Source organism: Drosophila mauritiana, chromosome X (genome assembly GCF_004382145.1).
Source record: "Drosophila mauritiana strain mau12 chromosome X, ASM438214v1, whole genome shotgun sequence".
In the NCBI taxonomy this organism is placed as follows: domain Eukaryota; kingdom Metazoa; phylum Arthropoda; class Insecta; order Diptera; family Drosophilidae; genus Drosophila; species Drosophila mauritiana.
The window spans coordinates 9,082,036-9,369,073 of record NC_046672.1 but is presented as its reverse complement, the minus strand read 5'-3'; the positions used below and the strand labels follow the sequence as shown (position 1 = coordinate 9,369,073).

Below are 287,038 nucleotides of genomic sequence, written 5' to 3'. Positions count from 1 at the left end.
TATAATAGCATAACAAATTTTCAACAAAAATCGAAAATCGATCCATAATCATTAAGCATAGTGTTTTTTTTCTTCTTTGTTTTCTTTAACTAGGAGAGAAAGAGATAGAATGCCACAGATCTTCTGTCTCTTAGTGGGGGTTTTCTGTTACGCTTGTGTTTGTAGTTAAAAACCTGGTTTTTGCCTAATTAAAATACTAAAGCCAAGTCGCGCCAACTCGCAAATGCCCTACGTATGCATATAGAGGTTTTTCGTGGGCTTTTCGATTACTTTTCGTCGTGGCAGCTTCATTTTTTCATATCTTTTGGCTATAGGGCTTTTGTGAGTTAGCGTGGCTCTACTGCAATTATTACGCATACGCCACCGTGGCCGTTTACTAGGTGTTTCTCATTTGCTCTGCTGTTTCTGTGGTTGTGTGGGTGTGTTGCTGTATCTCTTAGGACTGCTCCAGCTGCTCCAGCGGCTCCTCCTCCTGGTTCATATCCAGCTCCCTATCCACCCTACTTCTTGCCATTGAGTATGTCCTCGCGACAGGCGACGGCCGCCACCAGGGCAGCTCCACGACCGGAACCGTCCTCGGACAGCATCAGATCGAAGGTGATGCCCGGCTTGATCAGCTGCGAGATCTTCTCGACCATCAGGTTATGGAACTTGGGATGGAAGCGGTACACACTGCCATCGACGCCCACCGTCACCGTTGGCTCGTCCATTTTGTTGATCAGCGTGGCAATGCCGGCGGACACCAGGTGGGCAGCCCGTTTCGAGACGCACTCGCAGATGTACCGTACATTGGCGCAGTCCCCGTCGGTGGCATTGGTCAGACCGAGCTCCTCCAGCACCAGGCGGCAATTGGTGAAGTTGCCTGGCTCGTCCGCTTCAATTTCGCTCACATACTTGGTAAAGAACAGTCCGCGGGTGTTCAGCACTTCGGAATCCTGTCCATTGAACAGTATACCCGCCTGGGTCATCTTCACCAGCACCAGACGCACCAGCTCGCCCATATACATGCCCGATATCATCTTCTCGAACGTCTGCTTGCCCGGATTGATGCTGTGCACATCGATGTCTCGATCGAATTCGGTGCGCACAAAGTCCAGTGCGCCATTGTCGCCGAATGCGCCCCATTCCGTGTTGATCAGGACGTGCTTCTTGCGTGGATCCTCGGCGGCGAAGAGCTCCGCCTCCTCCACCCGCTCCATATAGCAGGCATTTGCACCGGTGCCGACAATCAGACCGATCTTGCAGTTGTGATTCTTCCAGGCGCAGCTCATCAGCGTGCCAGTGGTGTCATTGAGTATGGCACACACATCGATCTGGACATCGCCGCGCCGTGCGATGGCATCCTTCAGCAGCTGGACAACATCCTCATTGACGACGCCGGCGCAGTTGAAGCCCTTGGTCCAGGTCTCCAGCAGGCCCTTGGTCAGACCCAATTGGCGCAGCGGGAACGAGAAGGTGAAACCGAGTGGCAAACGCTCCTTGTACACATTGTGCTCGGCCATAAAGTTGGACAGACATTCGGCGATGTGATCGAATAGCTGCGTGCCCGATCCAATCATAATGTGCTGCGGTATGGCATAGATGCGGGACTCCATTTGGAAATCGTTGTTCTCCTGCAGGTGGATGAGCAGCACCCGGAAGTTGGTGCCACCAAGATCCAAGGCCAGGAACTTGCCACGCTCATTGCCATTGGGTAGATCCTGCACATATGTTACGAAGCACTTGACATTCGCCTTGGGATGCGTATCCTTGGCCAGGCCGCGGCGCAGCTCGTGAAGGATGCGGTAGCACAGCTCCTGCACCTGTTCGTCCGTTAGAAGCAGCTGCTGACATAACTCGTGCACCATCTTACTTTTCTCTGCAGCGGATAAGAGTGCAATTTGCTGCGGGCTGTGAGTTGTAAGATTTGTGGTTGTGGCTGTTGCTGTGGTTGCATTTGTGGTCGCTGTCGCTGATTTTGTAGCTGCCGCCGTCGTTGTTGTTATTTTCTCTGTTGCACTCAGTGCCGCCCCCTGTGCCACGCCCACGCGGTCCGTTTCATCTAGCCCGCCACCGTTATTGTGACCATTCAGTTGGGCGCTATTTATGGACACGCTCTTCATCGCCCCGTTCAGCTCCCGATCCATTATTATGTTGGTGTTTTCCTGCGGTTTTTTTTTGCTTTTTTCTTTTTTGGTTCTCTCTGCCTTTTTTCGGTTCTTTTTCGCTCTGGCTGTTTTCCTTCGATCTTATGCGCTTGCACTCACACGGCAAAAAAAAAGCGTTTACAATTTTCGTAATCGATTTGCACACTCGCGTTGGCTTTTCTACTTGGGCATTTGCAGTGCAACCTTTTCGAGTTGGTTTCAATTTTGAGTCTTTGAGTGTCCACACACACGATTCTCGCTCTCGCCGTGTTTTATTTTCGTCCGCTGCACGCGTCCAAACGCTCGGAACGTTTTTTACAAAATTGAATTCACTCGCCGACTGGTGCTCACTTTTCGCTGCCGCTGCTGCTGCGCTGCCGGCGCCGACCGCGACTGCGAGCCGCGCTCTCACTCTCACTCTCTCTCTCTCGCTCGCCGTGAAGGAACCTTGAAGGTCAAAAACTGAAAATCGGTTTTGGGGCGGCATGGTTGGAGATATGGCGCGTATATGTGCGACTCTGAGGGGTCCACAAATGGCATATTGATAGGGTGCGCGTGAGAGAGGGGGCGAGAGAGTGGCTATGAATGAGAATGAGTCAAACGCGCGTTTATGCGGAAACAGCCAAGAGTCGCGTACGCAATATCGTGATCACGTATTTGATAAACATTTTAATTTGTCATCTCAAATATTGTCAATTTATTTCAGGCTTTTCTCTTCAAGCAAAAATAATTATTTTTATGTTGTTAATGGTTTTGCATTTATTTGAAAAATTCAATTGATTGCCTATTACCATTGTGTTAAATTTGTATTGATATTAATTACGCTCTAGGCTAACTAATTTACAACATTTTTAAGAAATATCTCATTCTTATCGTGCCATAAACGCGGAACTACAGGGCCTGGCGGCGACGCTCTCTCTTTTTGCTTCCGCTTATGAGAGAGCCGCCTTTTGTCGTCGTCAGCAATTTGGCTGATATTGACACCCTACAAATTGTGGGGTGCAATGGAATTTCTGTGACACACATATGTTTTTCTGTTCACCAATTTTTATCATATTAGAAAATACAGTTTTCCTTACTTTACCAAGTTATTAGAAAATATTCAGTATACGTTTATTACTCATACGCCACCTAGGCCCAATAAATTTTCTCTTTTGTATTAAGCTCAAGCTAAAAATGTAGACTGTCTTCATTTTGAATATTAAATTGTGTAAGGATGAAGGTTAAAAGTAGGACCACAGTTTACTTATACTATATTTACCATTACGGGTCGACAGTTAGTAGGCAACACTTTTTTATTTGATAGAGATAAATGTATTTATATCCATTTAATGATGGTAGCGCATTTGAAAGTCGCCAATCGGATTTTATTTGCTGCCTGCGTATTGGCTTCGTTCCTTGAACCCCCTGTTCGACACCAAGCCCCTCCAACCGCCTTCCCACTCTCAGCGATCTCGCTCTTCCTCTGCATCGGTGTTAGTATAACAGTGCCTTTTCAGATGAGAAAGAGCAAGGTTTACCCAGAAAAATGGGAGAGCGTTTACGTAGCTGTTGACAGCTACATTCCCCTCCCCAACTCCGCAACCACCTTCGTCTCACCCGTTTTTACCGCTTCTTGGAATTCTCAAGTTCTAGCGACGCGTCAACATCCTCAAATACATATATCTTTGCATTTGTATGTATTTTTGTTCAGTGCCGTGGGGCTCGTCTCCCCGCCCCGCCCTCTTTTGTGTGTGTACGTGCCGCCCAGTTTGAAGTTCCGCTCCCTCCCTCCCTCTCTCAAAACCTCTCTCTCTTCCTCTCTATTTCGCTCTTTTTGGCTCTCCATTCAATGGAATTTTGTTGTTTCGTATTATTGCAGCTAGATTTCATGTGCAATTTCCATTCGGTGCTGCGTTTTTGCATTGTTGTTTATGTCTTGTGATCTTTTTTGTTTTCCAGCATTTTTCCCAAAGAGGCTCGTCCGTAATTGCAGCAACAACGAGTAAAGCGTTTCCAACTACAAGTGAGAGTGCATGTGCACATACAGGCATACGAACGTATGTCTGTAGGTACATGTATCCATATGTTTGTAGGAATGTATGTGAGAGGGCATGTCTGCAAACGTGTGTGCTGGCATGTGGCCTCATAACTGTTATACAAGACCAGACATCAACAGTCGGGGGCCAGAAACTAGCACCCAGAAGTCAGATGGTCATCAGTTTTCAAGAGAGCATTGAAAAGAGAAATCAACATGACTTTAAAACAATTGCCTAAAGATAAAACAAGAATTAAGAGATATATTTAATAGAGAATAATAAAAATGTTTAGCCCGCTTAGGCTTCTCCAACTAACCCCATGTAACCACATTTTCTCACAGCGTTGCTTATATCTTGCCCCTTGCTGTGCTCCTATTCCATTCACTCACACGCCCCCCGCCGGAAACTGTTGGTATGAAGAGGAGGAGGACGAGAGTGCGATGACGTTTAGCTTAAAGCAGCTACAACTACAACTCCCTCCGCCTCACGCTCTCTCAACCCTTCACCATCTCTCTCCCACACATGCTGCTGCACGTGTCTTGCGAAATTATTTCGCCACAATAACGAAATCCATTAGTTGTTTACGCCAGTTTAGCGCAATAAAGCTCCAAAAATCGCACAGTGCAAAGTGCATTAAAAATTCAATGACTTTTGACGATTTCAAAAAGTTATTTTTTTAAAGAGACGCTCCCCCTTCTCTTTTCAACCCATGTGTGTGTGGGTGTGTGCTATCATAGGTGTGTCGACGTGCATGTGTGTGGGTGTGTGTTCTAGCTGGTGCGACAGAATTGATTAATTGTTTATCTGGCTCGCTTACACGTTCCGTTACTCAGGAACCAACAGACGTCAATAAATAAAAAATTGATACCACACATGTGCAAATATTCAAATAACGAAGTGGTTAATACTCTTGAAGATCTTAAAGCATCCATAGGATGCACTTAATAAAATTTGATTAGCTTAGGATTTGTCATAGGTTATTTTCTTACAATATTACAACTATTCATTTTTATTGAAATATGCATTTTAAAGCCGCAAATATTTCTGCATTTGAAGTGATCTATTTATATTAAATCATATAAATATCTGAATATTTTTTTAAGAGTGTTTTATGCAATAAGTTTATAGGGCCTTGCAAACAGTGTGCGAAAATGTTAATCGCTTGAAAGATACACTTGCAAATACAAATGTACATATATAAAGTCTAATAGATTATAATGGCAAACGAGACAAGGAGTGGTTCTCGTAGTTGTTTCTTTTTCTTATCTACAGTTACGGAAATTGCTATAAGCGAATGCGAAAGAGGATGGTGGTTGGGGGAAGGGGGCCGGGGGCCGGGGATCAGTTTAAGGAGGCAGAAAAAGAGGCCAAGTCACTTGAGAGGGGGTCTAAAGAAGGGGCGTGTCATTGAGTATGTTCAAGTATAAGGGAAATACATATATATACATATATATATGGAACCTATGAGTCAGCTTATTATCGCCGAGATAATGAAAAGATCCCATTCATTTTGAAATGATAGAAATACATTCTGAATAGTCTGACTGATTAGTCCGAAAAAGCATAAGTTTTACATTTAAATTGAGAGTAATTTAAATCTGAATAGATGTAAGATATTATTCATTATTCTACGCATGTAACAAATGTGTATGCAAATTGTTCACATTGAATACCTTACCACCACTTGATAAATCCCAAGGAGTTGCATACTATTGGAAAAATTGGCTCAGGGAATTTCCATTTACATTGTAGCTTTCGAATTTCATAACAGGTTCTTTGAGGTAAAATCCCTTTGTCAGCAGAACCAGATAAATACCAAAAATCAACTGGTTCCAGATGGGTTTTTATACCCCTTTGGGTGAAGTGGCTTAACCCGCCCAACCACGCCTTGCATTCCACCGATTTCGTCAGCCAACGTTGGGATAACAGAACTGTTATACATGTCCTATCGCCAGGGTCTCCAGTGTCACCTTCAACTGTTATACCTGCGAAGTCTTCTTTCGCTTGTAGCACACTTTCGGGAATCCAGTTTTGGGGGCTCGCCCCATGGCACACACACACACACTGAAAGCTCTCCGCGGTGTGTGTGTGGGTATTTCTGTGATTGTATTTGGGGGTTTGCCCGTGTGCGCTTGCTCATCGCTTCTGTGTTGTATATACAAAATAATCGATTTTTTACAACATTTTATCGTATGATATTAGCTTTTCATTTGTATTTCGACTGTGACGTCAATGATGATGACGTCGACCGCTGGCATGCCATCTCGCTCTGACTATGACATCTCGCTCGCACTTGATGGGGTCAATGCCGAAGGCAATGAAACCGCATGGAAAATTTGTGAAAATTGCCGGCCTTCGTTTTATAAACAAAAGTCATTAATTATAATACGTTTTTGGCAACTGTAAATAACTTCACGTGACGCTTGGCCAAAAGCCGGAAAATTCATTTGACAGAAAAACGGCGAAAAAAGACACACATCAGGCGGGCAAACAGATAAAAACGAAATTAGCGGCAAAAAAAATCATAAAAATGTTAAAAATTGTCACAGAAATATTTACTGAAAAATATACAAAACAATAAAGAAATAAACGCACATGTTATACGTTACAGTCAAATAAGTTTAGCATATAAATTAAAGGGGATAAAGCACAAGCACTTAGAATAGTGAAATCTATTTTTATCATAATAACACTTTCGTTTTAGAAATAGTTTGTTGTTTGCTACTATTAAAATATATATATGTATGTACATATATATAAATAAATTATTCGCGGTATAATAAAAAGTAGAGAAAAACAAATAAACGCCACATGCGAGCAGACACATAACAGTATAATAAATAAAAACACTATAATGTCGAAGTATAAAATATAAGAACTAAGAAAATACAATCAAAATCATAGGAATTATCTTAAAAATAGCAAAACAAGGTCAAAACGAAACTTAAGCTAACTATAATAAAAAACACATAAGGTATCCTAAGTTTGAGATTTTGATATAGTTTCCTTTATAAACGTGTCTCATTCATAACGGATATGCTAATGAATAGGAAATATTTGTTAATGCATATATATTAATTAAGTCAATACATGGTTGGGTAATTTGGCTGAACAAAAATCGCAGTACTTTAAAATATAGAATTCCAGTGGCAGTCATTAAAAATCGCATTTTTGGCCTTGGAAGCGGTTGGCTGATTATGCGTTGGGCGTCGAAAAAGGGGGGCTTGGTCAACCAGAAGTAGTTCCACCATAAGTACATATGTATGTGCATACTACTGCCGTGTGTATGAATCCCCCTAATCAGGAACTCCTTTCGCTTTCGTGCAGAATGGAGTCGCGTTGGGCAAGGTCACGGGGTAAAGGGCGGCGAATAAACTTAGTCAAGGTCACCGACGTATAACAGTTAATGCCGCCCCGTCGCCTTTGAAAAAAGAAAAAACGAAAACTTAAGATTGCAGGTGATCATCGCAGTGGCGAATAACCCGTTTTATCTCGAAAAACTAACCATCCGACGCAACGGAATAAAACTGGTTGGATTGGTCGGCGTTTCTCAACCGTTGATAAAGCTACATATGTATATTGCCTAGACATATGTATGTTTGCCAGCTAACTAGGTGTCTTGCCTTGGAAACGTTTTCGATTAAGATCGCGTAAAGTATGATATTTGTTTTTGGGACAAAACCAAACACGTTTCAGACACATGAGATGACTGGGCCGTGAACCGTGGGTCTGCTGCCAGCAATTTAGATTAGGATTAGACCCCTGCCATAAAACTAATCGATGGCGCGATGCTGTGTCTGCGAAGCACGTGAAGCGGTCAAACGGTCAAACGTTTTAAAGGGGAACTCTGTTTTTGAAATTCAAATTTTTCGCGCGCTTACTTCCGGAGCGTTGCCAGATCTTTGCATAATGTATATACGAAATAGTGTTAGCTGAACTAGGGCAACACAACTAAGAGTACTAATAGTTAACATGAATTAGTTTAATTTTCTTTAATAATGCACTAATACTTAAAAAAGACCGAAGCATTGCGTTTACTAACACGCAGTATAGAATGCCTGATCTTCAAAAATTAATGTGAGTATTTCCAACGTTATTTTTTTGGTATCTATCGCCCGACCATGCAGTGCTGCACAACGTGGCGGCAAAAGTGTTGCGAAACTGCGCATCCAAGAGTTTGCAAAACGTATTTTGTTGTTGTGTCGCTCACCAGCGAATCCAATAACTATACTATGCGATCTGAGTTTGCGGTATAAAATACAAAAATTGCCACTCAAAAACGGTGGGCGAAAACGCGAAAGGCAGCGCTTGAAAGCCAGTGAAGTCGTGGACAGTCAGGAGATAACACTGATTGTTGTTATTATTTATATATTTTTTACATATTTTTTAACCGCTGTGCGGGGAGTGCGTGGTGTGGATAGCAAAGTGAGAGAAAGAAGTGTGCGAGAAGCAAAGGAGTAACTGGGGGCAATGACAACGTCGACAATTAAGCCAACGGGCGGCGAGGAAGTTCCGCCGGCGGGGGTGGTGGGCGATGTCGCTGATGTGGGAGTGGCCGCCAGTTTGACGAAACGGGACTCCGAGGAGGATACGTGGGCATCCAAGGGGTACAACTACATAAATCCGTTTGTCCATCGCATCGAAATCGACAGTCACATAGAAGTGGCCAAGGTGAGTCTCCCCCCCCTCCGCCCCTTTCGTTCCATTCTCTTCCTATCCCACGCCCCTGTTTCCTCCGTTTCCCGCTAGCCATCTCACTCTGTCATTCATGCAAATCGGGCACATGTGCGATCTCCAGGCGCGCATCCAAAGGGGGGGCTTATGATCTGAGCTCTTCCTTCTTAAAATATATGCAAAATACCCGTTAAGCTACATTTCAATATAAATTAAATTTCATCCCTTTGCCAGCTTCTGCACACCCGCCCCTGCCGATCTTAACTAGAGAGTGAGAGAGAGAGCGGGAGGAGTTTGTAGGAGCCCAAAGAACTTTCTTTTGCCCCATCTCTCTCCTTCACATTGCACTTGACATGCATTTGCCGTTACATTTTGGTCAATGTTCTTGTTCTGGCTCGCAGTATTTTTGTTACACTCTTTGCTTTTTTTTCTACCGCCTCTTCCTTCTGATTTTTTTTATCTGTCTCTGCCGACGGCTCTGCCTACGTCAGCGTTTTCTTTTTTTTTGCCAGCGGCAGCGAGAATCGTATGATTTTCTTGTTCTCTTTGTTGTTGGCAGGCCAACAACTTAGGGGGCTTGTTGTTGTGCATTTTGTTGCTATTGCTATTGCTAATGCTGCTGCGACGCCGGTTCTTTTGGCTCGTGTGCCGTTATTGTTGTTATACATCGTTGTTGTTGTTATTATTGGTATTGGTTATTCAATCCATCTCGCTCGCACTCGCCATGTCAATGGGCGCTTAGTTCCGCTTTATTACCGTTTTCTTTGACCATTTTAAGCGGGTGCTCGAAAGAGATGGGAGAATATATTGGGATAAAATGATATAGGGGCTCTTTAAAGACTAAATTATTTTGAAGTGTACAGAGTAAACCGACCAAACATTTAAGACAAAGGTATAAACGAAACCATATAGCGATAAATAAAATCTAGACAACTTAATCTTAAATCTACATAAATCCTAATATTTATCAAATTAGGGGTACTTGTTGTACGTCGTGGCGTTCTTTTCCAAATGCCAATGACCCCATGATTTTATCAGGCCAAAAATGTTATCTTTTAAATACGATAAAGAACTACAAATTAATAATAAAATAATATATTCATTGGGTGTCTTGTGTAGCAGATTTGCTTAAATAAGCGCCCAATTTTACCCTGTCCATTGCAATTTGTAACATTTATTTATAGAAATGAATCCCAAGCAGTCAATACTATTAGTAAGCTTGCACAAAGTTCCTTTGCGAAAATATATTATTTATTATATTATATTATTCGTATACTACCAAGAATCATTGTGGTCAGTAAAATAATGTCTTGACTCATTTTTGCTAACTATATTTGTTATGCCATAAGTCTCTCGGGTTTCAAGTTCCATGCCTACATACATATTATACATACTTACCACCCTGAATTGCTCAAAAGCAGAATATCACCCCACCAGCTAACGCGACACTTTATCACGAACTTCCATTGCAATGTCAGGTGTTTTACTGCCCCATAATCGGACAATCGGCGAAACGGTTCGAGTTTCTCACACGTGGGCTAATGGGAGAATTTGCCATTTTAGGTATCCTATAGTATTTCCATGCCCCATCCCATAATTCCCATATTTTGGTAAACCTCGCCCGCCATATGTATATAAGTATGTAAGTATGTATGTACTTGGCACTAATTGCTCCGAGTGGCAATAACACAATAATAAACAAAAGCAAATACAAGTGTTTTTTGCCTTGTTTACGGATCAGTGCAGATTTGCCCGGGAATTGGTATAATTTCCGTTAATCGTTGCACACAGAACAAAATTCATGATATTGTTATATTAAAGAAATACTGGATAGAAACTATCTACATAGGTCAAAAGATTACACTATATAACATATTTAAATTGCAGGATATTAGTATTTAATCTAGAAATAGCTATACTTTACCATTCTTTATACCAAGAATTAAGCTGATAAATTATTTTCCATATCCATATCCATATTCCATTTTGACACCTGTAGACGTAATTAAAAGTCAAACACCCACATTTTCTTTCACCTATGATTAATTGTTTGGCTAATTCACGGCGAATATGGCGTGTTTCCAATGACTTGTAGCGATTGCTTAAGGGATTTAAAGGTATTATTCTTCCATTATTGAATAATACTTGCCTTTTCAAAGTTTATTTGAAAAAGGAGAAGCTAGAAGTAGTTTTTAAAGTTCCCATTAACCCATATATTGGAATCACGCGAGGTAAACAAATACTATATAAACAAAACGATCCCCAAGTGACGCACCCAAGTTGCGCTATCACTGAGTCAAGTTTCAAAGTCTTGAATAATAAATGATAATTGTTGCAAAAGCAGCAACAAAATTGATAACTGCAGTGGGGCGTACAAATTGTATTTAGTATAGTATAATATAGTATAGTAACACACGGCCTGAGATCAACTGGGGAGATGGAAGCGATGCACCTATTGAGCCATTGACCCACTAAAATAATATATGAATAAATATAAAGCTCGATGGTTGGTTGAAAATCAAGGGGGGTTGGGGGGAAGGGGGTTCCCCATTGCGTGCAGAAAACAAAAACCCGTTTCGCTTTCATTTCGCTTCCGACCAAAGTTCAAGGCACTTTAAAATGGCCCTGAATTTGTTGTTATGTACTTCCCATCAAGTTGGCATGCAGTTCATTTGGTTATATGCTAACCGACATTCGAATAATTGGATTTTTAATGATTAACTAGGAAATGTATAGTTTAGTTTTAGTTTACTTATAGCATAAGTGCTATATAAGCGATATATATATACTAATGGAGTATTTTTGTGTATAGCTACTATTTAGCTGCACTTAGCTGTAATTTTCAAATGTTTATGCACATCATTAGATTTTTTATAAATAGAGATTAAAATGAGATTTTGGCGTGCCGAAAAGCACAAATTCGACTCTGATCCCAAAAGGATAATGTGGATTAGGCGATAACCCCCACGGCTTTCAATATAGCCTGCCTCAGACATTGTGTGGTCTTCCGGGCTATTTCCATGCGATTTCTTGGAAGCGATTTTTATCAAGAGGGCCGGCCGGATCGACGGGCAAAGTTCAGTGCGTTAACCGGCGGGCCTCCACTCGACTGATAAGTTTGCCATATATCAATATGCCAGCGATTAGCTGCTGGCTGGCTATTGGCAGTTGGAAAATGTAAACATGGGCATACATATGGTTATTTGCTAATCCATTCATTTGTGGGGTCTATATTAATAGGCGTCTGCTTGCATAAATTAATTTGCACATTTTCGCCTTCAATCCGATAAGCGATACGTGTATTTGATGTACTGTACCTAACGTACTCCCATCAAGTGCGAATGTACCCCAAATGATTAAGGATAGTAATATATGAAAGTATATACACATACAATATCTGTTAAGTACTCCAATTTGCTAAGATCTACATATATGTCAGTTCTTTGTTTCAAATGTCACCGAAATGAGTATCGATGTTTTCAACTGAAAATCATTTAAAATCGATTGCACTTGACAACGATGTTTTTGCAGCTCTAGCAAATATATAGTTATTCGCCCTATAGAAGTTCCACTGTCCACCTATACGTATGTACATTTTTGGCATTACGTCAAAATTATTGTGGCAAAAGTTGGCAAGACAATCACACAATGTCAATGGCCGAAACGCTGGACTATCTCATCCTGGGCAATCCATTCAGTCAGATTGTCATCGCGTCGGCGAACGCCGTCTTGGAGAGCATCGGACTGGAGGATTGGAAAATGCCAGTGGAGGATTCCGTCGTGGCACTGCATCCTTCGGCGCAATCGTATATGCGTTCGCATAGCTCACTGTACTGCCTCGCCGGATATCATTACCATTTTATGCGGCTAGCCGGGATCGGCGGCGCATCGGCCATCTTTATGAGTGCCTACTGCAAGTATGTGCTGCGGGACATCGAAAGCATCAGGGAGCAACTGGACTCGCAGGCGTTTGCCGATGTGGCCAATCGCATCCACTTCCTGCACTCCTTTGCCCTGATGGCCATGCCCCTGGCCCATTATCCATTCCTTACCGGCACCCTGATGATCACCGGGACCCTCGCCTTTAGCGGCTCCATGTACTATCGCGCCCTAACGGGTGAGAAATGGATGCAGCCGTATGCCACACTGGGAGGATTCTGCCTGATGGCCGCCTGGTTGTCATTGGTGCTATAGAAGTCACCTTGTCCAAGTCGATCTCAATCCACTTAGTTTGCTGGCAGTAGCATATAGTAAATATAGTCAGTCCTAAAAGTGAAGTCTAGCAGAGCTGGGCAGCCGGTGGAAGACACTTTTATGATATATGTATATTGCTATGATCTGTTTTGCCCAATATAAATCAAATAAACAATAAATAATAGACGACAGTACCATGTAAGAGGCTTTTACTTTTTTCATTGAATGTCTCAGAGTTTCCAGTTTCAAATGCAGGCCTCCTACTACTCCTACTAATTCCATTTTCCAGATCTATGTGCTGACAGTTCTGCTCCTGCCCATCCGTGTGGTGGGCTGCGTCCTCTCCCTAATCTCCGCGTGGATGTTCGCCTGCATCGGACTCTATGGAATGACCCTGGATGATCTCAAAGCGAAACCCCTCACCGGCTGGCGGAAGTGAGCTAATATGACACTCCATTGCAAGCCACTCTGGCTAATTAACATAATCACTCTTCACACCTTTCAGACAAATGCAATGCATGACGGCCCGTGGGATGCGCATGGTGTACACCTTTGGATCGTTCCACTATGTGACCATGAAGGGTCGAGCGGCGACGGCGAAGGAGGCACCCATTCTGGTGGTGGCACCGCACTCCTCCTACGTGGACTCCATCCTGGTCGTGGCCAGTGGCCCGCCCTCGATAGTGGCCAAGCGGGAGACGGCGGACATACCGCTGCTCGGAAAGATCATCAACTATGCTCAGCCCATCTATGTGCAGCGCGAGGATCCCAATTCGCGCCAGAACACCATACGTGACATTGTTGACCGAGCCCGCTCCACAGACGACTGGCCACAGGTGGTCATCTTCGCCGAGGGCACCTGCACCAATCGCACGGCTCTGATTAAGTTCAAACCGGGCGCATTCTATCCGGGTGTGCCCGTCCAGCCGGTGCTCCTTAAGTATCCAAATAAATATGACACTTTCACCTGGACCTGGGACGGACCGGGAGTGTGAGTAACCAACAGGGGCAATCAACTGGGTTTCAGGCCAAATACTAATGTTATTTGAATTCCGTGCTTAATTTAGATTACGCCTTCTCTGGCTGACGATGACGCAGTTCTATAACCGCTGCGAGATCGAATATCTGCCTGTGTACACACCATCGGAGGACGAGGTGGCTGATGCCAATCTGTATGCCAACAATGTGCGCGAGGTGATGGCCAAGTAAGTGAGGCAATAGCCGATTGAATGGCCGGAAATGGAAATTGTGCAAAAACATAATTTGTACAAATGAAATGGACCATTTCCTTTGCCATTCCTACTATTTATAGCATTTAAATTCTAGTTTATACTCTATATCAAAGCATTTTGTTCGATTGAGAGGTAAACAAATATCGCTTAAAATAAGTTTTAAAGGCGCTTAATTGCTTTCAAGATAGGGAGCTTATTCCAATACCTACTAAGTATGCAACTTTTCTAGGGCCTTGGGTGTGCCCACCTCGGATTATTCGTTCGAGGATGTGATTGTGATGAGTCGTGCCCGCGACATGAAGATTCCCTTTCCTGGCGACATCGTCGAGATCGAGCGCACCATGGAGAAGCTGGGCCTGATCGAGAGCCAACGGGACGCGGAGCTGTGCAAGGGCTTCCTTCGTTTAGCCAACACGGATAGGTTGGACATCATCACGTTTGGCGAGCTGCTCCAGGTGGATCTAAAGAACACCCATCTGCACAAGCTGTTTGCCCTGCTCGATCACGTAAGTCTATGATGGAATATCTCTTGTGCTGTCTCTTTCTAATTGGTCTATTGTCTATTTCACTCATTTTAGCGACGGGCGGGCACAGTGAGTTTAAAAAGCTTCCTGCTTTGCTCCCTCTTCTGCAAACTGAAGAATTCCGATCTTCTGACCTTCCTGCGTGCCCTCATCCATGTAATATAATATATATATATGCTGTACAATACTGTGATTTTTTTAAATTTTATTTATTTGCAATTAATAGCTCTACAGCGAATCCAGTCAGCAAATCGACAGGGAAAGCTTTGTGCGATTAATGAGACACGCTGGCGGCAAGCTAAATGAACAAAAGGCCCAGGCGCTCTTCTATGCTCTGGATACCGACAACCTGGGCTACGTATCCTTCGGTGGGTATTTCGTCATTAGGCTAAAATCGAAATCAATCAATCTAATCGATCTAAACGAAACAACAGATTCCTTTGTGGAACTCACGGAGAAGCAGAAATCGAGCTTTAAATTCCTGTATCACAAATCGGAGCACATACGGCGACCGAAGGCAGTCGTCACAACGGCCGAGAACTGAAGATCCGGGGCACGTTTTTGTGTTTCACAGGAAATGGTGTCAAGCTGGAGGACGTGGAGTTGTAACCAAGAGAAATACCCAACCTAAGCAGATTGTTCAACTGTCGAGTGTTTATTTTTAATATTTATTTATATCGTGTAGCGCGTGTCCTGGCACCCATATATTGTAATTAATATAATTTCTATTATTATTATTACCATAGTTTCATGTGAACAAATGCTCACAGCTCATAGATCCGGATCTGATTGCGCCCAGCTTTGTTATTATTTATACTCGGACTCCAAACGCAAGTCATTTCATCTTTGTGATTCTTATTATACACGCCTACGTTATATATACACAACAAAAACTTAGAGGATATATAAACAAGTATGTATCTCATGTAGAGGCAGGCAAATCAACCATCAAGCCCTTAAATCTTTCCTATTTCCACGGCCAAAAAGAGAAACCACAAAGAATTGTATGGCAAGACCTAGGTATAAGACATAGCAGAAGACCCAACCAACGAAGCTCTCCTTCGATCACACTCACCAAACACCACCAAGACCAAAACAGAACAATGGAACTGCGATCGCAAGCGATCATAAACACCACTAACCAAGTAAAACTGAACCACCACCAAGCACACCAAAAGAAAATCTATTGTAAAACGAGCTGTATTCAATAATTGATCAAAATTCTCAATTTAAACAAGATAGATAACTGAACAGGTAATCGCTTTGTAAAATGACCTAAACCCAACTAGATTTAACGTACCATCTTGCTTAAAACTTTGCAACCTTTTAACAAATTGATTGTATTTGCTATTTAACAGGACGATTGTAATATTTTGAATATCTTCTTTATTTCAATATTGCTGAATTTGAATTTAAGGATCTCCGATCTGTTGTTAGTCATCAGACCCTCAGATCTATAAATCCTCAGAGCAAATGGTATGCCATTTGGTTATCGAACATTTCTTGTGCATTTGTAACCCACACGACGGCTAACTTAACTAGACTTCAGACCAGCACCTGGCACGGAGAGCAGAGATCTAAGCAGAGCACAGCCTGTACTTAAGTCAAGCATCTTGGGCACTCCCCAATCTCTCACACAGTCTGTTCTATATATGTTATAAATTGCAAAAAAAAAAGTGACACACACACACTGAGAAGCACCTGTAATTGCGTAATTGTAAAGAATATCTGCAATAGGAAAAGTGCTCTTTCGAAATGATTATGGTTTCGAGAGGGCAAACAGGAGAACTCCCTCCTCTGTAGTTTTTACACTTTGAAAGAAACTAACCCTAAGCTAAACGATCTAATTTATGTGCTATTGTAATAGATATTATTAGCGCCCTAAGCCAGCACCGAGAGCAAATCCAAATCGGCCGAGAAATCTGCTCAAAAAAAAGAAAATATATATATATATATGTGTGTACGATTTTAGATCCAGTCTGCTTATCTATTTGATGATGGTTACGAATGGGTTTGATGGGCGTTTTCCCGAAAACGCCCCCGCGCTCCATTGTGAGTTGATCTGGAACGTAAAGATCGACGGGAGCAGCACAGTTGGTCATCGAATATCCAGCGGAACGGATCTTATTTTTTTTTCTGGTGTTTTTAATGTTCAGTGGAAGTGCTCCTCTCTAAAAAAAAAAGTGACAAAATGGGAGGAGCTGCGAGGAGCAGACTCCTGTTGTGTTGGACACTCCTTGCGATCATCACAGATACTTGGCCCTTTGCCGAGGGTTTTGTCAACTCGTAAGGACTCGACTCGATGGAATATAGTGTATACTGACTAATATCACAACTGCTTCTAGGCCAAAAATTATAAGCAAAGATGGCAATTTGATTTTTGAATCCGGTGCAAATCGCAATATTAGCTTTCGACTGAGCGGAAATTCGCGACTTACCATCAACGAGGAGTTGGATGTTATGGAGCTCTTGCTGGCCACCGGTGGCTCCAAAAAGCGTTCCGGTGGCAAGGATGATGATTTCGTGGATGCACGCGAGCTGGCGGATCAGCTGGCTGATTTCAATAGGCGCGCCTTTGGAGCGAATGGCTTGAGTGCAATGCTGCGAGTGCAGCAAAACAGGTGAGCATTACCAGAGGTATAACCTATTCCGATCTGTGCAACTACGGAAGTGGGATCATAGAAAATTGGGATGCACCTTAATGTGCTTATCCTTATGTATCCTAAATCGTATAGGTCAAAAATAACAATAAGTAAAAGATTAATAACTATATATATTTCATGTAATATGTATGAGGTTGGTTTTTTTATTTTTCCTTTTGGACAGGACCCGGGGATCGATGGCTCTGATGCGGCGTTTTCAGACGCGACTCAGAGCGGTGGAGAACCGGTTGGATCGGATGAAGACCCAGTTGGAGGCCAACAGCTGTGCAAGTGGACCCTGCGAGAATGGAGGCACCTGCTACAACACCTACACCGGATTCCGTTGCCAATGTCGATCGGCATTCGAGGTGGGTATACACGAATATAAAGCAATCGAATCCTCGATAGTCCAGTAAAAAGGGGAGTATTTATGGGCGTCTAAGGTGGTAACAGAACAAATTCTATATACCACGGAATGAGATTACTAAGCTGACTATTACGATGACTATTGCAAATAACCTTATATTATAATAAATAACGAGAATTCTTTAGAAAAAGATTACCGACTTGAAAACTGTAAATGGATATGAATTCTTAAATTTTTTTTAAATTTATATTTATATTGCTTTAATATTTAATATATAATGCAGGGCACCAAGTGCGAGCTGGACGTCAACGAGTGCGCACTGTACGAGGGCACCGATCTGGGTTGCCAGAATGGAGGACAATGTCAGAATCAGTTCGGCACGTACAGTTGCCTGTGCCAGCCGGGTTGGCATGGGATGCACTGCACCCAGCGCAAGGCGGATTGCTCGCAGTCCAGTACCTGGGAGCTGTGTGGCCATGGATCTTGTGTGCCCAGTGCAGACGATGCTGGCTATCGTTGCATCTGCGAACCGGGTTGGAAGTCCAATGGCCTGACTCCCATTTGTGGCGAGGATGTGGACGAGTGCAGCGATTCGGCCGCCCACAAGCCCTGCTCCACCAGCTGCATTAATCTGCCGGGCAGCTTCACCTGTGCTCCCTGTCCCGCCGGCTTGACCGGGAATGGAGTCAGCTGCCGTGACTTGGACGAATGCCAGACGAACAACGGTGGATGCAGTCTTAGTCCCAAAGTAGATTGCATAAATACCTATGGCTCGTATCATTGCGGCGAGTGTCCCGTTGGCTGGACCGGCGATGGGCGAAAGTGCGAGAGAAGCCCCCAGGACTTTGACATCCCAGCTGGACAGACGCCAAGAACTTGTCCGGCTGGCAACAATCCCTGCTATCCGACGGCCAGCTGCTTTTTGATCTCCGGCACCACATCCTGCAGATGTCCAATAGGAATGGTGGGAACAGGATACGGTCCGAATGGCTGTGTCAATGGCACGACCACAAACTGCCTGGGAAATCCCTGCCTGGTAAGTTGCTTTCTAGGTATTCTCTTAAGATCTCATTATAACCCACATTTTGAATGCTCTATTAGAATGATGGCATTTGCCTGGATGCCGGACCCTCGAACTACACCTGCCTGTGTCCAATTGGCTTCCGTCCGCCCATCTGTGAGCCACAGCCGAGTCCGTGCGATCAGCATCCCTGCAAGAATGGAGGACGTTGCCGTTCCACTACCAGTGGGGATCTATTCGTCTGCCAGTGTCTACCGGGCTACCGTGGTCGACTTTGCGAGACGCGCTTCAGCAGCTGCAATGGAATGCTGAGTGCCCAGAGTGGCAGGCTTAGGTATCCGCCGGAGGGCACTGGATACGAGCACAATGCCCAGTGCGCTTGGGTGATTCGCACCAACGAATCGCTGGTGGTAAATGTCACGTTCAACAGCTTTGATGTGGAGGATTCCACGGAATGCCGCTTCGATTGGCTGCAGATCAACGATGGCCGTTCGGCGGCTGCCCAGATCATTGGACGCTATTGTGGTAACCATTTACCACATGGCGGGAATATCGTATCCTCCGGCAATCAACTCTATCTATGGTTCCGATCCGATAACTCGACGGCCAAAGAGGGATTCGATCTCACATGGAACTCGATGCAGCCGCAGTGCGGCGGTCAATTGAATTTCGAGACACATGGCACACTCGCGTCGCCGGGATCGCCCGGAAATTATCCCAAGAATCGGGACTGTCGATGGCAACTAGTGGCGCCCACCACCAAACGCATCAAGCTGACCTTCTTCAGTTTGCAACTGGAGCAGCACGCAAATTGCAATTTTGATTATGTCCTGGTGAGTTTATCTGCAATTTATAGGGGTTTCTCCCTTGCTAATCCTTAATTACCATACTTCTTTCAGATCAAGGACAGCATTTCCGGACGTGAGCTGGCCAAATATTGCACCACCGGAGCGCCAGCACCGCTGCTTTTGCCCACCCATCTGGCTGAGATCCACTTCCATTCGGATGCCGAGGGCAGCGATACTGGCTTCCAGCTGCACTATTCCGTGGAGGAGCGTGTGCCCGGCTGCGGTGGTGTCTACACCGCCCAGGAGGGCATCATTTCTGAATCATCCACAGCCAATGACGAACCAGGAGGTGTCTCCTGCGAATACGAAATCCATTTGGCCGTGGGCGAGCAGGTTGTCATTCAGTTTGTGAGTCTGGAGCTGGATGCACTTGACTGCCTGGAGGTGCTGGATATCACAGACGAGGGTAGTAGCATTCTGCAGGAGAAGATCTGCGGATCGGACGCGGCGCGTTTAAATCCTCCTACCTTCACTTCGCAATTCAATCGGCTGAAGATTAAGTTTTATGCCCGGGCCGGCAGCTTCCAGTTGAACTACCGGATGGCCTGCGATTATAAACTGGACAGTGAGCAGGGAATTATTACCTCACCCGGTTATCCCAATCTTACAAGTTCGGATCGTGTCTGCACCTATACGATTAGTACGGCCACCAACACAGTGATCAGTCTTAAGAGGATCGACTTTCAGTTGACCACGGACCAGTTCATTTATGACGACAACGAATGTCTGACCACCAGCTTGAGAGTGAGTTCCAAAACGAACGCATACCTACTTATTCCATATTACCTTTATTGTAACTTCCATTTCTTTTCCTGCACAGATCAACGATGGACTAAACCGCCAGATCCTGGGACCCTATTGCGGCAAGAATCAGCCGGATGAGAACTTTGTCAGCGAAACCAACTACCTGAAGCTTCACCTGACCACGAATATAGACAGCATAGGGCGTGGCTTCAAGTTCGAGTATCGAGCCCTGGCCACCGGCAACGATAAGTGCGGTGGTGTCCACACCCGTTCCGGCGATCACATCCACCTGCCTGTGGAAGGCGACTCCTATGCCGGCGAAGCCACCTGTTACTGGGTGATAATGGCGCCGGCGAACAAGGCCATCCGCCTCCACTGGAACAGCTTCAGTTTGGAGAGTTCAGTGGACTGCGGCTATGATTATTTAGAGATCTATGATAGCCTGGGTGCCCAGGTCAACGACGAGAAGAGCAAGCCGATGGCCAAATACTGTGGTATAAGAGTGCCGGAGGATCTGATCAGCCACTCGCGTCAGCTGGTCCTCAAGTTCGTGTCGGACTACAGCGAATCGGAAGGAGGCTTTGATTTAACCTACACCTTCGAGGATCGAGCCCAGTGCGGTGGTAACATCCATGCGTCCAGTGGTGAGCTAACCTCACCGGAATATCCGGCCAACTACTCGGCCGGCTTGGACTGCGATTGGCATCTGACCGGTACGATTGGTCACCTGCTGGAGATTCAGCTGGAGAACTTTGACCTGGAGCAGTCGCCGAATTGCTCAGCCGATTATCTGGAAGTGAGGAATGGAGGCGACACTGATTCCCCACTGATCGGACGCTTCTGCGGACGGGATATACCCGCTCGGATACCAGGTTTTAGCCACGAGATGAGGGTGATCCTGCATACGGATTCGGCGATCAATGGTCGTGGATTCCGGCTGCGCTGGCGAATCTTTGCCTTCGGATGCGGCGGAAGCCTGCGTTCGAATATGGGCGCCATTTCGTCGCCCAGATACCCGAAGTCCTATCCCAACATGGCGCACTGTGAGTGGCGAATTAACTTGCATCCCGGGTCGGGTATTTCACTCCTCATCGAGGACATGGAACTGGAGGGGTTGGGCAATTGCTACTACGACAGCGTGAAGATCTACTCGGGCATTAGGCTGCCCAATCAGAACCCCGACAAAGTACTCTGCACGGACGATGATCTGCAAAATCCGCGCATTCAGCTGGATAATAATAAGGGCACCATTGTCTTTGATTCTGATACGTCCAACACATACCGCGGCTTTCGAATATCCTACAAGGCAAATTGCATTCGAAACCTGACGGCCACGACGGGAACCATTGAGAGTCTGAACTACATGGAACCATTCTGGGAGACCATACCCATCAATTGTAGCTGGACCATTCGTGCGCCCAAGGGCAATCGCGTTCAACTGGAAGTCTCGCATTTGGCGAGGCACGAGCAGCACGTCCCGACTGCCACCATACCCGGCGGATTGTACATTGTGGACGGCAGGAATGTCCAGGAAATAGTCACCCCACAAGCGGTGAACATCAGCGGCGAAGTGCTGACCGTCGTCCACAATGCCAGCAATGTGAACTTCCAGCTGGACTATCGCATCGATGGCTGCATGGAGGAGCTGCGCGGCGCGTCCGGATCCTTTCAATCGCCCAATTATCCGAAAATGTATCCCAACAACCTGGAGTGCTACTGGCTGATCACCGTCGAGCAGAATAGCGCCGTCGAGCTTACGATCAACAACATAGATCTCGAGGAGAGTCCCAATTGCACCAAGGATGCGCTGACGGTGAGCTTGGGGTTTCCTCCACATGGGGTTCTCAAAATTTGAAATACTAATCAAATGTTTTTCAGGTTTCCAACCATAAGAATTCGGTGGCAGTCCACGAACGACATTGCGGTTCCACGACCAAATTGGTGATCACCAGTTCTGGTCACAGGCTGCACGTGCGTTTCATCTCGGACAATTCGCACAATGGACTCGGTTTTGAGGCCACCTATAGAACTGTGAAAGCAAGTGAGTAATATATATTTCATAAAAATACCTGTAAGTTATCACTTAAGCTTCGAGATCACATGTAAATGCAGCAGAGCACGAACTGAAATTAACCTCTCTGCTGAAATTAGAGGCTGAAAATAAAGTGTTGCATACTCTTGTGCACCTTTTTGAGTGATTATTAACCTTTCTATCCACAGCTTGTGGTGGCAAACTGACGGCGAGAAACGGGGTGATCGAATCGCCAAATTATCCGCTCAATTATCCAGCTCACAGTCGCTGCGAGTGGCAGGTGGAGGTCTCCCAGCACCACCAGATCGTTTTCGAGATGGAGGATCTTAATCTTGAGTCGGGCTACGACTGCAACTGGGATTATCTGGAGGCCTACGATCTGGCGGAGGACGATTCGGAGGGTGAAAAGCTGTTCAAGATCTGCGGCGGCGAGGCGGAAGATGACAAACTGCTTTCTTCCTCATCCAATATGGCTGTGGTGCGATTCATCAGCGATGATTCCGTCTCGAAAAAGGGCTTCCGGCTGCACTTCCACGAGTCCTGTGGCCAAACGGTGAAACACTCCGGCACCTCCAAACATCCAAAGATCATGTTATAAATTCTCAATTTTCTATTCCCCAGATAATCGTCGATGAAACAATGTTTGATTACATCCAAATGTCCAGGCAGGCGGCACGTAACGAGAGCTGCTTATGGGTATTCCAAGCCGTAGAGCCCAACAAGCGCATCATCTTCACCCCCACCCATGTGAAGCTGCGCGAGGATGCCAACCAGCAATATCCCACGGAGGGCGATTGCCTCAATGTGGGCGTTAAGATCTACGAGGGTACGGAGCCGCAGGGAACACCGCGTCTCAAGTTCTGTCGCTCGCATCCGCCGGCCTTGATCTCCAACGGCCAGGCTCTGACCGTCAGTGTGCCGCTCCAGCTGGTGGAGGAGTTCCAAGGACACTACATGACCATGGACACGTCCTGTGGCAGTGTTTACAATGCTCTGTCCGGCAAATTCACTACGCCCTATTACCCCGCCTCGTATCCGCCAAACATTGAGTGCGTGTGGTTCCTCGAAGCCAGCATGGGTAACTCCCTCAGTCTCACGCTGGAGTCGATGGACTTGGAGAAGTCGGAGGGCTGCAATCGGGATTATCTGGAGGTGCGCGAGGAATCGGAGAGGGGAGAAATGATCGGCGTTTACTGTGGCAATGAAGTGCCCGGCGTGATTCACTCGCGCGGTGCCATCTGGATGAAGTTCAAGAGTGACGACGACAATGTGGGCGAGGGATTTATGGCCTCCTATAACTACGGTGAGTGTATATCCTCATTTTTAGGGTTTTCATTTAATTAAAAGTCCTCCTTACATAGAGCACCATAACGAGCTGAATGGCACTGAAGGCACTATAGAATCGCCACACTTTCCGAGCAAGTTCCAGGATCCGGTGCCGTACAGCTGGCGCATTACGGTGGACAAGGAGTACGTGGTGGCGATATACCTGCTTTATCTGAGGGATCTGGACCAACCGCATTTAAATTTCTACGACGGCTATTCGGACATTGGAGCTCGTATCGAGGTGACAGATCCCGACAAAACCATCATCTCCAGCACGAATGTGGTTTACTTAACGAGCAGTCGAGGTCCTTTCAAGTTAAATTGGAATCGATTATCCAAGGAGGCGCTACGTTCGAATCGTACGGCGGAGGAGCGGACACGCCAGTGTGGCAACCAGTTGATTACAATCGATCGATCGGTGATCGGATTTCATTCGCCTGGCTATCCCAATGGCTACGAGCAGGATCTCAATTGCTTCTGGACTTTGGTGCCCTCGAATCCGGCCATGCATGTCGTCCTCACACTGTCCCAAATCGATCTGGAGGTATTTAGCGAAGATTGCATTGCGGACTATGTTAAGATTTTTAGTGGGAGCGATCTCCAGAACTGGTCGGAGCTAAGAACACTGTGCTCCCTGCCCACGGAGTCTAGTGACCGAGTCTTCCACGGAACGCCCTATCTTAGGGTGGAATTCGTGACGGATCCAAGTGTGAATAAGACGGGATTCAATGGCATTGTGCGCACGGCTTGCGGTTCGGAAATTACTGCCTCCAAGGGTCTGGTTAACATTACGGAGATCATGAAGGTCATTCCGCGGCCAAACCAGGATTGTGTGTGGACCATAAAAGTGCGCCAGGGCCGTAGGATCAAGATCGATTTTCCCGACTTCCAGTTGCAGAACAACGTGGCCACCGGGTCGAGTGATTGCCGAAATTATCTTCTACTACGCAATGGAAACGATGAAGATTCGCCCTTCTTGGGCCATGGCAAGTACTGTGAGGATGTCGTGCACGAAGTCCTGAACACCACCTCGAATAAGGCCTATATAAAGTTCCACTTTGCGAGTCCACCGCGCTTCCTGTTGTCCTTCCGCTTCGAGGAACTGCGTTACACCCACTCCGGCCGTATCCAATTGTCCACCTCCGGAGAGGAGCAGTTCATTAGCTCACCGTATTACCCACATCTTCCGCATCCCCATTCCGAGTGCATTTGGATCGTTGAAGCACCACCAGAACACCGCATAATGCTCCACTTTCAAGGCGGATTCGATCTGTTGGACGCCACCGGGGAGCCTGAGGAGTGCCAACGGGAATTTGTTTTGGTCAACGATGGCAGTACGGAGCTAAGACCGGAGATTGGTCGCTATTGTGGCAATCGTAAGCCGAATACGATCTACTCCACCGGTAACCAGCTGAGGATTCGCTACTTCACCGATGTCTCGGAGCCACATATGGGCTTCTCTGCCAGTTTGAGTGTGGCCCGATGCGGTGGCTCCTTCCATAGTCCGGAGGGCATGATAGCCTCGCCGTCGAGGGACCTCCTTATGATTCACGAGGAAGGCAAGCAGCTGCAGGAGTGTGTGTACACCATCGAACTGGAGAAGGGCAGCACCATCGATCTGACTAGCGAATATCTGCAGATACCCACGCTGCGGAACGGTAGCTGCTCGCAGCGAAATCACTTGATGCTCGAGGAGATGGATGCCTTTGGATTGGACGGTGAGGAGAATATCGTGGACACCCTAATGCTCTGCGGTGAGGAAGACAAACACCTGATAAGTGAGACGAACAAGATCGTGTTCCGATATCGCTTCCTGGATGGCATTCCGGCGGAGGATCAGGGCTTCCGTTTTAAGTACACCTCTCTGGGCTCGCGATGCGGCGAGACCATCTACGCGTCCGTGGGAGTTCTTCAAACACCCGGTTATCCCTTAGGAGTACCCCATCCCATGCACTGCGTGTGGCACGTGGAAGTGCCCAAGGGCAGGAGGGTGCGTCTGGAGATTCTCGACTTTAACACCGGCACGAATGTGGAGCTCAGAGGAAGGATTGGCTTCCGGGGTCGCCTTACCGTGGCCAACGATTTCAAAATGCAGTCCATCCTGGGTCGCTACAACGTCGATCCCCCTGCGGAGGTGCTTTCCTCAGACAATACAATGGGCATCGATGCCTTTCTACTGCCCATTTTTCAGAATCATGGAATCAAGCTGCGGTTTAGTTCCTATGGCTCCAGTAGCTGCCCGCGATTCACGCTGCTAATGAATGAGGTCGCGGATATCCAGTTCCAGCGGCTTAATATTAGCAGTCCGCTTCACTGCAGCTATAAAGTCGTCCCACCGTCCAATAGTACCGTCCTGATTCGGGTAGGTTATTCATCGCAAATGAACTGTTCATTTGAGGGATAAACAAATGAATTTTGATCCTTTTTCAGGTAAAGGAGTACAACACCACCTCCGTGATGATGGGGAATACACATCTGTGCGCATTGCTCTCTCCGCTTAAGTTTAACCGCTTGGAGCAGGAGGAGCAGCTCATGCAGCGCATTCTCTGCGATTACCAGTCCCCCGCTCCTGGCAAGCCCCAGCCCTCCATCCGGGTGCCTTTCCCCATTCAATTGGTCGTCTCGGCATCAGCCCGCAACGCACTGACCAACCTCGTCCTGAGCTATAGCACACAGTGGTGCGGCGGAGTCTTTATCCTGGAGCCGGGTGATAATACAACAGTGCACCAGCCGTTGGGAATGGAGTCGGCAGCAGGACCCATTGACTGTGCCTGGGCCATTGGACCCTATACGGATGCCAGTGGCGAGGACGAGGTCCTGGTGCCCCAGGACATCCAGCTGGAGGTGTCGGTATATAACGTCAACCTGCCAGCACCGAGCCCGTCCACACAATCTCCGGCAGCCCCATGTCTGCATCACTATCTTAAGGTAAGGTATCTTTTTGGACACGATATGCATATATAATACATTGCTTTTGATTTAGGTGTACAATGGACCCGATCAGAACTCACCATCGTTGGGACTGTTTTGCAATCAGGCCACTGCCGTAAACATGGTGGTGGAGCGAGGTCTTTTCCTGGAATACCACTCCGATAATTTCTCAGCCAATGCCACCTTCAATGTGTCCATCAAGTATGGATCTGGATGCGGTGGCAAGTTGGTTTATCCCTATAGGGCCATCGACTTCTCGGAGCAGTACAAAAACAATGTGGAGTGCATCTGGGAGGTCGAGGCGGCAATGGGCTACCACATCGGTCTAACATTCCAAGGACGCTTTTACATCGAGGACAGCCCCGGTTGCACCAAGGATTACCTGCTCGTCCAGCAGCGCAACGAGACCACTGGCAATTGGACCGACCTTCAGAGGATTTGCGGCCGTGTTGCGCCGGAGATGATAAACACTACTTCACCGTATCTCCGGCTTATCTTCCGCTCCGATGGCGATGTGGTGGCCGATGGTTTCTTGGCCAAGTTCGAGAGGAATTGCGGTGGCCTGCTGTACGCCGACAGCAATGAACAAGAGCTGGCCAGTCCGGGCTATCCGAACGGCTATGAGAAGTATTTGCAATGCAACTGGACGATAGTGCCCAGGAATCCTTCGATGGCCGGAGTCCTGGTCAGCTTTGTCAATTTCGATCTGGAACAGGCGCCCATATCGGTTTGCCTCTACGACAATCTCACAGTGACCACAAAGGACAAGGGCAAGGATCCGCAAAGTACCATTCTGTGCGGCGTAAAGCATAACCACGAGTATCGGGGCAAGGAATACGTTAATCTACTGCTCCGAACGGATGGCAGTTACTCCGGTCGCGGATTCACATTGCTCTATACCAGCCGCCTTTGCGGTGGAATTATCACGCGAACATCAATGGTGGAATCACCCATACAGCATACGGATAATACCCTGCCACCTGGCAGTGATTGCTATTGGAATCTAACCGCCCCGGCGGGTTACAAGTTCAACATTAAGTTCCTATTCATCGACTTTGAGGCGAATAGCAATTGTGCCTACGATGGCGTCGAGGTATTCTCCGGATCCATCCCGGACGAGCGATACAGGTGGGGACGCTTCTGCGGTCGCATTAACGAGGATCTGCCACTGATCAGTATTCCCCAAGAGCGGGGCATCATACACAGCTTCTCGGATGACCGGGATCCTTCGAGGGGATTCCGTGCCTTGGTGCGCGTAATGCCAAATTGCGATGAGAAGATCTCGCTGAACGGATCATCGCGTTATGTCTATAGCAAATTCAACAACGCTGGCGGTTATCAAAACGATTTGGACTGCCAAATAGTATTTCGGGTGAATCCTGATCAGCAGATAAGCGTGGAGTTTAGTAATTTCCATGTCCAAGACTCGGACGGATGCCGCAGTGATTATGTGGAGTTGCGCGATGGTGGCGGAACCTTTGCCGACATCATCGGGTGTTTTTGTGGCCAGAATCAACCGCCCACTTTGAGATCCACCAGGCATACGCTCTACATGCGCTTTGTCACCGATAATGAGGTGACGGATACGGGTTTCCAGGTGACCATCAATGCTATTCCCCGACTATGCGGCAGTTCAGAGATTACGTTGAGTGCGGATGGCACAACGGAGGTCACCATTAATTCTCCGGCAAGGACGCCAGGTGGCAATTACCCCAATGGAGTGTCGTGCTTCTGGAAAATTAAGGGCGATTCCCTGCTGAGGGTGCAGTTCATCAACTTTGATCTCCACGGACCGAATCAAAATGGTAGCTGCGTGGATGACTATTTGAAAATCTACAATAGTGAGGTGAATTGAACAAGTCTTGTTTAATTTGTATCTTTAATTTAAATTATCTCATATTTTCCCCTATCCAGGATGCACCACTGTTGGAGCAGGGATTGGGTACCGATCTGGTATTCAATGGCCAGACCTCCAGACAGAACGGTCTCGGCTTTGCCACGGAGCATGTGTACTGCGGCAATGTGAAGCCGGACATCTATTATGGCCAGTCCAGCGAGGTGTATCTGAAGTTCCGGTCAAAGGGGTTGGAGCAGCGTGGCGGATTCCAGTTGCAGGTCGCCCTGAACTCCAACCGAGAGCGCCACTACGATGGACTGCAGGGCAGAGTGCATTTATCACAGTCGGCCGATTGCAACATCATTATCCGGGCACCACCTAATTACACCTTAAGTTTGTACTACACCGAGTTGATATTCGGCACCTACGACTGCGAAATGGAGAATTTGGAGGTGTTCGACAGGACGAATCGATCGCTGCAGCGCGTCTGCTCCTTTGTGGACATGGGCAAGAGTCTGTTCAGCAATGCAAATGAACTGCGGCTGCAGATGAAGACTGGCTCGTTCTTGACCTCGCTGGATCTCACCTATCTGGCCAGTCCGGTGGAGAAGGGTCCTGGTTGCGGTGGTCAGTTCTACAACACTGAGGGCATCTTCTCCAATCCCTTCTATCCGAACAATGTGCGCAATAACTCCGAGTGTCAGTGGATCGTCCGCGTGCCGAGCAACAACGTTGTATTCCTTACATTTGAAGGTGAGTTGGAACCAATTGTACAACGATGGCATTTAATAATTATCCGTTCCTCGTTTAGTCTTCAATCTGGGCTCCAAGACCACCTGTCACACGGACTACCTGCAAATCCTGGAGCAGGACGGAACCGGCGAAGAGCGCGAAATGAGACGCTTCTGTGGCGAGGACAATCCAAAGTACTACAAGAGCCAGCGCAGCCAGGTGCTCGTCCGCTTCCACAAGACCGTCAACTACGACGGTATCGGTTGGGTGATCCGCTTTGCCGGTGTCTACTCCGACCATCAGATACCCAGATACCTGTTGAGCGGTTCCTAACCGCCTCTCCTCTTCAGCCGCCATCGGTATTAGGAAGCTTGAAATCAAATTCCTAAAATTAAATCATTTTTATTGCAATAAATACATCTAAGTAAAGGACAACTTCTCACCTTTAAAGATCAAGATGTCTATAATTCTGTCAAGATTAGTTCAGATTTTAGGTTTTAATCAACCGACAATAAAAGTGTTCAGCCCTAAACGAATAACGATCCCTATCATTTTTTAAAGATTTATGGAAATTAATTTTTGGGTAATTTTTCGCATATTTTGTGGGGATAACTTAAAAATGTGCAATGTTCTGACAAAAAACTGATTATTTTGTTCACATAAAAGACAAACCAAACCAAAACAACAACAAACAAAAGCAGTGCAGAAAATGCTAATTTGATATAACGGCATCGTTGGCACGGCATTACTGCCATTATCGGTTTTCCCCGGTTTTCGATTGGGAATACATAGGATGATAATTTCCAAACCAAAAAAAGAACACCAAACGATATCAGTGCAAAAAATGCTAATTTGGTATAACGGCATCGTTGGCACGGCATCGCTGGCATTACTGCCACTCTCCGACGCCGATTTTGTTCATCGCGCGCCTGAAATGATACAAATTAATAATCTCCATAATATGAATTTTCAATTAAAAAATGAATGCGTACCTGTTCGCGGTAGATATTTTTCTCTTGTGTAGTTAAGGAATACCATGAGTCGCTAGCTCTTTTTGCGATAACGCGTTGATCTCTTAGCTCTCGATGCTCCCTACGGAATTTAGCTACATATTCAAAAAAGGGATTTATTGAGGGCATATTATTTTTTTCGATAGATTGTTGTAGATTATTTTATCAAATTGATGTGTCTTACAGCTGTCCCAAGTAACGAATGGGGTTCGAAAAACCGAATTGCTAGCTGTATACGTGTACGGCAAACCCCACGCCAACTAGATGGAATAAAGTTAGATTTGATCAAAACGACGCCGGCGGATTCGCATCCCCCATGTTTTCCTTTGCCGTTGGCGGTGTGGTAAGTTCATCATATTAAATTAAATATTAATATTCAGCTTATTTAAATTTCTAGCCGCCGCGCTAATTAACTCGGTGTGGCTAAGAAATTTTGGTCGAATCGTATCGACGTGTTGTACACTTTATATGGTCGGAGACTAAGTTACATCATTTTCAACGAATCTAGTATACCCTTTTACTCTACGAGTAACGTGCTTAACTAGGTGTTGTGACCTTGGACAAAATGGGTGTTGGTTGAAGTGATCTGTAATCCTTGCACTTCAGATTCTACTTTTTGGTTTTGTTGGTGTCCAGCCCCATTGATACTGCTAGAGCAGTATGTTTTCTTGATAAAACAGCATCTGCTTTGCTTATAATTTCATGGTTTTATTACCATTTTTTGGAAGCGCTTATGTGATGCTGGCGATGCAGGTATTGATGTTGGGCACGAAGGCGTTGCAGCCGTCGACTACCTCTTGGTAGCATTGACGTAGCAGGAGGAGGTGTTGAAGGGCAGGGCGGCGCCCTGCTTGATCATCGTGTTCATGCGGCGGACAAGAGACATGGTGGCGCAGAAGGCCTTCAGGGGGCAACGCATGACGCTCGACAAGGTATAACATTCCAAATTCAGGCTTTTATTTTTATAGTTAAGGCAAAAAAACTGATTACTTTATGACCGAAATTCGGAAAATCGTCTTTTGCCAAAAATTTGATATTTACAATTGGAATTTTCATCATAACTTCGCTAAAAATAGTCATATAGATGTAAGAATAACTGTTTTGAGCAGCTAATTACCAATGCTAACGATCCCTATCACTTTTTGAAGAATTTAGGAAAATCAATTTTTGGGTAAATTTTCGCATATTTTGTAAGGGGTAACATCATCAAAATTTGCAAAAAATGGCGAAAAAATAGAATTTTCATTTTTGAACACAGTTTGATTGGAAATTAAATTACGAACTCAACGAGATATAACATTCCTTATTCAGGCTATTATTTTTAAAGTTGTGGCAAAAAAACGGATTATTTGAAGTACGAAATTTAGAAACATGGCTTTTGCCAAAAACTTGATATTGACAAACGGAATTTTCGTCATACCTTCGCAAAAGTTATGACTTCGTCATAAAGATGAAAGAAGAACTGTTTTTGGCTGCTAATTACCATTGCTAACGATCCCTTTCATTTTTTGAAGGTTTTAAGGTGGAAATTTAATTCTTGTGACTGGCGTCTCCTTTCCGCAATAAAATTGTGTTTGGGTACTCTTAACCTAAATGTAAAATCCATTTTCAAAGGTGACTAGATGAGTTTAACAAAAAGAAAAACCCAAAATATGAAAAACTAGATCTAGTTGGCCGAAAAATTAACTGTCATTTTTTCTTTGGAATAAAGTTGTATTTCGACCTTCAGGATAGAGAAATTTCAATTGCCTTCGAGTCGAGCTACAAGCCGGTCGCATTTTTCTAACAAGTTACAAAAATGTTTCAAAATTTTTACAGTTAAAAAAGTGAGTATGAAGAAAATACACTAAAAGTACAGTCACCTCAAAGCGCGTACACATCGTTACAGCTACAGTGCCGACGAAATGTCGGCACAGGCTTGGGTCCTCGCCCGATTCCGAGGAATCCAAACTAGGAAACGAATTTGATAATGATTCGATAATATTACTCACTACTCATGAACACGATGCTCCATAACTGCCGGATGAGCACCAGACGGCTACCCAGTTCCGGAGGATCATCCAGACTGTAAAAGTACATTCCCCCCAAAGCGCATACACATTGTTACATCTACAGTGCACAAGGCTTGGTTCATCGCCCGAATCCGAGGAATCAAAGCCAGGAATCGACGTTGATTATGACTCGCCACATGGACTCTATTTCTCACTACTCATGAACACGATACTTTAAATACGTTTCTATTGCGATTTACAATTAGTTTTGCCAGTTCATACAATCTTTGATTATTGTAAGCTAAATAAATATGATAACACAGGAATTAACACTACCTACATTCACAGGCTAATACCAAAAGAAATCAGAATTTGAAAGCGACTAGAAGTAACACTACACAGAAGCGTACACTGAAGACACCAAATGTTGTAACAAATGCACTGAAGACACAATAAAATATTGTGTGGCGCATCCCAAAGAATAAAAACATCGATTATTTGAGCTAAAAATGGGCTTTATTGCTATCTTTATTCGTTTTTGTATGAGTACAGTTTTCAAAATTTGTGTTTAATTCATAGTGCATCAGAAGATGCATGGAGTACAGTAGTCAATGTAGTAGTCGAACAAAGCTCAAAGCTTTGATAAAACTCGGTTGTTTTCAGGAAACTGATTTTTTTTGACGAAAATTCGACAAAACAGTTTTCAGTAGAATTCTCATTGTTAAGCATAGTACGATTGAAAATTTCAATAGGAGCTTATTTTTAAAAATAAATTGACAAAAAATGATTATTTTTGAGCAAAAATATAAAGTTTGTGCGATAAATATCGTTCTGGAGTCGATGGCCAGCTCCTCCATGTGCCGATAACTTTTCGTGTTATCGATGGCTGTTGCAAAATATAACAAATTCCCTCAATTTACCTAAATTTTACTGCATTTTTGCGATGCTATTGCCAGCGGACCGCTTGGAGCAATACAAAGCGAGCTTGGAGCAGCAGCTAAAGCACTTGGCCACCAGCATAAGGAGCTATCTATGCCTTAAGTCTGCGACGACGCCTGAATTGTCGAATAAAGCGAATCGGTTGTGGGAATTGGGCCAACGTTATCAACTGGTCAAGGGGTAAAAACTTAATTTAATGAATGAAAACAATGCTAATTTGCCACTTTGTTGCAGTTCCAATCAAGCTGCCACAGTTGCGCTACTTTCGGTGTGCCAGGATGTTTACCGTAGCCTGCAGGACAGCATGTAAGTGGCCTAATCCTAGCAAGAAACTTCTCTGATTTGCCTTGCCATCCAATTCATAGATCGAAACTGGTTTCTGAGCTAGGGCAGATATCCGCCCATGTAATTGACTTCGAGATTGAGTGCCTTCACCTAAATAATGAGCAGCAGCAAACCAAAATACCTGCGGCATTGATGGAATTCAGAAATTTCCTGGAGGAATCGCTGAAACTGCTGCAGAACCAGGTCAAATACCTAGAGCTTCATCTTAGTCAGCTGCAACCCAAGTTTTCCGCACCCGAATCCTCTTTGGAGGCCTTCAAATCCGATCTCCACCTGTCGGAACCTGCAGAAGCACGCATTACCCTTGGATTAGCCAAAATCGAGAGACTGGCCATCTTTCCGCTGACTTTGTAGGGAAAACCAGGCATATTCCTTAAGGAACATAGAAACATATGCATCTCAGTGGTTTTAAATGATAAGTTGCTAAACGATGTTGTATATTAACTAACTGAGCTATTGACTTTTATTCTAAATATTTTACGTATATTTTCATTGCAGCTCCAGCAGTTTAAATATTTAAGCTATTTTTTATACAAAAAGTAATGCGCATTGATTAAAACAAAATTAGTACTCTTCTATACAAAATACTTGTATTGAAATTGTTTTGTCATTTGTGAAATGTGATTGGACTAATCACTCGGTTGGCCTCTCTTTAAAATATCTTTTCGCGAACGAAAAAGTAAAACATTTCTGCTAGATGTCAACGTGTCCAGAACTTCTGAGCATTGATTTTAACAGAAAAAAACTTTGCGTTTATAAGGAAATCAACGAAACCCATATTTTTAATAAAGCTGTCCATGTGTTTTTAACAACTGGAGAATCTCGACGATTCTTTCTATTTGCATTTCGTCTGCATACATATTTCTTTGTTGATTTCCGAGTAGGCAAAGGTTTCTGCTAAATGCAAATACAGATTGTTAAAGGAAGTGGCTGGGAGACCACATTTCATTGGCAATTTTCACTGGGCACTCAAAAAAAACACAAAAACAAAAAGGGAATGAAACCAAAACACAGGCTTGATTGGTTTTCTTTTCGTACAAAGGCGGTCCAATGCTCTCGAGATTTATTTAAAACACATTTTGGCTGATTTTCTGGCAAATAAGGTGTGTATTTTCATTTGTTTATAACGAATATGCAGCAGCCTCGCTCGGATTTCTTGCCATCCGCTTCTTCTTCTCCGCGAAAATAACAAGGCGCGTGCGAAAAACAGTTTGTGTATGTGTGTGTAAAAAGGTCTGCGGAATAAATAGAAGGTGTGTTAGGACAGGTGTTCACTGTGGCCAGTATTCCAGGCGCGCTTACCTTCTCGAGCTTGGTCGCCAATTAGCGCAGCCTCCTGGCTTCACGTTCGGATTCCAAAAGGGTCAGGATGTCGCCCTCGCGAACTGGTCCCTTCACGTTGCGGATGATCTGGCGGTTCTGCTCGCCCAGGAACTCGACCTTCACCTGGGTACACTGACCCTGGGAGCCGGTGCGGCCCAGAACCTTCATGACGCGTGCCCACACAACTGGTTTGTCCATGTTAGATCTCTAAAAATGCTAAATTCGCAGAGAATTCACGTGCAAGATGCGCTTCAATTGACAGCCGCAAGCAAAAAGGAAGTTGAGCGGTTATCGGCACAGCGACGTGAAGTTGGCTGCGTTGCGCAGGTCTATCGATAGCTGCGATTAACGTCGCCGCTCACTATCGATTGCGCGAGAGTGGCTAGAAAATAGCCAACAAAATAATTTTACTACTTACTAAAAATTGGTTTTTACCTTCCATATGCCTAGTTTTTTTTAAATGGTTCGTGTTCTTAAAAGTTTTATTCATATTTAATTGAATTTTTCTTTGTCGTTCTACCAGTAAGCGAACTTTTATTGATCACACAGAAGCAATACAAAACTGTGTTCATTTATTTATTATTGATTTAAACAAAAAAAAAATATTTGTAATATATAATTGCTACATATGAATTTGACCGTTCAATGTTGTTTTATATTATTCCTAATATACATTCAATGTAATATTAATATTGTCAACAGAATATATTCTAGCTAATAAATAGCCAGATAATAGCGTCTTAATAGCCAAGTTGGCAGCACTGTAACGATGGCCAAATAGTGCTGTAAAATATTTTTAGTATATTTTTTACCTCCGTCAAAAAATGGTGTTTGGTATAAAAAATAAACCAATTTTGAATTTTATAATTGCATAAAATATTATGTTTACCCAAAGTTTTAAGTTATAAACACGAAAAAACACGAGAGATGACAGTTGCGGCGTTTGGCATCACTACTTGTCTCGCTAGAGTTGTCGGTGCACTCAAATGTCAATAAAATAAAGCAACATTTAATTTTATAGATTATTTTAGATATGAGAAAATGTTTTTAGTAGTAATTAAATAAATGTTTAATAGATGCCTAGGAAGAATTCCTACTCTGAGTAAGCTAAGTAGCTGAAAACTGAGTATTTAACTTACCGATCGAGAGGCCCTTGCAACCCTAGACGTGGCACCACGTAGACATTTGTCAGTGAAAGTCGTGTCTCGGCTTCGTGTCCACTTCGTGCGTTGTCGGCTTCTGTTTTCGCCGCTATATCACCGCAGCCCGTCACTTCTTCATTTTCACTCGATCGCGAAGGTTGTTTGTGCGTGCGTTTTTCCCTCAGCCGATTTCCCAGCCAAATTTCCGTGTGTGCGCCGCGCATTCGATTGCATTTGGAGCCCCGAAGACATTGTAAAACAGCCAACAAGATGAGGCATCTGATGTTCCTAATGCTGATGGTCCTGCCCATCGTCATCTGCACCTTCTCGGCGCGTAAGTAGAGCCTCTACCCACTGTGAACCCTCGCCGACAAATAACAATCGCTCGGTGGGCGGGGGTGTTCCCATCCGTATACGTGGCATTTTGCCGACGCATCTGCTACGTGGATTATGCTTTATGGGACTGCCAATCAATGCACACCGTACACTAGCATCGTATTTCGGTGATTTTCATTCATCTTCGGTGGTCGAATTTTTATCATACGGTCAAAACTGTTGAGTTGGCATGAGCCCTATCGACCTCTCGCTCTGACTCGTGAGCTGGCTCGTCTGAGATGGCTATAAATTCGTTTAGTTTCCAAGATCAAGGCTTCAAAGACAAAGTGTGGACACAAAGGTGTTTTTTAAGGATTCTCGATATATATCATAGTTTCACATTGATTGGGTGGACATATCCCAAGTTTGCAGACAAGCTCAGAGCTAGTTTGCTAGGTTGTGAACTATATACCAAGTATAAGGTACCCAAATGCAAGCTAAATGACCCCGTTACAATAGTTATTAAAATGGGTGAACCTGCAAATATAACCTGCCAAGAAAGCCAACCTAAATATATCATATCTCTGATTAGTTTCAAAGAGTATGCGAAGTTAGTTCCGTGCACTTGAATTTAATATGCCTTCAATTCTTCAGCACTCATCATAACACTTTATCTTCAATTTACAGCCAACAAGTTTGGAGCCTACGCCGCCGAGCCCGTGGAGGACGACCTGGTGGACGTGGAAGGCGAGGAGGGTGCCGTTACTGGCGAGGATGCTGAAGCGGACGAGGATAGCGACACGGGCAGCAGCAGTTCGCCGAATGCGGACACCTATCTGTTATTCACGAAACCCCTGTACACACCTGGCCAGCAGCTGGATCTGCCCGGCGGCAAGCCCGTGGAGTTCCTGATTGGATTCACCAACAAGGGAGCCGAGGAATTCGTTATCGAGACGGTGGAGGCCTCCTTCCGCTATCCCATGGACTTCAACTACTTCATCCAGAACTTCTCGGCGGTGGCCTACAACCGTGAGGTGAAGCCCGGCTTTGAGTCGACCGTGTCGTACACCTTCCTGCCCTCGGATCAGTTTGCCGGCCGTCCATTTGGACTGAACATTGCTCTGGCCTACCGCGATGCCAATGGCATTCAGTACAACGAGGCCGTGTTCAACGAGACCGTTCTGATTTCGGAGGTCGATGAGGGTCTGGATGGCGAGACCTTCTTCCTGTACGTCCTGCTGGCGGGCATTGTGGTCCTGCTACTGGTCATCGGACAGCAATATCTGCTCGGCAGCTCAGGCAAGAGGAAGCGTGCCGCTGCCAAGAAGGTGATCGAAACCGGCACGGCCAACGACAGCACCATCGACTACGATTGGGTGCCACAGGAGACGCTGCGTGCGCTGCAGAAGTCGCCGCCCAAGTCCAAAACGCCCAAGACCTCGCCCAAGCCCACAAAGCCGGCCAGTCCCAAGGCGGCCAGCCAGCAGAGTCCCAAGCAGCGCAAGGTCAAGCGTTCCGCTGGCGATGATTAAGTTCAAATCCGCTCAAGACTGCACATATCCCAAACACCATCGAGAGCGGTAGCCACAACATCGGCTGCCGAAAGAGCAGTAATAGCAAGATCCCACTCCCTCCCGTCATTTTCATCCTGTAGGGAGAAAAGCAAAAAGTTTCGTAATTAATTAGTTATGTACATCATGTTCGATCATTTCTAAAGATCATACTATCATAATTTTTTTTTCGTCTATCGAGATTGTTAGTCTTTAAACGAATACCGAACCAACGTTTTCACAGATTTGTTTTAGAAATTTGAACTTTGAAATGCCCAAAACTGCACTTACTCCAAACTCAACAACAACAACAATAACATCCACAAACAACATATGAAAATGAAACCAACAAAAACTGAAACCTTGCGAACTTGTCTTCGTTTGTTGAAGACACATTAGAGAAAGAGGAGTAGCAGCTTAGAGAATGAGTCGAGTCGTCCAAAACTGAAATATCGAACTTAAATAGAAGGCAGACCGATCGATCGCGTTGTAAGACAAGAAAGCCTTCCAATTGTACGATATGTTTAAATTAGTCCTACTATTACAATTGATTGCCCCTCGTGTTTATGTTTCGTCTCACCCCCCCCAAAACACACATTCCGATTTGGAGTGTGTAATTCTTTTTCTGTTAAGACCAAAATATGTTGAAGTGAGTTTTTTTTTAGCTAGAAAAGTCGCAGGAAGTCAGTCGACTGATGAATAATGAAAAGATTTTCTTACAATAAAACAAAATGAGAAAAAAACGAAAATAAAATTAAAAAAAAAAAGATAAAACTGCGATGTTTTTATGTATGTATGTTGGGCAAATTAGAAAAATATTTTTTAAATTTACTAGATTGTATCGAAAGTATTATACTAGCATAAACTTGCTCTGCACCGCCATCTGTTGGCGACCACTCGAAGTTTCTTTGAAATTGCATCGGCTAAGCTTTCAGTTTAGCAGAGCTTGCAGCGCTGTTAAGGTGCTCCCACTCCACAGTGTCCGTTTGCAGCGCTGTTAAGGACACGGCAACTTGTTGTCTTCCCGCTGTTAGCGATTCGCATCGTCCATTGTAACTCATTCGTCAACAGACTCTCGTGCGGTTCGGTTCTCAGCCTCAGCTTTTGAATTCAGCATACTCACATCACATTCGCAAGTCACTGGTCACTGGTCACAGTTCGCAGTCACGCAGTTACTACTTTTGCCCGGTTTTCGAGTTTTCGAAAGATATTCGAAAGTGCTGAACATACATTATTTTTTTTTGGTTTTTGTGCTAAGCTAAGAAATTGAGTATATATACATAAATATATGATACACATAAAGTGAAAAAGCGTTCTGAATACCATTTTTCAATTCGAATACAAACGACCGAGCCGAAGTGAAAGAGTGTGTGTGGCAAATATTTAAATCCCATTTGCGTTCCGATTCGGAGGAGGATTTGGCGGAGAAAGCTTGAGACACAGAGAACACACCGCAGTCAAAGGTGAGTGAAGTGCTTGACAAATGTAAATATGGTCAGTTCCATTGTGACAAGGACTCAAATTCCGACCGGGAGACCCATTTGCAAGTCCGGAATTGGGGCTATGTTTGCCAAAACCAAACGGAATGAATTGGGTACCACGGTTTTGATAGAGACGTAAAATGGGCTTTCGAACTTTCGGATTCAGTGGAATATCGAAATTTAAGATTTGTACCAAAACATTCAAGAATGAAGAAATGAATGATGGATGAATAAAATGAATCGGAAAACTGTAGAACTGAAAGAAGGAAGAAATGATATGAAGAAAAGCATGATAAATGAATGAAATGAAATGAATCAGATAATTGTAATTGTACGAATGAAACAATAAATAATGAATGAATGAAATGAATCAGAAAATTGAGATACACTTAAAGTTGATTTTAAAATATACCTAATAATACCTTTAATAACTATATTTGGAATATTTAATAGCCACTTATAAAACTGTAGTTAACAAAAGAAAACAACTTGTCAAAAAACCTAATGAATTGCATAGCGGAAAATCTTTTCTAAATGAACTGTTTTATTATAACGGTAATCGTAAACGTGATGAATTAATGGCATTGATTAAATTACCTAAAAGTCCTTGGGAAATGTAAATAATTTTCCCATTTACAAAGCACTGCTCCTCCTAGCACATTAGAGCTCCAGCCAAATTTCTGAGCAATTACGACTTTGGATAAAATCTTAAAAGAAATATTTGAAATATCCCTGGCGTAATGTAAGCAATGAATTCATGAATGTCCTAGCAGGTGCCCATGTGCACATGTTTGCTTATTTGGCCCACCATTTGTTTGTCTGTCAACAAAATGGTTGACTTGAATCGAGTCGAGTCGAGTTGAGTCGAGTTTGGTTTGGTTTTCAGTCAACTTTGCTGGGGAAGAAAATGAAGTGAATTAATTACCTCTTCGGGCTTGAATTCGTAATTAATTCACTCTTGTTCCATGCCCGTCGTGTGGCTCCTTCTAATTCGACTTATAAATCATGTTGGATGAGCGCTGGAATTGGGGAACCGAAGGGCAGGTGAGTTACCTTCTACGCAATGGTTACCATTGCAAAAGCAAAGACATTTTAAAGTCGTCGGAAATCTGAACAAATATATATAATTGCTGAAAGTGTATGGTGTCTTAAAGTTCAACTAATATACAATATTTGTTTGGTTACAAATGTGAAAATTCGATTTTTGTTTGGGGAATTATCGTGTTTTGCACAACTTTTGTCTGTTAACTTTTTAACGAATGTGAAATAGTTTTGCGTCAAAAACTTTGCGCTTAATTGGAATTTGGTTTCGCCGTAATTCGTAAAATACTTTTCTATAGATAAGCTGTTTTTAATGCGAGAATGTAGTATCCAAATGAATAGTGGGAAACTAAATCGAAAGTTGTGTTGATTTCTAAAGGTTTAACATGTTCATAAGCTTTAGTTAATAAATGGTAAAAAACAGTGTGAATTTTAGGAATTTACTAAATTACAAGTTATTTGAACGTTTCCGTTTATAGAAAATGAAATAATAAACTTACTTATATTTTATATGTTTATATTATTATGATTAATTACTTTTCAACTGACACACTAACCTAGTTCTCTAATTTTTTGGAATTGTCTAAGAGATTTGCTGTCATTTGCGTATATTTTGGTTTTGCTTCTATTTGGCATTTTCCCTATCCGGTTAGGGGGTGCAAATAATTTTCAAGCAATTTTACTTAATTGCCTTTTGCAGATAATAAATCATTTTCTTTGCAATTTGCGCCGACATCAAAAACCCGCACTTAAGCGGAGGTCCCCGCAGAATTCAGCCACCTCCCATTTTTGCTGGCCTTCATTCCAGTTAACCCCTTTCACCCCCCGCCGCCCCGCTTTCATTCCATCCCCCTTCAGTCACTTTCACCCACTTTCACTCGCTGCTCAATCAGACCTTAAGATGGCCTTAGTTGGTTGCTCCTTTTTTGTGTGACGCTATCTGCTTTTTGCTAATTAACTTGGCTTGTTGCCTGTTGCCACAAATACAAATACAAATACGCACACACTTGCAGAGAGAAAGAAAGTGTGCCTCACACACACACACACACACGCACACATAGAACAAGTTGAATAAGCTACGTTTTGAATTTCTTTGGAATTCGAAAATCTCATTAAAATGTTCGCCGAGTCTCAAGGAAATGGGAAATATCGAGCGGGGAAAACTCCTTCAGAAAGGTGTGTCCTGCCCAAAAAATTGATTGTAGTTGACATTTTATTATTTTCTCATATTTTATCACTTTGTTGAACAACAAAGCTAAAAATAAGTAAGCCAATATATAAAGAATAAAATTATTTAAAATTAACGTTGCTTTGTATCAAAATTATGTTATGTTTTTTTGCATATGCAAGCAGTAAAAGTTAAGAAGAAAGTGCCAAAAAGTGATTGAGACATGATTAGCAGAGAAATAAAAAAGAAACATCGATTGAGGGAACGCAAAAGAAAACGCAATGTCAAAAGAAAATTTGGAAAGTATAGGAAATCGAAAAATGACAAGCAAAAGGCAACTGGAAGAAGGGAAGTGAATAAAAATTATGAGATAACAAGGAAATTTGAAAGCACCAAAAGAAAATTGGATAAGAAAAGCGGACAAGAGGTGCAAAAATAAAAGTAAAATTGCAGCAGCAAAAAAGTGCATTTCAAAATTCACAAAGATGACAAAAAAAAAAAATCAGAAAAGTATGCAACCACACAATTTGATTGTTTTCTTTTTAACTTTCCCCATTTCCAACGCTGGATTTTAACATAATGTACCGCACTGTAGCCGAAATATCAAATTATAATTGCATTTGCATCCTGGGCGGTCAACAAGATGGTCAAAAATACCATTTAATCCCCTCTATCACCTATGACCCCGAAAATACCAATGCTCCACAAACATGTTCGATGACAACACTTTCCACACCCAACCCGAAACAAGAATGAAAAATGATAATTAAATAACAACCAACAGAGGGGCAAATGGAAAAAGCGAGCAAATGCCGGAAAAACAAGGTGCGAGCCGAGGGTTAAGGACTGAGCTTGTAATTCACTTGGCTGACCAACTAAAGTTGCTCCTACCGAAAATTTCTGGCCAACACTCGTCGGGGATAAGAGGACAAACACAGTGGAAAACTATTTTCGAAAGTGATAGGAAATAGTTTCAAAACTATAGAACTACCAAAGCCTTAACTTGATAGTTCATTACTTGAATTCTAGTAATCTTCTAGTTTTTGTTTCATAACACAAAGAGTAAAGTTATGATTATTTGAAATCTGTTTGATTTTTATAACACTGAAATATTGTTTCGAGATTGTAAGATCTCAAAGTAGATGCTAATAAGCTGTGGATTTCCAATTAAAATTGATAAAAACTTAGATTCCCAACAACTTAGCTGGCAATTTAACAATGACATTGTTTTATGTACTTTCCAGTGTGATAAACGGGACGATGGGGGGTTAGGGCTGGAAAGGGGGGAGGTTGGGTGTTAAGGGGGCTTTGCCAGAAGACCTACACGTAAAGTGGAGTAAGGCAGCGTAAAGTTAAGCAGAGACGACAACTTTTTTGTGCATGATAACGACAACAACACAAGACTAATGGCCATGTATGTATGGCATGCCATTCTACACGTGTGCCTGTCTGTGTGGCTTTCCTTCTGCACACATGTGTGTGGGCTTCCCCCCCACACCCCCGTTGCACATGTGTGTGTGACAGGCGGCTGTCATTTGTAATGCGCTACGCAACAAGAAAAAGGAAAAAGGGGGCGGCAAGCCGGGAAAGGAGTGGCAAAGAACGAACGAAGGGGAAACTATTTCCCGACATTCGGATTCCTCGTCAGCGGAAAAGCAGAAAAACCTCTAATGATACGAACACGGACAACTGGAATAGTTCAAAACAACAATTAGGTGTTAAGCAAGCGAAAGGAAAGCCAAGACATTCGAGTATAAAACAACTTTTGACATTCTCAACAAATTGGATTGGCTTCTTTCTAAGTTAGTTCAAAGTAAATGTTTGATTCTAACTTTTAATTGAATATGAGTTTTAAATTTTGACAAAAAAACATTGAAATCAAAAAGCCAATGCAGATAAGTTAAGTTGCGAAGTATATTCGGTAATTGGGTTTATTTCTAGTGACTTAAATAGTATCTTTAAAATCGTTTTAATTGTAAAAAAGTGCTGCAAAAAACTACTTCAAAAGCCTTTTAATTATGTTATATATATAAACATGCATCTGCGTCAGGGTCTGGATATACCCTGTTGAATTCCATATCAAAACAGTAAAATATCATGTCTCGGAACAATAACTCACACACACACACGCACAGACACACACACACGCGTACACACAGAGAAAAGCGGGTAAACAATGCCATTGCTTGAACAATTCGAAAGCCGAATGGCGAAGAGATGCGGGGGCCAAAGGGAATTTTCGTTTGTCACCGCTGCTTTTGCTGGGCGCGAGCAATATTCATAAATTTTTGAGATAAATGTTTACAGACACTTTGCAGGATTTCCCACCTTTTTGCCTCTTCTTGTTGTTGTATTTTTTTTACTACATATGTTGTTGTTGTTCTCTTTCGTCCTTTGTTGTTGCGCAACGCACTTGATGCAGATGAGATATATCGCTGAATGGCGGGAAAAATAGCAGTAGCCATGCGATTGCGATTGCGAGTCTAGCTCATCTGCATGGGTGAGTGTTTGAGTGTTTAAGTGTTGCCAGGATGGCAGATATAGTTCACTCACTTATTCATGCCCGTTCATTTGCATCGAATGCGACTTGTGCTTGTATTTGCCAGAGTTTCCACACTTTACCCAATTTTCACCGCTGTCACATCGAATCGCAATCAGTTCCGCAATTCGACATGAAATTAAGTCGTCAACTTGGCAGATTGCTAACTTGACATTGACTTTGGTAATTGCCGTTTAAGCTGCTTTCAAGTTTGGCTTTTAAGTACTCTATGTAGTGAAGAACCTATAAAAGGCATCGAAGAGCATATTGTACACCTTTTCGAAAGCTGCATAGGTAAATTTGTAACTCGAAACTTCATTTTTCGATTTAGAAAACATGGTTGCCTTTTTAGAAACCGCAGTATAATTATTATATATAAACCAGCAAATTTACAAGTTTGCTTATTCTCCCCAGTTTCCTTTTCCTATTCCCCCCCTAGTATTTTTTAATTTAATTTTGATTGTTACTGTTTTCTAAATTGAGCTTGGCCCCTCACTTTACTCATTTCGCTCGCTCTAATCTCTGGTACTTTTTGTGGAAATTGAGATATGGATAGTGAGAGTTGCAAAGCTCAAAGGGAATTTCTGGGCGAGTCCAGTGCATTTTTCATGAGGATTGCACACCGAGAGCAGCGCAGCATCAATTAAACACTTTTCTCCCATGGCTAACACAAAAATAAAAACGCAAAATAAAAATAGCCAGGGGAAAAGCGGAAAAGCGGGAAAACAGCAGCCGGACGGGTAATAAAATATTTACAAAAAATAAAAGTGCCGGACAGCAAAGTGAGCGTTTCTCTCTCTATCGTTAAACGAAAGAGAACGAGGATGGGCGAGAAAGGGACGGAGGGACTTGCCGAAGTGCCCATTGCCAGCGGGGGTGCGAAAGAGACGGGGGCAAGGGAGACAGAGAGGGAGAGAGAGGAAGAGAAAGAGAGAGGGAATCAATGTTCAAGTGGACTGAGCTGCATAAGTGCATCCGTTGAGCACAGCTCCTTGAACATTTTTTAGCTGATTCGTTTATGCTATTTACCCGACTTCTACTGCCAAGTGCACAATTTTGTTCCGCTTTTGATACCCCGTAATTGTGCACTAAACGGGGAGGATATGGCCCTTTTTTCAGCTGTAATCTTAAACAGTAATAATAATAATTATAATAATTAAATAAAATATATAGCATAGGTTTTTCGTGCTACACTTCTTCTGAATTAGGCTTAAGTGCAAAAATACCAAAAAAAAAAAAAACCAAATAAACAATAAATATTTATGCCATTTCAGGCTTCAGGTTAACAGCCAAGTAGACGGTATCAACTGATCTATAGACCAACCTATATCGATGCCTTTTTGGCCAAACGGGGGCCGAAGTTAATTCGATTAGTTGAAGGAAAGCGAGTAGCTGCAGGAAATGCAATCCATTTGTAGCCAACATTTTCTTTTTTTCGCCGGCCTCATTACAGTAACATTTACATTGGGGCTTTCTGCTTGATGGAAAACCCAAACTTGATTTATGCCTACATTTTTGGGGGCCACACTTGATTTGTAGCCGAGCTGGAATACGATTTTTGTGGCAATCTCTGGCTTGCCATGGTTAACACAACCCCCTTCCACCCCCACAGAGTTTACCATTTACCGCACATCCGATTTTGGTCAGATTCCTTTATGGGCTTTAAGTGGCCATTAGTTTTCATTTGCAAATGCTGTATTTTTTTTTCTGTATGTGCGTCGACTGGACATGTGTATGTGTGGATATGTTTAGGGCCAGCCCGCAGTTATTTGCTTAACTTCAAACGAAGTCCTGTCTGCAAGGACACCAATTAGCCGACGAAGAGGTCGTGAAAAATGGGCGGAGTTTGGGCCTAATTTGACGCTCTGTATTTTTCTTTTTCCTCAATTTTTTTTCTTTTGCGTTCGCCTGACCTTTTTTTTAATTACACGATGCGTGTGTCAGTGTGTGTGTGTGGCAGAGAGTCCTTGTGTGGCTGGCCAAATATTTAACGCTTGATGTGGCAGCAACAAAGGCAATAACTAGACCCGCATCCAGTGCTTTTTGGCAACAAACTAGCAGAGAAATGAAGAAAAATGGTTATGGAAATGATCGGAGATAGGGCTCATTTCTAGCCTAAATTGAATACGTTTATCAACATATTCGCACTGTTTATTTGTCAATAGAAGCTATAATTTCTACGCCCGTATAATTACAGCGTTTAATGGCAATAAATTCAATTTAAATTCGAGTGTTTTTCCGTTTTTTTGTAGAACTTGCCTTTTTATTATGTGTTTATTATACACTTTTAACCTTAAAGCTCAAGTGAGTGTAAGCAAGTACTGTTCTACCTTTTCATCTTCAGTTGAAGTGCAATTAAGTTCAAAGGTTGCTTAACTTGAGTATTTTGAACTTTTTATTTAATTAGAGCACCATGTTCTCTTTCCTTTTATATACAATTAATTGAGTTAAATTTTGTGTTGTGCCTTTGGATAGTTTCCTAATGTTTTCATTATTTTCCCAGCCTTTTTTTTTTGGGTTTTAAAGTATCTTTGGTTTTCTTTCAGTGTTCCCTATGAAAGGACTTTACAGAGCGTTCGCAGATGGGACCTTGATCATTTTTGACCTCGGAATTCCACAGCAGCAACTAGTTTTCCCTCCCAGTTTTCATTTTTTTTAGAACTCGTTAAGCTGGGGGCATGACACATCGCTGAACGGAATCAACTTTTATGTGATTGTGATTTTTTAATTGCATTGTTTGGCTGCCGAAAACAATGGGGGGTTTTTTGGTGTTAGAAGGGAAGAAAAATGAAAAATAAAGGCTTAAATTGTTCGGTTGTCAGTATAAAGTTGATTTTGTTTTAACATCCATTGTTATGCGTGCAGCAGATAATCAGCTTATTACAATTCATGTTCAGTACTTTTGTTTTTCTTTCGTTTATTTTGGTTCCTTCTTTTTTGCATTCGCATCCACAAACAATGGTCTAAATTGATTTTAACCCCCTGCTGCCCCACGGAGAGGGGGGGGGGGGGGTGGTGCTGGCCCGTTCCACCCACAATCAAGGCTCTGCAAATATCAACTTGCAACTTGTTTGTTCGAAACTTTCATTGAACATTGCATACTTATGGCAGGCGCATTGATTGGCCCTAGTTGTGCCGTTGAGCCACCCACTTTTTGCTTTTCTCCCTCTCTCTCCCTCTCTCTTTCTCTCTCTGTGGTGGGAAAAGCAATTTCAATGCGGGGGAAATTGCACAATGTTTTAAGTCTCGGCGGGCCAATGCGGCGTATGCTTGATGCTCACTACTACTACTTGAAGTTACTACATATCAAGCATACGCCTCGTGGACATTAAACATATCAAGGGTAGCGGATATCAGCCGTATTAGCTACTAACAAAACATATTTATATTTAACAAAACTACTTTAATTCCATTAAAGTTGCATTTACCTTTAAACAATTTATTTTAAATTGAAGCAGAAACTTGAAATTAAATTCACCTTTTCCAAAGGGAAGGCAACTTTTTCAGTAAAAGTGTAGAGAGAAAGGCGCAAATGTCCTGCGTTATGGGCCCAAAAATTTGCAGTTCGCTTTTGTTCCGCCGAGTGCATTGAAAATCTCTCTGGTTGCCGTCAGTCTATTGCTTTTACCCAAATCCCTTCATCGTCCTTTTGCTCCTTTAACATCCGCTGCATCCCATTGTCCACTTTCTCCATTGCCTGCCAGCTAAACGAATTTTATGACTAGGCTTCCGGTTCCCTCAATTCTTTTTTTTTGTTTTTTTTTTAACAAACTTTTGAGAGGGGCGGAAATAAAGAATTGAAAGAAACTAGTTTTAAATTGTATTATGCACAGCTTAGTGCTACTTAGCTAACTCGGAAAATTATATAAAAAGATTAAAAGACACATTTGAAAAGCAATATTGTTATAATAAAAGTATAAAATTGTGGTATAAAGTTAATAAGATGAATAAATAAATTTAAAGAAAGGAAAACCAAAATTGTTGTTATTAAAAACTATACAGCTTGGTTATATAGCCCGTGACTTTCTTGATAATTATAAAAGAAAAAGTTTCGAAATTGCAAAGATTGTATATTTCAGGTTTAATGGCTCGAAAGTTTGAGCATTATTCTTTTTTATGGCTTAAGAATTTATAACTATCGCCGATAGGAGACTCACTTCTCAGTTGCTCCCCCAGGTGGACCAGCACTCCTATTTTATTGCCCCTGGGATCATTACACCACAGGGGGGCGAGCTAAAAATTGGCAAAATATATTGAGTGCCTTGTGGAAGCATCTGCGGTCTGTTCGGATGATTTATGGACTGCATATAGCTCATTCAGGTCAAAGAAGAGGTCACAGGAGCGGTGGGTGCAACGCTGAAGCCCAAAAAAGAACAAAAACAAAAAAAAAAGAGGGAGCATTTTCCAGGAAGGCAACGTGAAAGGAAGTGACCGACAGGCAGCCAGGAAAATGGCACACAAAAAATTGGAGTCAAGCAACAATATTTTCACTGCATCCTCAATGCAGGCAAAATGCTCCACCAGTGTGTGTGTGTGTGTGTGTGCTTGTCGCATAACTAAGGCTTTAAAACTTGCAAATATGAAACGCCTACATTTTGATATATATTATTCCAAGTATAGGTAGGTCCTTGTTCGTAATCTCAGCTGTCGGGGTAACTTTGGTGCAATTTTCAGGCGATTATACATAATTCAGATGTGCACGAATACACACACTCATGATGGCCGCGATGGCGAGGTCCGGTTTCCGTTTCCTGTCCGCTGGCGTTTCCATTATGATTTCTATTATTCGCAAGCTCGGCACAAAAATTGCGCTGAAAATGAAATGAAATAAAGATTCAGCTTAGGAGCAATGACGCTGACTTTGGGGATGATGATGATGATAATGATGATGATGACGGTGATGCCAGGACATTGGGGACCCGCACATCTGGAGTATTTATGGGCGCGGTGTGTGTATGCGAGGCCATAAAGCGCACATGGCCCCCAGGAGTAAGTGGTCAGCTCGGAACCTCGCCAGCTCGGAACCTCGCCAGCTCGGAACTTCGGTTGCTGGCAACCTCGGAAAATAACGAAATAGAGGAGCAGTCTGACAGGTGACGAGAGCTTAAGGATATGGGTGATGGGCGGTGGATGGTGGTTGGTGGTTGGTGGGTGGTGTTTTGGTGGGCAGTGGTTGGCCCGTAACCTTCCTTAACTGACTGCGAGCAGCCACTACGGTTATGAAGATTCGCAAAGGGATCCCCGCACCCGCTGGCTGTCAATTAATGACCCATTTGGCCAGCCAAGGGTTAAGGGCTGCACTCGCTGGCTTGGTGGATGTTTCTATTTCAGGAATTGCTTCTTCTATTTTTTTCCACCCATTCAACGTGCTCAAACACACACAAACACACACACACGCAAGCTGGGGAAAGAAGCTGAGAGTCAAGCGGTCCAGAAATTGGTATACCCATTATTTTAGTTGCCTTAGCTTTTAGCTATAAGCAAATACTAAAAAATATATGTACAGATAAACTGGCAAAACGTTTGATTAATAAAACTAGATTAAATGGTACATTTGTCCCAGGAAAAGTTCGAAAAAGTGCGAAAAAGTGCTGGCATATAAAGAATGAAATTACTGCTCACTGGATAGTTGGGATTGCGTTGGAGTTTTTGCCCTCTGACCTGCCTGGGGCTGCACTTCTGAGTCGTGTGCCACAAGTGTCAAAAAGTGTGCGCACTCCAAGCTTTTCCAGGGGGCGCCTTGCTCTTTGTTCGAGTTCCCCTTTCTTTTTTTCTTCTTTTTTTGATTTTTGCTTTACCCGTGACCAGGACACTAGTCAGCACTTGTCCGCCTCCTTAACAGGACTCTTCAGTGGCAAAGTGTCGAAGTGAGCAGGGAGAATGTTACAGGTTACAGATGAAATGATCAACTTGACGCACCTCTTTGGCTAGCAATTAGGATATCTACGGAAAATATAAATATGTTCTTAAGAAATTAGTGAATTTTAAATGTTAAATTAAATCTTGTGCTGGCACACGATTATTCAATCTATTTGCTGTGCAAGCAAAAGTGTTTTGCAAATGCTAGCATTTTACTACGTTTTAATCACCTCAAATGTCGAAAGTTAAATGTGCGCAATTTAAATGCTGAAGCAGCAGAAAATAACCATTATAATCTAAACAACAGTTTGATTTTACATACTTTGTGGCTTCTCTGATTTAAGCCGTAAAATTCAGCACCAAGGAAACCACCGAGCAGTGAGCAACTGCAATTTCGTCTGCCTTTCTTCAATTTGAGGAATCTCAAGGCGAAATGCTCAGTGAATTTTCTGCCCGTGTGCTTGTGTGTGTGTGCGCCCCTGTGTGTGTGTGTATGGTTGAGGTCCTGAACCGCCAGAGGCTCCTCCCCCTTTTTTCCAACCACGCCTCTGTTTGCCTTTTCCTTTTCAACTCCCCTCGCTCTCTAATTGAATATGCATATTTAGCTGTCAGTTATTTTGATTGCGTAACAAACCGAAATGAAACGAAATATGAAGCCCCAAAGAGGCAAACAGTCTGTCCAAGGCCTTAAAAACACGACCTAAAACGGGCCGACCTTCAGTCCGCCCAGCTACCCAAATATCCCAAAAATAACATCAGTCGTCTAAACGCTTTGCATTTGAGTGGCTTGACGACAAATCATTGTCATCATCTTCAGCAGCGTCATTATCATTATCGTTGGTCGAATTTCAATATTTCGGCGATGCAGTCATCAATAACCACAAATGCACTGTGACAAAAAACCGATGAAAAATGTGTAAAATAACACAAATGTAAACAAATTTGTTTCATAACCACAAAAGAGTTCCTCCTTCAAATTTCGTATTTTAAAAGCCCAAGTTTGTTAGGTATTTTTAAGAAATCGAATTGATTTGTTTTTTTCTGGTTAAGTCGCCATAAAAGGTTCGATAACAATAACTCTCCTGGCATATGTCAATTAACATGGATAATTGAGCATTTCTGTAGCATACATTTCGGAGCACCAGACAATTGACAGTTGATAATGCATTTTAATTGCGGGAATATGAATGGATTGCCAGATGTCCACTGCGTGTTGATGGCGACAGGATGGCGAAGGATGGATAGCATGACTATGCGCACGCAAATCCATTTCATTTTCCATGGGGTGTCGCATTGGAGACAACTAATTATGGTAAGTCAGGTGAATGGAAAACTAATTGAGATATTAGCAGTTAATTGAATCGCAACATAGAGTGGTGCTCATTTTTTATATTCTCATGATGGTAATTCAATAAAATATCCAAACATTTTGCCGCACAGCCGTTATTATTCTTTAATCGACTCGCTGTAATTTCCCTTTTATTTACTTAGCAAGCTCATCTATCCAAATCGCATTGTGTCCACCACGTTCGAAGGACCGACAGTTAATTGAAATGGCAATTTCCCGTTTTCTTCCCATTTTCACCCGCGCTCAAGTTTTCCACCACTTGTTGTTTTCATTTTGGTTGCCGTTTGCTGTAATTATAATTGGCAATTTGCGAATTCAATTGACTACAATAATGCCGGCTACCACCGAAAAATCGCTATCAATAATGCAACGAGAATTGAATTGCGTATTTATTCAATTAGAGAGCGGATGCGAACTAAAGAAACACAATCGCACATAGAAAACCCGTATAGAATCATCCAGTGAAACGAAGCCATCAACGGATACTGCATCCTTTGCGATTGGCAATAAAATTGTAATTTCATGCAATTAATTTAAATAAAAGTGTTGGCAACAAACAGCAAGCCGGATAGCTAGCCATCTTATTACTTTATTGCCACTTGAGTGTCGAAAGTAAAGATTTGCTCCTGAGTGGGGAAAAGTGTAGCAATTTTGTTGGCATTTAAGCCCTAAACGCCCCAATGGAACTTCTCGAGTAATCAACTTAGAAGACATATCTTCGCCAGAGCCCTGAGAATTCAATTATTGTGGCATATCGGTTCGGGATTTTTGCAACAAAATTGTTGGCTTTGTTTGTAACTACGGTTATCTGCCGTATTGCATTGGTAGTTATTACGAATTGATTAAGATGATTGGATTGCAGCGATTGGAGTGGGAAAGTGATTAAATTACAACTCTGTTGGGGGCAACAATATTGCGTTTTTTATACTATAGTCTCGAAATGTGTATTATTATTTATAGATATTATTTAAGCTGTTGCTTAATAATAATATACCATAGATAACGCCAAGAAATTACAATGAAATGTATCTTTAATGCCTCCCATTGAAAGCATTATTTGTTGCTGCGCTTAGGACCAAGAAATTATCGGCTCAAATAACTTTGGCCACAATAAGTACGTGTAAGTACAAAAGTCACGAGTGTAACACCTTTGGGCCGAACCCTTTAATCCGGTTAGAGCCAGCTACATGCACATGCATACATCATAAATAATTGAGTTATCCTTCGATGTTTTTACCTCGCTCCTTTCTCTTTTTCTGGCTTTCCCTCCTTTCTGTTCTTCTTTTTTTTGTTGTTTTTTCCTTTTTGGTTGGACAACATGACAAATTTATCCTAAAGTTAATTCCCTCACTCAGAACAGAAGCCCCTGCGCCTGTGGCTGCTGACCCCTTTGCCCTGTCTCATGAACTTTGGCCTGTCAGTACGATGGCGGGCACAAAAATAGCGCTTATCTTTGTCTTCTTTTTTTGGGCATCCAAATAACTGAGCATCTTTGTACGACAATTAATTTAAAAGTAGAATTTTTCACTTTGCTATTATTTAATTTGTAAAATGTGTAAGCTAATTAAATTATTGCCTCGTAATTAATGGTGCTGCACATAAAAAATTCTGCATTAAACTAATTCAAAGCCTTTGGCTTTTATATTGTAAAAAAACCTTTGCCACTTATATTGCAAAAAAGAGTTGCGGCTTATATTTAGTGCAATTTTTTGTCGTCTGCTGTACTTTATTTGTGTCTGTTGGGATGTTGTTCATTTTGTTGGCCACGTCCTCGACTGGGCGCAATTCGTATACATATTGATGAATATGTATAAATAAATTTCTATTGATTTTTCATTATTTATATTTAATAATAAATAAAGCAAACAGCTGTCCTCTCGCTCGCTCCGCTGCGATTGCACGACTGGCTTTTTTCCGAAAGTGTTGACACACCTAAGTTTGAAATTGAGTCGTTGGAGCCATTGATTGAGTTGCTTTTTTATATGTATATATATATATATATATATATATATATGTACATATATATTCTTCTTTTTTTTGGGGATACACACGGCTTACACAAAATTTCCGCCTTGTTGCGCAGCTCAGCAACATTTTAAATTCCCCCCACAGGATTTTGTGAGCTTTACCGACATCTTTTCTTTTTTTTTTTTTCTATTTTGTATACCACCAGCGTGTTTGCGCTAAAAATAATTAAATTCAATTGCAATTCAGTTATCGTGCGACAGCCATAAAATAAAAAAAACGCTGAACAAATTGTGATAGAAAATTCAAAATGTCTACTCCTCCCATCGCCCATTTTCCGTTCTTATTATTTTTTTTTTGTGGCGAGTAGGGAAAATATTGAAAATTTATTTATAGCCAAATACGCTACGCTGCACCTGTGTGTGTATGCGTCCTGTCAACAAGTCCAAGTGTGTGTGTATGCGTGTCTGCACACAACAAATCCTCGCCGGTGCTCGAGTGTGCGCCTGTGTGTGTGCATAGTCGGGTGTAAAAATGATTGAGTGTTTGAACTGAACTTTTGTGTCGTTGCCATCGTCGTCATCAGTGGCGGTGGCATAGGGAAGTGGTGGCGGGAAGGCGGGGGAAAACCACCCACCGCCATTCAGCATCAGCATCCCTCAAACAAAAATCCCCTTCAGGTACATTACATATATATTCTGAATAATGTGACAAACTGCAATAAATTGTTTGAATTCGATATGAGATACTCGGCTAAATATTAACACATAGCTAAATATAGCTAAATAAAGAATTGTTTTGAGGATGTCTTGCACTTCGCATTTTTGTTAAATTTTCGTCAAAAATTTGGAAAAAAAATGGCAAAAATTAGAATTCCCATTTTTAAACACAGCTTAATTGCAAATTTAAATACGAACCGAACGGTATATAACAATACATATTCCGAAAACTATTTTCATAGTTGTTGCCAAAAAAACCGATTATATTATGACGGAAATTCGTCATAACGGCGTTTGACAAAAATTCGAAATATACAATGGGGATTTTCATCATAACTTGGTTAAAAATTGTCGTATAGATACGAAAACAACTGTCTTGAGCAGCTAATTACCAGTGCTAACGATCCTTATCACTTTTTAAAGAATTTAGGAAAATTAATTTTTCGGTCAATTTTTGAATTTTTTGTAAGGGGTAACATAATCAAAATTTGCGAAAAATGCCAAAAAAAATAGAATTTGCATTTTTGAACACAGTTTGATTAGAAATTGAATTACGAGCTCAACGAGGTATAACATTCCATATTCAGGCTATTATTATTAAAGTTGTGTCCAAAAAACTGATTATTTAATGAATGAAATTCAGAAACACGGCTTTTGCAAAAAACGTGTTAATTACAAACGGAATTTTCGTCATATCTTCGCTGAAAATTGTGTTATAGATGTAAGAATAACTGTTTTGAGCAGCTAATTACCAATGCTAACGATCCCTATCACTTTTTGAAGAATTTAGGAAAATCAATTTTTGGGTAAATTTTCGCATTTTTTGTAAGGGGTAACATCATCAAAATTTGCGAAAAATGACGAAAAAATAGAATTTGCATTTTTGAACACAGTTTGATTGGAAATTTAATTACGAACTCAACGATATATAACATTCCAAATTTGGACAATTATTTTTATGGTTGTGGAAGAAATTTGCGAAGGCTTGGCTAAAAATTGTCATATACATTAAGGGTATTTCAACTGCGACTCACTTTTGCTATATATTTAATCGCTTTTATTGTTATCTCTGTTGGTGTGTTTGATTTGCTCGTTTTTACGTGTCAAAGTCAATGTAACCTCGTGAGCACTGAGAGACAATATTAAAACTTTTCAATCAGGTAAAAAAAAATAAAGAAAACGGAGGGTACATATTTTAGAAATTAGACATTTCACTTGCATAAAAAAAAAACGCAAATTCGGTTTTTTGTTTTGCATTGCGTTGCGTTATTTATGTAGAATGCCACTTTCTTAAGGGTATTTAACGACCCCATATTTCCACGGTATCCTTGATGCCGTAACCTCGTTCCGAAGTGAACTTAATAGTTGCTCCTTTGGATCCAGGACCTCCACTGACCAATACAGCAGTTGCTCCGTGACTCTTCTTTTTGTCGGTAATCTTAATTGCCGTAATGGTCAGCGCATTTAGGTTGTCCTGTTAAATGGAAAATGTGTATGAAATTAAATTTTAAATAGATGCCTTGCATTATTCACACACACCGACTGCTTGAATACGTATTTTTTGGTCTGCACCAGACCAACGAAAAACGCCTTCGAAACGGTATCCTTGGCCAATTTGTAATCGTTTTCACCAACTTCGCCCCACAGGTAGTCATTTGCGGCGAATGTTGGCAAAACGAATGCGGCTAGCGCAAATAAAATAATTGTGGTATATTTCATTGTATTTGATAACTATTTCGCTATGACAAAACACTTTCAACTGATTTGGAAAACAATTCGGTCCCAGTTTATATTGCGAAGCCCGATATCTACAAGTACTTACTTAATTAAAAAATGATATTACGTTCAACATCTTAATCAGTTAAGTCTCTTTATCTTCTCCCAGTTGTCTATTTCGATTTTCATTCAATAGCGCGTTACTCACTTTTTTATTTAACCACCTGGGGTCGTGTGTTGATAATCAAAACGTTTTTTTAATCGAATATATCTGGAATTTTCGCTATTTAAAAATTGTTTCCTATTTTTATATGTAGTGCATAGATAATAGCTCAATTTCAATATAATCGTAACCTATATGATTTTTTTATGGTGAAAGTTTGATAAACATTTGATATTTTATTGTGTATCCAATATTATATTATAGATCGTGGTTTCTTTCAGTGCATTTCTGGCTATGGTTTTAAATTGTATTTAAGGTGGCTTCGACTCCAGCGGCTTTATCTACTTTAGCTGCCACTTCTTCTTTATCTGCTACCGCTTTTGTTGTTGTTACACAGGAAAATTACCAGCGACAAGCGTCGACCTTGGGCGAGGGGGGTGGGGGTGGCTGCGGGGGAGGATGGAAAAGGAAGGAAGGTGGGAGGCTGTGGACGGGGGCGGGAAAAGTCTAAGGGGGCAGTGTCAACAGTTTTCCCTGCGGCTGAACGAGCTGCCGACGGGCATGTTTGTTTGTATGCACTTCAATAAAAATTTAGCATACGCTTCACTTCACTTCACTTGCCACACGCACCGTCGCCACACACACACACACACAAAGACACACACAGGTGTACCGAGGGGGTCAATGAAATAGTACATTTATCGGTAGGTTAAAGAATTTATATACATTTCATACTTAATTTTGTATAATTTGACTAGCATACTTAATGTTACATTGTAAAAAGAAATGTTAAAGTGCATATACTTTAAAATACATATGTAATGTTAGCATTTAATAATATTTGTTATATTTACAAGCAAATTACATTATTTATTATTTAAGCTTATTTTCTTGCATAAACAAAAAATTGAATTTATCAGTAGTACTATTAACTTTCCCGCAACTGGGCAAATACACACCTGTAACGCCCCCTGGCGGCAGGTACATGAAAACATTGCTTTGTATCATTTCCCCTTGGCAAAGCATTTTTCGATTATATGTTGCCTTTGCTTTTTGGCTCGTTTTTCAATCTAAATGTCAGCACATGTGCGCGTGTGTGTCAAAATGGCTGCCAGCTGTGCGTGCGTGCGTTAGTATGTGTGTGGCTGTGGGTGTGGGTGTACAAGTGTGCAAGGCTGCGTGTGTGTGTGTATGTGTGTGAGTGCGCGTGTCGTGGCAAATTACTCGAGTGAAGTGCGCACTTCAAGAATGAAATTGCCAGAGCAACCGACACGGCTCCCAAAAAAACAAAACTTCATCCTTGCCAGCCTCCTTTATCCGGCCACGCCCACCGCCTCCCATCGCCGTTTTTCCCCAGCTGAAAAACTCCGGAAAAGCGCGTGCATGTGTGTGTGTGTGCGAGAGCGAATTTCCTTTCTAATTTGCTTAACGCAACTTGCTCAAGTCTTGTTACGTTATTGTTCATCCATTCAGTGCCAGCCAGCTGCAACTGCTTGCTCAACCTCTTGTGAAATGGAAAACACAACATATGAACCTCGAAATACCCATTAAAAGGGACTGAAGTTATATTGGGCTTAAACGTTATCAGAGTTTTCTTCGAATTCATTACCGTGTTGAAAAAAATACCTTACTGCTTAATAGTTAACTTTAAAAATATTGTTATAGCTACTTCAGTGCTAGGCAACCCCTTGCTACCTATTAACATTTGACTCTTAACGTGTGCATGTAAAAATGCGAAATGGAAACTTTGAAGTTGAAAATTAAGGAAGCATAACAACAATTTATTTCAAAACGAACATTAAGAGGCAAGCGAAAAAGGACTCATCTAAAATTATTTGCAGCTGTCACAACTGTGGCTACAATTTTTAACTTTTGGCCCAGCACAATCCGTCGTATACTTGATATTTACTTTCCCCTTTTTCGATTCATTTGTCAGCTGGTGTGTGCCATTTTATTTTATTTCTACTCTGGCCTTTATAAGTTGGACTTACCATCCTATTAGCTAATTGTCAGGCAGTCGAATGAAGCGAGCCCACTTAGTCCACACATTTAATATGCATTTTCAACCATTTTGGGGGACATCAAAGGCAAGCAACTCGAAGGCCGGAGCTTAGGCGACCTGCTTATCCTGGCTGCCATTCCTTTTCGCCTTTCTCGCTTACTTCCGGCCGCAGGAAGTGGAGGAAGTCAAGGTCCTCATCCGCATTTACATAGCCAGTAATGCGATACGCTACCAATTGATGGACTATGTTTTATGCATGGCTATTTTACAGGAAACTGCGTAATTTATACGCCAATGTTTTATTAATCATTTTCTGAGGAAATCAGTTTAAAAATAACCATTTCAATTAATTAGTCTCCTGGTTATGGGCCCCATAACCAGGAGAGTGTATTGAGTAAATAAATTAAGCCTGATATTTATATACATTTTAATTAATAACACAATTTTGTTTTTATCTTTTTAGGTAAGGATACCATATAACAATTTCAATATTTCACTTTGACGCTGTTTAATTGTAAGTGATTTAAAATTACCTTATATTTGCTTTACGTTTAAGAGCTAACATATTTTCTTAATTATATTGAACTATAACAAATATGTATCATTCCCAATTGGACTGTATTATCCAATGCAAATATAGTTTTCACATTATTGCGCCACCGTTTAATTAATCATTATGAAGCGATGTGAAAAGAGCTATTTAAATTAATTAGTTTTATGGCTAAGGGTCACATGCTGAATATAAATTACACACACATCCCATATTTTACAACCAAATGGCGTTTAATTAAGTTTTTAAGCCGGCGAATCGAACTAAAGTCGCAGTGAAATATTGTAATAAATTCGTCTGGCTGATTGTTTGTTCGGGTAAATTTAATCAATAAATAAAATGTAAATTTCTCCACGATTCGCAAAGTAATTTTCTGCCTTCGCCATTATTTTCGTTGTATTCTTCTTATTTTTTTGTTTTTTTTGTTTTTGGTTTCCTGGCCTAGCGGCTGTTGACCTTGCTCGGTTTCTTTTTGGTGGGGTCAACCGCATCAGAAAGCAAATAAAATAAATGCCCAGAAGAAGAAAAACCGAAGAAAAGTTGGGCTGTGCGGCAAGAAAAGGCCGGGAATTCAAGTCACGACATTCGCACCTGGGGCGAATGGCGTTTAAAATTCAGAAAAAAGGTCAACAAATGCCCAGGTAACTGGCTCGGTCAGCTACGCAATAACGCAGAATATATATGTATATATATATATATAGGCATATTTCTATACAGTTATCTTCGAATAATTACGTACAGTGCGCGACAAGAAAGTAGTGCTCCAGTCGGCTATTATGTTAAGGTGTCTAAAAGTATGCAATGCAAGTGTAATAAATGCTTTTTGAAAAGAAATCGCTGTGCTACTGGACTTGAAATGCATTGTTGCATACTTTTAGACTTCTTTTTTTTTTTAATTATAAACATTTTGTGATAATTTTACAGCCGTAAAACGCACTTTCTGCGTACAGCTTCTGTATGCTCGCTTGTAAATCGACCATTCAAGAAGTCTCGCTTCAATTACTTTGAGTTCTGCAAACCTTTTTAGTCGTTCACATTTTTTCTTTTTGTTATTTTGTTCCTCTTTTTGCCTTTTGTATTGTGCCACTTTCTCCGGCTTCTGCTTACCGTCCTTCCATATTTTGCAGTTACCCTTGTTGCCGTATTTTCAAATGAAAGGTGACGCCGTATATTTGAATTTTGAATGGGGAGTGCTGATGGATGTGGGTGAGAGGAGGAGGAGAGGAGGAGGTGAGGAGGTCCTGGCGGGTGGGCAGCGTCACCCGGGCATTATATCCTGCTATACGGCGTCAGTTTTTATTAAAAAACTCATTATATCTCGCTCAGCAGGACGAAACGGTCTATGATGCTGGCGCTTTTGACGCCGGGGAGCATTAACATTTATTTAAGTTTTTTGCACAATAATCATGCTCAATTTACTTGACACAAACTATTGCTTAACTTAAGTTTACAAAGTATAATTTGCAGTTTAGATGCGGTTTTAATTAATTTATCTTCATTATTAGCTGTTTGAGGTGGGGCTTGCGAAAGTCGATTACCCATGAAGATTTCTCATTTCTCAATAGCTTCGTTTTATTTTCTCACCTAATTTCCCCTAGTTTCTTTGAATTTCCGCTGCGAAGTTAATTTTCCGTCGGATTGTACTGTTAAGTTGCCTTCGAGTGCCAACGAATTTCCCATATTAAATTTCCTCGGCTTCAGCGTTAAGATTTTCCAGCCGGAAAAAGCGTTGTTAGCCATCTCAGTCATCTATTTTTAGTGCTGTACAATTTTTTGTTTGCCATTTCTCCTTAAGTAATTTGTTTTCTCCTCGCCACGTTTTCAAGGGTATTTGTGTGTGTGTGTATATTTACTTTCTTCCACGGGTAAAAATCCAACAGAGTGTAAAACGAAAAATGAAAACTATTTTGCGACACAATCCTTCCGGTTCCTTCGCCCACTTTGCGATGGGGAAAGTTTTAATTTTAGCCTGGCCAAAGGGGGGAGGGGGGCTGCGAAAATAAATAGTGCGAGTGTGGTGGGGGAAAACTTTTCAATAAACTATCGCATCGCACACATGCCACACATCCGCTTGCCATCTGCTGCCAACTGTTGAGTTATTTTGTATATTGTTAGAGCAATCCGCTCTATATATCCTTTTTTCTTTCTTTTTGCAACCATTCTGCCGGCTTTTCTTCATTTCTCTCCAGTCCTATCACCCCTTTCTCAGTTCGCCATTGATAAGCTGCGAATGCCTCGAACGCCATTTGCCAGTAGATTTGTTCACTCCAAAGCTTGCTGGACTATTTGTTTGCTCGGGAGAAAAGTTAGTGGACTTACAGTGGGGCCTGACTATAAACTATATTTTTTACATAAAAAAATAATAATTTTTGTAGATTCACTTCTTGCCTTTTACGCAGAAATGAAATGCATTTTTAAGTTGATTTTCATAAATTATTCATATGTTGCCGCTTCAAAGTAATTCCTTAAATGTTCTTAAGTTTCTTTCATCACTTACTATTGCTAACTTTAACTTGTTGTTGGAGCACTTGCCTTTCTTCGTTTGTTATTTGTTTTTCGCATGGCTTTTCACCCTGCGCCTTCTGTCGCTCCCTGTCTTACTATAAAAGTTAAATTGCAATTTCGAAAAAGTATTTAATATGACAGTTGCGCCAGGAGGGGCAAAGCAGGAAAACTCGGGAAAGTGCGATAAGGACGGGGGAGGGGGGTGTGAACGGGTGAAGGAAGTATTGGTTGCGTCAGGAGGGAAAAAGAAAAGTAACGATGAAAACAAGAACTGGCAGCAGCCTCTGCAGAAAATCTCGGCTTCGGTATGCTGTCAACGCAGTTGTTGCAGTTTTCCCAGTGAATTTCCACTCGTTTGGTTTTGCTTCGCCCCCCCTCTGTCGCCACTCTGTTTTGGGGACAGTGAAAATCGCTTAAGCAACAAAAACCTGACAACGCATCCAGTTTTGCTAAATGTCACTGCCAACCATTTTGACGACCAAAAGACTTGTGCTAATCGCATCAGGGGCGACAATTGAAGATGATTAAATGGCCGGGTGAGCGGAAAACTCACAGGTGTGGATAATGTTTCAACCTTCTAAGCTGTTCATTTTATTCGACTTCACCCTAAATTTACCGAGCAATTAGCAGAAGGGATAATTTGACTAATGGCCAAAGGAAACAGGAACTCGGGCAGTCAAGAATAACCATTTCCTTTATTAAGGACTTTAAGAACTAAAGTATACAGATTTAAGAAGCGTAAATTTATACGCATATTTTAAAGTGAAAATACATATATACATATATATATTGATATACCCAACATAATATTCATTTTGGAAAAGCTTTTAACCTCTATGCTCCAGAAATCGGTGCGAAATCCTCGTGGGATTATGAGCCTATGGATTTATTCAAGGCCCAATCGACCCTAGAGAAATCTCCAATCCCATTCTCATATACACAAAGCTAATGCATAGAGTAAGACCTTCGAGACGAGTAGATGGATCCTTGTCCTTGACCTTGGCCCCGATGGCGTATACGCAATTTATGGAAAAATATGTGAAAACAAAAATGAGCTCAGAGCGCATGTAAATGATATTTGCCATCCGATGCGGAAAAAATTCATGGGCGACAATCGACAAAGAAAATATTCGATGGCTGGAATTTGTCAGTAAAATTTGTGAATGCTCATAAATATTCTAATAAATTAAGCGAAAATATTGTCGAAAAAGCCGCAGATGCCATAATGAAATATTGCCAGAAAATGTGTTCCAAAAATCAGCAGCCAAGGCCAATTTCGTATCCGTCAGATATGCATACGAATATGTACATATGTATTCGTTCCCACACGTATATATGTATATAAAGCAGCCAAAATTGGGTTCAATAAAATGAGAGAACCTCACGCATTTTACGACAAAAGAATGAATCTAAATCTTGGCCATAAAAAAAGGGCAACATGAAACCAAATGTAAATCGAAACCAATGTCAGAAGAGGCACGTTCCGATTTCAAAATGAAGAGTTTTCGAATGCGATGGAATTAAATTTGGGCTGTCGTTTCGTTTCATTTCATTTGCCCCCACACTTCGTGTGTATTTTTAGTCAAGGTATTTGGGCGTTTAATGAACTGAGTGGCTTTAAACGCCATTTATATGTTAAGCATATTCCTGATTCATTTTAAGCGGGCCTTTTAAGTCGAAGGCTTTATTGCCTGCTTTAATATTGTCGAAATTACATTATAATTATATTTTTGGTTTCGTGTCTAAGTGGTGTGTTATTATATAGAATAAAACTTGTGCTGGCAACGCCCACAAAGTTGCCACAAAACGATAAACAATTCAAATTGAATTTCGCCGACTAAATGATGGCCAAAAGCGAACAGGTTAGTTAAGGTCGAGGGTTAAGAGAAATGAAAATAAAATGTGAAATAATCAAAGCGCATGTGATTTGCATAATTTGTAATGTGGAATTTCCGCTCACATGGCTCTCATTTCCTGTTACACACTCACCGCCCACTTTTCCCCACTCCTTTTTCCATCGCTTCCCAGCCAGATTTCCCGGCAGCTCTTCCATTCCGCTTGGATAACTGTTTAATATGCATAAACTTCACTGGCAAATGTGGGCGGCGGTGGGCGGTGGGTGTGCCATACCCCAACGCCGAAAAGGGAGATTTTCGGATGGTGTATCCTTCCGTTCGGTTAGCAAGCCAAAATCTGCCTTCGGGGAAATTTTTGGAGGGTGAGTTGTGTGTTGTTTTGGCCTAATTGGTTGCCGCTACTCAGCGACGAACTTTATCTACCAGTTTTGTTACCATCTTTCTGCTTTAAAACACTCATCGCTCACTTTTCATTTTTTGTTCTTCGCTCTGTTCCGCCAAAGTTTTCGCCTTTTTGCCATTTTTATGGGATTTATTTTATTTGCTTTATGGCGCAAAACTTTAAAAGGCTAATTGGGCGTGTCTTTATGGGTTCCGATTTCAACATAAATCGAGTAGTTTTCTCTCGGCTAATGAAGGGTATCTCCTCTTATTGATCAGCTCTTTGGGTTGATATTATTTAAAAAAAATGTCAACAAAGTTGGAAAACATTCTCGATTTTTACTGTGCCGGCTTTTGTCGATTTTGTGCAATAATTCTGGTAAATTTTCTACATAAAAATGATTTTTTCCAAGGTTATTAGTAAATTCTTGGAAAATTTGCGATTTATTTACTGTTATTTTCAAGCTTTGTCTGCTACAAAAAAAAAAGTCGAAGAGAAAAATTCTGTTTGTCTACATTTATTCAATTTAAATTTCGTCCTTCGATAAATTCATTTGGCTTGGAAATATTGTCAATGGCTTATCTAACCGACTTTTTGCCAGCTTTTAATGTCGTTCCCATTTTCCCAACATCGGCAGAAAAGTTTCCCATATATCACTCGTTAAACATCCCTTTGGTGCCCGCATAAAACTTTTCGCATCGCACACTTTCCGTTTTATATTCAAACTGTTTTATTTCGACCTGATTTTTACACATGAATTAGTAAAAAACACTCATTATAACCTTCGTCCCCTTTGCATGTCTACATTTTGCAGTTTTATTTCGGTCTTCTTTTTGTGTGTGTGTGTATGTTTTTTTTTGCAGTTTGGCGTCCTTGTTGTGGCTTAGTTCTCATGGCGGCCTCCGGTGCGTATGAGCAATGTGAAATGTAAGCCAGTTTGCGGCACATTTGCATATATGGCAAAGGGTTTTTCCAACGCGCGCGAAGGAAGCTAATTTGCATTCGAGGGTCCCTGTAAACCAGACAGACATTGATGTGTGTGTGTTGTGTGTGTGTGTGTGAGTGTGGGTGTATGTGTGTGCGTGAGTGAAGAATGGGTAGGGAGGCGATGGTTTTGGATGGTGCGATTATATCCTGGCCGCCTTTTGTGGTTGAGTTTTCACTGGCTTTTCTTTTTCGACGCTTTTTATGGGAAATACTTTGTGCGGCCGCAGCCGTATTTCGTATTTTATGTTATTTACCAGTGCTTTGCATACTTTGGGGCGTCTTTAAAGTTGCATTTTGAATACGTTTTAAATGCCCCTTTGTGTGTGTGTTCGGTGGCATCATAAAATGTTTTTGAGTTTTGTATTTTTGGGGCCAAAGGCTTGCGGTTTTTACGGTCCCCTGGAAACCTTTTTTGGTTTTTTGTGTTCTTGTTATTTTGAAGAGAGCACTCTCTTGTCCCTTTGGTTTTCGGCGTGTGTGCAATTAAAAAAGGGTTTACTTGCCTTTTTGCTCATTTCATTTGCATATACCGCCCAGCTTTTCCCTTCGGCGGCAGCTGCGTCAAATTGATTTCCAACCTTGGCAAAATCCCCTCGACGGTCGGCAGTCGCATTATGAAATCAAATATTCAGAATTTCCCATAGGAATGGAAAGTTACGACATAGAACATATATTTATAATATATTTACTTTTAAGCTACTCATTTATTATTACAGCTTAATTGTTACTTTAAGGTTTATGAAACTTTTAAATATTTATTAAAGATACAATATTTTTTTTGAACAAAGTATGTTGCACATGTATTTATTTTCCGGTGTCTGCTGTTGATATCGTTGTGGTTTCCGGACGAACTCAATGGCCGGGAAGCAACTTAATTAACGCGTGTCAAATTCATTTCGTTGGCGCAAGTTATTTCATTGCCAGAAAACGTCTCAAAGTCAAAAGGATACGTGATGGAATGTACGGGGGTCCTGGGAACAACATTTTCATCCCAGAAGATAAACAATTGAAACGGGGAAAAACAAGATGCGGCACAGACAGATAAAGTTCTTGAGTAAATATAACAACAATAGATATACTAACAATGATAAAAGGAGAAAATATAATGTAGCTATAAAAGAGGTTTAAGGTTTTTTATTAATCCGAAATGTCCAACATTTTTAATATATAATTTTGCGATTTAAGCGAAAGGACCCTCAACTTTTTAGGGTATATGAGAGCCATTTGAAAGTTTTTCTGTACGCCAACTGCTTCTCTTTTATGATTTCAAAACGTCTAAACAACAATTGAGATACAACATAAAGAAGAACAATAAGCAGCAGAGTACAGCAGTAGCAACAACTATAATATTAAATGAAATTTATTTTATTGCAGACAACAGACGCCAAGTTTTGTTTTTCCCCGTCGACTCATTCTCTCATTCCGCTAGCCTTCACTTTCACTTTCGCTCCCACTGGCTTTCACTTTCGGCCCCAAAAAGTATGCTTTAGAAATTATCAAAGCAGAAACTGGCGAAATACAAGGCAGGCGGAGATGTGGGGGCAAATCGGACAGGTAAAACCCAAAATGGACACCTGGCCTCAAGTGTTTTCGTGCACACACACACATTTATACTCAAGCGCACAAAGGACTCGGCAAACACATAAAACATAATTGCAAATTAACCTTTTTCTGATTTTCTCCACTCTCCTTCACACGCACACACATACAAATAAACAGGAGCGAGCCAAGAGAGCTCAAATAACTGTAATTTCATTTGGAGGGTGCCCGAAAAGCTACATTGCAATACACTGAACGGAAATCTCTTACTAGAGAACATTGATCCGAATTACAGGTGCAAATGGTGTTGTTCTACATCATCATTTATCGCTTATTTAAGGGCTTATCTCGAAATTTCGTTGTGATATTATCGTTAAATAATTATTAAAGTATATATTTTTTTTAAGTGCGTCGAGCGTGGCGGCAATGACAACTCCTACCTGTTGATGGGCATACAAAGGAGAACTGTACATTAAGTAGGCGAAATTATTGAGTTTACTGTAATGCCGAAATAAACACAAGGAAAAGCGCCGGAAAAGTGGGCGGGGTGGCAAAGTGGGCGGACCATTAACACAATTGCCTGGCTGGCTGCTCTCGCTCGTTGTCAGGCGTCTTTGGGTTAATGATTTTTATGTGCATTTTAATGTGCCAACAGTTTTTGCCCCGCTTTGCTGCGTGTAAAATGAGCTAAATATAATGAAAAAAGCGCCTTGAAGCTGTGAAATGTCGCGAATGACACACTCACACACGCACACATGGGTATTACTTAACTACAATAACATAAACTTAAGCGGGGGGGGGGGGGGGGGGGTGGTGGGCGGTGCGAAAGGGACAGCGACACATGTGCGCTGCGGGGTAGTAAAGTTGATTGCCTTGACAACTTGTGTCGCCAAGTTTTCCGCCCTGCGAAAACTCCTCACAGCAATTACAAACTTCAATTATAATGAAAAAACATTATCTTGTAATTTTAAGGCTGGTGCGTTGGAGCTGTGGAGATTGATTTTCCATGGGACCTCCTGTTGTTTAAGGATTTAATTAATTGCCGCATGCGATTTCCGAGAAGTGGCTGAAATGAACGCTTTGACTATATATATCTTTCACCACAGTCCTTTTTAAGCTGCTGGGTATCAAGTTCATAAATATATAAAGATATAGTTTTTTCTAAACTAAAAAATAAGACAGAGTCTTGAAGTTTGTTGCCCTTTTTGTTTGGTCAGCTTTTCTTTCGATTTGATTGAAGGAGTTTGAGATTCCTGCTTGCCACAAATGTGGACATTTGAAAGGTGGCTGTTCCCAATTTCTATTTGGACTTTCCATATACATAGTTCCTTCGCATTATTTGTGTAAAGTTTTGCGTATATTTTTTTTGGTTGTTGGAAAATTGAACTGTCAACAGCATAAACCGATTGCCCAGCAGGCAGAAAAGTACAAATTGTGGAAAAAGCAGCACAGGTACGCCATATAACAAGCCGAGTGGAATGCGAAAAGAAAGAAAGTTCTCGGCTTTTCTTTAGCTTTCTCCTTTTCTTATTCGCCGCCCGGGGACAGAAAAAATGTGAGCTGAAAAAAAAATAAGATAAGCAGTGAAAAGTTGTAAATGTTGAAATTAGCGAAGTCAGTATACCACTGAAAACTACTACAATTTATTATGGATTAAAGGAACGCAGTGAGAGTTCAGAAAGAATAGAGAACTATAACTTTAAACTGTAAAACGTTATTTTGAAATTAATTACTGTTATACTTGCATTCATGCTGTTAGCATCAGCTGTGCACAATCATTTTAGTGCCATTTTATTGGCGGGTTATATTCGCTTGGCCATGACTGTATGTTTGCTTATGCGGCGAGTCCATGGAGAACGGCAGTCAACTGTTGATTGAACATCTGCGTTGCCTTTTCATTTGCATATTTATATTCTTGTTGATTTTTCCTCGCCCGCTTTTCCTTTCGCTACGCTTTCCTTTCGCCCCCCCCCCCCCCCCCCGGATTTTCCAAACGCCCGCGCCATTTTGATAATTTTTCTTCTTTTTTTATTTTATTGCTGTCTTAGACAAAGTTTTCCAATTGTTTTGCCGCTCGATTTGCATATAAAAATCGACACAAAGAAATATTGTCACCGCAAAAGTTTCAGCTGTTATTTATTGCGATTTGAATTCGATTCGAATCTTTGATTCGCCACGCCAAGTGAGGAAATTAATTAGCGGACATTATACAATTTTCGTGAATAAATTTCCCTTTTGGCATATTTCCATTTTCCAAGCAATTAGCAGGTTGCTCCTCGCCTTTGAAGCGCCATGAAAACTTACTCCTGACTTTATGCCCATGGCCATGGGAGAATTCTCCAGTATTTTGTGGGTATGTGTGCGGGTATCGTTTTCCGCACACACACACACACACCCCATTTGCCCATAATGTGCTTATCTAATTTATGGCTTCATAAAGCGGCAATTATCGAATTTCTGTATAAAGGTGCTTCTCTGGTTTTCATGGAGAAAATTCATTGTGCAGCCAAAGAATAACTAAGAGTACATACAAAATATACTTAAATCTTTGTGAACATATGAATTTAGTACATTTTATGAACATTTAATATCCGCATTTCTCTGAAAAAGCGAATTTTTTTCTATAAAAATAGAACTTTTTAATTTTCTAGTAGACATTCTCTTGAGCTGTTTAAGAAAAACACCAAACTTTATAAATTGTTTAGATTTCCTTAAAAATTTCGCGTCAACTCTGAGCTTTTGGAAAACGGGAAGAAAAGCTTTAAAAGTCAACAACTGCCATCCTTTTCCTTCACCGTTATTCACCCTGCCTTCTCCCAATTTTTTTTAGTACGCACCGAAAAACCGTAGTCAAAGTCTAAGGATATCTCTTTCTCGCTTTTTGTGGCTTTAAGACAAATGACAAAAATACATACACATTCTAACACACTTACACTCGCATGACAACCTGGTAGGCAACGTGAATTCTCGATACCCTTCTTAGAGGTATCTCTATTTCATGAGAGGACGATAAAAATTAATTAACATACTATTCAAATTCATTTACAGATTCGTTCGTATGTAAATCATTTCCTTTGGGAATTCACTTAAATATACATTTAAATATAAATTTAAAGTAGAGTAGTTAAGCTTTGGTTTCCGTATTCATTTTTCTGGGTTATCGGCGGACGAGGACAACAAAAACAGCCAGGAGCAAGCGATGTCCTCGTCACGGACTGTCCTCCAAGAAAGTTGGGCGCTGGCAATATTTATTAAGCTTTTATTCCAGCCATCAGGCATTAGGGATAACGATGTGTCGTTGCAGCAGCGCCAGCAACAGATTCCGGGGAAAATCTATGCCCACGATGCCCCGCCCCCCCACACACCGCCCCCGGATATTTCAAAGGCTTAAGCAGAGGCGTAGGCAAAGGGAAAGGAAGCTTATGGAAAAGGGCCGCACTTCCTGCGCCAAGTGAAAATGAAAATATAGTCGACTTATTTGGGTCCCGAGACCAATTGGACATTAAGTATACGCCGCGTTCGCCGTGGAGGTTCTCCCATAAAATGGTCTCCAAATGGGCAGCACATCTGTTCAGGGCTTCGTAGGATAACACTCTATATTTAAATGTAATGTGGGATTTTGAATCGAAATCTTGTTTCTTGAATTGCCAGAGCTGGGATTACCCTGGGTTTTCTTTTGCTGATTTTATCCTTCTTAGTTTAGTTCCTGTTCTTAGAACGTACAATCGTATTAGAAAATGAATGAAACAAGCAAAACGTGTTTATAAACTTTTCATTACAAAACAGAGACTAGGCGAGATGAAAGCTAAAGACAATCTTGACAGAGAAGCATTTAGTTTCAAGAGCTTGCATTTTTCCACCCATTTGCATGCACACATTTTCATTTATATATATTCATTATATATGCACGAATTTCACGACCGAAAACTAAAAATCCATTAAAATGCACTTGAGAGTGCCACAGGATGCAGGCGGAAAATCTCCGAAAAGGACGATGGGAAGTGGGGTGGGAAATCAGAGAATTCAATTTGAGCAATTTCCTGTTTTTCAAAAGGTGCTCGTCGGGTGTCGGCCAAAATTAAAATGTGCTAAGCAGGACACAGCAAAAAAAAAAAGAAAAGAACGAAAAAATTTTGATGAGAAAACGATGGAAATGGAATTGGAAGGCTCTTGAAAGTCACTCAGAATAAAAGGAGACCCCGAGTAAACACTTTTCCACCTCCGATGCCGCCGTTTCTTTTCACTTTCCCACCGCGAACTTTCAATTGAATTTTTCAATTCAAATTGAAATTAATATTCACTTTGAGCATATCAATATACACGGCTATATATACACATATACATTCTGGATTGGGATTAGTCTCCTGCGGGCAACAGAAGGCAAAAAAAAAAATAAAAAAAATCGATAACGTTGCGGGAAAACCCCGGGCAGAAATTGTTTTGATGAGCTGGAATTAATGGAAAATTCAAATAAAGCACAACTTTATCGATTTGCGAGCGATGAGCAAACGAACTCGTATTTCGGGTGAATTAAGATAAACAAAATAGGATTTATATGGAGCCCCAATAAAAAAGATGCCAGACATTTACGACAACCATTTGATTTACTCAAATGAGGACAATGTCAAAGCCAAATTGTAAATTGACAATGGGCCATAAAAAAGGGAAAACTCGAAGCCCAGTGAAATGAAATGGAAAGCGAAATGGAAATGGAAATGAAAACGAGAAGCATAACGCATGAGTTAAAAGGAACCTGCTCATCCAATACGTGTAATATTCGTCGAAAATAATTTATATTATAATGAACCAGATGAAAGGGGATATTCTTTTAATACCCCAAAGGATAAATTCAAACAGACTGTTTTAAATTATACAATAGAATGTTTTTTACACTACTTTACATGAAACTTCGCTCAGCAATTTCGTTCATGAAAGTAAATCATCAACAGAAAATCCCAATTAGATTTCCATTTGCCAACAGGGTAATTGAAATTGATGGGAAATAGTTGGGGGGTTGCAAATCAAATAAAGAAATTCTGAATGCTGACACTCTCTGCAGTTTTCCAATTTTCGGCGCAATAATTGAAGGCGGCAAACCAACTGCAGGCATTGGCATTGGGCAAACGAGCTCGAGATAAACGAAAAACTTTCGGCTCTCAAAAACTTGTTTTGTTGTCCTCGCCTCCTGTCAAGTTCGTTGTAAAGCCTCGAGAGTCCTGGGCTCAGAACTCATTACAAGAGTTCTGCGGAGGCACAAAAACTTTCCGACTAATCCGTGATTAAATACTCAGTCCCGACCCGTCGACTTTGTCATTCGGTTGGGTGCGGTTCAATCATGGCCGCCCGAAAGCCACTGAGCTTCACTTCTCTTGCCCTCCGCTGCCACCGGAAGTGCCCGGGAACCCATTTTGACCCTTTTAAAGTCCTGCACTTCCGGTTGGGAGCCGGGGTCCGTGCCCCTAATGCTGCGAAATTCTCCCGTGCTGATGGGTATCAAATTGATGTCGGCAGCTCGGAGTGATTCAATTTCTGGGTATTATACACAAAATGAGTAAATGTGTAAACATTTACATACCTCGCATCTGAAATGGTTACTACCAGAGAACTGCAGCCCGCCACTGGCACTCTACGTCCACCCGATAAACACTCGGTACTCTAGGCACCCCGTGTTTTTGGACACCCTACTTGCGGCAACACAAAATACTCGAGTGTTTTACCAACGTGGTGTTATTGTTACGAGTAAAAAAACCACCCGAGGCCTGCTGCGCAATCACCGTTTGGGTGAGTGGACGCACAGTCAACGATCGGCCGCACGTCATTTTTTGTATGCGGGCTGCAGTTCTCTGGTCATTTTTTGTACGCCTAAAATTTGTATGGGAGGAAGCGTGACGGGTATAAGAAATGAAGGGTAAAAGGGAATACCCAAGAAAATTTTTGTGCTCATGTCTTTGCTCAATGGGTGCCACCCGTTTCGAATCATTGCCTTATTAATTTTTCACACGTCGCTAGCTGAATACTCTACTGACAAATAATCTTACATAAAGTCATTTTTGAAATGAATTTTGTGACATTATGTACATAGATTCGGCTATTAGCATTATTACTATTACTATTATTTTTACTATAATCTATATTTAAATAATAATAACGTTAATAATATATAATAATATTTAATAAAATATATATAATATATAATAATATTTAATAAAATATATATAATATATAATAATATATATATATAATAATTAAATTACATATATATATATATATTAATAATATATAATATAATAAAATATAATATAATATATATAATTATAATAATATATAATAATAAGATGAAGGGCATATTTTACAAAGTATTCGACAAAGTCTAGAGCCACGCCGAAAGAATAGTGTGTAAACGTATGGAGTGTAAAACGTATGGAGTTACGCATCTTGTCTGTGACTCGCCTATCTACGAGACACACAAGTATTTTTGGAAACACCCGAGTATTTTTGGAAACACCCATGTGTTTAACGGTAAACCCACAAGTGTTTTTGTCACTCATCCCTTTTTAGGCAGTGTGTGATCGGCACCCGCGACGCAGAGCACCGTATTGATTCGGGTGCGCGCACAACGGGGTGTCTTGTCTGCATGTTCAGATTTATACTGTGTGTTTGTAAGTACCCGCGATGTGCGTGGCGGGTAGCACCCGCACACAAAATTGTAGGGTGTGAGTCGAGTGGTAAAAAAGTGCCACCCTTGCAGTTCTCTGGTTACTACACGAATTATGAAATTAGTTAGATAAAATAAGTCTTGATATTTTAATGTGAACTTGCATTACGCTTAAGTAAGCAAGTATATAATTATAATTGCTAGGGAATGTGTATACATTATTTACGGGGTATCAACATGTCTGTGTCAGTTTTCTCTTATCATATACGTTTAGTGGAGTTCATATTTGGAAAACATTGGACATTTTGTTGCCTGTTGCTGCCGCCTGAATTTGAAATCAATAAAAGCCGACACGAGCACATTTGCTCCTCATTCACAGCCGAGGAAAATCTTTGGGCCCGAAATAAAAATATGACGGAAAAGCTTTCGAGGTTGACTGGAAATTTTCATTCCGCATTTATGATTTCCACACACTTTGGGAGTCATTTGCACCGCCATCACGTGCCGACAATCACGTAAAATCATTGCGCCGTCATTTATTAGCAGGACAAAGGGCGGAAAATGGGAAAAACGCCTTATGGAGTTGCCACTTCCGCTTTGCCCTGACGCAGGTCCAATGTCACTGCCATGGAATTTCCCGACTCCCAACCAACGCCATCCATATCCCCTTGGTTAGGTCAGCAAATTGTTTTGGGTCTGCGTTAGATGAAGATATGAAATTTGAAGAGCTCAATTTATCATTTCCCAAGAAGAGTAGCACTTGGAAAAATATCAGCTTACCCGAAAATAATATTGATTGAATAGTGCATGTAAAAACATAGTATTCATTAAAATATTAATGCATCATTGTTTATAATTCTTTGAAATGCTAAATATAACTTTTATTTTTTTTAGTGTTTACTTGAAGTTTTTACATTTTTGTTTGAATTCTGTAAAGAAGATCGTATCTGCATCTTCCAAGAATATTCTAGCGCAACAAGTCCATCATCATAAATTGAAAATAAATTAATGGCACCTGTGATTCGGGCTTGGTGACCTCTGGACCCTTGACCGTTCAACTCAAGCCTTGTCATTCAATTTAGATTTACTGTTGTAATATGGCCAGTAGCTAAACATTTTTCTCGTTGACACACTTGGTCATTTATTTATTTCGGGAGCAAAAGACTTTCGCCCATTTATCTTAATCAATGTAAAAATGGCCATTTATCGTTGTGGTTTGCTAAAATTAAATACAAATGTATCTATGCATGTTTTTGTTTATTTTTTATCTAGATTTCTGTTTACATTGGCTAACAGCTACAATTATCTCATGCCATTGATCAAAGCAACTAACCCGGAATAATTAGCCAATGTAATATTTATTATGTATTTAGAAGGCAAACAAGTGCCTGCATTACACATTTTGAATGCAAACCTAAATGACAATATCTGCACGCCTCAACAAATGCAATCTAATATTTAGACAACCTGTTGGCCGGTTTTTGTTAGTGAATTAATTTTGCATAATAATTGCTGCCAGCATTTGAACATTTTTTTGAAAGAGAATAAATGAATAGCAGGCATTTGTTGCCTCATTTTGGGCATAATTAATACAAAACAATTACTAAATGTTAAAAGTATTCTCTCATGCGTGGATACTAAGTTGTTAAAGTTGTCATATCCTAACGTTCATTGTAATTTTAACATCATATTTAAAAAGAACATTTAAGTCCGTCAATTTAAGTGGACTTCTAGTCCTGCAATTTGTCACAGAAAGGACAATTTTTAGAGAAGTTATGACGAAAATTCAGTTTGCAAATATCAAGTTTTTGGCAAAACCCGTTGTTACGAATTTCTGTCATCATTATCAGTTTTTTGGCCATAACTTTAAAAATAATTGCCTGAATATAGAATATCATACCTCGTTGAGCTCGTAAATAAATTGCCAATCAAACTGTGTTCAAAAATGGATATTCAAATTTTTTGCCATTTTTTTCAAATTTTGATGATGTTACCCCTTACAAAAAATGCAAAAATTGACCGAAAAATTAATTTTCCTAAATTCTTAAAAAAGTGATAGGGATCGTTAGAACTGGTAATTAGCTGCTCGAGACAGTTGTTTTCTTATCTATACGACAATTTTTAACCAAGTTATGATGAAAATCCCAATTGTATATTTCGAATTTTTGGCAAACGACGTTATGACGAATTTCCGTCATAATATAATCAGTTTTTTTGCCACAACTTTAAAAATAATTGTCTGAATATGTAATGCCATACCTCGTTGTGTTCGTATTTAAATTCCCAATCAACCTGTATCCACAAATGAAAATTCAATTTTTTTGCTATTTTTTGCTAATTTTGATGATGTTACCCCTTACAAAAAATGCGAAAATTTACCAAAAAATAAAAAATAAATAAATTGCGTTTTAAGTGCTCGGCTGTTAGCTGCCGCTTTTCGTCTATAAATCAAATTTAAATGTTTGAGTGCTACTCAAACTGACTACTGCTCCCCATAGTACTTCCCCCCACTTCGGCACCCAAAAAATAAAGCCGAAAACCCGAATCGAACACACGCCACGCAAAAATGTCGGGTGCCTCGCGGGGAATTCGCATTGGAATTGGTCTTTGTATTCAGCTTTTTTTTGTTTTTTTGTTTTTATCGAATCCTCAGCTTGTTGTGCTTTGTGCGTATTTTTAATGTTATTTAAATACATAATAAATACGTTATTTAAAATCTTTTTTGTGTGGCCCTGAGGGAGGGCGATGCTCGGAGTAAACCAATCAAATCAGTTTACTTCACTCCCTTGTTGTTTTTTTTTTGCCTCAAAGTGTAAATACTGCAGTTTATTATTAATTATACTACAAAATATATGATTTAACAAAACTAGATGGCAGCATTTATTTATATTGAAATCACTATTTTAATCCATATATAATAGTTGGTTAACAACATTTTTCAATAACAAATGCCCTTGCGTAACTAACCATCAGCATAATCACAATGCATGGGATAATATTTAATTATGCATAAGCCGGTTGGCTTTTCTCATTCCCTTAATTAGTGCTTTTTCAGAGCAGTAATGGAATGCCAGCCCCTAACTTTCCTAATCGCATTAAAGTTCCCGAACAAGCCGCCCCTCCAAAAACCGATGCTGTGACCTTGCTGCCTCAAATCAATTCGAAAAGGGACTACAAATCGGGGTGGTATATATCATAATTGAGCCACTCGATTGCCTCGCCTTGCGCGCCATTGTAGTTGCCGTAGTCAGCAGAACTTTTCACCCATTTCCACCGACTTTTCCCCACTCGCATTTTCTTTACCCCCTTCCGATTTTAATCAGTCGCTCGTGGGTCTATCTGTCAGCTCACACGATGAGTACTTAGCAGGGGCGAAATAAAAAGCGATTTGAATTTTTTGGCAGCCTCTGACTTAACCCCTAACAACCTATATCCGTCGCTCTGCTCGAAAGAGAGAGACGCCTGTATTGCGCTAGAGAGAGACGCACTGAGCGATGGCTGTCAATTTTCATTTTCATTGCGAGCGCGCCAAAAAGAGAAATTTAAATGAGGCTATCTTTCGGTTTTCTTTTTTTTTGTATTTATTGTCCGTGTGTGTGTGTTCGTTTATTTGCGTTGTTTATCAGGCTTAAAGGCGTACGTGTGTGTGTGTGTGTGTGTGAGTTGGCTCTTTTGCTAATTACTTGCTGTTTAGCAGGGAAGCTGGGTCAAAGGTTATGCCAGAACTCAATTCGCAATCGAAATCGAATCACATCGCTGCAAATCGTCGTCGCTCTTCGCTATTAATAGACGCTCATTATTGGCATTGGCCAAAGTGAGACTCACACGTGCGGGGTGTTTTCCTATTTTCCTTGTTTTTCCGGCAATTGGCAGCTCTTTGGCGCCAGTGAAGTCAGCCGAATCACAGGGACGAAGATGCTAAAAGTCTTTCTCGAAAGCAGCTTAAAATATATATAGAAAGTTTTAGTTGTGAAAATTAAATTCAATTATGTTTTGAAGTAATGTTTAAATTTTACATATTTTTCTTAATTCTTTGTATATGTACATTCGATTCCCAAGTCATTACTTTTTGCCCTGTTTAGCTTGATAAATAAGCACAGCTTTAAAGAAATGTCACCATCATAAATCCTGCGATAAGGAAATCAGGCAATTTTTTAACTTCCAAACAAGTCGACTTGTCAGGATCGCTCAAGGACTCATCCCTGGTCCTTGAGTCCTCGAATTAAGCCGGCGTCTTGTTGCCTACACACGAATCGGATTCCTTTCCCTTTTGTGATGCTGATGGTCCTAATGCTTAATAACAATTTCATTTACATTTTCGGCACATTGCGCATCGGCTTTTGGGCCACGTGGCGTATGCGCAATGTCCCGAAGCAGAAAGGTATTTATTCCTTTTAATTTTTTTTTTGTTTCGTTTCGTTTTTGGTTGGCATCCATTGTTTTGCGACCTAGAAAGGGTTTTGCTTATATATACATTTTGTATGATTGTTTCTGCGCTCCCTCACAGCCTCCATTATGAATTCAATTCAATTAATTGAGACATTTTCGTTTTGGCAACTGTTTTTTTTTTTTTTTTTTAATTTCGTTTCGCTGTGGGATTTGCTCCGCCCACTGGCCACGCCCCCCCCGGGGGGATATATATTCGCTTTGTCCTGACGCCCCCGCAATTTCCGGTACGCTTGGCGGCACTGCAACGCAATTATAATGCACAAAGGCTAATTAAAGCGCAAACGGGGGAATAAAGTTGAACAATGTACGAGTATTGGTTTTTGGATTTGCGGTAAAAATGCAAGGTAACAATGTCGCATTTTTTTTATTGTAATTTGTTTGCTTGATACAGTGTACTTTAATTACCAATAGGGACTGTACTGTCAAGTGCCTATTGTGCCACAAAATTGCAGATTCTTAATGGGGTCGGGGTATTTGCGGCAATGTCACGGTGTCCATTAATGTTAAAGCACTTGTATGGGCTTATTTTAATAGGCTTTTACCAATACCATTTATGCGGCAGAGTAAATAGTTTATCTTAATTGTTTTACAGTTTATAAAATAACAGAAAATAAGTAAGTGATAATGCGGATTATGATGCATTAACCAAGACTGAAATCGATGCTGTCGATTTTAGCTAATTGCATTGCAGCTCAGAAGGTTTTCTGCGTCACTTCGACGAGTGCCTCAAAAAAGAGCTCAATCAATCCGAAGGATTTTAATTCGAATTTGTAAATGCCATCGGGCAGATAAGTGGGAAATCCATCGGTGCTCAAAAGACACTTGTTGTACGTAAATTTCTGAGCTGCAACCAGTTCGAGTTTGTCCTCGAATTGCGGAAAATTGGAACAATTGGCCGCGGATGGCATGATCATATCCTTGTAGAAGGTGTTCATCGTTTGGTAGACTCCTGAACGCGGTACCGAATAGGGTTCGAGCTTATAGGTGGCGCCACCGTCGTTGCTGCGATAGATATTAACCTCGGCCTCAACATCCTTGGGAACGTCCACGTTGAAGTACAAGTAACCACTCATCGTGTAATCGCCGCGACCTTCGCGTTCCAGATGCGTTTCACCACCGGCCACCGATTCATTGTTGGTCGCCATTCTGGTCGATCTGATGCGATATGTCCACGTTTGCTATTTTTAATATATTTATTTGCGATAAATGTGCTATTTTCAAACTGAACTAGCTAAGCATGCTCACTTTACTGCGACTGAGGCCACCCATTATCGAATCGCAGCACATCACAAGTATGAGTATTGGCAGCATTCCCGATTTTCTGCCCATTGTTGGTTGTGTTCACTGCTCCAAATCTATTCAAACTCTATTTATATTTATATGAATGTTTTGTGACTAATACGCTACAGGTTTCCGGTTGAAAAAAAAAATAGAGCGTTAACACATTTCAATTGAGTAGATAGCAATTATTTAAACATTACACCCCATGTCGCGCACAGATTAATCAATTTGAAAACGTTTGTTAGTGCTTGTATTTATTTAATTAAAAGCGAAACACCAAAAGAGATTATATTCAGGGAAAGGCGAACAAAAGCTGATGCTGATATAAACCGATCATCCTGCATGTCTCGCTTAATATTTAATACAAATATTCATATGCAAAGCCACAATTCATAACTACTGGCCGACCCATGAATATTTCAATAATCCAGTTCAGCTTTATGGAGTGACAAATTGATTTGGTCTTCATCTGACACTTTCAATGTTTTCATTATTTGCCATTCTTTATGTCTTTAGGCCCCATTTCCATACCACATTTACCACCAACAGCATAGAATCGAATTTACCCAACGCCTTCGTGGACAATTCAACAATCAAAGTAAACAAAAGTTGGCGCCGCAAAAATCAAGCTCAGCTGTGGCAAACTTTTGCAGTTGATTTAAATTTTTGCTAACCGAATTTGATTGTTGGAAAGTTGCCGCCTGTGCACAGTGACCGCAAAATGTCAACAGCACTTCTCTGCTTTTTAAGCTGCTCTCACAAAAACAATCGAGTAGGCCATGCAAAAGGGAACTTCATTGAAAACTGTGAAAACCATGTCAATGTCAATTTCAGTGACAATAGTCAAATAATATTTATTCCATTCTCTTCAATTGCAGAGTAAAAAGCAAGTAATTCAAGCAGCCAAAATGCGTCGCTCCTCGTTCACGCCCGTCTTCAACTTGAGCACCCAGGAGCCGCTGATCGTGGTGGAGGAATCGCACACCGCCGAGGATGGCGATGACTTGGAGGGTGCCGCCGGTGGCTGTGATCCCACTGCGGCCGGCACACGCCGCTCCAACAGCGATGACTCCGAACCGGACTCGCCGGTGAATCCCTACCTGCTCTGCCCCTTTCCCGATATGCAGCAGCGGCGCAAGCATTCGCTGCCCTCGCTTCAAATTACCGAGGGCATCACCGCCAGCCAGGTGCGTCGATTGTCGGAGGTGGGCGGCGAGACTGGCGGGCTCAGTCCCAAGGAGGTCGAGTTCCTGGCCACGCTCTCGCAGAAGGCCAATCCCACGGCCGGCGGACGCAGGCACTCGGTGGTCACCATATCGGCGGTGCCGCCAACGCTCTTCGGACGCAATCGCCGCGAGTCCATTTCCGGCGTATCCTTCAGGTAAGAACGATTCGCCATTAGCTATTAACCATTGGCCGGCGGAAGTGCGGGGGTTTCGCGCAGCAGGACACGCAACCGCAGGACCTTTGTTAATCAGTACACTGAAGAAAAGTATAACCAAGTGGGAGTGTCAGAAGGAAAATTGATTCAAGTAGAAATAGATAACTAGAAACCATATAAATACAATTTATCTTAGCTTGAAAATAATGATTTAAAGTTTCAGTCTCTGTCTTATTTTAAACATATGATAAATTAATGATTTTTCTCTCTGTGCACTTCTGGATAGCTCTTGCCCTTTTGCTATCTGCGACTCTATGTACCGGGCCTAATTGAATTGCGCCGCCGGCTGTTTCCAAGCTTTTCTGCTGTGACAGCAACATTTTGATACCCTAATGGGCGACGGGGGCGCGTTGCAGGAAGTGGGCGTGGCCAGGGCGTGGAATAGCCAAAGGGCATAATGAGATTGTCATAAACGGCAACTGGTCATTGCCGTACGATGAGGCAAAATAATGAGTATAGCTATCAATGCGGTAGATGCAATAAAATCCTAGGCATTTCGAAAAGTTTGTAGCATACTTTGTGGGGCATCATCCTCAAGCGAATTATGGTAGATAAGATATACAGTAAAAGTTTATTAATTATTATTATAACTATTAATTATTGCTTTAAGCTAACACATAATACATTGATTAATTGGGTTTTTTTTATTTAAACAATTCATTAACGATTTTAAGGTTTAATTTCCCTTCTTTTTCTTAAAACATAGAGCAACTTGTATCCGACTTGGCTGGCACCAAATCTAGTGACCACACTCACATTGCTTTTGCCCCTGACTTTGTCCAATTGGTCCAATTGGTCCATTGGTCATTTAAATTGCATTCCACCCATCTCGGCTAGCCAAACTCCCAACCCCTCCTCCTGCCACGATTTTCGCCCGTGTCGCGTGTCCATTAAACGACCAACGCACTTTACGATCCCAAGTTGGCGGCTGTAGATGAGCGGCCTCGGGGCGGGGAATTTCTAAGGGGAGTGGTGCGTGTGGAGGCCATGAGGCTGGGAGGAGCGCCAACGGGGCGTATAATTTATGCTAAAGTGATAACCGCAGACCCATCAACCACTTACTATCGGTTCACATGAATGTGAATGTGGAAATAGCCACGGCAGTAAAATAAAAACTGTAACAGCCTCAGCTAAAATGCGAAATTGTTACGCTTTCTACCATATCTAGACACATCAACAAAACGGTAAATTAGGATTAGACCAGAAAAGATATAAATAAAAAATACACAGGGAAAAGAACAGGTGAAATCATATATAAAAGATTTTAATAAATACTAAAATAATTATTTAAAATAATTTTTTCGAATTCATTTAATAGCCACTTCTTTTTTTTTGCAGTGGCAGTCGCCGTGGCAGCGTCATCGCCGGACCGCCGTTGACCGATCACCGCGGCAGCGTGCACAACTTGCAGTTGGACATCATGGACGGTATCGTCCAGCAGCGGAAGACGCGAAGCGGAAGCGGCGTCTGGACAGCGCCCGTCCTGCAGGAGGCCGATAGCAATGTGCCCGTGCAGACATAAGCGGCTGAAGGACACGCAGGGTAGCTGGGGGCGGAAAGGACGAAAAATGGATGCATGGACGAATGTGGAGAAGGATGGATGGATGAATGGATGGCTGGATGGGATTTCTTCGACAGATGAACGGATGAATTGGGTTGGACACTGGGCAATACAAACAACCAAATGCCTGGAAACTCCGCCAACTCGAACTGCAACCGGACCTTTATTAACATTTCGTGCTTTCCCCCCGACACAGAAAAAAAACCCTCACACTCTGCCCCCCTCCGATTTTCCACCGGGAAATTGCTTTTCGCGGCTGCCGCATAAAGCAAACAAACAAACCACAAAAACCGCACGAAACAAAAAAAAAAAAAAAAAATCGCATGGAAAATGGCAAAGAATGGTAGGTGGAAACTGAAAATAAAAAAAAGAAACACACACAGAAAAATACAGGAAAATATAAAACTTCGAAAATGAAAAACTGCAGTTAAACAAAGAACGAGATGGCAAGACCAATTTAAGATGAAAAGAATGGGTGGAAAACGAGACAAGGCGGACAAACAAAGCAAAACGAACGTGAAAGAGAACCAAACAGGCGGTGAAAAGCAACTGAAAAAAAACACCGTGACCATTTTGATTGCCAGCAATTTTGGTTAACACCTGTGCCATGTGCCATGTGCCACGCCCACAACTGTCGCCCGCTCCCCGAACACACATCGCCCACAATTACGACTTAAAAATGGACACATCCCCCATGCAAGGATAATTGCAAATAATATTTAATTGGAGTGTTAAGGACGAAGGACAAGGCAAGCAAGAATAGCGCAACACTCGAAACCCTTCCTCGAAATTATTATAATTCCCAAGTGGTCAAAAAACAGAACACTTACCCAAAAAGTAAGTGGTATTTGCCAGAATTTTATCTCGATTCACTTTAATTTCACATTATTTTTAGCACTATTGCTTGATTTTGTGTACCTTTTTTCAGTTGCATAAGTTTTTACCGAAATTTGCCATAATTTGCGGGACAAATTATTCAAAACCCTTGTGAAAACGGGGTCCTTTAAAACCTAAGTTGTGCTAAAATTATAGTTTCGCTCAGTTTTTATGTTTACATGTTTCGTTTTTGTCGTATTTGTAACGTTTTATTTTTGACATTTGTCAATGGGCTGTGTGCATTTTTAATAATCCCACTGCCGGGCAGCTAAACATAAAAACACACACACACATGCACATAATGAAATGCAGCTTTGGCTCAAGGACACTAAAGTGAAAAGGGGTGGGTGGAGTGAAATGGGGGCCAAGGACGCGTCAAGGCTATTGCCGCATAACCCTGAACCCAGCATCTTTCTGATGCGGCCAACGTGGCGTATGAGTAATATTCCGCACGCAGCAACAACTGCACCAATGCCAATGCACCAATGACAATGGCAATGCCAATGCCATGGAGCAAGGATCATCTTCCTCGTGTTTTTAATGGCCTGTCCAAACCCCGGACCACCACCATGGCCACGCCCACACCCAAGTCCGCTCAATAAGGCTAATTTAATGTGGGCATCGTTTAATTGAAACGCGTGTTAGTTTGCATTCCCATCCGGGCCACTTGGCCGGCGCCCCGGCAAACTAATTATAGAAAACCAAAATGCAATTGCCATTGCCAACGGAACGACGTTAAGCTGACTGCCGGCGGCCATTTGGTTTGCAAAATGTGCGGGCAAACAAACATCAGTTGGTCCTCGCTAAGCACCATGATCATAATCATGTAGGGCAAAATTAATGGTCTGAAATTACCGAGTGTCCTTTAGCGGAGTGAGCACAGTTTCTGACAGCTGCCCGTAAATTATTAACGATTTATATCTGCAATTAACTGGGTGCACAGATTTTAGATTCTATCATTTAAATTATGAATTGAAACACTTGCCACTTTCGATTTGCAATTATGAGTTTACACATTTTTAACATTTTTTCCTAAATAAATAGCCTAATAATAATAATAATAATCACCTAAGATATTAAAATCTACTTTCTCCCCACAGGTTCCATTATAAATCGATTTCAAGTGAACACACAACTCAATGTAATCAGTTTATAAAATAAAAAATAAAAACACATGAAATTAAATTGTATATTCAGGAATTGATATATTAGTGAATAACTAGCGAGAACGAAAAAAAAGGTGGAAAAAGAGCGACTTAAAAATAACTATTTACTTAGTACCTAGTTACTCCTCATTTTTTTGGATGTTGTGTAGATTCGTGAACCACCGCATGAAAGAAAACCACCAAAATAAAAAACTAACTAATATACAATCCCACAGACTATTTACCTATAGAACAGAATCCAATGCAATTAGAAAGTGGAAATCCTCAGGTGCTTTTCGAACTAGCTCGTTTTTCCATTTACCAGTTACCATTTAACCCTGATTGCTTCAATCAACCAGTGCAATCAAAATTGAAGAGAGTTGACAAATATACCATGTACCTAAAAACAAAAAAAAACAAAAAAACAAGCAAAAATCCAACATTAAAACTTTAGTGGAAAAGTGAAAAATATAACAATGAAAATGATACCTAGGCTAAGAGCAAAACGATTTATCGCCAAACCAGCAATAAAACGAAGTGGAAATTCAACTATTTTTGAACTGGGCCGGCTGCTTGCCCAGCCCAGCAGGTCAGCCAGCCTTTAGTTCGAGTAGCCAGACCCGAAATCCGAAGCCCAATTAATAATAATACTACACACATGACGAACAACTTGAGAATTTGAGGATTTCTTCAATTTTATTTCGGCTTTGCGTGGGGTAACGAAGTGCAATTCGATGAAATCGAATATTTGGAAAATCTGTATCGGTTAGAAATCATCTGAAAGCATTCCCAAAAGTATTCATTCATATTTTGCAAACAGTACTCGATTCTTCTTATATTTAGTAAACAAATAATTGGATTTTAAATTTGCTAATATTTCCTCATTTGTTTTATTTTCTTCTCTGAACATTATAGGAAAAATGTAATTAATTTAGTTTTATATTTACAAATGATTAAGCCATTATTTTGGCAACCTTGATTAAGAATGGAAATATGAATTGAAGAGATCGCCGCACTCTCAAGTCGTTGGAGTTTTCTTTTATATAAGTCTCGATGTTGTTGTTTCTCATAGAGTGTACACATAAACATAGGATATATCCTCGTCATAAATATATTTAGAATGTACATAACAAAATACTCGAATATTTAATTTACTCTCTGTGTTCCTCTGTTCGAACCGGAAACGAGTTTGCGCCTTCTTAGCACTCCAGGAAAATGAAGGAAATTCCCCAAGATTCAATATGCTTTGGGAGGAGAATTAAGGAGATCCCTAACAAAAGTTTCCCTTTACTCTAATTTGACCTGAGAAAATGTCGCTGGACGACGAAGGAAAAATACAAAAGACGTGTGTAAAACAAAACTAGAGAATTTTTTTATTATTAAACATAGTCAAGGATAATCAACACGAGATGATGGAGAATTTGGCCGATGCTGGCAAAAATGATGATGAGAAAGCAAGGATGTAAAAGATATATTTATAGAAATGAGCTATATGTATACATACTGACAGATTAATTATATGATTATATAGTAACTTATTGTCACAACGCAAGAGCAATCAATGTTTAACTTTATTAAATGTTACAAAGAGTTTTAAATATTAAATATACTTAATGAAATATATACAGATATACCTATATATTGCAGATTATATTCTATACATATAATTTGTAGGTGAAGCTGAGATGAATAAAATACTAGTCGTACTCGTAGTTCGCCATTATGTTTGCCAAAAATCGGAGATAAATGTAAGAAAAGTTGTGTCAGCCATTACAGAAGTTCGAGGGAAATTATTAAGCAAAAGGTTTTGCAGAATCTCATAAAAATCCATTTGTAAATCTATTGTACCCGCCAAATAAATAATCGTGAACAACAATCCTTATATTCAAAATAAACAAACCAAAAAAAGAAAGAAATTTTGGAAAGGCAAAAATAAAACAACAAATGAAAAAAAATTACCGGGCTGGCACTCTTTCTAATTTTTTTTGTTAGCATTTATTTCAAAATCGTTATTTCTTGTGTCTAGCAATAATAATATAATTAAAATGTGTGTGTCGCTCTGTAACTGTCTCTATTGTGTTTGAGATTACTCGTATCTTATAATGAATATTATTACTAAACTAAAGCAAAGGAAAAAAAAAAGAAAAGTAAGTGTTTAGCTATTGAGCTTTTTCAATAGCTGTTGAGAATAATAAAACACCGAAGAAAGTTTGTTTTATTACGACAGTTTTATTTTGCGAAATAGCGATAATTTACGATAGCGACAATGGTAAGGTTGGTCTTTTCCGAAACGAGAAGAAATTGCAACTGGCGGGCAGGCAGCCGAAATGCAGCGCCCAAGCTTAACGTAAGTGGCTAACAACAACAAACAAGGCATGAGCGTGAGACTGATAAATGCGTGCGAGAGCAGCGGTTTGCACTATGGGCATCGCAACTGCTACCACTGATTAATTTGACTTATAATATTAAAGAATATGATTAGTCTACTGCACAGTTTTGGCGGCTGCATGACCCAACATCCTCCCCCCGTTGGAAGCTTGTGTTCCAACAGAGTCCTCAAGGGGAAGCAGACACAGCTTGTTCACTGCCCGCCTTATTACTCCAGACGCGGTCCTCAATTCTGCAACTCGAGCGACGCCGTCTCTGCCAGGAATCAACTGCATGACTCTCGCCAAAGGCCATCTCATTGGGGGTAGATTCTCGTCCTTAACAAGAACGACGTTGTCCACGGCTACGCCAGGCTTTGGGGTGCGCCACTTGGAACGCTGCTGGAGCAACGTCAAGTACTCTTCCTTCCATCGCGACCAAAATATTTCCTGAAGAAAGGAGATGCGCTGCCAAGAGTCAAGCCGATTATAGTTTAGGCCCGTTATATCTGGCTCGTCAAACGACGAAGGCGGACCACCATTGAGAAAATGCGCCGGAGTGAGGACATCCAGATCGGCAGGGTTCTCTGAAATGGGAACTAAGGGTCTGGAGTTAATAACTGCCGAGATGTGGCACACCAGCGTCCTCAGCTCGTCGAAGGTCAGAACCGCCGTACCCACAGCGCGGTAGAAATGATGCTTGGCCGTTTTTACCGCTGCTTCCCAAAGTCCACCGAAATGGGGCGACCGTGGAGGGATGAACCGCCAGTCAATCGTCTCCGAAAGGCAAAAATTCTGAACGGAGCCTTGATGCTCGCTGCTGAGAAATAACCTTCGAAGTTCCAGAAGTTCATTTTTGGCGCCGACAAAGTTGGTGGCGTTGTCTGACCAAATTTGCTTCGGCTTCCGCCGGGTGCATATGAACCTCTTGAGTCCGCACAGGAACGCAACTGTCGAGAGATCCTTGATCAGCTCCAGGTGCACTGCCTTGGTTGCAAAGCATATGAATACGCAGACGTAGCATTTAACCGCGGGCTTGTTGCGACTATCCGCCTTGTGAAAGAAGGGTCCACAGAAATCTATACCAGTCACCTCAAAAGCGTGAGATCCTTCCAAACGCTCCTTGGGAAGGTCCGCCATTATGTGCTCTATCAGCCGCGGCTTACTCCGAAAACATCTGATGCACCTGTTCACGGCCTTGGTAACCGTCTTCCTCCCCCCAATAGGCCAATATTGGGATCGAATTGCACCCAAAAGAGCCCGAGGTCCGGCATGAAGATTGCTTTCATGGTAATGCGAGATAATTGCTAGAGTCACCGGATGGGACCTTGGAAGGATTTTCGGGTGGCGGCCATCAAAGTCCAATGACGAATTCCGGAGGCGACCGCCTACTCTAAGAAGTCCAAATTGATCCAGGAACGGCGAGAGCGATGATATGGGACTAGACGACGAAACTCTTCCCAGCGTTTTTAGGGACTGCAGGTCCTCCCATAAATGCGCGCGCTGCACCAACCGCAGCATCATATGAGTACCCTCTTGAATGTGTGCGACGGTGAGCCCAGGATGACGAATTCCATTACAAAATTTGTAAATGTATGCAAATACTCGTTGCAGTGAGGGGTAAGAATTTGCGAATTTGGAGCTAGCAATTACATCCACGTACGGCGACTTTACGATGAACACACTTCGACGAAGCTCAAGCACCGGTTTGTCAAGACAAACAGCTTTTGGCCAATCTCTTTCAGGCTCCGTAAGATAGGCGGGTCCATGCGACCAGAGTGACGATTCGCTAAGCTCAGACGGCAGGGATCCTCTGGATAAGATGTCAGCCGGATTTAACGCTGTTGGAACATACCGCCAAGCCGTGACATCTGTCAGCTCCTGAATGGCAGCAACCCTATTTGCCACAAATATGTTGAACCTGGCGGGCTCATCTCGGATCCATGAAAGTGCCACCGTCGAGTCGCACCAACAATAGTAGCGTCCTTTAACTACTTTCAAGCCAACTATTTCCCTCATGATTTTAGCCAGAAGATCCGCACCACAAAGCTCCAGCTTTGGTACTGTTATGGTCTTCAACGGAGCTATGCGCGACTTCGAGCAAAGCAAATGGCTAAAACTTTGATTCCCTTTAGAAACCACATAAACGCAGGCTCCATAGGCATCAATGCTTGCATCACAAAACCCATGCACCTCAAGATCAGACTCTGCGCTAAACACAAACCGAGGGAAACTAACATGACTTATTATTTCAAAACTGCGGCATATATCAAGCCATTTCGTGTTATGAGTTTCCGGGAGGCTTTCATCCCAGGACAGCTTTTCCTTGCAGAGCTGCTGCAAAAAGATTTTACACCTTGTAATTACCGGACCGACCAGGCCGAGAGGATCGTAAAATTTAGCAATCGCAGACAAAACAGAGCGCCTGCAGGGTCTCAGTGGCGACTGAAAGGCAGAGAACGAAAACAATAGCTGGTCGGAGGCGGGATCCCAAGCGAGACCTAAAGTTTTGGTGAAATCGCTACCATCTTCAAACTTCATGAATGATTCCTTGTCCTCGGCGGGCACACCCTCCAGCACAAGCGGAATGTTAGAGCACCATTTCCTTAGCTTGAGCTTGCCCTTCGCAAGAATGCCAGCCGTCTGCTGCATTATGCTGATAGCATCCTTTACCGTGCCTGAGCCGGAGATAAGATCATCCACGTAGAAATCACGACGAAGGATTTCTGATCCCATGGGAAACGATGCCTGCTCATCGATTGACAACTGCTGCATAGCCCTTACGGACAAGAAGGAGGCTGGTTTGGTGCCGTAGGTAACTGTGTCGAGTTTGTATACTTGAAGGTCATCGATCGGGGAGTCCCTCCATACAATGCACTGCAAATAGCTATCTTCTTGCGAGACCTTTACACAGCGGTACATTTTACATATGTCTCCTGTAACGGCAACTGGGTGTGAGCGAAATCGAATTAGGATGTGAAATAGCTTGGGCTGGATGACCGGGCCAGCCATTAACACATCGTTAAGCGAGTAACCAGTGGAAGTGGCAGCTGATCCGTCAAAGACAACGCGAAGCTTGGTGGTAGTGCTATCCTCCTTCATAACGCAATGATGTGGCAAAAAATATCGACACGAACTGACCTCGGAGGCAGGCACAGGCGACATATGTCCCAGATCACGATATTCCTTCATGAACGCCGCATATTTAACCCTCAAGCCAGGGTGCTTTGTAAGTTTCCTTTCCAGCGACAAGAATCTCCGCAATGCCTGAGGATAGGAATCTCCTAAAGAGTCCAAATGGAGTTTTAGCGGCAACCGTACCGAGTAATCGCCAGCTGGCAGTCTGGTGTAATTTTTAACAAAGTGGGCCTCGCAATCTAGCTCCTCCTTAGTGGCTTGAACTATTGGGCCGGGACAATTTTCTACATCCCAAAAGCGCTGCAGAAGTGAATCAAGTTCAACGTCAATCCTGTTTTCCTTGCTGGCTGAAGAAGGACCGCGTGAAGCTATTAAGGCGCTACCGCAAGGGCGCGCGCATCCTCCAGACACAACCCAGCCCAGACGAGTTTTTTGAAGCAGGGGCAGTCCTGGCAACAACTTTATCTGACCTACGCACAGCAGCTCATAAAACAGGCTAGCTCCTATTAACAGGTCAACACGTTGAGCTTTATAAAAATCCGGGTCGGCGAGCTGCAGGTTTTCTGGAATCTTCCAGTCCCCAATGTCCACATTAAAACTTGGCTGGCGATCCGTGATATTGGGAGCGATAACTGCTGTTATGCTCGTTGAGAAATCCGAAGCGACAGACCGAATCGCAATTCCTACCGAGAATCCATCAGTCGCGAAAGTGGAATCCCCGATTCCAGTGACGGAGCCGGACGACCTCGACCTTTTCAGTTGCAGTTGATTTGCAAATCGAGAGGTGACCAAGTGCAGCTGAGAGCCCGAATCTAACAAGGCCCTGCAGGGAACGAACAGTCCCGACCGATTCTGCACTAGAACGGTTGCAGTGGCTAGCAGCACAAGGTCACTACCGAGATCCTGGGCAATTAGAGTAGCAGAAGTCGAAAGCGGGGCAGAAGGCTCAGCGTGGGAGCTTGAAGACACCGGAACATGTGGCTGCGAGGAAGGCGGACCATCCAGATGGAGCAGCGTATGATGCCTGATTCCACAGGTGCGGCAGCGGCTCGAGCTGCATTGCCGTAGCTGATGACCTGACTTTAGGCAATTTAGGCAAAGTGCTAGTCTTTTTGCCTCGCGCAGACGATCTCCTGGCGCTAAGTCTCTAAATTGCGGGCAATAATATATGGCATGTTCTGCACTGTGGCAAAGCATGCAACCAAGAGAATTTTGGGTGGTAGCAACTAGCGTCGAGCGATTTCTGCCCACCTGAACGCCTGGCGCATAGGTTGCCATGGCGCAATCCACGGCCTCCAAAGTCCTACATCGCTGTTCCAGGAATGCAGCCATCGATTCCCACGACGGAATAAGGTTGGCAAAGACCGGATCCTCCAAGCGCTCCTCCCACTTAGCTTGGCTCGCCGCATCCAGCTTTTGCAGCAGCACTTGAACTATTATGCAGCCAGCGATTTGCTCAGTGGTGCCCAAACCCTTCAACGAACGAATGTGGGCGTTAAATTTGTCCGACAATTCCCGAAGCGATGCCACTGAACCATTCCGTACTACCCTTAAACCCAGAATCTCGGTGATGTGCGCCTGAAAAACGAGACGCCGATTATCAAACCTTTTTTGAAGCAACTCTAAAGCCGCTTCGTAATTGCTGTTTGACATCTCCAATGATCGGATAGTTTCCAGCGCTGAATCCCTCAAACATGACCGCAGATGTTGAAATTTCTCAATGTTGGAGAGGTCCGGATGGCTGTCGACTATGCTCGTGAACACGGAGTAAAAATCCGCCCAGTTTGCGTAGCCTCCGCCAAACGTTGGCAGCTGCACAGGCGGCAACGGCATCGGCCTCGGCCGCGGCTGCGTTTGAGGACCACTACACTGGTGGGGCACAACACCTTCCGCAAGCGTTGAGTGCGGCGCGAAGTGCACATTGCGTTTGGCTATTTCCGCGCGCACACTAGCCTTGAATTCAACGATGAATTCATCAAAGGACTCGCTCATTTCACTGCCAATTTCGTCGAAATCCAATTCCTCCAGTTCTGTATGCAGAACATTGAAGGCACCTTGCAGCTCATCAATCTGCTCCAGCCTCACCGTAAGAGTGGGTTCGTCGTATCCGCTAAGCGTCTCATTAGACAGCGATGTTTGTAGCCTCTGCAACCTGCTGAACAGCGCATTGGCTTTGCGCTTTAAAAAGGTCACCCTGTTTTTTTCACCTTCAGCGGGCATAGCAACAAGTCGCCTTTGATTCGGTTCAGCGGGAAGATGAGCACAAAATAGATGCCGAAAATGCAAGCGGGGTCAATGCACGCAACGATATACAGAGGTGGTCAAAAGTATTTACACAACGAGCTTTTTTTTCAATTGTCAACTAATTGAAAAAAAAGCTCGTTGTGTAAATACTTTTGACCACCTCTGTATATGCAATGCTAGCTCGCTTACACAGCCACTATCACCGAAATCTCCGCTCACTTGTCCAACCGATTGCGCTTTAATGTATTTATATTTATTTATAAGCGGGCTAAGTGCATTAATTAATGCATGCAACTTAACAAAATCACGTCGGGGTCACCAAATGTTTAGCTATTGAGCTTTTTCAATAGCTGTTGAGAATAATAAAACACCGAAGAAAGTTTGTTTTATTACGACAGTTTTATTTTGCGAAATAGCGATAATTTACGATAGCGACAATGGTAAGGTTGGTCTTTTCCGAAACGAGAAGAAATTGCAACTGGCGGGCAGGCAGCCGAAATGCAGCGCCCAAGCTTAACGTAAGTGGCTAACAACAACAAACAAGGCATGAGCGTGAGACTGATAAATGCGTGCGAGAGCAGCGGTTTGCACTATGGGCATCGCAACTGCTACCACTGATTAATTTGACTTATAATATTAAAGAATATGATTAGTCTACTGCACAGTTTTGGCGGCTGCATGACCCAACAGTAAGAAAGCAAAAACGCAGGAGACGCGGAATGAAATCCACAACAGAAATTAAAATTACTAATTAAAACGATTACTTACAGTAGACTTAAGAATACAAAGATTAAATAAAGAAAACGATTTCCTTACATTAACATTGGTGTAACATTTTTTGGAAAAGCTCTTTTGGCTTAACAGAACTTTTCAAAGAAAATATAACAGCTTTTAACGGCCACTTACCCAATTCACAGTTACATTGCTTTCTGAAAAAGCTTAAAGCTTTAAAGAGTTAGCTTTTCGAAGTGGTAAAAGTCGATATTATAGGTTTATTTTGGCTTAAACCAATAAACTAGAGTAAAATGCTGGCTAAAAGCTGTTTGGTCGTTTAAGCTTTCGTTTTAAACGGATTTCCGTTTTTTTTTTGTGCTAAATAAAGGTTTTTTTTACGTTCATAGACCCTTTCCCCTGGGTTACGTGAAAAATTGCTGGTTGAAAAACTATAACATCAGTTAACCAACTTTTGTGTCGTGTTAACCTGTCAAACTTTTCCAATTACTCACATGCACTTGGGCTCACCCAAATAATTTACCTTATATCATATCCGTTGCATCCAGTTACATATCCGGAACAATAGTTAAACCAATTTCGAGATCAACTACACGATTAGTAAGTATAGTTAATATACACGTAATTTCTGATTGTTCAATAAATAACTTAGGAACTGTTTTATTTTATGCTTGGTTGGGAATTTCTTGAAATAAAAGCATTGATTATTATTTTTGTTATAATATTTAAAAATACTTCCCAAAATGATGTATTGCCTTATGTTAATAACTACGCACATAATTTGTGTAAGCCAGTCATTTATTAGCAGACAAATCGAGCTAAATTGCGATCAAGTGTGCGACCTTGGCGCACTGCCACTCGAGAACATGCTCAACGGCTGGTTAAACTTTGGATGGTTAATAAATTTATTTTGATTATTTTCGGGCGGGTCACGCTTTCCCCAATGACCCTGGTCTTAAAACGCGCGAGAATCTGTGCCTAAATAAATATAAGAACTGCACGCTTTGGTTTTGTGCATGAAAAGTTTGCATCGCATTTCGTTTTCTGCCAATTGTTTTTCTTGGCCCTATCACCTTTCGCTGCGAAATATGTCTGAACGAGAATGTTTTCGAATCCATTAAGACGCAATAGAGAATTTCCCTATAGCTCGTAGCGTTCGGTGATGTCTCCGCAGTGGATTGGACTGGATTGGAAATGTATATATCTTTCTACTTGGCCACCTGATAGGCGAAACAGCTTTTCCCATTCGAAAAAACTCAAATTGTCCAATTCCCCCCTTCCAAGAATGCGGAACGCCAGCAGGCGATCGAGGAAAAGTTTTTAGCAGCCGAAACAGCTGTTCATTTGCTGACTGACTTGCCGGCAATTACAGCGATTTTTCCCGGAAGAAGGGCCTGTTCGAATAGTTTGGGTGCACTCGAATTCTTTAAGGTAAATATTCAAGAACTTCTACAAAATTCTCCTGCTCGTTTCTAAAACTAAACAATGGGATTTACTTAGGTTCCGTTTCATGTGTGTGCAAGCTTGTACTTGAGAACAAGTGCGTTTATTTTTAGCCGAGTATTGGATTAATTTTCTCGTACGACTTGTAAGAGCTTCCATTATTTTCCTAGAGCAGCACCCTAGCAACCTGTTGAAGGGGCTTGCAACTCGAGCCGCGTTCGCTGCCAGCATCGAGCACGTTGCACGTGGCAAGCACCGATTGTTTACTCAATATTCTCGGCGTGCCGCAGATTGTGCCTCCAGAAAGCAAAATAAACACAAGTTCCATGAAAAGGTATCATTTGTCAAGCGACAGCCGACAAATGACTACACATACGTGTGTATGTTTGTATGTGCATGTGGTTCTATGTACCCAACGACTTAGCGGCTTAAGTAGCTGCTCTAAATAATAAATTCAATTGTAATCAGAATCGTTTATGTAAATATTCAAATCGTCAATTTGCCCGGACAGAGAGTGAGACAGAAAGAGTGCGAGAGTGAGAGGGGGTGGGGAATTGTCCTCCAATAATCCGCGAGGCAAGCAAAAGTGGCGGCGGGGCAGGTTCAGATAAGCACCCCCATTAAGACAACAATAAACTCAACAAGTTGTTCTGGAAAACTGTCAATTAGAACCACCACGCACTGGTGGCAGCAACAATTGTTCGAATGAAAACACAACATGCAGCATGCTGCGCGCTCGAACATGTCTGTGCCATGGAATCGGTGTTGCATCAGAGGTGTAGACGGGGGCTAATAGGAAATGCAGTGTAAATAAATAGTATCTAAACTATAGCAGAGAACAAAGAAAAGTATACTCCGAAGCTAGCATTTTAGTAGTACTCTTACTTGCTATTACTTCTTTATAATATATACTGAGTACAATCTCAATAATAAGAACTAAATAATAATAATGAATTGGTTCGATGATGAAAAGTTCCTTGATTAAACTAAAAGCTGCGCCTCTGTTTGACGTCGCACTGCCTGGAGTCGCGACTGCAACGCAACATGTTCGATAGTTCGAAGGTTCGAAGGTTCGATGCCTTCGGTTTTGGTTGGGCGGCGAGTGGGCTGCGCTGGCATCCGCTGGTCAGTCGCTCGCGGAGCGTCGTCGTGAACGGTCAGCCAGCGCGGCTAATAAGTAACCAACTGTAGTGACAGTGCGATAGTGACTCTGATCCGAACCCGAATCCCAGGCCCACAACAGATACGTCCAGCGTGTGGGCAGCCAGAACAGAGTGACAAGAATATCGGAGCCGACAACAACAGTAAACTGAAAGATAGAAAGAAAGAAAGAAAGGCCAACCTGCCGATTAAATTCCAATTGAGTGTTTCGAGTTTTTTTTCGAGTGAGTGCGGCGGTAAATATTTCGATCTTCTCCCTTCTTTTTTTTTGCTGTGCCACCAGAAACCGAAAAATGCAAAATTTAAAAACCAATCAGTGAAAATCGCAATTGCCAAAATATCAAATAGAAAAATATGGAAAATAGTTGAATCGAAGAAACGCAGGCCGAAAAATTATTAGAAAGAAAACAAAAAAAAAAAACACACACACACACAAATATCGAAAAACAAAAGGGGCAGACAGAAAGAAAGCGCTTTTATTATTTTATTTAACGATTTTTCTTCTTGCAATTTTTATTTTGCACACTTTGTTGTTGGGTCAGTCAGTTGGCGGCTTTCGCCACTTTACGAGCAACTTCCTTTTTTGGCCGGAGAAAAACCAGTCTGGCCAAGAGACCAAAAGACCCCTGGCCAAAAGACGTCGGTCGGTGGGCTCCAAACACTGCGAATGTAAACAAAACAGCAGCAAACCGTATTTGTTTATGACTCGGCTTGGCCAGGATAAAACCCAGAGACTTTGAGAGACCAGACCAACTAAATCCACACCCCCACCGCCCACGCCCTCGCCAAAAATATGATTTGCTACGACTTCCCATTCCCCGGCCGAGATTCTCAAGTGCGAGTTGCAAAAAAAAAAAAAAAAAGTCCCCGCTCCCCCTTTATTGCCCCACCGCGTTGAAACGACACCCGGTGAAAGTTTCCCAGTCGCAACTTAGAACTCTCTTCATTTTCGGGTTTCTTTATTTTTTGCTTGATAAATGAGTCGCTGGCATAGCCCCCGGGGCGGTAAATCATCTCTGCTTGTGGCACTGACAATTTCACAAATTTATATATTTGCCACAACAACCGACCGAAACACTCACAGTCGAAAGTTTTCCACTTCGAGTGCAAATTTGGCTGGCTTGGAAAAGTCCAGGCGAGCAAATTGGCCAGAGGTGTTGCCAACGAAAAACAAAAAAAAAAGAAAAATTGGTAAAGAAAACAATTGACGAAATCGGAAGTGACAGCATGATAGTTCAAGTTCAAACACGCATGATATCTTCATTGAGAACTGTTATTGAGAGTAAACAATAGTTTTCAAAGATTTCACGAAGTGTTAGCTAAAAGTGTGCCTTCAGTTCAGAATATTAAATATACCCAAATACGCTTTAAAATTGCTAGCTTAGTTGTTAAATATATTAACAGCTGATGTGATAATATCTATGAAATTGTTGGTTTCTGGAACTTGCAAGATTCGCAAATTCTAGTAGCCAGGTTGTTAATGCATATATGTAAATACGAGACATCGAGCGATTTCGAAGATATTCCACGCCAGTTATCCCCCCAGCCACTGGAGGCCAGCTCTAGCTCCCATTTTTAACTGGTTACCCCCGCTCGAGAATTCACCATGTCGGCTCTCGGTTTTTTCCTCCGCTTTTCGCTTACTCCACACAACTCGAATTGAATGGCAATCTGGAATATGCTAGGCAGATCCAATTGCATGCCACATATGCAGATGTAATGGGAGAGTTGGCCCACTCGCCACCCCCTTGTAAGCCCCCATCGAAAACCCCCTCCCCCCTTACAAAAGTAAGGCCCCCTTAGCCGCCCCGCTAACTGTACCGCTGATCTGCTTGCCTCATTGCCGGTTAGAAAGCCAATGGAACGAGTTTCGTTGAGTGTGCAACTAATTTTCTAAATTGTTGTCGCTGCTGATCGTTGAGCGTGGCAAAAAAAAAAAAATACACACATTATTTATATAGCCAACGTCGCACAAAGAAAATATCTGTCACCAACATTGGTCATCAATTTTGATGGGTTTTTGGCGTCTAGAAAAACGCTTTTATCACTGACGTTTTAATCAGATCTCGTCTAGAAGTATACAAAATCACGGTATGATCTTGCTTGAAGATGATTTCATTTTGCTAAAACGTGTTTTAATTTACTTTTATATCATGAATCATAAATATATGTATTTATGTGACTATTTTATATCGGGTAATACGATAATACAAAATCGTATATACATACATACGTACTTTTGCAAAATAAAATAAATAAAATCGGAATAATAAAATGTATATTTATGGAAATTTTTGAGCGATGGCATATTTAAATAGATACATGATTATGAGAGTGTGGGTGATAAAGAAAAGATTTTAGATTCAAAACCATCCATTCATCATTGCGAAGATCGAACTGTCATTTGTGCGATTGATTGATTGAATTTTAATAAAAGTCTTTGAAGTCGGATTTATTTATTTTTTTTATTGGGTTTTTCTTCTCTTGCGAGTGCGTCGTCATCATTTAATGGTGAAGATAGAAGAAGAATTACCCGAACCCATAGAAGGCGAAGAAGAAGAAGACAGGGCTAAAGAGACAGAGTGGGAAAGAGAGTAGGAGAGAGGGAGAGAGGGATAGAGAAATGTTAATGGATTAGGAAGCGAGCTCAAAAGGCAGCGAAGAAGAAGAATCGAATCTCGGCTACTTGCGACATTAGCCCTCTCCCTCCCACTCCCACCCGAAGAAGGCGGGAGAGAAAGAGAGGGGGAGAGAGGGAGAGCGAGAGCGGAATTGAATGGCCAAAGGAAAGGTGAAAAGAGGCAACTTGGCTTAGACGATGATGATGACTGTTTCTTCTGTGTGTGTGTGTGTACGTGTGTGTGCGGACAAACAGGTATCACACACACACCTACAGACACACTCACACCTGTGCGGAATAACTAAGCAGCGACCCGATTTTTAACAGAGAGCCAGAGAGAGATAAGGAGAGAAGAAACAGAGCCAAGAATCCGATCCATGCCATGCGCCTTAAACTATTACAAATCTATAACAAATCTACCACGAATCTACAAACCACAAGAGATCTTTTCACAGATCAATTTTAATGGGATTATTCAAAAATTTCCAGTTTCTGTAGTGGGGTGATTAAAGGAACCTGCATAAATGTTAAACATTTTAAGTCGTGTAATAATAACAGACCAATTCTTTTTTTTACCTTTTTTTTTTTAATATTTTAAATCACATTTCTTGTGACACGTGTAACTTCAAAGATTATCCATCAAAGAAATTTTTTGATAAGTTATCTTTTTCATTAGGCAATGAAATTAATTAAGTTCCTTTAACATGATTTGAAACTCCAGCGATTTTATGGCTACGTTTTCATTTTGAATAGATAAAAGTGCTGCTGGTGGCTTTCTGATTCTCCTAATTAGTTATTTCAATTCCGATTGATGGAGTTCTATTCTTGGGTTCAGCGCAAGTTATTCAAACCCTGCATACATAGTATAGCTCTAAGCTATATAGGCCGAAAGCCGATATGCAAAAACCAGAAACAAGTAGTCTTCATATGTAAAACTCTGTTCTCATTAAGTTCTGGACAGGTCATAATGATGTTTCGCCCCGTGTCGTTCCATCGCTCGCTCTGTCTCATGTGTACTTGGATAAAATAAGATTTTTTTGTGATTTTGCCGGTTGCCACACCTGAAATTCAGCTCTCTCCCCTCTCTCTCTCTCTCGCTTGCGCCAACGCAGCAGCAGCAAGAACAAGAACGACCAAAACGAAAGACTTAAACGACATACGTGTCTCGCGCTGACGTCGCCGCTCTCTCTCTCATCCTCTCTCGCTCTCTGATTGCTGTGTTTTTTTTTTCAGTTGGTTTCCAAAGGCGCGCCGTCGCAGTTCGAAAACCGCGGCTCTCGCCAGCAAAATAAAAAACAACAGCAATTTAATTTAAATAATTACAAAAGAGTCTATTTAAGAAAAAACCTTCTCGAAGAAAGGCAAGAAGAAAAATGGCGCGCGTTCAACAAAGAGAAAATTAGAAACGAAAACGATTTTTTTTCAAGTGCTGACAAAGTTTGTGTTTTGTTTTCTTTATTTTCTGTTTTTGTGTTTGCCCTTTTGCCTGTTTCGTTTTCGGTGTTTCTGTTTTGGTTCTGTTTTTCCCATATTTTCTCTATTTTACCTGTTGTCTTGGCCTGCCACCAACAACAACAAGAAGAAAGCAACAACAAAAGGATCTATTAAGAAAATTTTAAAGAAAAGTGCCAGCACAAGGATTTTTGCTCTCTCTCGCACACTGCTGCTCTCTCGCTCACGCTCGTTCTCTCGCTCACTGTCTGGATTACGCTCTTCTTTTTGCCAGCGACAGGTAAGCAAAAACAATAACAACCAGAAAATCAGAAAAAGAGAAACAATTTTCTTGTAATTTTAATTGGAAAACGTGTTACGTTGCACACACAAAAATGTGGAAAACCACCGAAGAAAATCGTTTGAAATTTTTTTAGGCAAACGAAGACATGTGAACCAGAAAAAGAAGAAGCTGTCTCTTGCCGGTCGAGTGGTAAATTAAGTTGTCCCAACCCTCCACACACGACCCCCCGCCCCCCTCCAACAGCACTAACTGGCACTCTCTGGTATTTTCTGTACCATCTGTAACTCGGGCTCTGAACGTATTCAATTAGCCAGTTTTGGTATGCAGTATTTCTCAGAGCTACCGAATATATAAGCACTGTGCTTCTTAAGAAAAAAACTCTTTTTAAAGCTATCCAACTCGAATTTTCCACATGGAACTGGTCAAGGCTAAATATATTAATGAGTGCCGAATACTAATCAGTAAATATTTTTCACACCAATACAAGATTTTATTAACAGCTGTAGAACGATTTCCAGAATCCATTGCCATTTATAATGGGTAGATTCTTAAGCTTCTGGATATGCGTATCCTTTAAATCCTTTCAAATATTTAACATCTTATAGTATAAAGGTATCCTAAAGTCGCTTCTTAAAGGCTCTTTCTAATTTGTGGTTGTCTTCTTGCTGAGTTTTGTTCTTCTTGTAACTTTAGTGGGATTCCCCTTACGCTCATCAACTAGCTTGTTGTTGGACTGCGTTTTCTGCGCTTTCCACTTTGGCCCACCCCCTACGGGTTTTCCGACCCTTTGACGCCGCCAGGAACTAACTGATTTTCCCCCTTTCGTTCTGTATCATTGCCTTTGCTTGTTTCGCCGTCCCTTTCCGATGGCAATGCATTTAGAACCAGATCTTACAGCATTTTTTTCGGGGGGAGCCAGCATCTTGCTGTCCTCCTTTGATATCTGCCCTTTCGTTCGCACTATGCGCATGTGTGTGTGTGTGTGTGAAATGTTTTTGTTGTTTGTTGCCGCTGATTAAATTGTTTGAGAACTTTCGTTTATAATTTGATGTACCATCTACCGCCCCACCCGCTTGAAAAGTCGCCACCCACACGGCGACTTTCGCCCGGAAAATTTCACCCACCACCCACCGCCCGCCGTATTTAGTTTCATTTCTGTGTGCAATTAGGCAGCATTTATCTCGTTTAAATTTGCGGCAGTTTACGAAGCTCAGCGGGTCCCGCTTATCACAAAAACCCAAACAAAGCACAAAAGATACGTCGACGGGGTACACAAAGCCAAAATTGGGAATGTTCTTAGATTGAAATGCATATTAAATATGCAAACCTATAACTTGAACAATCTGGAAATAATAATATATTTATATAGTTGATATTTTCTTAGCTGTGTAAAAGAAATAATTCTTTGCAACAATGGGCATTGAAAAGGTAATAACTGTAAAGTTCGACAATATTTTCTCAGTGCAGGGAGGCTGGAGACTGATGAATGCCTGGCTAAATTTAACTTAGAACTTTTCGGAGTCTCTGGAAAATTCAGATCTGAAGAGGAGATGTGTGCGAGGTGGAAGAGATTAAGAAAGATGAAGGAGAAACGAACGACTTTTTAACAAGGGACGTGGCCATAATATTCAACGAGCAAACTTTAAAAGGAGATGTATAAAATGAAACCAAGAAATATTTGCTATGGTGAAGAGCAACATTTTTGGAATATTATTAATGATCAGGGGATGCAATTAATTTGACACAATGGATAATTACTCTGTTCCGGAAGCCTTACACAAAGACCCAGTACCAGGCAGCCCGTCTATGTATATCGAATGGGTCTCCATAACAGACCTACTTACTCAATTGTTTCTCGCTCACTTCACATGGCAGGAGTCACGGCCCCTTTTTGGGGCCGGAAAAGCTGCCGGGAAGTACCTGCAGCCACAAAGCTTCGGAGGAGGCTCAGCCTTCTCGATTCTAATGCATTTCCAAACCCTGATGGCAATTGAAATGCTGCTGCAGTGGAAGAAGCAGAAGGAGCTGCAGCACCAGGAGCATCATCATCGTCTCCTCTTGTTGTTCCGTGTGGCATGTCATCATTAGGATGTCGTCTGTGCACCATAAACTCGGCTATTACCCTGTTGAAAGTGATAGGGGGGCATATTGGTAAGAATCCATTGTCTGGCAACTCTATTAAGCTATGTCATTTCTGTTTTTGAAAATTCAGGAAAGTTGGCAAATTTGTGAGGCATTTAAAGTATGTGCCAATAAATGTAAGGTCTAAAATCTAAAAGGCTAATGTCTTTGCCATCTAAATAATATTTTTCAATTAATGGGTACCTTTCGTTTGCTAAAGTTGCATTGTAACCCAGCTACTTGTTGTATTTGGTCCTACGAGCCGGATACCCTCAATACAGCGATTTCGCCCGCACCCCGACCCCTGACCCCTCGTATTCTCGTGCTGCTCTTCTGTTTCTGCGGCGGCTCTAATGCATTTTTCATGCATACATTTAGCAAACGTTCGCCAATCAGACGATGCCGCTACTTGATGCCTGCCTGTCTCACTTGGAGCCCCACTCCGCCCCATACTATTCCACCTGTCCTTTTGTCCGTCCGGAACTCAACTCGACTGCAGTTTTTTGGTATTTGTCATGTTGACAAATTGCAATGCCAACCAACATATGTGGAACTATTCGGGATAACCGAAGGATATCGGGGGGTCTTGGGGGGTGCCGATTGAGGGGCTGCCGCTCACAAGTCCCAAATCCATATGCAAATGCCATTGACAGGTGGGCAGGCGCAGGTAATCTGCATGAAAGTCTTTTTTTTTTTAGTCCTGTTTGCATTGGCTAAATGCACCTAGAGAAATAGAGAAATCCGATCAATAATTGGCATCTCTGCGAGATAATATGTACTTTGAATAAATGGCCTAATTAATTCGATTTAATTGGACATTAGCGTCGTTAAAGGGGTAATTGATTTGTTTGCGCACGGGGAAAGTTGCACATAATGCTCTTGTGGTGATATGACATTTATTATCATTCCTAAACTCGCTTTTGCTTTTGTTTCAAGTGTATTACAGAAGTGAAAAAAAACGTAAACCGTCATTGGGCATAGAAATGCACCGATTCAAACCAATTCAAACTCGATTGTGCTGTGGAATTTTTTGTTTAGTACGGGTGTGTCGAATCGCTCTTGAACAATTGCATTTTAATTGCAGTTACAATTGCAACACTGTGGCAGCCATATCTGCACCAATGCCTGCGATGATTTGGGCACCAAAAATGCTAATCAAGTTTGGGCCGCTTTCCGCTTCCGTAGCTGATTTCCATCGGTTAATCAACGGCACAGCAACAGCACATCGCTTAAATTTCAGTTTACGAGAACGTGCTGATTTTTGTGTATTGCAATTATCGGCGATATGTTTCGTGTCTTATTTTTTTATTTTATTTATTTATTTATCTTGCGGTTTGTGCTTAGGCCTTGAATTCGATGAGATCATAGCCCAAGCGTTTGGTCGTACCGAAATTAAACAGAGCTCTTGTTTGTTTTTCCAAGGAACAGGAGAGTTCCATTCGGCTTGGGGTTTTTTTTTTGTTTTTTTTGGGGGAAAAATAAATAAGCAAGAGAAATTTGAAAACAAATTGCCGAAACGTGAGCGACATTTTCAAGCAGACAGATACCGGAGATAATTTTCGAGAAAGCCCCCCTTTTTTCGTTTTCGTAGTGAAAAATAATTATGAGGACGTACCGAAAAGATTAGCAAGATTAATTTGAAACATTCATAATTGAAAGGTACGAGTTATTTGCTTTCAATCTTCTGACCTCGAACTTGGGCAACATTTTATTTTGCAAACGAAATTTGATTTATGTTCAAATTGTCTGTATTTCTTGTGGTGTCTTATATTCTCTCCATTTTTGCTTGTGACCCTGAAATGCCGGAATAAAGGTTATAATTCAGACTAGTGCGCTGGCCAAGCTTTTATTTTAAAAATGAATATTGCGAAGAAAATATTATTGACAAAGCTAGGAGGAACTAAAAATTGCAACTGCGCTTTCAACACATTGGTCAACCAATTCGAATGACCCCAGTCAACGATAATTTATTTTCTATTAAAAAGCCAGTTCCGTTTGAATAATATAACTTCTCAAGGGGCAGCAGATAATTAATTTTTTTTATTAATTAACAACTGCACTTGGGGTGATGATGATCAGATACTCACGTGAAGTATCCGTCAGATTGTTTTCGTGGAATACTCTATACCGATAATTTATTTGCTAATTATTAAAAGCCACAATTTGCAAATAATGTTGATACAATCGAATCCCATATATACCTTTATGTATGTATAGATGCTTAGATGCTTAAGTAGAAATTCCCCCGAGCCCAGAATTATTCCAGTTTTTCCCTCTTTGCCCTCCATTTGGTCATTTTGCGGGGGGTGCCCAGGTTCCATAAAAACAGGTCTCGAGGCTTCAGAAACAAAGAAAAAAAAAAAAAAAACACATATAAAAAGTTAAGAGAAAAAATCCAAGCACTACGGCAAACTTAATTAGAAACAACACCAACAACTGCGGCGAGGCAAATAAAAATTAGAAATCTTGAAATGTTGCTAAAGTTGTTGAGCATCTGTAGTGGATACGTGGCTTTGACGCTTGTTGTTATTCTTATTTCTTATTCCCCTGGAAAAAAAAAAGTTTACAAAAAAAAGAGAAGCGGCTTCGAACCCAGTCATGTGAATGGCTTATGCTAATTTTATTTCATTTCGCTGTGGCTTTAATTGTTGGCGGCCCGCGAAGTTGGGCCAAATACTTCTAATGGAAATGATAATTCGGGTATAATTATTTTCGGCTATCCCACAAGCTCCAATCGATAAAAGAAAAGAAATTGTGAGTCTTTGATGTGTCAAAGTCGAGATCTTCCCAGAAATCAATAGATTCTATTGTTTTTTTTTTGCTAGCAAAGTCAATAATGATATCATTATCAGAGGCTATGAGTTCTCAAAAGATGACTAATGCGTTTTGCTAGTTGAGAGATTTCAGTAGCAGTTTTCAAGTCAGCCTTAATCAATCAATAGTCTCGCTTTAAATCTAGTGTCTTATTGGCCAGATTGGTTTTAATGCCAATAGGCTATCATTAGTTTTTCAATAAGTCAATGGCATTGTTTGTGGGTTAATAAAAACTGCCAATCAATTGATGGTTGCGTTGGTTAACTTGAGTTCAATGAGAAGCGTAAGTTAATAACATAAATGAAAATCGAGGTGTACAAAAAATATTATTGATAGATGTACAGCCAACATATATCATTAAACAAACGAGTTCAATTGAACTGCAAATCTTGTACTATAACCCGAATAGTGTTTGTTTAAGCCAAATTTCCAACGAAAGTTTATGCAATCGAAACTTTTTTGTAAATCGCAAAGCCACAGTTGCATTGTCACCTGTTATCGGATCTATCGATGCAACTTTAACCCCTATCCACCGATTTTAATTAGAACCCTCTGCCTTGTTAGCACATTTTCGATGTCACAAACTTTGTGGAGCTTGTAATTGAATATATTTTCCGGTCGGACGCCACGCTATATAGTACTTACATACACGTACGTGTTTTCGGGGGTGAGAGACACAATCTGAACTATGGTGGCTTGCCATTTGGATTTGAATTACTGTCCGATGGAATAATGGAAACGAGCAGGGAAGACGAGACTTGGAAACCTTTGCTCAAGTTAATGAATGAGCTGACATTTGGGTTCGGTTCGGTACGGTTCGCTTTCGGCTCAGAGCCATGGCAAAAGTTCAAATATTGGTTTGCATCGGTTTACACACAAATTAAAAGTACCGAAAAGCAGAAAGTAACATGCCAAAACCGAGTGGGACAGCAATGTCGTACCCAAAAAGTTGGTCAACTAAAAGTTTCACCGTTCGCAATGCTTTTGCGGGTCCCTGGAAATGCCCTTGCCATTAAAAAGAAAAAATAAAGTATATGATGGGTGAAAATAATCGAATATTATTTACCTGCTACTTAGACTTATTTTGTTTTGCAAGTCCTTTTCGAGCGACTGGCACGTTCTCAGATTAAAGAGTCCGAACGTGATTTAATGAAAATTGAAAGTTTATGATTTTGTGTAAATATTTACTGCTGCAAACCAATAGAACCTCTTATTTGTATTGTTTTCAAGTTATTTGTCATAAGATAATTTCATAAATAACGTTGAATTCTACATTCTATACAAGCAAGAGCTGCAATCGATAGCATTTTGCATAAACATGTGACCAAATCCTAACTTATCAAGCAGAAATGGTCACCACACTCATTAGTCACATCTTGCAACCGTTTGGGGCACAGAACACCCACAATTTTCTGCTGCTGATAGGTACTCAAAATAGTACTGGGCAAACTTATAGACATAATCACAACTGTGGCTGATACCAGAGAGTGCAGCAACAATGGCAACAAATTTGTGTGTGCAACAACATGGAGGCGTGGAGCGAAGAGCCAACTAACCACAATGAACTTTGGCAAACTTGCTGGGGCGAAAAACCCCCGAAAAACGCAACAACAAAAATGTCAAAAGCCAGAAAGCGAAGAAGCTCAAAAGCTGCAAACTGGAAACTAGAAGCCTGTAAACAGCTAACTGAAAACGAGAGGCGAGAAGCGAGAAGCGAGCGGCGACCTTGCCCCGAGTGCCAAATAAAAGTCGATCATAAATATTTGCCTAAACAAGAAAGCCGGGGCCAGCGAATAAAGCAAACTTAAATTAGCTATCAGCTTCAGTTGGTCGTCGAGCTAAAAAATTTGTGTGCCATAAAATGTAAATAACGGTGCTGGCGCAGGACCTCGAGCAGCTGCAGGACCTCCAGATGTTCCAGCGCTCCCTAAAAAAAAAAGAAACCTACCAAAATAACAAAAAAATAAAACCAGAGAAGGAAGTTAAATGAAGATATTTGTTACAGTCAGTGCACCTTGAAATTGTTCTGCACCAACCCCCCGAAAATTCTGCCAAACAAAACCCGAAGACAACGAACCCCACTAACTATATATATATATATATATATTTGATCGGGTGTGGCAGACAACGGAGTCACCTGCGATAAGGTGAGCAGATTTATTGGCCCGACTTGCAATGGGGCAAAAAGCTGCTTCAAATTGAGTGCTGCAAGCAGCTTAACTTTGTTGTATCCCCAACTTTTTTCTTTTTTTTATCAACCAACCACCCCAGTTATTTGTAGAGTGCTAGGTAGAGCTTATTTTTGCATATCTGGGGATCAATCAATTTGCAGGTTTTGAGTTCTCCTGAGTATTATGCTGGGATTTATTGAAGGGTTCCCTGCGAGTAAGTGCGATTAGTCTCTTTAAAAAAATAAGGGAAACGATTCCATCGATTTCTGTGCTAATTTCGAGAGTCAATCTTCACATGAATTTTTGTTTACTAAAAGAAATAAAAAGAAAAAAGAAGCGTGATTTGAAAGCTGATTCATGCGAAGGGCATCAAGCAGTCGCGCTAAATGGATAATTCTATTTGCTCGCGAATCTTGTGTATTATTCGAGCTTATTTCGCCCGTTGCTTGGATATCTTTTATAGTCATATCCTGCTGTTTCTGCCTCTTCCACCGCTTCCTTCGCTTCTGCCACTGCCACTGGTTTTGGACCCGCTCCTGGAGATCCTGTTGGGGATGAGGAGGCGGTGGCCAGAGTGGAGTGCCAGAGACAGATTATCATCAGTGGGCAACTTTATTAGTGTCATTAGATGCAGTCAAAGCGCACGGCATGGAGCAGAAAATGCTGGCCATGCGATGCCTGAAAACTCTACTTTATGTTCTCTTCAGAACGAAAACCCCCACCATAGAACCCACCACCCCCCCTCTTCCAGCAAAACATCATTTTCTCTGCCGCTTTTCCTTCGTCTTCTGCTGGTTTTCCCAGCAACAGCTACTCCGTTTTGTGCTATTTTGTCTCTGTTGTTGTTGCGAAACGACTAACTGCAAATTAGTAGCTACTTCTAGCAATTTATCTGAGCATTGTATGGCGCACATACATGGGCGCTGTGAAGAAGGGGGCACGGAGGGGCGGCCGGGTTTTCACGGGGGCCAACGAGGGTATAACAACCGTCAGATTGGAGTCTCATTATGAATACGCGTTTGCAGTTTGGACAGTGACGGACAGGCATTGGGTTGGAGCGGGGGGTGGGGGGTAAACTAGGGGTCTCTCTACCATCATCATCGCAGTCATCATCCTTATTACGGGTAGCATCTTCCTCTGCTGCTGCAACTGCTGCAACTGCTGCAATTGTATCTGGCCGAAACCGAAAACTAGAAACGTTTCAAATGCCAGGCCGTGTGCAATGCCTCAAAGATGCACTGCGAGAAAGATACATCAACAAATACTCTTTCAGAGGTCTAACAGGTGGTGTTGCTATCATAAATACTGCTCCCTAGTCCCAATAATTGTTAATCACATTTGTTTTTGCTTAATATTTTATATATTTGCACCCAATTGTCTGCCGTGTATTTGTCGTAACTCTTGTCATATCTGCGCACATCCCCCTTCATCGCCGCATTCATCTTTGCTCGGTGGTGGTGTGCATGTGTTTCATAAATTTTGTTTGCTCATTATTTTCGGCTATGCGAGAGCTATGGCAAAAAAGGTGCGGGTCCCGTACTCGAACCTTGCACCCCGGTGCCTCCTGTAGTATCCCTAGCTACTTGCACCCACAACTCCTCCTCCTCCTGCTCCTCCTCACTCTCGTTCACATCCTCATCCTGCTGCCCCGATCTACCGTTATTGTTTGGTGGCCGCTCTCCTTCGTCTGGCATCCAAAAATTTTCAAGTGACTCAAAGTTTGCCATGTGTGTGTGTTTGAGTATCTGTGTGTGAGTTTCAGAGTATCTGTGTGTGTGTTTCAGAGTATCTGTGTGTGTTTCAGGGTATCTGTGTGTGTTTCACAGTATCCGAGTGTGTGTGTGTGTCTGGTGGCAACCTAATTTTTTGGTTTACGTTCAGTTTTAATGGGCTTGGGAGCCCGTCAACGTAACTCTCCCTTCGTTTTCTTGTTGTTTTTAATGTTGTTGCCGCTGTGGTTGTTGTTGTTGTTGCTGGCAGCATCCTCATCAACAACAAACGTAGGTAGCTAAATTATAGCAACAACAAAAAGTGAAGAAACGGAAAAAGATAGAGGAGTTAGCAGCGAGCCACGACACTGAGAGAATATATAACCAAAAACTCAACCAAATTTATGAAAATAAGCTTCCTAAATTTAACTTTTTTTCGAAACATTGAATACACATAAAAAGTTTATCTGAAACATAAAACAATTTATTAACTACTCACTAATCTCCACTACCAAAAATGAAACATTTGTTGTGCTGGTTTTATTTATTTAGTGTCGCCAAGTTATATTTCAAAAATTTCAGTGAATTTTAAAATGTTAGTAACGATTTTTTCGAAGTGGTATGTTTCTCCCTTTTTTTAACTCTCTCTCTCTCTCTCTCTTCATTTGCTAAAAAACAATTGTTTCTTGTTTATGGCCTGAAGGCAAACATTTTAAATTTGGCTCTGTTTTTTTGGTTGCCGGTTTACGTTTCGGTTTTGCTTTGGTTTTCATCATATTGCCGCTTTTGCTTTGTTTCTGCAAATGTTTTTTTCCTAAACGCAATTAAGGTAACTAAAATAGGGCATCAAGAAAATATTAACTTTTTCTCCGCAAAAGTTCCTTTTAACATTTTTTCCCTTATTTGATTTCGAGTGGCACCTGTACATACAAAAAAAAACCGTCTCTTCAAATTCCAACAAGTTTCCCCTTTCTTTTGTAGTTTTACGAACTTTATAACTGCAGGATTTCCTTTATTTTCCACTTGTTGGGCATAGTTTTATGATTTTATAAATTGGATTGCTCTTGCCGCTTTCATCTCAAGCTGTTGATGTTGCTCTTGTGCACATATGTTGCTGATGCTAGTCGTCTTGCTGCAGTTGCAGTTGCTGTTGCTGCAGTTGCAGTTGCTGCTGCTGCAGTTGCAGTTGCTTCTGCTGCAGTTGCAGTTGCTGTTTCTGCTGCTGCCTGTTGCTGTTGTAAGTGTTGCTGTCGTTGTTACTGCTGCTAATTGCGTTTTGCTGCTGCTGTTGCTAATGCTGTTTGCACTGATGTTGCTGCTGCTGCTGTTGCTGTTGCAGCTGCGATGTTGCTGCTTCTTTCTCCTTGCCACTAGGGCTCCATATGGAGTTGAAACTTTTTGTGTTGCCGCCGGCCATTTGCTGCTGCTCCTTCTGCTGCTGCTCGCATTAATAGTCAGTTAGTATGCATGGTAAACGCTCGCGGTCTCGCAAAAAAATATAAAAAATATAGAATAAAGTGCCGGGGAAGCCCAAAACTTTTTTAATGTTTCAAATAGTTTGTAACTTTTTTTTTATATACTTTTGGAGTGGCCAAATCAAATGCAATTAATTAATGAACAACTAAAACGCAGCATGTGGAAAATCAAACGGAAGATAAGCTCTGGCTTGAATGATTTTTTTTTTGATTTTTTTTGCTGCCATTCCTGACAAAACTTTTCGCATAAAAGAGATATGTTCGAAATTTTTGAGATGTAAATTATGAAAAATGTTTGCATTTGACCACTGTTCATATTGCGCGTACTCTTTCCCTCTAGCAGTTTCTATCTCTGTCTAACGCATTTGGCTGACACCGACACACAGACACTTACAAAACGATTTCCGTTTCCTGTGTTCATTAAACTGTCCGAAAAAAGAAAGCGTCGACCGCACGGATACATGAGTGCCAGGCGGCAGATACCCAGATACTTAGATACTTAGATACGCTGGGCACAATTACGAATTCCCCAAAAAAAAAAAAAAAACTAGGCAAATATGCGAGTGGCATAGGAAGGAATAGAAATAAAGCAGACACGAAGCTGGGGATTAAATTACTTTGGCTATTGTGTGGCTATTAAGTAAAACTAGGCTTATGTGTAGATACATGTGATAAAGTCAGCAAACACCTTGCATCATATATAAGATTATTCTGCGACTAAACTATCGGAAAGTGCAACTTAAATAAATTTATAAAGATAAACAAGAAGACTTTCCTCACGGTAATCTCGCGGAGTATCTTCTGTTTTGTAGGGCCATTTAAGCGTATCTGCATCTGAAGTGATTTGCTTGACGAGCTTTCATTACACAATTCGCTATTTCTAGCGGCCATCGAACATCACATCTTTTTGCACATGTTTGGCTTGAAAAAAAAAGAAAAGCCAAGAAGAAATAGTCGCTTGTGTTTTGTTGTTACCTATTTTTCAGCACCGTTTGCTTTCGGGTTGTCTCTGTATTTTTTCCGCCAGAGTCGCTAATGTATTCAAAAGATATCGTTGAAAACAAACGTGGACACAGATACAGATACACAGATACAGATACTTGACTCGGCCGCATTGTTGCTGTTTGTCTCGCCTGTTGCTTTGAAGCCAGCCCGATATATCCGCTACTGTGGTACATTGTGCCCCCTCTTAAAGCCCCCCACTAAGCCCCTCCACCCCCACTACTAGGTACTACCCACAAACCGGCCAAAACCCCACCCCCTCTTTTTGGCCCAGCCTGAAATGGGGGGCCACGCACACCGCAATGTGAATGACCCTTTTGTCGTCTTCGCATTCGCCTTCTCCGTAGCCTTCTCCTTCGCACTGTGTTGGTTTTTCTCTTTGTGTATTTTTTCCTGTGTTTTTTTTCTGTTATTTGGTTGTTGTGCGGTTACACAGATTTTCTAAGCTCTGCGCGTGTGTGTGTGTGTTTGGCCAGGGAAAATAATGGAAATGGAAAATAGTTGAAAATTACGAAGTGCGCCAGCGTATGTAAACCGAAACCTCACATTAGCCCGCGAGGGGCAAATCACAAAAAAAAACAAAAAACATAAAAAACAGGAAAAAAGACCGGCTAACTGGGCAACAGGTTGGAAAACCAAAATAAAAACACAAACAGTAAGCGTTTGAGGGTGATCTATTAAAATAATTATCGATGCAGTTGGCCTGCAATCATTTTCTATGGCTTCTCATTTTGCATTTCGCAGAAAATCTTTATGTTTGCATGTGTGAGCCCCAAAGTAACCCTGCAAAAGTGGTGGCAACAGATGGGTTAAAGGGTGATTACAAGCCCCCCCTGGTAATGTAATTTGAAATTTGTTAGGGACATGCACTCAAATCGGAAAGTTCAATGTTCATAGCGGACACGGCTTTCAAGTTGAACGCTTTTTGAAGTTGTGACACTCATGATATAGGGGTAAAATACTTAAACCAATTAAAGTGCATTTTGGTATGTCCCATTAAATTGGTAAATAATACCAATGAAGATATAAACCAAAATTTAGGGCTCTCAATAGAGGCGTTTCAGATAAAGGCACAGCTTTGATAAGATTTCTTGATTGCCAGCTACTTAAATTTTGCCCAAAATTGGTGGTATATAATTTCGCGAATATAATAATCGCGTGATTTTGATGTGAATGCCAGCTGCGTTTTTTAAGAGTCCGCCAAAATGGGTTAAGCTCGGCGGCTAATTATATCAATTCCCATCGGAAACGAGCCACTCCCATCCCCCAAGCCTTCCTCTCGTCTTTTCTCCTCTTTTTGGGGCCATTGGAAGTCGCAAAATGTGCAAAAGACAAAGCAAATAAGCGAACGTGACTGGAAATTATAAAATTAACACCAATATGTTCATGTTTATTTCTGTTTTTGGTCATTTGCGAATGATTTTTATTGGATGGTCCTCTCCTTTATATACATTATATCGATACATATCGTACATGGTAAATGCATTGAGATGAATGAGTAAGTAAATATGCAAAGCCGACACAGACAGGTAGAAAAAAACTAACTAAAATGTAAAAAAAAATAGCAAGAAATACGAATGCAATCGTAAACAAACAAAAATGCTCTGCGATCATGTGACGATTTAATAAATTGCTTTTATTGCCTCCATTTCATGTTTGCTCTTTGCCAATGAATTGCTCTGCCATTGAAGTAAGGTTATTTCCACTAACCAGTGAATATGCAGCCTTTTATAAACTTTAAGCCAAACTATAAATAAATAAATTCGATAATCGATAATGTTTATTTTTTTTTTTATATTTATTGCTGGCTCCCCAAGAACGAAAATTATTTTTAACACGCTCTGCAGAAATCTTGCACTGCAATGCGATACCATCCGTTCTAAGATATTTATGACTAACTCAAGAAACTGATACCCAGTCGTATTTTCTTTCCGCATAAGTGTAATCAAAGGTATTGAATAACCGAGCTGCGTGCAGAGTATTCCGATATCGGCGGAAATAATTTACACACATTTGCTGAGTCTGAGGTTGAACATCTGGATATATATTTCAATGAAACATGTGGAGGGCAAATTGTTTCCACTGTCTTTTTTTACTTCTCTCATTTTTTTTTTGCCGAGAAGCGCCAAGCCGTGATTAATTGCTGGCGGATTTCACATAAAAACATGAGGCTTTTGGTTGGCCCTCCCATATTTATTTGTGGGCGTGGCAGTTGCCCTCGACAATGTGCGACCATCAAATCGCATTAGTTTGGCAGGAATAACGATTGGCAACGTAAAAGTGCAACAATCTAATTGCATTCGCACGCATTTTTATCAAATCGTTTTTGGCATGGCATTCTAATGGATTTGATTTGATTTTCCTTATACCGGGCTTGCGCTTTTTTCCCGCCCTCCCCCGCGCCGACCATTGTGCATTTGTTGTGTTGGCCAACAAAAATTTTGATTGGATTTGGTTGTAAGAGCATAAAATCCAGATTTCTGGCTATATATATGTGCGTTGTCTATATATTCGATATGGGGCCAAACAACAGCCATTCAAGTTCAATGTTGCCACACAAAATCGAGCAAACAAATGGCGAAAAAGCAAAAAAAAATAATACCTCTCGACAAGTTTGTTTGTCGAATCGAAACGATTCGGAGACTCTCCAACAGTGGTTTCGAATCCAATTTTTTTAAAAGTATTAAATTTATTTCAGAACATGTGTGGCTTATTGGGGAAATTCGAGATTTTGTCTGCAGAGTGAAACATTTTATTTGAATTATTAGAGATTTATCAAGTGAGATACTTTCGCTAAAGTGGCTCTTTCAATTGTGATTTATGGGCGACAATTTATTAAGTGGTATCAGAACAACATACTCGAAATTTCCCACAATAACATCTGATGTTTTATTTAGAAATAGGAAAGGGAACACATGTTTCTGGTATAGATATGGCGATACAAATATTATTCGTTATTTGATTTATTTATGCTGAGCTATCAGATGTAATTCAATAATTATTATCGGAGCATTAAATTTAATGGCACTATAACTATATATGACTATAAATTCAATTATAGTTAGAAATCTTTAAAATTATTAATGGGCTTAGAAATGTTTATCTTATTAAGACATATAAATAGATACAATAGTGCAGTTAAGTGAGGTGTTATAATGCATTTCATTTTGATTACTTTCAATAATTTTGCCCCACTATTTTGCTTGGCAGCGAAAAACCTTTTCCCCCGATTCCAAGCGACATCTATCAGATATAAACTCACATCTTCAGTTGAGTTCTTTGCTTCAGCTTTTCTGTTTTTTGTTTAGAGTTTGACTTGACTTTAGATGCCATCCATGGTCAGCTAAGCAATAGATCGTCATCTCTGCTCCTTGAAAATTCCCCCGATTCAATCAGTTGGCTCCCCTTTTGCTACCCATCTTTTTTTTTTGCTTTTCTGCAACATTTTTATTATTGAAAATTGTTATTTTGCCAGCGAGTGGGAAGCGGCGGAGAAGTTGAAATTGAAATTGGGCGCAGCTGGCTGGAACTGTAACTGCTCCTCCCCATTTTGGCTTGGGTTTTCCATTGCCTCTATTTTTTTGTTCCACCTTTTTCCTCGATTTTTTTTGCAGACTCCACTGTAGCATATTTCCGCCTTGGCTACTGTCTATCTTCATTGGGAGTTTTTAGGGTGTGTCGCCTGTGTCGCACCTCTACAAATCCCAAGAACAACAAGCGTGTGTGGGGCAGGGGGGGTTTTGGGGCTCGGAAAAATCTGGTGAAAATCAGGAAAATGTACAACAACATTCGACACTTCAGATGGGCGCCGGCTGTCAAGTCAAGTCATCTTGACTCCAAGTCAAGTCCATTTCATTCCATCACTCTCGACTGCAGTTGGGTTTTCTGTGTGCCTATCTATTGGCTTCAGCTTTGGCTTTGGTTTTGGCTTTGGCTTTGGCCGGGGCTATATGGCAATGGCTTTCACTTTGAGCGCAGATTTTTTTCCCATTTTCCGCTCACTAATTTTTCCGGATGCAGCTCGTCGTCCCTCTGTCGCTCCCTCAATTTTCCATTAGTATCGTCGTCGACTCTGGAGGCCCGCATCAATGCAACTTCCTTTAAAAAAAAAAAAAAATTAGAGAGGTCGAAATTGACCTTTGTCTAGCGCCAAAATAGGGCTGCACTTGCAGAAAATTTGAGGTTAAAAAACTACTGATGAAACTCACTTTATTCAGAATATTATTTTCGAATTTCAAAGTAATATTATTATTATATTATTCACTTTAATATATTTTATAATTTGTATGCTTTCTTAATGCGGGCTAGTTGAAAGTAATTTTTTTCACTGTAATCACTTCGCCGCCCCTGAATATCTTTTTGTCATTTTGCCATTCCATTTGAACATTAATTATGCTAGTTGGTGCGTAAATTTCCGCTTCAGTTTTTGGAAAATAAGACCGAACGGAAAATGGAATAAAACTATCCCACCCACACCCGTTATTTGTAAGTCTTTTGATGTTTTTTTTTTTATTTCTATTGTTGGGTGGTTAAATAAATCTTTAAATGACAGTTGAGCTATTATTCCCATTATTATTATTATTGGCACTAATCTGGTCGTTGTTTGGCATGATTTGGCTCCTTTAACCGATTGCTGATTGTGATTAATGGCATCGGATTTTGAATTGTGGATAGTGGGGCTCGAACTACAGATTTCGATGTGGTTCGCTGGACTCGGACTCTCTCCACTCGACCCTCGAGGGCTTCGGATCTATTATTCGTTTGGTTTTAATTTATGGCGAGACATCACATATGTGGGATATAGGGTTTATATAGCATCGATACCGATGCCGTGTGAAAACAAAAGCGAAACTCTATAGCTTAAGGCTGGAAAGCCATTTAATGCCAGACACCAGCGTTGTGCTGTCACTCACTCAGTCCGCCAGTCAGTCAGTCAGGCAGTCAGTCAGTGAGTCACTCATTCATTCAGTCAGTCAGACAGTCAGTTGGTGGGCAAAAGTTCAAAGGGCATAAGCACCTCAGCGGATTCCCCACTCCAGTATTTTCACCAACAAATTGAGTGCACAGAAAAGGGATAATCGTGCCGAAAAGCCCCGAAAGGTTTTCCACCATCTCAACCAAAAGCCAACCCCCGCACCCTCCCTCCAATAAAGAAAAAAAAAGAACAGAGGAAATCTTGGATTTCTGTTACGAATTTTTCGCTTTTCGTTTGCCAGTGCTCAAAGGCGAGTTAAATGCAGAGTCTATTCGAAGAATTTTGGTGTTTGTACAACCGAAAAGAAAGTAAAACACCCGGAAACAGACAGGCACAAGAATGGATAGTAAACTATAGACCATTAAAGTACCCTTGGCTAACAGTTAAAAACTAAGTGAAAGTTATTAAAAAAAGCCCTATATATTTAACATGATATTTCAAAACTGAAAAATGTTTTAAAACTAATTGTTATTATTTGTTTTAAACGCTACACTATACATATACCCTTTGGATTGTAGGGAACCATATAAATATCAGTTGGATATATAACTGCTTGTGTGTGGCAAGCGAAAAATGGCAATGTCCAAAAGTGGCAAAAGGGATTTTTTGGCTGGCTGTTGGCAGTTCCCCTTCGTCACTACGCTTTTCCTTTTGCCATTCTTTTTTTTTTTTGCCAATCTGCCCCTGGGCCCGAAAATTGAAATCGAAGCCGTAAAGCAGCGGCAAAGGGATCGGAATTGGGATCGGGGTGCCTGGAAAACGAGCTCAGCCCAAACACCAAGGAAATACAATAAAAATATTTACCAGTGTCCTCGTTGCGCAGGTGAGGCGATGCGGTGGTGCAAGTGAAAGGGGTTAAGAGAGGGGCTAACTGGGGTTAAGCTAAGGGTAGTGGTTGTGGGGAGGGGAGGGGAGGGGAAACTCTACTTGAATGGCCAACGAAAAAACAACGTAATAAATAAATGAAAATGACGAGGGCAATTGATTTATGTTGCCGTTGCATAACTTTTATGCAGCACTGTGTGCGAATGGAGCCAAGGAATTAGATTTATTTCGGGCTCGCTCCCTATCCTTTCAAGCTGAATTACCTTAATGTTATCAGCAAAAATACTTTACTGCAGGCAAATGGTTTATCCGAGTAAAATATTTTATTCGATGTTTGATATAAAATATTGGATGTTCTGACTTTATCAAATTAGTGCCTGCATTGAGCTGATTTTTCATGGGTTCAAATATATATAGTTATAAGCTACTACTATTTTTGCTGTTTTATTTGCGATTGACTCTTCCGCTCGTTTTCTGCCGCGTTGACCAAAAACTTTTGACCAACTGCAAGCGCAGCTAGAAAAATTGCGAGCCAATTACACACATATGGCTAAATGCAGATATATATACATACATATAAACTTCACCCATTAACACAGTTTTCACTCGGATATTTAACCCAAATACTAGAAACCCAGAGAGACAGAAAGCATAAGACTGAAGACGAAAGAATGAGGAAAAGCCAAAGAATGAAACAGCAAAAGTCGTCACAACATTAAGAAAAACGAATGAGCCGAAGAAGAACTTCTTGGAGCTTGCAAAAAAAATAAAATAAAAGAAAACAAAATATCTGTCTTAAAAGAAGACCAGGTAAAGAAGATCCCAAAGGGGGTGAAAAAAGGGGCTGATTCAAGTAAAATGCGGCGCCGCAAAGTCACTTTACCTGTTTTATTACACTGTGAAAAAATGCTGAATAATATTTTAAGGTTGTATAAGTCATATGCGTGCATAAGCACATTTTTAGGGCTTGAAATAAGTACTATAAGTACTATTATTATATGAAAGAAAATATATTAATGTTTAATTAACATTAAACTAGTTTCTTTATTTGTTTGATAAATACGAATATTGAAAATTATTAAATACATATTTTCCTTGCACATTTGTTATCTTCAATTTTCTACGAAATTCTTGGAATTTTTGTACTCTGCATATCCAGAACGTCTCTCAACTTCCCTGACACCTTTTTATCTCCTATCGGTGCATGCAAAAAGGTTGGAAACCCATTGAATTTTTACCCCCGATTTGTCAAAAGCAGAGCCAACTAAAAAATAAAAGAAAAAGCCCGCTTTTCATACATAGTCCCCTGTTTTTCCACCATTCGCAAATCGCAAATCTCGCAATGAAAGCATATCAAAGCCAGAACACACGAAACAATGATGAATCAAGGTGAGAACCGGGCGGTAAAAAAAAAATAAAAAAACGAGAAGATGGAAAAATGGGGCGGTGGAAAATTGCTGACTAGTTGCTGCCCAGCTGGAGGAAAACTCAATGCTCGACGAGATCGGGGGGTCAGGAGCTGAGTCTTGTGACGTATCAACCTCCATCAACATTTAGTTGACAATGGCAGGAGGTCAAAGAAAAGCAGGGAAAAAAGCTACAAATTTGGGGAATGGGAAATTGGTCGGTTTTTTTTTTATTTCCAATTGAATATGTATTTCAATTTATGTGCGGCATACAAAAGAGAAGGAAAATGTTTTGCCTTTGAGCGTTGGGAAATAAAAGCAAAAGCTTTATAAAAAAAAATAACAAATGTGGGTAGTGTTTGAAATTTTATTCATGTGCATTTTTCAAGTTTAATTGTTTATCTGGGCGAGTGCAAAAATATTTTTGCGTATGAAAGTTATTCAAAGAGAAAATATTTACTATCGGATATATTTTGTATTTATAAAATAATACGAAATATTAAATTCCACAATGTTTTTTTTTGCTGTGATGAAATTTTTTCAATTTTTTTCAATTACTGCACGTTCTTGATTACTTCTTAAGTAACCCGAAGAATTCATTCATTTTACTTCGTTCAATTCTCGTTGCGAAAAGCTTTTCCTTTTTCGCCCTGACTCCCTCAATTTGTCATTTATTTTCCACTTTATTCCCCCTCCTATAAATACCTTTCGTTAATGTAAAACAAAATTTAAATATTTCAATTGGGATTCCCTTGTTGTTTATGGCATTATTTTTATTTATTATTGGCTCGTCTGTGTGGCCGCCTCTCCTTTTCGATTGTTGTAAATTTTTATTTATATTTATATTGTGTTTTCATTTTCATTTTTTTTTGTCTGGTTTTTCTTATCATATTTCACATTCCTGACATAATGCGCACCTGATGCCCAAAACCGCGTGTGGCCAATTGGCCCAAAACATTTTGCGGTGCCGTCTTTGGATATCTTATGCCACCCATCCTTCGCCTTTCCATTTCCCTCCTTCATTCCCGTCTCTTTTTTTTTCTGATTTTCCCTGAGAGCTTTTCAGCGCGAACATTAGCGGGATTCTGGTGTTTCTTCTGAGCGGAGGGTAGAGTGCAATAAATCCAGATCCGAAATGATTTTCTGGGGGGTTACTGGGCTTAGAGATGGTCGCGTGATTGGATCGTTAGGCCCAGGTCCCCCTTACCCCCTGCCCATTTCAATTTCAAGTTATGACGGTGTCCTAGTAGTACCCATTACCCTCCTCCCCCCCTGCTTTTCTCATTTTCCTACCCACCCCACCCAACGCGACTCGCTTCTGCGGCCATTTTTGAAAATGGCTTTGGCAATTTCTTGACTGCCGCCGCGTAATGAAAACGGACAGGTGTGCACGGCCTGGCCAAAAAGAAAAAAATGCCACAAAACCGAAAAACCACCCAATCCCACTCCCATCTCCGCCCCCTCGCTCCACACTCCATCAATATGCCCCACCTTCCATCAACACACAACGCTCCCTGCGGCTGCGACTGCTGCTGATTCGCGTAACTTTTCATTTGCGCAGCGAAATGTCGCAGATGACGATGGGCCATGGGCTAAATACTGATACTGATGTCGATGATAGGCAGCCGCCCCTCCACCCAACCACCCAACTACCGCCCACTGTCCACCGCCCATCGGCAATGTTGGATTTTCTCTGAAAAATTTTCCATGCATTTCCCCCATTGACTTGCAGAAAGCAGAAAAGGCGATGTGCAAGTGATTTTTCGATGGAGCCGTGAGTTGAATTGGAAATAGAAATGTTTCTCGGTTTTCTAGATTTTCACGAACAACTACGGTTTCATAACAACAAATTAAGATACAATTATAGTTTAGGTATAGTTAGGTATAATTAAATAAATTATTAAAATGGCTTATATATAAATATAGTATTTAATTCCATTAAAATATTTAGTTGCATTGTTTCGCTTTCAAGCCTTGCGAACTGTAGTAAAAGGTTATAAAAGAAAAAGTATTTATTTAACCAATTTAACTCATTTAAAAATACCTTTATGTACATATTTTTCCGCCTTATTAAAATTTCCCGGAGTTGTTGACAATTTATATAATGTTTTCCTTCCTTTTCTTTTCTGCTGTTCGAGTGCATTTCATCTTTGACCCCAACTTTTGCGCTGTGTTTTTGCATTGGATTTTCCTCTTTTGTTTTCCCATTTTCTCTGTGCCATTTTCTCATTTCGCTTTTTTGCAAAAATATTTTTTTTTTTCGTTTTTCCTTTTCCTTTTTTTTTTTTTTGCAATTTTGTGCGCCTAAGCTTGGCGTGCGTGAGCTTTTGTGTGTGAAAACAGGTTTCACTGATTTTCAATTTCAATTGTCTAATACTAGCAGGGCATCTGTGTGTGTGTGCGTGTGTACTGCTTTTTTTGTGCCATTTTTATTTGCGCACATTAGCAATTTCTTTTGTTGACTCGTTGGCATCGTCGGGCCTACTACTCGCTCTGACCTAACCGCATGAGCCACCCACCAACCACCACCCACTTATTGTTATTGTGTCTGCCAAACCGCCCACCGCCCACTGCCCACCGCCCACCGCCCACCGCCCACCGCCCACCACCGCCTTGTTCGGTTTCCTGAGACGATGTGCGTGATTTTCCACTTGTGTGTGCAGCCATCTCCGATCTGCCAACTCCCCGAAACCAAAACTGAGCCGAATCCACCCATATTTATGATCTCAGCCAGCTATTGTGTTTGATTGTTGCTCATGTTTTTTTTTTTATAATACATTTCATATCCATGTACTTCGCATCCACGTTTTCCAGCTCACTTTTTTTCTCTGCCTGTATCTCTGGGCATCATATTTTTCTTCGCTTTCGCTTCGTCAAGCAATTCATTTGTGCTTTAATTTAATGTAATCTGCTCAATGTTCTATTTTCTTACTCGTTTCCACGCCGCTTTCTTCCTCTTTCGCTTTCGATGCGGTAATGCCACTTGATTCCAAGTCGGAGTCTTCAAATCGCACTAAAAGATAATGGTCGGTGGTATGTAGATGTATTACTGCAAAAGAAATTGCATAATAATTTTTAAAATAAAGTATTAGAACATTTGTATAATCGCCATAGAAGTGTCTAGGAAATCGGAATAGTCAACACTTTTATTACATTACGAAAAGTTTTTTTTTAAATATATTTTTATTCAAAGCATTCCCCTTAAAACTATTGCTATTGCAAATTCTTGATTAACAACTTTCCACAAACTAATCGCACTGCACTTAATAATTGGAAAATAGTCTGGATCAACATTGTGCTAACTTTTCGCCCACAATTTTCTCCTTGCAGGATTGCAGTGCAAAAACCGAACGAGCTCAGTGAAAAACTCCGAGGGATATGCAATTTCCTTACCAAACGAAAGAGCCAACAACAACAAGCGACAAGATGCCATCTCCGTCTCCCTCACACCATATTAATTTTTATTTTTCAAGTGTCTGAAGTACAACAATCGACAAAATACAAAAAAAAAAAAAACCGAAGAAAAATTGTATAAAAGTAAATACGAAAAAGAAAATCGCGGGGAAAAGGAGAAAAGTTTAAAGACGCCGAAGGCAAAAGTTCACATAAAGCAGCCGAAAAAAGTTTTTCAATTATTGTAAAAAGTGTTAAAAAGATAGGGCCAAACGCCAGCAAGTGAGCGAGAGAGAGAGACGAGGCTAGAGTGCGAGCGAGGCAGCCAGCAATTATCTTTCATAAGCAAAAAAGTTTAGCAGGCAAAAGAGCAAACGGAATAAGACAAGCGGGCCAAAACGAGGGGGGAGTTAAATTTAATTAATTGCTCTCTCAAGTGCCCCCGGCCACGCCCCCTAATAATAAATTAGAAATATTAAACGCGTTAATTTTCCGCTTATTTCATTAAAGCAGCCCATCAAAAGAAAAAAATAAATATCCCAAAAAGTAAAACGCAACAAAGCCAGAGGAGCGGGCAACCCTAAAAAGACAGAAGTGCGGTGGGCAGAGAAGAGGTCACCGGAGGGTCACCAAAAACCGAAACGAACAAAACCCAAATCCGAATCGAGGATTCCCACAAAAACCGAACAAGCAAAGGAGAAAGGAGCGGAGCAGCAAGCGAAGCGCCCGACGAACCAAAAATGAATCCGACGCCCGTGGGCATTGGATTCGGATTTGGTCGCAAGCCGCCCAGCAAGGCCAGAATGCGTTCTCGCTGGCGACCACCATCAGCGACAGCCCTGCTGACCCCTGACCCCGCCGACGGCGACAGCCACACGGCCGCCGATCCGCTGCAGGTCACTGAGGCAGCCCCTTCGGGCCCACCATCATCTTCATCATCCTCGCCCATCGGCGACCGCCATTCACAGCACCACAGCAGCAGCGCCATCGATCGGAGGCTGCAGCAGCACCACCAACCACCGCAGCAACACCGCCAGCGCGGCCAGTTGACAACCCTGGCGGTGCTGCTACTGGCCCTTGTGGCCATCAGCAACCTGGAAACCCTGCTCGCCGTGCGCACCGAAGGACCGCGCAACCGCCATGGATCTCCAGGTGAGTCGAGCTGTCTTAAAATTCCCAAAAATTCCCACAAATATTGCTGTAAATATTACTTGAATTTAAAAGCTAAGCTAGAAAATTGACTGTGGAAATTTATTCAGCAGGCAGTTGCAGCTCAGTTGTTATCTCAATTAAGTTTTCTCTACTGCCATTTATTATGTTTAAATACTTAATAACGTCACGTGGCTTTAATTTATAATTCCAAGCATTTGACCATTCCATTCTTAAATCGCCGATGAAAATGTCATTGATCCCCATGCATTCCTTCTTCAGGAATTTCCCGGCATGTTTGACTTATAAATTGGGGGGACTTTGTGACTTTTTCCGCCTCCCCGCGCCCCCCTCTCAAACTGCCGCAGCCTGTGGAAATTGTATTTCCTTAATATGCTGCTGCCTCCATATATTGATTAGCACTTCACACCAGCAAATTAATGCACAAAGCGGTCTGTTTGTGTGTGCGTGTGCGGCGGTAACTGCTCGTGTCACTTGAAAATCTTGCCCGCAGCATGACCAACATTTCGACCCACACCCACACCGCCACCCTCCCCACCCTCGATTCCCAAACGAAAATTATGAATGCCACAAGGCGGGCGGTGGTGGGATTGGTTGTGGGGTGAATCCCGACAAGACAATCGAAAGAAATCAGAGTCAGCCCGCAAAGCCAAACCAAATGTATACAAAAAGATTCCGCTGGGCTGCGCGAAACAAAAAATTAAGAAAATTACAAAAATCGTTACACACCGAAAACAAAAGCCAGACAACAACGAAAATAAAAAGTAGAGTTTAAGTAAAAAAAAAATGAGGAAAAATAAAACAAGCGGGGAGTGAGAGCAAAAGCAAATCCCTTACCACATTCCCCGCAAAATTTTCGCGGCCAGTCTTATGGTGCAAAAGTGCGCCAAGTCGGTGGCTTTTGCTTTCTCATTTTGGCGGATGAATTACAGGGTATCGGATAAGGGAATTATTTCATTTAAGTTCCGGAAAATAGATAAATCGAGTAACGAGTTTTATTTGCCCTTTAGAGCTTAGAACTAGGGTCGTAAAAATGGTTAATACATCATTTGAATTTATGTTTTTGAATAACAATGCAAAGTGACTGGAAATAAGTTTATAGGCAAATAAATCGAGTGACGAGTGTGAGTGCCTCTCTAGACTTGAAGAATTCTCATTGTAAAATGACTAATATTTTATACGATTCGATTTAGCTGGAAATATATTATTTTGCAACAATTTATGCAAAACTGGTAACAGGTCACAACAGTCAGATAATTTATTAACATTTTTATTGGCCCTTTCTACTAATATTTGTATTATTCCGCTTAACAATGTATTTAAAGCTGTCGCTATAAAAATCAAACGGCATTAGCCCTTTTCAAAGCCTATTAAAAGTAGGCTCTATAAAATGCCAATTACTTTCAACCCGTTCTTATATTTAAGCACAGGGTATTTCCCATTCGTTACGACGCCTTTTAGCACTTGTCTATAGTTGTCATTGCTGTTGTTGTTTCTAGTGCTGCCAGAAATTATGAATCAGGAAGTCTTAATAAGCGCAATTTTAAGTCGTTAGTCACACAAAGTAGAAAAAATGCTGGAAGCTCTCGAGCCACGTCTTTGCCATTGCTCTGAATTCTTATATTCTTACATTTTTTTCTCCTTCGTGTGTTTTCAACGCTCTCACACGAACGAACACACTCACATCGCACTATTAGCGCCTGTATATATATGTATGTATATATATATATATTTATTTATATAGGGGGATGCCATACTTTATATATGGGGGCGGTCATTTTGCAGTCGTTTTTGTTGCTGTGTTCCTGTGTTGCCGTTGATTTTAATTAAGTGAAACGTTTTAATGTGCGCCACAGATTTTCAGATTTTCTGCCCTTGATGCAGGCTGTTCTGGAATGGGAATGGGAATGAGAATGAGAATGAGAATGAGAACGAGAATGGACTTTCATGGGCAAACTACTACTACGAGTGTTCACTGTGTGTGTAGAAGCGAAGAGCCGAGAAGGAAGAGAAATGTGTAAACAGTAAATGTCAAGACAAGCGATCAAATTGCTTATTAAAGCAAATGAAAAATGAGCTGGAAAATGAGTTGTGAAAGTGATGATAAGGGCGGACTTGGGGGTGTGTGATAACGTTGATAAATGTCCAAGCAAGCGCTATTTTAAGCCTAACTGTGATGTTACTTTGAAGCGGAAAAACGCATAAGCCCACGGAATTAAGCAAATGTCAAACAATTCACAAGATAATCCGTTTAAAAGAAACAAAACATTTTTCAACGCTTTTCGGCCGCCTGCCTGCCTGTCAGCCAGTTGTCAGTTTTATGCTTTATGATTTGCTTGCTAGCCAAATCGATTATTGTGGCATAAGCTTTTAAATACATGAATATTACATGGCCAGCGCGAGCGGCGGTCACTTTAAATGTTATTAAAAAATATTTGGAATTCTATGATAATAATACAATGAAATATATATATATATATTTTTATATTTACTGAATAAGGAGGTCCAAGTTCAATTCGTATGACGGATATGACGAACCCGTTCTCGTTTCTTTCACTTTTCTCAATTTGTGTCTTCTGCTCCGATAAAGCTGAGATTCCCTCGCTCGTTCGCTATATATCCAAACTTATATGTATGGTATACATCAAAGATATATCACTGGGAGAGCCAACAATTGCAATACAAAGTCATTTAATGCAATTTGCTGATTGCGCTTGATGTTGCTGCTGCAGTTGCTGTTGCAGTTGCTGCTGCTGCTGCTGATGTTGCTGCTACAGTTGCTGTTGCTGATGTTGTTGCTCGTGTCGTTCTTGTTGCTGATGTACCTTTTGACATTTGAGCAGCGCTGCTTTCTGCTGACAATGCAACTCTCCCACACTGTGACGCACACTTCCGTGTACCCCGAGATTCCCCCAAAAATCGCCTGCAGTTGCCATTCAAAGAGCAAAAGCCAAAGGCTGAAGAAATGGCTTTAATGGCATTTAATAAACATGGCACAAACAACATTTGCCTCAGCATTCCGGAGAGGGGGGGTTGCCAGGCGGGAGGTCTTTTGCAAAAGAAGGGGCTTCATAATAGCCGACAACCGGATTCAAATTCCAGTTTCAATATGACGCCGATGTTGCTGCTGCTGCTGCTGTTGTTGATGAGCCAGCGAGAGAATGCCGCATTTTGAAGGAGTCGCTTGCCCCATCATCATAATCATCGTAATCAGCCCCATGATCAGCCCCATCCTCACCATCATCGCCATCGCCATCGCCATCATCATCATCATTATGATTATGCATTATCATTATCGCGAATGTGCTAGTTACAGAGTGACACCCATTTCAATGCAATGAAATGCAATGCAACGCGCTGCAAGCCAAAGGCAATGCAGTTGACAACGTTGATACCCTGTAATTTGGGCTCGCTAAGAATTTGGTTAGGGTTGCCGATATCTTTGATTGCGATGCATCAACTTGAAATAATTTACATAATTTTTTAAGCACCGAAATTGAGTGCAGTTGTTTTGCTATGCCAGTTTAATTAGGTATACAAATCATAACAAAATCCATCATCGAAGGCATATACCATTCGCTTATCCTTGAAACTCGCAGCTGCAGCATGTTTTTGGCCGCTTGTTGCTGCTGTCATTTGGCCTTTAATCACAGACGACGGCAGCAACATCAGCTGCAGTCGCAACAACAACACGAGCAACATCAGCGGCAACCGCAGCATCAGCTTCTTCTTTCCACTCACTCACCAATACACTGACTAGCTTGCACACGTACACACAAAGGCAGTTGGCCAGTGGGTGGCTGTTGACCGCAAAGTTAATTGCAGTGTGTGTTGCAGTTGCCTTTTGTTGCTGCAGTTGCTTCTGCCGCCTGACGCTGCTGCTGTTGCGGTCGCTTGGCCCGTTGCGGGCAAATAACTTTGCTAATACTTTGACCAACCCAAAAGGCTCTTGGCAAACTTTGCCACCAAAGGCAAACACACACAAGCTTACACTGCAAACAATGAAAATAGAGAAGGGTCTCAGCAACATTGAATTTATAAAAACATAGTACCTTTATTAATTTTTAAAAAAATAATTACATTTATTTTCATAAAAACCAGATTTCTCTAAAAAAAATAATTGTCATAAGTTGATATTTGAACATTACATCAGAGTATTTTTTTGCATTACCTCACCTATTATGCTGACCGCTGCTGTTAACTTTCGCCCAAGCATTTGGCAAACGTTCAATGCGCAACTGTCGCGGCCATTTAAATTGCATGCCAATGCCAATAAATATGCTCATTGGTGTATATTCCGGCCTCCAGCGATCTCGGTCGCCAAGGCGATCTGAAATCCCAGTCAGTTTCTAGGCAAATCTAGCGGCTTTTCGCTACCCTCTTCTTTCGACCCGCTTTCCGCCGAGTTGACAAGCTCAGGTGAAAACCAGTTCAAACTGCAATCGCTGTTGCAGTTGCATTCGCAGCCGCTGCCTCACGCTTGACTGCCTTGTTTTTTTATTTATATTTTTTTTTTGTCTGGCTAGCCGGCCGGCTCTAATTGTTGCTGCGGCAACCAGAGTTGCCAACTAGTCCAAGAAAATATTGAGGCAAATTGAAAATTTCAATAAATCTTAATTTATTCAATTTTCAAACTTGCTTAACTTAAGTTGCATACATATTGTGGGAAAGTCTCATAATTATTTCTATTAATAATATTAAGTTCGCAGCTTGAATCCTTTGATTTGAAAATATGCTCAATAATGTAGCTTATTGAAAATGATAACGTATGTAATTATTGAATTAATATAAAAATGTATGTAGAAATCTGTTTCTTTTATCCAGTTTATTTTCATTTTTTTATCATCACGATTTTTTGCTTTTGTTTTTGTTGCATTTACCTCTTCCACTTTCGTCTCCCTTCGCAGAGCGAGAATGAGCGAGATGGCGAGACTGAGATGATCGCCGGTAATAGCATCATAGGTCAGCCGGTCGCTTTTTGATTTTTGTTGTTCTCTTTATTTGAATTTTATTGTCTCTGCCCTCTCCCCCGCCATCGGCTTGCCGCCTCTTTCCCACAAGAGGTATTTTTCAGCTATAAACAATTTTTTTCCATTTTGTTGTTGTTTTTGCTCTTCACTCTCATTGTCTTTGTTGTTTTTGTTGTTGGTTTCTTTATTGCTCGCCGTTTTGTTGTTGCCTTTTGCTGTGTATTTCTTTCTTTCATTTATTTATTTTCATCTTACCTCTCTGTCGCGCCCCGCCTTGCTGCGTCTCCCTTCCACTCACGTGCAGCATTGGGTACCAGGCACCGGCGATCACCGTTCCAGCAACAACAACAAGGGCAACAATGACAGCAACAACAATTACAGCAACGGACAGACAGACAGCAAAACACACAGGCAAACACAATCGTTGCTCTCAGTGCATGTGCACGAGAGAACTGCAGCAAGCCACTGGCACTCTGGCGGAGTAGATGGGAACTGGGGAGAGGTAAAGAGAGGCTAGAGTGGACCAAAAGAGGACTATTTGGGTGAATTCCTATAAATTAAAATAATATTATATACTATAAAAACTACTTCAGATTATGTTAAAAATTTCAGGTGCGGCAACAGTGCGTATTAAATTACTCATACGCAGTGTTGGCACTGCACATGAACAGTGTCCAAGCCTCTTATATTAATGCCAGTAAATTTGACTTAAATCTGTATTTTATTTAAAATGTTATATTATTTAAGCAGTAACACGCAACAGGTCCACCCTGTTAGATAATCCGTACAGAAGTATGAGAAGAATGCGCAGATCAAAAGTAGATAACTTGGCAGCAAAATCTCGTCATCTTTGTGCAATTTAGTTGCAGAAGCATTCGGATGCGCTGATTAAAAAGTATAATGCTAAGAAGTGAATTTATTGATAGGGACTCAAATCGGCAAAGTAAACGGGTTTTTTATATTTTTGTTTTATATCAAACTTATTCAAGAATAAACGAGCATTTCTTATCGGTATACGGTAGTGAGAACAAAACGGTAAAAAGTGAAAAACTAGCGGGTGTTCATTTCAATCTATAACGGTAAAGATGTGCTATCGAGATTATTCCTTCAGGTATGTATGTATGTACATGCATAAATATGTACAAAGATAGGTGTTTTTTCTATTTCTCATTTGAACAAGAGTTTCAAGTTCTTGGCTGGCCAATTTACGTACTTTTGGCCAGCAGTTTATTCCCCTGAACGCTTTTCGATTCATTTTCTCAGTATTTTCAACGATTCATTTGAGGCTTTAATTGCAAAGCATTCAAATCCCAACCAATTAAGCCCTAGTCAAAGTGAATGAAATGAAAATTCCGGGGAACCGACGGCGTAAAATGGAAACTCGTTTTAAATTCTCCTTTTCAGTTTGGCCAGAGATTAAGTTACCTATTTATTAGTTTATTTGTTTCGGCTTTTAGAGGCGAGTGGGATTTTTCCAAAATGTTGCACATAGTTCACTTAATTTGTGTGTGGCTCATAAATTCTTTACGAAATATTTTCGGTTTGCTTTTGGCCTGGTTTTTTCCACATTTACGAGTGTGTGTGCAGCGCGCATCTAAATGGAAAATTTTCTTTAATTTTTTTTTGCGCAGCAGTTTTTGTTAGATTTTTTTATAATATTTTGTCATTTGGGGGAACACCTGCAAACGATTTTGAATTTTGTAGTTTCACTGCATTTAATTTAAATAAATACTGCATTCGGATCGATAACGCTTCAATTATGGCAGATGCAAGGGGGAAAAGAAGCCAAAACATGTGGGTATTAACGTTTTTGGCAACACCGGATATCAACCGCACGGCCATTGGCCATGCAATTTTAAACATTTTTTCCATCAATTTTCCAATCATTTTTCCGCATTCGCTGGTCGCAGTAATTCCCTTCTAATTGACAAGCAAATCGGCCTCGACTTCAAGTCGATCCTTGTCCATATGTATGTATATTCATTTGTACATATACATACATATAAACCTCAACGGAACGAATCCATTCGCAAAACGTTGTAATAATAAATAAATACTTGGAATCGCATTACAGTCGCCGCAAAAGCGAAAGCCAGACGTACACAATAACGAATCATGTTTAATAAATAAATAAATAAGTTGACTAATCAAACAGTGAAGTCGGGCAACTCGGGACGAAAGCCTTAAATATTCTGATCGAAATTAAATATATACATACATATGTATATACTCGATTATTACGCAATCCGGTTTGCCTTGGTATTTTAGGAAGCAAAGTAAGCTTTAAATAGGATTTAAGTAACGGGATGATTCGCTTAAGAAAATCATTCACACTGGCATTACAATTTTAAATACATAATGAGTTCTTTAAATAGTTATTTTTTCGGAGTTTGACCTTGCTGCGCATTGCTTTTAACTATTTGAATGGTTTTTTTCATCGCAGTAATTGCGAAATGTAAACTCTTCATTATATCATTCTTTTTTTTTTTAGGTGAATAGTTGTAACATAACTGGCTTGTTTAGCTGCGAACTATTTTAATTGAAATTTAAACAAATTTTTGGCAGTTTTCATTCCACTTTCTCCGGTGCGAAAAAGGGGGGTGGAAAATGGGCGGAAAAGTGGGGGCTTAATTCAGCGAATAGACTCTGTCTATATGCAAACAATATGGCCACATGCATACCTTTACTGCCCTCGCACACACACAAACACGCGCAGACTCTGCCAAACGTCGCATATTTTATGCATTCTAACTGTGCTTTCTAATGCCTGCCCTCGGTGTGTGCTGGTATGTGTGTGTGCATAGGTGTGCCGGCTGGCAAAGTTAATTGTTTTTGAATAATTAATTACACACAGCGCGCCAAGAACAGCAACAACAATGCGAATTTATGTAACCAACCAACAATGATGATACAAAAATGGGAGTGGCAAAGGGCGACAGGGCGGATCGATGGGGCTATGTGCCCCCCCCCCCCCCCCCCCTGCCACCTTCATCCCCTTCACACACCGCAAAAATATACAAAACAACAACAGGCTAACGATTGTAAGCCACCATCAATGTCAATAATGAGGTTTTGATTGGAGTTTTGATGGACATTTTTCAATTGGAAAGTTTTCGTCATAATCGATAAGCATATTGAAAAGTCGGATATTAAGCGCGTTTGACAATGACGCCACTTTCAATGTAACATTATTAAAAATAAGTCCTGTAATTACATATTTAACTTATTGTTCAAGCCAAAAATCCAACGCCACTTGAGTTTTCATACGTTTGCATTGAATTACACTTATTGGGTGTGAAACATTGGATTTTGAGCCACTGAATTTTATTAAATACACATTTTCTACACATTTTTTCCAATGGCCACATTTCGCGATCTTTTGAGACCTTTTTCCAATTTAATTGATAGCAACCCGATTAAGCCGGCACTCGCGACCCTTTGCCATTTGATATTCCGCCATATCCCCAAACATTATTAAGTTTTAAAATATTCCCTTTCATGTTGCTGCGCACAGAGTGTATACAATATAGTCTACTTTTTACCTTTATTGTCGATGGGCGGCGGTGAGCAAATAGTTCGTGGAAAGCCTTTGGGGCCAAAGTATGGGGGATTAAATCGATTTTCAGACCTCGGGCTTCCGTTGTTTATTATTATTTTTTAATCAACCATTAAATTGGGTCCTGCGCCCAAAATGGAAAGAATTTAATTTGTCAAAAAATTCGAGGTTTTCCCCACCATCGTTTTTCTGATCATTTTATATTTTATTTATAGGGAACGTGCAGTTTTCCATCTATCAATTGGGTACAAATGGAAAATTGATTAGCGACAGGCGGCTATTGAAACACCTGTGGATTTGCTTTTGTATAGATTTTTATATAATATATTTGTGCCCTTTATTGTATTTCCCAATCAATTTTCCGGATCAACTATATGCATTTTTGTCATTTTACAGTAAGTAACGTTTCAAAGCTGGCAAGTCAACTATTTTGGAATAGATGAATGATGTGACGTAATATAATTAGGCTTTCTTGATGTTTGTTTATAACCCATATCGTACCTTTGCTGCTTAATCATTTCAAATGCAATTTGCCGCCTTTCGAAAGTTTTTGCATTTTCGCGTTACGCACTGTTGCGAAACGCACTGTATTGCCAAACAGCAGCAAAATTAATTGAATGGCACAATTTTCTGGGTGAAAAGCGCAAAAAAGCATGCCAACCCATAGGCATCAGCACCCGTGTACTTTTTGGTCGAGAGGAAAAACCATTTGGGCCGTGATTTTTTATGATTACTTTTTCGCATCACCCTCTCCGCGCCGCTTCACCATTATATTTTTATTTTCATTTTTATTCTTCTTTTTTTTTATTCGGCTTGCATAAACGAATTTGCATCGTCGAGGCGCTGAAATAAATGCGAGAATTTATACATTTAACGTTATTTTTGCATCTCCTACGAATCGGATCGGCCACGCCCCCTGCGCCCCTTAATGCTCTTAGCGGTGCCATCGCCAAAAAAAAACATGAGATCCCACGAAATGCAAAAGCATAAAAAACCCAAAATAGCTGGACGCAATTTAAATTTGCATACGAGTCGAATGGCGGTTACTTAAAAATTAAAATGGCAGCCGTTAGAACGACTTTTCCAGCATAACTTGGCTAAAAGGGTAACACGAAACGAACGCTTTATAAAAGTTTGAAAGTATTAGAGCATTTCTTTTTGACCACAATTTAATGGGGAATTTTATAACGATTGTTTATTATTTTTAGTGTCTTGGCCAAAGAACTTAAAAATAAATCATGTAAATTCAAAAAACATCTTTTGGCAAAAACTCAAAATTTTCAAATACTATTTTTATTATAACTTGGCTAAAAATTATCATATAAATGAAAGAATAACTGTTTTGAGCAGCTAATTACCAGTGCTAACTATCCCTAACACTCTTTGAAGAATTTAGGAAAATTAATTTTTGGGTCAATTTTTGCATTTTTTGTAAGGGGTAACATCATCAAAATTTGCAAAAAATGACGAAAAAATAGAATTTTCATTTTTGAACACAGTTTGATTGGAAATTTAATTACGAGCTCAACGAGGCATGACATTCTATATTCAGGCGAATATTTTTTAAGTTATGTCCAAAATACTGATTATTTATGTCATAAGCCGACTTTTAATGTCGTTATCCTTACGCTAACTTATTTAATGCTTAAGTTTCGAAATATTTCAGCACACCAATAATTCGTTAGAGAATTTCATGTTTTTTGTCCATGTTTTTTCCAAGAGTGCCTTTATAAATGCAAAAAGGGACTGACTCTCCGTCGCTGTATTGAATTAGTACTTTGCCCCACTGCAATTGCTTGATTAGCTCCTAAAAAACACAGGTAACAAACGGGGGCGGTAGTAGGTGGGCGTGGCACGAAGGTGTTGTGGCATGCGAGCAATATTTGTGTGTCACAGTCACAGGAGGGGACAAGTCAATGACCATAAAAGTCAACACTCACTCGACACACGCAACGCGAAAGAGACGGCGTGCTATGCAGCGAAAGAGAGGGAAGGCGAGTGCAGTATGGCGACATCTAGCGGCGGCATTTTCGCCTTCCGGCCAAACCTGAAAACACACAAAAAAAAGGCAAAAAAAAAACATACGAAAATAGTAAAAGAGGGTACAACTTAGCAATGCAAATTTCAAGTAGCTACAGTCCTTTCCTCTCTTTGCCGACATGTGACACATTTAAACGGAGTGCAGTTTAGTTAGTCAAGGTGTGTGCACTGCAAGAAAAATGTCAATAAGCCAAAAATAAATATTTAAGAAAACTTTTAAATAAGATGACGCTTCCACATCGCTATACAAACTTGTAAAAGTTTAAGCTTTATGAAATATTTGTGCTGCATCTCCTTTTATTGCTGATCGCAGTGTAGTCGACATTCAAATGGCGGACGAAAAAAAAGGTGGGCAAAAGCCAAGAGATGATAATGATGATGATGGCAGAACCAGTTGCTCCGTTAAAGCCTGGCCATAACCATTAGCCAGCTTCATTCACAGATTCCAAAGGCACACACGAGCATACGAACGGCGACGATGAGATGGAATCTCTGTGGCACGCCGAGTTTGTTGCAGAAAACTAGCTGCATGGGGTATATGGATATAGCAAAGCCAAACCATGTGCTATAGGCCAAAGCTCTTGACCAAAACTCGGCAAAAATCTTCTCCATGGGAGAACCCAGCCTTGGAGTTGCTCAATCACAGATTCGGCTGCCAAATGCAAAATGCCAATTGCAAAATGCCAAAGCCCCTGTGGGAAGTCATTGGCACAATTGCCAGCACTTGTGTGCATAAATGTTCTGGTATTGAAATCTATTACGAGTAGATGGTGAATCTATAAGGGGCCCCATTAAAAATCCCATTTTTCTAGTAAACTTGCACCTTCGCCGTTTGGCCGGACAAATTGCTAAACTCTGTCGGGGTTTTTTTTCCACCGCCCGTTTTGTGACGCCAGAAAAGTTTTTAATTACTTGCGAGACTTTGGATTGAAATCCCCCTTTTCCGGGGAAGCCACTTCAATGATTGATTACACACTGATAGCCCAGTCAAGGTGACTTCGGGATATCATCTTGCACTTCATCTGCCACTTATTCTCCACGCTTCTATTGCAACTTCATCCTCTGGCCGGGATTTCAACCTGCTCCTCCTGGCGCCCTGCCGTTATAGTCCCTTAAGTATCTTCAGTGTTTATAAATTAACTTGGCTTCACATTCCATCCGATGCAGTCGCCATCACCTTTGCCTTCACTTTTATACTTTTGCCTCTGCCTTCGCCGGTAGTTTCACCTTGCCGGGAAAACACGCGAAACCCACCGTTAATCACCTGCGCACCTCCCGCACGGCGCCTCCCCCCCATCAATGCCACGCCCCCTTTTTGCAGCTGCCCCAGTTGCCTTTGGGGCAGGCAAGAATAAAGAGTAGGGTATTACAATTATGACCAGCAAAACGGCAGCGAGTGTGGGAGCCAATTAAATATAATATTACATTTCATTTAAACAAAGCTTGTATTTGTGCCGGAAAAAAAGGGGCTAGAAATAAAATATTTAAGGCGGGTATGCAAGGTGTTTTTTTTAAATTATCAAAAATGGATACGAATTTTCTGGTTGCAGTTGCAAAAATGTTAATGGCTGGCTGAGTATGAGAAACGCCTTGCTAAAGCTTAAAACTAATATAAAGCAGTTGTTATAATATAGTATAATATAGTATTCATTTAAACTTATCTTATTCTCTTCTTCTTTGCAGGTAATTACATTTTTTGAAACTGTCGGACAACCCAGATTTTACACCATAAAAGTAAGCATATAAGAATCTACCTTAAGAAAAATGGAATGATTATTGACGAAATTTGAGTAATTACCCATGCTAGGCATGCAATTAAATTATGTCTGAGCTATAGGGTATCATAGCTTCGAACCCAGCCTGCGGGAAATTCCAGATGGCTTTCCCATTTTTTTTTGTTCCGGGATTTGGGTTCGTTTTGTGCCGCTGCACTTGCCATCTGCCGCCCACTCATTAAGATTCCAAGCTGGAAGCTTCTCGTCCGAGTTTTCCATCCTTTTTACAGGCAACCCACCAGACAACCCTACCACCCACATTTTTTTTTTTTTTTTTTTTTTGCTGTGCTTTTTTTTCAACCCATGGCACTTCCTTTTGACTTTGTTGCTGGAGTTGTTTTTCACAAAAATGTCCACTCAAATGGCGTTTAGCGTGCAATTATGAGCTTCTCTTCGCCTTCTGTTTTATTTCGCCATCCCCTTTTGTTTTGCTTAATTTTTTATGCTTAAGTACTGCCTAAATGAAGCTGGCGGGGAAAATTGGTGGGGCGATTAATGAAATGATAATGCCGAGTAACGATTTATGCATTTTGCTTAACAAAATTGTAGAGGAATTTAAAAGGAAAACGTTTTCAATCGAAAAGAATCTCAAAATCTAGACCTTTAATTAATAACAATAACCTTCGATTAGTTTGATAAATTTGCTGGATTTAAGATCAAATGTTTTTCACTGGAGCTACTACTGCAGGCTATTTTCTAGTCGAACATTATACCTAATTTGGCTTTCCCGCATTTTCCTGCGTTTTTTTTTTTTGGCAGCAGCCTCATCTGATTGTGTCTCATTTGCAATTGAGAATGTCACCCATTTCGTTTTTTTATTTTTTTGTATTATTTTTTTTTGCTCTCGTCTCAAAGCGAAGACTGCTGCTTTAATTGCTGTCACATTTTTTGTTTTTGTTGTTTATTTAATTTTTGTTCACTGTTTCCAGTGCTGTTGTTGTTTGCCTTTGTTTTGATTCTATTCCCCCGCATTTTTGGGGGCGGTGGGTCGTTGGGAAAATAAGGGGCGTGCCGGCATTGAGGCGGAACAAAGCTGACTTAATGACTCCGGCCGCCCGCAGATGTAAAAAAAACGAAGAAAAATGCCAGAACAAAAAGTAGAAGTAGAAAGTAGAAAAAAAGAGAAAACGGGCCAACACAAAAGAAGAAACAAATTAAAAAATACTTTAAAAAATGCGTCGGAATCTAAATCAAATTTAAGGCTGGTGCTTAAATCTTTAATGATGATTTCGTTTGCTCCTTGAGTGTTGATAAGGAAGGAAGTCGGTTGAGCTTAGTGCTCGTTGCTCCTTGACATTGACGGAGATATCTGTGACCTGTGACCTTTTGCGGGTCTGTGAATGTGACTTTCAGTGACATTAGATGGTGACTGCTTATTAATTTACGTCAATTAGACGCAACTGAAAACATTTATTCATTTTACTTTTTCATTTTTCCTTTGTCCGCCCGCTGATCTAATCAAGCTGGGGGTCCAAACAACCCCCGACCCCGCTTTAACCCCCTGCTCACAGCGCCCCCATCCCCCCACCTAATTGATATTCATTGTCTTTTCTAGATTCTGTTTTTTTTTTTTCAGATACGTATTTCGCTCTATTTTTTTTTACTTGGGGATCATAAATCTTTAATTTGATTGAGGCCCTCGCTGCGATGAGGGTTTTGTTTAAGGCGGATTCAATTTATTTCTCTTACATTCAATTAAAATGTTTTCTATTTTTCCATTTGCCCGGTTAATAAATTATCAAAAGCACTCGCTGACAGCTTCATTCGAGCAGTTGAGTTCTCTACAAAGTAACAATTTTGCATAGATTTCTAGCATTAAGTTGAAGACACCAAATTGCCGTGATGCCAATTTATTCACCTGTGCCAAATCAAAAGTTAAATCTCTGTGCCGAAAAAGTTTTTGTGCGGGTTGTGTGGGGTGTGTGGGGTGGTGACAAAGTTTTTGGGCTTTTAGAGAGTTGGTTAAAAAGCATGCTGGCCACGTAGATTTCGCATATTGTTGGCAACACGCGCCTATTAATTAGCCAAAAGTCAGTCGAACTAAATGGGGCACAAAAACACGCTAACGAACTATTTTCGGTTTGGACGGCTGATGCTGGCCCTGCTTTTCGAAAATTATATAAGCCGCCTAATTAAGGGCGTGGCAGCGTGGGGCTGCATTTAAATGCTGGCAATTTTCGGCTATTTAAACAGCACAAAAATACAAAATTAAAGGGGGGCCATGGGTGGGGAATATTGGGGATTTCTGAAAGCAACCCACCGCCTCCCCTTTTCGACCCACTGAAAAGAGAATTTTACAAATTTTTTGATTTGTGGCCAGTTGTTGTTTGTTGCCGGTTGTTGTTGCCACAGTTGTGTAGTTGTTGTCCGGTGCCGGTCACCAACTGTAGCCGATTGTATCGCAATGCACCCCTTCCCTCCCACTGTCCGCATTTTTATACCACAGTGAAATAATTCTTGATGGCATTAAATTTATTTATTTGTGATTTTTAGATGCCTCATTTTGAATAATACACACCAGTACAGTAAATTATAATTTTTATTTATTAAATATTATTATAATAATATTTATTTTTGATATTTATACCATATTAATTGATTATATCACAAAGGTAACATATTTTGATTAGAATTCTCATTTAAAATGTAGCCACAATCTCCAATAATTATAGGCAATTTTTCGAGTGCCTAGTGCATTATCGAGTCTCCACTGTAGTTGTCATCCGTGCCTGTGGTCAAGAGGAAGTGGGTGGGGCTGTGGGACTGTTGGACTGGGGGACTGTGGACTGCGGGGTGGTGGGCTGTTCGACGCCATTGACCACGAAAATTGCTCATGCATGGCCAAAAAAGGCGTACGGCGGAGCGGTGGGAAAATGGGGGCGTGGCACTGTGGCGGTTGTGGATCGAGTGCGTGCGCTTTTCGTGTTAATAATAATTGACATTATCGTTGCTATTTGTTGCTGGTCGGTCGGTGCAGTTGTTTTTGTTTTTATTGTTGCCGTTGCCATTGTCACTGTTTTGCTCTATTTATGGTCCCCCCGAATCTGTGTTGTTCCTTTCTGTGTGTTTTCGGCCTTTGTTTGGGTATTTGTCCACAAACATTCTAATCAAAGTTTATTAATTCACAAATTGCTACACTTAACTAGTGCGTTGGCGTTGTGGAGAGCAAGATGTGGAAAATATGGAAATAGAGACAGTAAAATATGGAAATTCACAAAGGGGATTTCGAAAATTATTCAATTAATTTTGAGAGTGGTGGCAATACGACATCTATCTTAAAATTATTTAAGAAAATTATAGACAAATTTTGAAAAGTTTTTAACCATACCTATGTACATCCCATACTTTCATCATTTTTTCCATGGAATTATGCACATTTTTATCTGAACTTTGCCACCGCAAAAATGGAAATATTTTTATTGTTTCGAAAGCCATTATAATCAATAGGCAACTCCTCCTCCTCCCCCCTTGCCACCCGTGCATCGACCGACCGCAAATAATAAGTGGGAATTTTTCATCATGCGGCGCCGTAATATTCATTAAAATTATTTTCTTTTTTTCCCGCTGTCACTTAATTTTCTTGTTTTTGCAATTTTCATTTTGGCATTTCTCTGTGCCATTTCCATGCCGATTTTGTTGATTTGACGACAATTTGCATGCAACAATTTATTGTTGACGGTCAATTGTCAGTCGAAGTTGAATGTCAATCAATGTTGACAATGTCGCCATGGACGGTGGGTGGTTTTTTTTATTCCGAAGGGGGCTGGGTCGCCGGCTGACGTAATCAAATTGTAAAATGGCACAAAATAAAGGAACTCGAAAGAGCCGATTGATAAAAGCGAAACTCAATTATTTGAGATGCGTCGTCACCTTGAATAATTGAATCAACATTTTCGACAACTTCCCGTCTCTTTCTATCTTACCCTCCCCACCCTCAATCAGGTGGTGGGGAAAATGGCGGAAGGGGAGGAGGTTGTGGAAAAGGGGGCGGACAATTGGACAATTGAATTACGAATGTCGAGCATCGAGTATCGAAGTCGAATGTCAGTGGCGATTGAATATAGGGGGCAAAATGGAAATGCAATTAAAATCAAAGATGTCCCAGTGCCAGACTGTAGATAGAGATGGCTGCAAAAAGATAGAAAGAGAGAGAGAGAGCGCCAGACAGACGAAACTCTATTAGCCTGGCTTTCCTAATGGAAATTTGATTGAGTAACAATGGCAAGACGGGTTTATGGATGTCGGCGGATTTATGGCATTAATAAAGTACTTTTCCTAAAGCGAAATTTAAGTGCTGTACTTAAATGTTACTTTGTCTAAATAGGGGATGTTAATAGGTAACTGAAGCTTTTTTAATTTTTAGATTTTCCAACACTTAAGTCCCTTTTATAATTCTTATTAAATATTATACCATTAAGAACACATTTTAACTAGATGCAAAACTTGTGGAAATATAAATACTAATGATCTGCACCGATCGATTAGCCAAAAATACCATTAAAAATCTCTCTTTCAACTTTAATTAGTCCGGTTGAAAAGTCCATTTATCATGCGGAAATCGCGCTGATTTAGTCATGTGAACTACTTACCCATTCGGAAACGAATTAATTTGCCATAACTAAACTTTTTCGCCGGCCATAAAACAATTTCGGGAATTTGTTATCTTTTATGGTTTTGCTGATTTCGCCATGCTTATTGTTTTTCAAATAATTAAGTACTCGAATTAAATGCTCATTAAATACTAAAATGTTTTCTTTTATTTTTGTACCGACAAAGAAAATAAGCAAATGATAAGGGAATAAAGAAAAGTAAATTTTAAATGCAAATTTTCGGATAAGATAAGATGGTGAAGCGCTGTATAAAGTTCACTGCTTGGATATTTCTATCTCTTTTGCTCGTATTCTGCCCCCCTCTCTTTCTACGGTAACCAGAGTGTGTGGGTTTTGCGAGTGCAAATATTTGAGTGTCGCCTATTTGTCAATTTTCTCATGCTTTTCGTTTACGTATCAATGACCCAAGGCGACCACATGCAGATGGCGAAAGAGACGGCATTACTGGGGAGCGAAAGAGACAGGGAGATGGGCAACGGGCGATGGCAGTTGGCTGATGGCCCATTCATTGACTTTACGGTCTTCTATTTGCTTAGTTTCGGAAATTGGAAGTTTTCAGGGTGGCAAAAATTCCCAGAGGGCGAAAACTAGTAGAAAAAGTGAGCTTTTATCGGCTGTAATTCCATTAAGTCCTTAAAAATTCTTTTGTCTGCTTCTTCGCCCGAATATGAGTAAATATGAGAATATATTTCAATAGTTTTTGCTACTTGAAAAACATTTTCGAAAGGTAGTTTTTCCTAAATATATTCAATTTGTTTATCCATTTCCCAATAATTCATAAACATTCTTTGCATTTTTAATCATTTACTATTTCCGCTCTTAAAGCAGTGAAAACAACGGTGAACAGGAAATGTAATTATTTACATGAATTCCTAATTGTTTTATAAACGTTGAGCTCTTTAAATTCCATTTGACGACAGTGGAGCAAATTTGGTAATTACCATAGCTGATCAAAAGTACAAAATTCTCGGAATATTGCAACGTTTTTAAACAGCAAACATAAGCCGCAGAATCTACAAATTTTAACGCATTGATATAAGCAATAAAAATTAATTTGGAAATGTATTTAACCCCATAGTGCCGGAATATTTCATGCATAAAACGCCTTTCGGGCTTCGGCTTTTAATTGCAATTTCATGTAGCCAAACGTTGTTGCTGCTCTTGTATTTCTCTGTTTGGCACACAAATATTTAGCCCACTCAAAGGCCACTGGAGAGCAGCAAATAATAATTATAAAATTAACAACAATGGCAAATGCTGTGAATTATTTTTAATAATAAATGTCAATAATCAACGCAATTAACAAATTCATCGAGCTCAATTGGACAAAGTCAACGACTCACAATGCGAATATAACAATAATAATCTTGGGCATATTATATGCCATCTCATTCCAATGAATGTCTCTCTCTATTTTCCATATTTTTCTTAGAAAAATTTGTAAGTAAGACAAATTGTAAGTGAAAATGAGATGGAAGCAATATTATCAAATGTTTGGCTAATTAGCAACTATTTAAATATATTTAATTGGTTTGTTCACAACGAAAACACTTGACTTACTTTGATTTTAAAAGGCCATAAAGCCTATTTAAATTGAAAATGATCCAATTCCAAAACGCCGATAAGTAACTTTTCAAGTTGACCTACGGCGCCAATTTTTCTGCTCCACTTCGAGTGTAGTTCAAGTGCAATAAATTCGCCCCCAGCCCCACGAAGTGGGCGTGGCAAGTGGGCGTGCATGCGGTGGCTGATGGATGCTTGGAAAAATGGCGGATGGCAGGATGTAGCCGAAATCCAAACGAAACGAAAGGATGGAAAACGGAGGCCCAGTGCGGTTGCAAGGCATTGAAACCAATTAACGAACAATCAACTCGGGCAACCGCAAAATCCAAATTGTTCAGCGTTACGAGTGACTCGCGGGTTTGAGAGTTCAGTTTCAGTTAATAATGTGTATACATGGACATATATGTACATATGGTCGGATGTATAGTAAATCAAGTTGGGGGCGAAACGCAGCTGACCAGATTTACAGGCGTGTGCACAACAGCATGCAAAAACCAATTTCAAATGGCGACTTTTTCGAAGGGGGGAAAAAGTGCAATTGTACTCATTTTCCCTACAGTGGGGATCCTGTAAAGCAAACCAATTCAGCATCATCTTTTTCTAAGCCAAAACAAAAAATAATAAATATATTGAGGAAAGCTACCTTTTTCCAACTGAAGAGTAACTTAGAAGTCGATACAAACCGAGTTGCAAACAAAACCCATTTAAATCACAGCGGATAAAAATTGAACATGATTGCTGTATTAATTTTCCTTTCTGTCTTTGCTTGCTCACATTTTTTTTTCATATAATTTGCCGCAATTTTAGTGAAAACATGCAACAAATAAAAACAATAAACATTTTAATTAAACTACAACAATAATCAGCAGAAGGTAAACGAGACACTGGGTAAAATTAAAATAAAAAAAAAAATAAAAAATTAAACGAAAGGAAAAACAATGCAAACGCACGCACATTTAATAAATCATTTTCCATTTAACTGGCAAATCAAATTATATTTAAATATGCTCAAATTGAGCAAACACAGCCGGCGGATAATTCACCGAGAATTTCGCATTCGAGATAGTAATATCCACAGAGAGTTTAAATAAACATAAACAAATCCGCAGACAAACAAAGCTAATCAACAGAAGTTTTCTGCGTCCTGTGTGTGTGAAATCAATCAAATTACCATGCAAATTGGAATGCCTGCAAGGAAAACGAAGAACGAGGCATTTTGTCTTTTTTTTTTTGTTTTAAATTGCCAACTAAAATAGTCTTTAATGCATAATTGGAGGATTTCCTATTGGATTTGCCTTCATATTGTGACATTATACCACACATGTAATCGAAATCGATATGCAGTGGATTTAATTATTAATATCAATAATCACTGAATACGCTTTTCATTTTGTTAGTTAATTTGGAAACATTTTTTTGGTAATTGAACATGAGGCCCACAGAATTGTAATCTAATATGTTTGGTGTGAATTTGTTAATTAAAATAAAACCAAATGTTTATTACACGGCTAGCTATTTATATTCTAAAGTATTTAAAACAATGGTTTGCCAAATTGAATAAACTAATGCGATGGTCTTAATTGCATAAAACCTAATTAAAGTAATAATACGATTTTTGGCCATGCAGCTGCATATCTTTGGAATGTGAAATAAATTATAATTGTGAAAACGATAAAATCGGTTTAAAATTCTACGTATATTTATAACTATTGCAAGTCATATTTAAATACCTTAAATATATTTGATCAACCTTGTGTGACCGATAAAAAGAAGTCGAGCCGTGAAAATTTAAGTCTTTAAATATCTAGCCGAAAAAAAAGTGGCAGACGAAAATGGGCAAACAAACGTTAATACAAGAAAAAAAAAACATTACAAAAATGTATGAATGAACCAAAACAATGTGGGAAAGAAAGAGAGAGAGAGAGTGGCGGCTGTGGGAGGGAGACAGAGAGTTGCCAGCACTTGGCGGTCATTGTTCCAATTTCTAACCATTTTTTACTTTTTTATTTCGTGTATGTATGTGTGAGTTGTGTTTTGTGGGGATTTTATTTCTTCTTCTACGTTTTCCAAGTGTTGTTGTTAATTTGTTTGGCTGTGGCGCGCATTTTTCACACACTACTAAACAGGGGGAAAATGGAAAATCCAGCCCCTCCAGCCCCGAAGGCCCCCCGTCATCCCGCAGCCATCCTTGTCTTGTGACTCTGGTTTTGTGCATTAAAGCCTGCAGCTACCAAATACACCACAATTTAAGCATTTGTATTCGTGCCCGTGGCTCACATGTCAGGTTGACCGCCCAACAAAAATAGCAGGAAAACAAGCCAACAACAACATCGAGAAAATGTAGATAGTGGAAAAACCGGAAAAACAAAAACTTAAGCAAGCCAAAAAGGGATAGACAACAAGTGGAGGACTTAGAAAAGGGCAAAGATATTCAATCTTGACACAAAGCTGCCGGCAAGAGAATTCAATTCCAATTCACAGATAAATTTATTAAAGTTTTTAATTCCTTAAGGTGGATAAGTGGATAAGGATAATAAGTCAGCAAGAATGCTGCAATCCAATATTTAGAATTGTTAAATAGAAAGACGAGTTACTATGATTATTACTTTCAGCCCGAATGCATACATATATATATGTATATGTTTGTGCCGAAAATGTAGCAGAAATGTGTAGGTAAATTACGGTTTTGCCAACGAAACACAACTTTGAACTTAAAACCAAAATAACTGCTGACAGTTTTGAGTGATTTGGCGGTTCAACGAGTCGTATGCGTGATATGTATGTGACACATCCAATTTGCAATGCTGCCCAATTCAGATATAAATCATAATTAGACGAGAGTAACCAAGGGACTGAAATCAAAACAATGGTCACATGATACTTTGCTAATAAGCCTGTTTAGCCCGGCGTATACCTAATTTCCAATGTAATAATCAAAATCACATTTCGTCATCTGAAATATATGTGAAAAGAACAATGTAATTACACTTTCACATGGTTGGGATTTCAGTACGCGATTAAAACAAATAGAACGGCTTTCCTATGTGAATTTCGCAAATATATTCAAGAATGCCATCCAAATCCTAACTAACTAACTTTATTAAAGCGGAAACAGGACCTTTTCAGGGGCGGAAAACGAGTGGGGTGGCAACTCTGGTTGGGGGGGAGATCCACAAAGGGAATATGCACTAGACAATATGCAATGTTAGTTTGCTGCCGCTACACCATTTTTTATTTCTGTTCCCGTCCAGCGATTAAAAGCACCACTACACACAAACATCCAAACACACACCCATGCACTCACACACACACACACACGCGCGTACATCCACGCATGCATCGCAAAATAGATAAAACCAAACACATACCCTTGCCGATAGAGAGAGACGGCTGGCGCGGGCGGGAAAGAGAAGGGGCGACTGACAGCTGCCGTCGGCTTAAATGGCGCTTACAGCGAACGCAAAAATTCGCGCCAAACAAAAACAAAATCCAGAGGATAGAAACAACAAGCAAAGAAACATCAACAAAATCTAGAAAACATAAAACATACACGGGTAGACACGGATACGGGTGGCATTCAATATAGGAAACGTGTTTTAAATTCGTACTTAATATCTAAACATTACTCGTATAATTAAAATAGAAAATTGTATGTGAAATTCCAGCGAAAAGCTCGCGAATTCTTTGTACGCCTTTCTTTTATCATATTATCTTTACCTAATTTAATGAGTTTTACAGAATTTTCAAAAAAATGCGTTTAGTTTCTTTCCATTTTTTAAATTGTTCCCATGTTTTTGCTATCAAATACCTGCGGTGGCTTGGAAAATGGAATTACCGTTCTCATAATTGAGCGCAAAAATTGTAACTAATAATAGAGCTAAGTAAAAATGCAACAAATTCAATTAAAGCCGCAGCGCCAAGAAGAAGCATATCCAAAATCACTCCCCACACACACGCACACATACAGTCAAACAAAGGCAGGCACACACGCACAAAGTGAGTGTGAAAATTAAATTTGCCATGCTATTAGCATTTGTCTACGCAGCGAGTGGGAAAGAGACAGCAGGGGGCGGTGGGAAAGAGACGGGCTGAAGCGTGACTGATGCGAAGCGAATGTTATATATCTATATATGTACGTATGTATGCATATACACATACCACATATATGGGGGGTTTTTTTTTGGCAGTTTTGGGGCACATTTTGATGGATAGTTGAAGAAGATTCTCTTGTCAGACACGTGTTCGACTGCTTGCTAAGCAGTGTTAATGTGACACTTTGCGGGGGAATAGGGGGGGGGGGGGGTGGAGGAAGAGGGGCTGTTTCGGAAATGTTAGGGGGCTCTGCAACTCTGATTCTTCGGTTTTCATCCGGCAAATTGCTAAATAATTCAGGGTAGCTCGTAAAAGTACAGGTTGCGGTCTCCATTTGGCACCTCCGCTGCTTCTTGCACAGTGCGTTTTTATCCGCTCGAGTGACTTTTGTGGCCCACTGTTTGTGCAGTCAAATGTTTTATGAACAATTGAACAGTTTAATTGACTTTAAATTGAGTTGCCTTCCACCCAAATTCAAAGTCATGCTCACAACAAAGTCGATTTAATTGTTAGTAGCTTTTTACCAAAAATGTTAAGACTGCCATTTTTGGAACTGCTCGAGTGCATTTACTTTGGGCATACAAATTTACAAAAGTTTAATGTTATATTGTTTGTATTTTGAATAGTGTTCCATTTCAAACTGTACACATAACCATAAACAAATAGGGAGTTCTATGAATGCGTTGACCCATTTTTTGGCGTCCTTTGCGCTGCAAAATCATTCATCTTTGTCGTCTCAAATCGAATTTATCAAAGTCGTTGATAAAATAATTTGACCAATATTGCATATGGCTGTGCATACAGCCATTGTTCACATACATATACATCTGCACATATGTGTGTACACTGTACATGTGTGTGTGTGTGTGTGGCTCAAAGGAGTCAATGATCGGGGTGGTCATTCAACTTTGGGCTTTTCACACTTGCCCGCACTCTTCTTTCGATTTAAAGTGTCAATTTTTCGGGGTGCTTTCTGCTTTCTGATTTGATTTTCGTACGCTAATTCAATTAGATTTATGTGCACCATTTGACATGCTCCCCTCTCGCTCGCACGCCGGTCACGCCGTCCCGCTCGCTCGCTCGCTCGTATGCCTTCTGTTTGCAGTCGTATGTTTATTTATTTCTGGACATGTCGCTAAATGGGTTTTCTTGTTTGTTCAAAATCAGATCATGGCCAATAAATCAACACTCAATTCGATTTCGTGTGAGTGGGTGCTGTGCGGTTGTCAAGCAAATTGATTTGTCCATTTCTTCGAGGGGTTAAGCAAATAGAAATGGCAATGGCATCACCAATACCAATACCAATTTTAAGAGAAATATGAATATGTGGATAGATGGAAATAGAAGAGCCGGCCAGCAGGTTATGCAAATCCAACAGGAAGGGGCGGTTCGGGTTTTCCGTTCGCCAACTTAATAACCGAATCGCCTTAAAAGAAAAGCCCAAGCCAAAACCAAAAACCAGCCCAAGGAGTCACAGTCAAAGTCAAGAAAAACTTGTTTTTCCACCGCCAAACAGCGGAAATTGTCGGGTTATTATGGTTTTTTTTCCACTGTTTTTTTTTTTTTTTTGGTTTGCTTGCCTGGCTTTTAAGCTAAACCAAGTCAAAGACTCATAATTGATACGCAGAAAGAAAGGGGGAAAATGCGATAGATAGGCGGATAGAGAGGTGTGTTCGCTGCGAACCAGTTGGAAAAGTGATAATGAATTCGAGGAAAACTGTGTCACGGAAAACACAGGAAAATGCAACTGGGAAACTGAGAAAAATGCGAAATTTTTTAAAATTTAATCAATTTATATGAAAAATAGTTTATATTATAATTTAATATAAAAGTAATTAACGAGTATAAAAATTCGTATTTGGACGAAATGGCAATTTACTCACTTTTCATAAAATCAAGTATACGCCCTGTGGGCTTTGGAATCCCAAAATTGAGCTGGTTACTCACCCTTTGCATTTAATTATCATTTTTTTTGCGCACATCTTGTACGATCCTCCACAATCAATTCAATTTCGCTTTTTGGAAAATACTTAGTATTTGACACTTTGGCTTATTGAAATAATTGAATTTGGAACGAGATCGAATGTTCGATCGTCCGCTTGGATCGCAGTTGCAGTCGACCTTATAAAGTGGGTTGTGGGTGGGGCTGGGGATGGGGAGGGGGGAATATCAGGCGGTGGATGCTGAGGCTGATTTAATTAGGCACTCGAATTGAGACTGTTGCTCATTTTCAGCACGTACCGAAGCCAACGGCCGATGTCCAATGGAAAATGCAACTGGCTCGCATTGAGCCCGGTTATGACCGACCCGCCGAGCACAGTGGTTCAAGGTCCATTTGCGGCGGTGTAAATGGCAAAAAACCGGTGTAAAATGAATGAATGCCTGCGTTTGCTCACATATTTGTACATTTTTCTTTTAAGAATCTATGCCGCACCCCTTTCAACTTATTAACGTGTAATTGAGATAAGAGCATTATCTAAGCTTCATAGCGACTGATTATTATTGGTTATATGTTTTACATATTTGAGCATATGTTCCACATAATGTCCTCTTTATTTAAGTCAATTTGACCCAGTATGCGGAAAGTCTCTGCAATTTTCTGCAACCTGGCGCTTTTGTCTGGAGTCCCATTGTCAATATGGCAGCTATTGGGTCTCCAGTCGGCGGTCTTCGGTCGCCGGTAGTCTCTGTTCGTCTCCTGGAGTCTCCGGTCCCTGGTCTCTGGTCTGTGGTCCCTGGTCATTCACATTATCGTTGCATGTGCCGAGAGGTAACCCCGCATGGGTGTGTTCGTTCATCTTTATTTCTTGTGCGTGCAAAAATTCAACAATTGCAGAAATTGAAACTTTTGCCTCTTGCCGTTGTTGCCACACACAGAAACATTGAAAGAAAACTTTCAGACATGAAAATCGTAAAAATAAAATGAAATAAAATAAAATGTGCACACGTTTGCCTGTTTCTGTTTTCAGTTTTCAGTTTTGCTGCTTTCTGTTTCTGTTTCTGTTTCTGTTTGAGTTGGAGTTTGTGCCCTGCAGACAGACGCTTAATATGCCAATGCACTTTTTCCGACGGGACGGAGTGCTTTTCCAGATCCGGATCCCATATGCCCCTTTCCCTATGCCCCATTCACTTCACCCCGTGTTCTGACTCACATTTGTGTTTATTTAATCTTTCACCGGCAAAATTGATATGCCCAAGTAATAAACAAACATCGCTGGGCAAAAGGAAAAAATATGAAAATAACACAAATTGAAATTTATGTTTCAATATTTGCTTAATGTCTCAAGAAGCGCTTTCTCTGTGGCAAGTGGCTGTTTGTGCTGCACAACTCAAATCGATTAAATTTTAAAGGGTGCTAAGTGCTCGCTGTTAGCAGATTCATTCAGCTGCTTTTGAACTATAAAGTTGAAGTTACTTTATACTTAATAAAATGGGTTTTGGTTTGTATTGAGGTGATATCCATAGCTTATTTAATTAGCTTTACATGTATTTGCTTGTTGTATAAAATAACTGGCTTATCTATCAATTGTCATTTCTTTAGCTCAATAATCAAATAATGCATTATCTCCATGCCTCGAATAATATTTAAATGCTTCTTGTTAAACTCTCTTTCTCATCATTAATATCGTGTTTATACTATGCTTTCACATATCAAGTATACGCCGTGTGGTGCATTATGTGGAATATACTGCCTTTCGCTGACTCATTGTGAGCTGCTCTTTCAGTGAATTTCTGTTGCCTTGCCACATTTTATTTGGTTTTACTTGGTTGCCCTTTTGTTTGCTTGTTTATTTATTCTTTATATATATATATATATATATATATATATATATTTGTTGCCCCACTCTGGCCATATTATTTTTTTTGTTTACTTTTTTATGTAATTTGCGCACAATTTGCAGTTCATTGTTTTTAAAAGCGAGAGAACGAGGGAAAGGAAGAGTAACCGAAGTGTGCCTCATCAGGACATGGGTTAACCCACTCTAGCAGCCATTTTTTGTGCCGAGAGAAGGGAGCACTTTAACCCATGTTGCCAACTACCCTACTTCTTTTCGCCCCTTTCTCCGCATTTTTCTTCCTTTCTCTAGGGGCTTTTCTGCCCAGAGTTTCATTCTTGGGCTCCTCATTTGTCTGTTGTCTATTGAGTCTGCCTTATATATTTTATGTTATATACAAATAAACGTATACATATTTTCTACATAAGTCCATGTAGAGTGTGTGCGTGGGAACAAGGACAAGTTGCGGCTTCTGCGGGGCAATTTCTCTGCTACTTTCTCAAATAATCATTTCAATGCAATTTTTATATAATTTTTCCCTCCACTCTCTCGCTTTGCTAATCCACTGTTGACATGCAATTTGATTCAATTATCATGATTTTGTTTGAGTGTGTGCAGTCTCCTCCCCTCAGTTTTCTTTTTTTTCTGTCGCAGTTTTTCCTCGGCTCTTTTTGTTGTTGTTGTTTTCTTCTCTCAAGAAGCGTGGGAAATTTAACAAGCTTTTGGCTGATTTTTCCCTATTTTTTCTCCTGTTGTGTGTGTAACTCATGCAATTATTCAATTTGTGGCCAGCCATTAGGGCAACAGAACAGAGGAAAAATAAACGTTAGCAAAATTTGTAATTTTCCCTGGGTGCCACTAATTAGTTTCGATTACCCAAGATTTATGTTGTTTTCCACCAATATAAAGGTCTTCTTTCCTAACTGGTTTTCACTGTACCAAATGGATTTACAACTAAGCGATGCGTGAATACGAAATTAAAATCAAATTTTAATGCCTTTTTGTCGTAATTTTTGAGCAATTAATCGTTTCACTCTTAATGATTATGCTCAATAGCTGTCTCTCTCATTATCTGTGCAGCCATCTCGCTTACGCACTCGCTTGTTTGTTGCATTAATTAATCATTGCTGACATCACGCATACGCAACGTCTGCTGCATATGCAACTTTTGGGCGGGGGATATTGCAAACACGAATGGCAAAAAAAAAAAAGAAAAGCCAAACCAAATTAAATTCAAAAGAAATGGAAATTGAACAATAAATATTAAAACTCTTTTGAAAGTATACAAAAAATCCAGTATTTTAATTCTATTAGATATTTAAAAAAAAAAAAAAAAAAAATAGATAATTTACTGATCTAAATTTTACTCTAAGTTTTTGTTTCTAATTAAGCCAGAATAATTTACTCTGTGCCTCAAACAGATTTCGCATAAGATTGAAAGCTCTGCCTATATTATCCCTCTCTTTCTTTCGTAATGTCCCCCTCTCATTCTGGCCAAAAATTGCTTTGGCGTCGCATAATCGCCGCAGTGTTGCAACAAGAATAACAGCGAAAATCCCATTTCCCCAGTAAAAGTAATTTCTATGCAAGGCCAACAATAGCAGCCGCAGCAAGTGCGAGCGAGATGGATGCGGCGAGGAAGTGAGATGGTGAGAGGTAGAGTGACAAAACGGCACTTTTGGGCGAGCATATTTATGATGTGTGCGAGTGAGTAAGAGAGCAGAGAAACCTTTGCATGTGTATCAAATAATTTAAAAGGCAAAAAAGAAGCAAACAACTAGGAATCTAATAGAAATCCGTACAAAAAAATGGTAAAAGAGAGCGCAGAGATGGAAAAGATCAAAAGGGGTCAAAGGACCCATTATGCTCGTGAAAAGAGGATTTTGTCTAATTGAAAATGAAATTATGCAGCTAAGCTTTATTAGGAACTAGTAACTATTTAAATATTTAATAGATATTTATATATTTACTAAGTGCCATAATACCTTAATGTATTTTTATGCGAGGAATCGATTTAGACTCAAAGAGCATAACTTTAATCTGCCAGGACACTTGAGATCGCTTGCTGTTTTCGACAAAATCCCGCTATCACATTTCTTTGCACCAGCGAAAGGAAAAAGAGAAAGGAAAATGTATTCGACCATCAAATGACGCTGCACATTGCAGATTCGCTTTTCGGCAAATAGCACACACACACACCAAATTTAGTATCGCATAAAAATTGCAGAGAAATACAGACGGAAAACATGACAGGACGAGCACGAAGGAACTGCAAAAGGAGCGGATAAAACGAGGACAACAAAGTGAACACTGAATGGACAACGCTCTTGACCACTTTCCAGCACATGGGTGGTGGGAGGTGGGAGGTGGTGGTGAGGGTGATCGGGAAGAACGACTGTGGGTCCCAAAGCAGCTTAACAACTCAAACATCCTTGGGAAACCCGAAAAACGCCCAGCACTGCCCACCACCACCCACAAACCCAATAACTTTGGGGCCAGTCAAAGTCGAGGCGTTTGTCGCCGAAACGAATTTGTGTGTCACTCAGCAAATAAGTCGCACACACAACACTCAAAGGGTGTGTGTGTGTAGGGTTGTAAGGTAGCCAAAAGAGGGGGCTGTTAAGGGGTTGACAAGTGGGTAGGTTATCAGGAGGTGTTGACATTGCCCAACTCAATGCGTTGTTGTCCAAACCAAGAGACCGCCACATTTTCCCTCAATGCGGTTCAATCGAAAATGGCTTGCACAACAAATGGAGTAGAAAAATAAAATGAAATTGAAAATAAGGGGTTAAATTTACCTGATTGTTATGCCTTTTCTCACCAAGTAATGGAATCCATAGAGTTCACTTTAATGCTGATCTCTACATCTTTAAAACTTATATGTGTTTGTATGAATAGCCCTATTTGGAAGTGTAGGAAGTGTTGCAATTTTTACTGTAATAAACTTAAGCTTTCAATAATAAAATATAAACATTGCTGCACTATTCACCTAAGCAAACAGGATAAGTCATCCGATAAAAGAGCTTAGCCAGCTCATAGCCCACTTTTTTTTGTTAAACTTAAGCATTTGCAATACCCCAGACAGTTGTGGCCAGAGCAAATGCCTTTTGGCCTCGTTTTTATTCCCAACATTTATACATTTGGCAAATCCCTAAACCGATGTCGAAAATTATTCGATTATTTGCACGAAAGGGGGAGGAAAAAAAAGAGCTCAATCGATTTGAATAGTCAATGTCTCGGCGGAATTTGCAAGCTGAATATTTGCATCTGATATTAAGCATTAATATAGATTTCTGTGTGAATGAACTTCATTTTGTGTGAGCTGTGCTGTGAATTCCACCGAGATGGTCGTCGTCCCATTTCTGTATGTTTTCTTCCTGTTATCCTTTCGTCTCGAGTATCAAGGATATGTCCGAAGTCAAAAACATTTAGTTGCAGAGTGCTGTAGACCGCAAATTAAATGGAAATAAAATGCATTCCCTCTCGGCGCTGGCAAGTAAATAAAAATGTGTATATATACATAAGTAGAGGTGCATTTATTTATACTCGTATAGAGTGACAGGCGGGCGAAAAGATCCACTCCATCTCTCCGTTCCTTTTCGGCCGATATATGTATGTATGTGTGCATGCATACAGTCGTGCATAGATATATGTGACACACATAGACGAGTGGAGAAGTTTCGAGCAATTCTTTTTAAGCGTTTTTCCTTGTTTGTGTATATTTACCTTTGGGATTTATGAGATTAGTTGCAGACGCACACACAGATGCACACGCACGGTGACTGCAAATGAAAAGCAGTTTGCAATTGCTTTGAATGCAAGCAGAAAAATATTTAATACAGCTCACAGCACTCACACAGGCACACAGACACACAGACGAGGCGGAAAGGACACGAAGACATTGTACAAAGGACACGCGCACACACACACGTAGGCACACAGACACACACTGACAGCCAGACGCATCGGCACACAGACAACTTCATTTCAAGTGCAGTGAAGCGCGCCTTTTTAGTCGCAGACAAATGTCCATGTGGGTACAGTGAGCACAAGCAGTTGGCGAACCGAATATTTTTTTAGAAAAAGAAAATAGAGTTGGTTTTAAAGAAAACAAACAAGCCGAATGGTTTTATATTATGTTAGCTTGCAATTTCACTTGTTTATGGTTGCCTAAACTTGGGCTCTACTGTCAATTGTAGGCAGACCCCTCTGTGACCACATTCTGTGCACATTTTCCTGGCTATGACAGAGCAACAGTGAAACATAAACGCTCAGGAGTAAATTCTATGACAATTTGTGCAGTCCGTTCTCCATTTCACTTATTGTTCTCCTTCGATTTTTCATTGCCCAATTTCTCTGGTTCTCAGTTCCCTGCTCCCTACTCCCTGCTCCCCTTTCCCTGTTCCCACCGGTGCTGTGAGCCCGAAAATCGAAGATTACACTTGGATTCCCATTGTTTCTGGTGCTCTGTGTGAGAAAACTAATTAGGTTTATGCAAAAGGAGGGACGGACAAAATCGATTTAATTCCCTACAGTCTAAAAATCGTACGCAAATTGCACATTATTGCTTAGAAATGGTCGGAATTACTAGCAAGCGAATTCCATTAACAATCACCATTTGCTCGCAAACACATAAACCGTAATTACTTTGATATTCATGCATTAATTAAACCAAATATTCATACATATGTTATCCTTTTCATTGCAGGTAAAAAATCTTTACATAACGAATCTAACTATTTCCAATCAAGAACACAAATACTACACATGGGTGTGTGTGTGTGAGTTTATTTGCTTTGATAGGTAAGTTAAAACCATTTGCATATTTTGCCACTTTGAGCAAGTCATTCGATATGGATATCGAACGAATCGAACGAAAATCCTGTTCGACAGTGTAATCGAACACAATTTAGTGCACCCATACCCCTCTCCTTCTATTACTAACGATTCTCCCTTTCGCACTTCTGCGCGGAAAATTTTAATTAAGCCAAAAAAAAGGGAAAGGCAATCCTTGCTCACTTTCACAAAAATTTGCGAGATTGGGAAGAAATTTTGCCAACTGATACTTTATAGGAAAAAAAACTTTATATAGCAAAATCAATTTTTTTTCTTACATCGAAAAGCAGTAACTTTATCTGTTCGATTTCCAAAGTGCTTTGGTTTTTTTCTGATTCCTAAGCACTTTTTTTCTGCAAGTGCACAATCGAGTGCGAAATTTGCTTAGCACCAACAGTGACGACGGCGACTGGAAGTCAAAGAGGAGTCAACAAAAGCGGTTGACTTACTTTGACATTAGCACTAGGCGTTTGAGAAGGACTCGAAGCAGGCGAAAGAGAGGGCACGATGGCGTGCGACAGAGTGCGCACTAGTGATTTCGATGGCACGTCAAAGTCAATGGCAGAAGGAAAAGGACTGAATTCATTTCGCTTCAAGGATGACGGACGTTTAGCTGTCCAAGGCGAAACATATAAATAAACTGCAAATTGAATTGACCGAAAATTGAGTAAGCCGAGAAATATGGGAACTCGGTTCTTGTAAGAAACTAAAAATCGATCTTTTACGAATTTGAAAAGGGTTTGAGCAATTCATCGTGGTTGGTAACAAAATGTAATGTTTTATTGTTCACTACATTAGGTTACACTTTTAACACGTACAAATGGTTTCAGTGTAAAACTTACTGACCACTTTGATGGCGTTTAAAGTGACTCCCAAATTAAATGTTATTTGATTCTCCTTTGTTTACCGGAAAGTCGATCCTTTGGCTAGAAAAAATCGTTTTTCTTCTTGGGCTGGATTTTTGTTTGGCCTTTGTCTCTCTGCCAATTTGCCGTAATTGCTCGAATTCATTGCATATTTTTATTTACTTGTGCAAATGTGATTCGCCCTTAAACTTTTACCGACCGAAACGATTTCCCAAGTATTTTCCTTCCCGAGGACTTCTTCCGACTTTCGTCCTGCCTTTTTTGTCTGCTCCTGTCAGCTGCTTTGTCTTTGCCATTTGCCATTTGCCATCTACACATTTCGACTGAAATCAAAGTGCAATTTATACAGACCGGCCACGCCCCCTCTGCCATCGAAGGAGCTTTGGCAGTAGAAGATTATGGCCGGCCTGTTCGTCATCCGGTGGGCCCGGATTCATTTGTTGCATTAACACAATTGCCAATTAATAATGACCAGGACTAAGAGGATATGAAAGGGGATTTGCGAGCCGGGCAGAAAATCGTTGCCTACTTGGGGGCGCCTCGCCTCGCCGTGTGACAGGCCCGAAATCCATTTCGGTTATTATTACATTGCCTTTTGCACCTGCCAGCCAACAGCTGCTATTGTTGTTCTTGTCCGCTCTGACAAGTAAATTAAAATTCAAAACAATTTTGTCTATGGCAAATTCCATTTTATGACCATCAAAATTTATGCAATAAATATAAACCAAAATTTGTTGCCAACAATGACTGAGATGCCCGAACGCAAACAGAAAGAGAGAGTCTGAGGAGTGTGACAGAGTTAACAGCCAAAGTGAATGGCCAACGTGCACTGAGGAAAGAAAAAACAAAAATAATAATAGATTAGTGGTGCGTGCTAAAAAATAGAACATTATTCAAAGATAATATGAAATGTATGGTAATATGATGGCTAGATTTTAATTAATTATGTTAATATTTAATATGAGCTTAAAGCTGTGCCATTATAATTTTTATCCTAAATCCCTTTCATTATTTGTATAGCCATCCAGTTGAATAATCAATAAGGTGTAAACTTGTAAATTGACTTCACAATTATTAAAAAAAAAAAAAAAAACATGATTAAAATAATCATTTATCATTTTTTGTTAAATAATTCCAGCTTATAAATATGGTATTATATTATTAAGCAGCGTTTCAGTTGCAGCGAGTATTAAATTATATATATATATATATATTATACCATCCACTGTGCAAAGGGTGTAAGTGTAAATAATGCGATTTAAAAAAGAAAAGACTTGCAAAAAAGAGAGGGCATGTTTTACGAGCAATTGATAACATTTTTTTCTGTGCAAACTGCACACACACATTGGGTAAAGTAGCAAGCAAAGCAGCAACAACATATGCATAACCTGTGCTCCGTCTCTTTCTACCGATCCGCCCTCCATCCCCTTCGCACCCCTTCGCCACCTCTCTTTCTGCTGCATTGAGAGGCGTGTGCAAGCAGATAACGTTGGCATTACGTCAGGATAACGTTGAAATTACATTTTTCACACAAGGACTGTCAGCTGTTCTGGCTTTTTCGTCGAGTGGGCCGATTTGGGAAGTGGGCGGTAGGCGGTGGGCGGTGGCGGGCAAAACGAAAAGGGGGCGGAAGTTGGGTGCAGTGCGGCATTGTACAGCTGACGACTGACCGTTCCACATGCAAATTTACTTGCAGTTGCAGCAAAAACACATAACTGTTAAAGTTAAGCCACGTCCAACTGGTTTCTCTCCTCGTAATAAGAGCGAGAGGGAAAGAAGCGCAGGCAATGTGACCAGACTGGCAAAAGTGATGTGCCCAAGGCCTCATAAGAGGCAAACGTTTACATTTGCTACCACGGATTTCATCTTTTCAATTTACTAATTAATTTAATATTAAATAACCTAATAAACTTACGTGACAGTTTGGAGCGCGCATTTGGTTTTTTATTTCTTTTTATAGTATTTTAATATTTTGTTGATTTTTTAATGAAATTTCCGTTATTGTTATTCTTGGGCATTATTGTGTGCAATCACTCTATGTTAAATATTTAAATTCATCACATATTAATTCATGGCTTTTCGGTCATACTGCCAACCAGACCGCAAGAAAGGATGGAAGTGTCTGCTTGGGCCGCCGCAACGAACATGTCCAGAAGTACAGCACAATATGCTGAGCACACGCTGCAACACACACACATATACACTTACATATCCTTTTTGGTCCTGCGACGCCCTTGGCTTTGGCTCTCGCCTCGTTTAGGGCTTTTTTGCTTTACGAGGGGATCGGGAGCGGAATTGAAATGGAGTTTAAAAGCTGGTGTTCTGGACTGCGTCGACCTGTGGCTCTCTGTGTGGCACATAAAGTGCATATTATTTCTATAATAATTTCACCTTTTTTTGCCTGGCTTGTGTGCCCGGCTTCAGGAGCAGAGATGCTTTCAAGGATTTGCAGTCAGGACTCGTTTGGGCTCACCGTTGCCTTCTTCCATTTCTCTTTTTTCACCTATGCCAACTTTTGTTTTGGCGCTGCTCTTCTCCGAGTCTTTTGCATGCCAAACCATAAATGTGCGAATTAAAATATAAAATGCAATTTACTTTCCATGTGGCTGTGCACCTGTGCGGCTTTTCTCTACGCCCCCGCCTTTTACCGGGCTCACGGGGCGTATGTGGAATGCGCCTGAGGCTTTGGCTAGACTTTGGCGAATAGTTTTGTGAAAACATTCTTCGGAAGTTTGTTGCACATTTCCCAAAAGTTTGCCCGAGTGGGCAGTAAAATTTGAATTTCCTCTAAATGATCAAAAGTATTAAATATGATGGTGTATATTATTTATATAATTTCTAAACTTTGAATGCACTTCCAAGCAATTTTCAAGTCCCTGGATATTATCCATTTATTATTATTATTATTGTGTTTCTTTCATATCTGTTTAATGTTTTCTTCTTGAGTGCTTGTCAACTTTTCTCTGCCTACTTTTTGGGCAACCTTCTGCCATCCACTTTCTGGCTTTAATTCAATTGATGGAATTATATTAATGAATTGATTGATGGCCATTTGAATGCTGAAAAAGGTCAAGAGGACGCCTGACTTCCTTCACTTTTCTGACGCTTTCCTTCGGACGAAATCCCAAGAAATAATGAAAATCATTCAACAGCTATTTCAACTTCATAAACTTGAAGACGCCACAAAAGACTCATCTGTCGGGAAGGAAATCTCTTCAGTCACTTGCAATTAATTCGATTAAAAGCCTACGCAAAAAAAGGACGTTGATTCGCATATTTGCCTAGGATTCAGTTCAATGAGGTCGATTTGAGTGAGGGATTTCGCTGAGCCATCGCAAAATATTCGCCATACATCAGCAGAAATGTGGACGCACTTGGCTCAACCTTTTCGCTCATTTGCGACGCGACTGCGGTCAAAGTTCACTGAAGCAAACGCTCTTAACAACAACAACAACAGCGCGGTCAACAGCTGCCGCGTCAGCAGCGAAAGAGACAGCCTGAGGCGCTGCGAAAGAGACGGGGATAGTGGCTAGAGCGGGAGACACAAACCGATTATCTACCACAAATATGGCCGCTTCCGTAAAAATTGGCATGAAAAGGATTTCCGCTTGTCTGAGCAGACGGGCATTTTCTTTTTTCTTCTCTAGTTCGTCTTTTCTATACCTGAACGTTAGTGCACTGAAAGAATATTATTAAGTGTCACAATAAAAACGAAACTAATATCATACATATATCAGCATATCAAGTAATCAATTTAATCGAAGACTTTACTAATCGTATAAGTAAACATTACTTTCTTACATACCATCTTTTCAACTTACTCAAAAAACTATCACACAGCATTTCGTTAGAATTCGTTGAGTGGTTTTGCATTTTGATTTAGCTATTTTCCTTTCAATTCAAATCCGAACCAATCGCAGTCCCAGCACAAACCAATTTGCTATGAAAATTTCTCCGCTCTTCGATTTCTGTTTATTAGCAAAACCGTCTGCTGCGCCCTTTCTTTCCCAATTTTCCTACTCTTTTATTTGTGACCATCTATTCTTACTTCCTCCGTGGGCATTTTCTTTTTTTCCAATATTTTTATGGAGGCGGATTGAAAACTTCTGCATTTGCTTTTCTCATTTGTTTTTCCATTGTTTGGGCCGCTTTAAAATTGACTTTGCCAACATATCGAATGGATGTATATATATATTTTTCTACTCTGATTCCTTCGATGCCTCGGTTTCCCCACCTATTTGTCTATTATCGATAACTTTAAATGGTTTTGTGGGAATTTCTTTGGCTAAATAGAAAATTGCTGCGGACGTACAATTCTCGCAAATGAAACTTTTGCTCGACTGGCCAGTGGAAAGAGATAGCCTGCGGGCTGTGCGGCTATCGGAGGGAGAGGGACGATGGACATATGTGGCAGGACTCGAACTCAACTTCAATTTCAACGTCATTTTGTATCAATTACCTTTTAACAAGTTTCTATGGGCAGAAGCCCGTTCCTTTCAAATTTGAAGGGGTTTTCCCTGCACGCACATTTCAAATATTTTAGTGCATTTTTACTGGATTTCAGCTTTCGTTTCTATGTTTTTTTTCTTTTTTTTTTCGTTTTATTTTTCTCGTTTTTGGCTGAAACGGAAACGGCAGCAGCAGCAAAACTTTTATCACGTATTGACGGTTGAGTGCCCCAAACGCTTTGACCCCCCCAATGACCTATGCCCCCAACTCCTGTTGGTTGGCACAGTGAGTGCTGACTTAGCTGGACTCATTCGGATTTTAATATTGGGATTTTAGCTGCTTTAAGTCTATTTACTTGTGCCACTTTATGATGGTCACATCACAAGCTCAAAAGAAGTGAAGTATATACTATATTCTTAAGAAATGTTAACATTAGTCAGTAACGACTGTGGCTTAAGGTCCAATCTGCGCTTAATGTATCTTTTCGAACTTAGATTCTGTCCTTGGAGTGTACAGTAGAGATTAAAAATGGATTATAGTATGGATTATTAATAGTAGTTATACAAATGCTGAGTAATTTTTAGTTTTCTACATTTTTTATAGTTGCTTTCACTCTGAGAGTTGCTCCTTAGCTCTACTTAACGGTTCGCCCTTATTTGCTCCCATTTTATTCACTTCAACGAGTGCTCACTGTGCATAGGTGAACGGCAGTTTTCAAGTGCATAAACGGTTAGATTGCTGTGAAAAGTTTTGGGTGCCCTTGTGACCCCCCTTTTCCTGCACTTCCTTTTTCCGAAGGGGGGCGGCATGGGGCGTCGGAAAAAGTTTTTCTTTTTGTTGGAAACGTTTTCAGCTTGAGCGGCAATGCGGCCGGCGTCAACGGCTCCTTAGCCTAAGCTGCCCCGCCCACCGACCTCCAGCCCCTTTTTTTCCACTAGTCACCTTTAGCTCTAAGCCCTGCTTCTCCGAAAAACTAACGCCCCATTTTTCCAACCCACTTTTGTGCTCGGTGAAAAGAAGTTTGCGAAGGCAAGCGTCCATTAAGTGTTGCCATCCCTGTCGCACATTCTGTTGCCCTCTCTTTCTGCAGTTAGTTTGGCCAAGGAAAGCGTTTAAATGAAATGAATTTCCAAGTTGTTGTTTGTCTGCTTTCCCAGCTTAGCAGCGCAGAAAAGTATGCTATGGAAATTAGGAATACCCTTAAAAACGGATTTTATCTCTCCTCAGCGCATATATTATGCATATTCCCGATTGGCTTTACTGGAAAAATGGATAACTTCAAATAAGCTATTTATATTTCATTGAGGCAATAATATTTAGTCTGCAAATAAACGTATTTTAAATACTTAAATGTCAGGAAAACTTGTGATATTTGTTGTAGTCTCCTCAGATCTTAAAAATAGTTGCCAAGGACATCCAGGATCCAGGGTATCTCTGAAAAAGGGACTCTTTTGGCGGAGAATGGTCACTTGTTTCTGTTCGTCTTTGTTTGCCGACTTTGTTTATGTATTTTAACTATGCTGCCTGGCAATTATTTCAATTAGTTCATTATGTTGCCTGATTGACTTGCACTTGCCTCCAGTACACACAACTATGTGTGGCAACGGCAACAGGGAGCAACTTGGACATGAAGGAGGCGGCCACTGGGCGGAGTCCTCGGGCTACTGGGAAAAACTTTCTCCATTGCCTGCTCTTCAGTCCCTGGTCCACACGGAATCCCTTACGGGACACGCACCAAAGCCCAAAAGTTGTTTGTTAACAAGCACAATGTGTTAATTTAATTACAAGAACAATAAACATGAACGCAAAATAAAATAGATTGCAATAAAGTCGAGTAAAATGCGAATAAACAGAGGAAAAAAGCAGCCACTATCCTATAAAACTTAGCTAATTAAAGCGATTGGCTAAGTGAAAAAGGAAAATGGGTTTGCTTTTAACTATGGCAAAAAAGGAATATACGTATTACGTATTAATCACAAAATGCTTAGATAAAAGCTTATTTAACGAATTTTTAAATCTAATGAAAATCCTTGATAGAGAATCCTTTAAAACTGACAACTGAAAAAATGCATCAGTAAATAGGCACACAGTTTTTTTGCTTTGCTTTTCAATCGTTTTTATTTTTCAATTCTACATGCATTTATTTTAGGCACATTTTAGTTACGCCTGAACAATTCAAATACTCGTTTTCCTTCTCGTTCTCTCTGTGATTCCCTGTAATTATCAATTTGTCCATTTGAAAATTTCCCTTAATTGGTGGCAATTAATTTCCACGCTAATTAAAATGTGACCAGCACACACACACCCACACTCGTTTGCACACAAAAAAGAAATGCAAATGTAAGGGAAAATAAAAATAAAAAAAAAGGGAGAAACTGTGAGCAGTGAAATTTGAAAATCAAATCGGGAAAGCTGTTGCTGCTGATGACGATGGCGGTTCTGATTGCTGGCGGCATTTAACTGCAACAATTACGCCAGCAACATGCAACATTAGCGCTGCCCGGCGGCAATTACACTGCCTTACCATCCTCAGCATGCTCAGCATCCTGAACATCCTGAGCATCCTTAGCATCGTGAGCATCCTTCTGGCAGCCCCGAAAATAATTCGTGCTCAGCCCGCAACCCACATCCTCTAGCCTTTTTATGATTATTTGCATTATTATGTGCCCCGCACAGCCTCCACGGAAAATTGCCACGCCAACCACATGGGCGCACCGCCAGCACCACTTGCCCTTCGCCCTTCGCCGTTCGTCCTTGCTCCCCCCGAACCCTGTGCACCTACCCAGCGAGAACCACCCACTGGAGCCACCCAAAGCCACCCAATCCAACGCCCCCATTGGCAACGCTTGGCTAATTTTCATGTAAGGCAGCCGCCTTGTTGATGTTGTTATTGCCGCTGCCTTGCAAGGACATCGCACAGTGGTGCCGCTTATTGCGATCATTAAATATTCTTAAGATATTAATTATAAGAAAAGTATGTTCCAATATTGTTCCAATGCCAACTTGTCTTAACTTCATCTAATATTAATTGCTTATAATTTTTTCACAATTTGCACCACTGTTTCTGGCCCCTCTTTCCTGCTCTTGCCCCACTATGTGTATCTTCTCCTACTTCTTGTTGTTCTTTCTTTGGCTTCCGTTCCTCGTTGTTGCGTGTTGCTGCTGTTTCTGTTGCTGTTGCTACAGTTGCTGTTGTCCTGGCTCATGTGCAATGCCTTTGTAATCACGCTAATAACTTGACTTTCGAAAGTAATTAGCCACATAGCGCAGTGAGTGAAAGAGACGGCTGGCGAGGCCAGAAGGAGACGGAGAATTGCCTGTCATGTTGCTGTTGCTGCTGCTGCTGCTGCTGCTGCTGTTGGTGTTGCCGCTGCCTGCCTGCCTTCATGTTCTTGTCCCGCCCGATTCACATTTGCTATTTTTGGTAATTTGACTAGCAAAACCAAACAACCAGGCCCAGCTCCGCTTCGGTTTTGGCTTTTGGGCCTGGGTCCTTGGTCCTGAGCCTGAGCCTTGGCCCATTTTCCAGCTTCCGCCCACGGAACAGCACCCACCAAAACACCAAAACACCAAAACACCCACCCACCGACATAGCAACCCACCGCAGACCGCCAAGCCAAGTGGGACGAGGGCAACACCAACAATTATTCCAAAATGGCCAACACTTGCCAGGAACATGACAAGTAACAAATGCATAAAGTACACACACAAACAAGCAAATCCACACACACACACACACGCACTCAAATTTCCAGAAGGCTGTTAAGATTTTTGTGAGTTGCCTACTTGTGTGGTCACCGAAAATATGTCTGCCTTTCGCAAATAGCAACGCTGTTGTGTGTTGTGTGTGTTCGTTTATTCGACAATTTCAAAGATTTTTGCAGATATTTTGCACCTGACTTGATGCACAAATAGCTAGATAAATTGAGGAAATTTCATGGCAGTCAAGCTAAATCGAAGAAACAGAACAAGATACGAGTATGCTTAGGCATCGTTGACAGCAGCAGCATTTGATAAAAATGCAATTCAAGTGACGAGTGAGGAAAGAAAAATTAAATTGCAGCGATAATAACATAATAATAAGCAGCAGCTGTTGCCAAATCATTGTTACCAATATTGGTAACAATATTGCTAAATATATTAATTTGATTAATTGAATCGCTGGAATTGGAAGTAAAAGTCCTAATTACATCTATCAATCTCGCACTCGAAGTTGGTTGACAAATTCCTGTGTTACTTTTGTCGCCACTCTATCATCGGGATCGCACTTGACTGACAGATAATTAATTTTTCATCTGCTTGCACCTCTTCCCCTCCCCATTACCCCTACCCCTACCCACCGAGCATTATTTTTCCGCATTTTCATTTGAGCTTAGGTCGGCTTACAGACATTTTCGACTCCCTTGCTCGCTGCTTTGCTGCCTTGTCGGCTTTTCCTTCTGGCCAAGAAAGATGATTTGCCAGATTTGCCGAGATTGATTGCTCTGTGCCTACTAATTAAATTTCCGTTTCTCACATTTATATATGTAAAAGGTATTGATTTTATGTGCTTATATGTATATGCTGTACTCAATTGTGGCACAACACAAAAGAGGCCTGTGATTTAATCATTTAAAATATAAGCAAACTTTTTGAAGTCAATTTTTCTACTAATGGCCCGCTTGGGCTGTCTTTATCGCCCATTTCTCTCGGGGATTTGCACTTGGGGCCACTTGAACTGCTTTCGCTGGGCTGTTTAAGACCTGGCGGATTTGGGCTCTTATCACGCGGCCCCAAAAGATGGACAGCGGACATTTGGGGCGGCATTATAATGAAGCATTAATAATGGGTGGGTGGGCGTGGTGGCAGTGTTGCAGCAACATCGTCGTTATCAACGTCATTATCGGCGTTATCAGCATCATCATTATCGGCTTAATCGTCAGGATTCGCCGGCAGGAGGACGGAAAGAGCAATAGTGCCACATTATATGTATATGACACACACGGGGCCGAACCGAGATCGAGCTATGCAGTGTGGCGGCCACACCTGTGCCATTTTCCATTTCCATTTACCAGGCTTTCCCAGCCATCGCAGCTTTCCCGGCTTTCCCTCTCTGTCGCTCACCTTTGACCTGTTACCGGGAAATGGCCGCTTCACTTTATTACTGAACACTGAACACTGACTTCTGTCTCGTCTAGGCCGCAAAACTTAATTGCGCTTTAAATTTGTCTGTCTGTCGAGGGATATACAATATATGTACACTGCATACCTATATAAAATACCGGGCATATATCCGAGAATATATTTATGTCCTATCCCCTGGTTTGTTTGTTTGTGTGTGTTTGCTGGCGTTTGGTTAAAGCACTTTAAAATAAACGAGCAAAAAGCACATTTAACAACAGGCGCTATGAAATCTATGCCGCAAGCTAAAGTGGCACAAAAAATATATAAACTAGACCGAAGGGGAAGTATGTAATACCCTGGAAAATATATAGTATAGGTAACTCTATATTTTAAATTCCAAGATACATTCCTAGCCGATAAGCTTGCTATCGATGTGTGGAGCATGCAAAAATAATGCACTCATTAAATATAAGCCATGCGAACTGGCAATTGGAATCGTCAACTTGGAATCCTGTGCAAACCTTGGTCAGGAATCTACAATCCTGGGAAAATTACGTAGGATCCGGGATCCATTTGTAGGCCGAGCAACCACAGCAAACTTCGCCTGGCCGTTGGGAATTCGATGTTGCCTCTGTTGACTGTCAACTCATACGTACATATGTATGTGGTGTGGCATGCGTGTATGTTTGTGTGTCGCTGCAAGTGTGTTAGTATGCTGCTGCTGTTGCAAGTTGCTGCTGTTGCTGTTGCTGCTGCTGCTGTTGCTGCCACTGACGATGATACTCGCATTTAAATTAACATTATTTGCATGCGGCGCTTACAGCATAAATTTCAGAGCTCTCCCCATCCCGCTCGCACAGCCCATGTGAGTGTGAGTGTATGAGTGTGCGTAAGTGTGCGCAGTGTGTGTATGTGTGCTTGTGCATTGTTTGCGTTGCATATCATTCACACACCGCCACTCAATGGCAAAGTAAATTGCTTAAATATGGCACCCGGCGACAAGAACAAAAGCGAAATAAGAAAAACGCACACCCGAATTCGGCTGCTTCGTAGTGAAGTTTGGCAACCCTGGCAGGCAGAACGGACACTGTTTATTAGCTACTCTGTAGGATTAAGCCCTCTGGGCTGCCTCCATTTTAATCTCCAGATAAGGCAGACATAAAGGTAAATTTAAGGCGCTGCAGCGTTGCCAAAATTCATTTTGCCATAAGATATAATAACAGCGTTCAATAAGCTGAACTCAATTGGCTGTAGGCTAGAAAGAGTGCCTGGGAGTAATTCATTTCTGAATGGCAACTAGGATAATTGACTAATAAATTTCTTGATTCAAATAAATCTGCTGTATCTTGAACTTTACCCTGAACCCATCTAGAGACGACGGATATGTAGGAACATCTCACTTTAGTACAAACTCCATATCGAATTCCATCAGGGCTTAACAAAAGCGCCTGTTGGATCAGGCTACATTGAACACAGTAATTTTTCGCATTTCGCGCATTTTCCGCATTTTTTCTTTGTGTTGCAACAAACATTTTTCATTTCTCTGCAAACGATTAATTTTTACAAATATTATTCAGCAGTGAATGCACTCCATTAATGGAATCCAATTATGGAAAGGGATTCTGTGTACAAAAAACGGTTCAAGAGGTGGTTGGGCAATATAATTATAATAACTTAATCAGGTGGCGCTAGGGCAATAAACATTAAAAACATGCAAAAGCCCGCAGGAGTGCCGAAACACCAGGTGTGGGCGAAAGACAGTTTACTGCATCATAATTTAGCCTGGCAACCCTTTTTTCTACCATCACCCCCCGCCTCGCTTTTGCACCAATGCATTTTTATTGCCCACACTTTTTGCAGCTCGTTGGCGGAAAATATCATTATTAAATGCACTTGCTTCGCCTATAAATATAATTCTTATCGCATTACGTGGCCCAATATCCGCAGTGTTTTATCTCACCACCCTTGGCAACCCTGGCAGCAACAACATACCACCCCCTGCTTATTTATGGCAATAATAAAGTTGTTGGCAACATTTTATGTGTTTTGCTTGCAAAAAGGAGTCAACAGATTTGCTTGTAATTAAAAATTTGTGTTTGGTACATGACCACGGCAACTCTGGTTTATGAGTGGTTTAAAAAGCACACACAAACAGTTGTGACAATTATTTAATGGTATTTCCCCTAGCACACAAATGTTTTTTAGGGAAAAAGGGGAGGTGGGGGGGGGGGGGGGGGGGGGACATTAGATGCAAATATATACAACTTATTTTTATGTACCTCGGCATGGTATATATTTTTCTGTAAAAACATATTAATATTATAATATCAAAGAACATTTTTAATTCAATTTCAAAGTGAAAACTGTTCGCAACGTTCATTTACTTTGGGGCCATGTATGTGCCTTAGTGGTGTGTGTCTGTGATCCTTTGAATTTGACTGACAACGACTTTCTGCTTTAGAAAAGTCTCTTTGGCGGGAAAGTGGCCAACGGGATAAGCCAGAACCATTGGAGAATGGAGCTGGCTTAAGCTTGTAAGCCAAAAATAAACTGATTTGGTCACAGACGCACACACAGGCTTTGACTCTGGCAGACATTCTCAGAATTGCCCTATGAGATGCATCGGAGGATATTTTCATATTGAAAAATATGCAAACGTTGCAAAAGCACATTTCCCTTTGAACGCAGCATCTAAGGGTTAAGGATTAGGTGGTCAGGGGCCAAGGGGTTAAGGGGATAGGGGGCAACACTTTAACGCATCAGCGCCCATTGGGGAGGGTAGGTCATGGCTTCCACCTTTCCACCTGCAACATTCCCGTTCGTCTCCCCACAAACGAGAAGTGTCTGTCGGTTATCTCAAGCGAAGATATTTAATTGGCATGGGAGAAGTACACCAATCCACTCGAGAGTCTTTAAGTGCATTTAATGTACGATAAACAGATAAATAAGCATGCTTAAAACAGATTAAAAGCTTAAATAAACATTTAATGAGGAGTATGCTAAGTATGGGTAATTACCAATGCTTTGCGCCATGGCGAACCATTTTGATTCAGTGGAAAATAAAATTATTCGCACAATGGTTTGAGTTATTTACGAAATAATAAGTCCATCAATAACAAAAATGTATGCTGCGCTAATTTATGCTGTCGTAAAATAATTATGAAGTATTGATATAAATTGAATGTTTTAAATGCTGCAATGTAGATTTTATTTTATGCCACTTATCTATTTGAGCTTAAGGTCGTTAGAATGGTATTTTATTTAGTTTTGACGTACTCGGTAAATATCAAAGCTTGTAGCTTTCTTATTTCCATTTATTTTTTGTTATTTTCTTGGCAATTGCGGCGGCCCAACATGTTCGCAATGTTCGCACGCCTGCGGCGGGTCAGCAAAAGGCAAAAAGGGGTAGGGCTGTGGAAAATGTGGAAAATGGAGGGAAATCCTTTCGTCTCCGCCGCCCCCATCGAATTGCATCTTGGCAAATGCTCACAAAGGCACGCAGATTGGCTGGGAGTAGTAGACCCCATACATACATATGTGCATATAGATATAGACCCCCGCTTGACTTGGCTAACATGTTTTTGGCTCACCACTTGGCCGCATGTTGCCCCTGTCACGCCCCCTCCAACCGCCTTTTTACCACCCAGCCATTCCCTCGTCGGTCTGCTGCCAATTCTGGAATATTCTTGGCAGCGATTTTGGCCACAATTACAACATCTTAATAGGAACAAGGCTGGCAAAAAAAACGAGTTGAAGGGGAGTTGGCTGGGAAAGCTGTCTGGCCTCCCATTTCTGGCAGTGTAGGCGGTGAGTTGAAAGTCTTTTGCCCTCGCGTTTCATTAGCTGCGAATGATTCTGTGGATTTGGGCTGGTTTTCTGGCGGTTGCATTGGTTCTTCTCCTTGATGATCTAGAAGCTTTAAGATTGGGTAAATCTAATATAAACATGACATATTAACAAGTTTTGTTGATTCCATATCCATTAATAAATTGGTTTTCTTTCCGTTTCTTTGCAGGTAAATACACTCTCACATTTTTGCAAGAAACCAAAGTTCTGAGTAAGAATAAATATTATCTAAGTTATTTAATTTTTAAGATTTTACAATAACTATTTTATAGAACTATGATGTAGGGAACTTGTAGGACTTCATTCTGCTTCGATTTGTAACATTCCATATTGGCGCCCAACCATTTTTTTGTATTTCTCAACTGCATACGTTTTTTGGCAGCATCATTAAAGGAACGCGAAATATTTACTCTATCTGGCCAATATATGAACGGATATGCGATTGATGCTGCAAGGCAAGTTCGAGTGGCTCAAAGAGAAGGGGTTGCGGATACCGTTGTTAAATGCCTTTGGCTTATTTGGCAAACTTCTTTCTACCCGTTTGAATTTGGCTGCGAATAAAACGAACAGGGGAAATGTATAAATAAAAAAAAGATGGGGAAAACACCTTCAAGGTCTGTTGCCAGATGAGCGGGGGAAAAGCGAGTGCGAATTGAATTTTGAAGAACTTTTGAAAAAGCGCTTTAGCGTGAAAACGGTCGTTCAGGTATAAGGCAAAAGCAGAATTTTCCCTCTACCAATTTTAAATGCTCGAGGAGCAGCGAAAGTTTTTCCCGCGCGCAAAGTGTAATTTCCTTGTAGTCAACTTGAAATGCTCTCAAAATGCATTTGCATGCCGGCCCCTGCGCGGTTGCCATGGCGTATGCGTAATATTAGTTTTGGTGTGCGAAAAGATCTCATGGCAAGTGCCAGGAAAATAAAAAGGAAAATCAAATAGAAAACTTGTTTCGGAGAAAAAAAATAAACCACAGACAGCAGGGGCAAGCGGGTAAACAAACCAAAACAAAAGCCCTGCTGGTGTAAAAATGCTGGCGAAAAATGTAATTAAAACTTATGATTCGTGAAATGAAGTAGATACATTTAATTTTATGGAAAGGAGCTTCAACTTAATTGGAAAGTGTGGAAAGGACACACAGTATATAGAGGTGTTAAAATGTTTACCTCAAATGATTTATACTCACTATAGACAAAATTTCTAATAGCTTTTTGATCGCTCGATCCACATCCTTTTACATCTCAATTCACTTTCTTTGCGCTTTCGCAGTTTCGCCCTTTTCCCATGTTAACCCTTTCGGACAGCTGTGGCCATTCCCTGTTATTCAGCAGTTCGAGTTGATAAATTTGTCTGATTTGTGGCCGCCTTTCTGCCCTTTTTGTTTTCTTTTCTATTACCAACTCCCTGGGCTGCCAACTCATGCTCGCCCTCCTCATTTCCCCCAGCAAACACTTAACTCATTCGCAATATGCTGCCAAAATCTCAGTTGGCAAGCCACTAACTCATCTGCTCCCTCCGCGTTTTTCCGCCCATTTTCCTCATCTTGTTTTTTCCCAATTTGATGCTGACGACGTGGAAAAATGTTTGGTAATTATTCCGAATTTGGATAATTACAATGGCGCATGCTAAAATGTTACAAATGATGTAGCCCGAAAATATCTTAAATTTTTGGCCAACGTTTTCATTTCGGTTTCTTTTTTTTTTGGGGAATGACAATGACAATGGAGCATTAGAATGTGGAGTGGGTGGGGATCTAAGCTCCATGCAGACGCATAATTTTGCGGTATTCTCAGTTAGAAATTAGAGATGGACCAAGTCTCAGAAAGTTCATGATTAATTTTAAGCGTAAAATGGGTAAAAAATATCACACATCTAAAAGAACAACGGTTTTCTGCAGATGATCAACAATCCTAACGACCCGTATAAGTTTTAGAGGGATTTACGAAAATTAATTTTTTGGTTAATTTTTGCATTTTTTGTAAGGGGTAACATCATCAAAATTTGCAAAAAATGGCGAAAAAATAGAATTTGCATTTTTGAACACAGTTTGATTGGAAATTTAATTACGAACTCAACGAGGTATAACATTCCATATTCAGGCTATTATTTTTAAAGTTGTGGCAAAAAAGCGTATTATGTGATGACCGAAATTCGGAAACAAGGCTTTTGCCAAAAAATTTATATGTACATGCGGAATTTTCGTCATAACTTCGCTAAAAATTGTCATATAGATGAAAGAATAACTGTTTTAAGCAGCTAATTACCAATGCTAACGATCCCTATCACTTTTTGAAGAATTTAGGAAAATCAATTTTTGGGTAAATTTTCGCATTTTTGGTAAGGGGTAACATCATCAAAATTTGCAAAAAGTGCCAAAAAAATAGAATTTCAAATTTTGAACACAGTTTGATTGGAAATTTGATAACGAGCTCAACGAGGTATGTCATTTTATATTTGGTCCAATATTTTAGATGTTATGGCCAAAAAAGGGCTTTTTCTTAAATGCGATATTAGCGTAATGCAATTGTTTCAGTTAGGCATCTCAACATAATTGTCTTGACACTCATTTCTCGTTACTTTTCCTCCGCCTTAGTTGCAATATCCTTTTAGTCATATCTTCGTCATCATCTCCAGTTGGAGTACCAGTGGATTGCACAACGGACTCACTGAGTCCCATCATCCTGGAGCTGGTCGTTTCTATTCCTATCCTATTCCCAACCCATTCCCATTCCCATCTCGCATTTCAATTGTCCGCCGGGCGATTCACTCGCCTGTGGCCGTGAGTGTGTGTGTGTGCGGTTTAAGCCTCATTTCCTTGCACTTCCGTTTCTGGCATATGAGCACTGAGATAGTGGCTTAACCCATGCCAGCCAAGCCCAAACCTTAACCCCGCACATTCAGAATGGCAATGGTAAACTGCTCTTTGGGTTGTTTGGCTCTTTTGGCCTGCTGAAAAATGCAAAACTTTCATTTGCACTCGGTGCTTGTTAGCGAAAGAGACGGAGCTAGAGCACAAGCGGCTAGAACGAGATGGCGACATTGGGCAGGAGTAGGAGGATAGATAGAGAGGGCCTCTGGTCGTAGTCCTGGCCTTTAACTCGGTTAGAGCCTGGTTAGGAGCTTGGCCATCCCGTTTAGCATTGCCCAGCAATTTATTAGAGTTTTGTTTTGTTTTCCTGCCTTTGCACAGCATGTATACGTATGGTAGGTAGGTTAGGTCTGTCTGTCTGTATATATATGTATATATATGTATATATTCTTGGCCCCCCTTTGCCTTCCCTTTTCCCTCTTCTAATTCCGTCTTCTTTTTTGTTAAACTCTCTCGAATTGCATAAGTAAATAACGCACGTAAATGCATTTCTGCACAACAAAAAACAACAGAAGCAAAGGGAAGATTTTCTGGTAGCGTTTCGTTTTGTTTCGTTTCGGGTGAGTTAGATGGAAATTCACTAAAAACTGTAAATTAAACAACAGCAAAAATTCGGAGGAAAATACTAGGAGAGCGTTGCGAAAATAAGGTGGCACTGCAACAGCTGGGAAATACACTAAAGTGCGAAGGGCGCCAAGGAAAATATTGAATATTTTGCAAGGGCTTTTTGGGCGCTATGTGCTAGGGGAAAAACAGTTGATTCGCATTCTTAAAGCAACATTATTAAGTGCTATACATTGCAGAATTAATAAAAAAAAAAAGTAAATGTGTGGGCCATTCGATGCGTCACAGATTTGTTTCCAGTATTGCATTGTTATTCCAGGAATAATTGTTTTTGTGGTCACACAAGCCGAATTCCCCCCAAAAACCGACAACCCTGGCAACCCTCTTCCAGGTGTCCTTCTGCCCAAATCCACCGCTCCAAACTTCCTTGCAAACTCTAAGCCTCTACGGGGTGCAGAACTTGCAGAGGTTTGCTCACATTTTCCCAGCCCGGCCGCAAAACAATTTTACAAAATATATTTAATACACAAGTTTGCTCAGTTCTGTGTCTCTTTTACCTTTTTCTCTGCTGCTTTTGCTGAAGGGTTTTCTGTTTTCAGCTGGGGAACTAAACATGCAACATGAAGGACGACACATATAAAAGTTCTTCTCGTTTTGTGGACTTTTTTCCTTGGACTTTAAAGTTTTGCATGTGCCATAAAACACCTGCTCCCCCACCTGCTGGTATTTCGGTTTCTTTCGTTTTCACCTGGTGTTTTCTTACCTGCCTGCCTGCCTTCCTTCCTTTCTTCATTTTCCCCCCAATTTTTTTTGTGTGACATTTACGTTTACATGCTGGCAAAACAATGTGGCGGAAAAGCGGGGAAAGTGCATTTCACATGCAAAACTTTGCCATTTTTTGGCCGCCTCCTTCGTTTTTCATGTTTTTTTTGGCTTAGTTTTTTGTCGGAGGCGTTTGGCATACTTTTAGGCGGAAACTAGACTTAATTGATTTGCAAAGTGGAACGCAAAGCGAGCGGCGATCAAATAGGAAAATGTAACAAACAGGATAGAACGAAAGGAAAATCGCATTGAAAGCGGCAGCATCCATGGGAAATTTGTGTCGCAATTTGAATTTCCCTCTTGTTTTAAAATTTTTTTTCCTATAATTTTTTTTTTTTGCCGGGCCCGTCTTTTTCACTCATCTTTTGCGTTGTTTTGTGTCTCTGGCGAGCAGACAATGCAGGTATGCAAACTATGGCTGGCAAAATGTTGGCAAAACGGTTCGGTTCAGTGGTTCAGCTCACCCATTTCTCCACCGCTTTTGGCCAAATAATCAATATTTCTTCGCATGTGACTCAAATTAACAAGGGACTTCTTTTTCCCATTTTCCCAGACGCTTCAATTTAAAGTGGTTCGGTTCAGTGGTTCGTTTTCAGTGGGTGTCTTTGTTTTCGGTTTTTTGTGAGTAATTATTTGATTTTTTTAACTCACAAGGGAAATGCATATATGCATAAAGTGTAGAGATATCAACAGTTCCCTCAAATTACCTAAAATTCAAGCCTAATGTAATTGCAATTTTCGGGCTTGGTTAATCCATCTAACTGCTGTGTGTTTTCCGAGATTAAAAGCCCTCCCGAAGCGAACTGATTTTCCCCCATTTTTCTTAGTGGCTGATAGGAAGCACAATCAACTGACCATTGCATGGCCCACAATTCTCGATCATCACTCAGTACTTGCGGTTCAGTGGCTCAGTGTTCCGGTTCAGTACCAGTTCGATTCGGCCGCCTCGGCCCCTGAATCTGAATCTGAATCAGAATCCGAATCCATCAATCGAAGGAATCCCCCATTTTGCCACACAACAAGAGCAGAAAAAGCAAGGCAAAAAGCAAAAAAAAAAAGGTAATCGCCACAGAAACTGAACCAGGGATGTCTGCACGCCCCCCCGTCTAGTTTTCCCACCCCCTGCATAATTTTGTGGCATGCAAAATGCAACAGCAACAGCAACAATTCTAATGCCGCTCGGTTCGTCGGTGGAAAAGCGCAAGGTGGGACGAGGTGCTGGGAAAATCGAGCGGGACTGGGAAAGCAATCTGCAAATGCTTTGTTGCCAAAGCATTATTAAACTGGCATTTTCATTTCTGCCCCACACACACACACACACACACACACAGATAAGCAAGCATATTTTGGTCCTGCAGGAAGTTGGGCAAGGGGCAAGGGAAATAGGGGTAACACCCTCCGTTTTCCTATTTTCTCGCCCGCGCTACTCCTCGTCTCTGGGGGGAAATCCTGCTTTCCACATTTGAATTTGGAGTACTCGGCGTCGGGCGGCTCTCAGTCAGTCAGATTCACTTTTTACAGGCTTACACACATCAAATTGCATTTGCCGCCCTTTCTGCAAAAACCTGTCAAATATCTTTACCTCAACCGAAAATAGCAACCGAATTTACAAGTTTTAGCCCCACAAATTCTTTGAGTTTCTTTGTATATAAGAAAAACATTTTTCAAAAGCTGTAGATTTTTATTCGCAATACTAAAAAAAAAAAAAATTATAAAAATAAGAGCTTAAATTAGGAAGCTTAGAAGTATTTGATGCATAACCAAATGTTTTATAATATTATTCCAATTTATTCAGTAAGGTTAGAGTATCAAGAAACAGTCAAACCACACAAATAACTAACAACAAAAAAAGAGGGTTAAAATCGAAAAATGTTTCAGCGGCGACAACAAAAAGGGCGCATCCACGTCATTATGGAGTTGTGCACGGCTATATGGAGCTATATAGGTATGCTACAGATGCAGAGATACAGATATGGCGGCGATATAGCGATGGCTCTTCATCATGCCGAGACTGCAGTGGAAAAAAGCAGAAAGGCACCAGAGAAATAATAATAATGCGCTCGAGTGGAAAACGTAGCCCAGCAACAAAGTAGAATTTCCTTTACATTTCTTTGTCGCTGTGCTGCAGATGAGTATGTGGCTATATCGCCCCTATAGCCCCGCCACCTTCCCCTCTGCAGGCACTGCATAGACCGACCCAAAAACTCCAACCCCAACCCCGCCCCCACAGTTTTCCGTGTGATGAGCGCTATTGATAATGTTATATACCCACCCAGCGCATCCTTGGCTGCTCTTTTATTGTTGCCTGCAGCATTCCAGCTTCGTTGTTCGTTGTTCGCTGTTCGTTGTCCTTATTGTTGCCATTTTTTGTTGTCATCCTGCTGCGTCCCCTGCTGCACTGCGACAACATCACAGCAACAACAGCAGCAGCAACATCATATGCAAAATATGGTTTTGTCTTTCGCCCTAAGAGCATAATCACAACGAGATACTTATATCTGCATCGCAATGTTCTGGGCGAAATATCCAATTTAATTTAATAAAGAAATGCACTTTCACCTTAGTAGATTGGCAGTAAACTGGGGATTAAAAAGGTGAAGCAGAGGCAGAGCACGTATATCACAAAAAGGAAATATAAGGGATATTTTCACGTTATATAATGGATCTTATATGCAAGAATAACTTGCAAATGGATGCGTCTTAATAATGATAATATCAAATGAAATATGAGATATCCACTTAGTGCACTGAAACCGTTTTGGAAATGGTCTTTCCATTTCTTCTCGAATTTCGTGGCATTCTTGTGGCCAAAGTGATTACTTTTCTGACTCTTGCAAAAAAAAAAAAAAAGAAAAAACGATAAATCCTGTAATCGTTTTGCGCTTTTCCACCCACGCAAATGGAGTAAACAAAAAGTTTGCTCATAATCAACGCGTAATATTCAAAACCCCTATTTCTTCGCCCATTTCTTTTTTCTTTGCTTAGTCCTGACCAGATTTAGCGTTATCCACGGTTGACTCTTTGGCTGCTTTCTTTCGCATTTTCCGATTTTCCTTGCCTGCTTTTCCCGTCAGCTGAGGTTTTATTTTTTCCCCTATTTTTACAACACTTTTGTTCTACTATTTTTCATTTCTCTTCTCCGCTGGTCCCCATTATTTTGTATTTTGTATTCCCTTGCGCTCGATTTGTGTGCATCCAAAAAGGAGGCGTGGCGGGCGGAAAAGGGGGCGTGTGTGTGTGTTAGCATAATACGCTTTATCAAACAGAGAAAACTGAGAGCAACTGGCAACGTCGTCAACTGGCGGAAATGTCTTGGTCTCCCAGCCAAAGATATATATAAAAATAATGTAATGTATGTATGTGTATCTGCTTGCATTGATGATGGACGGTCAGTGGAAAAGCGGAGTGATTTTAATATACATATACTTCACTCTTTTTATTGCGCCATTTTAATTGGCTCACATTCGCGATCTGCTTTCCCATCTTGGTGGATTGAAATGCATCGCCGGAAATGGCTTGGGTGCCATGTTGTATCCTTCAAGATTGGCATAAATTTTAATTAAGCCTCAAGGAAACCGTCACCCACAAAACCAACTTCCGCCAGTTGGTCAAACCGAAGTGAAGTGGCTGCCAAGTGGAAAAGTGGAGCGCTGCGGCGATGGATGTAGCATTTCCATTGCCCATTGCACATTCCCTTCCCTTCCATTTCGCGCGCAAAAAAAAGGGCATTGTGCAAGGAAAGCCGATGAGCAAACAATGAATTGCAATTTAAACCGCCGACGCTGGAGGACAACAACAATTATTATCGATGCGGATTTAATCAGCACGCCCGAGTTGCCAAGCCTTCGAATTCAGATCGACAAAGTTGCCGCGTATTATAATTATTTTTGTCGGGCATTCAATTTTGCAATGCAATTACTACAGATAGAGTAAAAATTGTTTCTGTGTGCAAGGGATTAAAGAAGAAAACACAACTTTTTCATCACGGCTTTCAATTTTCAATTCCACCTACAAATTATAAAAAAAAAAAAGGAACCTATCAAAAAAGTTGACAAAATCCGCAGAAAAGCGGAAAACTTATAGAAAAATATCGAACTCGACGAAAATTGCGGCCACAATGTTAAAAGACAACCCCACGAATCCCTCCCCTAAATATTCATTTAAAATGTTGCGTAAGTCGGTGGGCGGAATGAAAGGGGTGGGCCGCCGTTTTTTGGGTTCACGTTCGCGAGGTAAAAACGTTTTACGATGAACTCGAATTGATATTTTTTCAGCAAAACGAATTTTGGAATGTGCTTCGCTACCTTCCGCCAGCCCTTAACCCACGACAGCCCCCCGCATCATCAGCCATCTCATTGATAGTACCGCACAGTGGGCTAAGAGCTAATTTGAATCGGAAATGGGAACCTACTGAGCAAGTAATCACAAAAATATTCTTCAAAGGCAAGTGCTTTCAGTTAGCAATTCGTGTGAAAGTGATTCATATTGTAGTAGAGAAAACATGGGAATACCCATCTTTTTTGTCCCACTGTGCGAATTCACTAGCACGTGATGGCGAAGCCGAGTGCGATGCCTCAAAAAACCTGGAGGGAGCGATGGGCGGGAGTGAATGGAATGGGGGGCGTGGAGAAAGGTAAGAGGCGGCGACGACGTCGATAAGGACGCACCTGCTCCGCCTGCGGCTTTCTCCGCTCTCGATTGAATTTCCAGCGCTTCAGCCTTTCGCCGAAAAGGGGCGTGGCAGCCGTCGAGTCGCGTCGCCATCATTTTGGTAACAGCTGCCAGGCAATTTTTAATTTAAGGCTGTGAATGAAAAAAAAAGTTGAAGGTTGGGGGTTGAAAGAGATAAAGAATGAAATGCAGGGCAGACTTTAAGGATTTAATGCGCTGCATGTGCAACACGCGTATGCGTATGCGTAATATAATTTTAAGCACCGCCACCCGTTCAACACTTTTCACTAAATGCTTTCCCGCTTCTCTCTCTCTCTCGCACTCTCATTGCAGGTAAATATTGGCAGCAAATATTTGAGCTACGTTCTTGTCTCCGGCACAATCGACTGAGGAAACTGTCACGCCCAGATTGAAAACTCCTCCCGCCCGGCGTTCCCCAATTTCCCGTTCCCAGCATTTTGTAGCCCAACTCGGGCGAACCCCGCATTCAACTGCAATCGCCGGGGCTTATTCACTTGTGAGTAAAAGTTGGCCAGAGCCAAAAGCAAACTTGCCCCACCCGCTGGCAAAGAAATGAGGGATAATGTTAGATGGAGCATATGGCACGCCATGCCACATATACTCGTACCATCTACCATGGGCGGAACGGGCGGAAGGGGTCTCTGTTTTCTGTTCAAACAGCAGAGACATTGAAAAGGATTAGAAATATGTCATCCGGCGGGTGTGCGTGATGCGTTTGGTGAGCAGGAAGCGGCTTGTTTTATTTTAAAACAAAGTGACCAAGTCTCTGGGCTGCAATCCATTCCATTGTGAGCATGTTGAAAATTGCTGGTCAAAAGGGTGCACGTAAAAGATGCATGTTACGTGAATGCACGAAGAAAAATCACCATAAAAGTGATTAAGGGTTTATATGCAATTTATAGGCAGCAGTATATTAAATCGATGAACAAACTATCATGGAACAAAATCATCATGATTTCGAACTCACATAACATTTTAAGGCAAATACATTTACAGTGGATTCAACTATGAAGAGAGCACCGTAGTTACTCCTATGTTTTTACCCCATTTTCCGAATGCCCAATATTTGCCATCAAATTTGTTCTTGCACTTTTCAACTTGATGGTTCGAGTGTTTGCCATTTTTTGCCCCCCAAAGAACCCTTTTGTCTTCGGGCCAAGAGCGCATCAACTTCTTCGACTTGTCAACATGGGCTTCGATTTAGTACTCCCTTTTCTTTAGCCCGTTCTTGTTTCATTGCCCTTTATCTCGGCCTTGTTGTGCCCATCCGTTTTTTTCCTCGCTTTGCATGCGGCACAAAAAAGGGAGTGAAATGCGAAAGAACTGGAGGAAGCACCTCCTCAAGAGCTCAGTCAAAGGGATGGGGGGGGGGGGGGAGGGGGGGGGTTTGTGGGGCGTGTGTCAATAGCAAAGGTTCCACCTCATCAAACAGTCGGTGGCTCTGCGGCAATAGTGGTCGTGGTATTGGTAGTACTGCTAGTATATCCCAGTAGTTGCACTGAAGGTGGTGGTGACCCATATCCCACGGTGCGCTCATGTCCTGATTGAGAGCATAAAAAGCCCACTGCACAGCCGGGGGGTTAAGCTCTGCCGGTCGCAAGGCCTGAACAGCTGCCATGGGTTAAACGCAGGGCAGGAAGGACAGCGTGTAAGTGTCAAATTCGATTGCCTTTGAAAGCACTGGCAGGCACTTTGGGTATTCTAGTGATAAAAACATAGGCGCATATATAATTTATAAGATTACTGTTTAATTAATGGGATCTCTTGCAGTATGGTCATTCCTTATTCTTCATTCATTAACTGCATAAATTAATTGCAGATCTAAAATCTGTTGTGATTTCCACTACCTTGCAAGACAGACAGATATGAGTTTGCATAATATTTAAAAAATAAATGAACCAATTGAAAGTCACAATACTTTTCGAACGTGTAGACCCAAAAAATGAGAAAACTACGTCTGCAACTCTCGCTCTCTTTCAACATCTTTCACCTGACAGAAAGTTTTCTTTTGCCTTGCCGCGCTTTTCCCGTTTCTCCGCTTCCTGGGCAAATAAAAGTCCTTCAAATGCCACAATGCGGTGCACCTGAGACAGAGATACAAATGGAGAAGGCAGAAAGAGACAAGAAGCCACCGTGACACTTGTTACGCGATGGGCTACGTGTTAAACGCATTTCCGCCACTTGAAAGTTTCTCTAGTGCTAACCAAAAAAAGAAAAGAAAAAAGAAAGAGGTGAAAAAGGAATAGAAAGAAGAATGGAGGAGAAGAGATGGGAAGAGAAGAACGTAGCAGGGATTTCGAATAGATGGCAAGCGAATCCTTCGGGCTTTTGGCCCAAAGTGCATGTGGGATTTTAACTTTGATGCAGTTGCCTGTGATGCACTGATTGCCGGCTTTATTGAGTTGTGGTCACCAAAAAAATAAAAAAAAAAGAAATGGGTGGAGAACATGGCGAACGAGAGGGAAAGCGAATCCAATTCCCCGGAGAACAGTCAATTCAAGCTGACTACAGTCAACCGAAATGAGTCCCAATGGAGCATGTAACCCAAACATAAATTTTACTGGCTAAATAAATTGGTTAACCATATTCAGTTGCCTTTAAGTGGGCAATTAAAAGCATTTTCGCCAGCTAAAATATAACTGAGTAGTAAATATATTTAAATAGTAGTTAAAAGAGCATTTTAAATAAGTCAAAGGGTCGCACGCATTTCAATAGGTTTTCATTTTAGGTATTTAACATAATTTCCACTTAGTAACATCCACTGTATCCACGTTATGCACTCAAGTTATGCCACAAAATTACCCCAACTCGTTTCGCAACTCATTCCTGGCCACATTACGCATACGCCGCGTGTGCCCCCCGTTAAACATTACTCTTTTCTTTTAACCCGTTACGTCTGAACGTTACGTGGCACTTTAAAACTGCTGATACCGAGCGCAAAAAAAACCAACTTAATTATATTTAACGAAGGAATAAAAAATGCGCTTAAGCCAATGGGAAAGTCGGCCGGCGAAAGGTCCCTTTAAGCAAACGCGAAGCGGGCCAAAAGAATCAATATTTGCGGCCATAAATACTGGTAACTGGTTGCTGGCAACTTGCAACTGCCAACTGGTTACCAACGGCTGAAACTGCCAGTAACTGCAGCTGGGCAACTGAAACTGCGGTTTACTGCACGCATTTACTGCCGATGATCCGCCGTGCGGTTCGTTTACGGATCCAAAAAGAACGCTTTTTTTTTGTTTTTCTGACGCCGCCCTCGAATTCGATACGAATCCACGGGCTCTGTCCATTTCCCTTTGACGGAATCGCAATTGCCGGCCATTGAGTAGTGTTAGCCAAGAATTTTCCCCATGTATCAGCAGGGATTTTCAAGCCTGAAAAATGCACAGGTCCCAAGGGAATTTCTAAAGTACACTTAGCTCGTTTATTTCAGAAACGCAGTGAACGGTGAAGTCCATTTGAAAACTTCTTATTTATTTTCGCAAAAAATGAAATGAGTTTTCTCTTAAAATGCTAAATCATTTATAGTGAAAATGAATTCTTATTTACCATAAAAGCTTAAACATTTGCCATACTTATTATATTTTACCCACTTGGCTTTTGTGCACTTTGTGTTCCTGTTTCGCCGTGCTGCGCTTGGTAATCAATTAAAAGAAATATTTAAATATTAAAATAATAAAAAAATTAAAGCCGGCGAGTCATGAAACTGCAGACACCGTTGGCAATTTCCCGGCCATTCCTTTTGGCCTGTTTATCCGCCGCAGCCGCCATCGTCGCCATTTCTTTATTTTCTGTTTTGGCCACGTGGCGTATACGCATTATTGTTGCCATATTTCTGTTGCCTCCCCAAAGGGGGGTGGGGTGTGTGGCATGCCTCATACCTGACGTGACTCAACGTGTGGGTTGGAATGACAAAAAAGCAGTTGTTATTGTTGCACTCGTTGTAGCGAGTTGCATGCTGCTGCAATGTTGCTGTTGCAGCTAGCCGCTGTTGCTGATGTTGCTGCCACACAAAAAGGGATGTGGTGTTGCTGCTACATCTGCTGCTGCAGCCTTTTTGTGCTGCTGTTATTGTTGCCACTGTTGCTGCAGTTAACTGATGTTGCTGCTGTGCTCTGTGTTGCTTTTGTGCTGCTGCATCTGATGTTGCTGCTGATATTGCTGTTGTCCTTGCTGCGGTTGCTGTTGCTGCTCCATTGTTGCTGCTTATGCTGCTGCTGTTGCGTCGGCAACAGTTTTTGCCACCTTTTCCCCAGTGCCCATGTTTTTATGATAATTTTCATGTTATTATGCGCAACTTTATTATATTGTTGCCTGCTTATTTAGCCGAGAGATGACGCTCTCTAGCCATGAATTTTAGCCAGCTATTTTCGCTTTTAATTGCGGTTCCAGCTAAACGGTACAATCCATCCATTAAATATACTTTTAATTAGTATTTTATTGAAACGATTTGCCTGTTACCGAAAGTGATTAAACAATTTCATTAACTTTATGCCCCACCAGCTGCCCCACACCCCGCCGCTGCCGCCGCCTATCTGTAAAGTCAAATATTATTAAAATTTATGAGCGAACCGCCGCAGACTTGGCCAAATGCCTTGCCTTGCCCTGCCTTTGGGGGAAAGTTTTCCCGACTGGAATGGCCCTTGAGACGAACTGCTTGCCTTAATGGTGCAAAAAAGTTCCACAACAACAGAGGCAGCAGCAGCAGTAGCAGCAGTTTCCCTATAAAAGGCATTTGTCAGCATCCCCAGAAGGAGAGAGAGGGGGGCAGGCATTTGGGGTCAAAAATGAGTGGTATAGGAAAGGGTGGGGGGAAGGGGGGTGAAGGTCGTTGAGGTGAGAAAGGCGAAAGGAAAGAGGCAGCTGCCAGGCCAAAGTGCACTCCGAACCTAAAAGCATAAGCCTTGAAGAGTTGAAAAATACAAGTAAGAACAAAAAACCCACCAACCAATTCTCCAGCTATGCAGGTGTGCGTGCGTGTGTGTGTGTGTGTGCGTGCTGGGGGCGTCTGAGGGCCAGGGGGCGTGGCCAACAAAGGGAAATTGTTAAATTAAGTGCTTGCCTGAGCTGTGGGCGTGCCTAAAAAGTTGCAAGTGCACGGAGCTGCCCACAAAGGAGAACGACTTAAAAAACTATCCTGGGAAATTCGCCACGAGTATCAATGGCATAAATACCCTTTCAAAGAAACACATTATGAAATAAAAAAAAATATGTAGCTTATCATATAATACTTGGCTGGAAAACTTTTGCCAAAGGCGTCGCTTGTGATATTAGCATATCTGAAAAATATATGACTATATGGTAGTAAAATTTCCATAATTTTACTTTGAAAGGGTATCTAAACAATTTTGCTAGCAAATTTGCACAGACACAATGGCACAAGCTAATCCGCACAGAGAAAGCAATAAATCAGCTCAATCAAGTGTTTAATATTTACATATTTCATGAATTTAATCAATTAAAAACATATACATATTTTTTGATTTTATTGAATTTTAAGAGTCAGAATTTTGAATTTATATCGTATATACAGTTTTTTCACTGCCTCAACACTGCCTTTTTTGCTCAATTGCCTACTTTTAAGCAGCATTGGCAGCAGCGACGCTTTGGTTTTTGTAATCAACGCATGCCAGCTGCATTCGCGCCGTCTCTTTCCATTCGCCAGCAGCCATCTCTTTCGCTGGCGCTGCGAGCATCGCCGCATTCGTGTGGAAAATTAAATTCACTTGACTATCTGACTGACTGCGGGTGTTTTAGTGTTTCAGTGTTCCAGTGTTTAAGTGCTCGAGGTCGTTTTGGGTTTTAGACATTCGGTTCTGGGTTCGCTTGGGGTTAAGGTTTCTGCTGCGATTTCGTTTGACTGCAGATCGTCTCTTAATTCAGTCGCATTGTGCACTGTTTATTCGACAGGCATTCTAATACTAGAATTATTTCACATGTTTACCTTAAACTTAAAGAATAGATTTTGCCCGTCTGTAGTTCTATTATTTGCATTTCAAGTACCAGCAATTTTGTTTATTGCGCTTGCTTTCAGTTTCTTTATCCCTTAAACTCCTGACTTTTCCCCTAACAATTTTTAGTGATCGGTTTCCCCGAGTCCTGTCAATTTCAGCTCCCTGCTCGCCCATTCAATCTCCATTCTCTTCCTGCCTCTTTGCCATTCATTCATTTTTTTGTGATTTTCTTTTTTTTTTTTGCCCGTCTGCCACTTAATTTCCGCCAAAGTTGGTAATTTGCTCGTTTCTGCCTGTAAAAGAATGGGGATTAAGGATTTGACGTGGAGGGAAAACACAAAATAGGGAAAAATAGGGGATGGGGGGGTTGTCTATAACAAAGTATTTGCCGTTTATAGGAAGCGATTGGTAAGAGCAGAAAAAGGCAAGGGCTTCTGGACCAGAGGGACTGTGGGGAAAATGCTCGAAAATGAGGTGGAGAGCTGCTGGAAAATCCTGTCAGGAGGCAGTAAAAAATCCAAGTTCCTTCACAGACGCTGACGTCGCCAAATTGAATTGTCATCCTTGTGTGTGTGTGTGTGTGTGTGTGTGTGTTGAGGTGTGTGAAACGGAAACGGAAGTTTGTTGGAATGCAGTTCGCACAGTTCCTCTTCCACTTCCACTTCCACTTCCGCCCCTGCCACGCCCACCGATCAACGCCCCCGAGAACGTGGCCCATTATGAGGGTAAAGCCAAAAATGCCAGCGAAGCGCACAAAATCACTTCCGATGAGATTTCAATTTAGCGATTACTTAATTGACACTCAACGTAATGGAACTTTGCCAAAATTCCAGCACAAAAAAGGAAACGCACAAGGGGCGTGGCATGTGTTTTTCTTCTTCAAGTCGCCAAGTTGGCTTTTTTCTATTAATTAAATTTTGCCGTAATTGAATTTACTCGTTTTTACTCGAGGCGAACAAAAGCTTTGGCTTGCTACTTAGAAAATTTGATTTTCCTTTTTATATATTTAATTAAATATTTTATTATACATGCATACTTTACAAATAATCATAGACAGAGTGCAAAAAATGCCATTTATTAAAAGTTTACAAGTGCCTTTCGAAAAGTTGCTGAAGTAAGGTGTTGTAAATCGTTTATTTTTTGGTTAAACCCCATGCCCCTTTTGCTAAATCGACTGAAAATTAAATATACAAAACGTGTGTGAGTTTATATGTGCGGCCGAGTAATAAAAACAATAATGTAGCGCAAATTGTGCGCGAATGAATAAAACAAAACGGAAGTAGGACCATAAAAACTGCGTTTAAACTCGCCAAACTCACGCACACCGCAAACGGATGAAGCGAGAAAGAGACGGGCGGTAGACCTCGGCCGAAAGAGATGGCAATAGCGATGCCAGATAGAGATAGCCGAATACATCGGCTAAATATGCAGCGTCCCAGTTCAGGATGTATAACATTTTATGGGGACAACGGAAAACTCAGCGGCTTCCTTCCGGCACACTTTTTCCACCAACTTTGTTTTTTGGCCATCAGATTCCGTTGCCGCATTTTGACCTCCATTGTTGTTGCCGTTTGAGATGATGGCGTGACGCGATGGGGAAAATTAAAACTATAAACCAGCGAGAATGGCTGGCTAGGTGGGTTTTCATTTAGCCAAATCGCTGGAGCGCCCAATGAAGATTTGATCATTTAATATCATGCCATTAAATTCCTAATCTATAATCTATGGTACAGGTAACATAACTTGTATGGCACTTTGCTGCAAAGCGGATGGATTTCTTTGATCTTGTTCCTAGATTGTAGATTGTCTTTGAGTCGATTGCCTCTATTTCCCCGCCACCGCTGTCATCCTTTCACCCATTGTGCTCCTTTAACGTGTTCGCGCAGGACTAATTTCGATGGCTCTCGGCCCGGGGCTTACCTGATGTTTGCCTTTAATTGACATGAACCAAAGGATATGGTGTGGCTTACATGGGCGGCGAAGGGGAGGGGCGGGGGCTGCTACGCATGATAGTTCTGCCAACTATTGTGATTGACGAGCACTCGACTTGTTGCTGACAAAGTTGGGGCCATGGCTTAAGGACAATCTGCATTCAACGAGACTCGCAGCACAAAAGGAAATCCGACACGGTCAAGTTGGGCTTATGGAATCTGTTGGCCATGTATACTGGCTGTTTCCCCCAACACTCGAAACAAAAATATTTAAAGCTGACTACAACTGTTGCAATTTATTTAGTAAAGCTAAGCTGGTAATCCATCTCGAATTTGGTTCAAATTTTAATTGGGTATTTTCTACTCTTGAACTATATAAGCCAGTCTAAAATGCTACGATGTCTTTAAGCTCTTAAAACGGAAAGAGATAGCTACATGGCTGGGGAGTGAGACGGCAGGTTACAGATGATGATAGCATATACTAGTAGCGTGCGATTGGCTTTAAGTTCCTACCGTTTGATAAAAGCTAAAGTGGTAAACACGTCGACACGACAAATTGATGAAATTGTCAATTTATTCTCACGTCGTTTGTTCATTTTTTTTTTACCAGCCATCTTCCTTCTTTTTTTGCTAAGCCATTTCAAAGAACAAGGGCGAAAACCGATACAGATATACAGTTAGAGCTACAGATAAAGATACAGATATACGAATACAAATAGACAGAGACCGAGCTTCAGATAGAGGGCAATAACAATAACAGAGCGTTTACCACTCGAATCGAGGACGAGAAAATCCTGGCAGCCAATTTAGACGTAATGGCAACAAATGTCGCTGGGGAGTGGAAAAGGCTTTTCCACCGCCGCTCCAGTGGCGCTCCAGTGGCGCTCCGGTGCCGGTCAATTGCTAGTTTTTCCACTTGTTTTTCACCACTTTCCACATCGCTTTTCAAACGGTTCAATTCATTCGCCTTTTGATTTCGCCTGAACGACTCTTTCTCTCACACAGAGAGAATGTCAGAGCAGGAACAATAAAGGAAAAAAAAAGAACGAAATGCCACTGAAGTTTTCCTCCTTCAATTTTCCCAGCTGCCTTTTGGCTGGCCATCGCAAGAACACACTAGCGGAAATCGCAGGCGACAGGATACAACAAGGATGTGTCCCATTGACATGAAAACATGAAAGCTAACCAAACGGACGAGTTCGGCGGGGAAAACTTTGGCCCATGGCCGTAATTATTTCATCCACAAAAATAGGCAACAGAAGATCAAATAAAAATTCTTTAAAAATCATAAAAAGGAAATATTATTTGCATATACTTGATATTCGTTTCTAATAAATTCCTTAAAAATGCTCAAAACTAAATACATAACATTTAGACAGCTACTTTACCCGCAAAAAAAAAGCATGTCTGATATACATTAAGTAATAACATTTGCCATAAAATGAGAGAAATCCGTACATTTAGCAGAAAGAGGAAAAGTTGAAAATGGTTGGAGCCTCTTGGGAGATTTTCCCGCTGGGGTAAAACGGTAATTCTCAAGGAGCCGTAGGAGGCGAAAAAACAATTTTCGAGCCTGTTAAAGCGATTTGTTATTGTTGCTGCCGTGCTGCCACTTGGAGTGCCACGGTGCGTATGAATAATGACAACTGCCAGTCGAAATGGCCGGTAAAGTGGGGCGCGAGATGATGATGATGAGAATGGGGGTGTGCGGGGATATAACGGGAAATAGGAGAGAGAGAGAGAGAGCGACAGAGAGCGAGCGAGCGAGAGACAGAGAAGGAGTTATATACCTGGACCTAAGCCCAAGGAAAAGTGTTTACAGTTTCGGCTCGTGTCCTTTTGTGGGAAAATTCAGTTTGCCTCTTGTTGCTTCGGGCTTTTTCGATGTTTTCAAATACCCTGTAATAAACGGGTTGCTATTCTTTCACTTTTTATATTCATGATATATTAAAAAAGAGTTATATTTCACAATGAAATCTTACACATACATATCTTTCACGCATTTCCTGATACAAATAGTAGATTATACCTTTTTAAAATATATGGTATAGGTACAATTTATTTGTACTAGTATTCTCTATATATTTATATTACATTTACCACCTATTTTAAGTTTATTTGTATAGGTAATTTGAATGGTCCTCACTTGAGGCTGTCATTACTGCTTTCACTTACGTTCTCCGCTTTTTTGGGCTCTTTTGTAAGCCGCTCGAGCGAGGACTCTTTCTGACATTGCCCATGTGGCCCCGCCCACCACTTCCCTTGCGCCCCCTTTCGTTGATTGCATGTGATGATGGCGTTGATGCTACCATGCAATGTCACGCTCATGTCAACTGTCGGATTGTTATTGCACACACAGACAGACAGACAGACAAACAGAGACGGGGAGAGAGTGGCGGAGAAAGAGAGAGGAGCGGAAACGGGGAAAGGACGAAAAGGAGAGACGCATACAAAAGAACCTTTTGTTCGACATTCGCACCTTGGAATTGTATTTTTATTAATTTTTAATCTCCACTTTCCTTACACGCAAAATTCTATGGAAAGTCTTTTCTTATTCACCTTTCCTTTAAAGACCCAACGAAAATTGCCCACAAATTTCAACTTAAAGCGCACCAAAAAAAAAAGAAAATATAAATACATATGTCCCAAATCTGGAAACAGAAGCAAAAAAATGTAAGCAAATAAAAGTTGATCTACCCAAAAACAAAGTTCGATTTAGACAAACCATTCAACATCTCTTCGTTGCCCCTTTTGCAAAACATGCTAAAACACAACACACACCCCCCCCCCCCCCTCAATCAACGCCCCCTTTTCCCCACCGCCCCCCTGAGATGACCACTCCTGCACAGCAAAAACAACAACAACAACAAAAGCAAGAGAGGCAGCAAAGTGGAAGCTTTTATAGCTGACAGTTGGCCAGTTTGAAGTCTGTGCAGTAAATTTTGGCCACCAAAAAAGCAAAAAAAAAAAAAACAGAACAAAAAAATGGGAAATGCTGCAATATGAGTAACGGGGCAAAATGGTAAACGCTCGTTTTTTTGTCAAAAAATTTATTGAGCAACATTTTTGGGACATTTTATGCTCGTCGGCAGACGAACAGTCGACACTAGTTTGAGCCCCATTCGTCCAAAAGGGGTTAAGCTTCCAGCCAAAAAAAAAGAGAAAAATAAAGTATTGAGAACTTTAGCGGGATTTAAAATATTTTCCATTTTGGATAGGCTCTTCGATTTCGTTTACTGATGTACCAAATCAAAAAGATTTTTTACATAAAAACATTCAAACTAATCTTAAATCAACCAGGATAATATTGTACAGAAGCCATTAAACTTGTGTTAATTTAAAAAAATATACAGAATTTTCTTGTTTTTCGAATTCCAAATATTTATGTAGCAAAATAGGCGTATTTTTTTCAATTATTTTCTTTCTAAAACATTTTTGAAGTTTAACTTTTTTTACGATTGTGTTATTGATGTCGCTAGTATTTTTATCAAATGTAACTTGTGTTTTGTGACTGTATCAATTTTTATTTAGTGTTTTTGTGGTTGACGCTGGCGTTGTTAGTGTCGCATTTGAAATGTCAAATTTTTTATGACCCACAGCGACGTTGCAGCAACAGCAGCAATAACACCGATAGATTGACATTATTGACAAGCGTCGAGCGTGGAACGAACAGTTTTGTGTTCATCAACAGGACTCCCCCGACATCCTTTCGCCTGGCGCTCCTCCCCTGACAGTAAATTTTCCAATTGAATTTATGGTTTTTTTTGGGGGGGCTTTCGTGGGGCTTGGGGCCAAAGTGGCTCCGGAGTCCACTGTGTCTGTCTGCCCCTTTTCATACTGGCTTCGTGTATTTATGTTTATTTCAATTTTTGGTCCCATGCACTAGCGCCCGTTTTTATTTTATGAATCGCACGTGGTTCATTGAACCAACTTGATTAGGAAACTTTCGGGCCTTCCATTTTCCGGGGGATTTAAGATTTTTGATGGCCTGCGTAAATGCGAGCGAGCGAGGAAATTGGAACAGGTGGAAATAGTGGAGAGCCTGGGAAAATATCCCTGCCTTTCGCCTAAATAAGCCATTTGTCAGGCTTACGAACCAAAACCAGGCAACACCCCCCGCTTTGCCCTCCACCCACGTTTCTGTTAATTACGAAACTCTCTGACTATTCGAGGGGCTTAAAGGCGGGGGGCGGCTGGTTAAAAGGGGCGTGGCAGAGACAGGGGACGGGTGGCGAAGTGGATGGGCCCTTCAAAAATGAAAAACAAAGCGAAATCGCAGCCTTTAACACAGCAAACATTCATTTCAATTGCCCCGAGTGGCCAAAACGAATCATTTCACAGCCCTTTCTCCGCCCTTTCTCTGCCCTTTGACCCCTGACCCCTTTGCTATTAAAACTGGCGCGTTGCTGCATAAAAATTACACACACACACAGGAAGAGGAAGAGAGCTCCACGGGGAAAAGACACGAAAATATCCCTCCATAAAAAAAAAATAGCACAGGAAACGGCCATTAACTTTATAAAAAATAACTTTAAATTGCCATGTAGTTTTTAAGTTCGAGCTAAGAAACGAAAGTGAAATACCCATAAGTTTTACTTCTTTACTTCAACACTCATGGAAACAAATAGTTTAATGTCCATTTAATCCACAATGACTTTATAATTTATTATGTTTTTATTAACTATACAATAAGCCATATGCAAAGCGAGCATACCCGGCAGATACCATAGGCCGCAGGCTGTTCGGTGGAAGGGGTGCAATAAAAAATTGTAAAATATTTCACAACATATTTTTGTTGGTCGCACAGTCGTCTCCACTTGATGGCCATGGTCAGTGTTGGGCGTTTTAAGCAATCCACATGACCATAAATCCAGGAGCCCCCTCTCCTCCCTCCTACCACCTACTCCCCATCATGCCCCACACAGTGGTCTTGTTTTTATTTAAAATTTTCCTTTCCTTTTGCGGGCAAGGGTTAAAGGGGTGCACCGCTTTTATGACGCATCCCAACGAACAACTTTTGACCACTTCCCCAGACCGCGACATTTTCATTTCCACGCCGCGTAAGGGGGCTGAAAATTTGGAGGGGGGAAGGGGGTGGCAAGGAAGCCCCCTTTGCCCCTGCCCTGGATGTTGTGCAGTTTTTGCAAACGCCTAAAAGTATTCCCAACTCTGGTTTCGGCTTTGGCATTGCCTTCACTTGGCATTCCAACAGTTTTCCGACCTATTTTTTGTGGCCAAAGATTTGCCCCGTCCCATCCCTTTTTTTCCGCTTTTTTCCCTGATGTTTTTCGTTTCGACATAACTCACAGCATACCCCATGTCCATGTCCTTGGGCTACAGTAGATCCTCTTTGGATAGCGGAAAAAATACATTTAGTTTGTCGAAACGGGCCAAAACGTAATACTCTTAGGGGTCGTAATAGTGGGCAAATTTAAACGCAGGTTCGAACCCTTAAAATTGTTTATTTCTGGACATACATATGAAGATCAGATAAAAATGTATTTGTAAATCAACAAATATATAATGCTAAAAGCTTTTAAGTACATTATAAACGTAGGTGGCATAGATTGCAGGGTAATCCCTCAGTCGTTGAATATTTCGCTTGCCTGCGGCTTCTTTGAGGTGAACCGAAAACTTTTTCCAGCTCGGGGCCTGTTTTGAAGCGCTTTCCTCGGCTTTTCCAGGGACATTCCCGCACCCCCACCTCACCTCACCGCCCCCCTGGGGGCATTCCGCTTTGCATGCCAAACACTTTCGCTACGTAGTTCTTTTTTTTTTTTCGTATTTTGCCCGAAAATGTTTACACAAAATGAGATTTTATGCGGCAAATTATTATTTATTGCCAGGCGAGGCAAGGACTTTATCTATGCCGATAATTTCGATAAAAATATGTCGTAAATTGCGGTTTTTCCACTGTTTTCCGTTTTCCACAGCCCTCCGGGGGCAATGTGCAATAATAAAAAAGCGTATGAAAGCTGTTAAAGTATGCAAAACGTTTTGCATATTTCAGTGCTTCGGCTCGGACGCCTTGAGTTATGCAACAGAAATATGTTTAACTCTAATGAGAAATGCCCGAAAGCGCAGGCGAGATGCACAGATAGACGGCTAGATAGATAGAGATGGATAGAGTCGCGTTAATTACAAAATGAACTGACAAACTGACAAAAGCGGCATTCATCATACATCAGTGGGCCTACCCTAGATATTGCCTTTTTTGACACATTTCACGGACCATTTAACACGCGCCCCCCCACCACCAGCAGCAAATTTAATTTACAACTGTCAGTGGGTTAAGATGGTCAGGCGGATGGGTTAATGGGGATGGGGCTAACGAGCGGCGGGGCCAGTGTTGTAATTGACCAACTCGGCACCGGCTGGCCACGATTGACATTTATTTGCATTTAATTAATCTGACATTTTAAATTAACTGCACACCATTTGGGCAGGTCGCTCGCTTGCATCTGTCTTGTTTAATTTTGATTTGCAACACATTAACCGTCAGCATTGTTGCAGTAATGCACTCCATCCTTCCCCACTTCCCCAAAGTCCATCCTTCCCTTCCCTTCCCCTCCCCATCCTGCCAGCCCCGCATCCTGGAGCCCGTTGTGCCGGCAATTTCATTCAATTGCACGTGCCCGGGACAGGACGAGGCCCAATCTAGGCTGTCACTCAAAGGAACTGCTCCTGGCGGCGTGTGGACTCGCCTTTGGTTAGAGCCAGGACATTGCAGCCCAGTCGAGTGCACTCGGAGAAAATACCAGTTTAATTAGGTGATTTTTTTTTAAGTTTAATGCCTCATACCTACCGTAATTATTATGATTATTAGTTTAGCTCAAATTATTACTCATTTCGCGGTAAAATGGCATGTTCCGCAGCATTTCTTCCAGTGCAGTCGGGGCATGTTTAATAAAGTCAAACAGACACACTTCAGGCCACGCGTTGCACGTGCATGGCTCGCGCCATCTCTTTTGCACCGCCTATGGCCGTCTCTTTCGCTTTCTCTGTGTGTGATGGCGAGACAAAGTAAACTTTGGCGCGCAGACACGCGTAATTAAATGCAACAACAGAGCCGAGGTGGCAATACACCCGCACCCTACTTCCAACATTTCCCGCACCCTTACTACCCCACCCATGTGTGTGTGTGTGTGTGTGTGTGACAATTTGCAACAAATCGTTGCGACATGCTGAATGCAGCCAACCAAGCGGGCCACGCCCACAACTGAGGGCGGAAGTTCAGGGGCGGCGAAAAGGGGCAGGCGCTGGGCGGCTTGGTGACCCCCAGCAGTGGGCAGCCACAAACACATAGACACACGCACCCCCAGCACATTTACACTCACACACACTCACACACACACTTACTTAGGCAACAGACAGACACACATATGCCTCTAATGCGCTTTTGTCATGCATTGTTAACATGCTGCGAAAAGAGAGAAGCGGGGTGGTGGGAAATGGCTGGGATTGTAGGGGGTGGGGGGTGGTGTTTTCTGTCCAGGAGGGGCTGGTAGAATCTCCAGCAGGCTGGGACACATCATCATCATCATCATCATAGCTGTCAACACGTTGACAAAACTCAGAGCAGAGACAGGTAGAGTGGAATAGGAATTTCCCAAGCCCACTCCCCCCTTTCATCCGATGCGCCCCACCACCCCCAGAGACGCCCTGTGCCTTTTCCTGGTCACAGATGTGCTGCCACATTGACAAAGTTGTTGGCAGTTGCCAGGAGATTGAGTTCAGAAAAGACCCTGGCAAAATGGGGGCGGAGATGGAAGATGAGTGGTAGGTGCCCGGGGGGTGGCTGTGCGAGGGGGGCGGGGGCTGGAAAAGCAGCTGCTTTGCATGCATTTTCCTTAGCTTCCGCAAGTGCCCCCCATTCGTCGCGCCGCTGTCTTTGCTGCAAATGTGTTGCTTCCGTCAATTTGCAAACCTTATCAGAGGTTCTCCAAAAGACAGCACCTTAAGCCACTGCACTGAGAGAAAAGTTTGGTATTCACATATGAGTGCAGTATCATAAGGAAAAATGTGTAGATAGCTATAAGAAAAACATCATATGTGTATTGACTGAATCGTAGCATACATTAGCGGGCATAAATTATTAATATACCGCATCACGCCTAGTCTTTTCTCTCAGTGTTATTACACACTGGCACAAACTCCGCTTGGCAGCCTGATCCTTTTGGCTGTCGCATTCGTGTCGAGGTTTTGTACAATTTCATGTTTAATTTCCATAATTTATTTATGTGTCCTACGGTGTATTGGATTCTGGGTGTCACTGTGTGTGTGTCTTTTCGGGGGGAGGGGTGTGGTGGGTGGTGGCAAGTGTGAGTGTGTGGACCTAATGCCTAATCACAACTACCATCATCATCTAACGGAGATGCAGATAGATGCTTAGTCACTCTGTCTATCTAAGTACGCACACATTTAAATGCAGGCGTTTGGGTATCGCGTGTGTGTGTGTCCATAGGTGTGAGTATCCCTGTTCTGGTGTCCCTGTGTGTGCGTGTGTAATTGGCACTCACGTAGCCATTGATTGGCAAGATTTGTTGAAAGCTCCCTGAAAACCCCCAAAAACCAAATTGAACCCGAAACCAAAGTTGGACAACCATTTATGTGGGCGGGCATGTGTGTGTGTGTGAGTGTTTTGCGGCTATATCCATCTATATATGCATGTGTGCGTGTGGATGTTCTTTTGATGGCAAATTAGTCGAATGAGTATGCCATTTGCCGAAAAGAAAATCAAAGGAGACAGTTACTTAGCGTCAGGTAAACTGTTTGCATTCAGCTAGCTGGAAAATCCGAAATTTTATTGGCCTAAAATGTTTACATTTCCGATTTATTTCCATGAAATGTTATTATTTGTGAGTTTCTTTTAATTTTATTTCAATATGTGTTAATTCAGTTTCATTTTCTATAGCTTGCTGTTTTATGAGAAAACAACACTGGTCAACGCTGCGTATGCGTGATATTTATGACATATTTTCCTGCAACTCCAGAGTTTCTTGAATTCTATTAAGTTGATTCTTTCCTTAAGAAATTTAATTTAAATTAGCGTGTGATATCTTGAAATTCCACCAAAACTTCTGCATATATTCCAGTAGTCTTTATCTCACTTGTACGATGTTTTTGTGCCATTTTTGCTTTCATTTCATTTTGTTGCTTTCGTTTTCCGTGCTTTTCGGTGGAATTTGCATGCATAAATATTTCAAAAGCGCGCTACAATCTCGGCCAGCAAAACAAAACGTTTGCACTTGGACTCCTTACAACAATTGCCACGCCCACTGGAGAAAGGGGCGGGCGAAAAGTACGGGGGGCATAGGCGTGCACAAGCATTGCCCACACACCTCTAATATGGCATTTGATGAGGGGTTTTCGCGGAAAGCCGGGCGGAGTGCAAGGCCGGAGACTCGCTTAAAAATGCCCGACAAATGCGGGCACAAATGAAATGAAGGTTCAAGCAAAATGAAATTTCACAACACGCACACACACACATTTGGCTTGTGCGAATTTTCAATTATTTTTTACAATGCAAACTTTGCACCAACAATGAGCGAAAAAAGTGGAGGCGGAGTGGTGCGGGAGACACCGGAAGGCGGCAAAAACATAACATGCACTTATAGTCACGGCACGGACTGTTAATTGGCTTTCGGCTTCCGGTGGAGTGGGCGGAGATACATGAACCACTGGATTAGGGCCATTTTCCACGGCAATCCAGCAATTCAAAATCAGGGCAATTGTGCTCTGCGCCATCAGTCAAAATCGTAGCTAGAATACAATGATGTCTTATTTGTTTTCGATTCCTTAATGTAGTACTTATCTAGCCCTTTAATTTTATTTTGCAATGCACGAAAGGTCTTAAAGTTGAATGAACCTGAACCTGCGCTTTCTAAATTATTTAAATAAAACAAATAGCTTGCTGTCGATGAAGCTGTAAAGTCCTGCAAGGGCTCAAACTATTTTAAATATTTTTAAATTCTTTAGCGCTTTTCCCTTTTTCGCCATTCTTAACACTAAGCCCTTTGGGGGAGGGGGCGTGTCTCATAAATACCGCCCTAAATGCGCTCACATCCGGTCCTCGACAAGCTGAAAAGAGGGGCAGGTGTTTTGAGTGGTGAGGAAAATCCCCCTGGCAAATCCCCTCTAGCGACCTGAAAAGCCTTTTGCTTCAGCTCGATCCGGAGTTGGGTGTCAGAAATGTGTTATTTCCAACACTATTTAATAGCGCGGCAACAACAGCAAAAGCAATTTCAAAACACCTCCCCCCCTGCACGACACTTTTCCCGCCGTTTTTCCATCATTCCCATGCAAGAAAATTGAATTCAATTTTTCCCCTGCTCCTGCTTAATGCGTTCGTTTGCTATTAACTTGGCCAACAGCTCCTTGTTCTTGTTTTTGTTGCTCGTGTAGTTTGGCGTGTGACATCATATGCCAACAAATGCAGCAACAACAAAACAAAATCAAGAACGCGAGACTTAAAAGCACTTGGTAATACCTGTTCTTTACATGCTCGGATTAGACGGCAACTGATTAAAATTCAGCAAAGTCATTTATTAAGTTCTCCCTGGGAAAAATCAGATGTTTGTCAATTTACTTTGAACAAAGAGTCCAAATATGGAATAGCATACCTCGATGAACTCGTAATCGAATTCCAAATCAATTTGTGTCCGAATTTGGCAACTTTATTTTTTTTGACATTCTTTGAAAATTTTGATGATGTTACTTTTAAAAAAAGCCACAAAAAGTGGTAGGGATCGTTAGTACTAGTAATTAGCTGCTCAAAACATTTATTCTTTCATCTATATGACAATTTTTAGCGAAGTTATAACGAAAAAATATTAACGAAAGTTTGTAAATATCAAGTTTTCGAATTTCGGTCATCAAATAATCTGTTTTTTGGCCACAACTTTAAAAATATTCGCCTGAATATAGAATGTCATGCCTCGTTGAGCTCGTAATTAAATTTCCAATCAAACTGTGTTCAAAAATGAAAATTATATTTTTTCGCCATTTTTTGCAAATTTTGATGATGTTACCCCTATCCAAAAATGCGAAAATTGACCCAAAATAAATTTTTCTAAATTCTTTAAAAAGTGATAGGGATAGTTAGAACTGGTAATTAGCTGCTAAAAACAGTTATTCTTTCGTCTATATGACAATTTTCAGCGAAGTTATGACGAAAATTCCGTTTGTAAATATCAATTTTTTGGCAAAAGCCGTGTTTCCAAATTTCGTATATCAAATAATCGGTTTTTTTGCCACAACTTTAAAAATAATAGCCTGAATATGGATTGTTATACCTCGTTGAGTTTGTAATTAAATTTCCAATCAAACTGTGTTCAAAAATGCAAATTCTTTTTTTTGGCCATTTTTTGCTAATTTTGATGATGTAACCCCTTACAAAAAATGGGAAAATTGACCAAAAAATTACTTTCTCTAAATTTTTCAAAAAATGATAGGGATTGTTAGCACTGGTAATTAGCTGCTCAAAACAGTTATTCTTTCATTTATATGATAATTTTTGGCGGAGTTGTGACAAAACTTCCGTTTGTAAATATCAATTTTATGGCAAAAGCCGTTTTTCTGAATTTCTGTCATCAAATAATCTGTTTTTTTTTTTGCACAACTTCAAAAATATTCACCTGAATATAGAATGTCATACCTCGCTGAGCTTGTAATTGAAATTCCAATCAATCTGTGTTCAAAATTTGGAATTTTATTTTTGCTCCATTTTTCACAAATTTTAAAATTTAAAAAAAAAACAAAATTTGCCCAAAAATGAATTTTTCGAAATCCGTTAAAAAGTGATAGGGTTCGTTAGCACTGGTATAATTTCAGCTGTAAGACCATTTTCAGACATCCTATTTTGAAAATACCCTTTACAACTGTTGTTTGCTACTTATTGATTTACATATATTTTTACCTGCCGAGACGAACCAGGCATACCCTTGAATGACCACAGGTGTAGGGTGTGAAACAAGAAACTCATTTGCCGTCGCTCACTTCCTCCACTTCACACTAGAAAGGAACGAGAGGCAAAGAGCACGAACTGAAAGTTTCTAGACCCGCGTCCCAGCTTTCTCCACGCCCCTCACGCCTCCTTTCTCCACGCCTTTCTCCACTCATTTCCCCAGCAACAGCAACAATCGCGACTTTCATTGCATTCTGTGTCAAGGATCTCTTTGCTCCATTTTGTTCTTGTTTTGTCTTTAGTTTTTCCGCCCACACTTACTTCACTGTCTCCCGCCTCTTTTGCTCGCCGCCCAGCTCTCTGATTTTCCTCCTCAGTTTTGCATTTAAAGTAAAAATTGTTTTGTTTTAAACAAAACAAAGCGCAGAGAAATAGGGACATTATCATGAACTGGGCAGTGAAATTTAAGAGTATTCCGTTGGAACGCACTAGCGATTATTGGGTGCACTGAGGAAAAAGCTCAGGAACTTTAGATTAAGTACTTAAATTTAAAATTCAAATATTAAAAACAATATGGTTAAATGTTTATAAACTAAATAACACAGGAACATAGTGTACATGATAATTTTATTCCATAAAGAAAACTTCTTTTACATAGTGATTATGATGCCATATAGAGAGTGCGTTTACCATAATGTCTTAACCCACTAGGTGCACTGTCATACCTTAACCCACTTACCATTACTGTTGTGAGTATTGTTGTTGTTGTTGTTGTCGTTGGAGCTATTATGACCGTGCCATAAATATGCATAAAAATGTCGGCTCGTGTTTGAGTTTTGTTATTGCATTCCGCATTCTGCAGTGAGCCACAAATGGAACTTAACTTTTATTGCACGGTGCCATCCATCCCCATGACCCCCGTCCCCTTTGGACACCCCAAAAGTAGTCCTGGGAAAACAGGGCGCATTTCCCACACCCCAAACTAATGTTTCCATTTAGTTTTGCCCATGTGTTCAGATAGAATCGTTGCCATATTATGATGTTATGCATTGAAATGCAGTCAAACTGGGGGGTTTTCCAGGGTCCTCGGTAATGGGAATGCGAATCGGGGGACCTAGCACATATAGCATATAGTATAATATGGTGGCCAACAAAAGGGTGGTTGTCATTTGACTATAGTTAAGTGGGAAAGCTGGGGAAAATAGGGAATATAGGGAAAATACCAAAGCTAGTGCAAATAGGGAAAGCGGAGAAAATAGAGAAATGCGGCTAAGGAGACGCCTGGAGCACATTGCATGACAAACGGAGCGACACATGAAAAGTGGCTGCTAGTCAGTAAACTTGGCAGAAAATTTGGAGGGAAAGCGTTTAGCGGTTAGCGGGAAAAGGTAAGGGTAAAGGCAACGGTAAAGGTAAAGGTAAACCGCTCTCGATTTGCATGCAAACAAACTCAGGTAAAAGGCGACGGACGAAGTGCATAAGTTTGCAATTTACTCGAAAGTTTATGAACTGCCTCGGGGCAATCGCCAGCCCTTGCCCCGATTTTCCCGCTTTTCCGCTTGTCCCTCGTATATGTGTGTGTGTGTGTCTTGCATATTTATAGATAACGATATTGAAAAATTCCAAAAAAGTCTATATGCTTTTGCTTTTCTTACCCCTTTGTTCATTTGCATTTGGTTTGCACAGCTCAGTAAATATCAATACTGCAGTGGAGAAAACAAATGAAAATCGACGAGGAAAAAGATTGTTTAAAAGAAATATTTTATTACCGAACAGAACAATAGCTAATTAAAATATCCCTTACAGAAAAATTATTTACATTTTTGTTATTTGGTAAATCATTTTAATAAAATTCTGTCAGTTGCAAGAAAATACATTTGTGTGCTTACAATACGCAAAAAATACTTCATATCTGCAACATATTTACTTGGTAAACCGATGACAGCCCTTACTATTCCAATCAATTATCGAATGAAAAAGCCAAATTGAAAACGCTTTTCGGCCAGAGCATTTCGGCACTTGTGAAAGTCCTGAGCTTCCTCTTTTCGCTCTTCTGCGTTCAAAAATATTCCAATTAATATTTTAAGAAGCATTTCTCCGGCAATCAAATAATTCAATTCAGTTTTCCTGCCCTGCCTGCTGGCCGCTTTTCTGGGCCCTTCAATTCAATATTTTCATTTTCATTTCGTTTTGTGACATTTTACAAATGGCCACAAGATGGCGCTGCATCAAGATGGAAAGCCAGCAAGAAGAAGAAATAGTGACTGTGTGTGTGTGCGTGGAAAACTAAAAGCGCAATTTAAGTGGAATTTTGTTATTATTTTCAGCTTTTGTATCCTCTTTTTTTCTTTTTTATTTGATTATTCGGTATGGGCCAGGATTAAAGGGAAGGAGATTGCCATTGTCACAGAAAATTTCTTAAATGTTTTGAATATTTTATGATGGCAAAATCTGCAACCGGCAGAGCAGAGCAACAATGGCCATAACCGAAAACAATGGCCAAAGGACTGTAAATCCTTTTCTCCCCTCTCGGTATGTTGCTGTTTGTTGCTGGGTTTTAAGCTTACAGTTTTCAGTTTTCAGTTTTCGGGGGCCTCAACAAAATATTCATGGGAATAATATGCTTTTAATTAAGGCATTCTTTTTCTACTTCACCCAACGCTCTGAGCCATTTCATTTTATTTCCATTTAATTCTCGTTTGTTTATTTGGATCGCCTGCAATTGACATTCGTCCAGGAGTTGCCATAGGGTTTTCCCAACTCCAAAAGTGGGCTTACCCATTTGCATATCAAGGGTGCGGAATTATCATGAAGATTTTAAGGCAAATAAAAAACAAATATTGGGCTGTAAAGGGTTTTCATCGGGGCTCATAAGCCCAAAAGCCTGCTTTTAATGAATTTTAATTACTCTCGATGGCTAAGATTCTTAATAATTTCGTATATTTCGTTCATTCTCTTTGCAGGTAAACAAAATTCAGCCACAAAAAGTACTTCCTACACAGTTGGTATTGCAAAAGCCATTAAAAATAAACTGCCAGGTGAACTGCCAATATTTCACAAACTCAATTTTACTATAGAAAAAATATTCTTTATAAATTAAAGACCTAGATTATTTTTGAAATGCAAATTTAAAGGTATCCTCGCAGTTTTGCACTACCACAAAATCACTCATTCCATCGCGATTAATGCTTTGCTTTATGTCACCGGACTTTGAAGGAGTGGGTTTTTCGGCTGCCATTTGGCAGGTGGGCAGGACGAAACCTCGATGACTGATCGGCGGCCATTTCCACTAGCGGAAGTGAAAAATAATGCATGGTGCGGCAAAGTGGCGCATTTAATATTTCCGCACCACTAAACCAAGTCGCCGCCACCCACACAAAGCCACCAGCTATGCATTCAGCTAACCCTCTTTAAAGTACCGTGCACCACGGCGTATACGCAACATTTTGTTAGGGTGGCCTGAAAGTATGCTTTAAAATGTTGAATATGTTCAAGCCTTCTTTTTAACATCCTTAAGGGAACTTTCACAACTCATAGGGTGGGAAGATCGAATGGGAGCGAAGTTATGTATTACTTTAGCTATATACATTTTTTTTTTCAAGTGTAAGTACTTTTGTTTCGGCTCTGACTCGTGGGGTATTTTGCGGCCGAACGCATTCCAACTTTGGCCGTGTGCTGCTGACCCTAAATCACTGGCCACGACTGTGCGGCCAGCGACACTTGCCGGCAATTGTTGACCCCCTTTCCCGGAAACAGCCCCCCGCCCAAGCCCTTCTACTCTGCTGCAGTCATCGATTATTAACAGCGAAAGGCGTTGAGAAAGGGGAGGCCTCGAATGGGCTAAAGGAGCTAATGGGCAGAGTAGTGAAGGGTTAACGCATCCACATTTGGCTGTGATTGACCAACGACACCCGAGGGGCTTGCGCCATCCCCTTAACCACTGTTTTCCACCCACGTCCATGTCGTATGGGGGTTTTTCTCCTTTAAAGTTTAAAGGTCTCCCTTTAGACCATCAATTGCTGGCAATTAAAAGCCGAATTGCATTTTCCAATAATGCTGGCATGCAACGCGATTCGGGAACCCTTAACCCTTCACCGCCAGTCCTTAACCCCTAGACCCCTCGCTTCCACACTGTCCATTGTTTTTTCGGGGGCGGTGGTGGTGATGGGGAGGGGTGAGGCACAAAACGCCGGCGAAATTGTTTGGCATCGTTTGGCCTAATGCTAATTTCGCGCCGCCTGCCACCATAAACAACATCAGGGCTGGTCACACCGAGTGCCCCTTAACCCGCTGACCCCTTGACCCCATCGCCACTGTAACCTCTTAACCCCCCGACGGCCAGCCCACTTTTTGTGCCCTCTGGTTCGAAATGCGCGTGATTTCATTTTGAACGCGCTTCAAATTCAAATTAATGCGACACAAATGTTGCACAGCAGGGAAATGGCCAGTTGAATGGCGGGACAAGCAGGAAAAGCGGAGAGAAAATTAAAAAATAAATAAACTAAAGTCACTAGTATGGAAATTATCCAAAATGAAAAGATTCCTTCTTACCTTTAATGTTATAAAAAGACCGCAAGCTCATATTGAATCTAAAAAGCTGTTTAACAAACTTTTTAAATTATAATTACCCATGGGGAGCACATGAAATTCGATTTTCCTTTTTATGTTCCACTGCCTTCCTCATTTTCCTTGCCACATAAAGAGAATCCCTCAATTTGCAATTACTTTTGTTCTCCATTACATGACAACAGACCCTTATTTTCAAGGTCATTAAGCATTATCCACATCAAGATCAGAGCGGCGTGCTTATGGCCACTTAAAGTTACTCCAGCATTTTCTTGAATTCCTCTGCATTTTGTATGCCAGGTTGCATTCAACTCCGATTCGAGTCAATGCCATTGTCCTTTGGGCCAGGACAAAAGGATTTTCACTAACAACAAGGCAGCCAGAGGATGGCAAAGCGAAAGAAAGCCATAATAAAGCCCCACAACGACACGAAAAGGAAGAAAAGCAAAAACCGAGCGTGGAAAAATCCTTTTGTGTCAATTTTAAAGCTGAGCCAGGGTTGCAAAACAAGCTGGTGTTAAAGAATGTAATTTAATTCGACTAAAGTACTACCCTAAAATATATTCAGTTGGAAAGGAAGTAATTTTTTAAGCGTATGTAGATAATATTATATAGATTATATGCTTAAATTATTCAAATGAGATCACAATCCCCCGACAGATAGTTTGAAATTGAATTTCCTTGTAAACATTACGTATACGCCCTGTTACGTCGGAGCATATTGCCCTTAAAGCTTATCCTCGTTTAATGAATCGCATTCGAAAACACGTTTAAAAGTCTAACTACTCAGGAGTGAGACGACAACCTGAGTGCTTCCATCTCTCTCGTTCCTTTTCTTCTTCTCTGTCGCACATTAAAGTTGTGGCAAAGTTCTGCGTTTTTTTTTCTTGTTTTTGTTTCATAAAATCTCAGTAGCTGAGTTTTCTTTGATTTTTCTCATTTTTGTTTGGCTGTTTTGCTGTTAGCACGTTATTCCAAATCCCTGTCTCTTTTCCACCCATCCTGCCTCTCGCTCTATCTGTTTGGGGAACGTGCCGAGAAGTAGACAGAGACAGGTTGAGCGGGGCTGAAAGAGAAGGCATGAAAAAAGAAAGCAGGCTGCCGCGCATTTTGGCAGGCATTAATTTCTCCCGTGTGTCACATAGCGGGAATTCCCCTTCTTCCACATGCATTTTTTGTTGCTTCTAGAGATGGCAGCCATAACAAAAAAAAGGCTAAACGAAAATGTTTATATTTTAATAAATAAAAGAAAAATCAACTGTTACAATAAATATGCATAAAATATACAAAGCAGTTCTGTTTCAAATAACAAGAATTACTTTTAAACAATGCTAGTTCTTAGAAGATAAATAGCCATTTTGGAAGTGGCTCTCTCTGGCTATTTAATAGCCAACTGAGCACCTCTAACCGTTGTTGCTGCCTATCAGTTTATGCCAGAGTTTAAATTTGCTTGTTGTTTTTCCTCGCTTTGGCTATTGGTGTTTTTGGTTGCACAACGTGTTTATGGAGTCACTTCTCTTAGTTTCTCAGTTTCCCGGATTGGCTGCAATGTCACGTACATATCTTTCACCCGACATTTCCCGCCCACTTTTCCGCCTCCTTGGGATCTTCTTCTCCCCTTTATTATCACTATTGACAAGCAAATTAAGCCGCCATTGTTAGAGATATTCTATGAATCAATTTTCAATGAATTATTTTGAATTATTTCGCTTCCATTATTTCACATTCTATGCGTGTTAAAGATGATCTTATTAGTTCAATAAATTAATATTAATATTAAGTAGTGTAGGTCATGATTTACTCTGCCTTCCACTTCCACTGCAACTGCATACTTAAATGTCCTTGCATTGTCCTGCAGCTTTAAAGGTTCCAAATTTATGTACTGCTCGTTTGTATGCCATTAATTATGCCAGCTTTTCGGATCGTGGGGATTATTATTAATATGTGCACTGGTCGTGTTCCCGGAAACGGTCCGCTGGATCCAGGATCCTGGATGCTGTTGAATCCCTCCTGAAAGGAGAGTCCTTTGAAGTGCTTTTCGCTCTTGTTTTGCTCATTGAATGTGCGTAAGGTCATCAAATATAAATTGCGTGTGTCTGCGTCTTTCCGTGTGTGTGTGTGTGTGTGTGTTTGTGTTTTTGACCTGCAGTTGAAAGTTGTAGATACGAGGGCTGGTTGAAAAGTTATGAACTTTATACTTTTAGATTGATGTGCATTACACGCTGTTTAAAGCTATAAATAATACTCTCCAACTTAAAATTCATATTAAACTTATTATTATTAATTCCTATATTAAACGTAAGCTTTTCGATTCCCCCGCCCTCTCCGTGGGCTGTTTACTTTGCCCGCCGTCTGTGTCGTCGACGTCAACGTCATCGTCCGCATCGGTGGGTCACACGTCATGGGACCGGGAAGCGGGGTGAGGAGTGCTGGAGGGGGGTCGTAGGTGGGGATGCCGCGGTGCAGGATCCACGGGATCCATCCATTGGCTTGTTGCCGCGGTCGCATTAACCCTTCACAGCCGTTGCGGGTCGACATTGGCGTCGTCGCCCACGTCAGCGCTAAAAATAATAGGCCGCCTGTGTGCATACAAATGAGTCCCAGGACAGGCAGCCCCCTACACTGGAAAAACCCTTAACAATAAATATATATTAACTAGCTTGTTTAAATGTATTATAAACAGTTTTACTTAGCTGCTCCTTAGGCAAACACAAACTTCGCTAAAAATCAGTGAAACTCTTAAAGCGGGCATATGTTTTAAAAATTCTTTCTTAAATGCAAGTTTTTTACAATATATATTCTTAGTATGCCCTAAAATTTAAGCAAACAACTTTTCCTCGCTCAGAATTTGAATTTGATGAGGTATTCCCTTTGAAAACGCTTTTTCCTCTGTGTGATTTTTGGGTGGGCTTGGTGTTTCGCTGGAGTGAAGGGGTGGGGGGATGGGGTATGGCTTCGAGCATGCAATTATGCCAGCTGCCCCGCCCCTCCCCCTCTGCCCACGTCCCTGTCCGTTCTCCAATCCCCCCGAACGACCCCCCAAAATGCACGCCCTTTTCTTTTATGGCCATGCTCTGGCGCCTGTGTGTCTGAGTTTTTGCCTTTTTTATTGCAACTATTTGCATGACAGCGTATAATAATTTACTCGTTAAAAAAAGGATCTCACTTTGGTGGCATAATTAACGGCATCTCTGCTGAAACCCCCCATATTTTCCATTTTTTTTTTCCTTTTCACTTTGTTTGTTGTATTTTGTTTGGCCAAGTTGCATTTGGTTGTTGGCCCATTTCGCTGTTGTCTGTGTGTTCTTGTCCTCCAGCTTTCCACTTTTGATGCAATATTTATTTGCTTATTTATATAGTTGTATTTATTTAATTTCTTTTGCTCCTTGGCCTTTGTTTACCGGCCAGGTTATGTTGCATAAATATTTAATTTATTTCCATTTATGCGTCTCATACGAAAATAAATTATTATTATGCTGCATCGTTTACTTGCTCTTTTTTTTTTGCAACAAACATGCATTGATATTTATTTTGATTTTTTTTTTTATATTTACCACTTCGCTGTTGGATTTTCAAATTTATCACATTTAATACTGGAAAATTTGTCATGTGATTTAGTGTCACGAATTTATTTATAAGTTAATGCCGGAATATGCATTTTATGGCGCATTTTGCAGCGCTATTAATTATTTAAATAAAATTATAAATTAATCACAGGCGGCCACGCCCTCCAGCGGCCTCCCGTATCCACATGCAGTCGCTTCGAATCACGTACGAAATCACATTACTGGTCATCAGTGGGTTAAGCGGCTGCGGTCATCGATACATGGCCATTTGGTTGGGCAGAAACTGGGGGGGATAATCTATGGGTGGTGGGAATATCTCAGTGAATGTAAAATAATGTTTATTCTGAAGAAACCAAGCTTTTAAGATTTATTTTAAACCCAATTAATTGGCGTAACATTTACTTAAGCGACATTAGCATAAGTAAATTTTCGTTAAGTACCGAAATCGATCCATTAAAATCCCACCTCCAGAAATGTGCCAGAGTCCAGAGGAATTTTAAAACCCTGAATGGGAAATCAAAGGCAAACATTGTAAGCTGAGACGTGCCCCGATGCGAAATGCCCGCAACAATTTGCCGGACATTATGACGCGGCTTCATCGCTTTCGCATTACATTTGCCCTTTTCCATTTTCCGGCTGAATGTTGCGGCTCTTTGGAGTTTTCATTTCCGGTTGCCATATCGCGGCATATTAGCTAAAGGGGAAAGTTTGTACATTTGTATTTACTACCTTTAGATTTTGGTATATAAGTATCATAATGAATTTACCAAAGGTAATACAACATATTTCAACTAACTTTATTTAATTTATGCCTTAATTAGTTAACTGTTATATATTTTGGTAGGGCATTTTAAAGGTCGGCTGTTCATTTTTTCTCCTACCAATATATTATTCTCTTTGGCTTCGTCTGCTTTTTTGGCTTCGCTTCCTTTATGACTGCCAAATGCACTCTCCACATGACCAAACTGCCTTAAACCCCTACAACATGCCCCAGCCATTATTCAAAAAGAACCCCCCTCCACCCCACACTCCTTCCAAAAAAAAGGGGAAAGACTGCTCCAAAAAAAAGGGGCGGGGCAGGGGAGAGAGAGAAAGAATCGTTTGGAGTTTGAAAAGCTGTTGCCAGTTATTGTCTGGCCCTCAAATGTATGCTATGTTTTTGCGGCTGTGTGCGACTGGAGATGAATATACTGGGTAGTATCCATATCCATAACGCCGCACTGTCTCCACAACCCCGCTCCCCTCTCCCCACCCTGTTGCAGGCGTTCCATTCCCAGGGGTTCTCTTTTAGCCAGTGGCACAGCCATCAATAAATAATAAATTGCCTATAAAAACTGATAAATTCATTGATGAATCTTCGAGAGAGTCGGAGCAGAGCTTTGCTCGGCAGTTCCCATAACGCGTTTGTCTGACTGCCATATTTGCGGCCACGCCCCCATAATCCCCGACCAGCGCCCCCAACGATTTTCCCCTCTTTAAGTGAGTAATGGAAATTCGTGGTAATAAATGTATGGCAAGCCTGGCAAAAGAGATGCTTCCAAATGCGGCATGCACTTTTTGGTGGCATCAGTCTGGGAATCCCCTCTGCCGTTCGTTTTAACCCACTAAAGGCATGGTCATGGGCACTGGATGCACCCAGCGAAATGTACCACATATGTATTATTTTAAGTGGGGAATTTAAGGAATGCAAATATATTTTGAAATATATCAAAGTATTGCTAAAAAATGATTTTATCAACTTAATAATTGATGTTTTATAATAAGGCATGGAATATTTCTCTGTGTAGAGTCAGATTTTTATAGGGTGAGAGGGCGCGGAAAAATTGTGAACTATCTATTCATGACATACTCAGAATGGAAATATGTATTTCCATTTTGATTTGGCCCAAATCCTTTTTGTTCTGTCACAACCTAAACATTGATTTATGCTTATTTCTGGGAAATTCAGCAAAACACAAGCCTTGGGAAATCGTAGCAGGAGCAGTGCTTCAGTCACTTTTAAACTAAATGTTTGGGGCTAAGCTGGATTGGAGATATTTAGTTTGAAAATCTGAAATTGAAAATGGGCCGGCGGAACAAAGGATTGGCTAAAAATGAACATTCGGCCAACTTTTTATTGGGCCAACACAATTGCATGCTCCGTTCGAGCTTAAGAAGATTACAAATCGGTTTTAAGCTACTCAAAGTTCAATGAAAAATCTATGCGAAAAGGTATTTCGATCTGCTTAGGAAAAACACTTGCCACATAGGCAACTTGTTGTACATCGTTTAGGTAATTTTTTCTTTTTTTTGGCAAGCAGATTAAAAACTGAAAAGTTTGTTACCAACAAGCTGATGTTAGCTTTTCCAATATTTCCCTTGATTATTATGATTTTCCGTATATTAAAGGGTATTTCTCCCTTGCCTATTTAATCTTCTTTGTTTGTGATGCGTGGGAAATGTCTGGACCATCCATCCATCTATTCGTCCTGCCATCCATTCATCTATTTTTGATTTACCCCGCAGAAACATAACTGCAAAGGAAAATCGCAGACAAACATCATTTCCTGGCCATTCCCTTTTGTTTGGCTATTTTTTGCTTGCTTTCTCCTTTCCTATTTTTTGTTTTTTTGTTAAATGTAATTTTAAGTGACGTCGCCAAAGTTGAGACGTGACAAAATTACAAAATATTTTGTAAGCTCTTATAACCGTTGACGCTGCTGGCAGGAAAATGGGATCGGAAAATGGTGAGGTGGGGCAAGGACGAGGGGCAAGGACGAGGGGCAGGACATGGCCATAACATGGCCCATAACAATAAAAACAAATAGAAGCAGCAACAGCAACATAATACTTAATAACGTGCATTTTGATGTTGTCGCGGTTGATGGGAGGACAGGAATTTCCAGAGTTGGAGTTGGATTTGGGTTCGGATCAGGCGGCGGAAATCGGGTGGCTGAAAATCCGGAAGGGCAGACGGAGCCAACACCAACCCCAACCCCCCCTCTGTCATTATCCGCCATTGGTGGCCAACTTTGGTGCGGGCACATCAAAGGCAAGGCAGTTGCCACTCGTTTTTTCGGAACTTGGACACCGAAATAGTTTCGCTGGCAGCCGAAAACTATTCCAAGAGGCTTTTTCTCCACAACAAAGTGGCAAGCAAACGAAGTAAGAAAAGTTTCTAAAAACAGATGCGGGCCGAGTCCTTGGACAGTGGTGCAAAAACCAGGGAAAACGGGGGGAAAACAATGTAAGACAAACATTTTTTGGGGAGAGCAAATGTTACTAATTAAGATCAAGTGAACTTCTTTCAGCAATTTGAAACCATTTCACTGGCAAAACTACAAGATGTACAATTACTTTGCAGCTAATGTGATGCATATTCCATTCAATTTTGGATTTTCCTTGGCATATGCGCAATTATTAATATCATTTTGAGCTGCACAATGCGTGAATGAAAGGATTCTGCTGGCACAATTATTTAGGAGGGTAATCCCCCCGCGAACTGCGCATGTGAATTATCCGCTGTGATAAAACATGACTCCGTTTTCATTCTGTGGCAAGGCATGCGTACTTAAATTCGCAATGAATTGCATGACATGGCGGCATGGTGGCAAAAGCAGGGGCGCCGGGCAAAGGGGGGGCCTCAACTCCGGTTGTCGTCTGCGGTTTGGCTCTTATTATGGCACGGAAGCGGCAAAAATAATTTCGGCATGAATTGCCAAACGGAGAATGCACTCACTAATTAGATGCATAATTAGACATGAACTTTTCGGGGTTATTTCAAAGGTGGGCTTTTGGACGGCTGCGGCGGTGGTGGTGGTGTAGGTGGTGAAAGTGCCGGAAGTGGCGCCCAACTTCGGTGGTTTGAGTGGCTAACGTATTTGTGGCACATTAATTGGAAATGTTTCACAAGAAAGTTGAATTGAAACCCGGAAAATGCATTACTCGTACAATTACTCGCATTTTGAAGGCTGCAAGTTAAATCGAATTTGGTTTTCTCGTATTATTAATTTAAAAGTCTGTGCTTAAGCTGCAACGAAAGTTGGAAATTATTTTCGATTCACCCCATTATCCTGAAAGCCTTTTTCTTTATTCGATTTCTATTGTTATTTGACAGCTTCCTTGTGCATTTCCCATTCTGCGCACTCCATTCAGTTTCAATTCTTGGCTTCAGTTTGCGCCAATTCGGTTAACTTCACTTCGCATCGGGCTTAATTGAAGTTCGGTTTCAACTACCATGGCCGATGCGGAATTGGAAGTTGCAGTTGCAGTTGTAGCAGGTGCACCCGGAGAAAAAATGGGGACAACAGTGGGGCAACTTCACGCCGCCTTTCTCCACTTTCTCTCAGTTGGCCGCAAAAAGTCGGGCACGTGCAGAGTGCACGTAGCCGGAAACAAATGACATTGTCAGCGCCCTGGCCCCAAAAACTGAACAGTCGACCCCATGCGCCATTTTCCCCACCCATTTTCCAACGGTTTCCCAGCTCCCTGCTCTCTGCTTCCCGCTCCCTGCTCCATTTTCCCCGTCGAGAAGAAATCCCAGCTAAGCATTTCCGGTCGCGTTCTGACTTCCCTGCTCCGTTTTCCTTGGCCTCTGCTATTGCAGTTTTTCCTGCACTTTTCCCCCATGTGTGTGCCCGTTGCTAGTGCTTGTAAGTGTGTTAGTGTTTGTGTGCCAGTGTGTGTGTGTGTGTGACAAGGCCATTAGCCGCGGCGGCTTTGGCAGCCACAAAAGTTGAGGCGCATCCTTGCAGCTGCCATTTTATGACAGTCTTTTGTTGTCGGCAGCCAGAATTCCCTTTGCCTTTCCTTTGCCCAGCTCCCTCTTTTTTGGAACACTCGAAAAAAGTGCATTCTCAGCTTGTTAATTAGTAGGAAAGCATTTGTAATTCAAATAAGTATGGGTATACAAAAAAAGAACAACTTAAATGTGGCAAGCATTCGCATTGCTAGACGTTTTAAAGGCATATTTTTCCCAAGTAATAATAATAATTTGATGTGCTATAAATACATACTTAATAGTTTGTTTTGGATTATCATTTTTTTTTTTTTCACTATTACTTTCAAGTGCTAATTGGCCCGTTTGGCAGTTTGTTTATTGGCACCGCATTGGTTATTAGCAAAGTTTCGCAACGACTTGCGGATAAGTCGACTGACAAAGCGGCAGTCACATGCCAATTAGTGCGACAAGAAGAGCCCTCACTGATTTTCCGCTTTTGCCGGGACATTTTCCTTCCATTTTCCAGGTGGCAGCCTGGCCAGCACAGGTGGCAGCAGCAGTGGCATCAACGCGGAGTGTCCAACGGACTCGTTTCGGTGCAACAACGGCAAGTGCATCTCGCACCACTGGGTCTGCAATTACCAAAAGGACTGCGACGATGGCGAGGATGAGATGCAGTCGTGCCGTAAGTACCGTACCAATAACTTGCTGACCATGTGGATTCCATTCGGGAAAATCAAATTTAAAAAATATGACATTATAGACAGTAATTAAGTGGGGCCGCCCAGCGAAACCAAGGAAGTATTCAAGTGCTCTGCGGTGGCGATTCGTTGAATGGTTTCGTGATGAATTGAATTTCAATCCAGCTCTTATGCGCCGGAATTTCCGGAATTAATTAATTTGAACGCGTGCCCACTGAAGATCTGATTGATGCAGAAGGCACTTAATGAAAATGCACTCAAGCTATATATTAATTTTATTTTTTGTAATTAACCCAAGATAAGCCTTTGCCAAATACTATATTTTGAACAGCAACTGCTTGGTGTGAGCCTTTTAAAATCCAGTTTATCTATGAAGCGGGCTTAGTTTCATTTAAAATACCATTATTTATTTGTTTTTTTAAATCCATTTCACAGCTCCACCGGAATGCGAAACGCCGCAGCTGAATTGCGGGCAGTACACGTTCAACAAGACCTACTGCATCCCTCCGCATTATCGCTGCGATATGATCGAGGATTGCGAGGATAAATCGGATGAGGCGCAGTGCAGTGAGTAACCCTAGATAAATTCAATATATATACTATCTAAAGAAGACCCGGGAGCGGAAAAGCCCATTCAATTCGAAGGATTCCGTGCCTTTTCTCACTTGCAATGTAAATTTGTTGACTCCACAAATATTGGCTAGGCGCTCGCATCCTCATCCTAAGGATGAATCCTTTCGAGAATGGGGTGTGCTATAACAATTTGCTTAGCAAAATGTTTACATTTTATTATGCCAATTTTATTTATGCAAATTTTGGAACACTGAGATGTAACCGAAGACCGCAGTTCTTGTTTTCCCAACTAAATTACACAAGCGTGCAAAATATTTACAGACATAAGCCTGTATATACATACATACCAGCTTATATATATGTATAAATGGTAAGAGAGAAATATCTATGAAATCCCCAAGGTAAAGGCCGCAAATTAGCGAGGAAAAGTCGAGGCGAACAGAAATGGATCAAATTGATGTGCGGCCATAAATCTTATTTGTGGGCCAGGGGTTAGGGGTGAAAGGTGAAAGGTTAACCCTTTAGCTAGTGGAATTGATGATGGCCGGCCAAAGTTGTTTCTGTTGAGAGGTTCATGGATGGAATCGCAAATGAAGTTCGGTGAAAGTTAGTTTCGTAGAGGGCAAAAGCGATGAAAAGTAAGCAATCCTCGGAGCAAAACTCAAAACTCCACTGGGACCAAGTGTGTGTTTCAAATTAAGTGGAATGCCACGCCACGAAGTCATTTCGATAATTTATTCTCAAGAAATAAGGAACATAGTTAAATAATAACATAGGGTTTACATATTTTTTCATAAATATTTCGGGGCATACATCTAACCTAATACCATATTGCCACCAATAAATCCTGGCTCTTGGCATTTTGGGATTATATCTATATCGTCGGAACTTTAGTAATCCACGGACCCATCACTAGCCCACTTTTTCAGCACCTAAACTTGAAAGTCTGTTGTCTGCTCGTTGAGCAAAGAATTTAATGCATTTTCAACAGCTTTTGCTCGGTTGGACTTTGTATGGCGGATAGCCGTCTACATCACCCCTCTCTTTCGTCGACTTATCGGGCCCTCTCTTTCCCGCCACCCTGGATTCTAGATTTTCCCCGGACTTTCCTTTTGGCATAAAGTTCAAGTGCATTCAGCCAGCAGACTGTGAGCCGCACATTTTGATTAAAAGTTTGCCGAGTGAGAATCCAAAGAAAGGGAGTCATGTCCTGCGAGAAAGAGACGGAGACAGATGGGGGGCATAGTGGGGAGAGCGGGATGGCAGCATGTCCATGCAAATCGCCGAAAAGTGCCCAAGACTTGTAGAGCATTTATTGCTTGTTATTTAAGATTTATGCACCCGCACACACCGACATTCGCGCACACACCAACACACACACACTGGAGTCGCAGCGGCAGGCAAACAAATATTTAAATATCTTTGAGGCGACCAATTTCCAAGTGTCCCGCTTTTCCTCTTTTCCGCTTTTCCCGCCTCTCGCTTTTCCGGCATCCTTTTGTGCAACTTCAGCTGGCAGCTTTGACGACTCCCGTTTCGTGAAGAGCGCGGGGGAAAATGTGGAAAACGGCTAGACAAACGCCCTCACAACTTTGTCCTGCGTGCGCCATCTCTTTCGCACCGCCGCATGCCGCCTCGCTCGCACACCTAAGCCGAGCTAGAAGGCCAATTTGTCCGCTCAAAATGGCTCTGCTCCAGTTGGCTATTCAACTATTTTACCAGACACAATTTATATAATATATTTGTTTAATACTTTACTGTGTGAATGTATACTATTGAAATGAATTCTATTATTTTTCCTATATCGATTGTAAAAAATATAATATATAGTTACTATTTTTAGCTATTTTATAGATACTCTTCACAACTCTGATGCCGAAAAGTAGAAAAGCTCGGTTGGCAGTCGCTCCTTTCTGGCGCAGAAAGTTGTGCCGGCACAAGATCAAGTTTAAATTTCATTTTAATTTAATAAGACGTTGCCGTAATACGAGTGCATTGCCTCTCTTTTCCGCCGGCTGTCGCTGTCTCTTTTCCCGCCCATGCTGCTGTCCTTGTCGCACTTTGTTGCACAATAATTTATCGCGCTTAAATGGCGACAAAATGTTCACTCTTATTGCGTTCTTAACAAATTTATTTTGCGTACGTGTCAACGCGTCGTCTTCTTCAGTCAGGGTGACAGTAGCCCCCTGCCCCCTCTTTTCCATCACGCCCTTTTCCCTTTCCGCTTTCCCTTTTCCCAACGCCCATGGGCCACGCCCCCTCCGCCTTAAACTAGCAAGCATGTGGGTGTGTGCGTATCTGTGTTTGTTTGCCTTCGTTCGCCTTTGTTTGCTTAATTTATGGCATATAAATATTAGAGCGGGCTTATTTCAACTATTTAATTACTTCAGGTGTTGTGCGAGCAGGGAGATGGATGAGGATGTGGATGTGGCAAGATGGGGTCTTAGCCATGTAGATAGTCCACACACAGGAGTATCTGGGGAGTCAGTGTAGTCATAGCAATGAACATTTCATATATATATATATATATGGATATATATATACATCCCCAGATGTGTGCAATTAAAATCAGGGGATGTGGTTGTCACCTCAAAACAGATTGTTTGCCTGCGAATTAGAATTTTCGGCTTTAGATTAAGTCAACAGCTGAATTTTGAGAGCACTTGTTTACTGCATTGTGAAAACACGTTTAAAGACGATATTAAAACGGAAATCATAAAACATTAGCTAGATAATTAGCATTCATTTCTAGTTACCTTGTACAAAATATATATAATCTAGTTTATTCTTTCTGGGTGTAATTATAATTTAAGAACACCTCGAACGCAACTAATACCTGTGAGAACAAACAGCTGACATCTGCTGCAAAGTTACCTTGTCTAACAGCCCAGCCACCGCGCCCACTTTCTCTCCCACTTTCGCCAACTTTCGCCCACTTCCGCCCGATTATTTTCGCTTCCGTTTCGCCGGCGTTGCGGTCGCAAGTCAACAAGCTGAAACTGAAGCATAAATAGAGGCTGAAGCACTCGCACTCGTTTACGGCTAAAGCGAGGGGGTGGTGTGGGTGGTGTGAGGTTACGGCAAAATTTCCAGGCGGACATTACGCATTTCGCTTTTAATTGCAGGCAGCATCTAATGAGGCAGATACGGCTGCGTTAAAAAGTGCGTAAAACTTGGAAGAGCGAAGAGCTTAAATTGTCATTACCAGAAGCCGTCGAGTTTTCCCAGCACCAGGAAAAACAACACCCCTTTTAGTACCTGTCCGCAGAACTTAGGGGTTATAGTCACCTCCATTTCAGTTGAGTGCTTCATCCAGTGATGGCGTCTGTCAATGAAACAAATAAAAAGCTGAATCAAGTTGCGAAATCTACTTGCTTTAACAATTATATACAATACAGAAATAATAGTTAAATAACCATTATTTATTATACTCGCAAATCAGTAAAAATGTCTAAAGCCTGAAGTTATCTGCCAAATTTCTGTTTCGTTGCGAAACTGATTAATTTATTTACTAGACGCTACTAAGTAAACACTGATTTATTAAATAGAGTTGACATGACATTAAAGTAACACAGTAAATTACAAGAATTCTTTTATAATTTTTAATAGTTTTTTGACCCTGTTTCGGTGCCCTCAAGCTGACCTCTATGGTTGTCCAATTTTGGCGGTGGAAAAGCCAAGTTTTCAGCACTGTTAACTGTCTCATAAACTGTCATCGCCTGCCTCCACCCCCATCCCCATTTCCGCACCCCTTACTCCCCTTTCACCCCCTCCACAGACCTTCTTCCGCGCTCTTCCCCCTTTTCTCCAACTTTCTCTGAGTGGCGACGATTGCAGCTGACGTTTATTTGACTGCAGCTAAACGTGACGCGACTGAGGGGTGGTAGTTCGGGCTGGAGGCGTGGCACTTGTCGCGCGTAATTACACAGCCCTTCAGAAACACCCCGCCAACCCGCCGCCACGCGGAAAAACCCTCTTGGCCTTAGTACACGCATAAAAGTCTTGGCTTGCAATAAAAGTTAATGCTGAGAAAACAGCGAGCGAAAGAACCAGAGAACCCAATTAGAAAGTGTTTGGCTTACAAAAAAGAAATAAATAAGAGAGAGAGAGAGAGAGGCAGCAGTGGGTGTATTTGTTGTTTGTAAATGCAGAAAAAAAAGCCAGCTTTTTGGTTAAACCTTAGGGCCAAAAGTTTTGCAGCCAAAACGGAAGAAAGTTCTAAATAAAAAAAAAGGAAAATTAAGTGGGTAAAAAATTAAGAAAAATGCACGATAAAATACGGTTGAACTCTACAAATAGTTTTCATAAAAAAAAAAACATTTCTGGCTTCCATTTTGATTGCATTGCGAAGTTGCACAACTTGCCACGCCCCTCGTTTGTCATTATGATTTGGCTTTAATGCAATGCAAAAGTGCAGCTAACGAATTTGTAACAAATTGCGTGGCGTAAATCATTTGGCCAGGCCAGGCCACGCCCACAAATTGTATTAACTGAAACACATAAATGCCACAAAGTCGCAAAGAAATGGCCAACAGAAGGGCGGATGCATGGTGGAGCACGAAGGGGGTGGGGGGGAAGGGTGTATGGGGCTGCCCCGAGTGCGTGACACATTTTTATGATCACCGGAGTCGGAGGTGCACAAAGTTTACCTTCCGCTGCTCCACTTTGTCAATAGAAAAAGCAGGGAGCCAGCAAGATAGATAGTTACACAACAACAAATGAAAGTGGAGAATTATTTGAGTTAAATACACGAGGCAGTCACAAACTATAAATTATAGAGGGTCCAACGTGGCGTATACTTGATATTTTGCATTTCAAAGTAATTCAATGCCTAAAATATATTGCGTTTTCATTTAGTTTAATTTTGATCAATTGAAAATGCTTAATTTAATTGACGGCAAAAATCCATAATTGTGTTTAAAATATTTAAAGTCAACTTAGTTCTTCACACACACACACACACCTGTTAAATGTTTGTTTAATATATATGTATATAATTTTTTCCTGCGCTGCTCGTACCTGCACTCACACACACAGACACACGCACACTTGCACATTCAGGACACACACAGACAGGGACACTTACACAGACGCAGCGCAGGATACGCATTCCATTGTTTTGCTTGGAGAAAGTTTTGCGCTGTCGGGGAATATTTATACAACTTGGCTTGTTTAACTTGCACTAATTAAGTTTGCCCTGCCACACTCGGATGCTCCCGTCGGGGTCCTGTTGGGGGTCCTCCGGTGGCCCCCAGTTCCACGCAAATGTTCCGGGAGTTAATCGAGGGGATTGGGAATGAGCTGAGTGAGAGGATGGATAGCCATTGGCATGGGCATGGGCATGAAGCGAATCCTGGCCAGGGAATGCGGCTTAAGAAGCGGGAGACATGCATAAAATACTCGTTGCCAAGTTTATGATGTCCAGAGCTGGGGAGCAGGCATAGATCAACGGGGAGTCCGCAACGCTGGCCAGGATGAAGGCAAAGCCCAGATACAAGTACAGTGGAAATGTCCCGGCGGGGAAAGTATAAACTATAAACTTTATTGTACTTGGCATGGGTTTGTGATTACTTAGGTACGACTTTATTTATATCCTAGCTGTTTAGCTGTTTTATCTGTAATATTTATTTAATATTATTAGTATTAGATTTCTAAAAGTATGCTAACTTTCTACATCTGTGTGTATCTGTCTGGTGTTTTATATTTTTTGCATGCCACAAGTTCACCCTAATGTCGGTGGACATATGTCCCCGTCAAAGGCACATATATCATCTTAAAGCTCCGATTCGCCAGCAGTTGCTCTAATTTAGTCATTCAAATGCACGACTTTGCCTGCTACCTCTTTCTTGTTAACGGAACCCTTGACAGACACACACCCTCCGTTTCCTAACTATACCCTGTATATTCATATTTAGGGAATTGGTTACGCAGCTATTAAGCCAAAATGAAGAAATAGAGTCGAGGAATTATATATATTGGAACATGCAGTTTAATTATGAATAATTATTTTAACGAACATGTGATTTAAGCTACCTAATAATTTCATTTATGCATTGTTTGTACACTTAAGACTGCAAATCGATTCAAGTACTGGGTATTCTTGGTACCCTTCTCCCTGCTGTAAGCGTCCCTTTTTTGTATGGCTTTCGGGAGGAGGGCTCTGCAACCAACTACTCGATAATTTATAGCACTTTTGCCTGCCGACACACACAACTCAAGTGCACAATCCGGGGCAGATGGACGGGCGGACAAACGGACGGACAGATAAACGAACGGACGGACGGACGGACGGACGAGTCGAGCGGACAGACAATCACGCCCGGCACTGGTACAGCGACCATGCATTATGTATACGCCATGCGTGCCCGACCCGAGACCCCAAAACCCCGAAAGCCAGCACTCCACCCGCAATGTCTGGCATCAAAATTTAATGTCTTTGGCAGCACAAATAGTTTTGGCCTGCCATTTTTAAGGACCACCTCCGTCGTCTACCCATTAAAATTGTGGATGGTTGATGAGCCGAGAAGCGGCATCTGTCTTGGACAATGGGGTCGGGCATCGAGGGAAACCCCCCCACTGAGCCATTCAGTGGCCGCTCCAAAACATCTATGGATCGGTCCCGAGCCGTACACTCAATGCAAATGCAATTAATCACAATAGAGGGGCACAAAATGAGCCATAATTGAGTGCAGTCATGTACAGATTATTAACTTTGGGGGTTACTTGGCTGAAATTCGTAACAGCGGGTCTGCGAATATTTATGTAATTAAAGTAAAGTAATAGGTAGTAATAGGTAATATGAAGTCTGGCATTCAATCTTAAGGAAATATTCCAACAATTCTTTGAATATAAAATATATAATAATTCCATATATGATAAGTTAATTAATTTTGTAATTTTCTTGATCTTATCTAGCGTACCGCAAGTGCCAGCACACGGACTTGTTCTGCAACACGCCCACTGGAGCCCCCGCGGAGGGCGCCCGCCTCACCGGACCCTGTGTGCCCAAGGAGAAGCGCTGCGATGGCTACTTGGACTGCCGCACCGGGCGGGACGAGGTCGGCTGCAGCGGCGTGGCCTGTCGCCTGGACCAGTTCCGCTGTGCCAATGGACTCAAGTGCATCGACGCCGCCCTGAAGTGCAATCACCGCGACGATTGTGGCGACAACTCCGACGAGCAGGGATGCAGTAAGTAGTCGTTATGATAGAAATTCACGTTCCTTTATTTATTTACTACATTTCATATCTAAAGAAAAACAAGTTTCGGTTGCTTAGTGCTTATACTTATTTACTTCCTATGTTTACTTTAGACTTTCCGCCCTGCCACCACGCCCAGTTCCGTTGCACGAACGCACTGTGCATCCCGTACAACTTCCACTGCGATGGCTACCACGACTGCGCCGACAAGAGCGACGAGGCCAACTGCACGGCCATCGCCTGTCCGGACAACAAGCACCTCTGTCCGCGTGGCGGCGCCAGCGGCACGCCCAAGTGCATCCTGAAGTCGCAACTCTGCGACGGCAAGCGGGACTGCGAGGATGGAAGCGATGAGGAGACCAACTGCTGTGAGTATCCAAGTGGTCTTCATACAACCCTCCTAAAACATTACAGCTTACCACCGTTTTTTGGGCAAGCTATGTGAAAAAATGGTCCAAACATGTAATGGCATACCTCGTTGAACTCGCAATCGAATTCCAAATCGATTTGGGTCCGAATTTGGCAATTTTATTTTTTTGCAAATTTTTGCCAATTTTGATGATGTTACCCCTTACAAAAAATGCGAAAATTTACCCAAAAATTGATTTTCCTAAATTCTTCAAAAAGTGATAGGAATCATTAGCATTGGTCATTAGCTGCTCAAAAAAGTTATTCTTACATCTATATGACTATTTTCAGCGAAGTTATGACGAAAATTCCGTTTGTAAATATCAAGTTTTTGGCAAAAGCCGTGTTTCCAAATTTCGTACATCAAATAATCGGTTTTTTTGCCACAACTTTAAAAATAATAGCCTGAATATGGAATGTTATACCTCGTTGAGTTCGTAATTAAATTTCCAATCAAACTGTGTTCAAAAATGCAAATTCTATTTTTTCGCCATTTTTTGCCAATTTTGATGATGTTACCCCTTACAAAAAATGCGAAAATTTACCGAAAAATTAATTTTCCTTAATTCTTCAAAAAGTGATAGGGATCGTTAGCACTGGTAATTAGCTGCTCAAAAAAGTTATTCTTACATCTATATGACAATTTTCAGCGAAGTTATGACGAAAATTCCGTTTTTAAATATCAATTTTTTGGCAAAAACCGTGTTTCCGAATTTCGGTCATCATATAATAGGTTTTTTTGGCACAACTTTATAGATAATTGTCTGAATATAGAATGTCGCACCTCGTTGAGCTCGTAATTAAATTTCCAATCAAACTGTGTTCGAACATGGGATTTTTATTTTTTCGCCATTTTTAGCAAATTTTGATGAGATTAAAAAATTGAACATTTTGCCAAAAAATTAAATTCCCAAAAGCTTTTAAAAAGTTATAGGGCTCGTTAGTATGGGTAATTAGCTTCTGAAAACAATTTTTCTTTTATGGCTATGTCTATTTTTATGTTATGTTAATTAACCCTTACAAAATTAAACAAGTTAACCCCACATGTACATAAATGTATTACCTGACCCACGATATCCGTTTTCTCGCCCATCTCCAGCTATTGCCTCGTGCCCCGCCCTGAGCTGTGAGTTCAAGTGCGGACCTTCGCTGACAGGTGGAGTGTGCTACTGTAAGCCGGGCCAGTCGCTGGCTCCGGACAATCGGACCTGTGTTGACCTGGACGAGTGCGCGGAGTGGGGTCACTGCGACCAGCTGTGCACCAACACACTCGGATCGTACACGTGCCAGTGCGCCCAGGGCTACACGCTCATCAACGACTCCAAGTGCATTGCTCCGGATGCGAATAACTTGCAACTGATATTCGCCCACGATCGGGCCATCATGCGAATGCTGCCGCATGGCAGTGAGCCCAAGGTTTTGGCCAATGCAACAGCCGCGGCGGGTGTGACCTTCCATTATGCCCGGAACACACTGTACTGGTCGGACATCAAGACGAGGAAGGTGCAATCGCTGCCCCTGGATGCGCAGAACAAGGCTGTCTCGCCCTTCGATCAGACCCTTCCCGGCACCTGGGCGCCCGTCGCCCTGGCCGTCGACTGGGTGGGCGATAAGATATATGTGGCGGATTTAGTGGGTCAGAAGATCGATGTCTTTGAGCTGAGTGGACAATGGCATGCTGTTGTTCTGGGCTCTAATCTCACCTCACCCGCCGATCTGGCGCTGGATCCCACGGCTGGTCTGATGTTCGTGGCGGATGGCGGTCAGGTGCTCCGTGCCCATATGGATGGCACACATGCCAGGTCGATTGTCTCGGAGGCAGCCTACAAGGCCAGCGGTGTGACGGTGGACATTATCAGCAAGCGTGTCTTCTGGTGCGACTCCCTGCTGGACTACATCGAATCCGTGGACTATGAGGGTGCTCATCGGGTGATGGTGCTCAGGGGTCAACAGGTTCCGAGTCCCTCGCGATTGGCTCTGTTTGAGAATCGAATCTACTGGACGGATGCCACCAAGCAGGGCATCATGTCGGTGGACAAGTTCGAGGGTCCCACCTCCATTCAGGTTACGTACAAGGCCAAGGACATCAGGGAGCCGAAGGGCATCATTGCTGTCCATGCGCTCAGCCAGCCCAGGGTATCGAATCCCTGCGGCAACAACAACGGTGGCTGCAATCACATGTGCATTGTGACCGCCGTGAAGGGAGCACCCACTGGCCTGGGATTCCGATGTGCCTGCTCCACGGGCTACCAGCTGGAAACGGATCTGAAGCTGTGCAAGCCGGTCAGCGAATTCCTCATGTACTCGCAGCAAAGATTCATTAAGGGCAAGGTATTGGAACCGGTCATTGAAGGATTTAGTGATGCCATCATGCCGGTGGTTTCGAGGCGGGCTCGTTTCGTCGGTCTGGATTTTGATGCTCGCGATGAATTCATCTACTACTCGGATGTGCTGCAGGATGTGATCTACAGGGTGCACCGGAACGGAACTGGCCGGGAGATCGTCTTGGCCTCCCAGAATGAAGGCGTTGAGGGACTGGCCGTCGATTGGGCCTCCAAGAATCTGTACTACATCGATTCGCGCAAGGGCACCTTGAACGTCCTATCCACCCGAAATGTGACGCACAGAAGAACCCTACTGAAAAACCTGAAACGTCCCAGGGCCATTGTGGTCCATCCCAATCGTGGTTTCATCTTCTTCTCCGAATGGGACCGTCCTGCGAATATCACCAGAGCAAACACAGATGGTAGTGGTCTGCTGGTGTTCAAAAATGTAACCCTTGGCTGGCCAAATGGACTCTCCATCGACTTCAAGGAGGATCGTGTCTACTGGTGCGATGCTCTATTGGATCACGTTCAGCACGCCAACCTGGATGGCACGGACATTAAGACGGTGAACTCTCGACTGGTGCGACATCCCTTCTCCATTGTCATTCACAACGATTGGATGTATATCACGGACTGGCGCCTGGATGCCATTATCCGTTTGCACAAGCTTACGGGTGAGCAGGAGGAGATGATGGTCAGAGAACCGCAAACCAATAGACTGTACGGCGTTAAGGTGTACAGTCATGAGGTCCAGAGGATTGCGGACACGCAACCTTGTCACAGGAACAATGGTGGCTGCCAGAAGATCTGTTTCGCTGTTCCCATCGGAGCATCAAATGGTACTGATGGGGTGACCACTTCGTCGCCCTCGTTCGGTCGCCTACAGTCGCGCTGCTCGTGTCCCTATGGCGAACGATTGGCCGACGACCAGGTGAGCTGCATTCCCGATCCCAGTGCCGAGCCACCAGTGCAACCCTGCCCGAACTCTTGGGACTTTACCTGCAACAATCAGAGGTGTATTCCCAAGTCGTGGCTCTGCGACGGTGATGATGACTGTCTGGATAACAGTGATGAGGAGCAGAACTGCACAAGTAAGTACTAGGATCTCGCAGGTCAGGGAACTTCCCACTATAATACCCTGTTTCTCTTTCTTCTCTTTTCTCTTCATTTAAAGAGCCCACTTGCGGATCCAACGAGTTCCAGTGCCGATCGGGTCGCTGTATTCCGCAGAACTTCCGCTGTGACCAGGAGAACGACTGCGGCGACAACTCCGATGAGCAGGAGTGCGGCAATGTGACCTGTGGAACCTCCCAGTTTGCCTGTGCCAATGGACGCTGCATTCCCAATATGTGGAAGTGCGATAGCGAGAACGACTGTGGGGACAGCAGTGATGAGGGTGACTTCTGTGCCGAAAAGACCTGCGCCTACTTCCAGTTCACGTGCCCGAGAACGGGTCACTGTATTCCCCAGAGTTGGGTTTGCGACGGCGACGATGATTGCTTTGACAAGCAGGACGAGAAGGATTGTCCACCGATATCCTGCCTGGCAAATCAATTCAAGTGCGCGGATCTGAGGCAATGTGTGGAGGAGTCCTACAAATGTGATGGCATACCGGACTGTAATGATGGCTCCGATGAGGTGGGCTGTCCTTCCATGGGACCGAATCAGTGTAACCTGGAGAAGCACTTCCGCTGCAAGTCCACTGGCTTCTGTATTCCGATCGCCTGGCACTGTGATGGCTCCAACGATTGCTCGGATCATTCGGATGAGCAGGATTGTGGTCAGATCACCTGTGCCCAGAACTTCTTCAAGTGCAACAACACGAACTGTGTGTTCAAGGCGTACATTTGCGATGGCAAGGACGATTGCGGTGATAATTCGGATGAGGGAGCTGAGCACGCATGTGTCCCACCCCCGTTCAAGTGTCCCCATGGTCAGTGGCAATGTCCTGGAGTTTCCGAGAGATGCGTGAACATCACATCTGTCTGTGATGATACCCCCGACTGTCCCAATGGTTCGGATGAGGGTGAGGGCTGCGATTTGGCCGAGTGCGAACATCAGGCGGGTCAGTGCTCCAGCTTCTGTCAGAAGACCCCCAACGGAGCGTTGTGCGTGTGTCCCCCTGGATCGGAGATCGGCGAAGATGGCTTCACCTGCGTAGATAGCAACGAGTGCGATCCACCGGGTCTCTGCTCCCAGCAATGTACCAACACCAAGGGCTCCTACTTCTGCTCCTGCACAGATGGCTATGTTCTCGAGCCAAATAAGCACACTTGCAAGGCAGTAAACCACACCGCCGCCTTCCTGATCATCTCAAATCGGCACTCCATTCTTGTGGCGGATCTCAAGGAACAGGGACTCGAGAGGGTGCCCATCATAGTGGAAAATGTGGTGGCCACTGCTTCCAATATGCACACAGGCACTATCTTCTGGAGCGACATGAAACTGAAGAAGATCTCCCGATTAGATCGCGGTATGGAGCCACAGGAAATCATCAACACGGGCCTGGACTTGGTCGAGGGCCTGGCCTATGATTGGATTGCCCAGAATCTCTACTGGCTGGACAGCAAACTGAACACCATCGAAGTGTCCGCGGAGAACGGTTCCAATCGTCTGGTTTTGGTCAGGGAAAACATCACCCAACCGAGAGGCATGTGCATCGATCCCAGTCCCGGAGCAAGATGGATCTTCTGGACCGACTGGGGAGAGAACCCAAGAGTGGAGAGGATTGGCATGGATGGAACTATGAGAAAGACGATCATCAACACCAAGATCTACTGGCCCAATGGCTTGACTTTGGATATAGCAACCAAGAGGGTCTACTTTGCCGACTCCAAGCTGGACTTTATTGATTTCTGCTACTACAACGGCACCGGAAGACAGCAAGTCCTGGCCAGCAGCCACTATCTGCTGCATCCTCACTCGTTGTCCTTGTTCGAGGATACGCTCTACTGGACCGACAGGCAATTGAATCGTGTGTTGTCCGCCAACAAGTTCCGTGGCAAGAATCAGACTGTCGTGTCCCACCTGATAAGTCAACCCTTGTCCATCCACGTCCATCACGCTTCCCTGCAGCCCATGACTCCGAATCCCTGCGCCGGATCACGCTGCCAGCACTTGTGTCTGCTGAGCCCCAGTGCCCCGGAGGGTTACTCCTGTAAATGCAAGCCGGGCTTCAAGCTCCTGAGCGAAGGTCGTTGCATCGAGGAGGAGAATCCCTTCCTCATGGTCGTCAAAGGTACACAAATTGTGGATCTTCCTTTGAATGGTGGCGATGCGAGAGCCGGAGCTCTGGCCCCAGTTATTGGAATCGAAAGCAGCACGGGCTTGGACTTTGATCGCAAAGGAGAGACGCTCTACTGGGTGCAGGGCAGAGAGGATGATGATGAGAACTGCACCATCTATACGACACCATATGGAGGTGGCAATAAGACACTTTTCCTGGGCATCGAAAATGGAATTGTGGGTGCCCCCTACACCATTGCATTCGATTGGCTGGGCAGAAATCTTTACATTGGCAACCGGGTAGCCAGCAACATTGAAGCTGTGCGAGTGGATGGCAAGCAAAAGTATCGCACCATAATCCTGGCCAACGATGGCTATCCCAACTCCGTTTCACGGCCCAAGCAAATTGCACTAGATCCCACCGACGGCAAGCTCTTCTGGATCGACGAAGGAGTTCTGGAAGTGCCCATTAAAATTGGCAGAGTTGACATGAATGGACAGAACCCCATTGTGGTCTTCCAGGATGTTTCCCATCCCGAATCGTTGGCCGTGGACACGGAGAAGAAAATGGTGTACTACAGTGCCAGCAATCCCGCGGTGATCGGTGTCATGGACTACAATGGTGACGATCACACACTGATCTTGATGAAGGACTCGCATCCGATGGCCAAGCCCAGGAGCTTGGGCATCCTAGACCACAGGCTTTACTACCTGGATCCGTTGTACGAGCGTATTGTAAGGATTGATCTGCCGCACGGTGATAATCCCAAGACCATTGTCGACAACGAGTCCGATCTGCGGTCCATGATGATCTACAAGAAGCGCGCCCTGATGCAACATCCCTGCCAGACGAACAACGGTGGCTGCAAGCACCTTTGCATTCCCGGACCTGGTGCAACCAGAACCTGTGCCTGCGGCATTGGATACAGAAAGGAAAACGAGATCAACTGCGTGGCCTATAAGATCTTTGCCGTGGTCTCCCAACTGGACATGATCAGGGGCTATAGCTTGAGCGATAGCTCCGAGGCGATGGTTCCGATAAGCGGACCTGGTCACCACATTCTCCATGTGGATGTGATGTACCGCGAGCAATGGATCTACTGGGCGGAGTACAATCGTGGTTACTGGAATGGCATATTCAGGTCGCGACCCAATGGCACCGATCTGCAGCATGTGGTCAAGGATGGCATCGGCAGTAATGGCATTAGGGGTTTGACCATCGATTGGGTGGCCGGCAATATGTACTTCACCAACGTCTATCCCCATGAGAATTATGTGGAGGTTTGCTGGCTGGATGGTAGCAATAGGAAGGTGTTGGTGAAGACAACCACAGATGCACCACGCGAACTGGCCGTGAATCCCATCAAGAGGCTGCTCTATTGGATCGACTACGGCCAGCATCCTAGGATTGGAAAAGCCCTATTGGACGGCAGCAAGTGGACACCACTGGTGACATCCGGCATTTCGTTGCCTCGCGATCTCACCATTGATATGCAGACCCATGACATCTACTGGGTGGACTCGAAACTGGACACCATTCAGAAGATCTCCTATAATGGCGCCAATCGCAAGGTAATCCGCAGAGATCTGCCCAACCCCATGGGCATTGCTGTCTATCTGAACGATGTCTACTGGGTGGATAGGAACCTGATGACCGTGTTCAAGGCCTCCAAGCATAGTGCCAATGAAACTGCCACCAGCGTGAGGACGAATCTGGAAAAGCTTAGGGACATCGCCATATACAACATCAACAATCAGCCGCAGGACGATACCAATCCCTGTGCTCATTTAGGAAACGGTGGCTGTGATCAGTTGTGCTTCAGTTTTCCACCAGATGGCGGGGCCTCCGGTAACTCCGGCAGGAACTTCCGTTGCGAATGTGCCACTGGAAAACTGAGTGCCGATGAAAGAAAGTGTGAGGTGGTCAACGAGTACCTAGTCTTCGCCACAAGAACTGAGATTCGAGCTGTCAATCTCGATCCCCATTCCACGGAAGTGCCCTTCACTCCACTGACAAATCTCACGAATGTCGTGGGTCTGGACTTTGACTTTGCCCACAACCGTATGCTGTACACCCAAATCCGTCCGTGGGCCAAGATTGCGTACACCAAGGCGAATAAGCCAGGGCACGATGACATCACTGTGGTTCTGAACAAGGGCATTAATCCCGAGGGCATTGCCTACGATTGGACCCAGCAGAAAATCTACTGGACTGATAGCTCCAACAACTCGATCTACGCCATGAATCTGGATGGAAGCGAACTGGTGATGATTGCCCGCGTGGAAAGACCACGAGCAATTGTCCTCGATCCTTGCAACGGCACGCTATTCTTCACGGATTGGGGCAGGTTCGGTACCTCCGGCAAGATTTTCCGCACCACCATGGCGGGATCTCTGAAGAGAGCCATTGTGGACAAGGATCTCTCGCAGCCCAGTGGCTTGGCTATCGATTATGATGAGAGACGCCTATACTGGACGGATGCGGTTAGAGAGAAGATCGAGAGATCCGATCTGGACGGTCAGAACAGAGAGCTCCTGGTGGCAGCCACCATCTATCCCTTCGCCATAACCGTGTTCAGGAACTACATCTACTGGACGGATCTTCAGTTGAGAGGTGTCTATAGGGCTGAGAAGCACACTGGCGCCAACATGGTGGAGATGGTGAAGCGACTGGAGGATTCTCCGCGAGACATTCGCATCTACAGCTCCGATCGCCAGAAGTGCAATGTGAATCCGTGCAGGATCAACAACGGCGGCTGTGCCCAGAGCTGTCATCCTGCCCCGAACGGCAAGGCCGAGTGCAAGTGCGACGATAGCACCAAGGTGGTGAACGAGGGAAGGATGTGTGCCCCGCGAAACAACACTTGCGAGGCCAGCAAGTTCTACTGCAAGAACGGCAGATGCATCTCGAGGATGTGGTCCTGCGATGGCGACGACGACTGTGGCGATAACTCCGACGAGGATCCCAACTACTGTGCCTATCACTCCTGCTCACCCAACGAGTTCCGCTGCAACAACGGACGCTGCATCTTCAAGTCCTGGAAGTGTGATCACGAGAACGACTGCAAGGATGGTTCCGATGAGCTGGGCTGCATCTATCCACCTTGTGTGGATGGCGAGTTCACTTGCGCCAATGGACGGTGTATTCCACAGGCTCAGGTGTGCAATGGTGTGAATGACTGCAAGGATAATGCCACATCGGATGAAACGCACGAACGGTGTCCCATGAACACCACTTGTCCGGCGAATCACCTGAAGTGCGAGAAGACCAACATCTGCGTGGAACCCTATTGGCTGTGCGATGGCGACAACGATTGTGGTGACAACTCCGACGAGGATCCCCTGCATTGTGGCCAACGCACCTGTCCAACCAACAGTTTCCGCTGTCCCAACCACCGCTGCATTCCAGCCACCTGGTACTGTGATGGTGATGATGACTGTGGCGATGGAGCCGATGAACCACCAGATTACTGCAAATCGGAAGGACGCACCTGCTTTGGGGATCTATTCACCTGCGACAATGGCAACTGCATACCAAGGATCTACATCTGCGATGGCGACAACGATTGTCTGGACAACAGTGATGAGGATAACCGGCACCAGTGCAGTAAGTATCTTGGTTGAGTCCCTTATAGAACACCCATCTTATTTATCAACCTGCTTTCTTAGATGACCGTAAGTGTGATGAGGAGACGGAGTTCACTTGTGTGGAGAACAAGTCCTGGCAGCGTGCCCAGTGCATCCCCAAGAAATGGATCTGCGATGGTGATCCGGATTGCGTTGACGGAGCCGATGAGAATACCACTCTGCACAACTGTGCCACCCAGCAGCCCTGTGGCGAGGACATGTTCACCTGTGGCAATGGACGTTGCATCAATAAGGTGAGCTTAAAGAACCTACATATATCCCAACGTAAACATTAACAAATATCATTTTGAAGGGATGGATCTGCGACCATGACAACGATTGCGGCGATGGCACCGATGAGGGCAAATTCTGTAACTCCAAGTACAAGACCTGTTCGGCCCAAGAGTTCACCTGCCAGAACTTCAAGTGCATCCGGAATCAGTCCCGGTGCGATGGCGAGGACGACTGCGGTGATCACTCGGATGAGGTGGGCTGTGCCAAGGAGAACATCACGTGTCCACAAGGTCAGTTCGCCTGTACGAATGGCCAGTGCATCGACTACAATCTGGTGTGCAACAAGTATCCGGATTGTGCCGACGAGTCCGACGAACCTGCCCACTGCAACGTGGACGAGTGTGCCAAGGTGGAGATCAATCAGTGTGGCCACAAGTGCGTGGACACGCTGACAGGTTACTACTGCGACTGCAATGAGGGCTACAAGTAAGATCTCCTCTTGATTGGATTTTAAAAAATATATACCTCATACCTAATTTATTTCATAGACTGCTCGCCGATGGCAAAGCCTGTGCGGATGTGGATGAGTGCCTGGAGCAGCCGGGCGCTTGTTCCCAGCACTGTTCCAATACCCCGGGTGGATTCTACTGCAAGTGCGACGAGACCTACTACGAAAGGCAGAACGATGAGCACACGTGCAAGCGAAAGGACAACATCCCACCGTGGCTGATCTTCACCAACAAGTACTACGTGCGCAACATGTCGGTGGATGGACACCAATACAATCTTATGCACCAGGATCTGATGAATGTGGTGGCTCTCGACTTCGATATACGCGAGGAGTACATGTACTTCTGCGATGTCACGGCCAAGACGATCTTCAGGGCGAAGTATGGAGAGGCCGATGACGAGATGCCGCCGGAGAGGGAGGCTGTCATCAGGCACGATTCCCATGGCCTGGAGGGCATCGCCATTGATTGGGTGGGTCGCAAACTGTACTGGCTGGACAGGCACTCCAAGAACCTGGATGTCTCCGAATTGGACGGCACCAAGCGCAAGACACTGAGGAGTGGCGTCGTCGATCCGCGTGCCATTGTCGTGCATCCTGGAATCGGTTACCTGTACTTCACCTCCTGGCATCTGCAAGCCTACATTGCCAAAATGGGCATGGATGGTTCGAACTTCTCGAGAATTCTGAACTGGAACGATGGCATCGCCTGGCCGAATGCCCTGTCCATTGATTACTTCACAGATCGAATTTACTGGGCTGATGCTCACTTGGACTACATAGCATATGCTGATCTGGAGGGCAGACATCGTCATACGGTGCTCTCAGGAAGCAAGGTGCCTCATGTGTTCGCACTGAGTCTCTTCGACGACTACATCTACTGGAGTGACTGGAATCTGAAGGCGATCGTGAGGGCCAACAAGTTCCATGGTGCCAACTATACGGTGCTGAGGAATACCACCCATCGACCCTATGACCTGCACATCAATCATCCTCTGAGACAGTTGCCCTACACCAATCCTTGTGGCACGAACAATGGCGGTTGCTCACATCTCTGCCTGATTGCTCCGCCGCCGGAATCCACCTACCTGAACATCGAGGGATACATCGAGGAGGGTGCACCGATCTTCAAGTGTGCGTGTCCCAATCAATTCTATTTGGCCAGGGACATGAAGACCTGCGTGGCCAACTGTACGGCCGGACAGCACTTGTGTGGCGGACGGGATGAGAAGTGCATCCCATGGTTCTGGAAGTGCGACGGCGAGAAGGACTGCAAGGATGGCTCCGATGAGCCCGCGACCTGTGCTCCTCGACACTGCCGTGCTGGAACGTTCCAGTGCAAGAACACCAACTGCACACCATCGGCGACCATTTGCGATGGAGTGGATGACTGTGGCGATCGCAGCGATGAACAAAACTGCGATCTACCCTGTCCACTGTCCGATTTCAAGTGCAAGTCCAGCGGCAGATGCATCCTCGATAGCTGGCGCTGCGATGGAGATGCCGACTGCAAGGATGGCAGCGATGAGGATCCAGCCGTCTGCTGTACGTATCAAATGTTTAATTAATTTCTCAATAGAGCAAAGAATATCTAGGTGCTAATTTTATCCTGGTATATCCGCAATTTCAGTCAAGCGCACCTGTGACCCGAAAACCGAGTTCTCCTGCAAGAATGGCCGCTGCATTCCGCAATTGTGGATGTGCGATTTCGACAACGATTGTGGCGACGACTCCGATGAGCCGGCGTATATGTGCCGCCAAAGGAACTGCACTACCGGCTGGCAGAGGTGTCCGGGTCAGTCCAACTACCGCTGCATTCCGAAGTGGCTGTTCTGCGATGGCAAGGACGATTGTCGCGACAACAGCGATGAGCTGCCCGAGAACTGTCCCAAGTGCAATCCGGAAACGGACTTCAAGTGCGGCAACAACCGATGCATACCCAAGTGAGTATTCGAAATGGCCCTTCGAGCCGGATTCCAGATTCTAATTTAAACATATTTCCAGGCAATGGATGTGCGATTTTGCGGACGATTGTGGCGATGCCAGTGACGAGAATGAAGCGGTGTGCAAGGGCCGCTACCGGGAGTGCTCCGAATCGGAGTTCCGCTGCGGCAATGGCAAGTGCATATCATCCCGCTGGCAGTGTGACCACGAGGACGACTGTGGCGACAACTCGGACGAGATGCACTGCGAGGGATACCAGTGCAAGAATGGCACCTTCCAATGCGCTTCCGGTCACTGTATTGCCTCCTACTTCCGGTGCGATGGCGATCGCGACTGCCGCGACATGTCCGATGAGGTGGGCTGTCCGCCCAGATTCCCCGGCGGACGCTATTGTCCGGAATCGCGTTTCCAGTGCAACAACAACCTGTGCGTCTCGCTGTCCGATTTGTGCGACGGCACCGATGATTGCGGCGATGGCAGTGACGAGGATCCCAGCGTTTGCAGTGACTTCAACTGCGACACGCTGCGGCGATTCCAATGCTCCAATCACCGCTGCGTGGCCCGCTATCAGATCTGCGATGGCGTGGACAACTGCGGCGATGGCAGCGATGAGAACAACATGACCCTATGTGCCAGCAAACAGAAGCCCTGCGATCTGTACACCCAGTACCAGTGTGCCAACAAGCACTGCATCGAGCGGTCCCAGGTGTGTGATTTCTCCGACGATTGTGGGGATGCTAGTGATGAGTTGGGATGCCACCACACGAGCAGTTGCTCCGAAGCGAATCGCGGTGGATGCCAGCACCATTGCCACAATCTCACGGATGGTGGATACATCTGCACCTGCTATCCGGGCTACATCATAGCCGCCGACAACAAGAAGAAGTGCTCCGACGTAGACGAATGCCTGACGCGACAGCACACGTGCTCCCACCAATGCCACAATCTGAATGGCACCTACTCGTGCAGTTGTCGCGAAGGATTCCATCTGACGGACGGCGCCAGTGGCGTATGCCGAGCCGAAAAGGAGGATGTCATCCTAGTGTTTGCCAATGGTCAGGAGATCAGAGGTCTGGATCTGCAGAAGCGCGAGGAGTTCGATGTGATAGCGGCGGAGAAGAGGATCGAGGCACTGGACTACGATGCGCAGCAACAAATCGTCTTCTGGGCGGATAGCTATGACAAGACCATCAAGCGATCCTACATGGTCAATGCCATCGATGGCAGGGCCAAGATAGGATTCGCCCAGGACCTGAACATGAAGGGCGGCTCGAAGCCCACTGCTGTGGCTGTGGACTGGCTGGCCTCGAATCTCTACTGGACCGAAATGGACAGGACGGGCTCCAAGCCGCGTGGACGTGTCATGGTGGCCAAGACCGATGGTCGCTATCGTCGTTCGATCGTGAATGCTGGACTCGAAGTACCCACCTCGATTGCTGTGAATCCGCAGCTGGGCAGAATATACTGGTCGGATGCGGGATCAGCTCCCAAGATCGAGGTATCCTGGATGGATGGCTCTAAGCGCCGCCCACTGATCACCGAGCTGATACGACATCCCGCCGGCCTGACCATCGACTACTCGCAGGATCACATCATATACTGGGTGGACACCAAGCTGAATGCCATCGAATCGATGAGAGCCGACGGCTCGCGGCGAAAGGCCATTGTGCGGGGCGATCAACTGAGGCATCCGGTGTCCCTGGATCTCTTCGAGTCGAACATGTTCTGGATGACCCGGGATACGGGTGAGCTGGTGCGCCAGGATAAGTTCGGGCGCGGAGTGCAGGTGGTGCTGCATCGCAATCTCGTCAATCCGTCCGGCCTGAAGGTGTACCACGACAAGCGGTACAACACCTCGCTGCCCAATCCGTGCGACAACTCCACCTGCTCCCACCTGTGCCTGCTGGTGCCGGGCGGCCATCGTTGTGCCTGTCCAGACGCCTCTGGACCGCCGCCCTCGCACCGCAGCACCGCCGAGGTCATCTGCAATGCTGCCGCCGAGCATCCGCGCCCGGCTCCGCGAATCTGCCCCTGCCAGAATGGTGGACTCTGCAAGGAGGACGCCCAGGGTGAACTGGTGTGCGAGTGCCTCTCTGAATTCCGTGGCGAGCACTGCGAGACGAGCACCACGGGAGCCTTTGGCCATGGTGGCGCCAATGTCACAGCCGTCGTGGTGCCCATCATGGTTATCCTGCTGGTGATGATGGCCGCCGCCGGCGCCTGGTACGTCATCCGCAAGCGACCATTGTAAGTACCACCTAAGGATCACTTGGATATCCGCGTCTTATATACTAATTACCAACTTTTTTCATTCGAATGCTTTCAGTGGCAAACTGGCTCGCATGCCAGCGATGACTTCGTCGCAGAGCGTGACCTTCCGTCACGGTTCGAATGTGGAGTTCAACGAGAGCGGCTTCCCAGGGGCATCTGCGCCGGGAGCTGGCGATGTGGCGCCCATCGAGGGCTACAACCTGCAGACGGTGAACGCGAACAAGGCGCGCGACTTTGCCAATCCCATGTACGATGCAGTCCAATCGGGCACCACCGCCGATCCGGGCATGGGCAATGGTTCGGGTGAGTTCTAGCTTAATGGAGTTATACCATGGATAGTAGATAATCGGTATATCGCTTTCGTTCTTCCATAGGCATCTATGATGTGCCCGGCGAGCCGTCGGCCAAGGGCAAGTCCATGGGCCACCATGCAGGCGGTTCCTTCACGGAGCCCGCCTCGGCGATCATCGCGCCCAGCAGCATTACGCACAAGGCGTCGCCGCAGCTGCAGCTGCGCACCAGGGAGCTGGATCCTTCGGCGGATACCGGCAAAGACACGCAGTTCCTGGTGGAGGAGGACAAGTCCGAGTGCTGATATCAAGCCCGTCAATCGGCTGTCGTTGCGGCGGCAGTTGCGATGGCCAGTTGCCGCCAGCAGCGCCGGCAGCATCAGCAGCAGCAGCAACATCCCGAGAACAGCTATCCGCTGCAGACATAACACATACTGGTCAAGCAGAGGAGGGAGCAGCATCAGAAGCAGCAACATCAACAACATCAGCAGCAGCATCTGCCGGCGCAACAGCAGCATCAGCATCAGCAACATCAGCAGCAGGGACAGGGACGCTCTAGTAGTAAACATCACAAATCCTGGCAGGTAGCCACCGCTGGCAAGGTCACCACCAAGGTCTAGCCGTGACCCCAACAGAAACCACACACCACCCACAGAGAGGAGCAACGCGATCGGGAGGAGAAGATGCAGGAGGAGGAGGAGCAGGTCCTCGGGGACTGGGGACGCCAATAAGCAAACATATCCAAAAATTGATAAACATATGCAACCCCCCACAGGAGAAACCAACTAAAAACAAAAACTGTTGCAATTATTATTAAATAATTACTAAAAACAAAACTATAAATGTACACAAAACACTAAGAGAGCAACACAGCAACTTTTGTAAAGCCAATTTTTGTAGCCCACTGTTCGTTATTTTTTTTTTTTTAATTTTTGTGCGAAACCAATGTTTTTTGCTAATCGAGATACTTTTGCGCAAAACAGGAAGATTGTAAAAAGCAAGCAAAAACGATAAACGAAACAAAATTAAGGCAAGAAGTATATTTTTTTGAAAGCTAAATGACAATATTAACTATATATGTATGTAAATCGGAAAACAAAATATCTATATGTATACACAAGGCAATTAGGGGACGATTCCCAGCTAGGATTTCTATATATTTTTCTAAAAAATAACAAACAAAAAAAAGCGAGCTAAAAAATATACAACAACAAATTATATATGTATGTATATATATATGTGTGAACCTAAATGTATCGAGCGAAAGAGCAAACACTTTTGTGCTAAATCCAGGATAGAAAACAAGCATTCCCCATTCCCCACACACACATATGTATATCTATTAATTATAATTATAATTATAATTTAATTATTTATTCAAACACACACAGACAGGACAGACAGGAAAGTGCTTATAATCCAGAATACCAGGGGCTTTTCCGCATTTCCAATTCGCAATACATTCCAAAAAGAAAAGATACGTGCAATCCCCTCCCCCCGCCACCCGCCTACACTGTGCAACAAAGAAAAGCGAAGCTTTTCCTTTCTCCCGTTTTTTTTTTTTTGGTTCTCGCGCAACCCAATCTGCTTTTCTATTTTTCTCTATTTTATTACGTTTTGTGTGTGTAGTTGAAACTTGTCGCGCGTGTTTTTTACACACCATATATAAATATATAAATATTTTATTTTTTAATTATATCATCGATTTATGAATTGTATTATGATTTATGATTTATCTTTCTCTTCGAAAGTCGAAATGTGTGTGCATTTTTTTTCATTTTCGTTCTCTGTGCAAAATCTGTGCTTCCCTTCATTTAAGCGTGTTTTTAGCATAAATTTTAGTGAAAGATGAGAGAAACTAAAGCTGTATACGCCAATCGGGCCATATACAACGCTATATGTGAAGTTAATTGTATATTTAATGTCAAGCTACATAATGGATAACGAAAAAGAAAACCAGAACATAATAAGAGTAAAACTACGAATGAAATGAAAAAAAAAACTATTTGTTGAAAGAATAAAACTTTTTTTTATTATTATACATACGGGGGGAAAATTGTAAGATGAAGAAAACTAAAACATTCAATAAAGAAAAATCATAAAAAAATGTAAAAAAAAAAGACACCAAGTGAAACTTCAGCGAACATATAAATAATATTTTTCGCGCCCTGCTGGCAGTTAAATGTTAATGTCACATTTATGTTGGTAAGTGTACTATAAAGAGGTTTACTGGTCGGATTTTCGTTTTCGGTTAATCTTTGTGCATCTATCGCGGGTTCATATTCGTTTTCGGTTTGACTTGCTTTGATCAATTCGCTAACAAACTATAAGCTTTTGAAGTCTGTTGCATTCACTGAATGCGTAGAAAAGCGTTTACAAGCGAAATTTACCAGGAAAATCAACTTATAAACGAATACATCAATCGTTTTCGAGCCAGTTTTATAGTGCACAAAAAAAGGGTAGCCTTATGTTAGTACCGCTAATTTATATACTAGTTGTTGTCTAGAAACGTCTAGAAATCGAAAGTCAAAAAACTTTACACGGTTTACAACATTCAGACTGGCTGTTTTGTATCTTAAGCAGCTATTACAAAATTACATTTCCATTCTACGTTCGTACTCAAATCGATTCGCATGTCTTTCTAATAAATAAGTTGTTACAATTCATCTTAATGCTATGGTATGGACCTATGACCTATCGACCATCAGCTACCCCCGCTTCGATGATGAATAAATGAGGCTTGTGGCGGGAAAGCCTGACAGCCGTAAACTGCTAGTTTAAGGGAAGTGCTTAAGTCTTGGGCTGAGGCAGATACTCTCTCGTCGTCCGGTGCTTTCGGTGCTAACCTAACTTAACTAGGGCTCTTAGTTAGTTGCTGCTGCTGCTGTAGACGCTGTGCCTGCCAATGTCTGGCTAGTCGCTCGTCTTCAATCGCTTCACGGGTCCATCGCTGCCCTGCGAGTTCGAGTCCTCAGAGAAGGGCATACTCGACACGAAGTCGGCGCCCTGGCTGTCGGACACGACGGAGAAACCTGTGTACAGATAGAGATCGCATGAATAAGACAGAGTAAACATGTGTTTTGGAGTGATAAATTGAGCTGAACACAAGAACTGCGAATAGGAAACCAAACGTAAACAATATCGCTAATGCAAAGACAGCAGTTTTGATAGCAGCTCCGCAAACTTATGAGACTAAAGGCACCACGTAAAGGTCCTACAATCCATATACTACATCCCTAGGTTCATCTAGGTTCTTGGAAGACTTAGAAACTCAACTACTAATTTCAAGAGAACCAGCACATAGCTATCAAAAGTGTAGATCCTTACAGGTGTTGGAGTCTTCGGCGGTAAGTCCCTGGTAGCTCGGCGTGATTTGCGGCGGCGTGGGCGTGCCCTTCTGAGAGTTCTCCTTATCGCTCTTGCTGCCGCCGACAGGCGTGACGCCCGAGCCGGTAGGCGGTCTCCGGACAGCAGCCGATCCCGGTGAGGACTCCAGCTTGGCCTTCTTCTCGCTGGCGGAGGCGATGGGCACCCATTTGTAGATCTTCATGGTGGTGTCGCTGATGGTCACCCACTTCTTCTCCCAGTGGCGCACCTTGTCCACCGCCTGCATAACCCGCTTGATGTCATCCTTCGCCCGGCTGCGTGTCTCTGCCCGCACGCTGCGCGACATGTCTGTGGGTCGATGGGGCCTGGTCCGGCTTTTTTTGCTTTCCTCGCTTTTCCTCCTTAGCCAAAGTCGGCGTCTCACGAAAAGCCGCTAAGTGTTTTCCACGACTTCTGGCTGCTTCACAATGAAACTTCCGTCGTCTGGCTTTTAAGTGGGGTTGTGTCTCGTGATTTTGATTGTTCTCGACTATTTAACCAGTGGATAGTTCAGTTTTTTTGGCAATTCGCAAAAATATTTTTTAATACAACAAAAATAAACAATCGATAGCAGGCGTGATTTTCAACTGATGTTATCGAATGCTTGCCGTGTATTGACGGGCTGCAGTGTGACCATTGGGTAAAAGTATGTGCTACAGTGCGGTAGCTTATCAATTCGTGTATAATTTGTAACTTAAGTGCTTTATTTTTGAGCGGAGCTATATTATTAGCCGTTTGTATTTGAATAGCCACAGCCGTTAACTTTGAAAATAGTAATTTTGAACTCTTAGTCCAACGGTTTTTATTATCCGGCAACCCCAATGTTGCCATATGGTATAATCTAGTATATTTTCGCATACACCGTGAGAGAGATGGGCGTAATATCGATGCGCGATGAGTATCGAGTTGCCGATTCTTAATCATCGACCACCTATCGATATCGCGGTGCTACGATGTCCCATCGATGGCTCGATGGTTTTTCGATGTTTTTCCACCGACCGACGAAATTATGCGTACGCTCCGCTTATTTTTTATTTATTTTTTCGTAATGCGAACCGAACGCTCGCCGCCCATTAGAATGCAATGAAAAGTCGCACAAAGCCGGGAAAAGTGAAGTTATTTACGCGAATTGAAACAGTGCAGTGCGTGCGAGCGAGAGCGATAATTAAGATGAAATTGCAGGCGACGCCGAAATAAAAAACAAAAAAAAAAGCGTTGCAGCAACAACGTGCGTGTGCGAATGTATGTGTGTGCGTGCGTGAATGTGTGTGTGCTGGTACATGTGAAGAGCCAGGCGAGCGAGCGAGAGGGCGATAGGAGGCCGAGGAAGAAAAGAAGAAGAAGCAGCGGTGGAAAAGAGAACGAAGAAAAGTGGGGAAAGACGAAATAGGCAAAGCGACAAACGCACACGAAATTGAAAATAGTTTTACGAAAATCCGGAGAAAGCCAGCAATCTTATTTTTTTTTCTTCAATTTTCGCCCTGGATAATTGATATCAGCAATGTGTGCGTAAGCTAACACCGATACTAATACAAATGCAAACGCAGGGCAAGAATCGCTCCTCGCCCGAAAGAGAAAAAGAGATAGAGAGAGAGAGAGAGAGGAACGCAAACAAATTGGAATAAATTATAGAAATTTAAAATAAAGTAAACAACTGAAATAGCAGGAATTTAAACAAAAGTAAACAAGGGGAACGAGCGATATAAATTAGTTGAACATTTCGAAATTCAAGTTAGGGGAATTTATGTTAGTGTGATATTACTTCATTCTAGGTTGTCATTTGATCAGTTCAACATTTTACTTAAATGTGAAGCAATATGCTAATCAGCACTAAACATTTTATTTAATGTTCAAAACTTCAGTAGTTTTATTTTAATAAGTTGTTTTTATCAGTCTTATTTGGGATTTAGCAGTAAATATAATACGAATTAATAGCGAATGTATGAAATGCGAGTGTAATGTGTCATTTAAATTGTGATTTTTTTTCAAGTGAAAGTCAAGTGAAACATTTTTCTTGAGTGTACCTAATCCGTTTCATTTACAAATTTATTTCTGCAATTTCCCCAAAACAGCAGCCGCTTCAAAAGCCAGAACTTTGAAAAGTCGAAGCTGAATTTTCCCCGATTTTTCCCGATTTTCCGTTTCCCGCGAATCTGAAAGCCGCGCTGCCGGCGTCGCTGCCTCTGCCGCCGTCGAAGTCGTCGATCCCGTTTCACGCGTCGCCGCTTCGTCTCGCCGTCTCGCTTGTTTCCCGCCTCCTCTCTCTCTGCCCCTTGCCCGCCCCCACCATCCGACCATCCTACCAAATCAGCCCCCTCTCCCCCAACATCCTAAAACAAAATATAAAATATACGAAATAAAACAACAAACACACAGAGAGAGAGAGCGAGTGAGATAGATAGATAGAGAGAAAGCCAAGCCAAGAAACGTCATCAAGCGGCAGCAGCAACAACAACAACATCAAACACAACAACTGCAACTGCAACAAAACGGCAAACTCATCAGCGACAGCAGCAGCAACAACAACAAAACGCATTTCATTGCCAAGAAGAAAAAAACGGTCAACGACACTGCAACAACATTGGCCAACAGCAACAACAACAAATCAGCAATACTGAGAGACTGCACTAGCAACAACAACAACAACTGAAACAACAACCAACAAATAGGAAAATAGGAAAATGCCCAAATGCGATGTGAAAACGCGCTACATTCCTGCGACTTTCGCCTGGATTGTGCTGCTTCTGACCACATTTCTCTTCTTCTTCTATCCGTACGTATACATATTAGTAATAAAATAATTTTAAGTTAATTACATTCAACAATTTAGTTCAATTTAGCTAATAGTACTTAGCCAAATACCTTTAATTTTCGACTGAATTCCATTTCCATTGTCACAAAAGTAGAGCGAACTGCAAGTGGTGCTATATATCACTAAATATATGTATATGGTTAGTTTGCGAGGGCTTCGCGAGAAGTTCATGAATATTGAATGCGCCTTAGGCGGTATTTACTGTAGCCACACACGCGCACTTTCCCCACCCCCCTCTCCCTCGTGGAGCGGCGTAATCCAAGACGACCCTTCGGCCTTCGTCTGCCACCCAAAACCATAGAAAACCAAACCACCCCCCCACTCAGCTTTCCACCCACCACCCACCTTTGGCCCCACCCACATTAGTTTCTTAGTAGTTTGCAGTTTCGTTGCTGGCACTTTATTTATTTTGCTCGCATTTTCGTGGATTATAACGACGGGCCGTAATGCATTATTATATGTGGGACAGCAGCTTTGTTGTTATCCAGTCTGGCCCCATTTACCACCCCCCTTCCTAATTTTCCTTGTCTTAGTCATCTCTCAGTTGCCATTTTACCGCCCCACCTCCCGCCTCTTGGCACTCAATTTGCAATTTGCTCTGTGCGGTTTTTTCGCTCCTTTTTGCATTTTGCTGCTTTTTTTGCGCAAATTGTTTTCATGTATTTTGGTCGTAAAAAGAATTTCAGTTTTCAAAATGCCGAGGGGAAAATGAATGAAAAAAAAAATATGATGATGATGCACGTGGCTCGAGGGTCTGGCAGATTTACCGTCTATGCCAGGAATACATATGTCGCGGTAATTAGATGAGAAACTAGCATATGTTCAATATTTCGAATGTATTTCATATTTCAAAAATATATTTAATGAAGCCAATGAAACTTTTCAAAGAGAGCTGATAGGATATGCTCCTTTTGTAATTAATTTGCGGCTTTTGCTGAGCACATTCTAAATTATTCATCAGTTCAAAATTGAGTTACTTCGCAGGCAAATCGCGAAACGCATGGTATAAACATTTTGGTTTTTTTTATCATTCATTTTTTTTTTTTTTGTTTGGAGGCGACTAGAAGGCCAAGGGAGCAACAAATTTGCATAGCATGTGCACAATTAGCACATGAAACAAAACCAAAATAGCAATTAAGCAGCCAGTTTCTGCTTCAGACCCCCGAATGCGTCCCCAATGTCCGCAGACAGTTTTTCCCCCTTTAAGCAGCACTCAGTTTTCCATAGGCTTTCCCTAGTTTGCCCGCTTCAAGCTTTTCCTAATGACGAGTTCTTGTGGTCAATTGCAGTTGCAGTTGCAGCGCTTGGCATTTTCCTCGTTTTTCATCAAATGCAAATCGTTTTTCAAACATCACCTGAGGACAATTTGGTTCTTCTTTATCGTCACCTGCCTTCTATTTGGGTCCTTCCCTTTTTCCAAGTACACAGTGAGAAATTTAAACCCTTTCTCTACTAATTATAAGGAATATCTTTGGTTTCGAAGGTCATTTTGCCTTTTGAAAACATGACTGATTCAATCAGACATTAAATATTTATAATTTATTTTAAATATTAATATAATTGCTTAGATGGTATAATTTTCTCTCTGTGCACATTTCCGCCACCTTTGTGCTCGTTGTTGCCTTTTTCGGCTTTCCTTTGTTACAGTTATCTATGCTGCTGCTGCTGCTGCTGACTGGCTCTTTGTTTTAGCCAGCTGAGTAATTCGCAGTCACAGGAGAGGTGCCACGCCCCTTGACGCCAGCCCCGCTCCACGCAGCCCGCACTTTTCCATTTTCACTTGACTCTTGCGGCGACACTTGAGTTCTGCACTTTGTTTGCCGCCCCTTCCCTCTCCTCTCCTTCCCCCCCACCCCCTCGCCCCTGGTTGCCTGGTTTGGGAATTTGTTTATTTAATTATGCCTTGCCTTTGTGCTTTGTTGTTATCTGGAGTTTTGGGCACGCGGCTGGCGTATTAAATATCGCCTAGGCTCAAAAACCAGCCTAGACCAGCTTCAGTACACTGAGAGAAATGCACTGCAGGTCGCTGAGGTATTCGGGAGTATAATTGGTATATTTCAAGTCACAACAAATAACTAATTATGAAGTGGTTTTAAATAAACTGTATATCCGGCAAAACAATGAAATCAGCATTTTTGATGCAACTTCTAGTCAGTATAACTTATAGTATAATATGTTCCTTTATTTTCGCAGTGTACCGCTGCCATAGTTTTCAACGCTTGTTTGATTAGCCGGCGACGTCATCTGATTGTGATATGGGGTGCGGTGTAGGAATTTCGGATAAGGAGGTTCGGGTCGGTTTGGCAAAAGTCCAATTACGGAATATATATGTAATTCTTTATGCCCCGTTTTTTCGCTTGCCCTCGCTTCTTTTTTATATATGTATATAAATAGTTCTTTCTTTTTTTTTTTTGATTTCCCTCCCAATGCCACAGGTTGCCTTTGTTACTATCACCTACACAAAAAAAAAAGAAACGGAAAAACTACGCTTGACAAAACAAACCGAAACGGGGAAATAAAAAAGAAAATTAAGTAAAACACGACAGGGCAGAAAGCGAAAAAAAAAAAAAAAATAAGACCAAAACTGTTGCTACATGGCAACAACAAAAAGCCGAAATTAAAGGGAAGCAACGGCGATAAAAACTACGGCAACACAAATGCGTCACAACAACAGCTTGGACAATAGTTTTAGCCACCCACGCAATCCGCCCATGGCTAGCGCCACGCCCACAAACACCCACAGCCCACCGCCTCATTGAAATTCTAGAAGCCGCGCTGCCACTCAGAGTGATGATTATTCCTCGCTGTTTTGCTTTTTTCTGCTTCTGTTTTCTGTTTTTTGTTTCTGTTTGCGTTTGCATTTGTTTTTGTCGTTAAGTTTTCAAGCCCCAATGCTCCCCATATCGCCCAGCGCCCCCAATGCCACCCACCTAATCCGCCCGTTTCACACATGGAACAATGAGATTTCTGGCATTTTTAACGCCGCATACGTTTGTGTTGAAACAATAGTTCGTTGTGGTGTAAACCGTAGATTCATTCTGCTCCAATAATTCAGCAGTTTTCATTTGTGCGAAATCCCTTAAAAAAAAACAGCCTTAATCGCCATGAATCTTTCCAATTACCCAGAAAATCTACTTAGAAAATAGTCAAGCATTTTCCGCGGCAAAGTAATCACCAAGGAGAAACTAACTTCAAACTCCAACCTAACTGCTTTTTAGTTAAAAGCCAAAGATAAAGTAGAAGCTAGATAATTATAGGAAAATGGTTGGGAAAAAGGCGCGCAGAAAAGAGTTGGCGAGGGTGGTGTTTGCCCAGGGAAAGTGACTTTAATTACACAATTTTCAAGTAATTAAATTTCCGTTTTGTTGCTCTGACAACTTGGATCAAAAGAAAATTCGCAGGTGGCGAAAAACCAAGAGAGAAGTGGATGCAAAGAAAAAAAAAAGAAAGGGGTTGAAAAAGCGGCTGTCGAAGAGATAAACTGGGTTTAGTCTTTCGCAGAATTTGAATATTTTAATAAAATGTACAGTCAAAGGAAAGAAAATATAAAAAAACAGATGAGATGGCAAAGTAACCGCTTTCGGTCAGCGAAGTTAGGCTAGGAAAACCAAGCAACACCACCACACTCGACCCAATTAAATGTTGTTCGTTTGTGTTAAAAGCATTTCAAGGACTAAATTTATTTATTTCTATTTTTTGCCCCAAGTTTACTTACTTACTTGTGGAGCTCGGCCGCGCGCACATTTTCCTCGACTTTTCCCAGCGGTCGCCCGTGTTTGATTTTCTTCATTCATTTTACTTATTGCTTATTACTGTCACTTACACTGAGCGAACAGCAATTTGGTGCCACAAATTAATTGATGTTTATTAAATGAAATAAACAACTTAGTAAACTACAATGACATACTTAAAATAAAACTGGAAAATTCTATAAATATTACTTTTATTAGAATATTATAAACGAATTGATCTCCTTTGTCTGCCAGTGTATTTGGGCCATTTTCCCCCAGTTTGCCTCTATTTTTTCACTCGAATCCACTTGAGATATTCATTTGGTATTGCTTTTGCCTTTTCTCCTTGTGGCTTTTTGGCCCCTCGCCTCTTTTTTTTTTTTTGATGGAAAGCACCCCTCATTTCGGCGGTTTTTGTGTGTATTTGACCACTAATTATAATAAACAAAGTTTTTCTTTTCACTAGCAATTAGGCGACACTTGTGATGAGCTATTAGAGGGGCGGGGGTGTAAATTTATTAGGAAAGTGATCATAAGTATCTGTGGTTTATTATTGAAACATATACAAATGTGTGTACATTGCATGCATTAGTTATTTCAAACAATTTTTTGCTTAATAATATCTAATTAATTGCTTAAATAAATATATTCGAGCGAGAGAAATTATGCGACAGCAGGTGGTCCAAAGCAATTTAGTGGAAACCCATCGCAATTTGGTTTTTTGTTGATCGTTTAATTTTATGCTAATCATGTTACATGAACAAAAACCATTTCCACCTGCCGCACGTGGGTGTGTGTAAACTTGTGTGTGTGTGTGTGTGTGTGCGATTGCACGCAGGTCGTGACCTGGGCCAGCCACGCCCACGCTGTTGATGCCGCCCACTCTTTTTGACTTTTATGCTGAAGCAGCGGCCTTGGTTCCTTTGATTTTCACCACACCCCGCTACACCCGCATGTTTTGATGGCTTTTCAGCATTTTCCATGAACGTTTTCTAATTGAATCGAATTTGTGGCGACCACGCGATATAAATTATACGTAAATACCAACTTGATTGCAGGTGTGCTGCAGCTGAAAAGCGCCCACACAGGCTCACATTACTGCAACTGCACTGGGAGAAATCTCGCTTAAGTTCGAATTATGTGGCATTGAATTTCAAATAATATAAATATATATTTGAACAGGTTAACTAGATTTTAAATCTTATAGACCTGATTACCAATCATTCCAATCAATCCCCCCCACTTTTCTTCCTGTGTAAATGTACACATTTTGTGTTTCAACCTTTGCAGCTGCCCACAACATGTTATATATACCATATAACATATATTCAGTAACCTTGAGGTTCAAACGCATTTACTGCATATGTATGTAGGTATATATTTATGTAGGGGGCTTAATGTTTATAATCACTTTTGTGGCATAATGTGTTTACCTTTGACATATTTGGGCTGCACTTCATGCAATTACCAGCCAGTTAGTTAGTCACATTTAATGTGCTGTCTTAGATTAAACGAAATATTTTGCATAATGAAATTTGGAATTTTTTGCTGCACACATTAGTAAGCAAAGATTAAATATTAAATATTTGGCTTATCACATTTGCTAGTAAATTTGCGCAAGTATTCTGGCACTTTAATTGAAATTACGGGCATTCCATAATTAATTCCATTCCATATTAATTCTAAGTCTTTCAGGGATTTCTGCAAATCTGCTTAGCATTTCCCTTACGGATTAATTATAAATTTCTGCTTCACAGCAGCAGAAATTTGATGAAAACTAATGACAATTAAACTCGAGTTCCTGGAACTTTTTCCCACACATGACTGGATTTATACTCGTTTATTTATTATTATTATTTTTTTACTACTCTTCTGCTCAGTTTTCCTTTGTCTGCCGGACTCGAGTTACTTTTTGTTATGGCTTTGGATTTTATTTATTTTTCGTCTGTCCAACTTGTTAATGAAAATAAATTTCTGACGCCGTCGCCGCCCTGATAAATAATAATAATAACAATAATAACAAAAGCATTTGCAGTTCTGCTGCTGTTGATAATATCCGCCGGCCATGCCATAAAAAGCAATGTGCAAAAAAGCAAATGAAAAGAAAAAAGCAGCCGTGGCAAGAAAAGTACTATAGGGAAAAAGCAAAACTAAGCACAAACAAATGTCGGTATCAGGCAACAAAAAAAGCGAATAAAAAACAGCTAACGGCCAAGAGGCAGAGGCTGCCAAACTAGAAGGAAAAGCAAATTCAGCGAGGTGAGCTGAGCCGAGTGCCATTGCCACGCCCCCCTGGAAGCACACACCCACCGCCCACCGACGCCCTCTTCCTGTTTTCCATTTTTTACACCGCCTGCAAACTATGGCTACAAGCCAGGGGCTTACTTTCTCTCGAAAAGGGATCCTGGAAAATGCATCCATATATCAAAAAGCAAGTGTTTCTGATGGAAAAATGTTAGAGAAAGGTTAAAGTTTAGAAAAACGGAAGTAATGTCAAAATATTTAATAGTAGCTAAAGCAAAAGATTCAGCAAATCACATATTTATATAAATAGATTAAATACTTAGATCTTATTACATGCACTCAAGCACCATTCATTTGATTACATCCACACTTTACTAGAAGAAATGACTACGCCCCTGACTTTTGAATGTGTGTGTGTGGGTGTCATTTGAATGCTGCTAGAAATGGTTGTTGTTCTTGTTGTTATGCCATTTCGTTATTGCCAGCATTGTTGTTGTTCTTGGCTATATCCCACCCTCGACTTGATGCTTAGATCTACACCTGCACAAAAGCACATGCCACAAAGTTCTTCGGAAATTTTATTTGAAAATGCAGAGAAAGTTATGTCTTAGGTATTAAGGTATTTTAAGTTTTTTATACAAGTTAAATTCTGTGCCACAGACAGGAACATCTGCTGTTTGTTTTCCAGTGTAGCCTTAAAGAGCCCAAGAAATGGTAGCTGCAATTCGTCTCTTTCTACGCGGCACTAGACCTCTCTTTCTTCGGCGTTTTCTTCGGAAAAGAAATCGATAGAATTCAATTGGGAAACGTTGCTTTTAGCCATTACTCATTTGCAATTATGCCTGCTCTTAACCCCTTGTCGGCCAATGTCAATGACGCTGGGCATTTTGAGCCGTTTTTGCCTTTTGTTTGCCCTCTTTCTCTGACGTTTTCCATGATTTATTCTCTAATCAGAGCCGCATTTTGCGTACATTTCCCATTAATTTCGAGTCAATTCTGCTCATGGCCAGACGTCAGAGCAACCAGTCAGAAAAGCGTTAATTTTTTTTATCACTCGTCTGTTTATTGAGCGGATTAAGTGGCAATCACGTTGACGAATTTTTTTTTTTTATTTGTTTTCAGTCCAATAATTTCCTGTTGAATGTCTATTTCCGTTTCGATTCCGATGCTCTTTATCTACCAATCCTCCGCCTGTTTGCTTCCACTTTTTTTTTTAAATATTAATTTCAATTTTTAATTAGGCACGATTTCACGCAAAGTTTAAGAAAGTTTTGGCGAGTGACGATTGTAGAAGAGCTGAAAATGAAAATGAAAAGTTGGAAATGGGAAAATGTCAACATGGAAATCAGGGGGAGAACAAAGTGAAACTGTTGGCTGTTCGAAAGGGCCAAGTGTATTTTTAGTTGGCAAACAAACGCACACAATTTGTTTGCCACTCGCAGCACAGACAACATATCACGTATACGTATGCACTCAAACATATTACGCATACGCCCTAGAGGCCATCCATCCAAATTTAATTTCATGCGGCCCCTCATAAATACGCACAAAATGCCAAAAAAAAACAGAGAGCAAAAGAAAAAATATACAAAATATATATACAAAAAGAAAACCAGATTATAGAAGGCAAAAACGTTTGAATTTCGTTTTTATATGCCGAATATTCGGTTTCGTTTCCGAGAATCTCGTTATAAGAAAGGGGAAACGGATATCCGGCGATTTTATCAATGTATCGATTGCACTTACAAAAGTTTTGATTTCCATTTTATTGGGCGAAGAAGTATGCTTGCAACTGGTTTAGAAAATATTGCACAAGCTGTAAAGGTATTCGTAATTCTATAAATTTGAAATTGATCAATTATATTGTTTATCAATTACACAAAATCCATTTTAAGATCTCAAATTCTTTTGTTCTTTCCATAATACATTTATTTGATGCCTTGGTTTTGCAACAAACGCACACGTACTGTCAATGAAAATATACAAAACTTGGAAAATTGGGTTATTGAAGACCCCATGCCAACTTTGGAAATATGCGTGTCTATGCGTCCAAATGAATTTGTTTCACATTTTTCAATAGGCGCAAAACAAAGTTTCTTGACCTTCGCAGACTTGTGTGTATTTTCAACATTTCCAAACCAATTTTGGCCCAAAAACAACATTTTTTTTTTGGTTTGCCCATCGGGAAAATCAATTTTTTTTTGGCTTCCCTCGCCTTTTGGCCTTAGTTACATAAATTCTTTTGACAGGGCGCATGACAAACTGAAGGACTTGCCATAGACAGCTATTAAAAAAAAGAACGAGAGTTGGGCTTTGGGACCTGTCTGCCTTACTTTGCCTGATTATCCCGCTTTGGCCCCAATCTCCTGGTAACTAGAAACCCCCCAGCTCATCCCACCCATCGTTTTTTCTCCTTCTATCTTTTTTTCTAGAGGGGGAAAACTTGCGCTAGTCCAAAAAGTTGCGCCAACTTGTTATTACATTTCGTTGGCGCTTTTGTGCTGTGCGGAGAGGGCATTTTCCACCCCACCACCCCCTGTGTCAATTTTCCGACACCAAGCACTCCGCCCCTCCCCACCTGTCGCTCCACACACTCAGTTTTTCTTGAAGATTGCCCAATAATTGCGTATAAAGGCAGCTAAAAGAAGCAAAAACCGAATAAACTGGCACATCTTTATTTTTACCTGTGGATAAATGAGTGCTTAGAGTGGACCGAAATGTGCTGCCCCAGGGGTGAACCAAAAAGGTGTCAATAAATTACATTGCGAATGACAACACATTGGTATATTTAGATTATGAACTCAAATGTTTGCGGCTTTCGTGGGAATGCAGTTGGCAATTAACTGAATTGTGGTTGAAACAATTGTAGTTTAATTGCATTCCACAAAGGGCGTTTACCCGATTTAATTAAATGTTTATTCTGGCCGGACAACAAGCCAAAGATGCAATCCCAATCGAATTAATCAGTAAAGCATAATTATGTGCGAAACACTTGTCTTCAAGTTTGCTGTTGAGCAGGCAATTGAAAGCCAACCGGAAAACACCTGCAAATCAAGTATTTTCGTAACAATTACCGTGGAATGATATCGTCATTGAAAAGCCTTTGTTATCGCCGCAGGCAAATGGTCAATTTCCCAGTAAAAGGCAATTGATTCGCTTATTGCTAATTTTGCAGAATATGGAAATGGCCAGAAAGAGATGCGGCTAAAAAAGACGGAAAGAGAAGGCAGCTGATAAAAGCCGGGGCCGTTTAACCTTCTTCACACCTTTTTATTTTTTTGTTTTCTCCCCCCCGCCCCTGCCCTGGGGTGGCAAAAACCGAAATGAAATAACGAACCATGGCCCTCATAATGATGTCCGCCCCGCCCCCTTAACCCACTACCGCCCGCTTATCGGTTGGCACCTTTTATCGGGTCGCTTAGGAAAACCTCCGTTTGGAGGCCAACTACACCGCAGGGTGAGACCTTAGCACCACTGACGACTTCCGCACTGTGCACGAGGCCTAGGGCAAGGTCTTGAAAAGCACTGGCAGTTTGCATAAAAAAATGACCAAAAGCCTAGAAACAAAAAACAAGGTTTGGAAAGGGAAAAATGGAAAAAATTTAAAAGCACACATTAATTTAAAAATAACTATATACTGGTACACAGCTATAAAACCATTTAATTTAGATTAGAACTTATGACTAGGAATATACTTGTTATATGTATGATATGATTATGATTTTTAAGCGAACTTCTAAGCTGTTTAGCTATTATGATGTTAGCCTTCGCTGTAACTATGCGAATGGGACAGCCCGTCAGCCACATGTGCAATAATAAAAGCTAAAAAAAAAAAATAAACCGAGCGGGTAAAAAAAAATAGCCCCATAGATAAGTCAGAAGCAAAGTCGAGGCGACGGCGGCCCATGGTCGAATCCAATATATATATTTTTTTTGTTCTTTGTGTCTTTTAGTCTTCTTCCCTATTTTTTATTTTTTTAGCTGGGTCTTCGCACTCGAGTGTTGATGGTGGTGATGACTAATGCTCGGCCGTCGTTTATTTTGCTCGCTTTGGCGATAGTAGGATATTTTTATACCCTGCGAGCGGCGACAGAAGAGCGGAAAGTAGAGTATGACTTGGGCGCAGAGGGGTTAATGTGACGACAGAGACGACTCGCCGGTTTTCGTCATCATCGCCCAACACTCAGCTACAAAAGTTACAGTTTTTGTTATCTCCGACAGAGAATGTGCGAATATATGAAGTGCATGTGCATATGCTTGACTAACTACAGAAATTGCGAACTTTGTAAATCATAAGAGGCATAATCACATTCTAAACTTAAAACCTGTTGCACAGTGCTTTCGCTTGACGCATAAAAAGCAATGCCATTTTTTTTTAGTTTTTAATTAATGCAGCTGCCATCGAATGCGAAATTGTCTCGGGCTCTTTCCTATTTTAACCATCTCGTCGCCCGATTTTTATTTTTTTGTCTACCACCAATCTGCTGAGCTGCCTTTCAACTTACAGTGCGTTTCGCTAGCGTATGGCTGTGCGAAGTTAATCATATTGATAAGCTTTCGTAGGAGTGCGGATTTAATAAGTCAAGGCTAAATGACTAAGCGATTTAATGCAAAATGATTGCAGATAGCGTTGCTACGATGATTCAATAATGTATATAAATAATGTACGGCTTTAGGAAATGATTAATCCTCTGCTTGGTAATTTGACAAAATTTTCAAATCAGACACAAGGTCGTCTAGCATAATCTATAATTTATGATTTTCTCCCTATCCAAGGACTTTGCATCCTTGACAGCTTTTATTTTCATGAATCGCATGCCTGTGCATGTGAAGGTGCCAATGTGTCAAGTCAATTAATTGGCGATTGAAATCGTTTTTGCGGTTTGCTCTTGGTTGACCTCTCGATGGCGCGTTCATTTGCCGCCCTCCGCCAGTTTAGTTCAGTTTCCCTACTCGTAATTGACTTTCCATCTTTATGACACGGTGAAAATGGAGCCGGGTGCTTGCCATGCCCATAAACTTGGCGCATTTCGCCTGAATGTGACAGTTTGCCATTGGGGTTACCAATATCCTCGCCCCAATGCTGCGCCACCAGGCGTCTGTCTTTGTGGCAACCGCTTAACATAGGAATTCAATTTCCTGCAAGTGTCTCCATGAAATATCCCTGGCCCCCTGGATTCTACCTCTCATCTCAGCCCGCTGGAATTTACCATGAAACCGCCCCGATGGATTTAGCGAAACCCCTCTGTACCGTAAATGCTCTTGAAAAATACTCCAAGTAAAAGTTGTTGGCAGTCTGTTTCTTTACTTTTTTTTTATACATTTTTTTATTCACAGCGGTTAAGCTTTTGTGGGGGGTGGGTGGTGCTGTCCATCGACCACCCACTGGGTTGCCTTCACCTTGACAATGCCACTGTGATGCAATCGCGTTGGGGGGATGGGGCGAAGATGGAGGTGGCAGCAAGTAAAATATCTCAACTCTGTTGGAATTTAGTCGGGAATTGAAATTGAAATTGATAGGGACGACATTACACCGGGGTATGTCGATTGAAAGGCGATGCGAATTGCTGTGCAATAAGACAATATTCCTCTTAAATAATAAGATAAAAGCACTTGCGGCAAAGTAGCAATTTTCTCTGAAATTAAGCTATTTCCCACTTGATAAGATGCACTATTCCGCCAGCGAGATTGATTGAGCCACCCTAGAAAAGCCACATCGCCTCGCTGAAATTATATTTCAATCAATGTTTATTTGTTTTCCTAGGCAATTTGTTTCAATTTGATGGCGCAAAACATTAATTGAAGTCAACCACATCCTGCCTGCCTGCCTACATATATATGTATATATATATACTATGTGTGCCTATTGTCCTTGTTGCGGTCCTGTCACTAATTTGATTTGCTAGTTTGCCCCAGTTGCTCGGTTGCAACACAGTTCCTTTGGCGCGCCCCCTCCTTTCAGGAAATTGAAATGAATTATTTGTCATAAGAAAGCGGCAAATCCTTGAGCCTGTCGCTCCCTGCCGTACTTTATTTCTTTCCTTTCTTTTTTTTATATTTTTGTCGTTTCTGGGCCAACTCTTTGCACGCCGCCCCCCTTTTCCCGCCTGACTTTGCATAAATGTAAACAGATTTCCCTCCAGAGACTTGGCAAACATTTTTGCTAAATTGAAAAGTAAAGCAAACAAGTGTAATATACCTATAGCTACACCTGTGTATGTGTGGATTATATATGGATGCACCTGACTTGGAATCGGGCATCAGCTCGAAGATAAGGGATTGCTGGCTGTTGGAGCTCGAAATATTTGTTTGATTATGATTTTCCACTTGATGTGAACTTACTTGCTTGAATATTCATTTCTTGTATCGAAACATTTTGTGACCCAATGGCAATTTGTTCATCTATAATATCTTCTTCTACTTCTCTATGTATGTATGCTTCTAACTCTCGAATATGGCACCACCCATTAATTACTTAATGCAATCACGTTGCTAAGTGGATTTTCTATATAAATTCGAGATGGGGTGCTCGCAGGTGGAAGGTGAGCTGTCGTTTTGATATTCGATGCGAGTCGATTAGATTCAGATTCCTGTGCATATACATACATATACAGTGGCTATGGCGTCCGATCATTAAAATTGGCCAATTGATAGTTCCATTTCTGTGTTTATAGCTCGGCGCCGTAATGGGAATCATGCAAACCAAGTTTTGTTTGGACAGCTGCAATCTATATGCTGTGGTGTAGATAAATAAATATATCGTATTTTCCTTTGTTCGATTTGTAGACGCAAATAATTGAAATCTATGCAGAAAGTGTCGTGTTTGTCCAGCCAACTTTGCCTTTAAGTGTTTGTAAGCAAACTTTGCGTTTTCCAAGAAAAACTTAAAGCACTTTTTGGCGATTGAAATTGAAGATGGAAAACTTGCTTTCGACGCAGATTAATTAAGTAAGAGTGTGGGAGAAATGACTTAAACTGCATAAGCGAGGAATAAATGAATAGAGTGCGGCTTGCAGTTCATAATAAACGTGGGTTTAATTAATTACCCCAGCGATTCTTGAGGTTTCTCCATCTTCTAAGACCCACTTTTCCCCCATTTGCCACCTCGCCGCATCCCGCTTTTTTTTTTATTTTTTTTTTTTGCCCCAGAGCTCTACGTCTCTGAGCGATTAACATAAATCCCTGGCACGTGCTGAGAGTCGCTACGTTCCGGTTTTATTTGCATTCTAAAAATTGTATGCAAATGCCAGTGGATGAGATAGAGCTCTTTGTTTTGTTACAGCTGTAAGGCGTTGGAATAAATGCGATAAGAATGCCGAAATAAATCAAAACCAGAAGCAGCAGAGTCTAACGCACAGATACAGATGCAGATTCAGTTTCACAGTTACAGATACAGATACAGGTACATTTACAGATACAGTTTTATAGATAGTGAGGTGTGAACATTTCTAAGCAATCGCCGTGAGCAGAAAATAGAAAATCTGGACTGTGCTGTACACTGGTTTTCTTTTGCTACTCGGAAAAAGGAAAATCCATTCGACTCCGGGGAAAACTGTCCAGAGAGCCAGTGCGAAACTAACTGGCAGCTAAATAAAAGGCAAAGAAAATGGAAATGGAAATGGATAACTGACAGTCTGAGGTCATTCTGCCAATTATAATGCAGCGAAGGACTGCGCACGATGATGAAGTTAAAGGCATCAGGGAAAGGCGGAAAGTACAAGCTGATGATAATGGAAATAGAAGTGAAAAAGACGGATTGGATTTCATCCTATTCCCAACCAATGACAACCGAACTTCAATCCCTCGAACCCACTTCGAGTGAAAGTGGATCAGCTACAATATATGCACATATGTTCCGCAAAGGTTTATTATTCATAATGCGATAATAACCAGAAGGCCAAGTACCCCACTGCGTCATCAAATGCGGTAAAGAACCGCAGAAGGTTGAGAACGATGTGCAGATTGATGATGAGCCGGAGAATGATGATTATGATGATGATGATGGCTGCATTTCAGATACGTTTATCCATTAGAATTCAACGGCAATCCGGTAAAAGAGAGCCAGCCAGCCGAGCCGGAAGGCGAAGAGCACCGTAATGCAGTGAGAAATGCCGGAAGAAAGTAATACATTCACCTTAAGTAACCCGTTACAAGGAGCTCGTAAACCGAAACCACCGCCGGAAAGTTCCGCACATCATTGCAAATGCATCATAGGTCGTGGAGAGGAAAAGCTGGAGGGTGGGTGGGGGGTTAGAGGATGGAAAAGCTGGGAAGTTCGGGGCGGCGAGGACAGACGGAAATGGAAATGGGCTAAAGGACACGTGTATATCGCCCTTGCAACTTTGCAACATTCATGGCTCTGTGGTTGACTTAACCCCTTGAGCACCTGCGTCAAAACTGTGGCATTTGTGAAGGCAAAACCGGGCGGGCAAACAATAACAGATTTTTATTGCGAAAGTTAAAGCGCAGAAAAACGTCATCTGAATATATATGAGCAAATTTATAATTCCATCAAATTCTGGTTTTAAAATATAATAACTTATAAGTGCGTAGATGGGGACTTCTCTCGTTTGTTTTAAATTAAAAATTCCTTGTTCTCTGCACTCTAAACAGGGTCGAAAAAACGGGTTAAGGTTCAGCTCACATTCCGTTTGGGCTCGGCTCATTTTGATTCCGATGCGGGTCGAGTTCTTTGGGGTGGCCTATACTCGAATGTATGTAAGAGCAGGGAAAGTCGGTCGGGTTTGGGATTTCAAAGGGGGAAAACTGGACTGGTTTCAGCTGACGACAAACGGTTCCGGTTCAGTAGACTCTAAAGTGATTGCGGCGACACAACGGGCGTTCCACGATGGATAACCGTAGCCGGGGGCTCTCCTGGCCTTCTCGACGGACGGACTCCTGGTGTTCCGTTGTACTCGTGGCATACTAATGCCTGGGCCGCCTGGGCATCAAACCACCTGGCTGGCGGCCACCACTTGCTTAATGGTCAACAATGTGGCTGGTCGGATTTTCCAACGAATTTTCGGCCTACTTCACGGCATAGCAACCAGCAATAGCAACAGCCACCTCCACCGAAAATGGCTGATTGCAAAACCATCAAATTTGTCCACACCGTTCTACGCTTGTGGCATTAATCCAACTTCTGGATATGAGGAGGTAGTATCGTTATGAAAGGAATGCCTAGTGTTTTTGAACCACTTTTACTAAGCCAGCTGCATGTGTGTATGTATGCACTACTTTTGAAACCAGTTTGGAGAGCGTTTTTAATTAGGGTTGAAACTAGACGAGCACACTAATCATGTAGTAGTCGACCCACTTTTGGCAATTGGACAGCCCAGAAATGGGACGGTAGCCAGACTCAAAATTTCATTGAAAGTGCAGTTAGGCTCAAAGGCTTTTAGAGATGGTCAATTGTTAATGATTGGCTCATAAATTTAAGGGCAATATAACCTGTAATTTAAATACTTGTAAACTGTAGTACTAATAAAAACTTAATTTCCATTCGATTTTTGCAGCTGCCAGTTCTATGTGAAGAGCCATCCATGGGTGCTGGCCTACCAGGGCGTGATCACATTCTTCGTGCTGGCCAACTTCACGCTGGCCACGTTCATGGACCCGGGCATCATCCCCAAAGGTATGTAGCGTGCTGAGCAGGGGACAAAGCCAGTCGTCACGGCCTAAACTTGACTGCATTCTAGCCTCGCCCGACGAAGACTGCGAGGAGGAGCTGCGCGCCCCGCTCTACAAGAATGCCGAGATCAACGGCATCACCGTCAAGATGAAGTGGTGCGTCACCTGTAAGTTCTACCGCCCGCCACGCTGTTCCCACTGCTCCGTTTGCAATCACTGCATAGAGGTGAGTGCTATCCCACTATAATCTATAGAAAACTTTAATCTTAACTTAAACCATCATCTCTTCAGACCTTCGATCATCATTGTCCTTGGGTGAACAACTGCATCGGCAGGCGGAACTACAGATTCTTTTTCTTCTTCCTCGTCTCGCTGTCCATTCACATGCTGAGCATCTTCTCGCTGTGCCTGGTCTACGTGCTGAAGATCATGCCCAACATCAAGGACACGGCGCCCATCGTAGCGTATCCTTTTGCCAAAACAGACAACTACTCTTTTGATACCATATCATACCATTTCTTAAACCTCTTTGAAGTTAAAAATATCTAAAATTGTTAAGAATGCTCCTCAAGGGAGCGTAGGCATCTCTTATTTACGCCCCACTTGGTTTGGCTTAACTCTCTATCCGTATTTAGTATTATCCTGATGGGCCTGGTGACCATTTTGGCGATCCCCATCTTCGGACTGACCGGCTTCCACATGGTACTGGTGTCGCGGGGTCGGACAACCAACGAGCAGGTGACCGGAAAGTTCAAGGGCGGCTACAATCCGTTCTCGCGCGGCTGCTGGCACAACTGCTGCTACACACAGTTCGGACCGCAGTATCCCAGGTGAGTGAGTGGCTAGACTCTAGCATAGCGGGGGTCCACTGTACCACTTTTGTCCTTTTGTCTCGAGGCGTGCGGAAATTACCATAATAAATGACCAAATTGAACTGCCAATTATGGGCTTCAAATTACATGGCACCCGGGGGAGGCAATTCGACACGAAATTGAAATGATAGTATTGCAGATTGCTAGCCTTCTTGGCTAATAACCAATTATCTTTTCGCTACGCCTGGGGGTATGTTTTTTATAGAATATCAAAGGATAGTATCATCTGCATAATAAAAATGCTTTTGAAGTGCTATTAAAGAGTGGGATAGTATTCTGGGGTTTATTGATGTACCTATTAGGATTTTATTAAACTTTTCTATGTTCCAATCCCTAAGTTATATTTTATTTTTATATATTGCTTTATGAGATTAATCCAACTTTCATATCCCCATCTTTGCAGCCTACTGAACCCGAAGAAGTACGCATCGCGTCGATCTCAGGTGCAGAACCAGGCGATCAGCACCATTTGCAACGACCGGAGCGGCCAGCAGACGGGCGCCGGGGGCGGGGCCGGCGGCAATGGTACCGCCGCGGTGTCCGGCGGCGGCGGTGGAGCGGGCGGCGGGGGCGGTATGCGCGGCACTGCGGTGCAGTACTCACCACGCTCCTTCTACGACGCGAGTCGCGAGAAGCGGGGAATTCAGGTAAAGACATATATGGCCGAGGGCAATGGTTATAATCAACGGTCGGGCAGCACAACGCTTTACAGTAAGGTGGGTAAACAACAAGATTTTGCAATATCACCGAGAAAAGCGAAGCAGTTGCTATGCGAAACTCAGATTCCTATTACATATATCTATGTATCCTATATCTATTTGTATCTAATGTGCCCCTAATAGTGCGCCGCAGGTGGAGAAACAGCAATCTCTCGAATGTCATGTAAAATTCAAAACAATGTATCTAATGTATTTTACAAAATGTTACTATGCTACATTCCAATTAGATTTGCAATATAAGCTAATGTTTATTTTCCTTGGGCGATTGCTGAATCCACCTGTTGTTGTTGTTGCTGTTGTTTGGCTTAGTTAATGTTGTAATTGTAATCGTAATTTGTGTTTACTTAACTGTAATTGTAACCGTTAACCGTTGTTTGTTTATGTTTATGTTTTTGATTTTGTTTTCATTTCCCATCTCGCTTCAATTTAAACAACAGTTTTCCATTTGATTTTCTTGACCTCTTACTTTTTGGTTTCCTTTGGTTTTCTGTTTCCACACTTTTCCTTTGCTCTTTTCGTATGATTTATCATTTGCTGTAATCCCCTAATAGACCCTAGACCCCCCGCCCACCCCGAAAAACGCGCCCTTCACCCGCTTAATGTTTTGACTAATTAACTACAAAATCGATATAAATATAAACATATATATGCCATCCATCTACATACATATATGTATATGTATGTATAGCTTTATATAGCGCAGAAATCTGTGAAGTATCTTTGTGTTGTTGTTCTTGTTGTTTCCATCCGTTCTCTGCGTGGGCGAATAAAAGTTTTTCCGCTTTTCCCAGCTGCTCCACAGCACATCCTTCAATCTCATTTTCCCACCCGCTTTTCCCCTCTGCACTGCAAAAACTTTTTTGGCTGCCGCTTTAACTTCTTCTTCTTCGGCTGCATTTACTATTATTATTTTCCTGCTTTTCCTGGCAAGAGAATGAAGAAAAAATAAAACAAAAGAAACAACAAACGGGTTGGTAGGGATACTAGTAAGTTAGTTAGTTAGTTAGTGCCACGCCCGTTTAATTGAAGGACAAGCAAACCAAATGATGCACACCCATTTAGAGAAAGCAACGCTCACCCACTCAAAACTTTTCCATTTTCCCTCCCTCTTTCGTCACCAGCCCCCCGTCCATTGTAATTGGCTTCCACTGTCCTTGACATCTCATAAAAAATACAGTGAAAGCCCCGGCAGACGGACACGCGCGAAGTAGGGGAAAATGTAACTGTGTCCCTGTAAATTATTGTGTATCGTTTAAAAAATGTTTTTGTTCTATTATGAATTATTAAATCTTTTTAGTCCGTCCGCAATATTCGAAATCCACTTTAAAGCACTCTATAGCTATGCAATAGCTTAAATAAACAATAATTGGGAAATTGAAAAAAAATTCTCTTGAGAGGATTATCAACTTTTCGAAACTCTGAAAGTTGAACCAGAAACCAATTAAAAATAACTTAGCTGCAGATTAAGTTTTGCCAAATGGAATCAAGTGAGAAAAGTGGCGGAGGGTTTAATAATTTTCCATTTAAAATCAGAGACTTCGGACTCACCGGAGCGGGTTGTGTGTCCCACTGCTCTCCTAGTTTTCCCCACCTTAGTTTTTTCACCCACTTTCTGGAATCTGGAATCATCTCCGCATTAACCCCACTCTTGCATGCATGCGGCTGGATTTGTTTAGTTGGCGTTTTGAGTTGCTGAATTTTCCCCTATGAATTTTCCACTATGATTTGCGCTGCATTTGCCACTATTATTGCTATTTAGTTGACTCGTTTCTCACCTTGCTGGGCACCTTAACCCCTTCGATTTCCGTTTTGTATATGCCGCCCAGAGCTGTCGTTATATCAGTATATATATATAGAAGTATATAGCATACATACTTATATCGAAAAGAATTGGTCGCATCTCCAAATAAACCAGCAAAAGCTAAAGAAAACAAAAACAAAAACTACACTTACTGCAAGCACCGAGAAAGGTAAAAGACTTTAAAAAACGATATTAAAAACTCTAAAAAAAATTGAATTCTTTTTTTGTTACGAATCCATTATTTACCGATTGATCTTGAATTGCCCTGGAAATCATTGATTTTAATTTATTGTCCCATTATTATAATTTCCTCTCTGGTCTTCTGACCAAATGTTTTATTTCCACCCATTTTCCGTACAATTTTCTCTTTACTGAATCTTCATCTGTTCAGTTTTCCCTTTCTCTCCACCTGTCTGCCCACACAAACAAATTCGAATGATTACAAATGATTGGAAAATATTTAATTAGTACTTTTGCACAAATCAATTCGACGTTCAGTAAGCATTTATTTATTTTTCTCTATTCCACAAGTAAATCCGTTTTAATTATCAGGATAATTAACTTCAATCTGAAACTCCAACTTGTCGATTTTCATTATAGGATAAGAAACTTTCTTTGCGTTACTCTTTCGTTTTGGAAAATTTATGTCGTTACGCAGTGCTTTTTCGAGTTTTCCTCCCTTTCATCTCTGACTTTCCCGCACTTTTCCTGCCGACTCCTGATTGTGAAGTTAATTATGCTGCGGAAAGTACTTCCACTTTGGGCTTTCCACTTAGGCCACAGTATGCGTTAAACTACAATTAATTAAAGCAGGGGGTGGCGAGGGGCCAGAAGGAGGAGGCACACCACCCTCTCCACTCACCCCACGATCCTCTTTCCCCCCCCCCCACCCAAATAAAAGAACAAGAAACCTTCTCAGTTCCTCAGTTTTCTTTTTTTTTCATTTATTTTTATTTCGTTCATTATCCGTTACGGTTTTCATTTTCACAGGTTTTATTACTATTTCCAATTTGACAATACTCTTAAAACTAATCATTCCCAAAAGAACACAGTTGTGTGTGCAATTTTATTAAATGTATCTTATGCGTGTTGAAATCCTGCAGTTCGTTGAACTTTTCTTAATCGAACCCCAGATTGAAATGTGTGAAAATGAAACTTTAACCAGTCCAGTTTTTCTCAACTTTCCATTGTTCAATGTTTTCATTTAAATACTTCTTTTTTTTGTTGTTACTTTGGAAATGATCGCAACTAAATGTAGGCCTAAGTCTGTGTCGATCTCATCTCTTTTTCGCCTGTTCACCCAAGCCCTTCTAGTCCAAAACTAATCGTCTGATCTTCGATATCGCAGCTTTCGCCCGGACGAGAGTGCTCCGATACGGACCTGGAGCCGCCGCCCGCCTCCCAGAGCCAGGACTGCGAACCGACGCCTCCGCTGCAGCGGCACAACTCCAGCAGCTTCTATCTGCCGCAGGTGAGCGATGGCGGCGGCCTCAACGGCAGCGTTTCCACGGGCGGCGGAGGAGGCGGCGACTCGCCGCGCCACATGCGTCTCTACCATCCGCGTCACAGTCCGCACGCGAGGCCCAGGTGAGCTAATTAGCCATAGCGGTAGCCTTAGCCCCATTAGCACGAAGTTACACTGCAAGAAAAGAAGCTAGACCTATCAAACTGCAGATAGATAAGTCTTTGTTGTTAACTTGAACTCATAGGTTTTGTACTTATCATAGTATACAATATCTATGTGTCTGCATAATGCATTGCATTTTCTTTTCGGTGTACTTCCTTTTGGGGTAGTTAGTTGATGGTGCAACCATTACTTGCAGACCATACCCAAAAGTAATTGAATGCTTCACAACGAGGTGGACTAAATAAACATATGCTTGTTTGGAAATAATCACAACTGGCTGTCATACTATTAATTTGAATAGTAGTATTGATTTTCAATATTAAAGTATCCATGGGAAACGAAATATAGATATACATACATTTGTATGCTGATTTAAAGCCTTCAAATATGTTGCGTATACGACCCGTTGCACAGAAGTACTTTCTTGCAATTAATTCAAGCAACACAAGCTTTTTCAAATAATGAAATCTGATATGAAGAGGTGAATAGGTAGCGTGTAGACTACATTGGCCGTAGGTTATGAACTTATTACCAATGCTGGGTCATATATCTCTCGTTTTAAGTTGCCATATAACATATGTAGTTTTTCCAAGATTCTTAAAGCCAAGGATGCTGATGCCACTTCATCTCGTTTGTATCCGCAGGGGTCTGGATCCGCAGCGGGGCTACACGAGCGACGCCCTATCGCCGGACCATCCTGTTGGCTATGGCGTCGGCGTCAATGGACCGCAGCAGCAACAGCAGCAAGCGCTGGCGGCGGCAGCAGCGGCGGCGGCGGTGGCAGCACAAAATCAACGCAGCGCGACGACCACGGCCACGCCCACCATGCAGCAGCGGATCAAGCCGCTGGGCGTGGCCACGCCCCTCGTGATGGCGAGTCCAGTGCGAAGGTGAGTGTGCGCCCCCAGATCCAATTATGCGCCATATGTTCTCACGGTCCCCAATTTCCAACCCCCACCGAGTTGACCCCCGCCCCACACTGTTGTTGTTGTTGTTGATGATGATGATGATGTTTTCGTTGTTGTTGTTCTTCCTGCTTTTATAGCTTAACCCCTTGTCAGCCAAATGGCCGTTTAAAGCTCAAGCTCAGTTAAAAATACAAGTTTACTTAATTGATTACTCTATAGTTTGTTACCAAAATATTGCGCTACATTTTATTTATTTTTTGTTTTGTTATACAATTTTTAATGATATATTTAACCCTATATTATAAATTGTCAAAGCTTAGAAAGATATTATATGAGTTATTTTTATTTCAAGGTAGATAATGTTAGTCTTAAGTATTCTAAGGGGTTAAACAATTCATGTCCGTGAGCAAGTTTTCGTGTAGATGTATTAGTGCCTGTTTAGTTTCAACGCTTTTGATAAGCCGACACCTCAAGCGTTTGCTTTACCGTTAGTTTGTTTATTTGCTTTATGGGATTACCGCCTATTGTAGTTTCCCAAGGATTCCTATTAAAACTAAAAACTATAAATATATATATATATTGTAAACTAGGATACTTCACTCTGTCGCCTTCCCTTTCGCACTCTTGAAAAGTAGAAAGAAAAGGGATAGCTATAGAAGGTGAAAAAGAAAGAGATGCCCTGTGGGTCAATAACCCCGTTGCTATATATATACATACACCTCCTCTATATCTATGTATATATCTGTTGCACCTATGCGTATCGCTCATCAATTTGGTTGTTTTGCCACTCATTCCGCAGCCGGCTCCTTTTTACTCCCATCTTATAAACTAATTAATTATTTTTTCCCACTTTTTCTTTTCCTTTTTTCGCGTTATCTATTGATTGATTCGGTCGATGTAGTCAATACTCAAATTCTGAGAACAGTACTAATTCCTAGGCTTAGCTTAAAGAAAAAAAAACCAAAACAAAGAAGTCCAACAAGAAACAACCGAAAGAACCCAAGAAACAAAACTAAAAAATACGAATACCTTATAAGTTTATTAAAAGAGAGAGAATAAATAAAAAAAAAACAAATTAATACCAAATAAGCAAAGAAGTCTGTAAGTTAAGCCCGAAACAGGATCAAATGATATCGAAATACAGAGGGGAACAAGAGAGAAAAGTTAACTGAACCGGAAATTGAACCAAAAACCGAACCGTTCCGAACCGTTTTGCACATCTGAGATAAACCCACTTTGTCGTCGTCGTTTCTTCCTTCCGCTCGCTCTTCGCTTTTCTTTCGACCTTCACCCGAACCACTGATCCACTGGCAACCACTTGAACCACTCGAACCACTCTGCAAGTGCACCCTGTAAACCGATCCGATCCGATCCGATATGTCGTTATCTACCTACATACTTCTACTAAGCACCTACTTCTACTTTCTTTCTGCCGCGCGAGGTGAGTTTTACTTTCTTTCTTTCGTTTCTTTCGTTCCGTTCCGTTTTCGCTATCATACTTTCGTTTCCGTTTCCGTTCATTTTGGTTGCCGTTTTTGTTTTGCGTCCGCCTTTAACCCCCTCATATTCGCATTTAACCCTCGGTTCAGGTGTTCTTATTCCACACGACTACATTCTTCTACATTTTCTCATATATGTGGTTTTCGTTTGATTAAAGTATGGTGTCTTCTTTGGGCTATGGTCTACATTTTGATTAAGTTACTCTTAACTAATTTTCTGATCTGTCTAACTCACAATTGATAATGGGCATCGATGTAATTGAGGAAATATTTATCAGATAGTAATATACATATATAATCAGTAGGCTTTGAATTTGAAGTTCTCAAACATAAGGTCTACGCTCAAGGTATAGTACACTTAGGACGGAACTCAGAATATAGCTCTCTGAAACACATTCGATATTGGAGAAAATTTCAGAAAATTTGTCGTATACATTTTGTTCTTTTTCGGCATTCGTCTCGCTAACTTTGTTCCTCTAAGTTCCAAGAAGTAAGCTAGACTCAGGAGTTCGAATCAAATATAAATCAAGAGAATATTTGTTCAAATCTATGAAGTCTGAAGAAATTTAGGAAGATATCGAAAACGTGTAGGGAATCGAGAGCCATCTATAAATTCCTGGTGTTGATAGATCACAGAAGCCACCATGGACAAGGCACCGGGTCAGGACTCAAATCACCGTAAATCTCTGAATCTGCTGGACAAAGCGCTGCCCATTTCGGTGGCCACCGCACCACAGTTGCGATCTCGCCGCCAATTCAGTTTCAATGGCCTGCGGTACGAGATGAATGGGCTGCTACCATTGCCGCCACCGCCGCCCACGCCGCAGGTGCAGCGCTCGAGGCTCAGTGCAGGTGGGGGAGGTGGTGGCTCCCAGGAGAATAAGCAGACTGGTGGCTCCAGCCATTTGCTGACTGCCAAAAATATTGCTGAGACAGCGGGCGGAGATGGTGGTGCATTACGGCCGGATCGAAAGGGAGTAGTGCCCAAGCATGTGACATTGGGTGACAGAGCCTTGCTGATGAACGGAGGTGTGCGCATGCCCAGGAGCAGCGAGGTGGACTTCCCTAAGACAAAACCCACAGCGAAAAGGTCATCCTCCCAATTTTCCATCAAAGTTGAAATGCAGGACAAGAAGGTAGAGCGTAAGGATGCTTCGGGACTTATCCAGGATCGAGAAGCCCTCAGACGACAGAAGCATCGACGCAGGCCGCATTCCATGGAATTGCAGGAGATGATGTCCTCACCGGATCAGGGTGACCTGACCGCTCAGCAGAGCTGGATGTTGGCCCAGACGCTGCTTAAGGCGTACGGAAGCGGACTGGTCCAAACGTCCACCGGTGACGGAGCTTCCTCCAAGATGGACTACATCACTCTGGCCGGATTGGTACTCGGCTGTGTGATCTCCCATGCCCTCTTCTTCCTGTGCTGGTACTTCAGTTGGCTGAAGAACCAGGCGATCGGGCTACGAAAACGCTTTCTGGGCAACGCCAATCTCTGGGATTTCTTCGACTTTGAGGACACCACCCGGTACTCTGTGCAGACCAAACTGGTGATGGCGCCGCTGATCCTCCTGTGCGGTCTGCTCTACTGTGTGGTCAACCTGCTTCATCTGGTGGTGCAGGTGGTGCGATCGGATGTGCCGCGCACAGTGGTTGTGTTTGTCCAGCGGGTGGCGAACAGTGGACTCCTGGGCACCATTACCATGGGACTGGCCGGTGGCGGAGGCAGTGCATCCATTCGAGGACGCCACAATCAAGCGATGCGATAATTCTAGTCACCAGTCCGCCGAGGGTACCTCTCTTCTCCACCACACTAGCTAACCTGGTCATTTGCCATGTGCTGGTGGTTTCATAATAAAAGTACAATTTTGGTACAATATACTTAATTTTTGTAATATAGTGGTTAATAATACTTACATGCCATTGGATTGTTGGGCTTTAAAAAGCATATTGGGTTAACTGGAACAGTCTGCCAACGTTTTTTGTGTGCCAATAACTGTCCTTCTCTGGCTACTAAACGACCCTAACACCAAGCTGTTGTTTTAACCCCTTTTGAAGGCCATTATCTCACCCACATCAGATCGGATCAGCACACCCACTATATATCTGTTCCGCGCTCATCGATCGCTATCGTTTTTCTAACCGTCAGTTAACCGAGAAGTTAAGTTTTAACATCCAGATGTTAACTCTGCAGCAGCTTTTGTGCTCGCGCTCTCAGCATGCTTTACTACTACTAAGATTGCTTCCAGCCACTTAGCTAGTCGTTGACTAATTTTCGGAAATCCTGTTTCCCCAACAGATCTAACCCGGGCACGCCCACTCAACCGAGACGACCAGATTTCATCGGACTGAACGCACAGGCGGTGGCGCAGCAGCAGCAACAGCAGGCTGCTGCGGCGGCTGCAGCAGCGGCCTATTACGAGTACACCAGCGGTCTGCCGCCGCAACATCCGCAGGCGCCCAGCATCCAGCAGCAGCAGCAACAGCTGCTCCTCCAGCAGCAGCGTGTCCTCATGCAGCACCAGCAACAGCAGCAAGGTGAGTGGTAGCTTTATTGAGAATGCCAACTGAAATCCTTATGCATCTACCCTTGTACCTCCACAGCTCTGCAGCAGCAGCAGCAACTGGCGGCGGTACATGCGGCACATCCGCAACACGCCGCTCTGGCGCAGGCTGCATACGGTGGCAGTCCACAGAGGCGCTTCCTCTCCGAGGGCGAACTGGTGCGCCAGGGTGCGGGAGGAGGCGTTGCCGGCGGAGAGTTGTCCTACGCACGATCCAACAATACGGTGGATAATATACGAGAGCTCGCCGGCAGTCCGCAGCGTGGCGTTTACATGTGGAAGGACACGTCGCCGGGATTCACTAGCAACGTCGGACAGCAGCAACAGCAACAGGCACAACAGGTGGTCAGCAGCGGGATTGGCAGCAGTGCGGGCACGCTGTCCAGCAGCGGAGCAGCCGCCGGAGTGATGCCGCATGCCCAGTACATGACGGCGGGCGGTGGAGCACATCCGCTGATCATGACGCACTCGCGACTCCAGGACTACACCATCCAGCAGCAGCAGCAGCAACAACAGGCGGCGGCGGCGGCAGCAGCCTCATATCATCGCTCCAATCCGACGAGTCCCACCACCATGCCACAGGTGTCCGGAGCTGGCCAGAGCTATATACTGCGCTACGGAGGCGGCGGAGCGGCTGGAGCAGCCGGCAGCAGTGGCAGTTTAGCTAGCGTGACAGCCAGTAATCCCGCCACTGGAGGCGGCGGCTATCAGCCGGCATTGCGCGGCGGAGTGGCCGTATTTCCGCCCAATCCGCTGGGAAATCAGGGCGGTGGCAATCTGCAGACGCAGCCCTCGCCACAGATCAAACGGAAACAGACGCCAACGCGACCCATGAGCTTTGTGCGAGCGCTGGAGATGGCCGACTCCATGGAGATGCAGTCACTGGAACAGCAGCAAAACGGCGGCATTCCCGGCAGCGGGTCGGTGGGAAACAATCAACAGGCGGGCGGCGGTGGCGGCGCTGGTGGTCACCTAATGCAGAGCAACGCCTCCAATTCGGGCACTCCGGATAGAGCCAGCATCTACGACATGAACTACGAGATCTCCGTATAACCCGTGGTGGTGCCTGTGCTCCTGATGCCACCCGCCAGCCAAGCTCCGGGCACAGCAGTCGCTGCTGCAACCGCTGCAGTTGCTCCAGCTGCCATCGCCGGTCCACAGCCGCAGGGGCAGTTTTACAATGCCCAACTGGAGCCGGCTGCCTATGCCTGTGTTCCTGTCTTGCCCCTCAAACCGATAAGCAATGGAGTGGGAACCAATAGTCATCAGCACCATCATCATCATCACCAGCAGCAGCAGCATACGCAGCAGCAGCCGCCTCAGCATCACCAACATCCGCACCAGAACATCCACAATCACAACCAGATTCAGAACCAGAACCAGAACAAACGCAAATTTTCAACCTTCTTTTAGGGAACTAAGGGAACTAGCCCTAGTCCGTGTCCTTTTTTTACCGAATGATTTGAGTGGAGAGCATGTGAGGGTGTATCTATCTAACCAGAGCTATTTACACCAGATGTGTGTGTATATAAGTTGCACTGCTGTTGTAGCTATTGCTAAACTTTAAGTAATTTTATTATGTAATTTTTACGCTTTGTTATTATGATTTTAATTTTTTTATGCACTTTGGAAGACGTTTTACACGATCTGATATCGAAAGAAATTATTTATACGTTTAATGCTTTCTATACATATTTGATCGATAACGATGAAGATGAGAATATGAGATAAATTAAACACGAGCATGTGGATACAGATACAGTGCGTTTCATGGGTGCAGGAATAGTAATTGGCGAATAAAGCAATTTGCGCAGCAATTCCCCGAGCTAATGCCACGCACTGTATTCGCCCTGCCGATCTGCTATATCTATTATACATATAGTACACACATATATGGAAACCTTTTGCAATCAACATGAAAATCGCCAAAATTTGTACGTGTTTGTGTGCGTGTGCCTGTCTGTCTGTCTGTTTCATGGGTGCAGGAATAGTAATTGGCGAATAAAGCAATTTGCGCAGCAATTTCCCGAGCTAATGCCACGCACTGTATTCGCCCTGCCGATCTGCTATATCTATTATACATATAGTACACACATATATGGAAACCTTTTGCAATCAACATGAAAATCGCCAAAATTTGTACGTGTTTGTGTGCGTGTGCCTGTCTGTCTGTCTGTGCGTCTGTCATGTGTGTGTTTAACATTAGTCTTTATAAATTTATATCTATTTATGCCATATATTGTATATAGGATATGCTACGTCAGGGCCCAGGTGCAGAGAAACTTTTGTCATTTGTGTACATAGGTGTAGAAGGTGGAGGGAGACGGAGGAGGAACCGATTTGTGCTAAGTATCCAGAGATTATATAATGCGTCGGAGAATTTAGCGAGTGTGTCCGGTCCGGTCCGGTCCACGAACTCCAGGATCTGGACGACGTCATATTGTCATATGTCTTTGCTACGGGTTGTACGGAGCAACACTCCTAATCTATCATAATCTGTAAATAGAAGCCCGTTTTGTAAGAACTACCTCCCTCCTCTCCATTCCGCAGTCCAGTGAAAAGCGAAAGGTTATGTCGTCGACCCGGGGACAGTGCGTTTCGAGGCTGTATGTGCTTGTTTTAATCCCCATTCATACGCATTCATCAACCTAAGGTTTCATTTGAAGTCATTCTGCAGATTCAGCAATCCACTTAGTTTCTTACTCAGGACCGCGATTAGAACGAACGAAATGGCGTTTGTCACTTTCACCTCTCTTCGCCTACAGCGCCGAAACGCACTGTCCCCGGGTTGTCAAACGCTCCCAGGCGAGATTTAATGTTTTTTTTTCCTCATTTACTTAGAATTCATAAGAGAGCCCTAATCTGGAACCGCGGCTTTCGGCGCGTGTAACTTGAATGTCGTCCACTTTAAATCAGTTCTGATTTTCCTGTACATAAGTGTAATAACGCATGAGAATTCTTCGGTTCGGACTACCAACTACGTATGTGGGTGGGTACGCCTGCTTGCCTTTAATAGGCCCAACTTTGTTGTTATGTTTTTAAGTGAACCTAGCTTTTATACTACCGATCCCCGTTGCCCCCTCTTTCAAGTGTGTTGTTCGCCAAGTGTGTGTGTTCTTGGATCAATTCAATGGCATGTTTCAGCTCGATTGTTTTATTCCTTATTGAATGCATATGCAAATGCAAGTGGCAAATTTCAAGCGATAATATCTGTAAGAAAGTTAGCTATATATACACGACACTCGATCGATCGAACGAGAGAGAGAATTATACATGTGTAAGGCGATCAATCCCCAATCCGAATCCGACCCTCTTCCCTGGCCACATAGATCATGAGAATTGTGCAAGGATCAAAACTTGTATAGACTATGCAGTAAGGTGCGCGACATAAGTGTCTGGAGCAGGCAGTTTCTTCCGTTTTGCTTATTTTTTTTTAATTATAACTTCAATTTATCGAGTATTAACACTTCCATTTGCAAGGATTTTGGTGGCTAACTTATACGAGTTATACGAGGCTGTTCCCGTCACGAATTTCGCACACCTTATTTAACGGATCAAGAGTATATATTATACACACGTATATTTAAGCGTTTTTTGCTAACACATTAATTCATGAATTTGCAACAATATTTAATATAAATACAGAAATGCATATACAAACGAACAAAAAAAAAAGAAGAAAAATCATTAAAAAACAAAAGTGTAATGTAAAATGTAATATGAATGAGATTGAGAAGGGAATGAAATTGTTTTAGATTTTTATACCAAATTTAATTAATGTAAAACCACGAATTGTTTATTTTTTTGTATACCCCGTAATCCCCGTCAGAATGCGAGAAATCCCTGCCAGAGAAATCCTCGAGTTCGAAATTGTTTTTTTTTTTTTTTTTGTATTGAATACTTATGTAATTTGTAAATTATATGACAAGTAATCAAATAGCAAGCATAAACAGCAAGGCAATTAATAAACAATACAAATAAAAATGCAAACCCAATCGATTTTTCTTCTACACGCAACTCCTTTTAAAAACCCAAAGAAACTCACTTTCTGCTAGGCAAAAATATAGATTTGTTATAGACTCAATTTAGGCTTAACAATAATTGGAATTATCAACACAGTGTTCAACATAAACCTAATCCTAGAAATTGCACTAAAGCAGCGAGGAGGTGAAGATCTGCTGCAGGATGTGAGGTAGCTTGGTGAGGTCCATGCACACGAAGCTCTGACCAGCCGGCATTTCCGCATTGATTCTGGAAAGGATAAGGTATAGTGATAGTAAAGATACAAAGCTTGCAAGTCAAACTTACTCATCCGCCTCCTCGGCCAGACTGCCAATGAAGATGGCATAGCCCTTGACCTTCGGTTCGCCCCGTTTGAGCGCCATAGCCAGATCCTTGGGTGCAATGCCGTAGCGCTGCAGATTGGCATCGCTGAGGACCACAACGATGGCGTTGTCGTAGTCCTGCTCCGCGCCCAGCGTCGAGCAGGCCTCCCGTGCCGCCTTCACCGTGGAGTCACCGGACCAGCAGAACTGCGAGTGGGCGTGCATCATGCGGATGGCCTCGAATCGCTCCTTGTCGTTCTTCGGCGGACTGCCCGCGGTCACGAACGGAATCTCCCAGCCCTCGCCGCTGTGGCCGATGATGTCGTAGACGATCTTCTTCTCGAAACCCTCAAAGGCCTCCATCACCATGACCACGGCCTCCAGCTGACGGTCCAGCCGTCCATCGTAACCATTAAACCTGAAAGATGTGCGGTTAAATGGGTGTTCCAAGGATATCGCCATCAAGCTTACCTGTACATCGAACCCGATACATCTACGACCAGCTTGAGCCGATTGGGCTTCTCCTGGACATGATCCGCCCAGGGATTGGCCTCCGCCCGTCGCCTATAGATGTTCTTCTCGCCGGTTATGCCCTCAACCAGCCGCGTGTCATCCAGATCGCCGTGCGTTTGGTACTTCTGCCACTGGCGCTCCTTGCTCTTCGTTTGCATGGCCTCCAGGACGGCCTTCAGTTGCTGCACCTGCTTGCGATTGGGTTCGCTGAACTGGGCATACAGCTTGTGATCGTGGGCGGACATCTTGATCTCCTTGAGCTTTTCTTCGAACGCCTTGCGATTCATTTCGCGTGCTGCCCGCTTGATCTCCTCGGGGACATCGGCCTTCTCCTCATCGCTCAGCTGATGGACCTTGTGGCCTTTGTCCAGCCGGAACGGGCCACCCTTGCCGCCCAGTCCAGCGGTGTCACGACCACCACTGCCACCAGCCCACGTGTTGCCGCCGACATGCGGTTCGTTCTTGGGATCTAACTTGCCGAACTTTGGACCGGAGACGCCCAGTCCACTGTGCCGATTCACGGATGCCTGCAGGATCTTTTGCTTCCTTATGGCCTGGATCTCTTCTTCGGCATAGGATTCGATGCCGTGTTTGGCCAGCACTTGGGTGACCTGCTGCAGTGCCTCTGGTTGATAGCGATCGAAGTCCAGCACATTGCCCACCACCTCGGACATGTTCTCCTCCGGATAGCGTTCCAGATGCTTCACAATGCTCACCACTTCTCGAGTGGAGTACGGATAGTTGAGCATTCCCTCATCAGCGAGAGTTCGGAGTTCACCAAAGGCATTAACCAGGGTGCGTAGCGTTTTGATGGGCACCTTCGGTCCATACTGTTGCAGTAGGAAGATCTCGGATTCCGGATCGGGATTGCTGATGGCGTGGCAGCTGAAGACATCGCCCAGGGCGGCAAAGAAGTCGTTGCCCAGGAAGGGGAAACCCGGACGATTGGCCAGGACTATTAGCCGGAAATCGGGATGGGTTTCAATCGAGTTGGGCACCCTACCGCCTTCTCCCGGTGGCACAATCCTCCGGCCATCGGCCAGCACCATCTCGCCACTCTCCACCAGAGTACGCAGTATGCAGGTGACATTCACTGGCGCCTTGTCCGCCTCGTCCACCACAAGAACGTGACCAGTTCGAACAGCTTGGACCAGGGCGCTGTCCTCGTACGACACCTGGCCATCCTTTAAGGTCGCCTGGAGCGTCAGACTGTGCACCGTGGTGTCCCGATGCAGCTGGATGTACTCGCGCGGACGCTGCATCAGTTCGAGCAGGCGATCCACAAGCTTGTTCTTGCCAACTCCCTGGTTGCCAACCAGAAGCAGATGCTCGCCGATGAGGTAGTCTTGCAGCAGACGCTCCAGCAGCTGAACATGCTGCGGCATCTCGTAGAACAAGGTGTGCGGCACCTTGGATAGCTGCGCCTGAGTAGGATTGCCCAGTGGCCAGCGGGTGGAGCCGATCCGCAGCGAGTTATCCTCCACAGCAATTTGATTTTTTTTGCTTTTCAGCCTAATCTCTCGCGGCCTGATGCCCACCTGTTGGATGGCCTGTTCCAAGGCACCCCTCGACAGGGCCGGCATAAATCTGGCCAAGAAAGTGTTTTGCAGCATTTCGTGCACATCGCTGAGCTCACTCTCTGGATAGGCTGCCAAGCGACGGGCCAGCTTGAGTAGTTGCCGGGTGGAGAGAGTGCCTGCCAGTCCCTGGAGCAGCGGATCCTGTGAAGATCTCAGCAGTTGGGCCAGTTTCAGCAATTGATCCATGCCCGCAGGTAGATCTCCACCACAAAGCTGCGTAAGCAATTCCGCCTCTTCGCTCTGACGCAAGGGCCGCAGTTCCTGGTAGAGAAACAGGCTGAGCAGTTCGGGTGTCAGCCAGCTGGGTTGTCCGCCGCCCAGACGCGGTGGTTCCGCCAAGGCCACCACGCGGAAGGACTCATGCATGGGTAGAAACCCGAGTTTGCCCAGCTCCTCCTCGGAGAATCCCTGCTGCAGCAGTGCCTGGTAGCGATTTGCGCCCAGAAGAGTGGTGCCATCACACAGCTGCAGTTCCCGATCGTGGATGAGGCTGGAAAGGCACATTTTCCATAGAATATTTCACCTTAATGAAGCTATTTTTAACTTACCGCTGCAGAACGCTGGCCGTGCTCTTGTGTAGGCGATGCAGTCCATTTAACACCGCAACAGATCCCGATTTGGCAGCTCGCACCAGTGGTGAGTCCCTCCACACGGTGTCTCCTTGGGGACTCGTGATACGTTGCTGGACGATATCCCTGCTGGTCATGTCCTCGTACAGCATCATGGGCTCTGAGGTTTGTTGCAGGAGGCGGAGGAGTTCCTGGGTCAGCGTGAGCTTGCCCACACCCTTCTCGCCAACGAGACACACATCCCCGACAGCGTAGGCTTGCAGCAGACTGGCGAGAGCTTGCCTCTGATGCGGTAGATCCACAAAGTTTGTTGAAGCCGTAGGTATTTGGCCTCCAGGCAAATTTAGCTGCAGTTCGTCCAGTTTTATGTGGATCAGGGAGTTTTCCTGCGACTGTCCTTCGATTTTTTTTATGCTCGGACTGGGCACCAGTTGGATATCCAGCTTCTTGAGTAGCTCCTCGACACGCTTCTTCTGGTCGGGCTTCAGCATGGCTTGATATGGATAAATACGACTGATGACATCGTGCAGACTCTGCGAGGGATTAGCCGCCTGAAGGAGGAGAAAGAAAAGTAAGTATTTTATACGGAAAGGTAAGGGGTTATCCTACCAGCATTTTGACACCCAAAGCAAGATTGTGGATGGGGAAATCGGGCAGTTGCAGCGCAGGATCCGCCTGCTGCAGGGTCAAGGCGAAGGTGAGCAACTGCTTCAGCTGATCGCCGGGCACGGAAGGCGCCTCCTGTTGCAGTTCCTCGTACAGCTCGCCGTAGGAATATGTGGTCACGTTGCGAGACTGGAATCGGGAGCGCAGCGGTGGATCCAGTGGCGTGCCCTTGTACTTGTGGGTGGGCAGACCCAAGGCCACAACCCGGAATTGCTCCGATACGCGTAGTAGACCCCATTCGTCCAACTGCTCCCGTGAGTGTTTCTAAAAAAAAAATGAGAATGAGGATTAGCAAGGCTCAGAGGACTAGGAACGTGTACACAGGAAACAGGTAATATACCTCTAGAAGCTTATCGTAACGCTCCGGCGACATCAGGAACTTGCCGCTCTCCAGGTGCATCTCGCGATTCTCCAGCAGATTGTTTAGTATGGGCAGGACATTGCGTTCCGCATGCTCCACTCCATCGAGGACGAGGACTCGACCATTGAGGGCCGCTCGTACGGCTCCCTGATCATGGAAGATGGCCGCCCTGTCGTGGATCTCACGTCGCTGCTTCAGATCGCTCTCGGTGGTGTCCCTGCTGAGGGCCACGTACTCCACCTCGCGCTGCGTCAGCTCCAGGAACTGCATGGCCAGCTGGCGGCGCAGCGGACCCGGCTGTCCCAATAGGAACATGTCCTGACGCAGTGCATCCTTCTGCAGCATCCAGCGTAGATGGTGCAGTGCCGACTGCGACAGCTGAAGGGTGCCATCCGGAGCGTATTTCACTATGGGATTGGATGGATACAAGAACGAAAGGTTCGTGTTAAAACATAAATCAATTGGTTCTCCAAATACGCCAGGAGCCACAGATGCTTGTAGATTTCGTCATGTTAAAGAACTTCTTCTCATCGCACAGGTCCGTGCACTTGCCATGTCCACTACGAGCCCACTCCTGCAGCTTTTTTTGGTGCAGCTCATTCAATTTGGATTACTTGTCTCATTTATGTCGTTTAGTCTTTGTTAATTTCAATACGTTTAGATCAGTGGCCTTTTTGTTCCATGATGTGTCTGCTACTCAAAGATGATATAATGACATGATATAATGATTATGATGAAGTGTTCTGCGGCGCCAAGATCTTTATGTTGACCTTTGTACTGGCCAGAGATCTTGACTTCCCACTTCCCGGCATCCCCCTGCTCACCGTATTGCTGCGGCACCAGTTGCGGATCCTTGGGCTTGCGCAGCCGCACGCTTACATCGCCGATGGTCAGGCTGTCCTCCTCCGTCTGATCCTTGCCAGACGTTGTGCTCGCCCAGCTTCGTCGTGGAATTCTAGCATTTCGGAGGCTGTGATGCAACAGGTGGTCGCTGCAGGCGCGCAGATTGGCCAGCATTGCCGTCGGTGGGGGATGGGTAGCAGGGGGTTGGCTAATCCAAACTTAAAATCGGTCCAAGTTGCCGAAGAGTTTTGTTTTTCAGCAATATTTTTTTGTTGGATAAAACGGCGGTGCTCCGCGCGTGTTTACCGTAACAGTGCTGCCCATTGGTCCGCACAGCTGATGGGCCAGTGGTGCCCAGCGACTGGCGCCCTTATCACGGTTGGAGTCCGCACTAAGCGTGTATCGAAAGGCCTATCGGTCAGAGTGACCGTAGTCTTGTTGATACATCAAACAAAGCACGCAGTTCGGAAATTCATTTCATTTTTCGTCAATTTAACAATTAAACGCATAACTAGCTAGTTGAAAATGACCACAGCAGCGCGCCCGACCTTCGATCCAGCCCGCGGAGGCTCCGGTCGCGGCGAAAAGGATCTGAGTGCACTGAGCAAGCAGTACTCCAGTCGCGATTTGCCAGGCCACACGAAACTGAAATACAGGTAAGGATTAGGAGTACATAGTAATTCCTGGTCTAAAGAGCACTTGTGTTTGCGCAGGGAGACGGGCCAGGGCACCAGCGAGGAGAACCGCAACCGCGACTTCCGCAAGGAGCTGGAGGAGCGGGAACGTGACGCGCGTTCCGGAACGGGAGCCACTTCGTCGTCGTCGGGCAAGGCACTGCCCTCCATTGTGCGCAAGGCGATTGAGGCGAACAACGCCGGCGGTGGCAGCAGTGCCGCAAAGCGTGCCAAGCCGGACGCAGGGCAGCAGCAAACGCAGCAGGCGGCGCAGCAGCAGGCCGCCAATATGGACGCCGATGAGCCGCTGGACAACGATAGCTCCGATTCGGACAGCGATTCCGATGACGATGATGCCGCCCTGCTGGCCGAGCTGCAGAAGATCAAGCAGGAACGCCTGCAGGAGACGGCGCGTCGCGAGTCGGAGAAGAAGCAGGAGGACGAACGCATACGAATGGAGAACATCCTGTCCGGCAATCCGCTGATGAACTATGAGCCCGGGACCGCCGCCTCGGCAGCGGGACGCGCCTCTGGACTGGGCGGCGATCTAAAGATCAAGCGCCGCTGGGACGATGATGTGGTCTTCAAGAATTGCGCCAGATCTGCGCCCGATAAGAAGACGCACTTCGTCAATGACGCCCTGCGCTCCGATTTCCACAAGAAGTTCATGGACAAGTACATTAAGTAGGCAGCATCTGGGACTTGCTTTTAAGTTTCAGCCGCTCTTTTTGTGTAATAGTTTAAGTAAAAAAATTGTCAACCCTCTTTGTCCTTCCGCCCCTCCCCCGCAATCTGTTCATTAAAATTCGCATTTTGTAAGATAACGTGTCTATCCAACAATTGTGATGAATAAGAGTTCATAAACAATATTTTTAAGCTAAATACTGATTGGTTTCGTACGTAGCAAACTGACCATCTTGTAAGGCATTTGCTTTTTAAGTTTTTACTCATCTTTTGAGCAGTCAATGATAAATTTCTTTGAACAAGAAACATATTTTGTAGTATTTATAAGACATTTCTCTTGTAATTAATTTTTGGAATAATTAAATGGAATGCTAGCCAGAATAGTTCCATTGGCGATTGTTTATTGCTTTGTATACTTTGTGTTTGGTTAAAAATCCAAGTAAGAAGCTTCTCAAACTTCATATTATTTAGCAATTCGTATTGAGGTCGACTTTATTTGGCGAATAGGCACTTTGGGCCATCTTCCTCCTGCTGGCTGTGACCCAATGACTGGCGGCTGACCGCGAGTGGAAGTCCGAGTGCGAAGGGCAGGAACCTTAACCAAAGTGTGAAACCGCAAAAAACATCGGTAGCCGGTCGAGGGACAACAGCAGCAGCCACCAGAGGCGGCGGGCCATGATGTCAAGGGGGGTCAGGGTCAGGAAAAAGGGTAAGCGCTGGAAAGAGGGGCTAGAGGGGAAGCTGCTACGTGAGCGCACGAAGAAATGCCCAAGCGCAGGAAGCCCAATCATCATGGCGATCAGCGCAAGGGCAATTGTCGCTGCTGATGAGGCACGAAGCAAAATCAATTTGCCCCAAGGAGCCGGGCCAAGCAAGCGCAGAATAACTTGGTCAATTACGCCGAGCTACACTGCTCGAAATGCGGGTAAAACACATAAAAGGAATTTTAGCGCAGTGCATAATATCCATCAAATTTGATAGATATTTTTCTTGTTATATATTTTTAAAATCTTAGATGGTCAAGCGCAAGAATACTCTGTTTATTTCTCATTTAAAAGCTCAAAATCGGAGTGGTAATTGTTTCCAGTGCAGCAGAAGCCACTGCGAATGCAAATCATCCTGTGGGTCTTGATTTCCACGCCTCTTTAATGCCCCGCACGCGGCCTGCGCCATCTGAAGATCTGAACTCCGACTTTGTCAATGAGCCCACGTTCCGCCTGCGACTCCAAATCAGAATCCGAACCTGAATCTTCATCCGACTGGATGCCTCCCCCTTGGCGCTGGCAGGGATCAGCGACTGGTCGCGACCCCGCTCCCAAAAGTTGACGAACGCTCAATTTTACGCTAATTCGATCAGAATCAAAATCAAACAAAATTAGCTTGCCCATAGCCGGCAAAAGCGATGATGATCCGCGTACACTAGTCAGCAAGGTTAGGAAACGTATGGAATGGACTGAAACTAGGGGTATGTATGATAAAGATAGAAAGGAAAGTTTTGGTAAACTAATTTATACAAATCATTGCCAGTTAATAATAATAATAAAATATATACTTAATGATGGCATGTATATTATATATTCATGAATCATAGATTCATGCTGGTATTCAATGTGCTACTTCTATTCAGGCTCAACTTAACTTTGTTGTCTAGTGTCCTGTCTTATGATGGATGATGATGATTAGCAGTATCGGAATGATGATGCCGCTAATGGTAATCATGATGATTGTTGCTATTACGCTGCCTGCTTCTGATTTTGATTCATATTTCAGATTCTGATTCTTAATCCGTCCGCAGTCCGTTGTCTGGAGTTTTCAGTTTGCAGGTTGCAAGTTGCAAGTTGCCAGTTGCACGTTGCCATCCTCCTACGGTGGCAGTGAGGCAACGAATGCCGAATCCCCGACTCCGAGTGAGCGTAATTTATTTCCTGTTTGGCATTATGCATCCCCATTATTTGTGCATTCATCAAAAGAGAGAGACGACGGTCCGTCGAGTTCGTTCAGTTCGGAGCCAATCTGCATTCAAGCTGCCAATGCACTGGGAGAAAATAATGTGCAGAATGTTTCTAAGATATGTCGTAAGTTCTTAAATGGGTTTTAGTACCTACCAAAATATGATTTGTTGAATTCTTCAGACATGTAAAGCATACTTTCTTTATAGTAGTAAAGGTACATATGCATATATATACATATTATACAAACTTTTCGCTCAGTGTGCCGCGATGTTGCTGCTGCTTTTCGGTAGTCGCCGCGCGCTAAATTGTGGCCACCGAACGGGGGGCAAGCAAGTCAAGACTGGAGGAACCTGGTCCTCCGGCACTGGTCCACTGGCACTGCCACTTCCACGTCCACAGCCATTGCCACTGCCACTGCCATGGCCTATCAATTGTCAGCAATTTCGCAACTGCATAAACTTGAAAAGAGTCAAAAAAAAAAACGAAAAAAATGGTATAAAACGCGAGTAACTGCATACAAGCCAGCGACCAACTGCATAAATATGGCGACTGGCCGACGGAAATGGCCGTCGCGGTTGCAAGTGACAAATAGCTGGGCTCAAAAGTGGCGGCAACAATGGGTTAAGGGGCGCGGTAGTGAATGTGGGCGTCACTGAACCGGTTGACCACCAAATAAAGACCGCGAACATATGTTTCTGGCCGGCGAGAATATGGCCAACACCAAAAGGCGGCCGCCCATTTGACCCCGAAAAATTATTGGAAGTTCAATGCGATTGAACAATCTCGTTAGGCATATAATAAACATTACAATTCAAATGGTTATATGTTAGTAGTCTAAAATATAACTCTATATATATATCAAAAGATATCTTGAATTTGATCATACCAAGATGGCTTTATAAAAATGTATAGTATATAGAAAGACTTTAAATGTAAAAATATTATTGCTTAACTTCTGATCCTTTAATTTGCTATCCTTCTAAACATATAACTTTTCTTGTAAACTAATATATTAGCTTTAAATTCAAAGGGCGTCCTGCTAATAGCCAAATTGCCATCCTAACTCCACAAAAGTATGCGATTCAATTTCCATTGCAGACAGGCAGCTACATCGGTTGCACTTGCAGCAACTGCAGCAGCAACATGCAGCAACAACAGTACATGCAACAACAGCAACACGACCCGAGGTGGCGACACTTTATTTAGCTTTAAAATTTTATGGAATGCAAATTTCACTCAGCTGTTGCTCCTGGTGTCGATGGCTTGTCCTGGGACCTGGTCAGAATCAATCGGGGATGAGTTGCGGAACGGAGGACAGAGGACTCGGCTGCAACTGGAACTGCAAACTGCAACTGATGCTGCATAATTTAGTTGACCAATTTACACTGCAACCGTTGGCCACTGAGTGCAACCGGAAATGCAGGCACCGAAAAGGCCAAAGCATTTTTGCCGCCTTTCTGTGTGTGGGTGTGTGTTTTTATTTGCATACTTTTTTCTTTATTTTTTTTTAAATTTCGGGCCGACCGCCTGCACTTGACATATTTACTCGCAATGGCCATTTGTAAGTCGCGGCTGCATGAACAGCGTAAAAAGGGACACCGAATCAAAGGACCCAATGTGAATTAAGAAATAAGTATTAGCAACTGAACACTGAACTATTTTAAACAATATTTTATTCAAAGACTTATTATGCTAATCGTCTCCACCCATCTAAACCCTGTTTTTACTTGCACCACAACCCTGCGAATCTTGTGTGGTGACCTGGAGTGGTGACCCCATCCCAACAGGGAAATGCAACAGTGCGGTAACCTCGATCTGAGAACTGATCAGGGTTTTGGGCCGCCAATGCAAATGCAGACCAAACTAATTCCAAGTACTGGGCTAACAAGATTAAAAACAAATTTTTGCTGGGTGCACTGGCAAAAATAAGGAACATACAAATAGAAATTTCAACATATCTATTCGAAGAATGGTCATATAGATGAAAGAATAACAGTTTTGAGCAGCTATTTACCAATGCTAACGACTCCTATAAGTTTTAGACGGATTTTAGGGAAAACAATTTTTGCGTAAATTTTCGCGTTTTTTGTAAGGGGTAACATCATCAAAATTTGCAAAAAATGGTCAAAAAATAGAATACTCATTTTTGAACACAGTTCGATTGGAAATTTCATTACGAGCTCATCGAGGTATAGCATTCCATATTCAAACAATTATTTTTAAAGTTGTGGCAAAAAACTGATTATTTTATGACCGAAATTCGGAAAAACGGCTTCGTCCAAAAATTTGATATTTACAAACGGGATTTTTGTCATAATTTCGCTGAAAATTGTCATATAGACGAAAGAATAACTGTTTTGATCAGCTAATTACCAGTGCTAACTATCCCTATCACTTTTTAAAGAATTTAGAAAAATTAATTTTTGGCTCAATTTTCTCATTTTTTATAAGGGGTAACATCATCAAAATTTGCAAAAAATGGTCAAAAAATAGAATACTCATTTTTGAACACAGTTCGATTGGAAATTTCATTACGAGCTCATCGAGGTATAGCATTCCATATTCAAACAATTATTTTTAAAGTTGTGGCAAAAAACTGATTATTTTATGACCGAAATTCGGAAAAACGGCTTCGTCCAAAAATTTGATATTTACAAACGGGATTTTTGTCATAATTTCGCTGAAAATTGTCATATAGACGAAAGAATAACTGTTTTGAGCAGCTAATTACCAGTGCTAACTATCCCTATCACTTTTTAAAGAATTTAGAAAAATTAATTTTTGGCTCAATTTTCTCATTTTTTGTAAGGGGTAACATCATTAAAATTTGCAAAAATTGACAAAAAATTGATGTTTCCAAATTATTGTCCAAATCGATCAGGAATTTGATTACGAGCCTAACAAGGTATGCCATTCCATATTTGGACCATTATTTTCATTGTTATAGTTATAATTCCGAAAAATCATCTTCAGAAATCGGTTTTCGGCTGATATATCAAATAAATGTAAATTTTCCAGAAGGAGAAATTAGTCAGGACAAAACTTCCAATCAATAAGAAGTTATGATCCTATCCTATCATATTTTTCGAGTGCACTCCCGTTACGCACACATGTCGTCATTTGGCGGACGTGTGGCAGACGCATATTTCCGCAGGGAGGGAGGCGCTGGACGGAAACCAGGACGAAACTCAAACCCCAACTCGAATGGGAAAACCAGGACATCGATGGGCCATTGACTGGTCGCTAATGCTAATGCTTGAGCAGATCCAGCAACAGTTGGTTGAGTATGTGGATGCAGTGGGAGGATGTGGACCAGGTGAACCAGGTGAACCAGGTTGACCAGGTGGACGGTGGACCGGAAATGCGGACGCACGACAACGCCGCCAGGAGCAAAGGTGAGGAAAAACTAAAAGCTCATTTGCAGCTACTTCCGCTGCTAAATGAAAATGCATTTCCTGCTTGGAAAAGCGTTTAAGGTCACTAATGGTGGGTGGCTGGGTGGTGCCACCCCTGCTTTTCCAGCTTTTCCACCAGGTGGTGCAGCAGCCTCTAACGGCCGGACTCTTGTGTTGTCTGTGACAGCAAATTTTTATGCAAAATGTTGCGACATCTGTAAATGATTTGCTGCCATTAGAAGATGGAGCGCATGGAGATTCCACGCCCTGGATGCCCTGGTCAGTGGTGCACCAGCACCCCATCCACATCGCCCACTTTCCGTCGGTTAACTACTTCCTTTGCCTCGGTCACACTTCCGGCCAACGGCAAAAGTCACCAAATGCTGTGGGCATCCTCCTCCGGGGTACTCTTTTCGCCGCCAGGAGATGTAGATGCAGATGAGATGTGTTCCCCAATTGGAGTTGGTGGTTGGGCGGTGGAGGGTGGGCGCTGGAGCAGGAGATGGAGACGGACTCAGATGCAGATGCAGAATCCAGAGGAACCTATGTGCCGGCCGCAAAATGCGTTCCAGTCGCATCTTCCGGACTGAAAAAGGGGGCTCAAGAAAAAATTGCAGAGGCCTATGGAGCTGAGTTTTTGACTAACGACTACTTCATACCCTTCAAACAATGAATGTAAGTACTAATGAGAAAAATGTATCAATAAATCCCTGACCCATCGTTTCACAAAGTATGCTTTAAGAATACTTCAGACAATGGTAAATACCATTGAATATAACAATCTAATATCCTTAAAATAGAGTGTAATATTTGGACCCTCTATTTACTTTGTTAATTTTTCGCAGCCCTAGGCTCTCTGCCAGAAACTCCTGCTCCTTTTTCGAAAACTGGCTTTCCTTCGGCCGGCACCAGTGGCCATTTAGAGTGAGAAATTGACCATTAAAACAGACAGCTACACATGTTGACAAAATGCGAACGCGACTCGGAAGGGTGCCGGAGTTTTTAGGACGGTTCACCGAGTGCCCCAACTCCTGTCCAGGGATCTGAGGTCCTGGCTGCTGGGGCTCCCGGATTCCAGGGCCCAAGTGAATCGTTGTCGTTGCCAAGTGCTGCAATTCTCATTGCGATAATCAAATTGTAGGTTTCGTTGTCTGCACACCTAAACGGAGTTCAAAGATGGGGGGAGGTCTGGTTAGAAGGGGGTCGCCACTCCGATGGGTGCAAGTGCAACTGCCGGTGCATCCGGTGCCTTTTTGCATTTCCAAATGGGGGCCACACTTGGGCCGGGAAATTGGCGAAAGGAGCCCCAGAGAAGGACAGCAAAAGTCATCGCAGGATGGCATGCACTGGGAGAAAACTTCAAGTGAAACTAGAAGAAAAGGAAAAAGTTTAGGTATTTGGAAAGTAGGTAGTTATTGTTCACTAAACTATCTACAACTTATAAACCTTTAACTACCCAGTATAATTAAAATAAGTTTTTCTATATTTCTTTATTATTGCACTGCATTTTTTCGCAGTGCACCGAATGGAGGAGCCCGTGAGGTGGACAGTGGACCCTTTTGCATCTATTATGTGAGCCAATAAATAGAGGTAGTTAAGAACCTTGCGGTTTTGGGGCTCACTTTTCAATTTGAAAAATGCCCTTCGGCCAATACCGAAAACCCACCTCCTCCCCCTTTTTTCTGCGCCCACCTGCTCTCTTTTGGGATAATAATAGAACACTTACGGCCTGAATTCAAGGAATTCGCACGCTTCCACGAATGTGCGAGCGTAAAAACCTGGCTAACAGTGGGAATTCTGGCCCATCGCAAATAGGCGGAGTCGGGTCAAAAGTTGTGAAAACACCGGCTAATATTCTGTAATTGTGTAATGCTAGTAAATAGTTAATACTCACCATAATTAAGCATTCGTATCACCCATACGCAGTGTTGTCTCTGATTGTATTCATTTGCCCAAATGAAACACTTGAGCTACCAACTGCTAATAGGTTAACTTATGCAACTCTCTTAAATCCCCAATTATCGGGTATTTTTGTAGCAGCAATAGAACAAAAATACCACTCGTTGTAGTTGCTTTTTCCCACCGCCTCGGAGTTGAAAAAAAAACCCCCGATTCGAAATTATTCAGATGACTCAATGTGGCACGCGCAACTGGCAGTGACAGATTTCAGCATATATATATATATATGTATATACTGGAACTATATTGAGTGTCCATCGGTTATATCAGGCCGAGGTAGAACTAACCTACCTCTACAGAGAACTCTCCAGCGAATCTTGGCATCCAATCTCCCGGCTAAATCGCATTGCTCTTGGCCCGAATCGAAACGAAACGAATCGTAACGAAACGAACCGGAACCGGTTTTTGTTGGCTTTGATTTATGCTTGTGAATGGGCCAAAATCGCGAGGTGAGAGGCCGCCAAATTGGCAATCTCTATTTGGCTCCTTCGCGGCTAACCCGGCGATTCCAACTGGCCAACTCGCCTGCGGTTGCACCAAATATCCTGCGTTAATTGTTAATTTGCATTGTTGCTGCACTGCGAGAAATGCGCACGCACCTTTTCATTTTCTCCCAAATATTTATTCCAATATTATACAATTTGTAAGATATATCAACTGATTTTGTTTGTACTTTAATCAATACAATTTGAAAATATAATTCATTTATTAAGTCTTATGTTAACATAGTGCCTACGAATCATTTGGTTTCAGTGTTCCACTCTTTGGGCCAACTTTGTTGCCGGCTTTTTCTTCGGACTTTACTACCCATCGATTTGTGGCAACAGGCCGTGCATACAAATGGGGATTTCGGGCCTTGTGAATGGGAGCCAAGTTCGTGGATGGATCTCCGTGGGTTACGTGCACGGGCTCAGATCGCCGGATCGTGCATATATATATGGTTATAGGCATCAGTTCCGACCACTTGGCTGGCAGAGTCGCTGACGCGACTTGGATGATTCACCCGCTCATCGGATTCGAGAATTCAGGGAGGGAAACGAGTGCCTATTGTCGCTATTGATTGCCTGCAGAAAGTAGGGGTACATGGTTATGGCTAGAAAAAAATGATTTAATACTACTAACTCAAAAAAAAGTGGTATATTCACTTTAATCTGCTAACAATGTGTGGTAAAAAAGGGCTTAACTTACATTTCAAACTATTGAAGTGTGCATGCATGCCAATTATGTAATATTATAATAATTTAAAAATATTTACACCATCATCGTTTTATGCGATGATTAAACGAAATGTAATCACAATAACATGAATCACGTACATATACTATGTATTATTAATGATATTGAAGCATTTGATGTAACTAACATGTTTTTTTTTTCTAATTTTTATATATTTTTTGTATATGCCTGCTTTTGAATTTAATTATATTTGTACTTATTAATAACACTTGTAGAGTATTTATTGTACGATTATCGCCCTTTTGTTTATATTCCCCGATTGCGCCATATAAACAAATGAGCTTGGCGCAAAAATAAAAGTGTTTACGCCCGGGTTTTACCCAAACGTGCAGCAGATTCTGGCTGATACATCAAGCTAGCCAGAATTTCATTCTTTGGCAGTAATATATCAAAAAGGGAGTCTCAATTAAATTCGAATTAAAATTAAAAGAATTAATCAAGCTCATTATGTTTAATAACTATTTCATGGAGCAATAGACAGTTTTGCTGACAATATTCAATAGGAAAGGCAGAATTTGTCTTGACCAAATCTGTAAAAACCCCCAACAATTTTCCCGCCACCCTCACAATCACACTTGCAACCACTTTCACCGCTTCACACACGCACACACACACATACGCACTGGCATGGAAAAGGGGAAAAGTCATTTTCATTTTTCAATTAGCCAACAAATAAATTTGTTTATCCCATTTCAGTGCTTTTTGCGCCCAGTTGCCTATTATTTTATTTGCATTGCGTATATTTAATAAGCGGTTTCGAAACCCCAACAAACAACAACAACAATAACATCAAAGCAAATGTGGTTGGGCGCCAAAAACAGAAGGAAAAAATCGAATTATGCCATTTGGTAATTGAAAACGATTGAAATGGGGAGTACCCATTAGTTGGTGCTAAGTAAATTGTTTCAGCTTATTATACTATAAGTATACATATTTATTCATTAACCTTAAACTTAAATTTTTATTAAAGAATGGCAATATATATTGTGCAACTTCAACAGGAAAACTGGCAGTGATTTGCGGAATTGACAACCTGCCACGTTTCCCGCTCGGCATATAAATACCCCCTGGGTATTTGGGCCAACTGAAACGGCGGCGAAAGCAACGGGCACAACAAATTGGTGCTAAAATAATCAAAAGGCTAATAAAGTAGCTATAATGATGTGGCAGCAGCAGCAGCAGCAACTAGCAATCGCTAATCACTCGACGCGGCTTTTTTGGGGCAATATATGGCGGCAGTGGCAGTGGCAGCGACTGGAAACCGCTAATCAAGTTCACAGGTATCGGTATCCCAGTAATCCCACCTGTAATCCGCCGCCCTTCTGACCCACGGCCTACGACCCCTGACCTCTGACCCCTGACCCCTACCCGCAACCCGCTCGCCATGGGACTGCCATCATCGACGCATCATCGAAAGTTCCTGGCGGTTGACAGCAGCAACAACAACAATAACAACAGATGCCGAGGCCACCGCACTTTTGTCCACATCCACACCCACTACCACACACGCCCACCTCATGACCTTCAGAAGGATGAGTGCAATGCGTGCACTGAAACCAACAATCAATCAAGTAGGTACATTTTGCAATTAATTAAGGAACAACATGAAGTACATGAAGCAAAAAAGTAACAAAATTGCTCACTTAGAAAGAAAGTGCAAGGAAGTTAATTAATCTATGTATGTATTTAAGAGTGAGTCGCTTAGAATATATCTGCACAATCGAATCTTTTGTAATGCCCGTGAATAAACCGTGAATCAAGTGGGTATTCGCATTATGCTGGCGTTTTATGAGCCAGCGTTACTGGAATTGATTCATCCGTCCGAAGGTCGCATTCATCTTGGCCAGTTCTATGGATTCATCATCTTCGCTATCTTATTCACTTTGCGTCAGAAGCTATTGGCAAGTTATTTACTCATCGATTGGACTATTTAAATACATTATGCATTTTAGATAGTCACCCAGTTCCGAGAAGCTTGGAAAACATCTTGTAATGAAATCAAAATAGTATGTATTTCAATTGAAATAATTAGTGTTAATAATTTCAGGTTTAATTTGAAATTGCGCTCTGTATTTCAACCCCCAGTTGGCGACTCTTCAGGTGAGTGCGTTGCCCAAAATCCAAATCCAAATGAGCCCGGCTCATTTGACCTCATCCTGTGCCCGTTTTTTGCGCCCAGCCGCCTGTCGCTGCGTTTGATGCGTGTCTGACACATGCCAACACATTAGTCGCCCCGCCCCGCGCCGCCCACCGCCCGGCCACGCCCCTCGTGCCACCATCGCCATCGCCTCCAAAACTCCTCTATGCTGTTTTTCCTTTTTTCCCCATTTTTCCTTTTTTTTTGGCAGGCCAGCGCAACTAATTTCATTTGGTGCCCAGCAAAAAGTCGAACAAGGCAAATTAGGCAAAGCATCAAATTTACATACGAAATCGAAGCTGCAGTTCGATGTGGGGCTACACTGCGAGAATTTATGCCAACACTTGGGTATTTAAAGGATTGCAGCTCACTGCTTTGCTTGTTCGTTTGTATCAACTGTACCATTTTCTACATACATATCTACTTAACTTGTTATTAATTCATATTTGTGTGGTGTTCCTTCTCGATTAAATAATATTTTCCTCAGTGCACTCATGGGATTTAGCGATTTACTTAGCCCGATGGCCAGGTGTCTTCCACAATTTGGCGCTGGGTGTGCAAAAAATCAACGTTTTGGCCGAATGCAGCATGTGGCGTGTGGCGTGCGTGCCGCCAACTTCGACAACTTAATGATGCCCCCATGGCCCCGCCCCCGCATCCCGCCCTCGCCCTCGTCCCTTTGGCCCTCTAACGATCTAGATATAAATGTATCTGCGTATATGGGTTAGAGACCACCGATCGAAATTTACATACATTACTCATACGCGGCGTGTGCCGGCTACGTCAGCGTGACGTCGTTAGGAAAATCCCTTCTTTGCCTGGGTTAAATCCAAATCGGAAGTTGGCTAAAAGAGCATTTCATAAACACTAACTGGGTTAACACATCTTAGTCGGTATGTTTTTATGATAAGCCAGGGTCACTGCCTCAATAGCCTTTCATATAGAAACATAGTAACGCACTTGTCAACGGCCAAAAACCCAAAGATCGAATGATTCACTTTGGGCCTTTTTACTCCGTTCAGCTGACAATAAAGTTTACCGGCCAGAAGAGAGGCGCTGAATTTGGAAGAGAGTTGGTTTAAAAAAGAATTATTACTGGGCATCATTCATTATTTATATATATGTAGTAATATTAACTATTTCTAAATGAAAGCCCTTTCAATAATCAAATAAATGTAAGAATTCATAAATATTTTTTATCAAACACACGAAATGAATAAACGACTCTCTTCTGAACAAAGTCTCTTAGTTCACCGTTTCTCTTTGCTTTGCTACCGCCACTCTCTCTCTCTCTCTTTCTCTTTTTTGTGGGTGGTTACATTACTGTCGTGCTTACCGTTTGTTTTTTGTGTTGTTTTTCTCTTGTCTTTTCCTCTTTTTTTTTGTCTGAGTTCATTCGAGTGCTTTTTTTCCTTTGATTTTTGTGTGTTTTGCGCACACTTGTGGGTGGCGCTTAACAGCTCGTTTTCTCGTTGTAGTTGTTGCCGTGCGTTCCGCTTCGTTTGACATTGTTGTTGCGGAATTCATTTTGGTTTATTTGTGGAAAACACGCACCCCAAAAACAACAGCGAAATAAACTTAATTTCAACCGGTTGTGAAGTGTAGTGAAATTCGCATTGAAAGTAGCACAGTTACCGTTACGCTTACATTTACATATCTATACCGTTAGACTAGCTTAACGCGTGTCAAAGCGAGACGGCAATCGTAGTTGTATTTTTTGCTTAATTATTTAAGATTAAAATTCAGTGCAGTGAGGTGGGTGGTTGGTCGTAGAGAGGAGAAGGGGACAGCCTTTTAGTTGCTACTTTCATTTACCGTTATTCCACTTCTTTTTTGGTCAAGTCAAAGCTAATGAATAAACTCACAACAAGAATGGGAGAGGTAGAGAGTGAGCGAGAGAGAGAGAGAGAAAGAGAGAGAGAGAGAGAGAGAGAGAGAGAGAGAGAGAGTTGGGAAAAGTAGTGAGAGAGAGACGGAGAGATGCTGAAAGGCACCGCCTTTCTCGGCGATTCTCATAAACAGTACGTAAGTTCCCATTGATTTGACTTAATTTATGTGCGTAATGGTCTTACAGATGATTCACATGATTTAATTTGATTTGCTAATTTAAAGGTTAAATGAGTTGGAATCGAAGAAATGTGGCTGATGATATCATTGCTGTGTTAATGCAATATTTCCATGGAATTAAAATGGATAATCTTTCTATAACTAGGTCAACACTCTTCACCCACAACTTGGACTATCTTTAGCTCACCTTGCTATTCTGTAACCTTGCTCGATTCATAAGCGCATCCATTCATGAGCAGGCTTCACTTTCCGTCCTCGAAACGCTGGACAGGACCACCCAAGATTCCCATCCACACACGGTAGTTACATCTGCTGGATGTTTTGATGCTGAAACCCGGAGTTAATTAGCCCATGGATCGGGTC

The 287,038-nt window shown here is 42.3% G+C and overlaps 18 protein-coding genes and 1 pseudogene across 29 annotated transcripts in view; 13 read left to right on the top strand and 6 right to left on the bottom strand.

The window, feature by feature from the left end:
- Positions 1–2,456, bottom strand: part of LOC117147341 (hexokinase type 2) — a 3,378-nt gene extending 922 nt beyond the window's left edge. The window contains exon 1 of the mRNA XM_033314200.1: positions 1–2,456. This exon is cut by the window's left edge and continues 922 nt beyond it. Within this exon, the coding sequence (XP_033170091.1) occupies positions 501–2,126 (1,626 nt within the window). The 5' untranslated portion in view covers positions 2,127–2,456 and the 3' untranslated portion in view covers positions 1–500.
- A 5,856-nt stretch (positions 2,457–8,312) lies between these two features.
- Positions 8,313–16,721, top strand: LOC117148700 (lysophosphatidylcholine acyltransferase). The gene is made up of 8 exons (XM_033316243.1): positions 8,313–8,815; positions 13,302–13,447; positions 13,518–14,003; positions 14,080–14,217; positions 14,474–14,750; positions 14,823–14,924; positions 14,995–15,136; positions 15,203–16,721. Exons 1-8 carry the CDS (start codon positions 8,615–8,617, stop codon positions 15,310–15,312), a joined length of 1,602 nt encoding a protein of 533 aa, XP_033172134.1. The 5' UTR covers positions 8,313–8,614; the 3' UTR covers positions 15,313–16,721.
- LOC117148701 (transmembrane protein 256 homolog) lies at positions 11,715–13,277 on the top strand. The gene has a single exon (XM_033316244.1). It carries the CDS (start codon positions 12,467–12,469, stop codon positions 13,010–13,012), a length of 546 nt encoding a protein of 181 aa, XP_033172135.1. The 5' UTR covers positions 11,715–12,466; the 3' UTR covers positions 13,013–13,277.
- A 107-nt stretch (positions 16,722–16,828) lies between the features above and the next one.
- On the top strand, positions 16,829–29,683 carry LOC117148699 (cubilin homolog). The gene is made up of 15 exons (XM_033316242.1): positions 16,829–17,054; positions 17,114–17,389; positions 17,595–17,778; positions 18,061–18,813; positions 18,879–19,631; positions 19,698–20,390; positions 20,467–22,203; positions 22,269–22,431; positions 22,611–22,975; positions 23,044–23,725; positions 23,784–26,110; positions 26,179–26,676; positions 26,732–28,525; positions 28,594–29,269; positions 29,328–29,683. The coding sequence occupies exons 1-15, from the start codon at positions 16,960–16,962 to the stop codon at positions 29,579–29,581; spliced, it is 11,250 nt and encodes a 3,749-aa protein (XP_033172133.1). The 5' UTR covers positions 16,829–16,959; the 3' UTR covers positions 29,582–29,683.
- A 1,459-nt stretch (positions 29,684–31,142) lies between these two features.
- On the top strand, positions 31,143–32,748 carry LOC117147119 (annotated as a pseudogene).
- Positions 32,749–33,116: 368 nt separating this feature from the next.
- LOC117146869 lies at positions 33,117–34,110 on the top strand. Its single transcript, XM_033313459.1, has 3 exons — positions 33,117–33,368; positions 33,423–33,494; positions 33,554–34,110. The coding sequence occupies exons 1-3, from the start codon at positions 33,193–33,195 to the stop codon at positions 33,885–33,887; spliced, it is 582 nt and encodes a 193-aa protein (XP_033169350.1). The 5' UTR covers positions 33,117–33,192; the 3' UTR covers positions 33,888–34,110.
- Positions 34,111–34,555: 445 nt separating this feature from the next.
- Positions 34,556–35,139, bottom strand: LOC117146876 (40S ribosomal protein S28). The gene is made up of 2 exons (XM_033313465.1): positions 34,836–35,139; positions 34,556–34,768 (listed from the first exon to the last, which is right to left on the bottom strand). The coding sequence occupies exon 1, from the start codon at positions 35,052–35,054 to the stop codon at positions 34,857–34,859; it is 198 nt and encodes a 65-aa protein (XP_033169356.1). The 5' UTR covers positions 35,055–35,139; the 3' UTR covers positions 34,556–34,768; positions 34,836–34,856.
- Positions 35,140–36,114: 975 nt separating this feature from the next.
- On the top strand, positions 36,115–38,416 carry LOC117146867 (translocon-associated protein subunit alpha). The gene is made up of 2 exons (XM_033313456.1): positions 36,115–36,332; positions 37,001–38,416. The coding sequence occupies exons 1-2, from the start codon at positions 36,269–36,271 to the stop codon at positions 37,843–37,845; spliced, it is 909 nt and encodes a 302-aa protein (XP_033169347.1). The 5' UTR covers positions 36,115–36,268; the 3' UTR covers positions 37,846–38,416.
- Positions 38,417–38,657: 241 nt separating this feature from the next.
- On the top strand, positions 38,658–81,389 carry LOC117146868. Of its 2 annotated transcripts, XM_033313457.1 has the most exons (3): positions 38,658–39,326; positions 78,947–79,449; positions 80,848–81,389. In XM_033313457.1, the coding sequence occupies exons 2-3, from the start codon at positions 78,977–78,979 to the stop codon at positions 81,029–81,031; spliced, it is 657 nt and encodes a 218-aa protein (XP_033169348.1). In that variant the 5' UTR covers positions 38,658–39,326; positions 78,947–78,976; the 3' UTR covers positions 81,032–81,389. The 2 variants fall into 2 exon arrangements, with proteins under 2 accessions (XP_033169348.1, XP_033169349.1); XM_033313458.1 differs by lacking the exon at positions 38,658–39,326 and having other exon boundaries at positions 78,917–79,449.
- LOC117146872 lies at positions 54,955–55,728 on the bottom strand. The gene is made up of 2 exons (XM_033313462.1): positions 55,523–55,728; positions 54,955–55,457 (listed from the first exon to the last, which is right to left on the bottom strand). The coding sequence occupies exons 1-2, from the start codon at positions 55,700–55,702 to the stop codon at positions 55,284–55,286; spliced, it is 354 nt and encodes a 117-aa protein (XP_033169353.1). The 5' UTR covers positions 55,703–55,728; the 3' UTR covers positions 54,955–55,283.
- Positions 77,154–78,116, bottom strand: LOC117146870. Its single transcript, XM_033313460.1, has 2 exons — positions 78,033–78,116; positions 77,154–77,965 (listed from the first exon to the last, which is right to left on the bottom strand). The coding sequence occupies exons 1-2, from the start codon at positions 78,114–78,116 to the stop codon at positions 77,480–77,482; spliced, it is 570 nt and encodes a 189-aa protein (XP_033169351.1). The 3' UTR covers positions 77,154–77,479.
- Positions 81,390–94,137: 12,748 nt separating the features above from the next.
- Positions 94,138–233,926, top strand: LOC117146862 (low-density lipoprotein receptor-related protein 2). 4 transcript variants are annotated; one of them, XM_033313444.1, is made up of 15 exons: positions 94,138–94,399; positions 120,935–121,573; positions 209,163–209,321; positions 209,773–209,904; positions 216,826–217,098; positions 217,221–217,475; positions 218,615–220,933; positions 221,017–226,674; positions 226,737–226,948; positions 227,008–227,414; positions 227,477–228,981; positions 229,067–229,379; positions 229,441–231,627; positions 231,707–231,954; positions 232,026–233,926. In XM_033313444.1, the coding sequence occupies exons 2-15, from the start codon at positions 121,162–121,164 to the stop codon at positions 232,244–232,246; spliced, it is 14,301 nt and encodes a 4,766-aa protein (XP_033169335.1). In that variant the 5' UTR covers positions 94,138–94,399; positions 120,935–121,161; the 3' UTR covers positions 232,247–233,926. The 4 variants fall into 4 exon arrangements, with proteins under 4 accessions (XP_033169335.1, XP_033169333.1, XP_033169334.1 ...); XM_033313442.1 differs by having other exon boundaries at positions 120,359–121,573; XM_033313443.1 differs by lacking the exon at positions 94,138–94,399 and adding an exon at positions 97,481–98,232.
- Positions 146,381–147,964, top strand: LOC117146873. The gene is given in 2 exon segments (XM_033313463.1): positions 146,381–146,858; positions 146,861–147,964. Coding segments are annotated over 2 exon segments (348 nt in total). The 5' UTR covers positions 146,381–146,773; the 3' UTR covers positions 147,124–147,964.
- A 24-nt stretch (positions 233,927–233,950) lies between the features above and the next one.
- Positions 233,951–235,907, bottom strand: LOC117146871 (B-cell CLL/lymphoma 7 protein family member A). The gene is made up of 2 exons (XM_033313461.1): positions 235,269–235,907; positions 233,951–234,973 (listed from the first exon to the last, which is right to left on the bottom strand). The coding sequence occupies exons 1-2, from the start codon at positions 235,612–235,614 to the stop codon at positions 234,855–234,857; spliced, it is 465 nt and encodes a 154-aa protein (XP_033169352.1). The 5' UTR covers positions 235,615–235,907; the 3' UTR covers positions 233,951–234,854.
- A 328-nt stretch (positions 235,908–236,235) lies between these two features.
- On the top strand, positions 236,236–267,704 carry LOC117146864 (palmitoyltransferase app-like). Of its 6 annotated transcripts, none has more exons than XM_033313451.1 (11): positions 236,236–236,320; positions 237,380–238,080; positions 253,610–253,728; positions 253,808–253,950; positions 254,016–254,188; positions 254,360–254,554; positions 255,000–255,243; positions 258,465–258,703; positions 259,388–259,633; positions 263,450–263,688; positions 263,755–267,704. In XM_033313451.1, the coding sequence occupies exons 2-11, from the start codon at positions 237,989–237,991 to the stop codon at positions 264,765–264,767; spliced, it is 2,703 nt and encodes a 900-aa protein (XP_033169342.1). In that variant the 5' UTR covers positions 236,236–236,320; positions 237,380–237,988; the 3' UTR covers positions 264,768–267,704. The 6 variants fall into 6 exon arrangements, with proteins under 6 accessions (XP_033169342.1, XP_033169340.1, XP_033169339.1 ...); XM_033313449.1 differs by having other exon boundaries at positions 255,000–255,312; XM_033313448.1 differs by having other exon boundaries at positions 253,793–253,950; positions 255,000–255,312.
- LOC117146866 lies at positions 261,143–263,029 on the top strand. Its single transcript, XM_033313454.1, has one exon. It carries the CDS (start codon positions 261,795–261,797, stop codon positions 262,917–262,919), a length of 1,125 nt encoding a protein of 374 aa, XP_033169345.1. The 5' UTR covers positions 261,143–261,794; the 3' UTR covers positions 262,920–263,029.
- Positions 264,771–267,704, top strand: LOC117146875 (polyadenylate-binding protein 1-B-like). The gene has a single exon (XM_033313464.1). The coding sequence runs from the start codon at positions 264,792–264,794 to the stop codon at positions 265,125–265,127; it is 336 nt and encodes a 111-aa protein (XP_033169355.1). The 5' UTR covers positions 264,771–264,791; the 3' UTR covers positions 265,128–267,704.
- A 33-nt stretch (positions 267,705–267,737) lies between these two features.
- Positions 267,738–272,902, bottom strand: LOC117146863 (von Willebrand factor A domain-containing protein 8). 3 transcript variants are annotated; one of them, XM_033313445.1, is made up of 7 exons: positions 272,553–272,902; positions 271,708–272,135; positions 271,311–271,631; positions 270,681–271,252; positions 268,511–270,622; positions 268,023–268,457; positions 267,738–267,965 (listed from the first exon to the last, which is right to left on the bottom strand). In XM_033313445.1, exons 1-7 carry the CDS (start codon positions 272,743–272,745, stop codon positions 267,866–267,868), a joined length of 4,161 nt encoding a protein of 1,386 aa, XP_033169336.1. In that variant the 5' UTR covers positions 272,746–272,902; the 3' UTR covers positions 267,738–267,865. The 3 variants fall into 3 exon arrangements, with proteins under 3 accessions (XP_033169336.1, XP_033169337.1, XP_033169338.1); XM_033313446.1 differs by having other exon boundaries at positions 267,740–267,965; positions 271,708–272,421; positions 272,553–272,640; XM_033313447.1 differs by lacking the exon at positions 272,553–272,902 and having other exon boundaries at positions 267,741–267,965; positions 271,315–271,631; positions 271,708–271,800.
- Positions 272,903–272,990: 88 nt separating this feature from the next.
- Positions 272,991–274,069, top strand: LOC117148230 (protein CWC15 homolog). Its single transcript, XM_033315523.1, has 2 exons — positions 272,991–273,227; positions 273,285–274,069. The coding sequence occupies exons 1-2, from the start codon at positions 273,097–273,099 to the stop codon at positions 273,931–273,933; spliced, it is 780 nt and encodes a 259-aa protein (XP_033171414.1). The 5' UTR covers positions 272,991–273,096; the 3' UTR covers positions 273,934–274,069.
- The last annotated feature ends 12,969 nt before the right edge of the window (positions 274,070–287,038 follow it).

What these genes read in the sequence shown, in the direction of transcription:
- LOC117146868 (XM_033313457.1), top strand. Translation starts at nt 78,977, where the DNA reads ATGCGTCGCTCCTCGTTCACGCCCGTCTTCAACTTGAGCACCCAGGAG. An exon ending in ATTTCCGGCGTATCCTTCAG is followed by an intron (nt 79,450 to 80,847) that starts GTAAGAACGATT and finishes TTTTTTTTGCAG; the next exon opens with TGGCAGTCGCCGTGGCAGCG.
- LOC117146872 (XM_033313462.1), bottom strand. Translation starts at nt 55,702, where the DNA reads ATGAAATATACCACAATTATTTTATTTGCGCTAGCCGCATTCGTTTTG. An exon ending in AATACGTATTCAAGCAGTCG is followed by an intron (nt 55,458 to 55,522) that starts GTGTGTGTGAAT and finishes TCCATTTAACAG; the next exon opens with GACAACCTAAATGCGCTGAC.
- LOC117148230 (XM_033315523.1), top strand. Translation starts at nt 273,097, where the DNA reads ATGACCACAGCAGCGCGCCCGACCTTCGATCCAGCCCGCGGAGGCTCC. An exon ending in CACACGAAACTGAAATACAG is followed by an intron (nt 273,228 to 273,284) that starts GTAAGGATTAGG and finishes GTGTTTGCGCAG; the next exon opens with GGAGACGGGCCAGGGCACCA.
- LOC117146864 (XM_033313448.1), top strand. Translation starts at nt 237,989, where the DNA reads ATGCCCAAATGCGATGTGAAAACGCGCTACATTCCTGCGACTTTCGCC. An exon ending in AGTCCGCACGCGAGGCCCAG is followed by an intron (nt 258,704 to 259,387) that starts GTGAGCTAATTA and finishes TTGTATCCGCAG; the next exon opens with GGGTCTGGATCCGCAGCGGG. An exon ending in GCACCAGCAACAGCAGCAAG is followed by an intron (nt 263,689 to 263,754) that starts GTGAGTGGTAGC and finishes GTACCTCCACAG; the next exon opens with CTCTGCAGCAGCAGCAGCAA.
- LOC117148699 (XM_033316242.1), top strand. Translation starts at nt 16,960, where the DNA reads ATGGGAGGAGCTGCGAGGAGCAGACTCCTGTTGTGTTGGACACTCCTT. An exon ending in GCCGAGGGTTTTGTCAACTC is followed by an intron (nt 17,055 to 17,113) that starts GTAAGGACTCGA and finishes AACTGCTTCTAG; the next exon opens with GCCAAAAATTATAAGCAAAG. An exon ending in GCAATTTTGATTATGTCCTG is followed by an intron (nt 19,632 to 19,697) that starts GTGAGTTTATCT and finishes TACTTCTTTCAG; the next exon opens with ATCAAGGACAGCATTTCCGG.
- LOC117148700 (XM_033316243.1), top strand. Translation starts at nt 8,615, where the DNA reads ATGACAACGTCGACAATTAAGCCAACGGGCGGCGAGGAAGTTCCGCCG. An exon ending in ACCTGGGACGGACCGGGAGT is followed by an intron (nt 14,004 to 14,079) that starts GTGAGTAACCAA and finishes TGCTTAATTTAG; the next exon opens with ATTACGCCTTCTCTGGCTGA. An exon ending in TCCTGCGTGCCCTCATCCAT is followed by an intron (nt 14,925 to 14,994) that starts GTAATATAATAT and finishes TGCAATTAATAG; the next exon opens with CTCTACAGCGAATCCAGTCA.
- LOC117146863 (XM_033313445.1), bottom strand. Translation starts at nt 272,745, where the DNA reads ATGCTGGCCAATCTGCGCGCCTGCAGCGACCACCTGTTGCATCACAGC. An exon ending in CTTTGGGTGTCAAAATGCTG is followed by an intron (nt 271,253 to 271,310) that starts GTAGGATAACCC and finishes CTCCTCCTTCAG; the next exon opens with GCGGCTAATCCCTCGCAGAG. An exon ending in ACGGCCAGCGTTCTGCAGCG is followed by an intron (nt 270,623 to 270,680) that starts GTAAGTTAAAAA and finishes GTGCCTTTCCAG; the next exon opens with CCTCATCCACGATCGGGAAC.
- LOC117146867 (XM_033313456.1), top strand. Translation starts at nt 36,269, where the DNA reads ATGAGGCATCTGATGTTCCTAATGCTGATGGTCCTGCCCATCGTCATC. An exon ending in CATCTGCACCTTCTCGGCGC is followed by an intron (nt 36,333 to 37,000) that starts GTAAGTAGAGCC and finishes TTCAATTTACAG; the next exon opens with CCAACAAGTTTGGAGCCTAC.
- LOC117146862 (XM_033313444.1), top strand. Translation starts at nt 121,162, where the DNA reads ATGAATCCGACGCCCGTGGGCATTGGATTCGGATTTGGTCGCAAGCCG. An exon ending in GACTGCAATGAGGGCTACAA is followed by an intron (nt 227,415 to 227,476) that starts GTAAGATCTCCT and finishes TTTATTTCATAG; the next exon opens with ACTGCTCGCCGATGGCAAAG. An exon ending in GGGCATGGGCAATGGTTCGG is followed by an intron (nt 231,955 to 232,025) that starts GTGAGTTCTAGC and finishes GTTCTTCCATAG; the next exon opens with GCATCTATGATGTGCCCGGC.
- LOC117146871 (XM_033313461.1), bottom strand. Translation starts at nt 235,614, where the DNA reads ATGTCGCGCAGCGTGCGGGCAGAGACACGCAGCCGGGCGAAGGATGAC. An exon ending in CGCCGAAGACTCCAACACCT is followed by an intron (nt 234,974 to 235,268) that starts GTAAGGATCTAC and finishes ATCTGTACACAG; the next exon opens with GTTTCTCCGTCGTGTCCGAC.
- LOC117146875 (XM_033313464.1), top strand. Translation starts at nt 264,792, where the DNA reads ATGCCACCCGCCAGCCAAGCTCCGGGCACAGCAGTCGCTGCTGCAACC.
- LOC117148701 (XM_033316244.1), top strand. Translation starts at nt 12,467, where the DNA reads ATGTCAATGGCCGAAACGCTGGACTATCTCATCCTGGGCAATCCATTC.
- LOC117146866 (XM_033313454.1), top strand. Translation starts at nt 261,795, where the DNA reads ATGGACAAGGCACCGGGTCAGGACTCAAATCACCGTAAATCTCTGAAT.
- LOC117146870 (XM_033313460.1), bottom strand. Translation starts at nt 78,116, where the DNA reads ATGGGCAGAAAATCGGGAATGCTGCCAATACTCATACTTGTGATGTGC. An exon ending in GTGGCCTCAGTCGCAGTAAA is followed by an intron (nt 77,966 to 78,032) that starts GTGAGCATGCTT and finishes TATTAAAAATAG; the next exon opens with CAAACGTGGACATATCGCAT.
- LOC117146869 (XM_033313459.1), top strand. Translation starts at nt 33,193, where the DNA reads ATGCTATTGCCAGCGGACCGCTTGGAGCAATACAAAGCGAGCTTGGAG. An exon ending in CGTTATCAACTGGTCAAGGG is followed by an intron (nt 33,369 to 33,422) that starts GTAAAAACTTAA and finishes ACTTTGTTGCAG; the next exon opens with TTCCAATCAAGCTGCCACAG. An exon ending in CGTAGCCTGCAGGACAGCAT is followed by an intron (nt 33,495 to 33,553) that starts GTAAGTGGCCTA and finishes TCCAATTCATAG; the next exon opens with ATCGAAACTGGTTTCTGAGC.
- LOC117146876 (XM_033313465.1), bottom strand. Translation starts at nt 35,054, where the DNA reads ATGGACAAACCAGTTGTGTGGGCACGCGTCATGAAGGTTCTGGGCCGC.